General features: G+C 44.0%; 12 protein-coding genes across 20 annotated transcripts in view; 5 read left to right on the top strand and 7 right to left on the bottom strand.

The window, feature by feature from the left end:
• Nucleotides 1-30,512, top strand: part of ABCA2 (ATP binding cassette subfamily A member 2) — a 38,137-nt gene extending 7,625 nt beyond the window's left edge. The window contains exons 6-46 of the mRNA XM_075186309.1: nt 47-378; nt 909-1,068; nt 3,166-3,294; nt 4,034-4,201; nt 4,283-4,379; nt 4,534-4,707; nt 5,376-5,478; nt 5,769-5,883; nt 6,036-6,226; nt 7,505-7,655; nt 10,933-11,137; nt 11,352-11,516; nt 11,968-12,148; nt 12,232-12,444; nt 13,195-13,391; nt 13,469-13,639; nt 13,760-13,920; nt 14,032-14,152; nt 14,242-14,523; nt 16,089-16,295; nt 16,409-16,511; nt 17,319-17,644; nt 17,939-18,155; nt 18,288-18,393; nt 19,020-19,131; nt 19,212-19,272; nt 19,377-19,551; nt 20,083-20,198; nt 20,715-20,862; nt 22,041-22,164; nt 22,380-22,512; nt 22,919-23,039; nt 23,208-23,386; nt 24,681-24,822; nt 25,643-25,777; nt 27,500-27,603; nt 27,801-27,893; nt 28,003-28,105; nt 28,243-28,380; nt 28,914-29,120; nt 29,687-30,512. Coding sequence (XP_075042410.1) covers nt 47-378; nt 909-1,068; nt 3,166-3,294; nt 4,034-4,201; nt 4,283-4,379; nt 4,534-4,707; nt 5,376-5,478; nt 5,769-5,883; nt 6,036-6,226; nt 7,505-7,655; nt 10,933-11,137; nt 11,352-11,516; nt 11,968-12,148; nt 12,232-12,444; nt 13,195-13,391; nt 13,469-13,639; nt 13,760-13,920; nt 14,032-14,152; nt 14,242-14,523; nt 16,089-16,295; nt 16,409-16,511; nt 17,319-17,644; nt 17,939-18,155; nt 18,288-18,393; nt 19,020-19,131; nt 19,212-19,272; nt 19,377-19,551; nt 20,083-20,198; nt 20,715-20,862; nt 22,041-22,164; nt 22,380-22,512; nt 22,919-23,039; nt 23,208-23,386; nt 24,681-24,822; nt 25,643-25,777; nt 27,500-27,603; nt 27,801-27,893; nt 28,003-28,105; nt 28,243-28,380; nt 28,914-29,120; nt 29,687-29,722 — 6,402 coding nt within the window. The 3' untranslated portion in view covers nt 29,723-30,512. The remainder of the gene's footprint in view (nt 1-46; nt 379-908; nt 1,069-3,165; nt 3,295-4,033; nt 4,202-4,282; nt 4,380-4,533; nt 4,708-5,375; nt 5,479-5,768; nt 5,884-6,035; nt 6,227-7,504; nt 7,656-10,932; nt 11,138-11,351; nt 11,517-11,967; nt 12,149-12,231; nt 12,445-13,194; nt 13,392-13,468; nt 13,640-13,759; nt 13,921-14,031; nt 14,153-14,241; nt 14,524-16,088; nt 16,296-16,408; nt 16,512-17,318; nt 17,645-17,938; nt 18,156-18,287; nt 18,394-19,019; nt 19,132-19,211; nt 19,273-19,376; nt 19,552-20,082; nt 20,199-20,714; nt 20,863-22,040; nt 22,165-22,379; nt 22,513-22,918; nt 23,040-23,207; nt 23,387-24,680; nt 24,823-25,642; nt 25,778-27,499; nt 27,604-27,800; nt 27,894-28,002; nt 28,106-28,242; nt 28,381-28,913; nt 29,121-29,686) is intronic.
• An 18,022-nt stretch (nt 30,513-48,534) lies between these two features.
• On the top strand, nt 48,535-74,315 carry CLIC3 (chloride intracellular channel 3). The gene is made up of 6 exons (XM_075185374.1): nt 48,535-48,821; nt 64,978-65,087; nt 66,711-66,836; nt 67,494-67,600; nt 69,814-69,989; nt 73,435-74,315. Exons 1-6 carry the CDS (start codon nt 48,636-48,638, stop codon nt 73,594-73,596), a joined length of 867 nt encoding a protein of 288 aa, XP_075041475.1. The 5' UTR covers nt 48,535-48,635; the 3' UTR covers nt 73,597-74,315.
• PAXX (PAXX non-homologous end joining factor) lies at nt 73,866-93,951 on the bottom strand. Its single transcript, XM_075185377.1, has 7 exons — nt 93,778-93,951; nt 78,333-78,393; nt 77,129-77,175; nt 76,502-76,692; nt 76,102-76,176; nt 75,534-75,627; nt 73,866-75,291 (listed from the first exon to the last, which is right to left on the bottom strand). The coding sequence occupies exons 1-7, from the start codon at nt 93,879-93,881 to the stop codon at nt 75,252-75,254; spliced, it is 612 nt and encodes a 203-aa protein (XP_075041478.1). The 5' UTR covers nt 93,882-93,951; the 3' UTR covers nt 73,866-75,251.
• Nucleotides 93,952-94,239: 288 nt separating this feature from the next.
• On the top strand, nt 94,240-121,469 carry LOC142101142 (uncharacterized). Of its 7 annotated transcripts, none has more exons than XM_075185367.1 (17): nt 94,247-94,294; nt 97,601-97,825; nt 101,296-101,476; nt 103,268-103,499; nt 104,145-104,239; nt 104,926-105,122; nt 106,043-106,121; nt 109,151-109,326; nt 109,519-110,223; nt 112,812-112,985; nt 113,856-113,928; nt 114,128-114,241; nt 115,838-116,061; nt 116,849-116,919; nt 117,604-117,786; nt 118,777-118,888; nt 120,113-121,469. In XM_075185367.1, exons 1-17 carry the CDS (start codon nt 94,290-94,292, stop codon nt 120,237-120,239), a joined length of 2,973 nt encoding a protein of 990 aa, XP_075041468.1. In that variant the 5' UTR covers nt 94,247-94,289; the 3' UTR covers nt 120,240-121,469. The 7 variants fall into 7 exon arrangements, with proteins under 7 accessions (XP_075041471.1, XP_075041473.1, XP_075041474.1 ...); XM_075185366.1 differs by having other exon boundaries at nt 109,148-109,326; XM_075185369.1 differs by lacking the exon at nt 94,247-94,294 and adding an exon at nt 94,960-95,217 and having other exon boundaries at nt 109,148-109,326.
• A 1,143-nt stretch (nt 121,470-122,612) lies between these two features.
• COQ4 (coenzyme Q4) lies at nt 122,613-129,246 on the bottom strand. 2 transcript variants are annotated; one of them, XM_075185375.1, is made up of 7 exons: nt 128,707-129,246; nt 126,359-126,547; nt 125,974-126,070; nt 125,563-125,665; nt 123,648-123,777; nt 123,473-123,566; nt 122,613-123,347 (listed from the first exon to the last, which is right to left on the bottom strand). In XM_075185375.1, exons 1-7 carry the CDS (start codon nt 128,780-128,782, stop codon nt 123,188-123,190), a joined length of 849 nt encoding a protein of 282 aa, XP_075041476.1. In that variant the 5' UTR covers nt 128,783-129,246; the 3' UTR covers nt 122,613-123,187. The 2 variants fall into 2 exon arrangements, with proteins under 2 accessions (XP_075041476.1, XP_075041477.1); XM_075185376.1 differs by having other exon boundaries at nt 128,999-129,245.
• Nucleotides 129,247-129,355: 109 nt separating this feature from the next.
• Nucleotides 129,356-135,695, top strand: EDF1 (endothelial differentiation related factor 1). The gene is made up of 5 exons (XM_075185378.1): nt 129,356-129,510; nt 131,813-131,864; nt 132,389-132,549; nt 133,220-133,313; nt 135,216-135,695. The coding sequence occupies exons 1-5, from the start codon at nt 129,433-129,435 to the stop codon at nt 135,275-135,277; spliced, it is 447 nt and encodes a 148-aa protein (XP_075041479.1). The 5' UTR covers nt 129,356-129,432; the 3' UTR covers nt 135,278-135,695.
• An 836-nt stretch (nt 135,696-136,531) lies between these two features.
• On the bottom strand, nt 136,532-172,104 carry MAMDC4 (MAM domain containing 4). The gene is made up of 30 exons (XM_075186308.1): nt 171,979-172,104; nt 168,740-168,806; nt 165,909-166,004; nt 163,523-163,696; nt 162,727-162,852; nt 162,089-162,231; nt 161,924-162,008; nt 161,270-161,389; nt 160,370-160,486; nt 158,285-158,373; nt 157,038-157,196; nt 156,804-156,888; nt 156,137-156,229; nt 154,576-154,665; nt 154,028-154,159; nt 153,723-153,853; nt 152,690-152,795; nt 151,826-151,933; nt 150,989-151,120; nt 148,448-148,569; nt 146,791-147,010; nt 146,575-146,712; nt 145,776-145,909; nt 144,451-144,541; nt 143,277-143,426; nt 142,454-142,588; nt 141,185-141,312; nt 140,290-140,401; nt 139,947-140,122; nt 136,532-136,774 (listed from the first exon to the last, which is right to left on the bottom strand). Exons 1-30 carry the CDS (start codon nt 172,102-172,104, stop codon nt 136,739-136,741), a joined length of 3,621 nt encoding a protein of 1,206 aa, XP_075042409.1. The 3' UTR covers nt 136,532-136,738.
• Nucleotides 172,105-173,314: 1,210 nt separating this feature from the next.
• Nucleotides 173,315-177,394, bottom strand: PHPT1 (phosphohistidine phosphatase 1). Its single transcript, XM_075185365.1, has 3 exons — nt 177,194-177,394; nt 174,062-174,183; nt 173,315-173,642 (listed from the first exon to the last, which is right to left on the bottom strand). The coding sequence occupies exons 1-3, from the start codon at nt 177,339-177,341 to the stop codon at nt 173,550-173,552; spliced, it is 363 nt and encodes a 120-aa protein (XP_075041466.1). The 5' UTR covers nt 177,342-177,394; the 3' UTR covers nt 173,315-173,549.
• Nucleotides 177,395-187,756: 10,362 nt separating this feature from the next.
• Nucleotides 187,757-191,783, bottom strand: AJM1 (apical junction component 1 homolog). The gene has a single exon (XM_075186087.1). It carries the CDS (start codon nt 191,728-191,730, stop codon nt 188,452-188,454), a length of 3,279 nt encoding a protein of 1,092 aa, XP_075042188.1. The 5' UTR covers nt 191,731-191,783; the 3' UTR covers nt 187,757-188,451.
• A 17,590-nt stretch (nt 191,784-209,373) lies between these two features.
• On the bottom strand, nt 209,374-233,833 carry RABL6 (RAB, member RAS oncogene family like 6). Of its 2 annotated transcripts, none has more exons than XM_075185363.1 (16): nt 233,729-233,833; nt 231,557-232,048; nt 224,135-224,269; nt 222,654-222,701; nt 220,778-220,833; nt 220,151-220,242; nt 219,338-219,478; nt 218,687-218,792; nt 217,585-217,688; nt 215,389-215,729; nt 214,608-214,761; nt 214,191-214,388; nt 212,962-213,169; nt 212,612-212,780; nt 212,414-212,469; nt 209,374-211,745 (listed from the first exon to the last, which is right to left on the bottom strand). In XM_075185363.1, the coding sequence occupies exons 2-16, from the start codon at nt 231,684-231,686 to the stop codon at nt 211,551-211,553; spliced, it is 2,133 nt and encodes a 710-aa protein (XP_075041464.1). In that variant the 5' UTR covers nt 231,687-232,048; nt 233,729-233,833; the 3' UTR covers nt 209,374-211,550. The 2 variants fall into 2 exon arrangements, with proteins under 2 accessions (XP_075041464.1, XP_075041465.1); XM_075185364.1 differs by lacking the exon at nt 233,729-233,833 and adding an exon at nt 232,377-232,394.
• Nucleotides 233,834-241,947: 8,114 nt separating this feature from the next.
• Nucleotides 241,948-257,618, top strand: LOC142101702 (kelch-like protein 9). Its single transcript, XM_075186086.1, has 4 exons — nt 241,948-242,985; nt 244,903-245,155; nt 248,025-248,185; nt 257,164-257,618. Exons 1-4 carry the CDS (start codon nt 241,948-241,950, stop codon nt 257,545-257,547), a joined length of 1,836 nt encoding a protein of 611 aa, XP_075042187.1. The 3' UTR covers nt 257,548-257,618.
• An 8,369-nt stretch (nt 257,619-265,987) lies between these two features.
• On the bottom strand, nt 265,988-267,772 carry SARS1 (seryl-tRNA synthetase 1). The gene has a single exon (XM_075185362.1). It carries the CDS (start codon nt 267,621-267,623, stop codon nt 266,091-266,093), a length of 1,533 nt encoding a protein of 510 aa, XP_075041463.1. The 5' UTR covers nt 267,624-267,772; the 3' UTR covers nt 265,988-266,090.
• Between the last annotated feature and the right edge of the window lie 20,586 nt (nt 267,773-288,358).

Raw genomic sequence — 288,358 nt, 5'->3', positions numbered from 1 at the left:
ATGATAGTGGGTGTTTTGTTCTTAATGAACCATAACTATGTCTCAGCTTCGCCTGGATGAGATGAACGTCAACGAAACCCAACACAGACTGCGCTCTCTGCTGGAGGACCTGCTTCAAGTCGAGAAAATCCTAAAAGACGTGGACATCCTCTCAGCTCTGGCCAAGCTGTTGCCCAAAGGAGCCTGTGCCAGCAAGACCACCCCGACACCCGTCAACTCCACCAGCTGGAGCTTCAACTCCACCAACAGCTCCAACTCCACAGCAGAAGGCGAAGAGGGCAAGGTTCAGGAGAGCGATGAAGAAAACCCACGCAGCCAGTTCTCGGCCTTCGTACAACTCTGGGCTGGCCTGCAGCCTATCCTCTGCGGCATCAACCGGTCAGTGCCAATTAATGCATGCATGTAATTATACCATGTCCCCCAGACACCATCAATGGTGCCATCATTGCCAATTTCCTGATCATACAAAGTTAAGATATTACGTACTGGTTGAGTGCGGCTCCTAATGAGCTTGGCTAGTTTTTGTAATGTATAGTAGCCTTCATCCTAACATCATAGCTACTTGTTTGACGCGTGAAATGTGTCTTAGAGGGGGACTATATTTTGATAGAGTGATGGTCTAAATAATATCCGACTCTTGTAGACTGTATCGGTGAGGCTGTAATGCTGGTCATAGGCTGCAATATCTGCATCAATATTGGGCAATTGACCTGATATCTCAGTGTGTGTGGTCCTTAGTAATAAATTAATCAATATTGATTGGATTATTAGACAATATATCAGTAAATGCCCATGCCTGCAATGATCCCACAATATTTTTTAATCAGAAGGCTCTATTCCATATTGTTAGGCCAACGTCCGGGTAAACAATCAGCAATAACCCCCAATATCCCCGTTGTGTCCTTCAGAACCATCGAGCCGGAGGCTCTGAAACAGGGGAACATGAGCTCTCTGGGATTTACCAGCAAAGAACAGAGGAACTTGGGGCTCCTCGTGCACCTCATGACCAGCAACCCCAAAATCCTGTACTCTCCCGTGGGGACAGAAGTTGACATGGTCATCCGTAAAGTGAGTAATGTAACAAAAGAAACCCCAAAGGAGTCCCGCGTTACAGGATGTGTTTGCCATTGTGTGTTTTAACCAGGGCCTGATTAAGGGTTCTGGCCGCCCTAGGCTAATACACCCGCAGAGCCCCCCCCCCCCCCCCCCCCCCGGAAAAAAAACAAACTAAAGGAACATTCAGGAGTATTAGCCAGCAAAGAAAAATTCAGGCAGGTTCTCTTACCTGTTCTTTCTTGCTTGTTCTTGCAGCTTTGTTGTCGTTTAGCTATCCTCTGGAAAGGTGGGGTTCTGTTTTGAAAATGTGCAAACATTACAAACCCTCAATGATTAGCTTTTTTAGAGAGCATCCTCATGAACGCCACACAATGCAGAGATCATGCACACCCACACCAGCCGTTTCATCACACCCCAGCGGCCAATGCATGACCCTCTTCCTCCCAGCCATTAGATCACTGTGCCCTTTATCACACTGTCCCCCTTGCAGCAGTCTGTCCCCCTTATTACAATATGCCCCTGCATAAACGCAAATTTTTACTTATACGGATATTAACAAACAATGAAGTGCGCACAATAATTGAGATAGACAGAAATGTCTCGCTAAACGCAGCTTTAAAAATTACAAGATCATCCTAAATCTTGCTGATACAAGTCCAACATACATAACAATTAATCCAGCACTAGGGTAGCGATTTTCTTACTAGTGTAACCAGTACTTTGGTGTTTATAACGTTACTGGGTGTGTGAATGGGTAACAATTATGTGATCAAATGTAAAGGATTGTGCGGTTAGAAATATCACACTAGTGGTCATGTAGTGAAAAAAAATCGCTAAGGATAGCAAAATAATATAACATGTTAAGATTTATATGGTTAAAATAAATTATGCACATGTACCCCACAACAATGATGAATTTAAATATTGTCATTCCACAGTTAGGGACCAGGTTATACATTCACTTCAGTTCATATCTGTTCATATGATCCAGATTGTTAAAAGATATGAACTGAAGTGAATGTATAACCTGGTCCCTAACTGTGGAATGACAATATTTAAATTCATCATTGTTGTGGGGTACATGTGCATAATTTATTTTAACTATATAAATCTTAACATGTTATATTATTTTGCTATCCTTAGCGATTTTTTTTTTACTACATGACCACTAGTGTGATATATCTAACCGCACAATCCTTTACATTTGATCACATAATTGTTACCCATTCACACACCCAGTAACGTTATAGACACCAAAGTACTGGTTACAATAGCAACGCAATCGCTACCCTAGCGCTATTTATTTTACATACCTGGCTTCCTGTCTGCAGTCAGTTCTTCACCGCAGCTCCTCACTGACACTGTCGGGACGTGATGATGACATCACTCCCGACAGCCAGTGAGGAGGAGAAGAGGGGAGGGGGAGTGAGCGTGAGCGTCAGGAGAGAAGAGTGGAAAAGAGGCGGAGGGGGGAGTGAGAGTGAGCGCCAGTGTCAGCGTGGTGTCGGCAAAGGGGGCGGCTCAGGGGCACAGAATCGGTAATAAATAAATTGTAAAAAAAAAAATCTTGCATGCTGCTGTCACTGCGCCCCCCAGGTCCCAGCGCCCCAGGCTGCAGCCTGATCAGCCTATTGGTTGATCAGGCCCTGGTTTTAACGCTCTTGTAATTCCATAGAGGATACAAGGAATGGTATAGATCTGGCTTTTCTGGCCTATTTTAAATACTTGTAACATGAGGAGTCTGAAGTAAGGCCAATTATAGGCGCTATATCGCCACCTGTTGGAAGATCAGGCTTACTGCACACTGTAATTAAAAGGACCCTGGGCCTTGGAGAAAATAAAATCTTATCAAACCATATTACATAAAGTGTACCTATCACCTGAACAGTCCCCAGTGGGGGTCTAGGGTACAAGTGCAATTAGGGGTGGATCACGGCAACATAGCAGAATTGGGGAGAGGGTCTGGTGATGCCGTGGACGCCCCGATATTCTGAGCATTGTCTGATTGGGGCTTCACTGTGCACGCGCCGGATGGGTGTACACGTTTTAGGTTCCACGTAAGTCCGTTGTAATAGTGGTCACATGTCATCTCCCCTCTCCGTGTTACAGGCGAACGAGACGTTTGCGTTTGTGGGGAATGTGACGCAGTACGCCAGGATGTGGATGAACATCTCAGCGGAGATCCGCAGTTTGCTTGAGGAAGGTATTCTGCAGCAGCGCATCCAGTGGTTGCAACAGGTGGGTGAAACGCAGTGAGATGTCACTGGCTTTGTGATGGGAGGGGCTTACTCTGCCACCACGCTGTAGGGGAGTTTGCTGGTTGTCAGCAACTGGTTGTCGTTGACTCCTCTTACTGGTGCCACTTGGCCAATCCAGATCCTCACTGACTGCGAATTAGTATCAATCAGGTCTTCCGGGTAACTGGCAGATCGCTGGCACAGGATGCTGGGCTTAATGCTGGTTGCCCGGGAGGTGGCTTAAAGTCTCGCAGGAACAAGCAGGATCTTGGTAGACTTGCGCCACGAAGTCTGGGCTGGTCGGATCCAATATCTAGCTTCCCCCCCCCCCCCCCCCTCCTCCCTCAGACTTCCTTCCAGGGCTGGTCCCCAGGTTCATTATAACCCTTCTGAAGCTGCTATATGCTAAACTGTAAAAACGGATTCCTCTATGATAAGATGAGAGTGGAAAAGGGGAAGGGACCCAACCACAGGCTTAAAAAGAAGTTTCCCCTGGCAGAGGTTCAGGATTCACTATCACATCTGTGCTGAAATTTCTGTGTACTGACATTGTAAAAACAAGCGGAAGACTTATCACGATTGGTCAGGCAGGTAAAGTCATTCCTCGCTGCAAGACTTCTCAGGTTTGGTTGCGTTTCCCTGGCGCATGATGCCGGCACGTTCTCACAGGACATCTGACCCTCCTCTCTCGTCTCCCGTCAGTACGACTCTCACGCTGTCTGATTGCATTTTTTTTGCAGTTTACCAGTGATCTGCAGAAACACCCGGAGCTGCTGAACGGTTCAGACAGCGAGCTCCTCCGCCGCGTGCTCAGCTCCAACTTCACCGCCCTCAACGCCAGCACCCTGCTGCAGCAGCTGGACACCATCGATAACGCTGCTTGTGGGTGGACGCGTTTCATGTCTAAGGTGAGGGGCTGTGACCTGGAAATAGGTTTCCATTTTCTGCAGGTTGCTTGTGATAACCGGCCTTTTCTCCTCGTTTCATAGGTGAGCGTAGACATTTTTAAAGGGTTCCCCAACGAGGACAGCATAGTGAATTACACCCTGAACCGGGCGTATCATGACAACGTTACAGTGTTTGCAAGTGAGTCCATAGAGTGAGCGGGGGAAACGTCCTATTGTCCGCTGTCTGGTGATGTTTGTGTCATTTCCATCTTCGACCACTCTCTCCGGTTTCTCTCTCTCTCCTCTCTTATCACAATCATCCTCTCAAACCTTCCTCGCGTCTCGTCTTCTAGGCGTGATCTTCCAGACGCAGCCAGACGGCTCCCTTCCGCCACACGTCATGTACAAGATCAGACAAAATTCCAGCTTCACGGAGAAGACTAATGAGATCCGCCGGGCCTACTGGAGACCCGGACCAAACACTGGCGGACGTTTCTACTTCCTGTACGGCTTTGTGTGGATACAAGGTTATTACAGCCTCTGTTACTGGAGAATACACCAATAGAGAATCCACTGATTGTTGCGGCCAGTTGCGTTATCGTCTGTATATAAAAAAAAAAAATGTTTGGCATCTACACCAGATTATTATTCTTATTAATGTTTTGTTTATATTATGCCAACATATTACACAGTGCTTTTACAGAGAATGTTTAATTATTCACATCCGTCCCTACTAATCATCATTATCAGCATCACCATTTATTTATATAGCGCCACTAATTCCGCAGCGCTGTACAGAGAACTCACTCACGTCAGTCCCTGCCCCATAGGAGCTTACAGTCTAAATTCCCTAACATACACACATATAGACAGACAGACTAGGGTCAATTTGATAGCGGCCAATTAACCTACCAGTATGTTTTTGGAGTGTGGGAAGAAACCAGAGCACCCGGAGGAAACCCACGCAAACACGGGGAGAACATACAAACTCCACACAGATAAGGCCATGGTCGGGAATTGAACTCATGCCCCAGCACTGTGAGGCAGAAGTGCTAACCACTGAGCCACCGTGCTGCCCATTTACAGTCTAGATTACCTGACACACACACAACATTAATCAGCATGTTTTTGGACTCTTGAGGATATTTCCAAGAATAGGAAAATAAATAATCAATTGTATCAATTCTCTTTACAGATATGATGGATAGAGCCATCATTAGCACAGTTGTGGGGCGTGACGTGGTGGAACCTGGGAACTATGTGCAAATGTTCCCATATCCGTGTTACACACGTGATGAGTAAGTATGTCTGTTAGGGGTGCCACAAACTCTGTTTGCAGAACCCTACTTTTATTTTTTTGCACACAGAACATGAGGGCTGGGGAGGGGAGGGACAGGTCTTAAACTTATGTAGCTCCTAACATGACTGCTACTGATTTTCTGCCGACTGCCTAGAGCAACTTTACACTTATACGTCGCTTTCTCTTTAAACATTGGTGAGAGAGAGAGAGAATCATAATGTGACGTGCATAGGTTTAGCCAGAATCTGTCCGGCAAATGTACAAGAAATCTCTAATGTGTCGCCGCAGCTTCCTGTTTGTGATCGAGCATATGATGCCGCTCTGTATGGTCATCTCCTGGGTGTACTCGGTAGCCATGATGATCCAACACATCGTGGCGGAGAAGGAACATCGCCTGAAGGAGGTAATGAGAGGGTTTGGTGGGATACGGCAAGGTCACATGTTCTATATTGTACGTTGGCGGTGCTGCTCTCTAACGACCCCAGGAGCCCGGCGGCCTCTGTGCAGGTTCCGTTGTTACTAACTACAGACTGAATTTTCCTGCCCTCTTTCCAGGTGATGAAGATGATGGGTCTGAATAACGCCGTACACTGGGTAGCCTGGTTCATTACGGGCTTTGTCCAGCTGTCCATCTCTGTGACCGCCCTGACCGGCATCCTGAAGTACGGCCAAGTCCTCATGCACAGCAACGTCTTCATTATCTGGCTGTTCCTCTCCATCTACGCCGTGGCCACCATCATGTTTTGGTGAGGAGACGGAAGGTGGCGGGTGGGAGTATAGTAACAGGTTTTCAGCCTGTTCCTTGAGTCTCCAACTCTCACAAAAGCTGTGAAGCCGAATCCGGTTCAATTAAAGCAGTGCGTGTCCGTCCTATCCCTCTACTTTTAGATCTTTGATTTTGGGATGAAAGTGAGCTCTTCTATAGGACCCTTTACATTAAACACAAGCTGACACCATAGATTCCCTGACAGGCAGAGAACTGTTGTCTCTTCTAGAGTGGTCACATAGATCTATTAATCTTAGATCAGAAAGAGGGGCCTGATTCATTAAGGATCTTAACTTAAGAAACTTCTTATTTCAGTCTCCTGGACAAAACCATGTTACAATACAAGGGGTGCAAATTAGTATTCTGTTTTGCACATAAGTTAAATACTGACTGTTTTTTCATGTAGCACACAAATATTAACTTTGAATTTCAGTGTACAAATAAGCCATCAAGTATTTGTGTGCTACATGAAAAAACAGACAGTATTTAACTTATGTGCAAAACAGAACACTAATTTGCACCCCTTGCATTGTAACATGGTTTTGTCCAGGAGACTGAAATAAGAAGTTTCTCAAGTTAAGATCTTTAATGAATCAGGCCCGAGATGTGTTTATTGCTAGATTTTTGAACTGGATCCCTTTTTCTGGATACTGTCGGGGGATTGTCCTTCTGAATGTACATTATGTAGATTGCTTATCCCAGTGGATTCCAAACTTTTTCAGTTCAAGGCACCCTTAGGGTCTCCAAATTTTTTTCAAGAAACCCCTAAACCAAAATAATTACCAAGTAGTCCCCCGTCTTGCTTACCACTGGCCCTGGCCGAGGCACCCCTGTGGGATTTCCAAGGCACCCCAGGGGGAGCCTAGGCGCAAAGTTTGGGAAACTGGCTTAGCCAATTGAGTGCTTAATATAGTTATTACCTTACTAGTAAAAGTGATCCAGTCATTGCCCTGTGCTAAGTGGAAGTGTAGGTACCTTATCTGAGTTCATATTGTGTCATTGAGAAGTAGGGGGGTCGGTTTTGACTAAATTAGTGTAAGGCTTTATTCACACTTTGCAAGTGTGTATTACCCATAGGGTATGTGTACACGTTCTACATGCTAGGAACACATGCAAAATATCAATGCAAGTAAGAACTGTTCACAACAAACTTTACTGTCAAAGTGTGCCCACATTCTAGACAGACTTTGCTTCCAGTAAAGACTTTTTGTAACACAAATGCTTCTAACCACGGACCATGTCCTTCATCATCTTACAGCTTCCTGGTGTCCGTACTGTACTCCAAAGCCAAGCTGGCCTCCGCCTGTGGCGGCATCATCTACTTCCTGAGCTACGTTCCCTACATGTATGTGGCCATCAGGGAAGAAGTCGCCCACGATAAGATCACCGCCTTTGAGAAGTGCATTGCCGTGAGTAATTTATCACTCCCCTCCTCTCCTGTTACATTGCCTGGCTGGACTATCAACCTAGAGGACTGTTCACCGTCTTATTCTCAATATGTCAAAGATGAAATGGCCAATCCCCTCCCATGTCTCTACATCATTGTTAAGTTTATCCACCATGTCTCTCACATCCAGTTCCTCTGATGATGCACTCATGGGGACTGATTCATTAGGGAAAGTTAAGCAAAAAATTGAGTAAATTTTCTTACTCAAGTTTTCTGGACAAAACCATGTTACAATGCAAGGGGTGTAAATAAGTTTAAGTTTATTATTTTGCACAGAAGGAAAATACAGTCTGTTTTTTCATGTAGCACACACATACTCGATAGCATATTTGTACACTGAAATTTAAAGTTGATCTAGGATATGCCCTACCCCAAATATAAATCTCCCATCACATTTACCTCCCCCTCCAATGCAACATGGTTTTGTCTTACTTTTGCTTAACTTTCCTCAATGAATCAGGGCCAAGGTGGCTCCCTACTAAAGCTTATATAAAATATGTGACATTATCCTTCAAATATTTGTTCGTCTACGCTCCTTACATATGAAACCCTGAGGTCCCATCAGGGTCTTTGTGGTCAGCTCAGAACAATTTACTATCTATCATGTCACAGCCAGTGACCCAAACTAGAAGAGAAGAGTTAATGAGGTTATTGAATTTGTCATGAGATCACCCATTATCCAATAACGGCTGTGTGTTCTCCCTGTACTATCTCTCATGTCTACAGTCTTCTACTGTCCTCCAACTCTATTGTCCTCTCTCAGTATTGTCCTCTCTCAGTATTGTCCTCTCTCAGTATTGTCCTCTCTCAGTATTGTCCTCTCTCAGTATTGTCCTCTCTCAGTATTGTCCTCTCTCAGTATTGTCCTCTCTCAGTATTGTCCTCTCTCAGTATTGTCCTCTCTCAGTATTGTCCTCTCTCAGTATTGTCCTCTCTCAGTATTGTCCTCTCTCAGTATTGTCCTCTCTCAGTATTGTCCTCTCTCAGTATTGTCCTCTCTCAGTATTGTCCTCTCTCAGTATTGTCCTCTCTCAGTATTGTCCTCTCTCCGTATTGTCCTCTCTCCGTATTGTCCTCTCTCCGTATTGTCCTCTCTCCGTATTCTCCTCCAACTCTATTGTCCTCTCTCAGTATTTTCCTCCAACTTTATTGTCCTCTCTCAGTATTCTCCTCCAACTCTATTGTGTTCTCTCCGTATTGTCCTCTCTCAGTATTGTCCTCTCTCAGTATTGTCCTCTCTCAGTATTGTCCTCTCTCAGTATTGTCCTCTCTCAGTATTGTCCTCTCTCAGTATTGTCCTCTCTCCGTATTGTCCTCTCTCCGTATTGTCCTCTCTCCGTATTGTCCTCTCTCCGTATTGTCCTCTCTCCGTATTGTCCTCTCTCCGTATTCTCCTCCAACTCTATTGTCCTCTCTCAGTATTTTCCTCCAACTTTATTGTCCTCTCTCAGTATTCTCCTCCAACTCTATTGTGTTCTCTCCGTATTGTCCTCTCTCAGTATTGTCCTCCAACTCTATTGTCCTCTCTCCGTATTGTCCTCTCTCCGTATTGTCCTCTCTCCGTATTGTCCTCTCTCCGTATTGTCCTCTCTCCGTATTGTCCTCCAACTCTATTGTCCTCTCTCCGTATTGTCCTCCAACTCTATTGTCCTCTCTCCGTATTGTCCTCCAACTCTATTGTCCTCTCTCCGTATTGTCCTCCAACTCTATTGTCCTCTCTCCGTATTGTCCTCCAACTCTATTGTCCTCTCTCAGTATTCTCCTCCAACTCTATTGTCCTCTCTCCGTATTGTCCTCTCTCAGTATTCTCCTCCAACTCTATTGTCCTCTCTCTGTATTGTCCTCTCTCAGTATTCTCCTTCAACTCTATTGTCCTCTCTCTGTATTGTCCTCTCTCAGTATTCTCCTTCAACTCTATTGTCCTCTCTCCGTATTGTCCTCCAACTCTATTGTCCTCTCTCAGTATTCTCCTCCAACTCTATTGTCCTCTCTCTGTATTGTCCTCTCTCAGTATTCTCCTCCAACTCTATTGTGTTCTCTCCGTATTGTCCTCTCTCAGTATTCTCCTCCAACTCTATTGTCCTCTCTCAGTATTCTCCTCCAACTCTATTGTCCTCTCTCAGTAGTCTCCTCCAACTCTATTGTCCTCTCTCCGTATTCTCCTCCAACTTTATTGTCCTCTCTCAGTATTCTCCTCCAACTCTATTGTCCTCTCTCCGTATTGTCCTCTCTCAGTATTCTCCTCCAACTCTATTGTCCTCTACCCGTATTGTCCTCCAACTCTATTGTCCTCTCTCAGTATTCTCCTCCAACTCTCTATTGTCCTCTCTCCGTATTGTCCTCCAACTTTATTGTCCTCTCAGTATTCTCCTCCAACTCTATTGTCCTCTCTCCGTATTGTCCTCCAACTCTATTGTCCTCTCTCAGTATTGTCCTCTCTCAGTATTCTCCTCCAACTCTATTGTCCTCTCTCAGTATTGTCCTCCAACTCTATTGTCCTCTCTCAGTTTTCTCCTCCAATTCTATTGTCCCCTCTCCGTATTGTCCTCTCTCAGTATTCTCCTTCAACTCTCTATTGTCCTCTCTCCATATTTTCCTCCAACTCTATTGTCCTCTCTCAGTATTGTCCGCCAACTCTATTGTCCTCTCTCAGTATTGTCCGCCAACTCTATTGTCCTTTCTCAGTATTGTCCTCCAACTCTATTGTCCTTTCTCAGTATTGTCCTCCAACTCTATTGTCCTTTCTCAGTATTGTCCTCCAACTCTATTGTCCTTTCTCAGTATTGTCCTCCAACTCTATTGTCCTTTCTCAGTATTGTCCTCCAACTCTATTGTCCTTTCTCAGTATTGTCCTCCAACTCTATTGTCCTTTCTCAGTATTGTCCTCCAACTCTATTGTCCTTTCTCAGTATTGTCCTCCAACTCTATTGTCCTTTCTCAGTATTGTCCTCCAACTCTATTGTCCTCTCTCAGTATTGTCCGCCAACTCTATTGTCCTCCAACTCTATTGTCCTCTCTCAGTATTCTCCTCCAACTCTATTGTCCTCTCTCAGTATTCTCCTCCAACTCTATTGTCCTCTCTCAGTATTCTCCTCCAACTCTATTGTCCTCTCTCAGTATTCTCCTCCAACTCTATTGTCCTCTCTCAGTATTCTCCTCCAACTCTATTGTCCTCTCTCAGTATTCTCCTCCGTGTCAACAGTCTGTTATCACCTTGTAACCGTCTTGTTCCTCTACAGTCCCTTATGTCCACAACAGCCTTTGGTCTCGGCTCCAAGTACTTTGCGCTGTACGAGGTGGCTGGAGTGGGGATCCAGTGGAAAACATTCAGCCAGTCCCCGGTGGAAGGAGATGACTTCAACCTCATGTTGTCTATGATGATGCTCATAATAGATGCAGTCGTGTATGGCGTTTTGACCTGGTATATTGAAGCCGTTCACCCGGGTAAATAATGAGTACTCCATTCATCTGTTCTGTTTTTGTATTATTTTATGGAGCCTTTTCACACATTTTTGTGAAAACACTTTTTATTTCCAGAATAAGACTCCATAAAATGCCATGAAAGTAGAGACTGGATTTGAAAGGGTCCTCACTTGCTCTCCTTGAGTTACCATGCCAAATATAATATCCTGCTGTAGACATATGCTTTGTGTTCTAGGTATGTATGGTCTCCCTCGGCCCTGGTACTTCCCGTTCCAGAGATCCTATTGGCTTGGGAGCGGGCGTATAGAAAGTTGGGAGTGGTCCTGGCCTTGGTCACGTCCATCTCGTCTTAGCATAATGGAAGAAGACCAAGCTTGCGCCATGGAGAGTCGCCTACTCGGTAAATATGTTTACGGCTAGTCCACAACCCATCCGCTTCCTAAACACACAACACCGATTGTATAATGCTGCCTTGTTTCTATGAATGTTCATACGGTTCAATGACCATATATGTCACAATTTTGGTGACATTAAGGCACCTTAGACCTATTTGGCCGCCAATCGTAGAGCGTATGCTTCCCAAAAAAGATCGCAGATCTCGATTAACATTTAATGAGGAGCTAGCGGGTGTTAGTTTGGACCAACGGTAAATTTGTTAGAAATATCTGAAGGGTATGCGGCCATCATCTGGCTGTGGTGATGGTCCCTCGTTTGATGTACATACGCCGTATGGCACTTAATCCAGCTGTTTATGACCAGCTATAGTCTTTCTTCTGGAAATAAATCTGGTAATACCATTTGCTTTGTACTACAAAAGAGTTTTCATTATTCTTCTTGTAATCATCCCTCAGAGGAGACCCGTGGTATTGAGGAGGAACCCAGTCATCTACCATTAGTCGTGTGCATTGACAAGCTCACCAAAATCTACAAGACTGGCAAGAAACTGGCACTGAACAAACTGAGCCTAAATTTACACGAGAACCAAGTGGTGTCGTTCCTAGGCCATAATGGAGCAGGAAAAACCACCACGATGTAAGCATGGCTTATTGTCTCTCCATTCTGTAGCCGAAATTGAGAATGGAACAGAAAGTCTTATAATGTTCTTACCTGTACAGGTCTATCCTGACTGGTCTCTTCCCACCCACCTCCGGCTCGGCCACTATATATGGACATGACATTCGTACGGAGATGAACGAGATCAGGAAAAGTATGGGAATGTGCCCTCAACACAACGTGCTCTTCGACAAGCTGACGGTCGAGGAACATCTGTGGTTCTACTCCCGACTGAAGGGGATGGCTGAGGAGGAGATCCGCAAGGAAATGGACAAGTATGTATTTATAATTTTCTCCTTGACTATGGGCAAACAAGAACCTAATGCCTTGTCCATGTTGATGGTGTTTAGTCTCTTTGACCGCGCGCCGAAGACTGAAATTCTTTTTGGTTCTCTTTGTTGCGTTATTGATGTTTATGCCAGATTGTGACTTGTTTATGGCTTAAATAATGCTGGAGATATTGGAGGTCTTTGGACGGCTGATCAGGAGATAGGAAGAGGCCATTCGCTAGATTAGCTTGTCTGCAGCTTAAGCAATTCAGAAGAGGGCTGGAGACACTTATTTGAATTTAAGCTTGTTTTCCGCTCACTAGATCTTAATTGTCGGTGGAATAAGTTGATGGTTGACTGGAGGAGGATGGCGGTTCTGCAGATAGTCAGAGGTTGCTGACGGGATGAGCTGACCATCATGGTTCAGGAAATAAATGTGTGTTAGGGAATTTGGACTGTAGCTCCTATGGGGCAAGGAATGATGTGAGTTCTCTGTACAGCGCTGCGGAATTAGTGGCGCTTTTATAAATAGATGATGATGATGGTCAAAGGTTGTTACCTGCATCATGGGTTTGTCCGTGGCTCTGGTGGAAAAATAGTTAAATGGACAATGAGTCTTCTGACCCTCTACAGTATCACATGAGTTGAAGTCATTGACTGAATGACCAATTTCTCTGGGGTCTGTGTGGTTCAAGAAGTGGTCCGGTATGCAGAGGAGAGGTGGAGATTATTGAACCCTTATTATCTCCTCTCCAGGATGATTAAGGACTTGGAGTTATCTAACAAACGTCACTCCCTGGTCCAGACGCTGTCTGGCGGAATGAAAAGGAAGCTGTCTGTGGCGATCGCCTTTGTCGGAGGTTCCAGAGCCGTTATCTTGGATGAGCCAACGGCTGGCGTTGATCCATACGCGAGGAGGGCGATCTGGGATCTTATTCTGAAGTACAAGCAGGGTAAGAGCCTGGAGAGCAGTATACTCTGCAGTGTATAGTGTCCGTTCATCTGTTTAAGAACACTCCATACTCCACAGGCCGCACGATTCTTCTGTCCACGCACCACATGGATGAGGCCGATCTGCTCGGAGACCGTATCGCCATCATTTCCCATGGAAAGCTGAAATGCTGCGGATCTCCGCTCTTTCTTAAGAGTACATATGGAGATGGCTACAAACTAACAGTAGTGAAGAAACAAAGCAGCCCAGGTCAGTAATGGATGGGTCGTTTTTGGAAGTCAAAGAGTGGCACAATGCATATTATAAAAGCAAACGGCGACATTCCCGTTCCTATTAATGATATTCCTTTCTCTTCACTCTCCTTTGTAGATATCGGTCATACTCCCACCTCCTGCTCAGAGCAGCGAGTGTCTCAGTTTATAAAGAAGTACGTGACCTCATGTCTGCTGATGTCGGACACAAATACCGAGCTGTCGTACATCCTCCCCAGCGAGTCCGTCAGGAAAGGCTGTTTTGAGCGCCTCTTCCAGGTAACGGACTGTCCCCATTACTATTTTGGCTTACGGGGCTGTTGTATAGCGCTTTGACCGTTGTGTTAACTCTTTCCACATAACTCTTCCGGTTTGTATTCTCTTGGGCAGCACCTGGAGCAGAGCCTAAGTGACCTGGATCTGACCAGTTTTGGGCTGATGGACACAACGTTAGAAGAAGTTTTCCTAAAGGTATCTGAAGAAGACCAATCTCTGGAGAACAGCGATGCAGGTTAGTACCACCTTGTGCGTTGGCGAGAGCTTGTTTGATGTCCACCAAACTCTTTCTTCTAAGTTCATGCTGTGTATCCTACTTTTTAGATTTAAAGGAGTCCAAGAAAGACACTTTCAGGCCTGTTATCCATCCCGACGCCGGCACTGAGCCCTCACCGTTGACCGATGCACTGGACAAGCCGGAAGTGGAACTTAACAACTTTGCATCTGGAATTCGCCCTGGTCATTCCCCAGGTTCTCTGCGTTCTGGCTCATCCTCATCAGTCGGCTCTGTGCGGGGGGAGGAAGGTGGAGCATACGCGGAGTTCTATGGGGACTACTCGCCGTTGTTTGATAACACGCAGGAGGCGGAGAATCTGAGTCTGCAAGGTAGGTGGAGAAAATGCTGAGTTTGTCCTGTGTGATTTTGGCTCTGTCCTTTTGATGTGGAGTGCTACCTTAGGAGAGTGGATGTTCTCTATCTTCATCCTGGAGCAGTTTGCAATCTCATAGTTAACAAACAGTACAGAAAGCTACATCACCAGTGATGTCACAGCTATTTTAACTGGTTTGCTGTGCTTTGCCATTTGAACTTGTTATTCTAATTCATTATATTTTTTCCCCACTGTCAAAGGTCTGTAATTTTAGCTGTATGTGATATACTTTTGCTTTTCAATAAAAAAGTGAAGATTGAACATTATTTTGTACTTTCATGCCTCATATACATTTGGGGGTTAGCTGTCCTTAAAGTGTACACATAATCATTTATTATTTTGGATGATCACTTTGCCCCTTGCTGAAAAAGAACAGCAGGGCCAAATCTGAAGTTTTAAAGAAATACTTATAATTATTATTATCGTAGAATTGTAAGGCGCCACAGTGCTCCGCAGCGCCGTACAGTAGGGAAAACAGGACATACATATAACAGGGACATACAAGGTAGACAAAATAAATGTAGACCTGAAAACAAAGGGTATGAAGGACCCTGCTCATTAGAAAGCTTACATTCGAAGTGGAAGACGGCACAGCTGAAATAAGAGGAGCGAGTGTGGCTCAGAGTGGAGATTGGGACAGGTGTGAGGGTGCATTAGTGTGAGTAGTGTTATCGAAGAGAAGGTCGCCTCTGAAAAAAGAGATGGGCTTTCAAGGAGCATCTAAAGATTTGAAGGCTGTGGGAAAGTCTGATTGAGCGTGGTAGGGAATTCCATAAGTGGGGAGCAGCACGGGAGAAGTCTTATAGGCGGGAATGAGAGGTGGTTACCAGAGACGAGATCAGGCGCAGGTCAGAGGTAGATCTAAGAGGGCGGGAGGGAGAGTTTCTATATATATTTATAATAATTAAGATGACAAATATACTAGTGGTTAAAATGCTTACTAAATGTGGCCATTCTGGAAATATAGGACCATATTTGCTTCTTTTTGCCGCACTATGTGTAATTGAGGCTTCTCTTCCAACACCGTTCCTATCCCTCTTTCTCCATTTCCCATTTTGCCACCTATTCGACTTTCTCTCTTCTTTGTACATTAATGCATGTTCTGTCCGGTTAATGTCACCTTTTATACAGCACACTTTTATGTAATATGAGTAGAAATTAGTTTCACAACGCAAGTCTAGAGTTTATTTATTTTGCGGTCTGAAGATCCCCAGGACTACCTGTATCTTTCATTCCTGATCCTGTCCTAAATAAAGAACTTATAATAAAAAGTAGTAGCAAATTTGCACTCTTTTTTTTTTTTTTTCTTTTTTTTAGTCCCTCTTAAAATCTTGGAGAGCATTGTCCTGGAGGTCTATGGGTTGTGTGTAGAGGGGAACAAAGCTTAGCTCTGCGTTCAGATTGAGCTCTGCAGTGATCAGATTAATTGAAACTTCAACTGCTTTCCTGAGATTATATGGAACTCCTCTGTACCGTTATTACAAATGATTTCATCCACTCTGGTCTGTGTTCTCCTCTCAGATCCCGAGGTGGAGGAGCAGGTAGAGGACGGGCAAGGCAGCTTCAAGCTGGAAGGCTCCTGGCTAAAATTACGTCAGTTCCACGGACTGATCGTTAAACGTTTCCACTGCGCCAAGAGAAACACGAAAGGCCTTTTCTCCCAAATCCTTCTGCCCGCGTTCTTTGTATGTGTTGCCATGACGGTGGCGCTGTCCGTTCCTGAGATCGGTACGTGCCGAGTGTACCCAGCTGTCTATGGGTACAAGTGTACCACAGAAATTTGGCACAATGACGATCTATAGATTGAATAACGGATTTACCATAATGTGTTTTTCAAACAGGTGATCTCCCCCCACTGATCCTGTCCCCATCTCAGTATCACAACTATACTCAGCCCAAAGGTAACTTTGTTCCGTATGCGAATGAGGCGCAGCCAGAGTACAGGTGAGCTGTCAGACTGTTCTCTATGTATACATGAGAAATCTAGAGATCATAGGTGATGCATTGAAGTATTCTACGGATGTAAGAAGTGTTATAGTGACATTCAACATTACACAACTTCATTCATGCAACGCACATTGATTCTTCCAGGGAACGCATCACATCAAATGTGTTTTCCAAAGCGTAATATTGAAATTCCTTGCAATACATTTTTCCGCCACCAGGTGGCACCCTTGACAGAATGGTACTACGCATGTCAGATGATGGAGAAGTACGCAGCACACACGTACTGTGCTTTGCGAATCAAATTACTGTGTTCGTGTCCCATCCCAGCTTAAATGAATACACAGTACCAGTTACAGCTAATAAAGAACTAACAGTAACGGACCTCTTGGCTATTATACCAAAAGAATAAAAAAGAAATAACACGCACACAAATTTCATTGAAATAAGACTCCCCAAACCCTTTTTCACCACTTAATTAAATATAAAATAAAAACTTCTTTCTTGATCATCGAATGTATTCCAAATCATGAAATTACCCGCTCATGAAGCATGACGGACGTGAAATGAATAAAGATTTCTAATCATGTGAATGAGAATGTGTTTATTAGTGTATTCGTTACTGATAATGAGCAAACCATGAAATAAAGACGTGTGTCTGTACGTGTGTCTGTACGTGTGTCTGTACGTGTGTCTGTACGTGTGTCTGTACGTGTGTCTGTACGTGTGTCTGTACGTGTGTCTGTACGTGTGTCTGTACGTGTGTCTGTACGTGTGTGCCATCCTAATTACCCATCGCTCTTCCAGACTGAAACTGTCCCCGGATGCCGGGCCACAGATGCTCGCTAACACCTTCTACCTGCCTTCCGGTATTGGCGCCACTTGTGTGCTGAAGACGGCGTTTAATAGCACCCTGGACCAGCTGGTGCAGTCCCTCAATCTGAACAGCAATGAGTCCAAGATGCTGGCGGCCCAATACTTCGATGCCATGTGCGTGGATTCCTTTACGCAGGGGCTGCCGCTCTCCAACTTCGTACCACCACCACCCTCGCCGGCCCCCTCGGACTACCCAACCGACGACGACCCTGCACACCTGTGGAATACAACAACCAACTCGCCACCCTCTGTACCAGGTAGGGGGGGCATTGGGGAGATCTTAGAAAACACTGAGTGGATTTGGAAATGGAAGGGGAACGTCAGCTTGGAGGCCGTCGCTGACAATCCGCTGTTCAGTGCTATCCGTATTTGCCATTTTTCCCACTAGAGATGAATCCAGGGTTCAGGATCGGTTTTATTACCAGGCCTAACCACTGCAATATCCAGGTCTCGTTTAGTGACGTTGCTCCTGGATCTGCACATTTCTAAATTTCCTCTTCATGATAAATACACCCACCTACAACCGATTCCCTGACCTGTGTGTCTTCCAGCAGAGGCCATCACCACCACCCCCTCCGTCCCCCGTCGGATCCACGAACCGGTCAGGTGCACCTGTTCCATGCAAGGAACCGGCTTTTCTTGTCCCAGCGGGGTTGGAGGTCACCCTCCGCAGATGAAGGTGGTCACAGGAGACATCATGGTGGACATCAGCGGGCGGAATGTGAGTGAATACGTGCTGTACACGTCGGACCGCTTCAGACTGCACAGGTGAGCGACATTCCACGCTAAGTCGTGTGGTCTGGATAGGTATAACTGAAAGTAGACTTGACTTAAACCTGTTCTTATATCCCATTAAACCACCTCTACTTTATAGAAGTCTAAAAACTCTTTTAAACCTAGGTATGGGGCGCTGACATTTGGCAATGTGCAAAAGGCTATCCCAGCGTCCTTTGGGGCAAAGGCTCCCCCTATGTTACGGAAGATCGCGGTCAGACACACGGCACAGGTTGGTGTAACCAAATCCCTTCTCTTTGGCAGGTTGAATGCCTTATTCTTTCACTCACTCTTGTCTCTGTCCCTTCTTCACTGCACAACGGTGGGCTTTGCTTGTAACCGTTAGTTTTTAATTCATTTATATATAATGTTTATTCGACAGTAACCATAACAGGACCATGAAGTACTTTGTTTACCAGATCGGAATATAACATTCCACCTGGTTCAAAAGTTCAGAAAAACATTTACATCGGATATTGCACAGTGGAGGTTTAAAAATAGCATTTCCTTTATGCAGAGCAAGTGTAACAGTGTTTCAGTCCTTAATTGCCAATTAGAAGCTAGCGAGGCTCATCAGACTTCTTTGTCTGTGGATAAACATATTTTGGGTTTTATAGTTCTGGCACAAGTGTAAGATTTATCTCTAAATACTGCTAGACTATAGTAATGAGGGGAAGGGAGGTGGTATTTTATTAAATGCAAATAATCTGCATTAGGTACAGTGATAGCAAATGGCATGTGGTAGCAGAAAACAGGTATAAAATATCTGGACAATATCCCTTTTTTTTTTTTGTCTTTTTTTCCAAGATTGTCTCTCTTCCTCTATTCCAAGTCAAAGTTATTCTTCCCCTTTTTTAGGCATTTTACAACAACAAAGGGTACCACAGCATGCCCACGTACCTCAATGCGTTGAATAACGCCATCTTGAGAGCCAACTTGCCTGCATCACGCGGAAACCGCGCAGCTTACGGTGAGAATCCGCCCATCTGTATGATTCCAGCCAACGGTACGGTGTGCCTCAATGTGATTCGCTGTCTTCTGTTCTATCAGGTATCACTGTCACCAATCACCCAATGAACAAGACCAGCGCCAGCCTGTCCTTGGACTATCTGTATGTACCTGACCTGTTTCCACCGCCGTTCCTGTGTAGCCAATGCATCAAAGGTTATTCTGTACTTGGTTTCACCTCTTGACCTCTGTTTTGCCCGTACTTAGGTTACAAGGTACGGACGTAGTGATCGCTATCTTCATCATTGTTGCGATGTCCTTCGTTCCCGCGAGTTTCGTGGTGTTCCTCGTGGCGGAGAAGTCAACCAAGGCCAAGCACCTGCAGTTTGTCAGCGGCTGCAATCCGGTCATCTACTGGTTGGCCAACTACGTGTGGGACATGGTAAGAGAGCTCCGCTCATAGCGAGAGGTGAGCAGCCAAGAAACTAAAAAGATGAAGTGGCTCAGTGGTTAGCACTTCTGCTTCACAGCACTGGGTCATGAGTTCGATTCCCAACCATGGCCTTATCTGTGAGGAGTTTGTATGTTCTCCCCGTGTTTGTGTGGGTTTCCCCCAGGTGCTCCAGTTTCCTCCCACACTCCAAAAACATACTAGTTGTTTAACTGGCTGCTATCAAATTGACCCTAGTCTGTGTGTGTGTCAGGGAATTTAGACTGTAAGCTCCAATGGGGCAGGGACTGATGTGAGTGAGTTCTCTTTACAGCGCTGCGGAATTAGCGGCGCTATATAAATAAATGGTGATGAAGTAGGAGCTGGGATTTAATAAATGGAAAATGTTGATAGTCTGGGTCCTACTAGGCTTGTGAAGGGATCTTTAATGGGGCATTTGGGATTTCCTATGTAATATATCCATGTATTTACTGGTTCTGACACCATTTAAAGTTTGATTTTTGTTTTTTGCTTTTATTCCAGTTAAATTACCTGGTTCCTGCCACTTGCTGCATCATTATTCTGTTTGTATTTGACCTTCCCGCGTACACATCTCCGACCAACTTCCCAGCTGTCCTGTCTCTTTTCCTACTCTACGGGTGAGTTCTACAGTGGACTGTCCCCTGTGGAAACGAATACACTTTATTGAAGCCACAGTCCCTTTAAATCTCTTAGCTTAAATGAGCGTACAACAGGATGAATGTATAGACGAGACGTAGTTGGATGCTATCCCACCTTGCAAGCTATTAGAACAGTTCTGTAGTTTTGCAAGCTTGACGGCAGAATTTTGGGAGAAGATTGAGGAATTAGTGGTGGGGGGGGGGGAGGAGCTTGGGGGAGAGAAGACAAATAATGGCACCTCTCCTTAAAGTTGAGCTCCATCATAGAATATAGGTCATATCGAAGGATTTTTTTTTTTCTTTACATTTGTCCTTCAATGTTTACATTAGAAAAATAAAAACGGGGTAGGGGTTTTTGCCCTGGTGTCCATGTTACCACTAGAGGGCAAATCTACAACTAAAGCCCCTCTGGCAGTATGGTTAGTATTGTTCGATCTGTCAGTAGAAGATAGACACATGGGACTGATCTCTCTCACGTACATTCTTTTACTGCAGTTGGTCAATCACCCCCATCATGTACCCGGCTTCGTTCTGGTTCGAGGTGCCCAGCACGGCCTACGTCTTCCTTATCGTCATCAATCTGTTCATTGGAATCACGGCCACCGTGGCCACCTTCCTGCTGCAGCTGTTTGAGCACGATAAGGTGAGTGATGGCCACAGAACGTCCCTGCCCAGAGCTCTCCTCACTCTGAGAAATATATAAATATAACCTTATTTCACACGATCAGTGCCGGTGACATTACATTCATCCCTACCAGCGCTGTAACGGCTGAACCCATCGTATAATGGATATCGGATGCCAATAGTGCTGTCTCTGTATTAATTCTCCCAGGTTGTCCTTGCAAGGCTGGTACTGGGCTAGATAGGTTTACTTCTCCTAAACTACGGTCATCCCTGGCATGGGATATCCGCCTGCTTATTGGTGGGAGAGATAATGTTGGTTCAAATTTAGTTTTTGGGTGCAGACAGCTTTTTGTTCTCATCCAGTCCCTTTGGGCAACCCTACTTTCCATGGGGTATAGAGGGAGCTGTGCTGGGAGTAAGGCACTAAGATGGTAAAGACTTGTCTAGCCCACTCCTCCCGCTCTATGCCCCCTGTACGGAGACCCATTTATTTTTTTAACTAATAAAGCCCCGAGGATAGGACGGAAATAACAACCAACCACACGCAACCAAAAAAAAAAACAGAACGAGGAACATAAAGGGGTGGGAGCTCAGTGTACCCAAAATGGATTGAGAGAAATTGATTTTACAGTGAGTACAATAATCCTCTTCTCTCATTCAGTCCGTTTGGAGGACATTGGTTAAACGTGGGGGACATTGAAAAGCTGCCCCTAGTGATTGGCACAGTCAAACACTTACACGCAAAATTTTGAAACAAAGACGTTAAACCTGGGGAAGGTGTTGATAAAGAACCAGGTTGCTGTCCGACACAACTGTTCCACAGCGGCTCTGTGCCACCCAGAAACTGCTCGCAGATCTGGTAGAGTGCGCTGTAATATCTTCAGGAACTGTGGTTCCCACTGAGATATAAGCCTTGGTCCAACTCACAACTGTTTCATCGCCGGCAATCCTCTCAATCTGAACGGAATCCCAGCCAGGGTCTCGAATGGAGTTTAATTGGTTAAGCAACAGTAACCCTCCAACCAAACTATGGCTGTGTCCCACTCAGATTGAAAAATTTCTCCAGCTTTCTGGATCTGGAGAACATTTAAGTTGCCGGTGACGGAGGACATACCTCTTAAATATCTTTCATTTTCTGTTTCTGTTTACGCTTAATTAAAATTCTGTGCTCGTACTTTGACATTCCTTGTCATTCAGGACCTGAAGTTGGTAAACAGTTATCTCAAGAGCTGTTTCCTCATCTTCCCCAACTACAACTTGGGACACGGGCTGATGGAATTGGCGTACAACGAGTATATCAATGAGTACTACGCAAAGATAGGTAAGACAACCACCGTTGGCTAGAATAATGTTGGACATGAAGACCACCACAGTCCTCAAAACATAGATATTTTCAGATAAATTCACTATCATTCACCTATAGTTGAGCCGCGTTACACTGGATTCAATACACACATTTCTAGGCAATAGTCACCTCTATTTAAGCAGAACATGTCTCCGAACTGGACAGATATTGTGTCTACTTTCACCTTTTAGGTCAGTTTGATAAGATGAAGTCTCCGTTTGACTGGGATATAGTCACCCGGGGCCTGGTGGCCATGACTATAGAAGGCTTTGTCGGTTTCTTTATCACCATCATGTGTCAATACAACTTCTTCCGCAAACCGCAGTAAGTATCTCCCTACTTTCACCGACCATATTGAATACTCCACCGATGCTCCCAATCAAGGGAAACACACAGACAGAACTTTTATACTGTTTTTAACTACATGAAGTCTCCATTTATCTGCCACCAATCGCAGTCCATTTCTTCCCATTATCGCAAATCCCACTTCTGGCCCCATTTCACAAGGGGCATTATTGACCAACATGTATCCAGAGAAAGTGTTGGCGTATACCAATAGAAATCTAAGAGAACAGGAGCCACCGTATTAAGATGGCATCCTGGTTGTAGCCGTTTATGAACCTATCTTATCCAGTTTATTTTAAACCAGGTCTTTCATCCCTTACCCATATTGTGGCACATTACCAGAACGGGATTCTGATCTTGTGTCCATGATTCTTCTGTCCTACAGACGTCTCCCCATTTCGGACAAGCCCATTGAGGATGACGACATAGACGTTTCAAATGAGAGGCAAAGAGTTTTGAGGGGAGGGGCTGATAATGACATGTTGAAGATTGAGAATCTAACGAAGGTAAGGTACATGTTCTCCTTACGTCATGTACATATGTCAATCACCGTGCAAGAACTGTCAAAATTACCTTTTGAATTGGTTTTCCTTTACCGCCACGGTGAACATCCCTGTTAAAATGTACTCGCTGTATGAAACCCGATTCTCACCCAATCTGTGCTTCTTCTCCAGGTCTACAAGTCCCGTAAGATGGGCCGCATCCTGGCTGTGGATCGTCTGTGCGTTGGTGTCCAGCCGGGGGAGTGTTTCGGACTTCTTGGTGTAAACGGAGCTGGAAAGACCACCACCTTCAAGATGCTAACGGGGGACGAGAGCACCACAGGGGGAGAAGCCTTCATCAATAGTCACAGGTAACTTAATCATTAAAATAATATTAGATAAATATCCATGTCTTGTTTTTTTAATCGTCTGGACCTGGAAACTGACACCTATGACTGATAGTCTGCCCTCTTTATAAATTAGGAACAAATCCGTTCTATGCCACTAGAAGCCATTCCACCGGTTTGCTCTTTTAACCTGTTTGCCCTTTAACTTCTGGTAACCAAATTAATGTATTTGTAGGAGGGGGAAGGGGGGGGATCTAGACCTCACTAATACCCTCTGGTGACTGGTCAGTGCATGACACACAGCCGGAAGTGACATGTCGCTCTCTATTCCACCATGGAACGTTGGCCAATCCGCTGAATCTTCACAAAACCAGCAGTACTTGTCGCGTTCCGTCTTGGAATACAAACATATTCTGTAAGCGCTTAGAATCAAACGTACTATCACAAAACCGGAAGTGATGACGCACATTGACCTCCAGCTTGGAACGCAAGACTAATAAATAACGTATATATTAAACAAAATGATCTGTCATATGATTGAGGCTTTAGATAACACATATTAGAACATCATTAGTTTATGTAAGGGCACTAACATCACCTGCTAGATAATAGGGAGAGATCACCTCTAGGTCACACAAGACAGTGACTAAAATAATTCTAATTAAAGTTACACTCCTAATGCTAAGTCATATGCCAATCCCAATGTAGACACTCATACTTCAGTCACCAGGGGTATCTAATCTACATCTAAGACAGAAGTACAACATATAAAACAGTCTAAAAACACAAAGTATACATTATACGCAAGAACACTATATAACACTGAAGGATATTACATATATAAAAGAAACTTTTACATGTAAATTTGGGGCTAGATTTACTAAACTGCGGGTTTTGAAAAAGTGGAGATGTTGCCTATAGCAACCAATCAGATTCTAGCTGTCAATTTGTAGAATGTACTAAATAAATGACAGCTAGAATCTGATTGGTTGCTATAGGCAACATCTCCACTTTTTCAAACCCGCAGTTTAGTAAATATACCCCTTGTAATTTTATCTGTAGCTCTTACAGAAAGCAGAATAGGTTTTCAGTGCTATATTTACAGAGCTGCAATGGAACTCCAAGGGGAGACCCCACAGCGCGTTTTACCTTCAAGATGAAACGCGTTTAGTCCTAGGTTATGCAAGTAAGCAACTCCAACAACGATGACGAGGATATGTTCACTACGATGAGTGCGCTCTGTATGACGGGCTCCGACCCGATTAGCAGTGGTTCTCTGCCCCTGATTTTTACTTTTGATTTTCTCCCTGTGTGGCAGCATATTGAAGGAACTCCTCCAGGTCCAGCAGAGCATCGGCTACTGCCCCCAGTTTGATGCTCTCTTCGACGAGCTCACGGCCCAGGAACATCTCGAGCTGTACACCCGTCTAAGGGGGATCCCCTGGAAAGACGAGGAAAGGGTGAGTCTAATGGTTGCATGGCCCTAATTGGGGGCTCGTTCGTCGTAGGATGTGTGTAGTATTATTCTGAATAAGGCATAAAGCGGCACGGTGGCTCAGTGGTTAGCACTTCTGCCTCACAGCACTGGGGTCATGAGTTCGATTTCCGACCATGGCCTTATCTGTGTGGAGTTTGTATGTTCTCCCCGTGTTTGTGTGGGTTTCCTCCGGGTGCTCCGGTTTCCTTCCACACTCCAAAAACATACTAGTAGGTTAATTGGCTGCTATCAAATTGCCCTTGGTGTCTCTCGGTCTGTATGTATGTTGGGGAATTTAGACTGTAAAATGGGGCAGGGACTGATGTGAGTGAGTCTCTGTGCAGCTGCGGAATTAGTGGCGCTATATAAATAAATGGTGATGATGATAATTAACATCAAATCATTAGTTTCATTTTCAACTGTAATCTAAACTGAGTGAGACTTCTGGATCCAAGAATTCTCGTGTGAACATTTAAACGATTGTTCTAATTATTGAACTTGTTCTAAAATAATCCACCAATTCTACTGTTTTTAATAAACGTACCGATACAATGACACTTCTATGCTGCTGGTAATTTTGCTTTTATTTCAAGGCAATCCGTCAGCAGTCTAGTAACATATCGGTGTAACGAGCTTTGTTCTGAAACTCTTCATATGTCCTCTTGGTGTAACTACCATAGGTCTATGACCGTACAGCGTTCACCGCCTGTCCTGAGTGTGTGTTCTGGTTGGTTGTTCTCAGTACACATCCTACGGTGGCCAACAATGGCTCGAGAGAGACTAAAGGGTTTTCTTTCTACCAGGTGGTGAAATGGGCATTGGAGAAACTGGAATTGGCCCAATACGCAGACAAACCAGCAGGAACCTACAGCGGGGGCAACAAGCGGAAACTGTCCACCGCCATCGCGCTGATCGGCTACCCCTCCTTCATCTTTCTGGTGAGACATAGGCTTCAATGGGTGCTGCCCGGGTCAGTATGAAGTCCTATCATTTTAAGCCCCGCTGTACACGTCCTTTTTTTAGACATAGATTATTTGCTCACATGAGCTTACAGTCTAATTTTCATGTCTGGGACGCTGAGGAGGAACTGACTGCTGCTGGGGTTCCAACCGTGGTCTCTACCTCGTCTCTCTGGGTCTGATTCATATCCGCACGCAAACTGCGGTTTAAAAAATGAGAACGGAACTTGAGTGTAAGTCCGTGCGGAACTCGAGATGCGTTTCTATTTGAATCTGGGTGTAAGTACGTTCTGCCTAAATGTTAGGTGCCGTATGTTAACAGACAGAACACAGGATACACGCGTGTATATATCTGTAATATAAGTTCACATCAGAACACATCTTACAAAAAATATTTCCTACAATAAATGAACAACTCCTAATACTGTAATCATTAACATCTATGTGCTTTTTTTTACATTTTATTTTACGCTACATACATAATTAGGATGTTCTTACTGTGTACTGTACATACAATGCATTTTTATAGTCTCTCTTACTTGCAGTTCTGCGCTGTCTAGTAGATATGTGTAGTTTTTAATACAAAGACTATGCTGTCTCAGTCATCACTACCAGTCGGTACTTACCTGACCTGTAGCTGGTGCAAGTGATACGGCTACAAAAATAAAGTGTACGTACAAGATACACAGGACTTGAATCATCCGTATAATCATACTCGCCCTTACCTACAAAGGCCTCAACAACACCACCCCTTCATACATCTCAAATCTCATATCAATATACTTTCCCTCCCACCCTCTTAGATCTACCTCTGACCTGCGCCTTGTCTCATCTCTGGTAACCACCTCTCACTCCCGCCTACAAGACTTCTCCCGTGCTGCTCCCCACTTATGGAATTCCCATTCCCTACCACGCTCAATCAGACTATCCCACAGCCTTCAAATCTTTAGATGCTCTTTGAAAACCCATCTCTTATTTAGAGGTGACCTTATCCCCGATAACACTAATCACACTAATGCACCCTCACAACTATCCCAATCTCCACTCTGAGCCACACTCGCTTCTCTTGTTTCAGCTGTGCCCTCTTCCACTTAGAATGTAAGCTCTCTAATGAGCAGGGTCCTCCGTACCCTTTGTTTTCATGTCTCCATTTGTTTTGTCTGCCTTGTATGTCCTTATTTTACGTATGTCTATTATATGTATGTCCTGTTTTCCCTACTGTACGGCGCTGTGGAGCTCTGTGGCGCCTTACAAATCTATGATAATAATAATAAGCCGTATTTGCGTTGGAACACCCTTGGCACACCCTTACTGTACATTGCCTATGGTTGTCCACCCCTTCACTCCCCCTTTCCGCTTTTCAAATCGTAAGCAGTTATGTGTCATTTGCATTCGCACGTCAATTGCATGCAATTGCGTTCATTGGCGTCAGTCCCGTTCTGGCACATGTGCGGAGAGAATTCGGCAGACAAATGGACTTGCGTTCGGGTATGAATCAGGCCCTCTGTGTCAGTGCCATTCAGATGGCGCGTATAACCACTGAGCCACTCAGTCTCAGTTTTATGACTATGGTCCGTATAAGACCTAGAAATTACTTGATATCAAAGATCAATAGCCAAAAATCTAGCTAAAATTGCAAATATTCAGTTACGTTCATAAGGAATGTCTATTGTACTGATCTTTTTTTATGTGTGTATGCAGGATGAGCCCACGACTGGAATGGATCCCAAAGCTCGTCGCTTTCTGTGGAATCTAATCCTCGATATCATAAAAACGGGCCGCGCTCTCGTGCTGACATCACACAGGTAGAGCGGAGACATCGTTACTTTTATATGTTGGGGTTTAAAATACTTTTTTCTAAATCTGCTTCTTGTCTTCTGTGACGTCATTGATTGGTTTATGGTGGTTTTAAAAGTGTTCAAGTGTATTAATAGGGGACAAAATGATCCAGTACATTTTTATATCAGAATTCCGCCACTTAAATGTGACCTGTTCTCCCCAGCATGGAGGAATGTGAAGCTCTCTGTACCCGGCTGGCGATTATGGTTAACGGACGTCTGAAATGTCTGGGCAGTATCCAACATCTGAAAAACCGGTAAGAGAATCTTCATTATAGGAGAGCGAGTTTCTGTGACATAAAGTGAGGTTAATGTCCACGTTCCTATTACCGCAGTGAGCGACACATAATGTCCCATGTTACACAGGTTCGGTGACGGTTACATGATCACCGTGCGGATGAAATCCAGCGTTAATGTCAAGGAAGTTGTGCGGTTTTTTAATAGGAACTTTCCAGAAGCTGTTCTCAAAGTGAGTATGAGTCCTCTCTCGGGGTGAGTGTGAGTCCTTGATCTGAGTGTCGCTGTCCGGAAGTGTTGTATACCTGATTATGTCTCTACCGTACGTTATATGGTCGTGTCTCTTATCGCACGGTTTGTGTCACGCAGGAAAGACATCACACCAAGGTCCAATACCAGCTGAAGTCTGAACAAGTGTCCCTCGCCCAGGTCTTCAGCAAGATGGAGCAAGTGCTGGACGTCCTGGGGATAGAGGATTATTCCGTCAGTCAGACCACGCTGGACAACGTAAGTTATGTTCTATATCAGGACCTGGTGTCGTAAAGCGAAACAAATAAAACAGATCTTTTTACAACTAAATATATATATTAAAAGGCTTCAGGACAATATGATCCACGGTCAGGTTCCCGATTTAAAAGAATAATCTTTTTATTTATGTACTATAAATGTGAGGGCCAGTAAACTCCGTTATATTATGATGGGGGTTAGCAAAATATTATTACCTTCGGGTTTACTGGTCCTTTTAATGAAGCGAACATGCAGATAATTTTAGCCACCTTCACAATTCATTGTCCAGGCAGTTTTGGTCATGTTTGTTTTGCCCTTAGATGCGACAGTTATCTGCTCTGTAGATAGCACATACCTGAGCTAATCTGTCATATCCAAGGGTAGTGAAAAATAAACACATTACCTGCAGATAATTATTTTGCCCAGGCAGGAGTTCCCCTTTTAATCTCTCAAAGTCAAAACTCGCAGTACAACCTGCAATATATCGCATTTTACCTTTGGTAACGCAGCGTCCCCCTTCTCCACCCCTGCAGGTGTTTGTTAATTTTGCAAAGAAGCAGAGTGATAACCTGGAGCAGCAAGAGGCCAACCAGAGCTGCGCCGTTCCATCTCCCGTGGAGCGAGTCCTGAGCCTTCTGCGGCCCCGGACCACACCCACCGAGCTCCGCGCCCTGGTGGTAGAGGAACCGGAAGATCTAGAGACGGATGACGAGGGACTGATTAGCTTCGAGGAGGAAAGGGTAAGACCTGCAAAGTGGCTTTAGGTTGACGTTTGTACAGCGCTGAGCATTGGGTGACGGTTTTGGATTTTTCGCTGCCCACAAGTAGGTCCTAGGAGGTGACAACTGGCCATGCATCCTGGAACTTGCAACCAGGTCTGCACTAGAGTGAGGGAGAACTAATCTGAGCTAATTATTGAATGTCATGCTGGGATTTGTAGTTTAACATCATATGGCGAGCCAGAGGTTGCCCAAGACTACACTGAGCTAATAGTTTGCTGGCAAAGCATGCTGGGATATGTAGTTTTACAACATATGGTGCGCCAGAGGTTGCCCAAGACTACACTGAGCTAATAGTTTGCTGGCAATACATGCTGGGATATGTAGTTTTACAACATATGGTGCACCAGAGGTTGCCCAAGACTACACTGAGCTAATAGTTTGCGGGCAAAGCATGCTGGGATATGTAGTTTTACAATATATGGTGCGCCAGAGGTTGCCCAAGACTACACTGAGCTAATAGTTTACTGGTCTAACCTGAGCTTGGAAAGTTATGTTACTCGTCCTTCTCTCTTTCATTCCCACAGGCACAGTTGTCTTTTAATACAGACACGCTCTGCTGAGAAGAGACCTTTGTCCTGCTCTACACAGCAGCCACCCAACGTGCTGGAGACCACTACCCATTTTTTTATGATAACCCTCCCTCGCTGCCCCCCTCCCCCCTAGAGAAAAAAACCCCAGAGTGGGGTTGTGGGAAGAGAGGAAGTGATGAAGTTCTTGCATGTACCAGACAGATGTGTACACGGCTCACACACAGATCTGGCACTGGACGGATGCCGGTGGTCACGCATAGACGGCGCTGCTCTGAGATGGACAGACTGGGCAGCCCCCAAAATTGCTTAACAACAAACACCGGGGCCGCCGCACCCTAGGATGTCCATGGACTAAGGCTTCCGTGTGCCTAAGACTGGCCAGTGAATGGATGAGACTGGCCACAGCGGAGGATTCTTTTAATGATCTTGTCTTAGAAATGTCTACGTCGTGCCCGGGGTGCCCCCCGCCCTCCTTAACGCACCTTTACTTTCAGGACATTGGCAGCAGACCTCTGCTAGTCTGCTCTATGGGCATTATTTCAAGTTTTAGTTTTGTCATTTTATTTTTGGACGTGTGTCTGTTTTATTTTTTGTGCTGACTTCCCCCCTCCCTGTCTGTCGTTTGCAATATAATGTGCCAACCACTGTACATAGTGTCGCTGCAGAGGGTGCTCACAGCCAGCAGATACCCCCTGGTGAGCATTTTAGGAACTGCACTGCCAAACAAAAAGGGAAAATGTATGTTGTATATATAATGCTTTATTTTGTGTTTTACTTTTCCAAAAACTGCAAAATGAAATGACCAAATGCGTGCACTTTATCTTACGTCTGTCTCCTGTTTCTGAGTGGGAAGAGGATAAGTGGGCAGAGGTGTGAGATAGGTGAGGTTAGTGGAGTTGGGGGTTAGAGAGATCTAACACAAGGTGCTGACAAAACCTAAAAGTACACTTTTGTGACATGTTTATTGCTTTTTTTCAAGTCTACTGTAAAATTCACTTTGTGCTGATACCTTGTTTTTTTCCACAACATTTTGCAGTTTCAGAAAATACCATTGATTGATTGATTGATTGATTTTTAGCCCAAGACCGGAGTGCACAGTGTTTCCCCCTGGTGTGCCTACGGGTCTGCATGTAGTGACATCATTCGGTCAGTGAGAAGGTGTTTGTGCCATCCATTTGGCTAAGGGTTCCCTAGCTCCGTAGCTAAACACACTCATTGGCAAACCGAGGGGGGTTTCCTAGTGCCTGTTTCCAAGCCTGGGGCACTGTATAATTGAGGTGGCTGGACCCTGCCCCCGCTTCACACGGCTGCGCTCGTGAAGGGGGAGCTGCGTGCACCTAACAGTAGTGTACGCAGCATTACCCATGTATATTATGGGGATGGGGATAGAGAGAGTTGGAGAGTAGCCAAGCACTGTCTAATATAGCCACGCCCCCATGCATGCTGGTCACGCCCACTGGCGGCGTGGTGTGGAAACCGCTCTCTACAAATCCTGCGTTTGCCCCTGACACTATTTCTTTTAGCAGGTATAATGCAGCAATATCTCTTCATCTAAAAATGGTCACAAGTACATTGTTTAGGATCAACTATTATTTGAATTTTTTCAGAAAGAAGCGCTACCTCTCCTTTCCAAAATCACTTGACCATCTTTGGTATCTATTATTGGGTATAAGATGTGCCCTGTGTGTGGGTACAGGGGCTTAGTGTATGATTACATTGTGGATGAACCCATTATCTGCTGCGGGGGGAGCCATCTGGGGAGCGTAAACCCCCCACCCCCCCCCCCCCCAAGTGTCTTTTCCGCTACCCCTTGAATTAGTTTCTTCCATTTCACCAGCAGTGGCAGAAGGTTCTACATCCATTCTTGCTGTAATAGGGATGGTTTATGGTCTAGACCAGAGGTGTCCAGGTTCAGTCCTCAAGGATTTCTGTCTGTCTAAACAGGTGCAATAATTACTGACACAGCCAAATACTTTAATCATGCGCAGCTGAGCTAATCTAAGTCCTGAAAACATGACCTGTTGGTGGCCCTTGAGATCTGAACTTGGACACCTCTTGGTCTAGAGATTAGGGGGTAAATATATCAAGCTGCGAGTTTTCTGGTGGGTTTGAAAAGTGGAGGTGTTGCCTATAGCAAACAATCAGATTCTAGCTGTCATTTTATAGACTGTACTAAATAAATGATAGCTAGAATCTGATTGGTTTTTCAAACCTGTCGGAAAACTCTCAGCTCGATACATTTACCCCCAGGTCCGGGATCCCTTGTGTTCAAATAAATCATCAATGGGTCGCCGGATAATTGTGGCAATGACCTGGGAAACTGAATATCAGAACATGTAAATAGCTGAAAAAGTGTCTGAGTAAAATACAACGTCTCTCGCAGTTGTTCAAAGGATTCCAGTCTGATGAATACGACACAACGTTAACACTCCATATCCAAGCAACTGGCGGAGGTAATTGAGGACAGCGGAGAAGACTTGTGCTGGGCATTACGGGGTTCTCCTGGCAGATACTGGGTGCCAAACTACGCAGGACAGTAACGGGTACTTGTCAGTAAGGAGCTTCCAATGATTGGAATAGATTGCTATGCAGTATATAGTGGGTTTGTGATGCTAAGCTGGGAGAGGATCCCCATAAACTCATCTACACAGCTAACACAAGACAACAACCCTCTGACCAACATCGTTGTGTGACTGATCACACAGCCCACTAAATACTTTTTAACCTTTGTATTCTAGCTGGACAAATATTCAATATGATGCAGCACTTACCCTTGTATATCAAATAATGTCCCATAGATTGTAAGCTTGTGAGCAGGGCCCTCTTACCTCTCTCTCTGTATGTATTACCCAGTATTGTTTTATTAATGTTTGTTCCCAATTGTAAAGCGCTACAGAATCTGCTGGCACTATATAAATGATGATGATGATGTCTGACGACATCTCAGCTGCCCCGAATAGACATACTACTTGGGGACATTGAAAGGTGGACAGTTTAGTTTTACTCTGTCTGTTCCCTATATGAAATATAACAGTAAGCTCTTCAGTTCAGCAAAGAACCGTTGTTTAATAGTGACTGAGTGCTTTACAATATGCAGCAGTTCTGCAGTAAGATCATTGTATCCGTCTAACAAAGGGTATTTCCTCAGCACCTGAAATTGCACCTGAGTAGGTGAAGCACTTAAGGCCGGGGGAAGGGGGGTGTATAGAAGGCAATTAGGTGCAGTTGGAGTCCTGTGTAGCAGTGTAACCCATCTATAAAGAGCCGAAGTTAAATCTGGACATACATTGCACACACAAAATACCAAATACATATGTTTGGCCTAATTGAACAATAATCCTGTTGCTTGTTCCTCAGGTCGATAGCAGTTTCAGCCGCTGTCATTACCTGTTCTCCCAGCCCCACACTAGATCTCACTAACTCTCGTTAATTCTCACACCCATGTTTACTCATACTTGCCAACTCTCCCTGAATGTCAGGGAGACTCCCTGAACTAGGGGTGATCTCCCTCACTCCCTGAAGAGTCTGGCATTCTCCCTGATGCTGAGCCAGTACAAGACGTGGTTGGCTTCACCATCTGTGGTATGATGACACAGTTCAGAAATTGTGTCCATGTCTATAGAGGTGGCCATTTTCATGGAGACCAAGATTTAATCAAAGACTGACAGGTAAGACAACATGACTTCTGTAATGGAGACAGAAATTTAAAAGACACTTCAGTCTCTAGAGGTTAGCTGCTTTTCTTTAACGCATAGTTGCCTACTCTCCTGGAATGTCCGGGAGACTCCTTCATTTCTGGGAGACCTCCAGGGAGAGCAGGGCAACCTCCCGGTTCTTGCCTCCGCCGCAATAGATAAGTGGTTGGGGGCGGGGCTTAATGATGCAAATATTGTCATCTTAGCTCTGTCCCCTGTTGTAATTGGCCAAAATTGTGATATTCATTTAGGGGACAGGGCCAGAGTTGAACGTTTTGAACTTTTATTACCTGTTTTCACCTTAGATTGTTAACTCTCCTGAGCTTTCACCCATTTCAATCAGTTTGCGCAAGCATTTAAAGGCACATCACCCCATATATTACAGTTTTACTATATCATTTAGCTAATACAATAGTATAAGTACTCTTTATATATTTATAAAACATATATTTATATAAAGTTCATATAGAAAGGCTTTCAGAACATTCTGCGTGTAGTACGTACAGAACTTAAACAGACCATTAGAAGCACCACCATAGTTCTTGTCTTGTCAGATAAAACCGACTTTACGTGTGTCCTAAACAATCCAAACCCCCAATTCCATCTGCATCACTCACCTTCCATAATGCATATAGAGGGGCAGGTGCATGGAATGAATAATGTTTAAACGCAGTTGAAGTGCTATATTTATTACAACTTTTTTTTTTTCTATTAAATGTAGCTATATTTTAGGAAGCAGTCCCTACTGGTGCAATTATCCACAATTAACCAATGACCTGGCTACAGTGTGTCTCAGCCTTTATAAAGTGCAGCAGCAAGAGTGACATTTTTCAGTGTGGTGGCAATCTATGTTGCATTACCACAGAACTGTCACTAGATGGCACTGTTGACTCAGATCATCTCCCAATGCAGCACAATTAACTCAATCAGTGAACTGAATAAGGCTGTGTAAACAGCAATCTCTGCAAGTTGTCCTTTATATTCTATGTTGGTGAATAGTGTTAAAAAATATAGGTAAAAATAGACTGTGAAGGAGAAATTCAATGATAAGACCTTCTCTTCCTGTGTGTGCTATAAGTTTCCGTCTTAACATTTACACACCCTACGCGTTTCCATATTGCAAAACACAAGTACAAATTCCGGCTACCAGCCGTATGGAAGTAAAATAATCTTTATACAAGACAGATTATAAAGACAGTATTCTCACGTTTACTTTCCAGCACACCAAACAAACAGAGAGAACTTTTTGAGTGACCCTATGACTGATACGGGTAAAGGTTAGCTCACTGGAGAAAGGAAAATGGAGTTTTATTAATGTGTTTTGGATCAAGAATATTTTGAGCTGGCTGACGGATATTATGTTTAGGTTTGTAAAATTTTCCATTGGGCGTAGGGTTGTCTGGATTTAAGAATGGCCTGAAAGTCCTTCCTTATTGATCACTACGATCACTGATTGGTGGAGATGGAGAAGAATTTCCTCCCACACTCCAAAAACATACTGGTAGGTTAATTGGCTGCTATCAGATTGACCCTAGTCTCTGTGTGTATGTTAGGGAATTTAGACTGTAAGCTCCAATGGGGCAGGGACTGATGTGAGTGAGTTCTCTGTACAGCGCTGCGGAATTAGTGGCGCTATATAAATAAATGATGATGATTGCTACTGGGATAGAAGGAGGGGGTTCTAAGGTAAAAGGAGTTTGCTTCAAAAAGTTTAAGTTTGTCGTTATCAGGATTTTATAATAACTTTTTTCTTTTCTATTTCTCCAGAAAAATTTGAGAGTAGGGGTGTCAGGGCAGGGACTCACACTGATTGGGCAGTACGGTGGCTCAGTGGTTAGCACTTCTGCCTCACAGCACTGGGGTCATGAGTTCAATTCCCGACCATATCTGTGTGGAGTTTGTATGTTCTCCGCGTGTTTGCGTGGGTTTCCACCGGGTGCTCCGGTTTCCCCACACTCCAAAAACATACTGGTAGGTTAATTGGCTGCTAACAAATTGACCCTAGTCTATGTGTGTATGTATGTTAGGGAATTTAGACTGTAAGCTCCAACGGGGCAGGGACTGATGTGAATGAGTTCTCTGTACAGTTCTGTGGAATTAGTGGCGTTATTATAAATAAATGATGATGATGAAATGGATTAGAAGTAAATAAAGCTTCAATTTGTAGACATGGAGGATAGTTGCATCTTCAAGATGTTGGGAAATTCAGTTTAACAGTTTCTGAATTCATTTTCGAAGTGATTGAAAACAAGTCAAAAAACGTTTTGTGCCAATTTTTTGGTAGGACAGGAACACCCATCATGAGCTAAATAGTCAAATTGTGGACTGCGCTTGCTATAGCTCAAGTAATCTACTATAAAGAATATATGTATATGGTTAGTACATATGTATATAAAAAAACACATATGCCTGTGATAAACGTAACATAACATTTAATTAGCATCTATCATACACAACACAGATATTAAAGTATGGTCCTTGGTATTAATATAGCAAATAATCTCTTCAAATCACACACGGAAAACCTACATTCAATTAAAACAATTGTCAATCAAATTTTTACAAGTGTATAAACATTTATGTATCATTCCTAATTGGTTTTTATTGCTAATATTATATATACTTTGGGGCAGCACGGTGGCTCAGTGGTTAGCGCTTCTGACTCACAGCGCTGGGGTCATGAGTTCAATTCCCGACCATGGTCTTATCTGTGAGGAGTTTGTATGTTCTCCTGTGTTTGTGTGGGTTTCCTCTGGGTGCTCCGGTTTCCTCCCACACTCCAAAAACATAGTAGTAGGTTAATTGGTTGCTATCAAAATTGACCCTAGTCTGTCTGTCTGTGTGTGTTAGGGAATTTAGACTGTAAGCTCCAATGGGGCAGGGACTGTACAGCGCTGCGGAATCAGTGGCGCTATATAAATAAATGATGATGATGATATACTTCAAATAACAGGTTCGATTGAGAAAAGCTAGGGCGGGTATCTTTAGTATCAATCTAGAAATTTGTGGAACTACAAGTCCCAGAAATAATAGCTGTTTCTAGCAGTAATAACGTGTTGAACAGAGGAAAGCTGTTTTACATAAAGGGGCAAATTCACTTGACTGCGTTACTCTCGAGAGCAACGCGGCTCGCACACTATTACAGTGATTTCAATGCTGATTTTTGCTCAGGGCTCCCTAAAATCCAGGTTAAAATGACCGTATTAACGGTTATAGTGTGCAGGTCTTGTTGCTCTCACTCCCCGCACCTAGAACCAGAGTAGAAACCGGCAGGACAAAGACAAGGTAAGTGTATCCTTCTTGGCTCCAAAGTGAACATCCGATTCACAAATGTAGATGGTCAGATGCTTTTTGTGATATTCAATTTGGAAATCCGTTCAGCAATTCCCGTCTGTAAGCCGTTAGCAGCCTTTTTACCAAGCTCCTATTCCCCAGAAAACTGACGTTTCAGGGGGACCACCGCAATTATAAGTATCCCCTCTATAATTGAAAGATTGTAGCCGATATCTGAGATATGTATTGCTTTAACTTATTACTGAGATTAAGGGTAAAGTGTGGCCCTTCTTAAAGGTTAGGGGGCCACCTATGTGGCCCTTGTAGTGTATCACGGTGCTAACGCACCAGTTTAGATGATTCGTCATTCTGACATGCGCCAATCCAAGAGATGAATGCGCCTACGTCCTCTTTGTTTTTATAGCACCCTCAAGCACATTCTTTAGTCAACGTGCCTCAAAATGTGGCTGGTGTATTGTTGCAAGCTTTATTATAAAAGGAAATGGCAATTGTTAAATTTATTATGGAAATGACACTGAAAAAAGACAGTTATCTGGTGACATAAAACTTTATATCCTAATTTCAACTCAAAAAGCCAAATTGGCAATAAAGGATAATTAATTGATTGAGGATGAGAAATAATTCATTTTGGAATGTATGTTTTTTATATTCGAACCCAATTATTTTTAGTTTGGTGACTTTTTATTTAAAGACTACTGGAATCATGATGGAAAGAACATCCTGGAACCGCGATGGGCAGAACATTATGGTAACTTTTCATTTACAGATCACTGGAACCGCGATGGGCAGAACGTTATGGTAACTTTTTATTTACAGACCGCTGGAATCATGATGGAAAGAACATCCTGGAACCATGATGGGCAGAACATTATGGTAACTTTTTATTTACAGATTACTGGAACCGCGATGGGCAGAACATTATGGTAACTTTTCATTTACAGATTACTGGAACCGCGATGGGCAGAACGTTATGGTAACTTTTTATTTACAGACTGCTGGAATCATGATGGAAAGAACGTTATGGTAACTTTTTATTTACAGACTGCTGGAATCATGATGGAAAGAACATTCTGGAACTGCGATGGGCAGAACATTTGGATCCTGTTCTCCAAATCTCTTTATGCCTTTTGCAGAGGTTATTTTCTTTAAAACTCTTAATTGTCTCAACACAATACAAATGGGTCATGAAACATTTTTTTTATCTCATATTAATTTGGCCCATCTAATAGGTGATCTGTTCAATCAATTAGTGCTAGGGACCTATTACGCAGTACTGTAGATTGAAGGGGTCAAGACACAAATGACATATAATGACATGAAACCGAGGGGAAGGATGACCCTGCCCAAGTGAGCTTACAATCTAATCTAAGAATGCTATATTTTATTCAGTGATCCATGAGAAATGTTGCTGTTCTCTGGGGGATGTTTAGGACAACATGGAGCAACAGGTAGCAGAAAAGTGCTCTCAGTATCACAATTATAAAGATCATCAACGCTGGTTAAATGAAGGTCTTCTCCTGCCACATCTGGGACTTAAATGGAAATGAGCCTGGTCACAAATATACCCAGAACTATTATGGAACGACTAAAAGCTTGATTAAGAAGTCACGGGGGCCAATTTATTTATACATGGCAATTACATTTTACATTGGAATACACAAGAGTATTTTAAATAAAATATTTTAATAACTTTAATGCAATAATTATACTAGTGGTCCCTGTATTTAAAAATATTCATTGGGAATTAGAATATTGCCCCAGTTATGGGTTGTTTCATATGAAACCGATTATATCACAAACCAAGGGGTAAACTTATCAAGCTGCAAGTTTGAAAGAGTGGAGATGTTGCCTATAGCAACCAATCAGATTCTAGCTGTCATTTTGTAGAATGCACTAAACAAATGATAACTAGAATCTGATTGGTTGCTATAGGCAACATCTCCACTTTTTCAAACCCGCAGTTTAGTAAATATACCCCCAGATGTTCACCTAATTATATATGCTTAGCATTTTAAACATATTAATTTCTCATTTTCCACTACCTATGTGCTGTGTACAGCAGTTGATCTCCATACTGTGGGAGAGACCATCATAAGTAAAACTGAAAGTGCTATGTGTTTATATTATGCAACAGACGTTTATAGACAATAGGGCCCTATTCATTAAGGCACGCACCTACTACGTTTAAGGAAATATTCACAAATACCTTATTTTTCCCCTCAACTCCTACACAGAACAGAACTAAATCATAAATCAATTCATCTGTGGCTTTAAAATCCCCACCCTGCATGAATGTCAACACAGGGTTCATTGTTGGTGTACTTTGATCTTGTCCCTAAAGTATTTTAATTTATTAAACTCGCACATACCCTCCTGTAAATACATTCCTTTATCCTTCTGCCTTTTATTTGTTTACCTGTCAAAGTCTTTATTAAACCAAAGGTAGATTTATTAAAACTTGTAAAATAGGAAAAGTACAGGTGTTGCCTCTGGCAACCAATCAGATTCTAGCTCTCATTTATCTATGACATTCTAGAACATGAGAGCTAGCATCTGATTGGTTGCTATGGGCAACACCTCAACTTTTCCTTTTTACAACTTTTCGCAAATCTACCTCCAAGTTCTTTATTTTTTTGCCTTGGATAGGACACAGAGCTACTCTGTGACACGATTATATTCAGCGCAAAGAGGGAAGCCCAGATGATAAAATGTATTTACTAAAATATATAATGTATATAAGTGTAATATAGTTTATTTCATATTTTTAGACCAGCACAAGAACATAACAACACTGACCAAGCGATGGTTTACGAAGTAGTCAAGTAACGCTCACTGAGTAGGAGAAAAGAGCAGCCAACACCCATACTGACATGTTATAAAAAAACACACCAGTCGTCCGAGAGTACAGAAAGCTCAAAATAAACACAGAAAATGAACAGCTGTGTATTTAAAACACATAAACTACAAAAGTGCAAACACACCTACATAGGCGCACCGTCCAGGGGTTTGAAACCAGCCTAGAAAAGTCAGTTCAATCCTTTTGTGGGTAGGAACGTAATTTGTGCCCCCCACTCCCCACAAGGCAAAGCATGGGAAACCCCACGAGAACCAACTTCCCCACCCCTTTAATTTAAATAATCTTATTGTATAAAACAAAGTCTTGTCTTTAGATGCTGTTGTACCTACTCCGCCATTGCATAGATACAATAAATAAAAAATAAATTATGTTTTTACATCCTAAATAAAGACTTTTTAATGATATAGCGTGTTATAATGTAGTCGTTTCATCAAAAGCATTTTTTAACAACATTTTCAGATTCCTACACTTTTCGAAAAATAATGCTAGTTTGTCTTTCTGTAACATATCCACATTAAGGGGTAATTGTATCAAGCTGTGAGTTTCCGGCGGGTTTGAAAAGTGGAGATGTTGCCTATAGCAACCAATCAGATTCTAGTTATCATTTATTTAGTATATTCTACAAAATGACAGCTAGAATCTGATTGGTTGCTATAGGCAACATCTCCACTTTTCAAACCCGCCGGAAACTCGCAGCTTGATACATTTACCCCAAAGTGTTTTGCAATTTATTTTGTAGTAATGGACTGTCACTAAGAGGTACATAATGATTTAAGAGAGCGCCTTTGGCGGCAAGTACACCAAGCAAAAATAGCTGCATCAAACTTCATTCCAGACGCTCAACATCAATGTTTTACTAATTGATTCTGAAATTGTAGTCAGTAGTGGGGTCCTTTGCGTTCGAAAATGAAGTGGACGTTTCTGCTCTCTCTGGTGGATGGTTTGTTTATGGGCATGTGGAGAATGATTTTACGCAAAACACGGCACGTATTGGCATTTACGCTCCTTAATGAATCAGGACCTTTGTGTCTGTCTTACAGAGTAATATCTGACATTCATCACACAGTAAGGAATTTTCAGGTTTGTATCTAACTTAGTTATAACTTCATTGTACCTAACTTAAATATGTCTCTCTCTCACTAACTGCCCCAAGTGTGAGGAGGCCACAAAGGTCTCTCTTTAACCATTACCACTAACTGCCCCCAGCTGTGATTTGTCTGGTGTAGAGGTGACCACACCAAAATCATCATCATCATCACTCCACATATCACCTGTCACCTTCCCCGTCCTATAGTCCTTGACACGTACAAACCCCACCACAGAGCAGAATGATTTGACACCATTGTTTCAAAGCTCTAAAGGTGCCTATGCAGAAATATAAGATAATCAGATACCAAAGGCTTTTGCAGTCAGAGAAATAGAGGACTGCAGTTGTGACTCTCTCCGCTGATGGTCAAACAGAGGTTTATGGAGTTTGCAGAAACATGGCCCATTCCTGATACACAGTTACTGATTAAAGACAGTGAGAAAAGTCTTTCTTCTTGCTTAAAGAAGGAAATGGCTCAGCAGGCTAGTAGACAGGTTCTTTACTTGTAGTGATATAGGAGGCTCAGGTTAGAATCCCCTGTCTGCTTTCATTTTAGAACAGTGAATTTTGTAGAAGGCTGATTGAAGACCATGAGAACAGTATAAGTGAGCTCAGTTGACTAGTAGTGAGGTGCCCTTGGACAGTCATAGTAGAGGACCTGCTTTGAATTCCAAGCGGCCTCCTTTTTAGCACATCTCATGTTGCAACAGGCTTGTTGACGTCCATGAGAAAAGTCTCTCCATAGCTGAAACAAAACATCTTCTAGTTTGGTGGCCCAGTAGATAGGAGATCTGTTTACAGTTGATCTGATTAGGGATTTGCTTGTTTGAATCCCCAGTCAGGTAACATTTACAATGCCTTTGATTTTGCTCCAGGACCCTTGTTGGCATTGATAAAAGTCTTACTGCTGCTTGTTATCATGTACTGGTTCAGATGACTAGTAGGCAAGTTGTTGACTATGATGCTGGAGGTCCTGGTTTGAATCCCCAGACAGGCTTGATGGTCTGTCATTAGCCTGGTCTGGGGCTGGTTATTGGGTTCTCTCCTGGTGATGTTAACTTGTTTGTCTAGCATTCTTTAATATACTTGGCTGTTGTACAAAGTACTAACAGCCAATGTATAAAAAGAGTTCTTTTTACATTCTTATCTTGCCTACTCTTTTCTCAATATTCATACAAACTCAGCATCATTCTTCTGGTAAGACACTACTCATGAACCAGCCAGGCTCCAACCAATGTACAAAGGGGAAATTGAACCAGGACCTCAGCCATCTAACAACAGTCACCTGTCATCTGAACCAACAACATTTATATATCACCACTATACAAAGATATAGATTTCAACAGGCCCTGTTTGGGAATCAAACTCATGACCCCAGCACTGTGAGGCAGACGTGCTAAGCACTTAGCCATCATGCTGCCCACACCTTGGGGTGAGCAAGTGGGGAAACTTTTCTCAATATCTTCAACAAGACAGGTGTAAAATCCAAGAGACAAAAGTTAGAGCTCTTTGGGGATTTGAACTAAGAACTCAATCGCCTCTACAATGAGAGAACCAGGGTACTAGTCCTCTGAGCCAGCTTAAGCTTATGTAAGTGACTTCCTCAGTGTCATAGTTCATGCTAGTGCATCAGGCAAGGTAGTTAAGAGAAGCCAGTCTTGGGGTTCAAACCAGAGCCTTCACCATTAACTGTAAACAGAGAATCTGGATACAGGGTACCTTAAACAAGGAAATGGCTCAGTGGGCTAGTAGCCTGGTTCTTTACTTGCAGGGGTAAAGGAGTCTCTTGTTTGAATCCCCTGTCTGCTTTCATTTGAGTAAATTGCATGTTACAGCAGGCTGATTGAAGATACTGAGAACAGTATAAGTGAGCTCAGTTGACTAGTAGTGAGGTGCCCATGGACAGTCATAGTACAGGACCTGCTTTGAATTCCAAGTGGCTTCCTTTTTAGCACATCTCATGTTGCAACAGGCTTGTTGACGTCCATGAGAAAAGTCTCTCCATAGCTGGAACCAACATCTTCTAGTTTGGTGGCCCAGTAGATAGGAGATCTGTTTACAGTTGATCTGACTAGGTATTTGCTTGTTCGAATCCCCAGTCAGGTAACATTTACAATGCCTTTGATTTTGCTCCAGGACCCTTGTTGGCATTGATAAAAGTCTTACTGCTGCTTGTTATCATGTACTGGCTCAGATGACTGGTAGGCAAGTTGTTGACTATGATGCTGGAGATCCCGGTTTGAATCCCCAGACAGGCTTGATGGTCTGTCATTAGCCTGGTCTGGGGCTGGTTATTGGGTTCTCTCCTGGTGATGTTAACTTGTTTGTCTAGCATTCTTTAATATACTTGGCTGTTGTACAAAGTACTAACAGCCAATGTATAAAAAGAGTTCTTTTTACATTCTTATCTTGCCTACTCTTTTCTCAATATTCATACAAACTCAGCATCATTCTTCTGGTAAGACACTACTCATGAACCAGCCAGGCTCCAACCAATGTACAAAGGGGAAATTGAACCAGGACCTCAGCCATCTAACAACAGTCACCTGTCATCTGAACCAACAACATTTATATATCACCACTATACAAAGATATAGATTTCAACAGGCCCTGTTTGGGAATCAAACTCATGACCCCAGCACTGTGAGGCAGACGTGCTAACCACTTAGCCATCATGCTGCCCACACCTTGTGTGAGCAAGTGGGGAGACTTTTCTCAATATCTTCAACAAGACAGGTGTAAAATCCAAGAGACAAAAGTTTGAGCTCTTTGGGGATTTGAACTAAGAACTCAATCGCCTCTACAATATGAGAACCAGGGTACTAGTCCTCTGAGCCAGCTTAAGCTTATGTAAGTGGCTTCCTCAGTGTCATAGTTCATTCTGGTGCATCAGGCAAGGTAGTTAAAAACAAGTCTCTCTTGGGGTTCAAACCAGAGACTCCACCATTAGCTGTGAACAAAGAATCTGGACACTAGTCTACAAAGCCACATGTTTGCTAGGTATGGTGGGGGGAGATTATGCTCAATGTCATCAACCAATCTGGAGCAATATCCAAGGTACTAACATAATGCTGTCTGTGGGAACATAAACCAGGACTTCAACATCCCTGTTAGTAGGGCACATGGGGACCAGTCCAGTGACCCAGCACAGTATATTTGGGAGGTAAGACTTTAATAAATGTCACCAAGCATGTGCAATATCCTAAGTACTAAAATGATACCTGTCTGGAGATTGAAACCTGGGACTCTACCATCACTGGTGGTGGCTTGTTGGGTTAATTCATGCATTTTTCTCACTGTCACCAACCATCCTGGTGCAACATACATGGTAGCTAGAGCACACTTAGGGATTCAAGTCACAAGTTCCACCATCATAGCAAAATGAGTCATCTTCTAGACATCTCCATCATAGCCAGGTGAGTAATGGGCTTCTAGACAACTGATCTAGCTTTTGCCATCAGTGTTTCTGGATATTTTTTTATCAATGTTATCAACCAGCCTGGTGCAACATTCAAATGCCTAAAAATGAAACCTGCCTTAGGACTCAAACCAAGAACTCATCCATTGCTGTCAGTAGAGCACCGAGCTACTAGCCCACTAAACCAGCTTGTTTGTCATGTTAGTGCAGAGACTTTTCTCATTGACATCAATGAGCCTAACTTCTCAATGTCATCAGAGCCTAGTGCAACATCCAAGATACTAAAAGGAAGTTTACCTTTCTGCTAATCAGCTTGTAGCTCTCCAATCCCCAGCAGAGATATGGCTGTCTCAGGCACAGTTCACTGAATGGAATATGAAGAACAAGGGTGCCCCAAATATATGGGACCAGCCGGTACTGCAAGAAACAAATTCAACATCTTGAACTCTTTGTCATGTTCCTCAAGCAATTAATGAACATTTTTAGCAGTGTGTCAGGGCGCATTATCCTGCTGAAAGAGGCCACTGCCGTCAGGGAACACCGTTGCCATGAAGGGGTGTGCTTAGTCTGCAACAATGGTTAGGTAGGTGGTACGTGTCAAGGTAGCATCCACATGAATGCCAGGACCCAAGGTTTCCCAGCAGTCCATTGCCCAGATCATCACACTGCCTCCGTCGGCTTGTCTTCTTTCTATAGTGAATTGTGGTGCCATCTCTTCCCGAGGTAAACGACGCACATGCACCAGGCTGTCCACATGATGTAAAAGAAAATGTGATTCATCAGACCAGGCCACCTTCATCCATTGCTCCATGGTCCAGTTCTGGGGCTCACTTGCCAGTTGTAGGCACTTTCAGTGGTGGACAGGGGTCAGTATGGGCACTCTGACAGGTCTGCTGCTACGCAGCCCATACGCAGCAAGCTGCGATGCACTGTGTGTTCTGACACCTTTCTATCATAGCCGGCATTAACTTATTAACTTATTGTTTTATTTGGTTTAAAACCAGAGAAGGGAAGAAGGGGAAGGTTTGGGGAGAGTGGTTTCAGATACAGTATAAGACAACATTTCAAAAGCTATTCTAACAAAAATTATTAAATTAAATATATAATGGCTTGGTATGAAATAGCTGTAAAACCACAGGGGATATGTGAAAATATAACATGCATGTATGAATGGCCCGTGTGTATTAGCATAGGGATCCGTTCCTTTTCTTACAACAAAATTACCAGGTTTTTCAATGGAGATTATACCCTGGTACCACCGACGGGTAACTGTGTTTGACTATTTGTATTTTGAAGTCTGCTCAGATGTATGAACACTTGAAGAAAGAATAGTTATATATAACAAATCTTATACATTCCCTTTTGGCCAATTGAGGTGATAGAAGGTATGAAAATGACCAACAGCCGATAATCATGTTATCATACATTAACTGCACAGTTTCTATCACTAAAAATCATTTTTGCTTTTCAGTATTGTGTAGCGGTCACAAGGCTGCCCTCTTTATTGTATGGCGGTCACAAGGTTACCCTCTTTATTGTATGACGGTCACAAGGGTGCTCTATATTGTGTGGCTGTCACAAAGGTGCTGTGTAGTCTTCTGCTGCTGTAGCATATCCACCTCAAGGTTGGATGTGCTGTGTATTCAGAGATACCCTTCTGCATACCACCCATGGTTAATTGAGTTACTGTCGCCTTCCTGTCAGCTTGAACCAGGCTGACCATTCTCTTCTGACGTCTCTCATTAACAAGGTGATTCCACCCACAGAACTACCGCTCTGGTTTTGAGCTCCGTTCTCTGCTCTGTAAATTCTAGAGACTGCTGTGTGTAAAAGTCCCAAATGATCAGCAGTTTCTGAGAAATAAACCGTACGGCACCAACAATTATTCCACAGTAACAGTCACTTAGATCACATTTCTTCTCCATTCTGCTGTTTGGTCTGAACTACAAGTGTAGTTTTTGGCCATGTCTGCCAGAGAAGGGCTGGAAAATTTTAGCCCAGGGGGCAAGACTCGACTCAGCAGCCTATTAGAGAGACCACCATAGAGGGGGTTATAGCACAAGGGGTGAGACAAGGGGTGTCAGAGCCTGACACGGCAACATGGCAATTTATTAACATTGATCAGCCAGCACAGTTCTTATGGCCTGGTTGAATTTGCAGCGATGTGGGGGAGCACTAAGCCTGCGATGCTCACCCCACTTGGGGTCAAGCTCCTGCTAGCGGATGTGTGGAACCACAATGCCCAGGATAACCTGGCATATAACACGATATCTGACTGTCCTAATAACATCTGGAGACATGTTTAAGGGTTTGTGCAGGAGGAGTTAATGTGGAAATAAATTATTATTATTATTATTATTAATTTTTATTTATAGGGCGCCACAAAGTATCCGTAGTGCCGTACAAGGACAAACAATGGCACAGTACAAGGTGAAACAGCACAGTACAAGTAACAGTAAGCACTATAACTCTGGGGGCTCAGGCACAGCATGAAAGAGAGGGAGGGAGGGGAAAAGTGAGTATAGGCGGGTAACTATGGCCCAAGAGGGTGGGCACGGACCACCCTGACAGGTTGAGAGTCACTGAGGGGAGCGGAGAGAAGCGAGAGGAGACAGAGGGCAGAGGGACTGAGAGGAGGTGAGCTGAGTAGCTGGAGAGCGCAGTTAAAAGTGATGGAAACAGAAGGTAGGAGAGCCCTGCTCAAAGGAGCGAACGATCTAAAGGGAGGGGAAGACAGACAGACACATGGATGAGATGGAGAGACAGGAGAAACGGAGACGGAGTCGAGGAAGGGGGAGAAGGGAAGAAGGGGGAAGAAATATTAGCTACCATATTTGTATTGTTCCTGAAATAACTGTGCTGGAGTGAGAAAGGAATTATATATACTTTCTTTATTTCTTTGCCACCAAGAATTGCGCTGGGGGGGTTGAAGTCGGTTTAAATAAAAGAGTTTGTTTTAATACAGATTGTCTGGCGCTCAAATTATTCAGACATCTGTTTACACAGTTACGACACCTGTGTCCCAACATCTGTAAAGAGGTGAAAAGCCTGGATGTGCGGGGACCCTCTGCTCATCTACATCCAGGGGCGTAGGAACGAAAATTTTCATGGGGGGCAAAAGGCCAAGGACTATTATATGGCTTGGAGACTCTTTCTCTTGCGTTTGGTATCATCATCATCACCATTTATTTATATAGCGCCACTAATTCCGCAGCGCTGTACAGAGAACTCACTCACATCAGTCCCTGCCCCATTGGGGCTTACAGTCTAAATAGCCTAACATACACAGACACAGATTAGGGTCAATTTTTTAGCAGCCAATTAACCTACCAGTATGTTATTGGAGTGTGGGAGGAAACCGGAGCACCCGGAGTAAACCCACGCAAACACGGGGAGAACATACACATCTCGTTTTACGACAGTTATAACAGTGACTTTAAATATACAAAGACTCCCAATCCTATGTTCATTTTTTGTCAGTGTTTTAGAGGTTGGCCAACCCCAGTTTCACTGTTTATTTTTACTATAATTTTTTTTTTATACATCGTTAAAAATTATTAGCAATGTTAACTACCAATCACTACAGTAACTGTTAGAAAGATAGATCAATTCAATTGTTCATCTTAAAAATTTTATTTTTCATAGTACTTAACCTAGTTTTTATTCAGATTTCGTTGACAGCCTAATATCATTTGATTGGGAGTATTTTTAAATCTATAGTCACTGTCTCACTGGTTATAGTATGTGCTATAAATTTAAATTGCTATATCTCATCATCATCATCAATTATTATCATCAAACGGGTTATTTATTAAATATCTATCAACGGAACACTTAGAGTTTTGTAAATAAACAAATCAATCAATCTGTATTAAATCTGTACTAAGGTCATCTATGCTAAAGAACATTTGAGGGTAAATGTATCAAGCTGAGAGTTTTCCGGCGGGTTTGAAAAGTAGAGATGTTGCCTATAGCAACCAATCAGATTCTGGCTATCATTTTGTAGAATGTACTAAATAAAAGATTGCTAGAATCTGATTGGTTGTTCAAACCTGCCGGAAAACTCTCAGCTTGATACATTTGGTAGTTATACTGCGACAATCTATCATTTACAAACATTTCACAAGTTTAGAACAGATACCATGACTTCAGAAAGTAGCATGAAGGCTTTTGAGTGGCAGTTCATGGGGGGGATAAGACACAGTCTTTGCCCACCCAACAACAATCATGGGGGGGGCAACTGCCCCCTCTGCCCTCCACTCCCAGGAGCTAGCCAGGGCTAGAGAAGGATGTAGACTGCGTAACCCGTGCACTACACACTCAGTGATGGGGGTTACGCAAGGACCTGTCTCGATGGTTTCAGTTGTAGTTTCACCGATCAGGTGGGGTGTTCATACCTTTGAGATGACACAATTTGCATATGTGTCTCTGATTCGTTGGATAAGAATGAGATTAGCAAGATTCCGGGGAACAATGCGATTGAGGACGACCAGCGGAAGGGAGATGGTACAATATGACTATTGATCATAGCAGCTATTAGAGCATCTCTGACTTGACGTGTCACAGGGAGGAATGTTGTCAGTGCAGGTTTCATGGAAGAGGGAGTGTCGGTAGCAGAGACTGACACAAAACTAGAAGCAGCAGTCGCACCTAGAGATCCTGGCACGAGATCAGGCACTGACAGGCTACCAGAAGGGGTGCAGAAGCCAATAACGTTACATCGCGCTACGGAGACCAAGCCAGCCATGGCCGAACCAAAAATTGACCTCTATGTCAAGGTAAAAAAAAAATTCCTTTCTCCTTTACTTTCCCAGTCCTGCAGAACATTGCAGCTGCAGACTTTTATTTCTGTCATACACACACACACAATCACCGAGCTACTATACCCCACTTATTGCTAACAGCTATACACATTTGTTACAGAAATAACTTTATAATAAGAATGCACTTTGCTGACTGTGTGACTTTGTGACTGGAAATGCAGCAATGTTTTCTAGCCCTTGAACTTTCATTTCTATACAACTGTATTTTTATTATGGAAACTGAATTTCCAAAAGGTACAAAAAATGTGAAATAATTGCATTTATTATTAACTTTTATTTATAAGGCACCGCAAAAGGTCTGCAGAGCTGTACATGACATATTCAGAATGCAATGATCCATAACACATAAGATGATACCTGAAAAACAAAATACGAAGACCAGACGTCCAGAATAAACAAATTTGTAGAGGGGTGTTTCCACAGCACGCCACCAGTGGGCGTAGCTATAATTTTAGACAGTGCTTGGCTGCTCTCCAATTCTTCCTATCCCCATAATATACATGGGCAATGCTGCATGCACTACTGTTAGGTGCATGCAGGGGAGGCAGGGTCCAGACACCTCAATTATACAGTGCCCCAGGCTTGGAGGGGGGTTTCCAGGCACTAGGAGCCCCCCCCCCCCTTCGGTTTACCTATGGTGCGGGAGATCGATCCACAGCTGGCAGGAGTGGAAAGAGGTGTGTAGGTAGAGATAAAGATGTAGAAGTAGGGGGGGGGGGGAGGGGGGGGATTGAGAGCTTTGTAAGTGAGGATGAGGAGTTTAAGTTTAATTCTATAGGACACGGGGAGCCGTTGTAGCCGCTGGCAGAGAGGGGAGACAGAGCGCGGCAGATGGTTATGAAAGATGAAGATCTCAGGAGGTACATTGTATAGGTGTGTACGTGTGAATCGGCATGCTCATTGCGATTGGTGGCATCTTTAGTGACATTGCACCTGGAGTATGATTGCATAGGTGTGTACCCAGCTTAGGGGCTTATTGACACTTGCATTCACTGCATATTTTTCATATCTGAGAAATTCATTATAAGTTCATCAAAAGCAGATACTATCGTATGCAGATTTCATGAGCTATGTGTCAGTATATACATAAGGAGGAGAATTGTGTGCACGATATTGGGATAAGCTCACATCCCTGTACAGGAGACACCTTGGTGTTGGCAGGTGAGCTTGTCCCAATATGAATGACACATAGTGATTTATATATTGTTTGTGTCAAAGCTGGAGTATCATTTTTTTGCTGTCACATTCACAGTGGTCTTATTCTTCCTGTCTGCACTTTTCAAATGATTTCATTCAGTTGTATACATTTCATTCATGTAACGTAGTATACACCTTGGTTTCATTGATTCAGATTTCGTGAGCTGTTTCTGTGTGTTTCCTATAAGTCTTCAAATATCTATAGGGAAAAAAATTGAGTGTATCTGCCCCTATCATTCTGCATGCAGCAGAGTCTGTACAGGATGGAGCAGTCTTTACGAAGTGCTCTAATGTTAGTTGTGATTTTGCTTTTAGGTGTCTATGTGGGTTAAATGCATCAAAGCTGAAGGAACAAACAAAATGCGTTAATGATTACAAATTCCCTAAGAATTTGCAAATTCCTCATCTTGTAAAGTAAATGGGGACACACGCAGAACTTTAGTAATGTTTAATGAGTCTCATTAACTATAACAATAAATTCCTGGTTATATAAAATTGCCACTTTATTATTTAAAAAAAAAATGCACACAAGCGCTGTCTAACAATGTGTCCTAGCGCCCGAGACGCATCATTGCGCGCCTACATTGTGACCCGTGAACCCGTGATCTCTTCCTCAAAGCCTTCCAGTCCCCCACCTAACCGACCTCCTTCCAGCCTCCCACCTACCACCCTCCCTATCCTGCCCTCCTCCTGCCTCCCTCCTCGTAATTCTCCTCTCCCCACTCTCCCTCTCTGCGTTCTCCCCCTTTCCTCCTCCCACCCTTGTGTCTCTGTCCGTCCTACCCTCCCCTTAGATTGTACGCTCCTTCGAGCGGGGCCTCCTCTCCTCCTGTTCTCCACCACCTTAACTCTACTCTCCAGCTCCTTGTCTCCTCCGTGAGGTCCTCCTGCCCTTCTAGCTTCACCGCTGGGGGCTCTCACCTCTCATCTAGCTGTACTTTGAGCTTCTGAGTTACTGTGCTTTTTGTTAACTGTACCGTGCTGTCTCACCCTGTATCGTGTTTCTGTATGTCCCTGTACGACGCTACGGATACCTAGTGGCGCCTTATAAATAAAAATTAATAATAATAATAATAATAATACCATGGGCGCTGGGATTTTCATTTGTCCAAACGTCAGCGCACAGAAGCTGCAGTTACCTCTAGCTATAGACTGCGGCCTACCAAGGTGACCAGGTCCATCTTTGTGAAGGACTGATTTGGGGTCCCCTCTGCAGAGAGGAAAAAGGATATAATGGAGAAACACCCAAAAATCTTGAATTGGGGTCAGTGACTAATTTTGTTTAAACAAATTTTAATTGTGCTTTAAATATGGCTCGGACAGTGTAGACTGCCACAGACCTACAAAGGTCACCCATAACAATGTTTCCTATAAATCCCTGTTTGTATTTGACATGTCCATATGCAGTTTCACACTCTAGGTCAGGCCTGTCCAACCTGCGGCCCTCCAGATGTTGTGAAACTACAAGCCCCAGCATGCTTTGCCAGTAGACAACCTGTTGATAACTGGAAGGGCATGCTGGGACTTGTAGTTTCATAACATCTGGAGGGCCGCAGGTTGGACAGGCCTGCTCTAGGTCATTGCTCTTAAATGCATACGCTTGGAAACAAAAAGATGTATATTATTATTATTATTATTATTAAGATCTAAAGTTTCCTTTAATATCACTGGGCAACTAGGTCAGGACTGACGAATGCCTAAGAGAAGGTTCCTCGTTACACCGAACCCACCATGATGGATTTTGCCTCCATTGAAAGCCATGATTGGTAATATTTACCTAAACTCATTGGAAGCAGATATTGTGTAGGTCGTGTTTGTGAGAATCAATTCACCCGGATATAGTTCCATCACTGAACCACTTTCTATGACATATGGAATTAGTATATAGTCCAAATCGGAGCCCATTGGCTGGGGGTCAGTCTACACATGGAGCAATATTTTTCCTTGGGACTAGTGTATAATACAGAGCCCAATCCTGGCTAGCCAGTAAACAATAAAAAATATATCAATGTGGCTGTCGATATACACTATGGAGCCCAATTCCTGGTGACCAGTGTTTGATAAACAGCTCTTTTCCTTGCAGCCAATATATAATACAGTGCCCGATCCCCGGTAGCTAGTGAACACAACAGAGGCCTTTTTTATTTAGCACTTTTACCAGCTTTTATGGGTGCTCTGGAGATGCCAGAAATTGGAGGGGTTGTTCTATATTCCAGTGGGACCTGTTTTACACCTCCAGGAGCATTTGGTGTGGGAAAGTGCATTTAAAAGTCAATGCAATAAAAACATTCAAATGAACGATGGCGGCACATTATAAAGACAGTCCAAAGTTCCCTTACTGTACGCCATAACCAAGAAACGTAGTTGTAGTCGGTGGGTTTCCATGAGTTAATAAAAGAAAAATTGTACTTAGCGTGGACCCTGTCTGAGCTTACCGCTTGGCCTATTTTACATGAATGGGTCATCATAGAGGGTAGAATGTTGATAAATAAGGAAAGAATTTTAACAACATTTCTCAAGTATCCGTATTCTAAGTTCTACAGCTCTGGAAAAGTAAATTGTTGTCTCAAGCACATAGGATTTGGGCAACTCTACAATAGCAAAAGTTCAGATGAATATACTATACTGTTATTAGTATTATTATTATCTTTTATTTATAAGGCACCACAAAGAGTCAGCAGCGTCGTAAATAGAGCACAAGTAAGATATACAGGGCAGTAGAAACAACAGAAGCAAAGTGCAATAAGCTGCGACCATGTGCGTAGGTTGAAGGGGTATAGGTGAATTACAACACAAAGAGAAAAAGGTGAAGGAGAGGTGGGAAGTGAACTAAGCCAGGCAGACCCTGTGCCCAGCATAGTGGGCACACCGAGCAGGATCAGGGCAATGATGGAGATGCAAAGGTAAGGAAGGAGAGAAAAACAAAGGGCAGGGGCCAAGGGGCAAAAATCAGGCTGGGGAGCCAAAGGCAAGGTGAACAGAAGGAGGAGAACAAGAGATATAGGGCCCTTGTCAAAGGAGCTTACAATCTAAAGGGGAGGGGCAGACTGACAATGATCACAAAGTGGGTGAGGGGACTAGAACTCAGAAGGAAGAGATGAACAAGAGCGGGTAGTAAGAGGAACAGAGGAAGACTGAGGGTGAGGTATAGTATGGTTAGTGAAGAAGGATTGTGGAAAGTGGGAGGGAAGGGGAGAGGTTACAGAGGAAGGGTAGGTGGGTTTTAAGAGAGCGTTTGAAGTTTTGCAGGCTAGGAGATAGACCAATATAACGAGGAAGATCATTCCACTGTGGCAGAATCCTAAGTAACCTGAAGGTAGGAAGCTCCCAGGTACCATAGCTTGGCAGCCATGTAGGATCATGATTTTGGGGCGGTCATACTCTAATTGGCTGAGGGATGAAGTACTTTCAGGAACTGGTTGAGGAATTTGACCTGAAGACATTTCTTCCACATTTTTAAAAGTAAGTATAGGCAGTTTCCTGTTTTAAATATTGAGCTATTGCTTCCCCATTCCATTCATGATTAGTAATCCTCCAAGGAAGAGACTCCCATCCAGTTTGTATAAGAGCGTCCTCACCCACAGAGGGCAGCCAATGGCACAATGACACCTTGTAGGTTACGTAAATTATGGCCACAGTAATCCCCTGAGTGAAAGAAAAGAATAGAGGAAGCGGGAGAATTAATGTTCCTTTTCTGGCAGAGCGCTAAAATGAATGAGTCTGTAGATGGTCATTCTTCCGCTCCTAAGCTGTCCTGTCCAGCCTTAGTATTTCTCAAGGAGATCCTTCTCAGTGCTCGTAATGTGATTCAACAATGGAATCTCCCAGCATTCATGATTGGTTTGTGACTTCACCCTGTCTTATTAAAGACCAAATTACATGTGTAACGAGAGCCTTGAACAGGACAGCAGTATTTGATGAGAGTGGTTCACATTCTGAGATACTGCCCTCTCCAGAACGGACATCCGGGCCCTAATGTCCAGGGGGTCACCCTCACATTCTCCATGTGTTTCACTGTGACCCCTATATCTCTCGAGGACCAATGTTGAGTACTAGAATACTGTATGCTTTCTATGTATTGATATAGAGTACCGTGGCAGTGTGCTTTCTCTGAATATGCATGCCATGCTATTTTAATATAAGCTCTTGAATCTTAAAAAAAATCCCACATCTTTAGGACAGTGTACTAATGGGATTTAATATAGGTCAAAAAGCTGAAACTGCTGTCAGTTAAGCTGCTGTACCATTACTTGCCCTGGACCAGTTGATGAATCTACCAATCCATGGTGCACCAACAATTACCCCTATTTCAAAGCCACTGAAGTCTCCTCTTGAAGCCATGATCGCCTAAATTAGAGAAGAAATAATCCACCGCTTGGCTAATCCCATATTATACCCGGTACCAGCTGCACGACAATATAAATGCTCTAAATGTATACAGAACAAAAAGGGAGTGATTGACAGCGCTTATCAATAAAACTGCATATCTGTTGGTAACCAGCAAAATTAAAACATGAGGTATTGGTTCATAATTTTTCTCAAAACTTTAAGCCTGCATCAAGTGTACCTCATTATATGCAGGTCCTACATTGACCTAATTGCTTTAAACACAATTAAAATACAGTAAAAATCAGTAGCACTAACTTCACAGGTATAGGGGCTTACAGCTAGCAAGGGTTGGCTAGTAAGCCACACCCAACAAGGACTTAAATAGGCCTGATAGACAGCTGCTAAGACAACATTAGGCGATATTTTGAAACAAATGCAAAGAAGAAATTCCAGCGCATTTAATAATTATACTTACTAGTGCAGTCTGTACCTCCCAACATTTAGAATAACAAAATCGGGACAAAATAAGCCACACCCCCATTCCAATCAAACTCCGCCCAAAATGGTTAACTTTGTTGAAATTCCACCCGCTTTTTAAACTCCACCCCATTTGCAACCTGCGAATCGAGATGTCCCACCAAAATTGGGACATTTGTGGTGTATGCAGTTCAGTATTTTTATAGATGCTGCTGGGATAATATTTGCTTAATTAACTCATGAGCCACTCAAATTTGTTGCATGATTTTTTTTTATTATGGCGATAATAAAAATCAAATATGGCCTGTCTCTGTAGCCAGATTCAGACTTTCCATTCCAAAAAATGAAATTAAGTATTAAAAACACATACAAACATGAACAACATTATATAGCTTATATTCTAATTTTTTTTTACGACATGTATAAACATAAAGTTATTTTCAGAATTAAATTAATGGAAAATAGACATTACTGCACCAAAGAAATGCCTATTTTAAGAATAAAGCATATTTTCAATGGTCCCTGAACACCAAGCTCAGATGGTCTTAATACAACAGGTATCACCACGATACTTAATACATTTCCTAAATACATTTCCTCTGAACCTACTTCCCCCAGTGTCAGTACATGTCCTCGTGTTCTAATACTTCTCTTCCCTCCAGTGTCAGTACATGTCCTCGTGTTCTAATACTTCTCTTCCCCCCAGTGTCAGTACATGTCCTCGTGTTCTAATACTTCTCTTCCCCCCAATGTCAGTACATGTCCTCGTGTTCTAATACTTCTCTTCCCCCCAGTGTCAGTACATGTCCTCGTGTTCTAATACTTCTCTTCCCCCCAGTGTCAGTACATGTCCTCGTGTTCTAATACTTCTCTTCCCCCCAGTGTCAGTACATGTCCTCGTGTTCTAATACTTCTCTTCCCCCCAGTGTCAGTACATGTCCTCGTGTTCTAATACTTCTCTTCCCCCCCAGTGTCAGTACATGTCCTCTTGTTCTAATACTTCTCTTCCCCCCAGTGTCAGTGCAGGTCCTCGTGTTCTAATACTTCTCTTCCCCCCAGTGTCAGTACATGTCCTCGTGTTCTAATACTTCTCTTGCTTTGTAGAATGTTTCCCTCCTGCACCTTGTTATAACCTTTGATACATATGAAAGTTTCTATCATGTTCCCCCGTTCCCTTCTCTGCTCCAAACTATACATAATAAGATCTTTTAGTCTTTTCGGGTAAGTTTTGTGCTGTAGACCATGCACCTTGTTAGTTGCCCATCTTTGTACAGTCTGTAATGTATTTATATCCTTCTGGAGATACGGCCCCCAGAACTGAACACAGTATTCTAGATGAGGCCGCACCAATGACCTATACAGTGGTATTATTACTTCTTTCTGCTACTGATTCCTCTCCCTATGTAACCAAGCATCTGACTTTCCCTCCTCATTGCTTTGTTACATTACTTACCTGCCTTTATGTCACCTGAAATAGTGACTCCTATATCCCTTTCCTCCTCAGTAGTTTCCATTATAGTGTCATTAATATTATATTTAGCCTTTGGGTTTTTGAGACTTAAGTGCATGATTTTGTATTTTTTGGCATTAAACTGTAGTCGCCACACACTTGAGCATTCCTCTAGTCTACCTAGATCAGTGTTGGCTAACCTGTGACACTCCAGGTGTTGTGAAACTACAAGTCCCAGCATGCTTTGCCAATATATAGCAGCTTATTTCTGAAAGGGAATGCTGGGACTTGTAGTTTCACAACACCTGGAGGTGTCACAGGTTAGCCAACACTGACCTAGATCATCAATCAGTTGTTTTACCCCTCCTGATTTCTCCCCCCCTGTTGCAAATCTTTATGTCATCTGCTAAAAGTCATACTTTCCCTTCAATATCATTTGCAATGTCGCCAATAAAGATATTAAAAAGCACTGGTCCAAGTACAGATCCCTGGGGTACTCCACTGGTAACCTTTCCCTCCTGTGAATGCCTCCATTTACTATAATTCTCTGTTTTCTATCCTGCAACCAAGATCTTATCCATTCAACCATCTAAGAATCCGATCCCAAGCTTTCAGGTTGATTTAACAGTCTGCGAAGTGGGGCAGTGTCAAAATCCTTACTAAAGTCTGGATAAACTACATCTACACCCCCCCCCCCCCCCCTTTGATCTATTACTTTAGTCTCCCATTCAAAAAAAGTCAATTCGATTTGTTTGACATAATGAGATTTGTTTGTCAGAAAGTTTATCTTTCTATAAGCCCTTATATAAGCCTATAAACATTGATGTCATTTAACTCTGCATCATCACTGTCCTAGAGAATGCCGACAAACACAAGCACTTTTTTAGACTGCTTTACACGTATCCACCTCTATAAATCGGGATCCTGTTATTATTAGACTATTTATAAATGCCGACATATAATGGAGAGCTGAATATTGAGGACATACAATGGCACGGGAATTTAGACTGTAAGCTCCAATGGGGCAGGGACTGATGTGAGTGAGGTCTCTGTACAGCGCTGCGGAATCAGTGGCGCTACATAAATAAATGGTGATGATGTTGAAGATAAAAATGGCCCTGACCAAATGAGCTTACAATCTAAGAGATGGGGGGGGGGGGGGTGTCAATCTATACATAAGGTAGCGTAATAACAGTTGTAGATGGTGGTGGGTGTGGCTACTGTACGGCAGAAGCGTTATCATCAGCCACCAATAATAAATCAGTTATTGGTGATTAGCATTTCTGTGCAGCTACCGGTGGTGTGGAATGTTTGGAATGAGACGGCGGAAGGTGGAGACTTGAAAAATAAACTAGTCATTGAAGAAATATTAAGACAGTCAGCTGTTGGCAACCAAGACGGTCCTTCCGCTTCTCGCCGTGGAGAAAGCTTTTGTTCTGTGCCGCCTGGGCATTCCCGTGGTCATCCGCCAGCTGGGAGTAGCTGTGTGCTTGGTATTTTTCTTTGGCCCCCTGCTGGAAGCAAAGCCGGGACACTTGGCAAAGGTGTGGGGGCAGCGAGATCACCAGAGATGGCGTCAGCAATGACATTTGATCTCTCTAGGTCCAGCGGCTGAACTGAGCCACCTATTGTCAGATATGGAGCTTCAGGCTTCTGCTACGTCAACGCTTGTTAGAAAGTCTGGGCTCGTTCTAATGTGGGGGTTACAATATCCTGGTGAAGAAGCTGTTGTGCTCAGTGTTCATTAGTCCTTTTTAGGTCTAGACTAGCATTAAGGTCATCATGTAACACGACAGGTGTGTATTGGGCAGCATGGTGGCCTAGTGGTTAGCACTTCTGCTTTACAGCACTGGCGTTATGAATTCAATTCCCGATCATGACCTTATCTGTGTGGAGTTTGTATGTTCTCCCCGTGTTTGCGTGGGTTTCCTCCGGGTGCTCCGGTTTCCTCCCACACTTCAAAAACATACTGGTAGGTTAATTGGCTGCTAACAAATTGACCCTAGTGTGTGTGTGTCTGTGTGTGTATTAGGGAATTTAGACTGTAAGCCCCAATGGGTCAGGGACTGATGTAAATAAGTTCTCTGTACAGCGCTGCGGAATTGGTGGCGCTATATAAATAAATGATGATGATGATACTCATAATGCTCTATAGGTTACCTCCCATGTCTGTCAGGCAAAGGGCTACACAGATACATGACTGTCCTAGCATACAGTGGGATCAAAAGTCCTTATAACTGGGATTTAAATCTCTTTGCCAGCGATCAATAAATTATCACATGATTTATTTAGCACTTTTTTTTTCAAGTCCGTCCTCTGAGTACATTGTATTCCTATGAATTAAAGACAGATGTTCATCCAACTTGACAAGTAAAATGCCCGAGAAAGGTGTAACCAGAAAGAACAAATAGAACGCACAAAAAATAATCATACAACTCCACAGACACTTAATTACCCACTAGGCAAAAAAAACATTAAACACCTGAATGAAAATGAGCCCTTGAGGAGTCATCGTGTAGCTCTTGGCTGCACACTAGGTACAAAGTGTACGTAGTTGTCTCTTAACTCCAAAAATATGTAAACGAAAATGCGATCTCTTTAACAAACTTTATAAGTCATGCAAAATGCACAGCAGCAATCATCATCATTTATTTATATAGCACCACTTATTCCGCAGCACTGTACAGAGAACCCACTCACATCAGTCCCTGCCCCATTGAGGAGAGAGGGAGAGAGAGACTAGGGTCAATTTTGATAGCAGCCAATTAACCTACTAGTAAGTTTTTGGAGTGTGGGAGGAAACCGGAGCACCCGAAGGAAACCCACGCAAACACGGGGAGAACATACAAACTCCACACAGATAAGGCCATGGTTGGGAATTGAACGCATGACCCCAGCGCTGTGAGGCAGAAGTACTAACCACTGAGCCACCGTGCTGCCGGTAATGTGTGGAATTGTGCACAGTTATCTATTCATCATATAGAGCTTAATGATCAGCCACCTTAAAGCCCCGTGACAAGACAGTAGTCACTACCGCTCATTTGCACAATGTTGTTGCTACTTTTTGGTTTCAGCTGCTAACGGTATGTTTATAAAAAAATAGAAAAAAATAAGTGTTTATACCAGGCCTGGCCAATCCGTGGCTCTCAAGGTGTTGCGGAACTACAAGCCCCAGCATGCTTTGCAAGTAGATATTCAGGCAATTTCACGCAGGGCATGCTGGAACTTGTAGTTTCACACCTGGAGAGCCATGGGTTGGCCAAGTGTGGGTTATATCATTAGGGCTCTTTCACACCAGAGGTTTCTTGAATTGCCTTCCAAGTGGGACATTGTACAGACCCCATTGCCAGCTCCCTTGAAAAATCAGCCGGATAAATATATAACGGATGCCCAAGGCATCAGGCAATTTGATTTGGTCTTCTAGAGAAAATAGAATTGCACGAAAGGCAAAATAGTTCCTGGAGTAATATAGGACTCACTCTCAGCCATCACATACAGGCGTATAGTGCGCACTGAACCACGACAGCCAATGAGCAATAAGCATTATATCGTCTTCTTCAGAGTCACACTATGAAAAGCAAGTGATTGGTCGCTGTGGCTCAGTGCAAATTGTACACATAAATGCAATGTTATTAAACGTGTCCTAGTATCCTTACTATCACAGTATATAAACCGATGCACTCAGGAGACTATAACTAATTTATAGTATATATAAATATATATAGCAAGTGGCACAACGAGTTCCGGGCTTGTCTTGGGAGTCCGCTAGTGCCAGAGCAGGGTGTGGTGAGACCAATTAAAAGATGACGCCTCTAATTAAATGAGTCATGCGGGAGAATTTCCTTGGATCAGAGCGTTGCTGGGTTTCTGTCCCACGTGTAAATGTTATAAGGGAACTGGGCTGTTTTTTTTTTGTTTCTGAAATTTTTAGACATCAATAGTCAAATTTACAAAAGTGTCTAACTGGCTGATGAGCAATATGCAGCCGCAGGGCCGTTTTTCCCAGACCGCGGGAAGCGGGACAGATACAAGGAGACCCAGGACATAAGTACTACTGTAGTATTTCTGTTCCGGAAATATGTGAGAGGTGAGGAGGGAGAGGAAATGGGATATTACAGAGGTGAGGGAGGCCAAATGTGTTACAGAGGAGGGACAGCTCGCTCCCTATGTCCCATGACCAAGCCCATTACAATGGATGGGCTATCTTGGTCCTCTGGATCAAGAGGCCGGTAGCTTAAAAACCTAGGACGTAGTGCCCCAGAGTGGTGAAATCACTTTGGGAGTGGTGACCCTCACTTGACAGTATGGCACGGTGCACGAGTCCCAATTTTTAGCTACATTCGCTTTCTTTGATCTGGCCGATTGGCTTGGCAGAAACATTTTTATAATTTCTTGCACGATCACTGTTTATTAAATTTATTTTCCCACCTTGTCTATCACCAGTACTCTTTTTTTATATATTTTTTCATGGATTGGTGGATTGTGACTAACCTATGGGTCCCCCGCCCATCAATCTAGGGGAGGTGGTGTGGTCCCTGAAACCTCCGAAGGGGGAAGAAGATTTGTGGATCTATCTGAAGATAGAGCTAGGTCTGAAGATGCGTGGAAAGAGATAAAATGCCCCGTCAATGTTCTCTGGTGGTGTGAACGGCGCTTCCCCTCCCCTAAAAACACTAAAAAAGCAAGCGCAAGATGTCACAAGCCTGCGCATCAAGGTTTGCACTTTTGCAGTTGCAAGTTTCGATCCTCACGTGTTTACTACAAGTTAGTGTCACGTGTAACTGCCAGTCACAAAATCGGACCCCAATATGCAGCCCCCATTGTCAGCCAAATTGCACAGGGGCATAGTCAGAACTCACAATCCCTTACCTCTCAGTATTTATGAAGGCAAAATCGGGAATAAGACCCACCCATGAGGAACCCATATCCCGCCCCAGTATGCCTAAAACACACCCAATTTCCACCAAGCCGCGCCCACATCCATAAAAGATCCACAAGACTCTTAAAGAAAATTAAGACGGGCCCCTAGGGTGGACAAAGCCTTACCCTGGACCCTCCGATTGCCCATCCACCTTTATAATTAACTGCCTCTGGTTGAGGGGCAGCAGCGGGGCCAGGAATAATTTTGTTCCATTCCTGACCCAACAAAGTGAACAAACATGCCCTGGTCCATCACGGGATGCGTACTGAGCGCAATAGGCATTTGTTTTAAAACACACGTACATCGGGAATACCTACGCCTGAATTCAATAAGGAGCAGATATGAAGATAAGTCTGGTGATGAATACAGGTGTAGGACTGCTCGTCTACTAGACCACACACTGCAAGATACGTCCAATACCTATGTGGATTATAAAATCACAAAAGAACAGAGAAAAAAAACTATCCAATTAATGTCACTTGTTAATAATATAGACATTAATGATAAAATATAAAAAAATAAAAAAGGTGTTTTTTCCATCCATGAAATACATTATGTTATCAATGTCTACTGTACATAAAATACATTTTTACAGTTGCTCCTTAGACTAGACCTGTAGCTGGAGATACGGCTAAGAAACAAGTACTTTTGGGGAGCCCAGAGCTTGGATTGAACGCTGTTGCGTGCACTCGAGATTTCCGCGCCCGTAACGTACATTGGTAGCGGGCAGATGTCCCTTCTCCGCCCGGTTCCCTCTCTGAAATCATAGCCTGTAGTAAGTGTCCTTTGCGCTCGAAGGTTAATTGAACATTGCAGCGTTCTGTGGCGTATGAGCCAGTTCTGGGCATGTGCAGAGCGGAGTGTATGCACAAAATCGCAGTTTACGATCCTCGATGAATCAGGTCCACAGTGTTCGAACAAGTGTCAATCGTGGTACCAAAATGGCAATTGGGCTGCTTATTGTTGCAAATATTCCAAGCACAACCTGGGACTCTGAAATTTAAGCATCATTGTCAATCGTTGTTAACTAACTGATCAGTAGAGATTTTGCCTATAGCAACCAATCAGATTCTAATTATCACTTATTTAGTACATTCTACAAACTGACAGCTAGAATCTGATTGGTTGCTATAAACATCTCCACTTTTTCAAACCCGCAGCTTGATAAATTTACCCCTTGGACTAATTTCACCGCATCGCAGAGCAAATATCCTATCGTGTTGCGCACTCAGTATAGAGAATAGTTTCAGACAGATGCGGCGGTGACAGGATGGTTGCAGATTCAAGTCCGATAGACCTAGCACAATCCGGTTTTTCTTGTAAGCCCCGAGGCTGACCCATCAGTTTATTCATTAGTCTCGGAAGTGGGGCCGGCGCCCATGGGTGGGGCTGATAGGTGTGAGCCTACACAAAGATCTTGTGTGCTTATTGCAGACAGCGGAGGAAAGACATTCACCTGCTGGGTTAACAATTACACACTGTGTACACCCCTCGGGATACCTGTCATTCCGCAGCTCTCCCTGGTGCTAAGTCATTACATTCCTATGGGCTGGTGGAGAACGTAAACCAAAAATTTGCTGAAACTGTGACACACACTGAACATGCAATCTGCAAACAGGCATAACTGAGAGTACTCAAAATACTGGGGTCATATCAAGCACTGGGAGTACTTAATATACTGTCCATTACACCAAGCACTGGGAGTACTCTGTACACCGTCACAACTCCAAGCACTGAGAGTACTTAATATTAGAGATGCTCAGGCTCGGTTCCCCGAGAACCGAACATACCCGAACTTAGCCGGCTCGGTACTTTCGCGCTTTTTCGGATTTGAAAACGAGGCAAAACGTCATCGAATCTCGCAAGTTTTGGATTCCTTTTAAGATCCACCATAACAGTGGGTGGGAGGGAGGTCTGGCCCAAGGACAATTCCATCTTGCACCATTTTTCTTTTCTGCCACTGCTGTGTGCCAACGTGTCCTAGATGTGCTAGGAACTGCCGTGTGTTTGTGTCATTGCTCTGTCACTTACCATCCAGCCAGGTCGCTGCAGTATTTGTCCGAAAGTGTATGAAAATAATATTGTGATCTGTGAGGTGGCCAAAATTGACTGCAAATTACTTGAAATTTGTGTTATTGAGGTTAATAATAATGTAGAGGGGGGGGGGGGGGGGCGGGAAAGCAAAATGATGTGATTTTAGAAAAAAAAATAGGGATCCAAAACCAAAACACACGAGAGCGGTTTTGCCAAAAACCAAAACACGAAGCTAATCCAGATCCAAAACCAAAACCAGTTCACGGGGGTCAGTGAGCATCTCTACTTAATATACTGTCCATTACACCAAAGCACTGGGAGTACTTTGTACACCGTCACCACTCCGAGCACTGGGAGTACTTTGTACACCGTCACCACTCCGAGCACTGGGAGTACTTTGTACACCGTCACCACTCCGAGCACTGGGAGTACTCAGCACTTCAAAATTCAACATGGGGCTCTTCTACGTCCAAGTCTACACTATACATCGATATGTAACAGTCAGGAGATATTTTGGAAACAGCGCTGAGCATATTAGAGTGTTTATTAAACTCTAAAGTCTCCGTAGGTTAATGATCTCTTCTGAAGTGTTCCGTGCTATAGGCCCGATCTTCTCACGTTCTTGCCAGTGACGCGGTTTTAACCGCTGCCCTGTAAACTGCACGGGGATCAATGAACACTATGCCTATGACATTATCTCAGCTTTTCCCTTTGCATTTTTCCCGGAACGCAACGCAAGAAAATCTTTGCTAACCCACTGGTGTGAATGAGCCCTTCAAACTAGTAGTAGAAAAAATAAAGTGTAAGGACTGCAAAAGACTCCCTACAAGTTTATAAGCCAGACAGCAATATCAAATGCTCTTATATGAAGTTAAAATGGTCCTAATATAAGTCAGTTATAGTGTGGAATCCCTGGCACCACCCCTGTATAAGAATCCTCCAATCTGCAGTCTATACAGAGCATTTAGGTTTCCTTGGAGACTTAGCGGTATATATTTTCTAAATTAGGGGTTTGGAAAAGTGGAGATGTTGCCCATAGCAACCAATCAGATTCTAGCTGTCATTTATTTAGTGCTTTCTACAAAATGACAGCTAGAATCTGATTGGTTGCTATAGGCAACATCTCCACTTTTTGAAACCCGCAGTTTAGTAAATATCGCCCTTACTATCCAATCCCACAAGCTGGGGCTTTGCAATGCTGCAAGACAGAGACTCACCACCCTCCTAAGCAATAACTTCTTTTTTTTGTGAAAGCATGGACAGACTAACACTCTACACATTTAATTAAACGTAAACACTTTTATGTCAGGTATATCATTTAGCTCTGCAAAACACAGACTCATATATGCTAGTGTTCGCTAAAATGAGGTTTTGACAAACTGAGGCTTTCTTGGTGGCCATTCCACAGATGAAATCGGCTCTAGCTGTCCAAAACGCATTTAGTTAGTTAACTGGTGCAAAGCAAAAAGGTGTTACACACAGCATCCAATTATGCTTGCCTTAATTTCCTAACAGTCACTAGAAAATTAAAACTGGAATATGGTTAATTGCTAGAAGCAACATCAGCATTTTTCTCTCCACCGTTTTTTTTCCAGATCTCCCCACGTTCTATATCAGATTTAAACAGTTTTCTGCCATTTGGTTGAGAAACGAGTTTAAAAAGCCACATCCTGCTGTCTGCTAACCTCCTGTTCTCATTTCAGTCCAGCGAAGATGGTGAAAGCATTGGCGCGAGTCCTTTCGCCCATCGGCTATTCATGGTCTTAATATCTAAAGGCTGCCCCATGACCCTGAACACGGTAGACATGAAGAGGTGGGTACAGTGAGGAGCCATAAATTAGCTTCCTCTCTCTCAGTGTTCAACAAAAATGACTTAGAGGAAAAAATGGATTGGAAAAAAAAAAAAGTAAATATTTTTGGAGTAAGAATTGCACAAGTTTCTATTTAGAAAAAAAAAAATGTGAGTGACACTCTTTAAGGTAGGGTTCCCTAATTCTTGTTGTTAGATAATACCTCTGTCACAATCCAGCACTAACCTGAGCCTGCGTGATGCGAGTGTGTGGCAAAGGGTTAATCAAAAAAAAAACAACTGGTCTGTTTAAAAAGATTAAAACTTTCCCTATCTACGCAACAAACTAAATTTGCCTTACTAATTAAACCAACACCAAGGTTGTTTGAGAAGAGCTGACACTCTTACTCAGGAAACTTTCGGTTCTCCCTTTAAACTAATATATCACAATTTACTTACATCAGAGTTATCATAAACCAAATGACCTCCCCTGACCCAGAGTTATCATAAACCAAATGACCTCCCCTGACCCAGAGTTATCATAAACCAAATTATCTCCTCTGTTTCAACTACGTAAACGCGTAAGAACAGATACCTGAACTTATTAATTTAATATGGAAAATAAATCAACAATGTTTAAGATAAAACAATTAACCAAATGACATACAAATATAATGCAATGATTTATTTTAAAAATAAAAAAGGGATACAATAACAGAAAGGATAAACATACAAATAATCCATTTTCTGTTTTTCCTGGGACTAGCAGAAATAAAAAGGACACTTCTCAAAATGAAATTGGCTCCCATTAAGGGGTCTATGTATTAAAGTGAGATCAGTCATTAAAATGGCAAAAACAGCAGTTGTCACGCAAAATGTTTGAAGAGTTATTGGCAGGATAAGCCCCACTTCCTGTGAAGTCTGAACTAGAAAGTCTGGGTAAATGCAAATTAGCTGTTTAGGACTTCTGTTCAAAACACCTTTCAAGTCAGGTTTTCTTTACACTGGACTAACTTCGCACCAGAATGTCTGACAGAGATGATTTTACCTCCACATAACATGTCATAAGTTCCCCTTTATTTGCATATCAAACATGGCTCCTGTAATTATGATATGTGAGAGAATACGATATGACGTTCTCCTGTGTCCTTAGTTAAATTCGTTTACACTTATCCCAGCTGCTCTGGTCTCCCCTGTCGAGATGTCCTGAGGTTACTGATGTAACCGTAAAGAAAGATTCCAAAGACCAATCATAAATTGCTACAGGATGCTCGTCTGTAACCACGTGTCGGGAATGCTCTATCTATATGTACCCCCTGGGTAGAACAAAGAGTTTAGAAAGTCTCAAATGGGATATATTTAGATTCTGGTTCCAAGTTTAACCCATGGCTGGACACAGGGTTCATATGAGATACACTAAAGTAATATTAAGAGTTAATTCATAAACACATATTTGCAGTTTTATATGACTAGCAATTAGCTTGCATATGATACATAAAATACACCAACCATACAAATAGGTTGCAAGGTAGAAGTGTTTTAGTTGAAGCAATCTATCTATAGGGGATATGTTTCCAACTACGAAGAGTGTTGGCTTGATTAATTCCTCCTTAAAGGTAATATTATCTACCCCACTTTTGTCCACAGACCCCCGGAATTGTTGAAAGATCTGGCTCCAGGTAATCAACTTCCATTCCTCGTCTTCAACAATGACGTCAAGACAGATATAAACAAAATAGAGGAGTTCCTGGAAGAGACCCTGAAACCCCCCAGGTGAGGAAAAGTGTAATATTAGCAGTTACCAAACCTCACAAATGCCCCAACGGGGAGAAAAATGGAGTAGTTTAAGCCATGCCCCGATTTGCCCAGCCACAAAAAACATGTTCCTAAATCATAACGCCACTATCCTTAAATGGCTGAATCCTATGCGACTTTTTGGGGCACAGAAATCGGTACTGTTTAGTCTAAATACAAACTGTGGATGGTTAAGGGTCACTAAAGAACCAACTGTAAACAGCAGTGAGGTCAGACAACCCATACAAGTCATTTGATAAACTTTGATAAACTTATAAAGTGGTTTGGATGTAACGATGAACGAATCATTTACCCAATGTCCAGCGAGTCCTCGATATTTTGTAGTTGCTTGGTGCTGGCACCCCTGGATCCCGCACAGTCCCCCTGTTGTTTGAAACTTCATCAGGAGCGAGTGCCCACTATGAAATGGGGTCATGGGGGTCCAACATGTCAATTCTGTGGATGTACCTGCTTGAGCAGAGGTGGATCCAGCAGAGCGGTGAATGGAACAAATGATTCTAACTATATAAATCACCAGAGTCTGTTTGGTATAACTCACCTGGTCTCAGACAGGAATAAAAATCCTGTGCCTTATGTGATCCGGGCAGATCGTGACACTAATCTTTCCCTTATTAGTTACCCCAGCATGACGCCCAAACACAAGGAATCCAACACAGCCGGAAATGACGTGTTCCATAAATTTTCCACGTACATCAAGAACCAGTCTCCAGCCCATGAAGACAGTGAGTACACACCATATATACTGCACATTATATATATATATATATTAATAATGATAATGGAAATACTCAACAATGCAAATTTGCATATATGAATACACCATAACGATTGCAGTACTAGAGGCTAATACTTCATAGCCAGTTATTAAAACGTCCAGTTCTGTGTTTCCATCCAACATAGAATCATCCAGTATATACTTAAATGAAGATGTCAAGGCTTGTTTAATAGCTCTGTCAGTGTAAGACTTCTATGTCTCCCGGATTTCGTCGTTCCATACAGGGTTTGCCCGATGCCAAACTCCGGATGCACCTTCAGTAAGGATCCCTAGTAATGGATTACTGCAAATGACAATTTAGAGCAGGCTTGGCAAACTGTGGCACTCTAAGTGTTGTGAAACTACAAGCCCCAGCATGCTTTGCCAATATATAGCAGCTTATTTGCAGGAAGGGCATGCTGGGACTTGTAGTTTCACAAACACCTGGAGTGCCACAGGTTAGCCAAGCCTGATCTAGATGAAGCATTGTATACATCAGAGTGATCAGGGAAATGAGCACCAGAACGTGTGGGAATTAGTTCCCAGTATTGTAGCCCTGGGGAGAGCCTCAAATCAAGAAGAATCTAGGAGGTTAAGAGTGCTAACCCTTTAAAAGTACTGTGTAGGAGGAGTAAGGGATATGTGAACTGTTATATGGGCATCTGAACAACAGTTTAAGATCTGTGCAGGAGGAGATGAGAGAAGCATATTTTGCAACCATATTCGTATCGACCACCTGAGAACTGTGAGGAGGTGCATCGCCCACCCACACACTCCAGGACCACACACAGTGACAGAGGGTTACAATGTAACTAAGAGTTAATATGCCCATCATATGGGGGTATTCAATTGTTAGCGAGATCCCCGGAAAACGAGCGCTCGAAAAATATTACCGTTAATACGGTAATTACTCGCTGAATTTCAGCTCGCAGCTCCCTGAGCTGCGAGCTGAAATTCAGCGAGTAATTACCGTATTAACGGTATTTACGCGCATATTACCGTATATTTTTCGAGCGCTCGTTTTCCGGGGATCTCGCTAACAATTGAATACCCCCCCATAGTGTTCTAATCTTTTTTTTATTCCTTTTTTTTAAAGAAAACAAAACTTTATAAATATTGACAAGATAAAAACCAAACAAACAATCAAACAATTCATCAAGCCGATATCATACATTAACAGTAAATAACAAACAAACCCCAAAACAAAAACTGGTTGATCATTAAATAAATGTCAACACTCATAAATCTAATAGTTATCCATCAGGTTTTTGGGTATAAAGTAAAATAACAAGTAGACCTGTCCCCATCCAGAGTGGTGCGGGCATTCTGTGGGCTGACCGAATATTATATAGAAAGTCGGCTATCCATTCACTAGTACCCATGAAGTCATTAATGTTACAAACTGTGGTTCAAAGATGAGCAAGAAGATGGTCACAGTATGGCACAGGTGACCTGGTCACTTGGCCTGAGGGGCCAGATCTCTAAATTATCCACCAAAATCCAAGATATAAATCAACCCTGCTGATCTGCACTTGGATGGACTGAAGAAACCCCGCTGGATCTAGTCTCTCGGTTAAGCCAGCCACACATGTGACAACTTGCGGAGATCCCATCATTAGACTATTTGGGAGATGCGTTAGTTTGGTGGGAAGGATCCGAAGGGATCTGTGCTACCCAACACTTGATTACACAAATAGGCCATAGTTCATAGTTATTCATAGACAGTTTTTTTTTTTCTCTCTGATGATCAAAAACAACTAAAATTGTATTATTAGCCTTTATTTAAAGTTTCCGCAGCGCCATACAGAGACAGACATAAGACCAAGCAGGGTAGATACAGTACCGAACATTAAACAAATACCACCAGGACCTCAAACACTCCACACATAGCTTGTATAGTGATGTAGGAGCAGAAGGATAGGTAGAGAAACAAGAGGGGAGAGGGCTCTGGTCAGAAGAGCTTACATTCTAGAGGGAGGGGAAACATACAGGATGCACAAAGGGGGTTAGAGAGGATCAAGCACAAGAGAGGGGGAGAGAAGGTAAGGTAATCAAGTATGGATTGAAGATTAGGTGGGCGGCTGGTTGGCCATCCTGTAAGACGTCTGTGGGTAGCATTACACCTCACAAACTCTCCAGCCGATGAAAAGTGGGAACTGACGGACCTATTGTTCTTTCCAGATCTACAAAAGGGTCTCCTGAGGTCACTGATGATATTGGACCGTTTCCTAAATACGCCCCTTCCTGAGGAGCTGGCCAAAGACCCCAAAATGACTGTGTCACAAAGGAAATTCCTGGATGGAGATAACGTGACCTTGCCGGACTGCAACCTCATGCCCAAACTCAACATCATCAATGTGAGTGATCAATACACTAACTCTCTATTTTAATTATAATAGGGGACCAGGAGAACAAGTAGATGTGGGGAATGGGTAGGTGACATAGAAATATCCTGGTTTTCCACCTTCTGTTAACTATAAACGTATTGGCTTCTATACCACCTGCAACGTTTGTAGCTCATTTCTGTGCTTTTCAGTCATGTTTTTAAAGCAACAGACATACTTGTTTCTGTTCATTGTCAAGTGGATACTACACAAAGCTGCTTTCTGGGTACAGTTGCATCCAGTGCCCAGAGCAAAGCAGAGCTGGGTCACAATACTGGGCCAGATGATATAAAGTCACAGCTGTAAAGCACAGAAGAAACGTCAGAAAGCCAAAGCAATGTGTAGATCAAATTTGCAGGTTATATATACACAACCCAATACATTTAAGTCTTCTGATGGCAGAAAAAACTCATCCAAACTACATGTAACCTGCACAAGCAGAATGGGAATTGAGGAAGAGCTCACATGTAAGCGCAGTATAGTAAGGCTGTGCAAACATTATATAAATCACCTTGTGTCAGCACACAGTATACTTAGGTACACGCTGACACACAGTGATTAATGTATTGTTTGTTTCAGAGTGCCGGACTATATTATCTTTTGTTTGCACACACACACTGTGGTTTTAATGGCTGCACTTATTTTCATTCATTTGTACACATTTCAGTCATTTAAAGGGGCGCACCTTGGTTTCACTGACAGTAAGGGGGTGCTCCAATAAGTTTCCCCGTTGGATTTTTAAAGCAGTCAAATTGCACTAAAAAAAATTCCAGTTTCCTGATTCTAACAAATGGTGCCCCCTTGTGCCAAAGCAGGGCTACTGCAGGCAGAAGTGTTGAATTTATGATTGAGTAAATATACACATATAAAAAGAGGTATGAAATAACGATCCAGGATTTTCTACGCCTTTAAAAGTATTCTTACAGATAGGAAAATGACAGGGGCACAAGTATAATATCAGACGGTTGCCTTACCTCCCTGATGGGCTACAGGTGGCCCTCCAAGCCTTACCTGTGGCCCCCAGTGGCTTCATAGTCGGATGTGTTTGTTAGAGCTTGTAACCCCTAAATGCCTGCTGCTATGTTATTACAGAGTGGGGTCTCTTTCTTTCATTAGATGTATTGTTTTATCTTATTACGGAGATTAAAAACTACTACTGAAGCTTCAGGGGAACAGACAGTGGGTTATGTTTCACCCGAAAAAGACGGCACCAAAAGCCTAAATCAACCTTTCTTTCTTCCCATAAACAGTTCTTCCTTATATTACCTTTCAATTCTCCTCCCTCTCCAAGTTCAAAGTGTGTCCTCGTGTTCTAAAAACTCTATCTTTAAGAATACCTCCTTCCTAATAATACTTTAGATATCCTTGAATATATGTGCACTCCGATAGCTTAAGAGAAAGGGATTTGAAGAACGGAGGTTCTTCCAACTAACGACAAACTCCGCAGAGTTGGCAAAGTCGTAAAATTTGGAAAAGATATGCGGAGATAACCAGTTAGCTGTTCTGTCAACCACGTCCACTGACGCACGATCTACTGCCCAAGAGGTATGGGCCACCCTAGTTTCAAAGGAATCAGCGCCCCCATCCCAATCCAAGAGGAGATGGACTGAGTGGAGTGAAATACCTTGAAGATGCTAGGGCGAAGACACTACGACGGTAGCGTTAATTCACTGCTGATGTCAAAGCCTAAGACCTTAGTTTGGAAGAAGGGAAGGGCCTACAGTACAGTCTTATTTAAATGTAAACCTAGGTATGGAGACTTATGGGAGAGACCTGCCTAGAGGAAACCACAGCAAGAAGAAAATAAAGAAAAAGGACATTGTGATCATTTCAGGAAGGAAACTGAGTAAAGACGGCTCAAGAGGAGCATTCTGCATGACCATCAGAACCAGTTTATTGTCCTTCTGGGAAAAAAAAGGAGGATGGAAGGTTGGCCGAACATGGGTCAGTCCATGTAAAAACCACAAACAACCACTTGGTCAGAAGCCAGCCTCAGTTGTCCACCCCCCATATGTAGAAGGATACGGTTTTCCAGGGTCAAAACCATGGACCCACCACCGTCATACAGTATCAGATTTTAGTGCAAGTTTTGTCCTGCGGGAGAAACACTCTGAACATCATAGAGGTTGACCGGGTCAGCCACAATTTGGGCTTGTTTAGCAGTGCCAATCCAGAAGCTGGTAGTAAGCGGAGGATAGTTAATCATCCATTCCCTTGAGAAGGACTTCATCAGGATATTGTCCAGATACAGAAACATCATGATGATGACCGTGTTACCACCATAGTCGCAATCACCTTGGTGGAGACTTAGCGGAGAATTTAATTCTGTGTGATGCGCTACCGCACAGCACCGCAATGCTTGTACTACAGTACCCCATCATCGTAAATGTTTACATCAATGGGGTGCAAGGCAAAACAAGCAACGTTTCACAGTCATGCAACCGTTCCGGAGGCACAATGTGGAGAATGGATTCTGCTCCCAAGAGTGCAAGAGGAAGTTCTGGAAACTGGAAGCAAGCTCCCTAATCACAAGGTGGAGGAGAAGCCTGTAAGCCTTCCATATGAAGACAGACATTCTCGATGACCAGGGTCTTCAGAAATTCCACTAAACTTCTGATCTGCGTCGTTGACCAAAGCGTCTGCATCTAGAACAGCTCCCGCTGAAGTTGTTTGTTGAGGACTGTCAGAACCAACACAAGTCAATACGAAACTGACAGTTTTTGGGCTACCAGGAAGAGATCGGCATAGAAACCAGACCCCTCTGATAATCCAGATCAGGGCAGCTCCCCTACAATTGTCAAGTGACAAGCATTCCTGCACTCCGGGTCTCTGAAAACTCGAGGGATGAAAATTGGTTTCCGATATCCGTGATTGATGACGGAGAGAGCCCAGGGGTCAGATTTGGAGTTCCTTCCCCGTTTAAGGCGAAAAGGGGGCTCTTGTAACAGAAATTAATTTGCTTGGATTTATTATTGTTTATTTTGAGGAAAGAAGAATTTCTCCCACCTGTTACATTCTTAAATTGTCTTCTCCAGTTCCAGCCCAAAGGTCTGCTCTGGAGAACGCATTGAGACCATTTGGCTGTATTGTCGAATGAGCAAGAATCGAGTCAGAGGACACTGCATGCCACCAGCAAAACTGGCAAAGGATCTGTCTGTTAGTATCAACGATCCTCTATCCACCTCCTATAATTCCGAAAAGAACAGAGTGGTGAGCGCTGGAACAGGGTGGAGTTGTCAATTCTTTTTTTCCAGTGCCCAACCTCCTATAGGTGAAACATGACCCGCCGTGTCCCCTACTCCCCTATTATAACTCCACATTACATAAAATAGTAATTCCTCTCTTATACATGGCACTATGGTAGATGTATTCAGGATAACAGTCTAAATATTGACCTGCCTTCTCTTTCCTCCCGCAGATCGTGTGCAAACACTACCGAAACTTCGAGATCCCGAAGGAGTTCCAGGGGTTAAACCGCTATCTCTGCAACGCGCGGGAGTTGTCAGCGTTCAAGTACACTTGTCCCAAACCCTCTGAAATTATCCTTTTCTATCACGATGTCGTCAAACCAATGAAGTGAGGGCCTTCGATACAAACCCCACTGAACTTTCTTACTTGCCAAGGTCACCAAACGCTGCCAGACCTCTAAGAGCACTCTGATCTCCCTTTGTTCCATTGACCCTTGTGCTTTGAAAGCGGACACTACATAGAGCTCCCAACGTGTGGTATAAGCCCAAAGACATTGCCCCAGCTTGTCACAGACTGAACGCAATTCAGGTGTCTGCACTAGGCTACCTCGTCCAAGCTGCAGGTCCCATCGCCCCCCCCAAAAAAAAACCACACACAACGTCCTTCTATTTATTTTATTGAAAAACCGTAAATATTGATATGTAAAATATGCTAATTAAATAGCATGTCTCATAAAAACCCGGTCACCATACAGCATTGGTGAAGAATATAGCAAATGAACAAAATAATAATGCTATTTTACTATTTAATTTTGCAATATAATTTAATTGTGCATAAAAGGAAAAAAGAATAAAAAACAAAAAAACAAAAAAAAAAAAGTGCTATAGGCCATAGCAAACAATTTCCTACAATTATTTATATTATTTTTTTTTGTGGAAGTTTGGTTGCTATGGTTATAGCAACTATTTTCCCGTGCACTGGCTTCCATAAAGGTTAGCATGTTATTCTAATGGTCCTTCGAATGTTCCACTTATCATATTATAAGGAAAACTGAATTACCAAGAATGAGCATTGTAACCGTACATAAAATAAAATCTGCATTTTATTCAATCAGGTTCATTTATATTTATTTTAACGCAAAATACTAAAAAGTGTATAGTTTTTTTTCCTCTTTTTCAGTCACTTACACAGTGGAAGCAGCCATGTTTTGGTTGGCACCAACATTCAGCCTATGAATTAAATCGTGAAAGCACACAAAATGGCTGACTCCAGTGTGGTGATGGACACGCTTTTAAAGTGTAGTAGCTTTTCCAAATCTGAATTTAAAAAACACCGTCGCCTATACAGAGTGGAGGCATACATTTTGCACCGTAGTGGTGTCGATAGTTTCTACTGAATGGATTGTCTGAATATTGGTACAGCTCACAACAACAATGGCTGCCGCCACAGGTACCCACTGTAGAAATCGTCAAATGCTATGGAAATGTTTCTTTGCAGTCATTTTATACATCCTTGTACATGCAGTGAAACTATAACTTTGCTTGCTGTAAATAAAAGCTCACTGTATTAAAATAGTGATTTTACCATTTAAGGGCCTAGAATGACTGTTTAATATTAATTTCTATTCAGTTCAGACTTCAGAAAATACTGATTGTACACAGCCGACAACACATCGCAGACTTTAAACACCTAGGGGTATATTTACTAAACGGCAGGTTTGAAAAAGTGGAGATGTTACCTATAGCAACCAGTCAGATTCTAGCTGTCATTTTGTAGAATGTACTAAAATAAGTAGAACCTGATTTGGTTGCTATAGGCAACATCTCCACTTTTTTAAACCCGCCGTTTCGAAAATATACTCCTAATCATCGTCCTTCATGGAAAATGTAATCCAGGTTGTACCATCATTGAATCGTCTGTAGATGGCACTGTTGGTCCAATTCACTGTGAATTAAGCATTTTCCCCAATTACTCCTGGTAGAACTACAGACAAATCCAGCTCCATCCATCCTGTAGATCTCTCTGTGGTGACCAACACGGGTGCACTCAAGATTCCTCAAATGCAACCCCCTTGGCTGCCTTTTTGCTAAAAAAACAAACAAAACAAAGACCAGGATTGACGTGTGAATTCTGTAGTATACAAGGTGCCCGTGCAAAAAGTCTAGGTCTAACACAGCACAGGCGTATTGCTTAGTAAGCGGTTTGTTTCCGAGCATCCATATGCGCTTTTTATTAAACATGTAATTCAATCAGGAGATCTGGAAACCATGCAATGCTCAGACTAGAAAATCACTACAATATTGTATCAAGACACAAGTGTAGCGGTACCTTTTACAGCCGGGATTAATGAGCGACTCTCCGGGTACTCTCTTCTTCACCTGCGAGCCGGAACCCCCAAACCCCTTCCTCCGAGCGTCAACGTCTGATCAGAAACAGAACAAGTCAAATTAACCACCGTTACCAAAAGAAGGTTCTTCAGCTTGCAATTAAACTTTACCTGGAACATACAAATATCACGGAAACTTAGGATAGAGGAATGACTGCGGGTCCTGACCATGTAGTGTTATGCCCCTGACTGTTCAGCAAATCAAATCCTCCCAAAACCCAAGAAATTGTAATCTTGTATAATTATATATTACAGAAAGAACTTAAAATTCAATCAAAAATCTGCAACTTTATTTAAAATTGACAAGCAGTGGAGGAACTACCATTGGTGCAGCAAGTGGGATGCACCATAGAGATAATGGGGCCGGCTGCACGGCAGATACAGAGGGTTGGAGCTCGCAAGCTGTGGGCCTCGGTTCCCTCTTCCCCGCACCGAGGCCCACAGCACGGTAGTTCTACCTCTAGTGATAAGGTAATGTTGGCCTCTATGTAGGGCTTGGTTCTCACTAACCTGGTATGAGCACTAAATGGTTCCTTTGAGAGGGTTTCCCTGGACTGCCCGAAGCAGCCCCACTGGCTTCTGCAGCTGCAAGAGAAGAACCAAAAACACAGCGTTAATACCCGTGTAACTTACACCAACATGATGTTCTTTGTAAAGGGGCCCCCTTCATTTGCGCACAGTGGAGGCTGCCATTTCGTAAGACGATTATTCATTAATAAAGCCCAGCAACCGCAAGCTACGTTATCAAACATATTGTTCCTCAGTTAGGTTATTCGTGAAGTGATCTAGTACATCTGCGTTCTGTGAATGGATAGGCTGCAGTCTTATGACCAATGGTTGGGCTCACAAAATGGCCGCCTCCGCCGAACGCAAGACAGGTGCTAGTATCAGCGCGATAGGCGCTCAATACCTTTAAGGAGATTCTCCAAAGCCCTCATTCGATCTGTGAAATCGAAGAGCACCTCCTGCACGTGGGTTCGTGCCTCCGACACAGGAAGCTTGAGGAGGTCGAGGGTCACGTTCCCAGAATCCACTGGGACAGAGAGGCTAGCGAGGCTGCCCTGCATCTCTAAGACGGGCACTCGTTTCTGAAAGGTTTCCCTGTGAAGGAAAATAAAATACATAAGCTTATCAGTAAATTGCTATATAGTGTGTGTGTGTGTGTATATATATATATATATATATATATATATATATATATATATATATATATATATATATATATATATATATATATATATATATATATATATATATATCCTCGTGTGGCACCAAGTTGACCACAATGCCTGATAGCGACCCTATTAAAAGTTATACGAACGTTGTCAGGCACGCTTGTAAATGCGGAGTGAAGATGGCTATGAACAGCTTGTGTGCGTCATCTTCTAACCCTGCTAACTGGTCTCCAGTGATGCAGGAAATGGTCTCTCCCAATATGTCTACCCACGTGCGTGCGGCCATATTGAAACATGATTTTGAATGGATACCGCACCTCTCTCCACGTCACACCAGGAACGGAGAGGACACAAGATCTTACCTCAGTTTGCCCACAAGCTCCTGTGATGTCAGCCCGCGTACTGCATCCTGAAAGAAACAATATCTCATTAATATTAGCACTTGGTCATACAGAACAGTCAGCAAAGGCAATGTGCTGCCCCCTTGTGGAATATTATTAAAATGCCCAATCATGATCATTGGATCAGCACACAGTCTTTACCCCTGTGCGTAGGCGACGAGTACAAAAGGTGCGATAGGGTTTCTAAATCTTCAGATCATCCAACATGAACCCTTCCTCCCAACACAAAGTGCTCTGCTCCCAAATACCCTACTCAGATCCCTATTGCAGTTACCAGTTCTGAATGGACGAAAATCATTTTTCTAAAAACACCAGTCAATTCTGCACCGTTAATTGCATTAGTAAATGAATTATACGTACATGTTGCTGTTTTGCTTAAACAGTGCTTTACAAGAGACAATACAAGGAATACAGTGTAGTACAACAAGAGCAATACATTGTGCAAAACAGAAATCACAAAATAGGAGAGGAGGTCGCTGCCCTGGAGAGCTTACAATCTAATTGCAGGTTGGGATACATACAGCGACAGAAGGTGGAGTAAGTGTAGTAAATATTTCTGCTTGGCCACTATAGCTGCCACGTATGAATGATCCTGGCTATTAGAATGCTACAATCATTAAAGGATTGTCTCTAGGTCAGACGGGAAGATTAGAAGAGAAGGTGCTTGATCTATTCCAAGCGAGATACGTGTCCAAGGGACACAAAGGGAGAAAGGTTGAAGATGAGAAGGAGACAATTACGTGCGGAACACAGGAGGCGATTAGGGACATAGCAAGAAGCAAAATGGTGGAGGTCATTTTAGGTAGCCAGCAGGACCTTGTATGTGATCCCTAGAGAGAGATTTAAGGAGGAAATAGTTAGGACCGATCTGGGAGTACAAGAAATGATTCACGCTGCAGAGTTTTGGATAGATTGTAGTGGAGAAAGACGGGAGGCCTGTTATTAGTGGGTTACAGTAATCCAAGTGGGAAAGGTTAAGGAATTGTAAATTAGAGTTTGGATGTAGAGTGACAAAGAAAAGGGTGGGTCTGGGCAATTATAGAGGGAAAAGTCAACACACTGTGGCTGCCTGAGATGGGCTCCTGCAATTTCTGCCTCCTTACTATAAAACACAAGACGAAGGCTACGGTACAAGAAACGGCCACAACTCACTGGGATCTCTTACCCACTCCTCCAGGGCCTCCTCTATTGGGTCCGTTCTCCAGACTTCACTGCCATTTGTGATACTAAACAGAAAATACAGTTTATCAATACATCAAGTACAGAAAAGACACTTAAGATATATAAATAGTACACACATCTGAATGCTGGTATTAAATATGCAGTATACTTGTGTGTTAACATACGCAAACAAGTAAACCAAAATCAGCTACAATTTTGATGGACCATTTTCTCTATAGTTGTGTGAAGAGCCATGAGCGTATCGCATAGGGATCAATCATCCCCTACACATGATGAATATCTTCATTTATAGGGTCTGTGTATATTGTGATAATTCATAATTTAAGGAGAGCACACATGTGTGATTTGCTGGGGCCCCTCTTCCATCGCTACGAACCATTTGCGCAAGGGCCACATTTAGACCATTCTTGATTGGCTGTTGGGTCCACAGAACATGAGTGTAGAGAGATCATTAATTTTCTTACCACCAGATGACCAAGCCTTGTGCCTATGGGATCAGGAGGACGGCCAGCGGGAGAGGTGTATAAGTAGATGCTCCCTTCAGACACCATTTTAAACTCCACTTTCCATTTAATCTTTAAACCTATTATTACACCTGGACGCGTCAGGGTCTGATGCTCAAAGTGGGAGGCGTTTGATCAGTTTCACGCCGGAGAGAGAGGAGTCTGATTTGGGGAGTGGAAGTAGTGGGAAGTTTTCAGAGCTCCATGAGAGTCAATGTTGAGGCAAAGTATCATATCTGACCTCCGAGTCATGAGATCGAGGGGGAAAAGAGAGAAGGTTCCCAAGTACGAAACTCTGGAACCTCCATCGAGGTTGCTCTGGTGATGATGGTCAACCCGATAACTGGTATGTGTGTAATTTAGGTTTTCAGGAATGGGGCTTGACTACACATGCACTTGTTACCTGAAAAGTACCCCCAGAGGCTGTGATTACTTACAAGTCAGGTACCCCTAACAGTGCAGGTTTTATATTTATATATATATATTTATATATATATATATATATATATATATATATATATATATATATATATATATATATATATATATCTTTACTGGAGCACAGGTGTATTCATTACTGACTGACACATTGTAACAGATCCACAGGTGGTGCAATTACAATGTGTCACTCAGTAATGATTACACCTGTGCTCCAGCAAGGAGATATAGAAAACCTGCACTGTTAGGGAGCCCTGAGGACTGGGTTGGGGAAACACTGCTCTATGGTACTGGCCCCCCTTTCCAAACCTATAAGCATCCACGGGGGTGACACTGGGGCAGCCAGTAAACTGGATGAAGCTGAAATAGGGATAGATAGATATATATATATACACACACATACATATACACACATATTATAGCAACTTCACCCACATTATAAAGTGTGTCCAACCCAGGGACTGCTGTGTAACTAGCAGCTTCCGTGTTCTCTCACACACCCACATGCTGATAGCCCACGACACACCAATATTATTGCAAGGTGCAAGTCACCTCCCTTCCCTGTGTAACAAGGTCTCCTATTCTAAGGTGCAGCCCCGTACATACCACCCCACATGGATTTCCCTGTTTAATCCTTTCCCAAGGCAGAGCCTCACCCTGCACCCACAGACTGACAGACAGTACTCACTGTATCCTCCCCCTGCACCCACAGACTGACAGTACTCACTGTATCCTCCCCCTGCACCCACAGACTGACAGACAGTACTCACTGTATCCTCACCCTGCACCCACAGACTGACAGACAGTACTCACTGTATCCTCACCCTGCACCCACAGACTGACAGACAGTACTCACTGTATCCTCCCCCTGCACCCACAGACTGACAGTACTCACTGTATCCTCCCCCTGCACCCACAGACTGACAGTACTCACTGTATCCTCCCCCTGCACCCACAGACTGACAGACAGTACTCACTGTATCCTCCCCCTGCACCCACAGACTGACAGTACTCACTGTATCCTCCCCCTGCACCCACAGACTGACAGTACTCACTGTATCCTCCCCCTGCACCCACAGACTGACAGACAGTACTCACTGTATCCTCACCCTGCACCCACAGACAGTACTCACTGTATCCTCCCCCTGCACCCAGAGACTGACAGACAGTACTCACTGTATCCTCACCCTGCACCCACAGACTGACAGTACTCACTGTATCCTCACCCTGTACCCACAGACTGACAGACAGTACTCACTGTATCCTCACCCTGCACCCACAGACAGTACTCACTGTATCCTCCCCCTGCACCCACAGACTGACAGACAGTACTCACTGTATCCTTCCCCTGCACCCACAGACTGACAGTACTCACTGTATCCTCCCCCTGCACCCACAGACTGACAGACAGTACTCACTGTATCCTCCCCCTGCACCCACAGACTGACAGTACTCACTGTATCCTCCCCCTGCACCCACAGACTGACAGACAGTACTCACTGTATCCTCCCCCTGCACCCACAGACTGACAGTACTCACTGTATCCTCCCCCTGCACCCACAGACTGACAGACAGTACTCACTGTATCCTTACCCTGCACCCACAGACTGACAGTACTCACTGTATCCTCCCCCTGCACCCACAGACTGACAGACAGTACTCACTGTATCCTCACCCTGCACCCACAGACTGACAGTACTCACTGTATCCTCCCCTGCACCCACAGACTGACAGACAGTACTCACTGTATCCTCCCCCTGCACCCACAGACTGACAGTACTCACTGTATCCTCCCCCTGCACCCACAGACTGACAGACAGTACTCACTGTATCCTCACCCTGCACCCACAGACAGTACTCACTGTATCCTCCCCCTGCACTCAGAGACTGACAGACAGTACTCACTGTATCCTCACCCTGCACCCACAGACTGACAGTACTCACTGTATCCTCACCCTGCACCCACAGACAGTACTCACTGTATCCTCCCCCTGCACCCACAGACTGACAGACAGTACTCACTGTATCCTCACCCTGCACCCACAGACTGACAGTACTCACTGTATCCTCCCCCTGCACCCACAGACTGACAGACAGTACTCACTGTATCCTCCCCCTGCACCCACAGACTGACAGACAGTACTCACTGTATCCTCACCCTGCACCCACAGACTGACAGACAGTACTCACTGTATCCTCCCCCTGCACCCACATACTGACAGACAGTACTCACTGTCTGTCAGTCTGCACCCACAGACTGACAGACAGTACTCACTGTATCCTCACCCTGCACTCACAGACTGACAGTACTCACTGTATCCTCCCCCTGCACCCACAGACTGACACAGTACTCACTGTATCCTCCCCCTGCACCCACAGACTGACACAGTACTCACTGTATCCTCCCCCTGCACCCACAGACTGACAGTACTCACTGTATCCTCCCCCTGCACCCACAGACTGACAGACAGTACTCACTGTATCCTCACCCTGCACCCACAGACTGACAGTACTCACTGTATCCTCCCCCTGCACCCACAGACTGACAGTACTCACTGTATCCTCCCCCTGCACCCACAGACTGACAGACAGTACTCACTGTATCCTCACCCTGCACCCACAGACAGTACTCACTGTATCCTCCCCCTGCACCCAGAGACTGACAGACAGTACTCACTGTATCCTCACCCTGCACCCACAGACAGTACTCACTGTATCCTCCCCCTGCACCCACAGACTGACAGACAGTACTCACTGTATCCTCACCCTGCACCCACAGACTGACAGACAGTACTCACTGTATCCTCCCCCTGCACCCACAGACTGACAGACAGTACTCACTGTATCCTCCCCCTGCACCCACAGACTGACAGACAGTACTCACTGTATCCTCACCCTGCACCCACAGACTGACAGACAGTACTCACTGTATCCTCACCCTGCACCCACAGACTGACAGACAGTACTCACTGTATCCTCACCCTGCACCCACAGACTGACAGTACTCACTGTATCCTCCCCCTGCACCCACAGACTGACAGACAGTACTCACTGTCTGTCAGTCTGCACCCACAGACTGACAGACAGTACTCACTGTATCCTCACCCTGCACCCACAGACTGACAGTACTCACTGTATCCTCCCCCTGCACCCACAGACTGACACAGTACTCACTGTATCCTCCCCCTGCACCCACAGACTGACAGTACTCACTGTATCCTCCCCCTGCATCCACAGACTGACAGACAGTACTCACTGTCTGTCAGTCTGCACCCACAGACTGACAGACACTACTCACTGTATCCTCCCCCTGCACCCACAGACTGACAGACAGTACTCACTGTATCCTCCCCCTGCACCCACAGACTGACAGACAGTAATCACTGTATCCTCCCCCTGCACCCACAGACTGACAGACAGTACTCACTGTATCCTCCCCCTGCACCCACAGACTGACAGACAGTACTCACTGTATCCTCACCCTGCACCCACAGACTGACAGACAGTACTCACTGTATCCTCCCCCTGCACCCACAGACTGACAGACAGTACTCACTGTATCCTCACCCTGCACCCACAGACTGACAGACAGTACTCACTGTATCCTCCCCCTGCACCCACAGACTGACAGACAGTACTCACTGTATCCTCACCCTGCACCCACAGACTGACAGACAGTACTCACTGTATCCTCACCCTGCACCCACAGACTGACAGTACTCACTGTATCCTCCCCCTGTACCCACAGACTGACAGTACTCACTGTATCCTCCCCCTGCACCCACAGACTGACAGACAGTACTCACTGTATCCTCCCCCTGCACCCACAGACTGACAGTACTCACTGTATCCTCCCCCTGCACCCACAGACTGACAGACAGTACTCACTGTATCCTCACCCTGCACCCACAGACTGACAGTACTCACTGTATCCTCCCCCTGCACCCACAGACTGACAGACAGTACTCACTGTATCCTCACCCTGCACCCACAGACTGACAGTACTCACTGTATCCTCCCCCTGCACCCACAGACTGACAGACAGTACTCACTGTATCCTCACCCTGCACCCACAGACTGACAGTACTCACTGTATCCTCCCCCTGCACCCACAGACTGACAGACAGTACTCACTGTATCCTCACCCTGCACCCACAGACTGACAGTACTCACTGTATCCTCCCCCTGCACCCACAGACTGACAGACAGTACTCACTGTATCCTCCCCCTCCACCCACAGACTGACAGACAGTACTCACTGTATCCTCCCCCTGCACCCACAGACTGACAGTACTCACTGTATCCTCCCCCTGCACCCACAGACTGACAGACAGTACTCACTGTCTGTCAGTCTGCACCCACAGACTGACAGACAGTACTCACTGTATCCTCACCCTGCACCCACAGACTGACAGACAGTACTCACTGTATCCTCACCCTGCACCCACAGACTGACACAGTACTCACTGTATCCTCCCCCTGCACCCACAGACTGACACAGTACTCACTGTATCCTCCCCCTGCACCCACAGACTGACAGACAGTACTCACTGTCTGTCAGTCTGCACCCACAGACTGACAGACAGTACTCACTGTATCCTCCCCCTGCACCCACAGACTGACAGACAGTACTCACTGTATCCTCCCCCTGCACCCACAGACTGACAGACAGTAATCACTGTATCCTCCCCCTGCACCCACAGACTGACAGACAGTAATCACTGTATCCTCCCCCTGCACCCACAGACTGACAGACAGTACTCACTGTATCCTCACCCTGCACCCACCGACTGACAGACAGTACTCACTGTATCCTCCCCTGCACCCACAGACTGACAGACAGTACTCACTGTATCCTCACCCGCACCCACAGACTGACAGACAGTACTCACTGTATCCTCCCCCTGCACCCACAGACTGACAGACAGTACTCACTGTATCCTCACCCTGCACCCACAGACTGACAGACAGTACTCACTGTATCCTCACCCTGCACCCACAGACTGACAGATCTCACTGTATCCTCACCCTGCACCCACAGACTGACAGTACTCACTGTATCCTCCCCCTGTACCCACAGACTGACAGTACTCACTGTATCCTCCCCCTGCACCCACAGACTGACAGACAGTACTCACTGTATCCTCCCCCTGCACCCACAGACTGACAGTACTCACTGTATCCTCCCCCTGCACCCACAGACTGACAGACAGTACTCACTGTATCCTCACCCTGCACCCACAGACTGACAGTACTCACTGTATCCTCCCCCTGCACCCACAGACTGACAGACAGTACTCACTGTATCCTCCCCCTGCACCCACAGACTGACAGACAGTACTCACTGTATCCTCACCCTGCACCCACAGACTGACAGTACTCACTGTATCCTCCCCCTGCACCCACAGACTGACAGACAGTACTCACTGTATCCTCACCCTGCACCCACAGACTGACAGTACTCACTGTATCCTCCCCCTGCACCCACAGACTGACAGACAGTACTCACTGTATCCTCACCCTGCACCCACAGACTGACAGTACTCACTGTATCCTCCCCCTGCACCCACAGACTGACAGACAGTACTCACTGTATCCTCACCCTGCACCCACAGACTGACAGTACTCACTGTATCCTCCCCCTGCACCCACAGACTGACAGACAGTACTCACTGTATCCTCACCCTGCACCCACAGACTGACAGTACTCACTGTATCCTCCCCCTGCACCCACAGACTGACAGACAGTACTCACTGTATCCTCCCCCTGTACCCACAGACTGACAGTACTCACTGTATCCTCCCCCTGCACCCACAGACTGACAGACAGTACTCACTGTATCCTCACCCTGCACCCACAGACTGACAGTACTCACTGTATCCTCCCCCTGCACCCACAGACTGACAGACAGTACTCACTGTATCCTCCCCCTGTACCCACAGACTGACAGTACTCACTGTATCCTCCCCCTGCACCCACAGACTGAGACAGTACTCACTGTATCCTCACCCTACACCCACAGACTGACAGTACTCACTGTATCCTCCCCCTGCACCCACAGACTGACAGACAGTACTCACTGTATCCTCACCCTGCACCCACAGACTGACAGTACTCACTGTATCCCCCTGCACCCACAGACTGACAGACAGTACTCACTGTATCCTCCCCCTGCACCCACAGACTGACAGACAGTACTCACTGTATCCTCCCCCTGCACCCACAGACAGACAGTACTCAGTGTATCCTCCCCCTGCACCCACAGACTGACAGACAGTACTCACTGTATCCTCACCCTGTACCCACAGACAGACAGTACTCACTGTATCCTCACCCTGTACCCACAGACTGACAGTACTCACTGTATCCTCCCCCTGCACCCACAGACTGACAGACAGTACTCACTGTATCCTCCCCCTGCACCCACAGACTGACAGACAGTACTCACTGTATCCTTACCCTGCACCCACAGACTGACAGTACTCACTGTATCCTCCCCCTGCACCCACAGACTGACAGACAGTACTCACTGTATCCTCCCCCTGCACCCACAGACTGACAGTACTCACTGTATCCTCCCCCTGCACCCACAGACTGACAGTACTCACTGTATCCTCCCCCTGCACCCACAGACTGACAGACAGTACTCACTGTATCCTCCCCCTGCACCCACAGACTGACAGACAGTACTCACTGTATCCTCACCCTGCACCCACAGACTGACAGACAGTACTCACTGTATCCTCACCCTGCACCCACAGACTGACAGTACTCACTGTATCCTCCCCCTGCACCCACAGACAGTACTCACTGTATCCTCCCCCTGCACCCACAGACTGACAGACAGTACTCACTGTATCCTCCCCCTCCACCCACAGACTGACAGACAGTACTCACTGTATCCTCCCCCTGCACCCACAGACTGACAGTACTCACTGTATCCTCCCCCTGCACCCACAGACTGACAGACAGTACTCACTGTCTGTCAGTCTGCACCCACAGACTGACAGACAGTACTCACTGTATCCTCACCCTGCACCCACAGACTGACAGACAGTACTCACTGTATCCTCCCCCTGCACCCACAGACTGACAGACAGTACTCACTGTATCCTCCCCCTGCACCCACAGACTGACAGACAGTACTCACTGTATCCTCACCCTGCACCCACAGACTGACAGACAGTACTCACTGTATCCTCACCCTGCACCCACAGACTGACAGACAGTACTCACTGTATCCTCACCCTGCACCCACAGACTGACAGTACTCACTGTATCCTCCCCCTGCACCCACAGACTGACAGACAGTACTCACTGTCTGTCAGTCTGCACCCACAGACTGACAGACAGTACTCACTGTATCCTCACCCTGCACCCACAGACTGACAGTACTCACTGTATCCTCCCCCTGCACCCACAGACTGACACAGTACTCACTGTATCCTCCCCCTGCACCCACAGACTGACAGTACTCACTGTATCCTCCCCCTGCATCCACAGACTGACAGACAGTACTCACTGTCTGTCAGTCTGCACCCACAGACTGACAGACACTACTCACTGTATCCTCCCCCTGCACCCACAGACTGACAGACAGTACTCACTGTATCCTCCCCCTGCACCCACAGACTGACAGACAGTAATCACTGTATCCTCCCCCTGCACCCACAGACTGACAGACAGTACTCACTGTATCCTCCCCCTGCACCCACAGACTGACAGACAGTACTCACTGTATCCTCACCCTGCACCCACAGACTGACAGACAGTACTCACTGTATCCTCCCCCTGCACCCACAGACTGACAGACAGTACTCACTGTATCCTCACCCTGCACCCACAGACTGACAGACAGTACTCACTGTATCCTCCCCCTGCACCCACAGACTGACAGACAGTACTCACTGTATCCTCACCCTGCACCCACAGACTGACAGACAGTACTCACTGTATCCTCACCCTGCACCCACAGACTGACAGTACTCACTGTATCCTCCCCCTGTACCCACAGACTGACAGTACTCACTGTATCCTCCCCCTGCACCCACAGACTGACAGACAGTACTCACTGTATCCTCCCCCTGCACCCACAGACTGACAGTACTCACTGTATCCTCCCCCTGCACCCACAGACTGACAGACAGTACTCACTGTATCCTCACCCTGCACCCACAGACTGACAGTACTCACTGTATCCTCCCCCTGCACCCACAGACTGACAGACAGTACTCACTGTATCCTCACCCTGCACCCACAGACTGACAGTACTCACTGTATCCTCCCCCTGCACCCACAGACTGACAGACAGTACTCACTGTATCCTCACCCTGCACCCACAGACTGACAGTACTCACTGTATCCTCCCCCTGCACCCACAGACTGACAGACAGTACTCACTGTATCCTCACCCTGCACCCACAGACTGACAGTACTCACTGTATCCTCCCCCTGCACCCACAGACTGACAGACAGTACTCACTGTATCCTCCCCCTCCACCCACAGACTGACAGACAGTACTCACTGTATCCTCCCCCTGCACCCACAGACTGACAGTACTCACTGTATCCTCCCCCTGCACCCACAGACTGACAGACAGTACTCACTGTCTGTCAGTCTGCACCCACAGACTGACAGACAGTACTCACTGTATCCTCACCCTGCACCCACAGACTGACAGACAGTACTCACTGTATCCTCACCCTGCACCCACAGACTGACACAGTACTCACTGTATCCTCCCCCTGCACCCACAGACTGACACAGTACTCACTGTATCCTCCCCCTGCACCCACAGACTGACAGACAGTACTCACTGTCTGTCAGTCTGCACCCACAGACTGACAGACAGTACTCACTGTATCCTCCCCCTGCACCCACAGACTGACAGACAGTACTCACTGTATCCTCCCCCTGCACCCACAGACTGACAGACAGTAATCACTGTATCCTCCCCCTGCACCCACAGACTGACAGACAGTAATCACTGTATCCTCCCCCTGCACCCACAGACTGACAGACAGTACTCACTGTATCCTCACCCTGCACCCACCGACTGACAGACAGTACTCACTGTATCCTCCCCCTGCACCCACAGACTGACAGACAGTACTCACTGTATCCTCACCCGCACCCACAGACTGACAGACAGTACTCACTGTATCCTCCCCCTGCACCCACAGACTGACAGACAGTACTCACTGTATCCTCACCCTGCACCCACAGACTGACAGACAGTACTCACTGTATCCTCACCCTGCACCCACAGACTGACAGATCTCACTGTATCCTCACCCTGCACCCACAGACTGACAGTACTCACTGTATCCTCCCCCTGTACCCACAGACTGACAGTACTCACTGTATCCTCCCCCTGCACCCACAGACTGACAGACAGTACTCACTGTATCCTCCCCCTGCACCCACAGACTGACAGTACTCACTGTATCCTCCCCCTGCACCCACAGACTGACAGACAGTACTCACTGTATCCTCACCCTGCACCCACAGACTGACAGTACTCACTGTATCCTCCCCCTGCACCCACAGACTGACAGACAGTACTCACTGTATCCTCCCCCTGCACCCACAGACTGACAGACAGTACTCACTGTATCCTCACCCTGCACCCACAGACTGACAGTACTCACTGTATCCTCCCCCTGCACCCACAGACTGACAGACAGTACTCACTGTATCCTCACCCTGCACCCACAGACTGACAGTACTCACTGTATCCTCCCCCTGCACCCACAGACTGACAGACAGTACTCACTGTATCCTCACCCTGCACCCACAGACTGACAGTACTCACTGTATCCTCCCCCTGCACCCACAGACTGACAGACAGTACTCACTGTATCCTCACCCTGCACCCACAGACTGACAGTACTCACTGTATCCTCCCCCTGCACCCACAGACTGACAGACAGTACTCACTGTATCCTCACCCTGCACCCACAGACTGACAGTACTCACTGTATCCTCCCCCTGCACCCACAGACTGACAGACAGTACTCACTGTATCCTCCCCCTGTACCCACAGACTGACAGTACTCACTGTATCCTCCCCCTGCACCCACAGACTGACAGACAGTACTCACTGTATCCTCACCCTGCACCCACAGACTGACAGTACTCACTGTATCCTCCCCCTGCACCCACAGACTGACAGACAGTACTCACTGTATCCTCCCCCTGTACCCACAGACTGACAGTACTCACTGTATCCTCCCCCTGCACCCACAGACTGAGACAGTACTCACTGTATCCTCACCCTACACCCACAGACTGACAGTACTCACTGTATCCTCCCCCTGCACCCACAGACTGACAGACAGTACTCACTGTATCCTCACCCTGCACCCACAGACTGACAGTACTCACTGTATCCCCCTGCACCCACAGACTGACAGACAGTACTCACTGTATCCTCCCCCTGCACCCACAGACTGACAGACAGTACTCACTGTATCCTCCCCCTGCACCCACAGACAGACAGTACTCAGTGTATCCTCCCCCTGCACCCACAGACTGACAGACAGTACTCACTGTATCCTCACCCTGTACCCACAGACAGACAGTACTCACTGTATCCTCACCCTGTACCCACAGACTGACAGTACTCACTGTATCCTCCCCCTGCACCCACAGACTGACAGACAGTACTCACTGTATCCTCCCCCTGCACCCACAGACTGACAGACAGTACTCACTGTATCCTTACCCTGCACCCACAGACTGACAGTACTCACTGTATCCTCCCCCTGCACCCACAGACTGACAGACAGTACTCACTGTATCCTCCCCCTGCACCCACAGACTGACAGTACTCACTGTATCCTCCCCCTGCACCCACAGACTGACAGTACTCACTGTATCCTCCCCCTGCACCCACAGACTGACAGACAGTACTCACTGTATCCTCCCCCTGCACCCACAGACTGACAGACAGTACTCACTGTATCCTCACCCTGCACCCACAGACTGACAGACAGTACTCACTGTATCCTCACCCTGCACCCACAGACTGACAGTACTCACTGTATCCTCCCCCTGCACCCACAGACAGTACTCACTGTATCCTCCCCCTGCACCCACAGACTGACAGACAGTACTCACTGTATCCTTCCCCTGCACCCACAGACTGACAGACAGTACTCACTGTATCCTCCCCCTGCACCCACAGACTGACAGACAGTACTCACTGTATCCTCCCCCTGCACCCACAGACTGACAGACAGTACTCACTGTATCCTCCCCCTGCACCCACAGACTGACAGACAGTACTCACTGTATCCTCCCCCTGCACCCACAGACTGACAGACAGTACTCACTGTATCCTCACCCTGCACCCACAGACTGACAGACAGTACTCACTGTATCCTCACCCTGCACCCACAGACTGACAGACAGTACTCACTGTATCCTCCCCCTGCACCCACAGACTGACAGACAGTACTCACTGTATCCTCACCCTGCACCCACAGACTGACAGACAGTAATCACTGTATCCTCCCCCTGCACCCACAGACAGTACTCACTGTATCCTTCCCCTGCACCCACAGACTGACAGACAGTACTCACTGTATCCTCCCCCTGCACCCACAGACTGACAGACAGTACTCACTGTATCCTCACCCTGCACCCACAGACTGACAGACAGTACTCACTGTATCCTCCCCCTGCACCCACAGACTGACAGACAGTACTCACTGTATCCTCCCCCTGCACCCACAGACTGACAGACAGTACTCACTGTATCCTCACCCTGCACCCACAGACTGACAGACAGTAATCACTGTATCCTCCCCCTGCACCCACAGACAGTACTCACTGTATCCTTCCCCTGCACCCACAGACTGACAGACAGTACTCACTGTATCCTCCCCCTGCACCCACAGACTGACAGACAGTACTCACTGTATCCTCACCCTGCACCCACAGACAGTACTCACTGTATCCTCCCCCTGCACCCACAGACTGACAGACAGTACTCACTGTATCCTCACCCTGCACCCACAGACTGACAGACAGTACTCACTGTATCCTCACCCTGCACCCACAGACTGACAGACAGTACTCACTGTATCCTCCCCCTGCACCCACAGACTGACAGACAGTACTCACTGTATCCTCCCCCTGCACCCACAGACTGACAGACAGTACTCACTGTATCCTCACCCTGCACCCACAGACTGACAGACAGTAATCACTGTATCCTCCCCCTGCACCCACAGACAGTACTCACTGTATCCTTCCCCTGCACCCACAGACTGACAGACAGTACTCACTGTATCCTCCCCCTGCACCCACAGACTGACAGACAGTACTCACTGTATCCTCACCCTGCACCCACAGACTGACAGACAGTACTCACTGTATCCTCCCCCTGCACCCACAGACTGACAGACAGTACTCACTGTATCCTCCCCCTGCACCCACAGACTGACAGACAGTACTCACTGTATCCTCACCCTGCACCCACAGACTGACAGACAGTAATCACTGTATCCTCCCCCTGCACCCACAGACAGTACTCACTGTATCCTTCCCCTGCACCCACAGACTGACAGACAGTACTCACTGTATCCTCCCCCTGCACCCACAGACTGACAGACAGTACTCACTGTATCCTCACCCTGCACCCACAGACTGACAGACAGTACTCACTGTATCCTCCCCCTGCACCCACAGACAGTACTCACTGTATCCTCCCCCTGCACCCACAGATTGACAGACAGTACTCACTGTATCCTCCCCCTGCACCCACAGACTGACAGTACTCACTGTATCCTCCCCCTGCACCCACAGACTGACAGACAGTACTCACTGTATCCTCCCCCTGCACCCACAGACTGACAGACAGTACTCACTGTATCCTCCCCCTGCACCCACAGACTGACAGACAGTACTCACTGTATCCTCACCCTGCACCCACAGACTGACAGACAGTACTCACTGTATCCTCACCCTGCACCCACAGACTGACAGACAGTACTCACTGTATCCTCCCCCTGCACCCACAGACTGACAGACAGTACTCACTGTATCCTCCCCCTGCACCCACAGACTGACAGACAGTACTCACTGTATCCTCACCCTGCACCCACAGACTGACAGACAGTACTCACTGTATCCTTCCCCTGCACCCACAGACTGACAGACAGTACTCACTGTATCCTCCCCCTGCACCCACAGACTGACAGACAGTACTCACTGTATCCTCACCCTGCACCCACAGACTGACAGACAGTACTCACTGTATCCTCCCCCTGTACCCACAGACTGACAGTAATCACTGTATCCTCCCCCTGCACCCACAGACTGACAGACAGTACTCACTGTATCCTCCCCCTGCACCCACAGACTGACAGACAGTACTCACTGTATCCTCACCCTGCACCCACAGACTGACAGACAGTACTCACTGTATCCTTCCCCTGCACCCACAGACTGACAGACAGTACTCACTGTATCCTCCCCCTGCACCCACAGACTGACAGTACTCACTGTATCCTCCCCCTGCACCCACAGACTGACAGACAGTACTCACTGTATCCTCCCCCTGCACCCACAGACTGACAGACAGTACTCACTGTATCCTCCCCCTGCACCCACAGACTGACAGACAGTACTCACTGTATCCTCACCCTGCACCCACAGACTGACAGACAGTACTCACTGTATCCTCCCCCTGCACCCACAGACTGACAGACAGTACTCACTGTATCCTCCCCCTGCACCCACAGACTGACAGACAGTACTCACTGTATCCTCCCCCTGCACCCACAGACTGACAGACAGTACTCACTGTATCCTCACCCTGCACCCACAGACTGACAGACAGTACTCACTGTATCCTTCCCCTGCACCCACAGACTGACAGACAGTACTCACTGTATCCTCCCCCTGCACCCACAGACTGACAGACAGTACTCACTGTATCCTCACCCTGCACCCACAGACTGACAGACAGTACTCACTGTATCCTCCCCCTGTACCCACAGACTGACAGTAATCACTGTATCCTCCCCCTGCACCCACAGACTGACAGACAGTACTCACTGTATCCTCCCCCTGCACCCACAGACTGACAGACAGTACTCACTGTATCCTCACCCTGCACCCACAGACTGACAGACAGTACTCACTGTATCCTTCCCCTGCACCCACAGACTGACAGACAGTACTCACTGTATCCTCCCCCTGCACCCACAGACTGACAGACAGTACTCACTGTATCCTCCCCCTGCACCCACAGACTGACAGACAGTACTCACTGTATCCTCCCCCTGTACCCACAGACTGACAGTACTCACTGTATCCTCACCCTGCACCCACAGACTGACAGTACTCACTGTATCCTCCCCCTGCACCCACAGACTGACAGTACTCACTGTATCCTCCCCCTGCACCCACAGACTGACAGACAGTACTCACTGTATCCTCCCCCTGCACCCACAGACTGACAGACTGTACTCACTGTATCCTCCCCCTGCTGCCAGCCTCCAGCTGGTAGAGGCACAGGAAGCGCTGTCCGGCCTGGCTCAGGGTACAGAGAGGAGACCAACCCCCAGCGTCCTCCATTGTATGGTGCCAGAAGCGGGCAGACCGGGGAACAAGCCATGGGGGGCGTGTCCTGCAAGAAGCTAGCCAGTGGGCGTGTGCAGCAAGAGGCTACCATGGTGGGCGTGTCCTGAAAGAGCCAGCCGTGTGGGCGTGTCCTACTGGAGGCTGCCATGGTGGGCGTGTCCTGCAGGAGGCTGACGTGTGGGCGTGTCCAGCAAGAGACTGTCGTGTGGGTGTGTCCAGCAAGAAGCTGCGGTGAGGGCGTGTCCTGCAAGAGGCTGTCGTGTGGGTGTGTCCTACTGGAGGCTGGCATGTGGGTGTGTCCAGCAAGAGGCTGCTGTGTGGGCGGGCCCTGCATGAGGCTGCTGTGTGGGCGGAGCTTCCGTAGGCTCAGTGGAGGTTAACCCTTTAAAGGCACAATAGAGAATGAGGTGAGGGGAGGGGGGCAGCTTCTGTCCTGGAGGGGGGCAATTAAAAGTAATCATACAATAGCAGCTATGAGGGGGTGGCCTGGCTCATGGTGCATGTTATGTAGATCTCTGCCATGGAGCACAGCATGCACTGCTGGGGTACACAGTGAGTGATATACACAGCCAGCCGGGCAGGGCGTCATTTGTCAGTAAATTTAAATTAGTAAAAAAATAATAATAATAAAGTTTTCAAAAAGCAGCAAAAAAAAAGTTGAGTTCAGCATCAATAACAACCAAAAATAACCATACAACCTGCTGATACTACAACAGTACACACAGATGTCACACCAGTGATTTTGAGATTGTTTTGGTAAGTGCTCTCCCAAACCTCACCCCCCTCCCCTCTCCCATCACCTCACATGCCCCCTCCCCTCCCTCCTTCTCTTAACTGAACTTGCAGCTTCTGCTTGTTGTTCTGGGGATTATTTTGTAAATAAGAAGGAGCAGTAAAAATATTTGCAAGGGTTAAAAACTCTGCCCTCCCAATGCCTCTACCTCCCAATGCCTCTATGAAATGGTTTATAATAATAGTGACATTCTTGTATGATGATATAAACAAGAGGTTAGGTGCAGTATTAGGGCAGATTTTAAGCTGTAATGTCCTAATCTGTGTTTTATGTTTTATAGAGCTAAAAAAAGTAGCAGCAAACTCCAAGGTTGGCTTCACAAGGACCTTGTACTGCTCCTGAGCTGTGGATGGAAATGTCTGTGGGTTCCTCCTGTAAAATCACCATCCAACACCAGGCTATGCCAAGCAGAGCTGGTCACACCACTAACAGGGTCTCTCCTGCAGTATGAATCCAGTCCCAGCCTGGTGGGAATTTCCTTGGAGAAAAAGAACACACAAGTTCACAACAAGCCAAAGCATGCTCCTGCAGCCATGGGTAATCATGCAAGGGGGTGGCTCGGCAGATTGGCACCTGCCCCCTGACTGGTCCTATAGTGGGCTACTTTCATTTTTTTTCCTTTAAAATATTCCTTATAGACCGGTGGACCAAGTCTCACTTCCCCCAACCCCAAGCTAAAATATGCCAGCCAACCCATGGTTCTGCCAGTTATAGTTCTACAAGCACCAGTATGCCCAAGCAGTAGAAGGCTGCTATGACTTGCTGGGATTTGTAGTTCCACCAAAATACTAAATCTATTCAGCACGGGGCTAGTTTGCACTCTGCAGCATTCCCATTATTTTCAGTCATTAACTACATATGACGTCTAAATAGTACAAGTTAGTAAATAATGGAATAATGCAATTTTAATATATTTATTGCTGTAAAACTATAAAGATCTTTTGTTGTTGTTTAGTTATAATAACAAATAGTGGCTGTAACACATAACATACAAACAATAAATATCCTATAAAGAATCATAGATTCTGTCTGAAAAGACATATGATGGGAAAAAAGATGTAACAGGTGGACTCAGACTGTTGGGAATGAAGTATTCTTGTTCTGTGTACTGGAGGCAGATCAGGACAACTGTGTGTGATTGTTTCTGGATCCCGAGGTAGGAGGGGAACGCTAGTTGTATATTGTGGAGTACACAGTAACACAGGCAGCTAATCCCTGCCTCCAAGTGAAGGACGGTCTGCTGATTGGTGGAGGGAGAAGGAAAGATCATTTATCCTTGTATAAAGCCAAACACACAGGGAGACTTTACTAGTGTAACTGAAGAGACATCAACTCAGATCCTGGCAGCTATGAGACAGGTAACATGGACTCAGTCTCTGCCTGTCTCTTATACAGTCCCTGCATCTCTCACATAGGCTCTGCATGTCTCTCACACACTGTATACATCTCTCACGTAGGCTCTGCATGTCTCTCACACACTATACATCTCTCACATAGGCTCTGCATGTCTCTCACACGCTGTATACATCTCTCACATAGGCTCTGCATGTCTCTCACACGCTGTATACATCTCTCACATAGGCTCTGCATGTCTCTCACACACTGTATACATCTCTCACATAGGCTCTGCATGTCTCTCTCACACGCTGTATACATCTCACATAGGCTCTGCATGTCTCTCACACACGCTGTATACATCTCTCACATAGGCTCTGCATGTCTCTCTCACACGCTGTATACATCTCTCACATAGGCTCTGCATGTCTCTCTAACACACTGTATACATCTCTCACATAGGCTCTGCATGTCTCTCTAACACTCTGTATACATCTCTCACATAGGCTCTGCATGTCTCTCTCACACCCTGTATACATCTCTCACATAGGCTCTGCATGTCTCTCTAACACTCTGTATACATCTCTCACATAGGCTCTGCATGTCTCTCACACGCTGTATACATCTCTCACATAGGCTCTGCATGTCTCTCACACACGCTGTATACATCTCTCACATAGGCTCTGCATGTATCTCACACACGCTGTATACATCTCTCACATAGGCTCTGCATGTATCTCACACACGCTGTATACATCTCTCACATAGGCTCTGCATGTATCTCACACACGCTGTATACATCTCTCACATAGGCTCTGCATGTCCATCACACGCTGTATACATTTCTCGCATAGGCTCTGCATGTCTCTCACACACGTCGTATACATCTCTCACATAGGCTCTGCATGTATCTCACACACGCTGTATACATCTCTCACATAGGCTCTGCATGTATCTCACACACGCTGTGTACATCTCTCACATAGGCTCTGCATGTATCTCACACACGCTGTATACATCTCTCACATACATAGTTACATATTCCGTTAATATGTCTAATTTTGAGACAATTTAACATTTACTTGTGTTGTATATTGTTCACTAAAGGACACTTTTATAACTATACACTAGTATTTTTCTCTCCTAGTTTCTGCATCTCTTGCACAATTGGGCACATTTATAAAAGTGTTATTGGGATAATACATTTCAAAGAGCGGAGAATTTGCATGGTAGAAATCAGTACTTCTAAGGAATCTTGAAGTCCCTTGCCCCATGTAGGCTGTAGGGAAGGTTTGATGCATTAATATATGTTATGTATTTAAAAATTAATATTTGCCAGTACAAACAATGGCGGCCCAGGTTCGTCTGCCCTCAGGAAATAATATGAGAGATCAGGACGTGGGAGAATATAGAATAATTAAAAAATCTGTAAAGACAAATGAACGTGTTGGATCACGGGAAGGTGTTCAGCCCACTTTTAATTTGCCCTTCGTCAAGCACAGCGATACACAGATAAAAATAAATTCAATTTTAAAATCCCATTGAACTCCCAGAATTGTATTCTTAAAACTGTCTAATCTGACAGGTTCCTCGTGGTGACAGAAGAGATGGCAATTAAACCCCCCGCCATGGACAACATATTGCCCCAGCTTCTCTCCCCCTCGCCCCAGGAGGTGCAGCAGTGTGTGGCGCAGGTGATGGGCGAGGTGCAGACGCGATGTGATGAGCTGGTGGAGGTTTTGGTGAAAGACACGAGGTGTAGTCAGTACTTGGCAGCTTTGGGGAGCCAGTTGGAAACGCCTGATGTCAAGTAGGTACCATTCAAGCTCTCGCTATAATAATTTTGAGGTGTCCTGTGATGGAAACTATAAAGGAAAGGGGCGGCGTGGTTACACAGTGGTTAGCATTGCTGCCTTGGAGTGCTAGGTGATATACCGACCAGGGCACCATCTGTGTGGAGTTTGTATGTGCTCCCCGTGTTTGCGTTGTGTCTCTTCATATCCTGAATGCATGGCACGAGATCACATCCACCAACCACTTCAATAAATTGCCACCACCTTCACTTCAGCGCTTGGTTTATTAAAATTGTATACAAAAATCCCCCCACCCCCACCCCATTGTTCAGGCAGAGTTAAATACTGCCACCAGCCAGAATGGCTGTTGTTTCTATATATCTTTTCAGAACACCCGCTCAATGCCAGTAGGCTCCGCATAAAGCTGACGTATTTATGTATTGCTAGGTTTGTGAAAGCAGCTTTAACATCAGGGCTCTTATTCCATGTCTAAGGTAAGGTTACATAATTTAGCTTGCTTCGAAAGGGATTATATGATTATAACTTAAACCTATTAGACAAGCGATGGAGAGGATATTAATAGCATTATTAACAGAGACCGGCCTCCAAATGCACACATCAAACAAACTCCTGATAAGGTGTACACAAGGTGGAGGCAAGGCTCAGTTACAACACGGACTTATCGACGGGGATCATGGTATAATAGAGTGGTTTGGACATAATGTATCCACAGGGTAAACACATGCATTAAGTAGCATGACAGATACTCAGCAACCAAACCCAAAATAAATTGTAGGTTAAATACAGGCGTAGAAGAACAAACACTTCTACCTAGACCGTGTTCTCCCATCGCTCAATCCCTCGGCGTCCTGGTGGCTAAGAGTGTGAAGAGGAACGCCGTACATTTATAGATCAAAGGCCAACAATGGACAAGTGCGCGGCTCTCAAACCTTCAAAAGGGGCCGCAGAGAGGAAGGAGGGAGAGCGCGGTGCACTCTCTCCTGTTCTTTCGGGTATGCCGTGTGACCTCCCTGCCCTGTGCAGGGGAGGTCATGTGACACAGAATTCGTCTCCCCCCCCCCCCCCTTACCCGTTCTGATAAGATCGGGAACAGCCGGCTGGCGGACCAGAGGAGAAGGCTTGGGGGCACTAAGGGGTAAATATACTAAAACTTCTAAAATGGGAAAAGTGGAGGTGCTGCTCATAGCAACCAATCAGATTCTAGCTATCATTTCCTAGTGTATACTGGATAAATGATAGCTAGAATCTGATTGGTTGCTGTTGGCAACGCCTCCACTTTTTGAAGTTTTAGTAAATTTACCTCTAAAAGTAACTTCATACATAGTTTATGCACTTTCCAAAGGACAGGTTAAATCTGCAAAATAGAGGTGAAGTGCTCCTATCTTATTGTCAAATAGACATACAGTATGCCCTGTGACAAATTCCAATAATAATTCTAAAAATTCAAGGGTGCAGCGTGAAAAACAAACACTTTGTTAGATTCATTTACAAAAACCACTGTTGAAGGCGCTTTCCACCTGCAGGTAGCTTTAATTTATTAGTCTGTTTATGCCCTCTTGCAATTTTTACTATTTTCCACTTTCACATTGATGGCATCCTTGTGGTGTTTATTTGTTTAGCTATCTCTTTATATCTCCAGACATCGCTGTTTGTACACATTGACCTTGGATACGACACTGAGGTCCCTGCATTGGATTCTGTCCAGAGACCAGTTTAATAGATGCAGGAAGCCAGCAAATTAAAGTGATCTGAGGGTGGATAATCATTGCTAGTTCTCTATCCATAGTAGCAGCTTGTCCTCCGACTGGTGATGGAGAATTATAATCTTACTGAGCTCTGCTAGTCTGTGTTATAAGTGCTCTCATTAACCTTTACTCTGCAAGGAGCCAGGGATTAGCGAAGGTTCTGTTCACATTCCCAGCGGCTGTGCTGGAAAATAGTAAATAGCTCTTTCAGCAGCTTATCTGCTTGTTTACGTGCCCAGCCCTAACTTGCCTGTGTGATCCACGTGCTCTCCGGATCTGCTGGCTCGAGTCCACTCCTGGCTCCAATAGTCTCTGTTTACTTACAAGTGTATCCCCGGCAACTGGCTTTTACTCTCTGTGGCACTGTTGTGGGATGAGGCCTTTCTCACATCAGACCAGACTCCGATGTACCGCCATCTCCTTCAAATGTAACTTGACCTGTAATTTCTTAGCCTGACATTCTTTTTCTTAGCCTAGTCATGGTCATTTTCTATTTATTAGCAAAATGAATGTGGCAACACAGCACACAGCAGTTATGATGTTGCAGTGCAAAGAACAATTGACAACAATTACATTAAATTGCAAAAAAACTGTGCCTGCTCCATGAATGGGCAGCACGGTGGCTCAGTGGTTAGCACTTCTGCCTCACAGCACTGGGGTCATGAGTTCAATTCCCAACCATGGCCTTATCTGTGTAGAGTTTGTATGTTCTCCCTGTGTTTGCGTGGGTTTCCTCCGGGTGCTCCGGTTTCCTCCCACACTCCAAAAACATACTGGTAGGTTAAATGGCTGCTAACAAATTGACCCTAGTCTGTGTGTGTATGTTAGGGAATTTAGACTGTAAGCTCCAATGGGGCAGGGACTGATGTGAATGAGTTCTCTGTACAGCGCTGCGGAGTTAGTGGCGCTATATAAATAAACGGTGATGATAAACTGGTAATCATGCACTACGGTGGCGCTTGTTTTGTTTTTTTTGTGCAAATGTGCCTAATTGACCCCATCCCTCATGTACATAAGTGTGCGCCCACATTGCGCCTTTGCGATCTGTCCCCGGAAAACTCAAACATGCGCCTACTTTTGTGGGATTGTGGGTCCAGCTGGAAAAGCTCACAAAGGAAAGTTATAAGCGTAACGTTGTGGATTTCTCTTCACACCACATAGTGTTGGTGCAAATGTTATTTTTGTTGTTGGTGCAATACTGGTCCAACTAAATCCGCAAACTTTCCCATATGACAAGACACAAAGGTTTACGGAAACTTCTAGAACGGAATGTTGGCGGTGTTGCCCATAGCAACCAATCAGATGCCAGATATCATTTATCTAATACATCCATGAAAATGAGAGCTAGACTCTGATTGGTTGCTATAGGCAACACATCCACTGCCCCTTCTTTTATATAAATTTACCCAAAGGGTAATTTTACAGCTTCATAAATGAACATTATGTATTGTACATATTGTTTTTTTAATATATTAATAAATAGTTGAGTTCTGAGAACTTGATGCTTGCCTTTCAACATTGTGATGAAATTCTGATTCAGATTTCCCCATGTATTCCTATAGGTAATAAACTGATATTAAATATAGCCTTAGTACGGTCCAGCTTTTGCCATTTTGAGCTAAGCGGGAAAAGCAGAAGAAAAATCTCATCCCTCTGTGAGAAGAGTTCCAATCCACAGGTCTAGGTTGCTGTGTAATACTCCATGGTTCCATTCATTGCAGGCTGTGCAGTAATATTGCATATATCCTCGGTACGGTGGCAGAAGATCCTACGGTCGCCGTTCTGTTGGTGGAGCTGGCAGAAAACTCGACAGACTGGGACTTGCTGGGGAGACTGGGAGCCATGCTTCTGTGGGAGGACGCTGAAGCCGTGATGAACGCTGCAGGCGCACTCGGCACTTTGGTGAGTGACGCGTTTCACTCTCAGAGCTGGTGAACGGACTGCTCGATTGCTACTGAATACTCACAAGTTAACAGTCATAGCATCAGAGCGAACATTACTCTACCGTTATCCAAAAGTGTCCATTAAACTTGCCTTTGGCACATTGTACCACGATCAGTTTGTGTCTCAGCGGAAAGTAACAGAATACGGCCAGTAAATACTGTGTGACGTGCAAATATATTGATAAAAAAACAATATATTCTGCTCCTCAATATTTGGCCCCGTGTAGCCTCGATATAAAGTGCCGTACAAATGAGGTGAGAACTAGTTGGTTTAAAGAGTTGCTTAGAGGGTGACTAGGACAAGGAATATATGAGAAACAGATAAAACAGAGCACAAATAGTGTAGTATATTAGATACTGATATATAGAGACTAATAAAATACTGTATACTTTTTAAAATTGGAACAAGGATGCTCCTCTGCAGTTTGTTCTCCTAGAGATTGGTATGTTCATTAGGATTCTTTAGTTATACAAAAGGTTCTAAAAAGGAATTAAACAACACAGCCCCGTAGTGCAGAATGCAGAGTCTAGTCTTTGTGATATTCCCTTTTTAACTGTCACGAACAAAGTAATTGGAAGGCCTTACCTACTGGTATTAGCGCTGCTACGCAAGAAGGCGCGGAGTCTAACCACGCCCCAGGTCTTCACCAGGGAACCCCGCAAGGAGTTTTGGGCTTAGCCGCTGAGATGTGTCGGTCGCGGTTCTCCCAGGTAGCCACCAGCGAGGTAACGTGAACAAACGTAGTGGACAGTCAGAAGTCAAATCCGTGCAGGCAACAAAGTACAGAAGGATGAGGCAGAAGAATCGTCAGGAAGCCGAGGGTCAGAACCAGGAGATCCAAACAGGAACCAAGGAGAATCCGAAGAGTAGTCAAACAGGCAGAGGTCAAATCCGGGGAATGCAGGCAGGAGAGATATGAAGTAACAGGGGAGCCTAGAGACAAGGTAAAAGACTAGATAATCTGGCACCCTAGTGATGCCAGAGTCTAATTTAAATAAAAGCACCAGTCTTGCCATTGGTGGAGCTGATCTGACCGCCGACAGGAACTGCTGCTAAGCGTCTCCGTTGGCTAGCGATCATGCAAGAGCAGCAACAGATCACCCATCTACAACAGTGGTCTTGTACACAAACTACTTGCAGCCCCTAAAACCCGTTTTGACAGTATGGTCCAAAAATAATGCAAGGGAATCAACCTATTTTTTGACAAGCGTTTGCTCAACATCGCATCACATCAATCTCAACCTTATTTGCAGTGTTCAGAAGCTCGGGGAAACACAAGGGGGTTCTGTCTGAGCTCTCATTTAAACACACAGCGCGCTATGTTGGAGAGGAGCGTTGAGATGTGTTAACGAACATGTTTCATGCTGGGCAAAGCGTAAGGTTCTCGCTATGCTTTTATGCGAGTTGTTTTGCATTGCCTGTGTGTACAAGCCCTCAGGGTTAATTTTATTTGCAAAAAGTCCAAGTGAATTCACTGCAAAATGAACTGATGAATGTAAGCTGAACTTGTCAGCTTACAAGTAGATAGGTTAGAAATAACTTAACTACAGTGTACCCATCATTATATTGCCACTGTCGCTATTACAGATAATAGAAATATATATTCAAAATTATTATTATTAATAATACTTTTGCTGATTACATCTCGATATTTTGTTATAAAATAGTTTATAATGATGATTATTATTAGTAGAGCAGGATGGCAGGTTCCCATTGATAATTGGGTTAATTTATCACTAACTTTCATAGGCAGAGAATGTCCACGGGCGACGTTGGCTCCTCTCCTCTCCCGACTCCGACTTCATCATCGAGAACATCACAAACCTCCTGGGTTCTCCAAATGACTGGACTGCAAGTAACTGTGCCCTGGTACTTGCCCGCATCTCCATGTGCCACGATGGCTGTGCACGGCTACTGGACCACCCAAAATCTGACAAGATATTAAGGAAGATAATCACATCGCTACATGTGGATGAAGCAGGTGCGCAGGGGGGGTAATAATTGGGATTAAATATATAAGAAGAAAAAATAAATATTGACTATGATCATACCCACGATATACTGTGATTATGTCATATTTATACAATATACTCGTGTTGATTAAAAAAAGTCACTTCAGTTTTAAGGAGTACACATAAGTTGCAGCTAGGCAGAGCCTGTAGGTACCCATCGCAGTTCTGGAATTATAGAGCCAAGACTAACCATTGTCACTAAACTTCAGCAGACACCTCAACGTCTGAGCTCTGGTTAATCTATTAATCATCCCTTATTATCATCATCGCCATTTATTTATATAGCGCTACTAATTCCACAGCGCTGTACAGAGAACTCACTCAAATCAGTCCCTGCCCCATTGGGGCTTTCAGTCTAAATCTCACACACACACACACACACTTGATAGCAGCCAATTAACCTTCTAGTATGTTTTTGGAGTGTGGGAGGAAACAAGAGCACCCGGAGGAAACCCACGCAAACACGGGGAGAACATACAAACTCCACACAGATAAGGCCATGGTCGGGAATTGAACTCATGACCCCAGTGCTGTAAGGCATAAGTGCTAACCACTGAGCCATCGTGGTGCCTTTATCATACTTTATATTGGTCATTGTGTTGCCCCTATCTTAGGCTGTGGCCTGAACGCGGCCTTCACCCTTGGACGTCTGTGTGACACGGACATAGGGAGGAGACGGGTGCTGGGTCTGCAGGAGGCCAACAACATGGTGAGTCTGCAATATTGCTGGGTGTGTTTTGTGTAAGAGAGGAGAACATATGCCCATAAAATTAAGTAACACACCGTGACCCACAAGTTGTAGGTAGGTTTTGCCACCTGTTTAGACGTTCTTCAAGCTGGAGCGTGGGCATAATTAGGAAATTCTGGACAAAATTTTGAAGGAGGCTGGTGTTTCACCAAACCACTTGTTGTATCGTCCCTACAATTGCAAACCCTACACAAATTGGAAACTGTGGCACCCCCAAAACAATTCTGGAAGGCCTTGAGTCAGAGTGAGACTGTCGGTGGATTCCAATGGTAGTTAACTGGTGGAGCAAAGAGTAGACTAGTCAGGAACGTAGCCAGAGTTCGAGAACCGGAAGAAGGAACAACTTGATTGGTCGCCATCTTTTACATGGAGTGCTGGTCGCTGACGTGTGCACAAAGGTTGCATGGGAAAACTTTGCTCAAGTGGAGGCAAGCAGCAGCTACTGGAACATGGTTACAGTGATGCTCACGTAAAAAAAGAGATCCATGGAAGCGATGGGGCAGTAGCTAAGACCCCGAGCGGCCCACCAGTCGGGGTTTGTATAGACAAGGGTCCTGACAGATACCCAATATTGCAATACACTAATTGCATGTTTACCTGACCCCTGGTGATATATTGTCAGTTTGTTCATCCCCTGATAAGTCTAGATCGCTGCTCTGGAGGCAATGATGTCCGGAGGAGATGCCGGAGGGAGCCGTAACGCCTGCTTTGCTCTCACTTGTCTAGCGACCAGCCACGCCGGCCACCAGCATGTTCTAAGAAGCCAATACTTCCCCCAGGTTCTCGATACGCTCTGCCGCCTACTGCAGTCAAAGGAGCAGGAGACCTGCTGGTTCGCTGCCATGTAAGTTCTGGCGTGCCCATTCTTTTGTTTTCATTACAGATTGTACTTAAATGATCCTTTATATTGCCATTGTTAGTGGTTCCAAAATCACATCGCGATTTTGTAAATGTGGTTTGAACATGAAATGGAGAATTATTGAGCCATTGACTAGCTCAACTTGTGGCTATTCAGAGTATCGGCACATTCACGGGTCTAGACCAAGTGGTAGCCAATCGGAGCATTAGAACACTCACAGAACTAGACCAACCTGTAGCCTATCGGAGCATTAGAACACTCACAGAACTAGACCAACCTGTAGCCTATCGGAGCATTAGAACATTCACAGAACTAGACCAACCTGTAGCCAATCGGAGCATTAGAACATTCACAGAACTAGACCAACCTGTAGCCAATTGGAGCATTAGAACACTCACAGAACTAGACCAACCTGTAGCCAATCGGAGCATTAGAACACTCACAGAACTAGACCAACCTGTAGCCTATCGGAGCATTAGAACACTCACAGAACTAAACCAACCTGTAGCCAATCGGAGCATGAGAACACTCACAGAACTAGACCAACCTGTAGCCAAACGGAGCATCACAACATTCACAGAACTAGACCAACCTGTAGCCAATCGGAGCATCACAACATTCACAGAACTTGACCAACCTGTAGCCAATCGGAGCATTAGAACACTCACAGAACTAGACCAACCTGTAGCCAATCGGAGCATCACAACATTCATAACTCCAAAGTTAACAGCCAACTGCAATAGGAATAACAAACATTTCTCTGCAGATAAATAAGTTATGCATTTATCTCATTATTAAAACTTTTAAATTGTATGTGTGGCTGAAGAAATAGGCATCTAGATTTAGCTGAGGCTCCGAATGGGCACCATAGGTAATTTTTTTTTTATTGTCTATTTTCTTTTTAGAACTATTAAGATTCTATCCAAGTATCCCGCAGGAGTTGTGAGACTCCGTCTGCACTCGGTGCTGGAGACTATCCTTAGGGTAAGATGGAAGTATTATTTTTTTCTCTCCCAAGCAATAACATTATACCTATTGTATCAACATTGTATTATCTGTGCCAGCGTTTAAAGGGATTTACCACCTTACTTACAGGTAATTTGCATTGCTTACATTAAGACTTACGTTTTTCTCATGTATGTCTAATATTACATGGTGACGCCTTCCAAACCTCAGTGATCACACACACTGAAAGCACAGATGGTCCATGACCATGCACAACGTGGGACTGAGCCTATGCCTATACTGATCCATAACAGTATATAGATATGCCTCACTGAGTCTTAGGGACAAATTTATCAACCCTTCTGAAAAGAAAAAGTGAAGGTGTTGCCCATAGCAACCAATCAGATTCTAGCTCTCATTTATCTAGTACAGTCTGGACGATGAGAGCTAGAATCTGATTGGTTGCTATGGGCAACACCTTCACTTTTTCATTTTAGAATGTTTAACTTTGTTTGTTTCCAATTGATTGCGTTGGAGGCATTTAAGGTCATTTACAGAGTGTTTTTCACCTCACACACATGTATTTTGTGTAATCGCACAGTGACACAGAGCACGCACTCAGGCTTGTGTTTGCAGAGAGTGTTTCAGTGACCCGCAGCCCCCCCAGTGTATCTGGTCGCCATGGAGAAAGGTCCCATAAATATTTTACTAGAATTGCTGCTGTCACTGGGAATACTGGGTAGAACGAGCTTGTGGGTAATGGATGGCCTGTCACCACATAGACGGTCGCCATGGTAATTCTGAGAGGAAAGCGAGCAGGACAATTAAACCGGGTGTAAATATTGTCTAACGGAGCCATCCGATGTCTTCCCCCCCCCCCCATCATCCGTTTACGTCCCTCACTCTTCTCTTTGTACCGTCAGCTTTATCAGCCTGTAGACAGTTATGTCTCCACTACGCCTTCCAAACAGCGGGAATTTTGCACATAGCCGCCAAGCCGACGGTCTGGCAGGATAAGATGGAAAGTCACAGGCTGCGCGGTTTTACACGGACACTTAGGTCCCACTTGCGCTAATATTTTTATCCATTCTTTTTATGTGCAAGAAACGTATTCGATATTAGGCAAGAACACAACTTTAAAAAAATCTCTTAATACGGCAGAAGAGTTTGGCTTAAACACACACACAAAAAGTGCTGGAGATGTCATCATCATCAATCGCTATTTGCACCTACCTCTGACCACCCACAAATAATATGGCTTTCTCCGTGTATATGCATGTTTTTCCTAGCCTACATCAGTTTTGCAATTGTGCAAATACGCCCTTAATGTATCCGACCTACAGTAAAAAGCCCCACATTTATGGACATCTGCAGAATGATTTCTCGCAAGATACGGTATGCAAACATAGCACTTAGGCTAGGTACACACTGGAGATTTTTCCGACTAATCTGTTCTCTACAACGATTGCACCTACGACTGAAGGTCCGATCAGTCTGACGATTCATGCGTACACACTACACCATACTTGTCAACTTTTCATCATTGGCTTCAGGGAGATCCCGGGGCAGGATGGGATGGGCGTGTGGGGATGGCGCTTGACGAATCTCATAATTTTATCCCCATCCCCTAAACAATTATCACAATTTTGGCCAATTACAGCAGGGGGCGAGGCTAAGATCTCACTATATTTGCGTCATTAGGCTTCACCACCCACCATTTATCTATTGCGGGGATGAGAACCGGGTGGTTGCCCTGGTCTTCCAGAAAGTTCGGGAGAGTAGGCAACTATGCCTTAAAGAAAAGCAGCTAATGAATCTCTAGAGACTGAAGTGTCTTTTACATTTCTGTCTCTATTACTGAAGTCATGTTGTCTTACCTGTCAGTCTTTCATTAAATCTTGGTCTCCATGAAAATGGCCACCTCCATAGGCATCAATACATGGACATAGGACACAATTTCTGAACTGTGTCATCATGCCACAGATGGCGAAGCCAACCACGTCTTGTACTGGCTCAGCATCAGGGAGAATGCCAGACTCTTCAGGGAGTGAGGGAGATCACCCCTATTTCAGGGAGTCTCCCTGACATTCAGGGAGAGTTGGCAAGTATGCACTACACACGATTTACCTTCAGATCTGTGCTCTTCATCTGGTCCTCTAGTCGTTTAGAGAATGACAGCGCAATAGTCATTCATTCTTGTCACACTCACTAAAACTGCCTTGTTATAGCTATCCACATGTCCTAACGAATGAAACGTTATGGATATCGTAATTATACACACACTCCATGATCAGTAGATGATTGGAACGAGAATGTTAAACACTATGACCAACCAAATGTAACCACAATCGGCACTTTGGAACGACGGTCGTTCATCGGATAAGTATACACATTAACGCAATATGTGGTCGAGCGGTCATTTATCAGGTGATTGGCCCGATAATTGCATGAAAACCTTCCAGTGTGTACTTAGTCTTTTCCATAGCCGGGAACTAAAAGTAGCTTGCCATGCTTCTCTCTAATACTGTAATATAAATATTAGAAACAAAGATGTACAGTGCTGTTTTGTACGCATATATTTAAAAACTAGAGAAACCACATGCATATAACAGTATAAGTTTAACTTACTTATAAATAAAGTGTCTGTGTTATTTCTGCCAGTTTTATAAATTACTCTTACTGTTGTGGGTGGGGATAGAACAACCTGCAGCCAATCAGATCACCAGAATGATCACAGCAGAAGCAGTGACCTGTTCACTCCAGTGATTGTGTTAGTGAGGACAGGGCTGCATGTGACAGGGGCAGTGACATGATGTGAGGAGGGGAATGGAGGCAGCAGGAAGCCACAGACTGAGAGTTATATAGTGGAAGGAGCAGGGTCCCCAGCAGCGCAGAGTAGAGATGTGAGGTTCCTATGCAATGAGTGCAGAAAGCTTGTAGTATCAAGCACATCTCTATATGAAACAAAGTTCACAATCCAGTTTTAATTGCTTATTCTGATTGTGTACACATTGTATGACTGTACATGTTGGTGGAGTATTGTAACACTCATGTTTATGCATCAGAAGGTGGCAGCTTCTCATACAGCCGGGGAGGAGTTGTTGGAAGAGGTGGAGACGACGTTGCAGAACCTCCAGCGTCTCCCCCAACCTGAGCCTCCTACAGGGAAGATCCTGGAGTCCGGCTCTATAATAGTGGGCTGGGAGGAGTATAAACCAAAAAGTGGCCTTCCGGTGACTTATTGGTGAGTAATTGCTTCATGAGTTGAACCTTAATATGTTCTTCTCAATGCTTCCGATTTGCACAATCAAACTCTAAGATGTGTATTTATCGGACCTCACCGATCCTCTCTTTTCACCTCTACTTTCACCAACAAGTGCTAAATACTTTATACATTTATGTCAGTAATTCCCAGCCATTATTCTTCTGTCCACAGTCTGTTTGATGGTGACAAGCTCCTCTACCAAGGTCCTTCATTCTCCTACGTCATCTCGCACTGCAATCCCGGTCAGCACCATCTTAAAATTGTCATGACAACTGAAGGGGACCATAGCAAGGACAGTTCCGTCACCTCGGTGATGGTGAAAGAACCGTTCCCCGACTGTCCCTCAGAGTTCCAAGTTCTAGGACGTACAACCAAAAAAGTGAAGCTAAGCTGGAGCCCACCAGCAAACTCCAGTACAAACATTAAATATTATGTAGTGTATAGAGACGAGATGCTGGTGGAGACCACCCCGGATCTGAGCTGTATTGTTGGGGGTTTATCCCCGTCCACTAGTTATACTTTCAGTGTGTGTTCTTGTAACTCCAGGGGCCACAGTCAGAAAGTCTCTTTGGTCACCAGAACGATGGACAGAGGTGACCACTCTCCAGACAAGCTGACGGCCAACGTCATTGGCCGAAGTGAAATGTTCATCACGTGGGAAGTGCCCAAAGACCCCGTCGGCAGATTTTTCAATTATGAACTTAGCATGAATGGGAGGTCTGTGTACCTAGGCACAGAACGTTCCTATACGGCCCGCCGCCTTATCCCCAACACTGAGTACACCTGTACTGTCTGTGCAATCACAAGCGAAGGCCGATTCGAGAGTCGCCCCATTACCAAGCGAACCGCCAGGGATGAATACAGCAATCTGAACAAGTACGTAACAATTCAGTCATGGTAAGACGTAGTTCTCTACAAGTTAATTAATTATTGCTTCCACAGGAACAAAATACAATTTCTCTGGACAACCTTTCATAGGGACATACCGTGCCTACTCAAATTAACATATGCCTATTAAGTATCAGGATTCCTAATATGAAGACCATGGAGACTAATGTGAATGAATCAAAGGGGTTTATTTTGAACAGAGGTCATACAGGTAAAAATGAGATGCAGTAAATGGTAAAGCAGCTAACACAAGTCCATAGAAAAAGAATTCCAGGTTAGCGGAGGAACAGGAGTACAGGATACCTGGCTCAACAAGGTAACTGCAGATACAGGTTTGTCAGAGTAAGCGGGTTAATAGTTGGGAAGCTGGAGACCAGGCACAACAGGATGACTGCAATTACAGGTTGTCAGGATAACCAGGTTTAGCTGAGGAGCTGGAGACCAAACAGGAAATACAGGGTACTTGCTGACAGATGATCGCTTGGCAAGGCAGGTTATTTGCAGAAAGATATGCAATTTGGAAATGGAGGATACTTGCAGAAATATATGGACTTTGGGAATGTAGGATACTTGCAGAGAGATGATCACTTGACAGAAGTAAAAAACCAGGGAGTAAGCAGGAGTATGGTCAAACAAAGTCAGGGTCTGGGTCACAAGAGGAGGAGCAAAACTTAGGAACACAAAGGAGTCAAATACCAGGGAGCAAGTCGGGATCAGATCATAAGTTACATGGAGAAATCAGCAGCAAAGACAAATGATTAATGCACTGGCTCCCTCCCAGAATAAAATTAAAGCTACTATCTTTATGTTAAAAAGCCATTTACAATCCTGCTCCACTCTACATACGTGACCTTAACTCTACCTCATCCGCACACTACCTTTGTCTCAAGATGTGTTGCATATCTCCTATCTAACATCCTCTGCTTCTGTAGGACTTCTCTACAGCTGCACCTTTTCTCTGGAACTCTCTACCTTACGCCTACCAATTTAGCCCCAATTTCTAAAGATTTAATAGTTAACCGAATACTCTTTTTAGAGAAGATTAACCTGACTCACTTAGCATCCGGTCCTCACCAATGCTTCCTACCAGTCCACACCTTGTATCTTGTATAAGCTTACAAAAAGCAGGTCCTTTTATTCTATGTTTTATTGAATGTTTTCCTAACTATACAGGTTGTGTCAAATGTCGGCATTTCATAAATACTGCAATGTGATATGTATTGCCTTTAACTTTAAATTAAAAAGATCTCCACTAAGGGAAGTCTGTCCACTTGTAGGCTTCCCTGGGACAATTCCCTCATGTGATAGATAGTTATGATGTACTATTTTTATAGGTAAATATCCATACCTAAGAAGGACATTTTATGAATACAACCACAATTTATATAATATGTTACTGTATTAGTATGAAGCATTATTATCGTAGATTTGTAAGGCGTCACAGTGCTCCGCAGCGCCGTACAATAGGGAAAACAGGACATACAAGGTAGACAAAATAGGTGCAGACAAAGGGTATAAAGGACCCTGCTCATTAGAGAGCTTACATTCTAAGTGGAAGCGGTCACAGCTGAAACAAGAGGAGCGAGTGTGGTTCAGAGCTGAGATTGGGGATAAGGTAAGCTCTAAAAAGAGATGGATTTTTAGAGAGCGTCTAAAGATTTTAAGGCTGTGGCAAAGTCTGATTGGATGTTGTAGGGAATTCCAGAATTGGATAGCGGAGTCTTGTAGGCGCGAGTGAGAGGTGGTTACCAGAGACGAGACAAGGCGCAGGTCAGAGGTAGATCTAAGATGACGGGAGGGAGAGTATTTTGATATGAGATGTATAAAGAGGTGATGTTGAGGGCTTTGTAGGTAAGGGTGAGTAATTTGAATTGGATTCTGGAGGACACAGGGAGCCAGTGTAGGGATTTGCAAAGTGGTGCAGAAGATGTGAAGCCGTGAGAGAGGAAGATCAGACTTACAGCAGCATTTAGGATGGATTGAAGCGTGGATATAGGAGTGTCAGTAATGCCAGACAGCAGGAGGTTGCAGTAGTCAAGACAGGAGATGATGGGAGAATGGATAAGCGTTTTAGTTGCATTTTGGGTAAGAAAAGGGCATATTTTGGCAATATTTTTAAGGTACTAAGGTTGCAATCTACCTTTCAACTGCACTATTCGCTTGCAGTGCCTCAGCGATGGCACCGATTACTAGTGAAACGATATGCTGGATTTTCATCAATCGATAGTAGTTTAGCCCACAAAATGTCTGTATTGTGTGCACTGTAACTTTATGGGTTTGATATTTGATACCGCTAGGCCTTGTTTTGTGTTTATTAGCATGTATTACTGTAATGGCTGCCAGCAGTAATCTGATTGGAGATAATCCTCTGACATCCAGTTTAGATATAAATCTCTATAAAGCATGTGGTGATTAGCGCGTGCTCTGAATGGATCACGGAACATGATCTCTGCATATTATATATGGATGTACATAGTGTACACAGCTCTGTTACATAAGATGAGTGAGTTCTAGAGCTGATGTCGGACCAGTACATGACATCCTATTCTAATCTCATCTATAATATTACTTTATAGAAATCAAATTGGAAACAACCGACACGCCGCCAGTTCACCGACAGCGGAGACGCCGGATCAAAGTGAGAAACAGCCGCGGACCGAGGCGCCGAGGAGAAGTTCTCTCACAAAAAGCCAGAGCGTGCGGCTGGTCATGAGCAGACAAACCAGCAAAGTCCTCGCTAACAGATCACGGTATCAGACGCTTGATAATAAATCATAAATATGGCTGTCCTTAACGTCTTCTCATCCAATGGGTCATTTACAGACCGCAGGACTGCCCGCACGGCTTCTTTAGTAGTGCATAGACCGCAGGACTGCCCGCACGGCTTCTTTAGTAGCGCATAGACCGCAGGACTGCCCGCACTGCTTGTTTAGTAGCGCATAGACCGCAGGACTGCCCGCACGGCTTCTTTAGTAGCGCGTAGACCGCAGGACTGCCCGCACGGCTTCTTTAGTAGTGCGTAGACCGCAGGACTGCCCGCACGGCTTCTTTAGTAGTGCGTAGACCGCAGGACTGCCCGCACGGCTTCTTTAGTAGTGCGTAGACCGCAGGACTGCCCGCACGGCTTCTTTAGTAGTGCGTAGACCGCAGGACTGCCCGCACGGCTTCTTTAGTAGTGCGTAGACCGCAGGACTGCCCGCACGGCTTCTTTAGTAGTGCGTAGACCGCAGGACTGCCCGCACGGCTTCTTTAGTAGTGCGTAGACCGCAGGACTGCACGTCTGCCACAAGTCAAGATGCACACGCACTTTCTGGTCCTCGGAACTGCCAACCAAACACCCCCGAGTATTGCTTTGCAGTTTTGCTCATACATCTGAAAAGATGCATATTTTTTTTAATCTCATTATTCCACTTAAGTATAGAATTAGGCCCACTTGTGCACCTAGCAGACCACTCCTGATCCACCCAACTTCTCTCATTGAAATGTGCTCCCCCGCACATACAGCCACCATGGCCTGCCAGTCCATAAATCTATTCACACATCCACCTGCAGTTGTGCGAATCTAGACGTGACGTCACATGTTTGCAGTGTTGCGGTTGATCCTTCATTTCTTCATCTAGGAGAGAGTCGGTGATATCCTGGTCTACAGAATCCAGTGAAGGCGCTGGAGCAGCTCAACCATCTCCAACTCAGGTGAGACCACGCAAGACGGACAAACCAGGTACATGACTCAGATCACATGATCAGTGATTGTATCATCACAGTGCGACTGTGGCTCTCCACTACCCACATCAGCGGGTGGTCTTACAAGCGTCTAGATGTCACACACACACACAGTTATGAAGATGCCACTACTCTCCCACTAACCCGCTATTGTCTTTACATTGTCCAGCCTTCGTCACCCTGCCAGGTGTCAACCGTACAGAGGGAGAACAGAATATTTCCTGACCAGACTGAAACCGGCCATGAAAAGAAGACAGAGATACTTCAGAGGAAGAATTCTATGGTCTAATATTTTACAATATTATTATCTTTTTATTTATATAGTGCCAACATATTACATAGCAGTGTACTATAAAACAATGATATAATGTCTATTCATTCACATCAGTCCCTGCCCCAGTGGAGCTTACAATCTAATTCCCTACCACACGTACGCACACTCAGGCCAAATTAATAAGAAGCCTCTTAACCTATCAATATGGTTTTGGACTATGGGTAGAAAACAGAGGAAACTCATTCTTTCTATAAGATGAATTTACACAGACACACAATAAAGAAGACTCTGGACACCCCTTTGGGTAAACACTTCTCTGGACCAGGACACAGTAGGACAGATTTAAAAGTCTTAATACTGAAAGGTTTTTTTAAAAAATGACAGGGAGAGAAAAATCTGGGAAGAAAAGTTGATAAGAACATTCCAGTCATTGACTCAAGGGGCTAGATTTACTAAGCTGTGGGTTTGAAAAAGTGGGGATGTTGCCTATAGCAACCAATCAGATTCTAGCTTTCATTTATTTAGTACCTTCTACAAAATGATAGCTAGAATCTGATTGGTTGCTATAGGCAACACCACCACTTTTTCAAATCCGCAATTTAGTTTGAGTCCTTGGGCTAGATTTACTAACACCTGGATTTATGACCCACTACATGCACACACTACACACCCCACAACAGAGTGACTCTAGATTTCTGGAGTCCTATGACTTTCACTCTTCCATCCCTAACCAAAACCTCTGTTTGATTACTTTAGCTTATCTTAATTAACGATGTATTCCCCCCACCCTGTACAAATTGCTTGATGTAACATCTCTTAAATTTTGTGCCCTTTTCTCAGTCATTCATTTGTAAACTTGCCTGATGAAGGGGCTTCTGTGCTCTGAAAGCTAGCAAATATTTGACATGAAAGTATTTAACATCACATAGATTTTTCTGGCTGACACGGTACTGCAATAATTTGCTACACCTTCTTTCTATAAGTAGTGTGAAGTTGAATACTTTCGTGTAAAAAAAACAAAAGTATTATAGGAGTGACACCTTTATTGGCTAACCAAAATACATTTTTATATTCGCTAGCTTTCAGAGCACAGAGACCCCTTCATCAGGCAGGTTTAGAAAAACTATTTTTCTATAAGTAGCAAAGGTCATAGCACCACCTGCAGTCCATTAGACGCTACTACACCACACTTATATTAAGATACCATTTATTTTTCCTGAAAGCTTTGAGAACATGACAACTCCAGGAATAGGAACTGATTCATTAAGGGAAGCAAAGCAAATTAGTTTATTATTTTGCCCGTAAGGAAAGTACAGGCTCCTTTATCATGTAGCACACAAATAGTTGATAGCTTTATTTTTACACTGGCATTGAAAGTTGATCTAGGACGTGCCTTACCCCAACTATAAATCTGTCCCCACATTTTAAATGTACCCCCCCCTCCAATGCAACATGGTTTGCCAAGGTGCAAAGATACTCCTTTTTTTTTTTTTTTGCTCTCCTTTAATGAATGAGGCCAAAAAAATGAAAAGTCCAAAACGTTTCCCTCTAATAATGAATTGCAATAGTTTAGTCCTCACTATGTACTTTATACCTTTTACGCAGCCTTCAAAGCAGATCCCGTTAAAGATGTTGGACAACGCGTGCGCCCAGACCATGCAGTCCCAAGTAACACCTGACGCAAGGAAGCCACAAAGTGCGTTGGGGTTTAGGCTGACGCCCATCGCGTCTCTCTGTAGTCTGGAGGCAGACTATCTTCTGAACGGCAGAGCCAAGTCGGAGAGTGAGATTATGCGACCACCACCCCAGGACGGGCACAGTAAGCCAACGTAGGTTTGAGCTACAACCTAACATAAATATAGCAGATGTGAGATAATAAATTCTAGTGACTAGACCAGAAGTCGCAACCTGTGGCTCTCCAACGGCTGTGGAGCTACAAGTCCCACCAGAGGTTGCCAGGACATGCTGGGACTTGTAATCTAAGCCGCTGGCTGGCTGGCTGTGCACAAAATCTGGATGGCCACAAGTTTTCTAAGCCTGATCAGGTTCACAATGGTGTTAAGGGCATGCTTGGACTTGTAGTTCCATGAAAGCTGGATAGCCACCTGATGCCTAAGCTTGGCAGCCTGCAGCTTCTTCCTGGCAGGAAAGGCTGGTACTTGTAGTACAGGCCACAGTTTATCTAAGTGAGGACTACGCTATGTATTTCCTGGCATTTGGCAACATCATCATCATTTATTTATATAGCGCCACTAATTCCGCAGCGCTTTACAGAGAGCTCATTCACATCAGTCCCTGCCCCATTGGAGCTTACAGTCTAAATTCTCTAATATAGACACACACTCACACACAGACTAGGATCAATTTTTGATAGCAGCCAATTAACCTACCAGTATGTTTTTGGAGTGTGGGAGGAAACCGGAGCACCTGGAGGAAACCCTGGCAAACACGGAGAGAACATACAAACTCCACACAGGTAAGGCCATGGTCGTGAATTGAACTCATGACCCCAGTGCTGTGAGGCAGAAGTGCTAACCACTAGACCAACATCTACAGCAAATTTAATTAAACTGTGCACATTCCACCCCCTAATAAGAAGTCTTGTCTCATACACAGCCTCGCCCAAGACTGTTCAAGAATTTTGGATAGAGACAAAAGTCAAAGGGAACCATTACAGCCTGTGAAAGGTGAGTGTGACCAGGTTCTGCACACGCAGATCTGACTTTGACCATGATCGTTTTCATTCCTTTTCGCAATGATAACACATCTCCTATGTCCTCTATGGTCATCATCGCAAAGTGGCCATCTTTGTGATTGCCAATGGAGGGGAGAGCAGCGGCGAGGTGTCCGATGATCCCTCTACCGCAATGTTCTCCCCATAGGCTTTAATGGCTAACACCATCACCATCTTTGATGCCCTAGTAATAAATTGACATGGTTTATAGATAAGCGGCTATCCCCTGAAAATGGCCCCTTGCAGGGTATTTTAATAAAAAGGCAGATTGATATATAGGCCCCTTTATTTACTTACAATCAGGTGTGACAGAAGGGGATCGCTCGTTCTGTGCAAATTCTGATGCAAATAAATGGGCAAAAACGAAGTCAGTGTTAAGACTTTTTTCCTCAACGCATTTCATCATCAATTGTCTCCAGGAATTCCAGGAGAAGTCAATTAATCACGAAACGTGTTGATCAGGCCTTACAATGACTGAAGGTGCAAATAGTAGGACTGTCAAAAATTACATACCTGCATGTATTTTATCCTATGAATACAAGTGTCCCCATGTCATTATATATTTGCAATATACAGAGATGTGCAAGGACAGACATGCTAATCAGCTATCTTGCTATGATCTTGGTCTATCCCCTAGTGAGGTACAGACACAACAATCTGAAGATCAATGCTTGGGACTTAACAGGAACTTTAAGAAGCGGAGATGGAAAGTTGTGTAACTTTTCTGGAAAATGCCCCCTGATTAGTAATGAAAATGTACGGTCACATTTACCTCCAAAGAACCTGGTGCGCAAAGACAACGCACTCTCACGTGTCACTGGTAAGATATTGATCTATGGCTGATCAGTACTTGATTTTTAGATATATTGGGTGTTAGTAGCCTCAGTCCCCGCGTACAGCTGCTTCACTCTTACGGTCCAAAACCCACTGTTCAAAACTGGCCACAGATTGGCCAATGCTGTTGCTCAGCCAGGTTGGCCAATGCTGTTGCTCAGCCAGGTTGGCCAATGAAACATTTTACAATCTGACCACATATATGGGTGATGCAATTGGACAGATATTTTCTTTCTACCAATATGGTCGGTATATGATTGCTGACACAGTCATCTACAGATATATGGCCATGGCTAAAGATTATATACCAAAATGAGGACGCGTCAATCCCATTAAAAAAAATAAAAAATATCCAATTTAGCCTATTTACAAGGAACTAATGACGTTGCATACATTTGCTATGATTCAGAACGTGAAGATTTTATATGCGTGATCCCATTGTGAGTGTTATTATCAACTTGTAACATATTACAGTCATCATTGTGCATATTATCCCCGAACCGTGTCCTACTATAGTATACAAGCATGCGACATTCCTGATAGCTTGTGCACGGCAAAGAAGGTTCTGTAACCCATAGCAACCAGTTATTGTTTTTGCTTTCTAATCTGCACTTTTAAGTATCTGAATAGGTTACAGAACCTGTTGTTCAGCCATAGATTGTAGGGAAAAAACCAAGGGACTAATGATGACCACACATAGGCCAATCCTGCAGCTCGACAAAAAGATTAAATGAAAGGACTGTTGTTTAATGTGGCCACAAGAGTGGGTGGCTAAATGGAATACTGGCACCGGATCGCTTCCGTGCGGACTGCTGGTGCGATCAAATGTTGATTGCATGTTCTGCCAGGTCAAATGTTTATAGATTTTGTGAGATTATCAGTGATCGTTTTGTTTTCTGTCTCTATATACACAACAACATGCCTCATAACCCAGCATGTGAATCAAAATTCAGCTTAATATACCTCTTGCCCGTAGGTCAACTGGAAGGCAGACATCAGTCCTGGACTCGCCTCCGTTCAGAGCGATCGCAGCTTCAGGGTGTAAAGAGCACAGAAGGGAAGGACGTAGAAGCAGTGACAGGACCCAGGTAGGAGACAAAGATCCAGGGGTTGAAGGTCTTCTGAGCTAGCAGAGTTTTTATACCTAAATTTGACCATCCGGCTGTCGTAGCAGAGCGATGAGCTTCTGTGAACCCAACAAAAATAGTTTTTCTAGGATTATACTGATGAATAACTGCAATTTTTTTATTGTTCTGAAATATAAATAAATTTAGGGAAAAAAAAGTGTTAAATTTATCTTTACATTTTTGTAATATGAACGCTTTAACGCTATATATAAAAGCTACAGATTTTGTGAATTTGGGGTCAGTAGCTCCAAATAGAATAAACATAATAATATTAACATCTTATAAACTCACGGTGGCTCAGTGGTTAGCACTTCTGCCTCACAGCGCTGGGGTCATGAGTTCAATTCCTGACTAGGCCTTATCTGTCTGGAGTTTGTATGTTCTCCCTGTGTTTGCAGGGGTTTCCTCCGGGTGCTCTGGTTTCCTCCCACACGCCAAAAACATACTGGTAGGTTAATTGGCTGCTATCAAAACTGACTCTAGTCTGTCACTCTCTTTCTCTCTCTCTGTGTGTGTGTGTTAGGGAATTTAGACTGTAAGCTCCAATGGGGCAGGGACTGATGTGAATGAGTTCTCTGTACAGCGCAAAATGTAAAAAAAAAAGTGAAGACTTTTTTTTAGTTCGCTCATAGTTTCCTCCATATTTGCCTCCTCTCTGAGGCTTTTTCGCAGCCCTCTGCTGGGGGAGTTTGCAGAAGAGAAGCCAAACGGCGCACACGCATGATAATGAGATTAATAAATACCATACAACAAGCGCACCTCTCGGCTCCCCTCCGTCATGAGCGAAGCTGGGTTTTTACGTAATAACTAAATATTACAGAGCGCTGCACTGTGGATGGTTCCTTAATTCCTGGAATTAAATCATTTGGGGGAAGTTGTCATCAAATGTTTGGCACTGTTTAAACTGCAAATAGCTGAACTATGATCTGTCATTGTTATCATTGTGACTGTTCAAGCGGCAGTGAGGTTTTCACTTTGACCCCAGCCCAGAATTGGCCTCATTGGCTGTTTTGTGGTAGCAGAAACATTCCATGTAGAACAGGACACACAACGCCGCCTGCAGGTTATTACAAGTACTGCACCACGGAAAAATAAAAAAATAAAAAAAATACAGCTTAGTACTATTGAAGGGTCCTACAAATGTACATGTGTAAAATATTAATATCGTGCTCTTATTGCTTCCAGGAATAAAGGACCTCTCTATAGAAGTCTCCACAAGGACGTTCAAGCCCTAATTGGAGACTCCAGGGTGACATTTCGACTTCTGCCTCCCCCCAACAGTATTCCACAGAGGGTCCGTCCGCACCATTGACCGCTGTAGAGATCTCCCTAATCGGAGTCATTCATTTCAGACTGTGTTGTGTGCATTTCAGTGAGTCGCTGTCACCCTACACCCAAAAATTCAGGAATAAAACTACGAGTGTCGATCACAGATGAATAAGATCAGGTGTCACGTTCCACCTACATGAACATGGTGACGTCCCTGCTGGCGCCACACTCTTCTGAGACTTATTATTACAGGAACAAAGGCAGTTTACTGGTGTATAGAGATGAAAAGAGGGAGCGATTAAATGGATATTCCTGACGCTGCTTATTATAAGGTTTAAGGCACAGGTCTGACGACGGACAAAGCCAGGCTTGTTAGACTGTGCCGCAGAGTGTTCTTAAAGCTATTCTTGTAAAGGGTAATTACAAGTCTGTATCAGTAAGGTTTATTTTTCATTTTATTTATCTACAACTATTTAATGATTCAGCACAAATAGTCATATTCCTGTGTGATTTTATATGTAGTGAATTCGGATGAGAAGATAAGTCTTCCTCACTTGAACGATACATGGTCACTGATGGTTATACCTTGTGGACAAAGTACCCCGTAAAAACAGCAAAATATTTGCTTTAAAAAAAAAAATGGGGTGTGCATTTCAGAGGAGCATTGGGTGTAATGGTGTCGGCTCGACCCCTTTTTTGGGGGGGGGCATAAGAAAAAAAAAAAAAAAAAAGTTAGAATCAAAATTATGATATAAACTTTCCAACTCAGAATGATAAGTGAGGTGGTCTGGGGGTGAGGACCCGCGATTTGTAGGATAGTAACCCCCATTATGGCAAGAGGCAGGAAAAGTTTTAAATTCAATTGTTTGACACCTCTGAGTTGTTGTTTTTTTTTTAAAAAAATAGTTGGGCTGCTGTCCAATCAGCGCTCTAGACAAAATAGGTGTCGGAGCTCTTGACAGGAGAACAGGAGGATTAAGGATTGATCTGGGGGAGTAGAGTATCTCACAGACAACAGTCATCTGGAATCTCATGCGTCTGCCAGTTGGGAGGAATCTTATTGCTCGGTGGAGTTCTTTAAAGGGTTCATCTAGTAGTTAATTGCTCCCTACTTCAAAATACAGTTCACAGCAATAGCCCTGGAAAAAGTCCTATGAAGGCTGCTGAAAATAACTCTTTGTTCTTCAACAGTAACCTGAAAAGTACTGAATCGGACGTAGAAAATAGGCTATTTAGAAGACCATCTATTAAAACATTAAAGCGTATGGATCCAGGTGCTGTAAGTGTGTTCGTGTGAGTTCCAGCATAAATTAAGCCCTGGGTGTCCCAAAAATAAAATGCATTTAATTACTGCACTAATGCAGAGAATAGAAAATTGTGTAATACTAACTATAGCTTCCAGTTACCAAGTATTGCCTGTGGCAGCTCTGTCATCATCCCTCCAGCGGACAGGACAGAATACAAACTACTAACCATAGAAGACAGCTTCCCCCCCCCCCCCCCGTCTTATAATACAGCCTCCGGCAGAGCATTTAGGTTCACCCCAATCTGCTACAAACGTGCTGAAAATCACATTTAAAATAGAATGAAGGGTTCTTATGGGCTCAGCATTGTAGAACTGAACCTGCCGTTTTTTTCAGTGCGTTAATGAACATTACCAGTACAAAAGATGGTAATATGACACATGGAACTGGCATCACTAAGGAGCATGTTGGATTTCATGCATATTTATTCATTTTCTCAACATGTGCGAACAAAGGGTCAGAAATTGGAGTTGCTGCCCTGGACAATGGAGAGAAAAATTAAAATGAATATAAGTATAAAACAGTTTTCTATGTCCCTGGTCATCCATGGCAGCTATTCATCACATACCCAACAATACAGGAAAGGACAATGCACAAAATCAACTTTAAAACATAATGTGAAGTATGGTGGCTCAGTGGTTAGCACGGTGGCTCAGTGGTTAGCACGGTGGCTCAGTGGTTAGCACTTCTGCCTCAGAGCACTGGGGTCATGAGTTTGATTCCCGATTATTTTTGCAAAGTTTGCATGTTCTCCCCGTGTTTGCGTGGGTTTTCTCCGGGTGCTCCGGTGTCCTCCAAAAACATACTAGTAGGTTAATTTGCTACTGACAAAATTAGCCCTAGTCTATGTGTGTATTATGGAATTTAGACTGTAAGCTCCATTGGGGCAGGGACCGATATTCTCTGTACTGCAGAGTTTGTGGCGCTATATAAATAAATTAGTGATGCTGAAAAGATTCTTTTTTGGCACAGGATAGTTTTAATATTTAATTAATTAATATTTAATTACAGATGTATGCGCCGTTTCGTATGTTCCTGGAGATTCATATGTAGGTGATCAGAGCGGACGACCACAGATCATACGTGTGAGATGAAAGAAGCATTTCAAAGAATCTTTTACTAACAAAAATATTTATTCAGCTAAACACAGTATTGATGATCATCAGTGCAGAAGTCTTTTAAAAAAACAAGTTCTAGAGGCAACTCTGGGTGAACACAATTCAGAGATAGCGGCACGTGTGGCACTTTTCTATGTGCAAATCAAGTAAATGAACATCTAGCCTATCAAGTCCATGGGAACTAGCGGAATCACCGAGGTACAATTAGCCTCGTGCCTCAGTGAGGTCACTAGTTCCAAGTGAATTCATAGGCAACATTCTAATGAATATTGGTTCAGGTTACAAAATGAGAAGCTTTCAACAGAAAAAAATGAGTAATCTCTGTCTTTTCTCAATGAATGCTGCAGAATAGAGCAGGACTGAGCGTGCTGTATCCTAGATCACAGAACGACGGTCTATTAGCCTGGGAATGTAGTGATAATACACTATGCAGGCGACACCTCAAGCGTCCGTTGGGCGATATCTTGTATTCTTTCAGAAGCAGTACCCCAAGTACAAGACAGGGGGGGGGGGGTCTGTGTGTTGGTGCAGCAGGTGCAAGATATAGGCTTCACAAGGACACCAAATATTCAGACTTTGAGGTGCGGCGGAGGCAGGATCCCAATCTCTTCCCTGAGCGACTCCACGGTCTGCTCCCAGCGTTTCTCGTAGTAAAAATTAAGCACACACCGGGCACTGCGCCCACTTCGCACCGCCCAGGGAATCAGCTCTATCAATTTCTTCTTCCTCCTGCAAAACCAATCAGAGTCTAAATGCATCCTGTGACGCCCCCTACTGGCGTGATGGAAATCATCACCTGATAAAGAGAACTGTACGTATTGTTACGACATGACTGCAACGTTCTGTAATCTTACTTGGTACTGAGACGGAGAGGTCCAAACGCGGCTCCCAGAATGCACATGGGCAGTCCAGTCTGAACAGCTTCGAACCACTTCACCACGACCTCCCCTGCCGAAGAAACGGATGTGTCAGCACCGGACGGGGGTTAGATCCTGCCGGACGCGGGGGATGTGGCTGATGCCTACTCACCCAGCATGTTGGTGGGCATCCCCAGAAGCGTGTGCATAAGGTCATGAACTTCTCGGTACCGCTGGGCTACGTACGCCAGCTCCTCCTCGTCTACAAACTTCACTGGCATGCGGGTGTCAGGGGTCACACGCTGAGCAAAGCAAAATATTTGTGTCATTTCATAACACTAGGCAAAATGTTTCCGCTGCGACAATGTGAAAATCCTGAGATCAGCGGCACAGTGTTAGTATTGCTGCTTTCTAGCGCTGGGGCCTTTACTATAATTCCTATCATGGTGCTATTTTATATGGGTATAATATACTGATGATATCTAAGTAATAACACTTATCAGTACGTGATTTCACATTCCATCCAAACTGGACTGCCCCGTCAATAAATACAATTAAAACTGAAAACTTAGATACAATTTTACTATAATTTAAGGCAAACTACACAAAAAAATGTATTACCTACCTAACCTAAGTAACATTATTTTACTAATTCATTAACAAACCAAGACGCTGTAAGTCAGCCAATCACAGACAGGAAGGAGCTGAAGCTAAATTCTTGAGAGAAGAGGCAACGAATACAGAGAGAATCATTACTGGACTATAAATACTCAAAGTGATTATTGGGAAAAAGGTAATAGAGTGATAGAGAACACATAAATAAGAATCTTATATATCTCGGGAGCCAACATAGAGCTTCCTTGGAGTACTGTACTCAATACCACGGAGGCTGTGGGAAGCAGTGCGGGACATCAAGTCAACAATTTAAGACCGCTGCTTCTGTGCACAATTAATGTATTAGTTTCAGGATTAAACACTGACCCTTTCACAGTTCCACATGCTCCTCTGCATTGTTACAGGGATGCGGAAGGGTACAGAAAACTGGATGATCGTTCTTTGGGGTTCAATAGATCCAAATAATTATCCGAGAGGAGTGAAGTGGAAACGGTCATTCACCCAACTGTCTCCACTACTGTTCCTTGGATAATTATTTAGATCTATTGAACCCCGCAGAACGATCATCCAGTTTATTGACTTGGTGGTATATTTACTAAACTGCGGATTTAAAAAAGTGGAGATGTTGCCTATAGCAACCAATCAGATTCTAGCTGTCATTTTGTAGAATGTACTAAATAAATGACAGCTAGAATCTGATTGGTTGCTATAGGCAACATCTCCACTTTTTCAAACCCACAGTTTAGTAAATCTAGCCCCTGGTGTAAATCTGCCTCTTCTCTTTTACCTATACAGACCCCTCATCTGCAGCCGATTCCTCTACTCCAGCCACCTCTTGGACTGTTGGTCTCCTCCCTCATCAGATTCTGAGTCCAATTCTCCATCCAGAGATTCATTCACACAACTGACCAGGAATGGAAATATCTGGATAAGAGAACTTTTTCTATGGTTACATTTTTCAATCTAAAGCTGGCATCTGTCTGATATAAAGATCTGGGATAGATCTCCCATGAAGATTGGCACTGTCTCCTCGGAGGCGCAAAGGTATATTTACTTAACTGCGGTTTGAAAAAGTGGAGATGTTGCCTATAGCAACCAATCAGATTCTAGTTATCATTTATTTAGTACATTCTACAAAATGACAGCTAGAATCTGATTGGTTGCTATAGGCAACATCTCTACTTTTTCAAGCCCGCAGTTTAGTAAATATACTAAGTTACATATCGCTTCTCAGGTTCAAATGTTGTAGTGCACAGATCTTTATTAGGCCTAATAGATTTTAATTTACGCTACATTGGAATGGTCTTCTTAGATACATCTGTGCATTCAGTTTTCGCTAGTATCCTTGTGTATATTATATTGCTATTTCTTATTCCTATTAAAACCTTATGTCACTTTGTACACATTTCTATTTGGATTATTCGGATCACCTTGTGGGCATAATAAAAATATTTAGTACCAAAGAAACTTACATTGACATCCAAGAACCGGATGTAGTCTCTGCCGAACGTCCCATCGGGCAATTCTCGGAGCCTCTCGACATCTAGGTTAGACATCTGAATACGGGGTCGCTCTCTGCGGAAAAAAAAAAAAAAAGACAGGCTTTATGGGATGACAGGCAACCCCCAATGTTCCTATTACTCTGTTTATGTGTATTCAAATGATACCAGAGAGAGGATTTATAGTCAAGATGTTAAATATTTCAATGTGTCTCTGCTTATAGCGATGTAATTTAAAACCTTCCTACTATCCAAGGACCCCCCCAACATACTGAAGGTGTATATAAAACTCTAGAGAAACGGCCGCGGTGTATATTATAATAACAATACTATTTAATAAAGACACTCTCCTGTAATATATATTGGATATAATTGAAAACTTACTGTAGAATCTGCAGCCCCTCTGGGTCTCTTCTCATTTTTTCTCGCAGATTTAGCAAGGCCTGAGCCCCCGTGGTTTCCCCTAGAACCGCAACCATATCTGGAGATTTGAGAAATAAATCTTAGCCAGCTGCCGCTTGGGGTAACGTAAAATATAAAAGTAGAATTGTATCAAAACCTTCAGGGAAAACAAAAATGTCTTTGCAGGATATTAATTATCATCCGTATGGCATCAATTGCCGTCACTAAGTCCTAGTAAATGTCTAGGACATATATCGGCTCGTCCACATTATACGGCAGTCTGTCGGCTCGTCCACATTATACGGCAGTCTGTCGGCTCGTCCACGTTATACGACAGTCTGTCTTTTATCTGCTAACAGGTCCTTACCGTGTCTGTAGGGATCATACAAGGACATGACGGCTGAACCGGCAGACAGTAGTATCTTCTGCAGCGGATTAGTGGGAATGTGATTAGGATACAATGTACCAGATTCACGACGCTCAGAACTAAATTTACTGTCCCCCTCCTGTTCATCTGCCGATATGTTATACTCGTAGTTATTGTGTTGCCGGATCCCTGCCAAGAAAAGAAACCAATGTCAAGATATACAGGCAGATGGAAACAATTTTAACCTTTTCCAAACCTAAAGAACTAGTTAGCAACGTGGTCAAGAAGTGCGTCATAAACAAAAGGCCAACTAGTCTACCTTAAATAAGATTACACAATAAGATGAAATACCTGGTGTGATCGATGCATTGTCCACTTGTGAACTTGGCTGCCAGAATGTTGAGAACCCAGTTTATGGATTCTGATTGGTCGACGTGTGGAGTGAACGCAGCATCTGATTGGACTGGGCTTGGCTCCTTCCCAAATCAGTGCTGCGTCCACCCAACACCTCCAGCATGAGGCAGTTTGCATCGACCACCCAGTCTTCTCAACATGCTGACCACTCCTATCCTCATTTGCTATTGCTCCAGTGGCCAAGTCTAGATAATTTTGGGGACCCTACCAGAGTGCTGCATAGTGAAGCAAACTAAAGGGGGTGTCCAAAAATGAACAATATTTTAATGTAATAGTAAAATGAATGAGTCTAATAGGATCATTTACGAAACTGAAAAACTTAGACCCAGTAACGCATTTAATTTTGCACATACACAGAACACCTCCCAGTCTGACAGTGACCGGAGTACAGAGATGGTCTGCGGACAGAGCATTGCATCACTGAGAGCTGGCCACATCCTGCTTTTGGGGTCAGCTCCTGTAAAATGAACTTTGCTGACCATGGAAACTTGAAACAAAAAATAACCATTTATCATAACAAGGACAGTTATAGTTTATTCATACAGTCTGCAGGGGTAATGTCATATGCAAGATATACATCAGTAAAAAGGGGGGCTCATGAAAAGTCTAGGGGTCCTGTCACCCCCATGGTATGATAGTAACAATGTATAGAGACTCTGCAGGATAGATGGATATAGATGGATACAGATCAGTAAGAATGGATCCTGTGACCCCAGGGTGTGATAGTAACAGTGTATACAGACACTCTGCAGGATATATGGATATAGATCAGTAAGAGGGGGTCTTGTGACCCCAGGGTGTGATAGTAATAGTGTATACAAACACTCTGCAGGATAGAAGGATATAGAGCAGTAAGAAGGGGTCCTGTGACCCCAGGGTGTGATAGTAACAGTGTATACAGACACTCTGCAGGATAGATGGCTATAGGTCAGTAAGGGGTCCTGTGACCCCAGGGTGTGATAGTAACAGTATATACAGACACTCTGCAGGATAGATGGATATAGATCAGTAAGAGGGGTCCTGTCACCCCAAGGTGTGATAGTAACAGTGTATACAGACACTCTGCAGGATAGATATATAGATCAGTAAGAGGGGGTCCTGTGACCCCAGGGTGTGATAGTAACAGTGTATACAGACACTCTGCAGGATAGATATATAGATCAGTAAGAGGGGGTCCTGTGACCCCAGGGTGTGATAGTAACAGTGTATACAGACACTCTGCAGGATAGATGGCTATAGGTCAGTAAGGGGTCCTGTGACCCCAGGGTGTGATAGTAACAGTATATACACACACTCTGCAGGATAGATATATAGATCAGTAAGAGGGGGTCCTGTCACCCCAAGGTGTGATAGTAACAGTGTATACAGACACTCTGCAGGATACATGGATATAGATCAGTAAGAGGGGGTCCTGTCACCCCAAGGTGTGATAGTAACAGTGTATACAGACACTCTGCAGGATAGATGGATATAGATCAGTAAGAGGGGGTCCTGTGACCCCAGGGTGTGATAGTAACAGTGTATACAGACACTCTGCAGGATAGATATATAGATCAGTAAGAGGGGGTCCTGTGACCCCAGGGTGTGATAGTAACAGTGTATACAGACACTCTGCAGAATACATGGATATAGATCAGTAAGAGGGGTCCTGTCACCCCAAGGTGTGATAGTAACAGTGTATACAGACACTCTGCAGGATAGATATATAGATCAGTAAGAGGGGGTCCTGTGACCCCAGGGTGTGATAGTAACAGTGTATACAGACACTCTGCAGGATAGATGGCTATAGGTCAGTAAGGGGTCCTGTGACCCCAGGGTGTGATAGTAACAGTGTATACAGACACTCTGCAGGATAGATGGATATAGAAGTGTCTGTGACCCAGGATCACAGTTGATAACCTGAAGGTTATGGGGACATGGCAGAGCAGACTTGCCTGTGAATATGGGAGCAGCAGCTCTCAGGTTCCTCCATGCAGGAGCCAGCAGCAGCCCTCTCACCATCATCCCCATGTCCTCCCTATACCCTACCCAGAGAACCTGGGACTTGTAGTCCAGCAGCAGGAAGAGACAGACACTTGTCTACGGGTGCAGGTTGGGATCATAAGGCGCCACCTAGTGGCCGGACTGGGGACTGCAGCTAAGTGATAGTCTGCAGACAGAGCATTGCACCCCAGGGTTACATCAGTGACCGTGGGCACTACATATGACGTCATTGTGACCCGTTACCAGGACAACCGAGGTTCGCTGTCATTCAAAGGGTTACTGTGTTCTTGTTTAGGAGCTGGTTACATCAGCCAATGGGTGGGAAGAGTCACAAGACCCCACGCAGCAACCTTAGCCAATGAGAGTCCCGCGATTCACGGCATGGCTTTGTCATTTAGCCAATCAGCAGTTCAATCCAGGGAACCAATCGGCGCATCGCCTTCTACAGCGAAGTAGCCAATCAGCGCCCTGTATGGCGTTAAACCCCAGTCTTCCAGATCTTTCCTCAGGACACAGCCAATCAGGGTGACGGAAGACCCCTGGCCAATCGGCGTCCGGTGCTGGGTGATTGATGGGTGTCGCTAAGCAATGAGGGCGTCGAGGGGGCGGGGCTGCAGAGTTTGCATCGGGTCTGTGGGGTTCGGACTTAGTGAAGCGTCTGGAGAGGAAGCGGAGACATGGCGGAGAGTGACTGGGACACCGTGACCGTGCTGAGGAAGAAGGGCCCGACCGCCGCGCAGGCCAAGTCCAAGCAGGTAACGTCTGTCCGGCAGGAGGCGCTGCTGGTAGGCCCGGGCCTCTGAGCGTGAGAGAGTCACCAGCAGGGGGGTAACATCCAACCTGCCCGGAGGAGACCCCTCAGACACGTGTGTGAGGGGAGGGGCTTCATCTCAGGTGGTCAGTCATCACATGTATGTAATGTGTGTATCATGTATGTATCATGTGTGCGTGTATGTATCCTCTCTCGTGTTCATGGGTGTCTGTAGGCTCAAACTGTACCCTGGAAGGAATTATATAGTGTTAGTTCTTCTACTTTCCTTACAACAAACCTAGACAGCCTGTGGTCCCAGGTGCTGGGGAACTACAGGTCCCAGGTGCTGGGGAACTACAGGTCCCAGGTGCTGGGGAACTACAGGTCCCAGGTGCTGGGGAACTACAGGTCCCAGGTGCTGGGGAACTACAGGTCCCAGGTGCTGGGGAACTACAGGTCCCAGGTGCTGGGGAACTACAGGTCCCAGGTGCTGGGGAACTACAGGATCCAGCATTGGCAGCACGGTGGCTCAGTGGTTAGCATTTCTGCCTCACAGCATTGGGGTCATGAGTTTGATTCACAACCATGGCCTTATCTGTGTGGAGTTTGTATGTTCTCCCCATGTCTGCGTGGGTTTCCTCCGGGTGCTCCGGCTTCCTCCCACACTCCAAAACATACTGTTGGGTTAATTGGCTGCTATCAAAATTGACCCTAGTCTGTGTGTCTGTCTGTGTGTGTGTGTCTATATTAGGGAATTTAGACTGTAAGCTCCAATGGGGCAGGGACTGATGTGAATGAGTTCTCTGTACAGCGCTGCAGAATAAGTGGTGCTATATAAATAAATGATGATGATGCCCAACCAGCCAGTAACTTTTAAAGTTTCACAGCAGCTGACAAGCCACCATTGCCCCCTCCTTTGACCCCTACAGTATGGCTGCTGTCCTGCACAGTTCAGCTGTGAGTAAACAGCAGGAGGTTTGAGTGTGAATCTTATATACAGACAGTAATTGAAGGGGGATATATATTCAGTATACATGACCTATTTGCTTTTATTGTGATTGTATCTGCAGATTTCTAGAAAAGATATGTTGTTCTTCAGAGGATTCTATGTAACACGTGTTTTAAACAGTCAGTTAAGTGATAATTCAGCATTAATGCCAGTATTATGCTATTTTACACTGTAAATTCAATACACCAGACTCCAGCAGAATGTTGTTTTGTTCTGTACTTTCCCATGTGGGAGGTGACTGGGAAGGGAGGTGTCCTGGCAGTGACATAGTAAAGTACTAATGCCCATCTGCAGACTAATATATGATGTAGATGTTTGGTTAGTTGCTGTGTCAGCTGTTTGCTCTCAGGCCTTGGAGAACCTGGCTGTATGTTGCCAGCAGCTGGATTGTTATGTCTGGTCCTGCTCAATGCAGGATAATGAGCTATAATTGTCTCCTATTATATGTGCTGGGCACACATCTATGCAATGATCATGCAGATCACACAATTTACCAATGCTTGTTCAGATCTTGCAAGAGTCTGTATGATCCCACGATCATGTTTATTGTATGTCTACTGTTTGGCTGTAATTGTGACACTGGTCTGAATTGGGACTGTGAATATCTGATTCTTATTACTGGGATACATTGTAACAGATTTCATTTGTATGGGATCAAAGGCGACAGTAGTTTGGGCGACAGGTGTAAAACTATGACTTCTATTTGTATTTATGAAGTAGCCTGTGTGTGTGTATAGGGGCTTTGTTGCACATTTGCTTTGTAAAATGTGTTTTTTCTAAGTGTAATACATTGTCTCCTACAGTCACTGCAGAGGATGGTTAATAGCAGTCATCTAACTTAAGATATCTGACAAGTATGGTGGATAGTCTGTTTGTTTCATACTTCTGCCTGTATCATGTGGGTGAATGCTGACATTTCTTCCAGTTTATTCTCTTCTGCTGGAGCCTATCACAGTAATACAAAGTACAGTATTCTGAGTTTGGTCATATAAACTGCCTTTATTAGGTTGATACTTGCTGTGCATTTGTTAGTGAATATGTCCTCATCTCAGTATTTATTATAGGAAAAAGTCTTGCACCCTGTGTGTTATGAAACACGTGTGGCCTTCATGATATGATCTGCCAAACAGATGACTTCAGATATACTTAGTTTTACCAATTTAACACACTGCATCTTGCGGTGGAAAACACTTGTTTTTCAGGACAATTTCACTCACTTATTTAATACATACGATTGAGAGATGTGAGCAGTTTATGGAGTTTTGTTTTTTTATGATTGTGACTTTGTGTCTTACAGGCAATTGTTGCTGCTCAGAGAAGAGGGGAGGATGTGGAGACTTCTAAAAAATGTAAGCTTGAAAAATTACCGAATAAAATGAACCTTTGTCCTGTTCAGAGCTTGCAGCGCCAATGAAGTGATGATTTTTAGTTAAAGTAAACTGGGTCTCCTCAGTAAGAAGCTATTTTCCAGTATCTGTAAAGTTGGCATCTTCAAATATTGTAACTCTGGAAAGGTTGCAATGACCAGACTGGTTGGAGCAGACATCTGTCAGCTGAATAGATGAACTTTCTTTGCAGCCTGTGCTTTCAAGCCTCTCCAGGCTTTCGCCATTACGTGCAAGGACAGGAGTGCCTGGCTTGTAAACCATGGGTGTGTCAGTCTTGCTTTTCTTGGGAGTTCTGATTGCTATTTGTAGTTTAAAGCCAAATGGCCCACTATGTTTACATTATGACATAGGAGCTTCTGTGTAGCGAGGTGCAGTGCTAGCATGTTGCTTTTTTGCTACATTCACACCACTTTGCTATAACCCCACCCTCTGTGTGAATAAAATGTCACGTGAGCATGCCTACATGTTGCTGGCTTTTGTCGCAGGGTCTGCAGGACAGAACAAGCAGCACACAATCACCAAGAACACAGCCAAGCTGGACAGAGAAACAGAGGAACTGCATCATGACAGAGTTCCGCTAGAAGTGGGGAAAGTCATCCAGCAGGGCCGGCAGAGCAAAGGGTTAACACAGAAGGATTTGGCCACCGTAAGCACTTTACCAAAAACATCCATTGGGGTTTCGTTTGTACAAAAAAGGGACTTTTCGTACAAACTTTTTGTAGCTATAAGTTTTTCTATAAATATTTACACCAGGCCTCTGCAACCTGTGGCTCTCTGGTTGTGAAACTAACAGCCCCAGCATGCTTTGCCAGCTATCTGCCAGGGTATGCTGGGTCTTGTAGTTTCACAGCACCCGAAGAGTCCAAGGTTGTCCAACCCTGATATACACCACTTTAAAGTAATGTTTAAGTCATGTAAGGTAAGATGTTCAATTATCAGGTGAATGGGCATGGTTTAGATTACCTCTGTCTTTATAGCATTAATATTGTGTAAAATAAAAAATACTCCAAATATATAATGAAAACCGCTGCCACAGTTGATGCCACGGGTATTTGTTTGTTTTGTTTCGTCTTAGAACACTTGAAAAGTATATTTTGACATCCATAGACTTTGTATAACACCGAAAATGTAAATTAAAGAAAAATCCAAATTTGTGATAGACGTGGGTATAATTCTTCTAAAAATCCTTACACTTTGTGTTTTGTTTCTAATTTTACTCTCCTTTTTCTGGCTATAATACGAATGTGCTGTCTGTTGAAGAACCTAGTTATCGGCTCTGTTCAGGGAAACATTAATGTTTGTCTCTCGTTTTACAGAGAATTAACGAGAAGCCCCAGGTGATTGCAGATTACGAGAGCGGAAAAGCTATTCCAAGTAACCAAGTCATGGGGAAGATCGAGAGAGCAATTGGTGAGTCTGCGATATGTGCATTACATGAAGATCTGATCATATGGAGCAAGATCTCTTGTCCCCCCCCCCCCCCCCAGCCACTGAATAGCTTTCCATGAGGTCCATCTTATCCAAATTATGTGGTTACATAGAGCACCCATTGTAGAGGCCTGCTAGTACCACTAGATTTCAGTTTTGATGGTATATTCTGCAATTTCCCAGTGTTAATGTTGTCTGGACATGTACAGAGTCTATCTCCATGAATAATATGGCATTACATCATATGTTGTCAGCAACTACATGTTTGGGGATTAGCTTGCTGATTAATGTTGTGTAGGTGGGATTTAAACTGCAAATTATTCCAATATGAATAGAAATTGGAGTAATAACTTATTTGAAAGTAAATGGCGTTTCGGTTGTTGATCATTCGTATAAGTACTGCCTTAGTGTATCACTCTCTCCGGATCTGGCGGCCCAGTATGTATTATATGACCTTTATAACAATCATCATTAGTAGACTGCTAACACGACCTTCCCCTGTGATAAGTACAACTACTTTATGCTACATCCAGAGAGGCTATTTAGTGTTAATTGTTTACATGTTGCATTCATATGGCTAATTTTGTCATTTTAGCTCAAATTTGCAGCAAATGGCTGTGTATAGACCCAAAACAAGCGCTATCCTCAACTGTGGTCTAATAGGTCTCAGTAGGCAGATGGGTAGTTTAAAGATAGGTAATGAAGACGGGGCGGACAATGACTGTGATGTGTGTGCAGTCATTGTTAGTTTGCACTAATAGAGCACAATTAATCTGATCTCTCAAGTTTTGTCATAAACATTTGGTCAAATTACACATCGGTCCAAGCTGCCCGTGGGCACCTTAAGACCACAGCGTTATCCCATAGTGTCCCCACAGTCTTACCATGTAAATTCTTTACTATCCTACTGTTTATACCCAGCAGCATGCTATTTTGATATTATTTATCATACAGCAGCGGTTTCTGTGTGTGTAATATGTACGCTGGTCTTTATTTACTAATAGAAGATCCTGTTTTATCCAAGATTTTAGTATGTCGGCAAAGCTTAAATTTGTCCCCGATATACAGTAATAAAGAATCTGGTCACCCCTGTATAACGTGTGCTATCAACGTCTGCCTTGCATTCTATGTGTGTTCATGAATCCTTCTATTCATTTTTGATTTTTGGTCCATTTGGTGGTTCTTCCAATGGAAATTACAGCCTTGTCTCTCGCCTTATGCCCCTCGCCTCACCCTGGGGTCCTGGTCACAACCCCCGTGATATAGTGATCAGGCAGAGATCCGCCACCTGTTGCTCTGCTGTGATCTTCAGCGATGCCGCATGCTGTATAAGCTGCCTGCTCCATGGACACTTAGATTAAAACGGAGTTTCCGCTGGAGAGAGGCTATATAAGGGGAGGAGCTTCTGGGTTTGTGCAAGCCTCAAATTAAGGGGGAAATTCAATTTGCGGAGCACGGAGACGTCCGGCTGCGCACATTGCTCACAGTTACAGTAGGGATCTGCGCTCCTTTTTCTGCGCACCTCTAATGGGTGGGAGGGGGAAAAAATGAGCTGTGATTCCTGCCATAACATCGGCACAAGGTGTCTCCACGGACGTTCTGGAAACGCCTCGCGTTGTATTAAATCACCCCCCCCCCCCCCCCAAGTGCCTACTACTGCATCCAGCCTACTATAACCCAAGGTAGCAGTGTCGCCCAAATAGGAAGAAAGAGAAATATGGCCTCTGCTCCCAATTAGAAGGATGTTTATTCTACCACAAAGCACATTCTGTTTCCTACAAATAAACTAGTTAACGTTTGACATAAATCCTCTAAAAACCAACTTCAGAGTATTCCTTTAACTGGACGTCTAATAACTCCAACTCCTTGCTAACTGTCTTACAGGTCTGAAGTTACGTGGAAGGGACATTGGAAAACCCCTCGAAGCCGTCCCAAAAGCCAAATGAAAACAAAGCCTCGAAATCAGTGAACCCCAGCTGATCTCGCCAGTCTGTCTTACCAGCGGACTGGGACTCCATATTGCCAATCCTGAATACTTGGGGGGTTTTGGACTGTACTAGATGGGAGAGACTGTACACAATCTGTCCAAAAAATAATAATTAGCACATTTCTTCCATATCTAAAACATGAACCGCAAAGTTTCTGCCAGGACCGGCAGATTATAATTTATGGCCGGTGAATTTGAGGCCTAGTTAATTCGCCTTTCGTTGTTTCCCATGTGCAGTGGGGTTGCTTTTTTTTCTTTTTTTTTTTTTAAATTCTATTGCAGAAAACCAGAGGAACAGTCCCTAAATTTATATACGTTCTCACATCATTTCTTGTATGTAATTGTAAAATAAAAATTGTTATCCTTCTTCACCTGAACGAGTCCCCCGGAGTACCTTTCAATCAACTAACTCAGTGTGCGTCTGGGTCCTTTAAAAAACCAGTAAAGACAAAATGTATGTGAAGGAATGTACTTAGAATTAGTCAGTAACATCTCTACATCAGACCTGTTGTCGCTGTCATTCCTCCTTTTGATGGTTTCATTCCCCTGGCTGAGTGCTTGACTACAATAGTGAAGTAAATGGACCACTGAATACCTGTTATAGCCATTTTAACGCTTCCACTCAGGTGTTTTGCTGTGAAGTATTCCTTTTGGTTTTAATTTTTAGAGTTTACATTGGAGTATTGGGGACAGGCCAGCTTGGGCAATAATATTTTTTTCAATATTGAAATACGTTATGCTGTTAATGGGATTTTAATGCACTTTCCCAATGATAATAAATGGAGATGCCTGGGTCTGTGCAGCCATAAATTTGTGGCAATTGGATGCACACCTTTTTGTGTCTGTGTAATGAGGATACTGAGGTGCGCTTTCAAACATTTTCATTGGAGATTGTTCTCAAAATTGAAGCCATTTTCAGGTTTTTTTTAAAAAATGTTTGCGAATTTGCTTTGTTCAGTGTTTTAAAGGGGTTGACCACTTTTGGACATCAGACATCGAAGTCCTAGACCTTCCCTTCTCTATGGAGCAAATACCTCCACCATTCACTCCAAAAGTGCTGGATAATCCCTTTCGAAATTATAGAACTTATTCGTATAACCTCTTACCCACTGAGCCTCACTAACCATCACCACCAATATTCAATATATTGGTGTCCAGGACTATCAGAAAAGTAACAAGATTACAGAAAAGCAAGTGCAATGAGATTGTAGGATTGTTCTAACAAACATGCGCGTACCACAAAACGCCCAAGTGTGTGTAATTTATTTCTGAAGGATTACAGACTGTAAAGGAAACATGCTGATTTATTGTCTTCTCATGTCGAGAACAATTGTGAGAGTGCGGACCATGATCCGTGTGGCCTATGTACGGTAGAGGATCCCTGGTATTGAAGTTACTGGAAGTTGACCTTGTTCCACAATCATTGGTCAGATATGGTGGACGCAGCGTCTTCATTCTGCAAGAAAATATAAGTTATGTTGGGAAACCTGGATAATGGGTATAATAGGTGTATTGGCCTTCAGTCACCCCCTTCATAAAGTGGTCTTGTCTTCTACACATGGTAGATGCAGCAATTTTGTGGGTTGAATCGATAATTTAGCCTGTTCATTCACCAGGAACTGGTGACATTACTGAATTGATAGGCTGCATTCTTGACCCAGAAAACAGCTGGCTCCACTGCAGAGGCAGAACGGTGGCTCAGTGGTTAGCACTTCTACCTCACAGCGCTAGAGTTATGAGATCGATTCCCAACCATGCCTTATCTGTGTGATGTTTGTATGTTCTCCCCGTGTTTGCGCTGGTTTCCTCCCACACTCTAAAAACATACTAGTAGGTTCATTGGCTTCTGAAGAAATTATCACTAGTGTGTGAGGGAATTTAGACTGGAAGCTCCAGTGGGGCAGGGACTGATGTGAATGACAAGCGCTGCAGAATTGGTGGCGCTATATAAATGATGGCGATATGTACACTAAATCACACAAGTCCATTACACTTCTCCTGCAGCAAAGTGGAGATGTTGCTTATAGCAACCAATCAGATTCTAGCTGTCATTTTGTAGAATGTACTAAATAAATGATAGCTAGAATCTGATTGGTTTTTCAAAACTGCCAAAAAACTCTCCCCTTGATACATTTTACCCCCTAGGAGAACTGTCTGAGAACCGTTCTGGGTCTTCTAAGACCCAGAGTTTCTCCTTGCAGGTAGACAGCGCTGATGACATCACTAATATTTATCTGATGACATCACTAATGTTTGTTGGCCCCAATAGTACCTCCGGCCACATATTGCTTAACCATTTATTATTCTCAACCTGCCGTTCTAATCACAGGAACAATGTGTTTGTTAACTTCAATGGGCAATTTCTGGTAGAAGTTATATTTAAATAATGTGAATTTATTAAACTCTGTTACAGTCCTTAGCATAATAAGCTTAGGAAGTGAACATCATTGTGGGTAGCATTAGACTTTAATAGCCTAGTACAGAACTATAAGTTTGTTATATACAAGTATCTAGCTATTTATTACTTGTAAAGTGCTACGGAATTTCCTGGAGCTATAGACCTAAATGTGGATGGACAAAATCAACTTCTGAAAAGGACAGCTGAAAGCTGGCCTCAGTGCATCCAACTCCTCAGACCTGTAGTGTGATTCAGCAGTGGAGGAACATTCTGGTTAAAAGGCCTTATCGTTATTGACACACACACACACAAACAAATGCAGCCTTTAGCAACAGATAAGTTAATCTGATGTTGGGTAAGTGCAATATTTATCCTTAAGCCTTTCAACATAGCAACCTCGTCCTCGGAGGGGGCCAATGAGGAGAGACTTGTCTTGAATTAAGCTGGGTACACACTGCGGGAAAATTACTTTAGATGCAGTTTCTATTACAATTCCACCAACGACTAAAAGTCCAGATTCATGCGTACACACCTACGCAATTTACTGCCAGATCTGTGATCTTCATCTGCTGATAAGACTGTGACTACACTCTATAGCTATCTGTCTACGCTGCTGGATGGCAGTGCGTACACACTACTACATTTGCCTGACATCGGTCCATCGTCGATAGTGATTTTTAGGAAGTTTATAAAGTCAAACAATTCAATGTGGTTTGGGATGATAAAACATTATCAGGGGAGTGTAGACACTAATGTCATATCTTAAATGGTTGTTTATCGTTTGATTGGCACAATAATTTAATGAAAAACTTGTAGTATAAATAGCTGAAGAATGTTAGGTATCCTAGTGACATCATGAGACAAGGAACGGGTATTCCCTGTATGGTGGAATTCCAGATCGCATCTCACATGTTACTAAAATTGTGAGATCCAGTGTTACCTGGATCTAATAGCAGTTATTAAGTCCAGATGGCACTGAATTCTAATGATACTAGTGTGCTGTACTTTCTCCTTACTATGGGAGCTTACACAAGACATTATTTAGATGTTATAATAAATGAAGAGGAAAAAACATTCCTTCCTTTATCCCACCCCCAAGTATGACAAGACCATGTTTTTGTGTTTCACGCGTTTGGCGATTGGGCAAGAATGCACTGATTTTACTCAACCCAAATTGGTTCTGGGAAGGGCATTCTATGCATTATACAAGAGGTTGGAGAGTGTTAAGGGACCCAGGGAATCAAAAGTAAATTAATCTCCAGACTTAGGGGTCTATTTACCATTGGTAGATATCACAATGTTTGGGGGGTTTTTAGCGGCTGGCGGTGAGCAACTATTTATTGAAAGTGTTTTCTGCCTTCAGATGACTTTAATTTATTGGTTTGTCTGCTCTCCTGCAACTTCTATTAAATGCATGATGTTGGTTTTTTCTCCTGGGTTCTTACTGAACTTTTTCAGTTATGGTTTTATATTATCCAGCTGCAGGGTTTGTTTTTGTTGCCCTGAGATATAACACAGCTCTGCTGCTCGTTGCATTTGGCTGCAGTGCAGGGAGCACAAGTCTTCCAGCTGGTAGTAGTACACAACTAAACACACTGTAACTAAAGAGCTAAACATTGACTCTGTAATGTACTTATGTAATGCTCCAGAAGAGTCTGTACAAGCCAGTAAATGAAGGAGGAATACCCCCTTTAATGCATTATTTGTCATTGTCCCACCCTGTTTCAGCCTGTGGACAGTTCATTTTTGGCTCTTTAGAAATTCAGTGCTTCCTGACAGGTAACGCTGCTCTGAGATGCTATATGCTGGCTCCTGCTGTCCTGTGACATTATATACAGCTCTGTGATGTCGCACAATACACATCTTTTATGCATTCTACACATTGGCATTGTCAAAAAAAACAACATTTAAACTACAGACGCATTTCACATATAGTTAACTGCTCTTGTACTCTATTCCGGGAGGCCGGTGGTCAACGAGACTTCGCCAATATGTTCACTTGCTGTGAAGGGAGCAAGTTGCATTTGTAAAAACTACAATGCTGCCACAATGTTCCCAAACACCAGCATCATTGGAGTTGGCAAACAATGGTTTCCATTTCAGACTTTCATGTAATGCTTGTGCTACACACGTCATTGAGGCCAGCCCTTTAATGGCGCTCAAGAACTCCTTTTTACACCAAGTCCTGCTAATTTTAAGAGCCCCCCTGCTTGCTGCAGAATTAAATTACCTCTTCAAACACCGCATTATCCAAACCTGTCCTCCGGTTTGATCGTCCGGGCAGCGGTGGAGCGCGTGCCAGGTTTCTTTTGCGTTTCCGGTACAGGAGATAGCCTAACAATGCGCAGAGCAAGACGATGATCACACCGATGATCACCGCCCAGACTGTTCCCTTCTTGTCTGTACCTGGTGGAACAAGGGTTGATATTTTCATATACAGACATTTAAAAGTTCCCTTTTTTTTTTTTTTTTTAATTATATATAATTGAAACCTCCACTGTGTGTCGGTAACGAGCGCACTTTGTAGCACGTACTGCTCCAGCTAGACTGCTATTTGACAGATTATTTGTTACCTTTCTTGTTTTCTTGTACTGCATTACATAGTGTGTCAGGAGTGTACTTCAGGTCGTCCACTGCGACGATGGAGGAGTGTGGGCGTGAACCCTTCATTGCCTGAAATATTATCTGTAACAGAACAACGGTACATGAGGGTAGCTGCAAGCAAGCAGATTTTCAACTGTATTTATTAAAATAGCTTTTTGGGGGAGATTCAATTGCCAGCAATTATCATCAGCAGCAGCTATTTATATAGCGCCACTAATTCCGCAGCGCTGTACAGAGAACTCACTCACATCAGTCCCTGCCCCATAGGAGCTTACAGTCTAAATTTGCTAACATACTCACACAGACCTAGAGAGCCTAAGGTCAATTTATTAGCAACCAATTAACCTACCAGTATGTTTTTGGAGTGTGGGAGGAAACCGGAGCACCCGGAGGAAACCCACGCAAACACGGGGAGAACATACAAACTCCTCACAGATAAGGCCATGGTCAGAAATTGAACTCATGACCCCAACGCTGTGAGGCAGAGGTGCTAACCACTGAACCACCGTGCTGCTGCTTTATATTATGGTGGAAATCTCCACCGCAAAGTGTCTCATGGACGTTCCGGAGACATTTAGCAGCTGCTTAGTTCGTTCTTATAAAACTCATAGGCTACATTCACATAAATATTACTTCAGACCACAACATGGCTGCCTCCACTAGGCAGAGACATTGTAGTCCTATATTTGTATCTCTGCAATGTAAGTGGATGCAGAATGGTGTAGACATTTAACAGAGACTGGATCATTTTTGTTCTAGACATCTTTAAGGCTCTGTCTCATTGATTGCTATGCTGTATATAGTCAGCTCACACTAGACCCCAGCCCTAGGCTGCTGAACCTTCCCCTATAGGGGTCACATTACCTGAAACTCCTCGGTGCTGTTGAGCTGTAGCTGCTGTTCTTGCCAATCATTGCTATGGAATCCGTGTAATGACCACACCAGCAGCAGCCCCTTCGCACTACTCAAAAACAGGACCAGCTCCCCCAAATCTGGATAGGATAGAGAATGAACAGTATACATAGAGCCTGAGGAATATTCAGTGTACCGGGATAATATATTAGGGGGTAGATTTATCAAACTTTCTAAAAAGGAAAAGTGGAGGTGTTGCCTATAGTAACCAATCAGATTCTATCTGTCATTTATCTTGTACATTCTAGAAATTGATGGGTAGAATCTGAGTGGTTGCTATGGGCAACATCGCCACCGTTACTTTTTTCAAAGGTTTGATAATTCTACCCCTATGTCTCCTATAGAAAAGATACAGGTAGTGGACAAAATATGGATAAATAAGGTACACCAAGGATAGTGAAAGCAAGGGCTCCCACACGGATGTGGCTATTGTGCCATTTAAGTAAGTAACATGCATAAAAATGCTGTACTGCCTTCAATAGAGACAAGTGATGTCTATGCAAGTATCCAACAGGATAGAGGAGAAATGTAAACGGAGAGGCAAAACTCTCTCTCTCTCCTTTTTGACAAATACACCCAAAGTGCCTCGCTGGCTCCTAGTGAAGAGATAGGCTGCGGTCTCAGTGATGTCACTGGTTCCTAGTGAAGGGATAGGCTGTGGTCTCAGTGATGTCACTGGTTCCGAGTGAAGGGATAGGCTGCACTCTCAGTGATGTCACTGGTTCCGAGTGAAGGGATAGGCTGCATTCTCAGTGATGTCACTGGCTGCTAGTGAATGTATAGGCTGCACTCTCAGTGATGTCACTGTTTCCTAGTGAAGGGATAGGCTGCGGTCTCAGTGATGTCACTGTTTCCTAGTGAAGGGATAGGCTGCGGTCTCAGTGATGTCACTGGTTCCGAGTGAAGGGATAGGCTGCGGTTTCAGTGATGTCACTGGTTCCGAGTGAAGGGATAGGCTGCACTCTCAGTGATGTCACTGGTTCCGAGTGAAGGGATAGGCTGCATTCTCAGTGATGTCACTGGTTCCTAGTGAAGGGATAGGCTGCGGTCTCAGTGATGTCACTGGTTCCGAGTGAAGGGATAGGCTGTGGTCTCAGTGATGCCACTGGTTCCGAGTGAAGGGATAGGCTGCGTACAAAATGGCTGCTTCCACTATATGTAGAAAATGACCACTCTTTAACCATGCAAACATATAGTGCTTGGTCTCATCCCACCACTCACGGTAATGATCTGGGGAGTCCGTTCGGTACCAGAAGCTAAAGCAGGACCCGGCAGTCGCTGGTAGGTGCTCACTGATGACCCAGGCAGACGTCCCTTCTGCGTGCAATGCACCAGTGTCCACAAAGGCATAATGTCCTGCAGGGGGGGCAGTTAGATCCATTCAGTTACCCTTCATTACACGCCAGTTGTATAACAGTTACCTGGGGTATCGATCATTATCACAATGAAACTTTAGGATTAAACTCTACAAAATAAATCTTGTTCTAATACCACCTTCACCATATTACCCACCTACTCACCAGACCTAAAGCCTAAAAGCAACAACATCTTCCGCAGCACAAAATAATTTAGGAATAAACAGTACAGCGCTCGCACAAATATACAGACAAATCAAGACATGCAGAGGACCCGAAGTATCAGAACTTCTTATTGTTTTATAAGTGAATAATAATGATTATTTTAAGTGGTGGAAATAAAGTACATACTAAAGCTGATTTAACACGTCTGTCAGGGAATCCAGCTCACCACAGTCAAGTGAATTTGAAAATGCACAAGTCGGGATTTCGGTCGCACAACTTTTTAGGGGCAGGCTTGAGGGACGTGTGTCAAAGATATACAATGTGTAGATGCTTAATAAATGCTGGATACATGAGGATTAGTTGTATGATAACTATAAAGGTATTTAAGAGGCTGTTTTAAGCTGTGTTGTTATTGGTGAAGCCTTGATCGCTACCAATGTTAGTGGTGAGTTAAATAGGTGACAAGTGAAGTTATAATGCGGACTACAAGTTGTTTCGGAGAGTGTGAGGTCAAAGTGTCTGACCTTCTGAGGTACCCAGGCTGTGATCCTTGTTTGGGGCTAAGCTGGGTCTGTTTAGGGCTGCTCCATTCGTCCAATCCCAGTCATAGGTGTCCATGAGGGGGATCCGAACATTAGTCCAAGCGCAAGACCCCCATTCAAAGTCACACGACACTGTGGAAGAAAAATGTGTAAACTTAATTATCAATGCCTGGTAGAGCAGCACTACTGCACCCAGCAAGATCGAAGTCTAAGTTCAGGCCTTTGGGGTGGAGAGTATGTAAATCATAGAACCACCTCGCCTCTTCCCTAGATATGCTTTTAATATAATTCCCTCCCCTCCAATATCTGAAAACCTTTTTAATACCCATAAACTTGAGGGCTGTGGGGTGGTGATTATGGTAAATAGAGTAATGTTCTGCAACGCTGTGTGTTAAATTGTTTTTTAATATTTCTGATATGCTCTGAGCAGTGGCGGATCCAGGTGGGGGGGGGAGGTTTGGCGACCGGGGCATTTGCCCCCGTCCCCCCAAACAGCAGAAAGCCTACCTTTAAAATAGGTCCCAGTTGCCGATTAAAACAGGAGGGGGCAAAGCCAAGCGCGCACGTAGGGGTGGGCTAAACGTGGACCAGCCAATTAGAGTAAAGGAGGGGTGTGATTATGCAAAATCGCCCCCCCCTAAAATAAAGGGGGGGGATTTATAATTTTTTTTCACGTTTTATACCACTTTCTCCTGGCATTTCGTTATTACAATATCGTTTTGGATTTGACTTTTCTTATACTTTATCAGGGACCTTGTTGACGAACCGTCATTCTAGACCTTTCTATCTGTTCTACAAGTGGGCTTGAATGGCAGCTCCTGTACTGAATTGAAACCACTCGCTCAGGAATTGTTTTCTGCCTTCTGACTTGCACATCAGCCCTTTGGACTGATTTCTGTGTCATCCCTGCGCCCCATTGTCAGCCTAGGCTGTTTTGGTACATCCTCAATATTTGTTACATAACATAGTGTGATTGTGATATTATTCTGGCCAGAATCGCATTTTTTACGTGTCTGCATTTGTAAAATAAAGAAGTCACTTGATCATGCTCCACAAGAATACTTCCCCTCTTTCCTGCATATCTGCAGGTTCTCATTCTAGCCGTGAGGAATTTTCCTCCATTTGTCATCACTGATTTAATGACGTCTCCTAGTACCTGGTTCATGACAACGGTGATGTCTGAGATGAATATCATCCACAGCGATGTAGGTGTGGTCTCCGCCGGCGCCCACCGCTTCAAACTGCAGCTGCAATGAGGAGAGATATGGTCAGGGGACCCAGTATTCAGAGAGATGTGGTAGCCTATATAATTATGGTGATGGTCGCTTACTGACAAGTGGCTTCGGGGCCTTTTACCCCACAACAGGGACTGTGTTGTTTACATGTGCTCAGGAAGAGCTGATAATCAGGAGACGTCCTTTATTCTACATTATCTTTACTCCTTGAACCAAACACGCTTCCAGACCCCCAATCCCAAAAACATAGATGTATTCCCAGTTCCCAAAAGAGCAAAGCAGTATCAACTCCAAACATTAATTGCAGTGGGGACAGATATAGTCAATGGCCTGAATACATCAAGCGGGTAATACATCATCATCAATATTTATTTATATAGCGCCAGCAAATTTCGTAGCGCTTTACAATTGGGAACAAGCATTATTAAAACAATACTGGGTAATGCATACAGACAGAGAGGTAAGAGGGCCCTGCTCACAAGCTTACAGTCTATGGGACAATGGGAGTTTGATACACAAGCGAAGTGCTACATCATATTGCACAATGGACCAGCTAGAATGCAAAGGTAAAAAAAAGTATTTAGTGGGCTGTATGCTCGGTCACACAACTATGTTGGTCAGAGGGCTGTTGTCTTGTGTTAGCTGTGTAGAGGGTGGTAATAGGGTAATCTAGGGAGATTAAGATGGTGGTTGAGGAATATTAAAAGCTTTTCTGAAGAGGTGGGTTTTCAGAGAACGCTTGAAGGTTTGAAGACTAGAGGAAAGTCTTACTGTGCGAAGGATGGAAATTACACAAAGTGGGTGCAGCCTGAAAAAAATCAAATAACCGGGATGGGAGGATGTGATGAGAATGAAAGAGAGACGCAGATATTGTGCAGAACAGAGGTGTCAATTTGGGAGATATTTTGAGACAAGTGAGGAGATGTATGTCGGTGCAATTTTGTTGACGGCCTTGTATGTTAGTAGAAGAATTTTATATTGGATTCGTTGAAATACAGGCAGCCAATGTAGAGACTGACAGAGCGGCTCAGCAGAGGCAGAATGGTTTGCAAAGAAAATCAATCTAGCTGCTGCGTGCAAAATAGACAGTAGGGGCTCGAGTCTGATTTTGGGAAGACCAGTAAGGAGGGAATTGCAATAGTCGATGCGGGAGATGATGAGTGCATGAATTAAGGTTTTTGCGGTGTCTTGTGTAAGATATGTGCGTTTTCTGGAAATGTTTTTTCATACATGGAATGGGTATTACCTCCCACTGTCTCTCAGACTGCAGACCCACATTCCCCTGGTGCCAGCTCTCTCGTTTAGCATTACTGATCCTGAGGAGCTCTCTCTTTACTTTCTTATTTCCGTTATCCTCCACGACATACACGACCAGCGTTCCTGCCAATGAGAGTACCACCGGTTGCTTAGCAACATTTCACCACAAAGAACAATTTTGATCTAAAAGACTGAAAATAGTAATTAAAAAAATCTCTCAGTAACAAATTGAAAGGGAGAATTTTTTTTTTACCAAATTACAAGATACAACGGTCTACTTATCAGTGTTTCACCATATGAAGTAACAGCTAATATTCTGTTGTTGTATATAAAAGTTACTTGATTTGATCCATATTTAAGAAAAGTGCTGCATAGTTTCTGGTTTGATACAGGACACCGTAGCGATATCCATTATATTTCACTTCTTTCTGGCATAAGCAAGTAACAGATTACAGCAAAATAATATTTTTTTTAATCTGGCCATTATTTCATTTCCTATGGCGGGCGCACAATGACTTTGTAATTCTAACTACGCAGTTGTAGGCGCTATGACACCCGACGCCAGCAGCTGCCTCATTAGAATGATGAAGACAGTTATAGAGTTTATAGAGGAGTCTGAGTTTCCATTTGTGACGCTGAACAATGACAAAATTTGAAAAACAAAATACAAATTTGCTGTAATTTTTTATTAAAGCTTTTCGATTTCATGATAACTGTATTTCAAGTGCTATCAAAACATGATAATAATAACTGATCTGAGGAGGTGCGATTTGTTCTGTGTCACTCACCTGGCTCAGCACCCCCCATTTGGTACCAGAAGTTCAGGCACCCCTCATCCGGCTGGGCACTGTACCCACTTGATGTTAGTAGAGCAGACTCCTTGCGGGGCAGGTAGGTAGCACTTGTATTTATCACCATGTAATGTCCTGAGGGGTGTGAAGAGACACAGTAGTTACCATACACGAAGTCCGGGGATGGTCAACAAGCGGCCCTCAGAGACGTACCTGTGAAACTCTGCAGTGTGTGATCATGGGAAGGTCCCGTCTGGTGGTTGAAGTGAATGTTCTGATGTAATGTCCATTTGTATTTGCCCTCAGAGGAGAAGCCACATGTACCAGCCTCAAAAGAGCAACGTGTGGGGGGAGCGCAGGGTCCGGGCATAATAGTAACGTCATCAATAGCAATGTTCCCCACAGAACCATCACGCACTGCATCAAAGACCAGCTGGAACACGGGCAACGAGATAGATGTTATTATGAACCATCAGATCAAAGGTTTCACAGCTCAGGGCTGTGCTTATTATTTGCAATGAATTATAATGTTTATATCTGGCTCTTAAGGAGATAACTTACTATATATACTTGAGAGTCAGAATATTGCTGTGAAACAACCATTAAAACCTCAAAAATTTAATGTTTCTCCAGCAGGGATTCTCACGAGATCCAGCAGGGATTCTCAAGGAATGCAGCAAGGATTCTCACGGAATACAGCAGGGATTCTCCCAAGATCCAGAAGGGATTCTTGAGAAATGCAGCAGGGATTCTCACGAAATCCAGCATGGATTCTCACGGAATGCAGCAGGGATTCTCACGAGATCCAGCAGGGATTATCACGGAATGCAGCAGGGATTCTCACGAGATCCAGCAGGGATTCTCACGAGATCCAGCAGGGATTCTCAAGGAATGCAGCAGGAATTCTCACGAGATCCAGCAGGGATTCTCAAGGAATGCAGCAGGGATTCTCACAAGATCCAGCAGGGATTCTCAAGGAATCCAGCAGGGATTATCACGGAATGCAGCAGGGATTCTCACGAGATCCAGCAGGGATTCTCACGAGATCCAGCAGGGATTCTCAAGGAATGCAGCAGGAATTCTCACGAGATCCAGCAGGGATTCTCAAGGAATGCAGCAGGGATTCTCACAAGATCCAGCAGGGATTCTCAAGGAATCCAACAGGGATTATCACGGAATGCAGCAGGGATTCTCACGAGATCCAACAGGGATTCTCACGGAATGCAGCAGGGATTCTCACGGAATGCAGCAGGGATTCTCACGAGATCCAGCAGGGATTCTCAAGGAATGTAGCAGGGATTCTCATGGAATGCAGCAGGGATTCTCACGAGATCCAGCAGGGATTCTCACGGAATGCAGCAGGGATTCTCACGAGATCCAGCAGGGATTCTCACGAGATCCAACAGGGATTCTCACGAGATCCAACAGGGATTCTCACGGAATGCAGCAGGGATTCTCACGGAATGCAGCAGGGATTCTCACGAGATCCAGCAGGGATTCTCAAGGAATGTAGCAGGGATTCTCATGGAATGCAGCAGGGATTCTCACGGAATACAATCAGGTTGTAATATGACCAAAACTACTCTGCAAATCATTTGTTTTACCTTCCTTTCAAGTCACTTACCTGGAATGAGTAAATGAATTGCCTTGCTAGTGGCCTCATTACATACTATAGGAGACATTTTTTTACTTTTTGACAGCTTCCACTTTTATAACTTTGAAAACACCGTCATTTGTTTTAAATCTCTTTACCCTTTGCATAAACAGAATATAACATACTATGGTGAGGGAGCATATTCTTGATCAGCCTTTAAAGTATAATGAATCAGTACCCTTCAATGATTCCACAAAACTCCAACTGCTACAGTACCTGATATTTCTTGTTATCGAGAGTAACAGATTCTCGCTGCCACCGGTTCCCATGGGTTCCAGTGCTTGTCCAAATCAGCCTCTCTTCTTCCCCATCGTATTTACTGAACAGGTTCAAAGTGCCTGGATGGGACATGAGCAAGAACAAAGCCTGGAATCATTACAAGAAAGTGTCCAGAAAAGAACATTTTTTTTTATTTATTTTTTGCTAACAATAAAAATCCTTTTCTTGGTTGCCCATAATGCCATGCAGATGACTGAGGTATCGTTTCCTTCCCTACCCATACAACGTAAGATTGATTCTCCCTTCTCCTAGTATTAAACACCTCTGCTACAGGAAGTGGGCTTTCGTTTCAATAAGCAATGACCACAAATCTGTTCAGATCTAAATATCAAATGGAAGCCTTGATCATGTCAGTGCAGAGAATTGATTGAGCAGTTTCTGTCTTTAGCTTCCACATACCCCATGGAAGAATCCTTATTGGTGAAAAGATAGACCAGCAGGCACTGCCATTGAATGACCAAACTGTCGATGAACGGAGTCTGTAGATCTCATGTCCTAGTTCAGAACAATGGTAGTTTGTGGTCACTCCTGGAATATCTATCAGTGCAACAACCACATTCCGGCTGAAAGTGAGTGGGATGAGCCTGAAGGTTTTCTTTCCAGTGAGTGAGGGCCAGGAAGACTAACAGTAGTTCAAACACATTTATGTGAAGTTAACACTCGTCTTGACACTAACAATCCAGACAGGTCAGAGTGTGCATTAATGCTTCCTAGAAAGCGGATTTGCATCTGCCATGATGATTGTCCAGCCTGTAAGTTCACCAGAGCAAGTCGGTTCGATAATTTGTGACAAGTCTCTGTAATTCTCGATACCATTGAAGTGGTTTCATGAGAATGTGGGGTGGTTTCCACTACTAACATAAGGTGGAGACAGTCATTGGCTGAGCCCTTGGGCTGAGTTAGGAACTAGATGATGTCGGTTTGTGGACCTTGCAGCAATGCACAACAGATCACTTGCTGACAATCTGTAAGGAGCAGATGATGAGATAGGACACTGTGCAGTTCTGCGGGTCAGGACTATTCACTGTCTCCTATTTACGGTTCCTTCTCTGGCTTGTTTCAGAACGGTTCTCCCAACATATCTCCAGTAACTAGTACAGTGGAATTCAGCAGGGGAAGATCTTCCCAAGAAGTGGGTGAGAGATCCTGTGGACTTCTGGCATTGTGGGTCTACCTAAGAAAGGGTTGCAGAATACCGGATAAGTAGAAGGAGACTGGATATCATCCCCAAAATCTAAGGACAAACAAAACTAAGTTCTACTTCCTGTCTCAGGAGTGTCAAGAGCTAGAAGGAGGAAGTTAAGTTTTATTGGTTCTACTGGCTCCCAGTGGTTAAGGAACCAACAGTTATCTTCACTGACATAGGATCGGTCCAAGAAATAAAAGGTTAATGACACAATTGGTGATGTAGTCTCCAGAAAGAGCAGGAAACTCAATGTGTTACTTATTTATTTACATCACCTGAATACTCCGCAGCGCTTAACAATTGATAACAAACACAGTAATAAAACAAGACTGGATATTAACAAATAAGCAGAAACAGGACCTAGCTCACAATCTTGCAATCAATAGGAAAATAGTTTGATACAAGCGATTTAGTGGTAGACATTGCTTATTGGTGCAGCCAGATTCCAAAGGAAAAAAGTGCTTAGTGGACCTAAATGATCCAGTCACACAGCAATGTGGGTTTGGGTGTCAGTAAGTTGTTTGAGTGCAGAAAGAGAATAAATAAAGAGAGAGAACTAGGTAATGGATTAGTATTCGGATAGAATAGCTTAGGAAGGTTAAGAGAGGGTAGTTTGGGAATTTTATAAGCTTGCCTGTGGAGAATTTACTGGGAATGCTTGAAGGTTTGCAGGCTTGGGAAAAGACTTGTCATACGAGCGAGGGATTGGGGGCAGCCCAAAAAAATCCTGTAACTGGGAAGGGGAACTGATAATGTGTGGAAGAGAGGAGGAGATCTTGGGCAGAGCATAGATGTATCTTGAGACAAATAAAGAGATGTTGGTGCAGTTTCGTGGCCTTAAGCGTTAGTAGAAGGATTTTATATTGGATTCTGTAAAATAAAGACAACCAATGTAGAGACAGATGGAGCGGAGCTGCTTCATTCAAAATAGATTGTGAGGGTGAAGGTTTGCTTAGGGGAGAACCAGTAAGAAAGGAATTTCACATTATATCTGTGCATTCTGGAGATGTTTCTATGATACAGGATTGAGATGGAGATTGAAGCTGGAGAACATACATACAGTTCTGAGTTCAAGGATGACAACTAGGTAGTGAGCTTGAGGAATGAGGGATGTGGAAACATTGGCTTATTTTTTTTCAAGTTTGAGTTTTAGGTGGTGAGAGGACATCCGAGGGGAAATAGCTAAGCTGTTATAAAACAATAGGATAAAATCTGTCTATGAAAATCAGGTTTCAGGCCATGCAATTATCAGCTGAAGAATCTGATATATAGAATGGCTTTAGAGCTCTCACCTGTATCTGGGCCAAACATTCGATGGTAAAACGTCAGGCACTGCGGCGACGAGGGGATTTGTGGATAAGATACCAGACGTGCTCTTGTACCATGGTCCATGCGTGACTCACCTTCCACATACATATAACGACCTGTGACAGACAGAAGAGTATTACACTCCAATACACAGGAAACTATTAAGGCAAAGTCTCTTCTCTGTAACTGAGACCGAGCACCGTTAGATCCAATGGTCTCACATCACTATGTGACTAGTCAGGAGGAGTCCGCTATGGCTCTTTACCACTTTTAGATCTAAAAAAACTAACCTTGGCCCATGATTAGCGTTGAAGACTCTATCGAGCATGGGTAGATCTTAGGAACTCAGCTGTTGTATCTCTCCCCAGCACTTTGAGATCTGAGGAACTTTCCTTCTTTCGTGATCAGTCAGGAGCTTCCACCAACACTTCTAGACCTGAGAAACTCACCTCGACCTATGGTCGGACAACGGAAGTCTGTGTCCAGCAATACTAGAGTTGAGGAACTCATTTATCATCAGCAATGCTAGCTCTGGGAACTTTAGATCTCGGGCATACAACTCAGCCTTTGATCAGTCCTGAAATGCCTCTTTCCAGCTATGTTAGATCTCAACAACTCTCCACAAACTGCTATAAGTCACAGTTATCTCTTTCTTGCACTGTTAAATCTGAGGAACTCATCTCAGCCTATGAGCTGGCAGGAAGTCTATCCACTACTTCTAGAGCCAAGAAACTCACCTTGTGACCAGCACTGTTAGATCACCTTGCCTGGTGACCAGCCACCAAGCATCTCCCCAGAGTTGATAGATCTGAGGAACTTACCTTGGCCTGTTGTGTGGTCAGACAGTGTCCCCAGCTTCCAGTCAATCTCGTCCGTCAGGTCTTGGTACCAGCCACACAGTCCAGTCTCAAAATTACAGGTCACAGACTCTAGAAAAGTCATAAACAACAGGTTGTGAATGTCAACGTTTCTGACCAAAAGTCCCCTATATGGAGAGCTTACTGTGACGCATGGCAAACATTCTTCTGTGTTCTTGATTAATGAGCGTAAGATTGACTAACGCAACTGCAGGGATCTAGCGCTATATACTAAGACAGACAGAACAATTGGCTACAAACAAGCTTCCATGAAATCTTTCTTCCACTTCCATGTGATAAAAGAGATTAAGACTAACATATACTACATAGGAAAATTTGATTGGTGGTACAAAACATTGCCCAACGGCAATGGTGGTCAATTACAAAGCGCACAGCATGCACGCTGCAAATATGTATGTAAAATTTATTTTGAAGCTGCTCCGTAAAACTTGGCTCACCGGTTCGGCCTACTCAGCGTTTATAACGGAACGTCCCGATTCCACCCCAACTCCTTCCCTTTGCCAGCGAAAACTGCACCGCAAACTGCCATTATACTACAGAAACTGATGGACTTTGGTGGCATTCTTGGCGCACTTGCTCCAATTGAGAAACGAAGCTGAATACTTCCCTCCGCATCGGATATTGTGCGATCCGTAAATGTCCTCCGCATTTCGGTGCAAAATTTGCAATGAACCACAGCAGCCAATCGGCAATTAGCTTAGATTTGTCTAATACATGGTAGACAAAGCAAGCATCTGATTGGTTTCTAAGCTTGAATTTCCCACATAGATCAATGAGCCCTACAGTGATGATTTCCACTTCTCTTACCTGTACCATTGACTGATTTCTTGTCACAGCCTAGAAACTGTATTTCATCCACTGTAGCACCCCAGTCACCTCCTGGACGAGGGTCCACAGATCCATCCAACACCAACTAAAACCAGGATAAAAATACTCTCAGACCAGCAGAGACTTAGATCTAAGTCTATCTTCTTACACATACTTCAGAACATCCAGGTGTTCAGGCACCTGCTTTCCCTCTTTATGAAGGAAGATAAAAGACTGTAATCCTACAATTAGTGCTGCCCCCCCTCTTCCATATCCTAAAACCATCATACCCTTTTTTAAAAAGTGAGTCATATTCAGGAATACTCCAGTTTACAATGTGTTTGCTACCACTAGTCAGTCTGCACTGTGACTTTGTTAAAACATGGTGTTTTTTTTTTACTTACTTGGTTCTGTTAATGTATTGTTATACTTTATTGCTGAGCATCAAAAATTAAGAAATGTAAAAAAGAAATAAAAAAAAATGCTTTATTTAAAACATAGGATGACGTCTGATTACTAGGACCTAACGTGTTTCCAAAAAAGTCACGTCCATTTGTGGATAGGAAAATGCCATGCAGCCCCCCTGTGAAACGGAATGCCCTTCTCCACCCCATGACCATCCTCTTGATCTATTTTAAATATTGTGGTACTGAAAATACAAAATCTAGGTTTGTGTATAACTAGGTACAGGTAGATTAGATAGATTACACAGATTTAATATGAAGCTGTTTGGAGGAGGTGTGGGAGGAACTACAGGAGCAATAACTGTTTCTGTCTGAGGTCCAATGCACAGGTAAAGGTTAGTGGTTTAAGAAGTGACATAAACTATCTCCCTCTAGTCATACCTCCCAACTTTCCTGATTTTGACGGGACATCCCGATTCAAGGCCACAAAAGGGGTGGGACTTAACAGGAAAGTGGGTGGAGTTATGTCCAAGTTTGCCAATTTGTGGGCAGGGGTTGATCAAAATGTGGGCGTGGCTTATTTTGACCAGCCTTCGGGAATGTTGGGAGGCATCCTCTAACGCCTGTACCTGGAACGGTTGCAGTCTCTCTCCCAGAGGGATCATGACAGATTGCCACGTTGTACTTCTCTCTCCTTGGTTGTGCCAGACGTTTGTATGCGTGTCCAAGTCTGGATCCCACACACGTAAAGTGAGGAAGCCTGTAGCAGAAAGACAAAAACATACAGTCAGATCCCGGTTCCTCTGTGATGAAGGTAATCTTTACAATCAGGTTGTAGATCTGTACCATGTACATGATTGGGGCCACACAGGTGGAATCTGAAAGATGAGATCATCTGAATCCCAGATTACAACATGAAACCAATCTAACGTACCTGCAGGGCCACTGTGAAAGTAATAAGTCATGTTAAGAACACAAGTAGGTCCTGTAGGGCATAACAGGGAACTTTGAATCTCAGCATGGGTCTTCAGATTCCCCTCTGCTTTCAGCACGGACAGGTAGGACCCTGAAAAGAGGACAGATCACATATAGTAAAATAAAGATATCATCAGCATGAATTGTATAAATCTGGGCACCTCGTGCGTTATATAGCGGCCCACGGCACATGTGAGCATAAGGCAACATAAGGTATCAAACAACACTGGTATAGGGGAATATAGTCGTGGTAGAACTACAAGTTCCAGCATGGTCTCAATTGTTTTCCTCTTCAATCAGCATAATTCTGTCTGCTGAGTTAGGTTGGGCTGAATATTGCTAAAAACATTGTGTAATAATATACCAAAGTCCATGAAGGCCTGAAGGAACGAGGGGCCACAGGAGGGACTTTGAGGGACCCATTTATGTTTCAGGCTACCAGCTGGAAATACCCGTAGTAATTCCTCATGTGTGTACGGTAATAAACAGTGAGTATGGGGCTCTTACCTCTGTTGCTTTCTGTATCATGCCCCCACCTTAGCCCCCCGATACTGACATCTGTCCATCCTTCAGCACTCCTCTGAAAATCAAATTTTTCTGTAGAAATAGAAAAGAAAAAAGTTATTCTAAAATCCAGATAATGACAAACTTAAACTTTTATGAAGCAAACTCCTTTCACCTTAGAACCCCCTCCTTCTATCCTAGTAGCAATCATCATCATCACCATTTATTTATATAGCGCCACTAATTCCACAGCGCTGTACAGTGAACTCACTCACATCAGTCACTGCCCCGTTGGAGCTTACAGTCTAAATTCCCTAACATACACAGACTAGGGTCAATTTGTTAGCAGCCAATTAACCTACCAGTATGTTTTTGGAGTGTGGGAGGAAACCGGAGCACCCGGAAGAAACCCAAGGAAACATGGGGAGAACATACAAACTCCACACAGATAAGGCCATAGTCGGGAATTGAACTCATGACCCCAGTGCTGTGAGGCAGAAGTGCTAACCACTGAGCCACCGTACTGCCCAATCAGTGTGAGTCCCTGCCCTTACCTCACCACTGTAAATCACCACATTTACTCAGCCCTGTTGACTTTAGAGGCCTGGAGAGGCAAACAGCAATATAAACAGCCGTGAAGCACCTGATTGGATAGGTTCAGCACCTGACTGGATAGTGACAGCACCTGATTGGATAGCCTCAGTACTTGTCCAATCACACGCTGTCTTCACTCCGTTCCTCCTGTTAACAACCATCTGTATTGCACACTGCAGACGTCAGAATGTGTCTATTCCGACAGTGATTGCATGGTAAGTTTGGGGTCCCCGAGGAGGACGCTTGCTTGAGTTGAGTTTTCTTTTGCAGAAAGTTTGTACACTTACCATATACCCGATGCTTGTCTGTACTGTTCACTACCAACAATTCCAGACCCTGCAATGCATTATAACCCTCTCTATATATCAATCTTTTCCCCCAATGAACGCACAGGAAAAAAGCTTTTTGTTTTTTTTAAATTTCCCCATAGAATACACGTATTAGGATGTTATGAATGTCTGCTGTAAATAAAAGGCATTTTTACAGTTGCTATTGATTGCAGACATACGCGACAGTCATTGCTAGTAATCGGTACTTACACCTGACCTGTAGATGGAGCCAGTGATACGACAGAAAAACGTGTACCTGTGAAATGCCCAATGCTTGGATCAGATGCTGCTGCATGCGCTGGAGCCTGGCATGCCCTTAGTGTACATTGAATACATGCAAACACCTCTTCCCCGTCTGGTTCCCCTCCCTAAAATTATAGGCTGTAGTAAGGATCCTTTGCGCTTGGAGATGAATTGGATGTTGCTGTATTCCCTGGTGCATGGTCCGGTTCTGGGTATGCGCAGAGCAATTTTATGCAAAATATGGCCCGTATCGGCATTTACGTTCCTTAATGAATCAGGCCCCCAATATCAATCTTATTTTTTTTTTTTTTGGAAAATTTGCATTGAATTTTTTTTTCAAGGATTGTTAACCCTGGCAGTTACTTAGTAATTTGCTGAGATATGTGACCTTCTCTCACCTGGTACATCTCTGCAAGCTTCTCTGACACCGCCGACTGCCCTGTCCGTAACTGGAGATGATGTCCTCGAAATGAAGTTCTCATTAGATCTCCCTGCAGAAAAGTTTCACATCATTGAAGACTGAAGCCAACAACATAGAACACCTAATTAAAAGATGTAAAGTTGGACCTGACACCTACATAAACGGGAGGCACGAGGTACCACGTGATTTTTTGGACCTCCAACCTGCCCATGACCCCAGAGCTGTGATACCACCCCCCCCTCCCTAAATATGTGTGGCCCACACCATGTGACAAGGCTACTCTACCTCTCTGTTTTGTGACACACATGAGTAAGACTGACCGGCTTTGGGAATAGGAGATTTATGGGATAGAGACAAAAACAAGTGCAGTCTGGTGAATGCTGTGCTATCACTTTTATATATACTTCTATATTTGTCCATACGGCCATCTCTTAATAATTACATTAGCAAAATGGACATAAAAACCAGAGTTAGTGGGCCTTTTTAAAGGAGCCAACAGGAAGTAGAAGCCACGTGTGTTTAGGGTGTGAAGACTCCAATATTGATCCCACACAGAAAATCTCCCGGTTTGTGTATCCACAGACACATCTGTTTTCTAACCATCAATAGGATCCTCTCCCTCCCAGTTCCCATGGAGCACTCACCCTTCACTTTACACCCAGGCGATAGAATAAGATCGTCAAGAGCCACAGTCCCCAGCTTGCCACCACTGGTGCCTTCAATGATAATCTGAGATGGAGAGGAGCACAGTTACCATATTACAGCAGAACACCGGTACCAATTCCATGTGGAGTGTTCTCTGTCACTTATCAACAGTTGGGAAACTGTGGAGATCATCACATCTCCGGAGCAGTACACGGGGATAAAGATAGATTTACCTGGAACACTATGGAATCCGGAAAAGAGACCTTCTCTCTGAGCCACACAGAGCCCCTCTGTCCCCGTCTCTGTAACACTATATTGTTACTTGCTGAGGACTGGTAACTGACCACCAGTGAAGTGTTGTTTGAACCTTCCAGGAAGTAATAGAACACAAGCTGCAAGAAGAGACACGTGAAAGGATGATCGCAACCGCAACGCTAGATCCAGAATTATTTCTCGGTCAGTAATGAAACGACATTACGCCTATAGACGTAATAATGTAGTTAATCATGCCAATATTCTTTTATATGTCAGCATTTGCCATATGTCTTCTACATAAGACAAAGAATAGATTCCAGTAGGAAAAGAATGAAATCATCAAGTTATTTGTGAAACGATAGCTGGAACTATCGAATACTATCCAGTATTTTTCCCTGTTTATATAACAACCACCTCAGTTAAAGGAAAAAGATACTGTGTGGACGTTTAATTTCTTGGGATTTGCACCCGATTATCGGACAAATCACACAATAAACAACTATTCGGCCCAATATCGCATTAATGTGTACGCTGCAACGATGAACGATTATAGTTCCAAAGTTCATCGTATTGTTTCATTTGATATTTAAACCAAACAAAAAACGTGTTCAACGATGGAACAATGTCGTTCCGATTCTGCAGCGTGTCTGCGCTCAGGACCGGCAGTGTCCATAGATCTCTATGGAGTGTGCAGAGTCACCTTCTATTCAGCCGATGGTTATGTCAGATGAAGAGCACAGATCTGAAGGTAAATCTTGTAAAACGTGTTTAGTGTGTAGACATGAATCACCTATCATCATTACAGCGTAGTAAGCTTATGAATATGTAAAATTAACGCCCTTCTGTATGAAAACAACATTTTATCTTCTACAGCTAATACTATTTTGTTTTGTTCTGAGGAGTCTAACAATAGTGTTACGACAAAATAAATGATTTTCAGTAGTCCTGTCTGCCTGCCAATTTCTCTTGTAGACAATAGTGAAGGACGGGAGGTGGGGTCATCTGAAAGCTCAGACTTCTATCTTCTCAAATACAATTGACACACGTTGGCCAACACATAACAAGTAGATTGGTTAGACACAATGTTGAAGTGGGGTTTTTTTTTCACCAAAAGGCAGCAGAAATGTTGACACTTATATGCAAAACGTCTTATAGTCCATTAGTGGATATGACATAAAAAAATATATCTATGGTTCCTTTGGGGACAGCTGTGGATATTACTTACGTAGCACGCCAGGCTGCCGTTTCCCTGCATCTGGGGGCTGTTCAGTCTGCTGGAAGTAGTGGTGCTCTGGTTAGCTCGCAGGAAGTAACCTGAAATGTAGTAAGAAAATACACAATGTCAACTGGGCATAGGTGGGGAGTTCTCAAAATCTCAGGCCACCCACTCTCCCCTTGTACAGCCACCCAGGCCTGGGCACCCCATCGTCATCACCATTTATATATAGCGCCACTGATTCCCTAACATACACAGACATACAGACAGAGAGAGACTAGGGTCAATTTTGATATCAGCCAATTAACCTACTAGTATGTTTTTGGAGGAAACCGGAGGAAACCCACAACACCGGGAGAACATACAAACTCCTCACAGATAAGGCCATGGTCGGGAATTGAACTCATGACCCCATCGCTGTGAAGCAGAAGTGCTAACCACTGAGCCACCGCGCTGCCCACAATACGTAGTGGAGAATGTGCATTCCTTGCGCTATTTAATATAACACTGTACACATCACGGAGGATATTTTGCCTTTACTTGTCTTGAGGATTGTCCCTCTTTGTATTCTTATATTGTCGTTCTGTTCCTCCCCTTACTTGTGTTAATAAGTAGAAAGTGGGTCAATAAAATGTCACTTTTATAGAATACCTGTAACACAGTCATTTTTGTCATTACTATGTTTTTGCTGCTTCACGTTATAAAACCAGTAGATCATTTTGTCTAAAGAGAATAGGGAATGTCTATCAGAACTCCTGTTTTCCTAAGAAAGCTTGCCAAAGGAATATAAAAATGGCAAAAAAAACATAAAAACATTTTATTTACACCCTAAAGATCTACGTTGATGAACTGGAATGAGCCAATGCACCTGCCTCACACAGAGCACAGTTCTGCTAACAAAGTTAAAATGTAAAATGGTTCTGCCACCTGCTGGAGCTTCAGGGGCGTCTCTCCAAAAAGATGGGGGACAGAAGCTGGACCAGCCGTTGTACTATTATGGAGACTTATATTATTAATAACACAATAGCACATAATATTACTGCTGGCCTAACATCTGGTCATTTGGTCTGAAACCAAAGGGTATATTTACTAAACTGCGGGTTTGAAAAAGTGGAGATGCTGCCTATAGCAACCAATCAGATTCTAGCTGTCATTTTGTAGAATGTACTAAATAAATGACAACTAGAATCTGATTGGTTGCTATAGGCAACATCTCCACTTTTTCAAACCCGCAGTTTAATAAATCCAGCCCCATATCTCTGTTGAATTCTGCCACAGAAGTGGCTGGCAAGAATTACGTTTAAACTGCTCAGTCTCACCTACAAGGCTCTCACCCCTCATTACCTTCTCCCACTCCCGTCTCCAAGACTTCTCCTGCGCTGCTCCCCACCTATGGAACTCCCTGGCTCGCCCCACCAGACTCTTCCCCAACCTTCAATCAATCAAACGATCCCTCAAAACTCACCTCCTCATTCTTGCCTACCATACCCCCTTAAACTCTCCTACTATCTCATCTCTTGCCCCATTTGCACCTACTGTCCTTTCATGCTCGACCACCGACCTCATGTTTGTCTCCCTCGTACGACCTTGTTGTAATGTCTTCAGCTGAATCTCCCGCTACCTCATGTTATTAATGCTAGCTCATGACCATCCATGAAATGCTTATTATGCTTAATTGTATTCATGTCGCTGCTGTTATCTGTATCGTTCATAATACTTATTGTACTCATGTTTGTCATATCTGTAAGATGAGTGTCCGGTGCTTTGGAATCTGTGGTGCCTTATAAATAAATAATGATGATGTTGGTATAGAATTAATAGTTTGGTGGTCCGATCAAATATCTAGATCATGCAGGGCACAATCCATATTGTCAGCTGATGGCCACACACACAAAAATCTTATTGGTCTAATCTTGTCAGGAGAAGAATTACTAGAAGTACTATGATTAGCATCCGTCAGTGGTCCTCTGCATAACAAAAGTCTGGGGACCCAATAATCCAGGACCCAAGAATAATCCAGGACCCATGTATTACACACTGTCATTGAGACACTGGTTCAAACGTGCAGAAGTTACATTGTGTCTGTGATATCACCTGATCGGTTGTTTGCAGTGTGATCCCTGCCCGGCTTGGAGTCCAATCCAGTGACTCTATCCCACGTAGATGTCCAGACACAATAATCCTGTTCAAAGGTGCAGGACTGGAATTCACCTGTGATGAGAATAACAGTGCATGTAAACGGTGTTGCCCAAGAGAGGGGCAGGGACAAAGTACCGGGGCCCTGGCATAAGCAAACTGAGGAGGGGGGGTTCCTAGTGCCTGGAAACCCTCTCCAACCCTGGGGCACTGTATAATTGAGGTGGCTGGACACTGCTCCCGCTTCACATGGCTCTGCTTGAAAAGAGAGAGCTGCGTGCACCTAACAGTAGTGCACGCAGCACTGCCCATGTATATTATGGGGATAGGAAGAGTTGGAGAGCAGCCAAGCACTGTCTAATATTATAGTTACGCCCCCATGCATGCTGGCCACGCCCACTGTCGGCATGTTGTGGAAACCCCCTCTACAAATCCTGCGTTTGCCCCTGCCTGTGCAGTGGGACGAGCCACCAACCTAGTGTGGCCCCAACCCCTTGGGTGGCTATGGAAGGGGCCCCAAGAAGTTGCCGTAACGAGGCTCGAAATGTCTCTTTGTGGCTCTGCATGCAACACATAGATAGACACCATGCAGTGTATGTATACAAGGACTCAGTGTGAATTACCCCACATCTATTAATGATTGAGGGCCTCTGATGATTGCCGGGGAGGTTTAATGAACTGACGGACAGCTCCGACTCTTCAGGTTCCACATATTACAATCTTTATATCGCATATAAATAAACCAGAAGGAAAGCAATGGGTAAATATCACTGACAGAGCCACTGACTGCAATGTCTGTGTACAGCACCTGAGACATATAGGAGGGAGTTCTGGAAATAATAATAATATACTACTCACCACAATTACTCTCATCGGAATTGTCGCCACAGTCATCTGTCCTATCACATCGAGCACTTTCCTCTACGCAGCTTCCACAATCACAGCGGTACTGCCCCGCCCCACACTCCGCCTGCGGGCCTGGAAATACAGAGTTACTGGAGCAACTGCAAGATGGCGCTGTTCATGCAAGACAGGAACACCTGGGGGTAGATTTATTAAACCTTCTGAAAAGAAAAGGCGGGGGTGTTGCCCATAGCAACCAGATTCTAGAATGTATGAGAAAGATGATAGCAAGAATCTGATTGGTTGCTAAGGGCAACACCCCCACTTTTCCTTTTTAGATGGTTTAGTAAATCTACCCTTTGGTGCCTGGATTGGAGGAAGACCATAGGCAACATACCGGGCCCTCTTGCACCCTCTATTTGTAAAAAAAAAATAAAAAAAAAATAAAAGCAATGAATTAAAATGGATTAGGGCCGCAGGCGGGAGCCTAGGTTGCCTAACAGATGATCTGGTTCCGCTTGGTGTTCCAGTATGACAATATTATTTACAGTGAACCAATATGTTGCAGACTCTGCTTCCTATAGGAATATTTTTTCAGGAGCTGAAAACATGATGGTACAGTAAGCTCCCGTTAATGTCCCTAGTAACATTGAAGGGTTAATATGTTACCTGAAATAGCACAATGGCGGAACTCCAAGTCATCCACAGCGATGTTTGCCCAGCTGTGAGCGTCATGCGAGGCCGTCACAATAACCTACAGGACACACAGACGTCAATGGTGGGTACAGATGCCGAGGGGAGGGAGTTTGAGGTAAATGAGGGAATAAGTCGTACCTGGAACTCCCCGGTGATCCTGCCGGTGTACATGACCGCTCGTCGCCATGACAGCACGCTGCGCCGAGCGCTCTCCCACAAGCTGTACGTCTGGGTGCTCTCTGCCAGCTGCACAGAGAGGCTTCCGTTCACATGAGGAGAGTCTGAGGAAAAGACAGTTCAGAAGTCCCAGATCACTGACAGAGGATCGGAGAGGCCCTATACATTTTATATCTATGCAGGAATGAAAAACATGTTTGTCACCATAAAACCACTAATTGACATTAATATATATTAAAGGCTGTGTATTACCTAACGGAAGAATATACATAATATTCCTGAGATATTTATACTTAAGTAAATATGTCCATCAGGCACTCAGGGAGGTTCTTCTCATTCTGAGCAGGCAAAGTGTGACTGACAGATTTGCAAACCTGCTCTGTTAAAATGCACCGTGTGTATTGGTGGATTAATGCAAGGGGTCGTGACCAGTAAGGTCAACGCAGCTTACCTGACTGAAATTTTAGTTTATTAACCTGCATCATGTTGCTTTAGTGGTAGTGAGGAATTAACACCCAATTAAGCATTACAATTTAACTTGGCTTCAGTGAGATGCCAGGATAACACTACCCATTATAGTGTTAATACGCCTAACTTACCCGAGGAAGACATGAGGTAATGGATGTGGATCTCGCAGGTAGCGGCCGCATTTCTCAGGACAGGAGATTGAAGTCGCGCTGATGCTGCCAATCTCCCGCTGTGACCTTCTGCCACCATGAACCATCCTATGGGGAGGACATAACAGGTATCATATGGGGAGCAGACCTGTTACCTAGTAGTACAGCTCCCAGATCAGTCACTCAGGTGCATGTGAACTGCACGGACTGCAGGGTTGCATTGCAAATAATTTTATGAAAGTTAAAGCCAGATATTCCATACACCTTATTCAATTATTTGCACTCCTCTGCACCTCCCTACAGATCCAGAGCCTCCTCTTACTGAACTGGCACCCAAAAGTCAACTGCATATTTCAGGCGAGTCTCTCTGGAGCCTATTCTCGGAATCCTACTTCCAGGAGTGGTCCTGATCACATGACTCCTGCCAGCATGGCCCCGCCCCCCACTGACAATGACGCAATCGCTAAATCATCAGTCTCAGAGAAAATAACAACACAAAACATGGTCATTTTTATGGGCGAAGAAAACAAAATGAAATAAAAAATAGCTAGATGTTTTATTTACACATAATTGGCAAACTTTTGTCCCTCCATGAATTTGCCAAATTTTAGATTGATACAGAGCCCCAATAGTCAAGAGTGCAATGGGGGGAAAATCTGATTGTGTAGTAATGTGTTTCAAAGTTTCTAGAATTCTTTTGACGGTATGAAAACTTTTGACAACAGATTTACCCGCTGCATAAACACAGCGGATGCAGCCATTATTTGAGCATAATTACCCCATTTGTTCTTCAGGGTGTGATCGGCGTGGGGTCGGGACTGCCAGAAGGGAGAGCTGCGTTGGTCTCTCACCCATCGATAGTTGGAGGTACTGGTGTCTTTCCAGCCACAGTCGTCATGTTCAAAGTCACAGCTGAAGGGCGCCCCCCAAACCCGTGAAGCTCGGTGGTAACCTGAGGGCAGAGGTGCATTAGGTCATACGAAAGACAGCGATATTCAGGACACAAAGACATATAGGTTGGGGGGGATATAATTAGTAATTGTAGTATGGCACTTCAAGGATGTCCGATAGAGATGGAAGGTAAATTTAAGGGGCAGAAGCAGATAAGAGTTTGTGGAATCACCTTTACACTGGAATTACAAATTTCAGTGGTAAAGAAAATATAATAATAATAATAATAATAATAATAATAATAATAATGGTTGGGCAAAGCTAATAAAATCCGAACCACTTCCAGCATCCTTGCGGCCTGTTAGAGCGATCCGAAGATGATCACACACATATACATACATCATACTTGCCAACTCTCCCGGAATGTCCGGGAGACTCCCGAAATCCGGGTCGGGCTCCCGGGAGAGTAGGCAAGTCTCCCGCATCCGGCAAATACCTGGCCAAAATAATGCGATTAGCGGTGAATCGGGTCATTTTGGCCCCGCCCCCGGCATCAAAACGTCATTTCTGACGATGAGCCGGGGCCAAAATGACGCAATTGACCTGGCCCCTCCCGCTCTCTAGTCACGCCCCCTGGCTGGGATTTCTCGGACTTCAGTGCCTAAAAGAATGCAAGTATGACATACATTGCTTCCCTCATCTTTCTCATTGCCCCCCCCCCCCCCTCAAATCTCCCCAATTACCCCCTGAGAATAATATGCCTCAAGTAGTACAATAACTGTGTCACAAACCCCATTGCTACTAGCTAGTCCCTGCGCAAGGATATAACACAAGTTACTGTTCTTTAGAGATTTGACTTCATGAACTGTAACATTAAATGGGTCCAGATTCTGCATAACGCCCCAAAAGCCTGGAACCGTACTAACTCCCAATTCTCAAACTAATTTTTTGGCCTGAGGGATTAGATATGTTTATTTATTTCCCTCCATTAAAAGTACTTTAGGGACTATAAATTTATTTAGCTCCTTTTCGGGTCTCAAGATAGACTGGGATAAAGTCCTGGCGTGAGTACGGATACTAATTTCTCTCCTCCTCTCAGTTAAAGAAGACTCATTTGAGATTTCAGGAACTGAAGAGCAACGGCCTACGGAGAGGTTAGAGAAGCACTGCCGGTCTCTCTCCCCAGAATGTTGCTATGGGACTATGGTGGATACCCCATTGCTCTTAGTTTACTAAGAACTTAACTATGACGGCACAGCCATTTTTGGACCAATAAAAAAAGCAGAAGCTGTTGTGTCAAATAAACAGTCTCTCTCTGTCCTTTTCCATTTAGATGGTAAATTTGATTATTTACTATGGGTGCTGGTCCTGCTGTAATAGCAGGACCAGCTCCACGTAAAAATTATTTAACCTAGAGACCCAGAGCCTTTCAGCGTTTAGGACCGGTGCTGTTAAAACTATAATATTAAATAATTTTAAACAAGTCGGGTAGCGTGCCTCCTCCCCATGCAAACCCCATAATCAGCCTCCGTTCTAGCCAGCCGAGGCTGTTCCTTGCGATAACAAGCGATTCAATAATTTAATTCCCCCCAGAATGTGGATTGCAAATCAGGTAGCCAAGGGGTACCCAATGGTTTCCATTGATAGTTACTTCACACAGCATGACAATAGCTCTGCTCTCATGTATCCAACTTCTGCAAATCAGTGGTTACATTTCTCAGTACCAACTTTTTCTTTCCTGTGATTTACTCCACAGGGGTTGAACATGTCAAAACACTGGTGATTTCCTGAGCAGGACAGTGTACAGCGCTGCGGAATTGGTGGCGCTATATAAAAAGAGAGAAAAAGAGTAAATAGAGGCACTCCGGTCCCCAAAGAAATTGTATCAATTAAAACTAAATTTTATTAGATCTAATAAAATTTAGTTTTAATTGATACTATTTCTTTGGGGACCGGAGTGCCTCTATTTACTCTTTTTCTCTCTTTTTTGACTATGATCAAAGTATACATTAGAGTGCACAACATTTTTTCTGTGAGGTTACTTTAAGTACCCATTATAGATGAATGGTCCTAATTTGTGTGCGACCATACTTTTTGTTTTTGTTTTGTATGATGGCGCTATATAAAGAAATGATGATGATGACTAACGAGACCACTAGTTCTCAATGGCTCAGTTTAATTAATGGCTCTCCCAAATACTACAAAATGAAATATCCTGGTGATTACTGTCCTCAGACATTGATTGACTACATTTATACTACAGAATTACTCACCACAATCCTGTTCATCGGAGCAATCCCAGCAGTCACATATAAAGTTACAGCGGCTCTGGATGGGGCTGTCACAGGCTGAAGAGGCGGCAGAATTAGCTACGGAGAAGGTGGGTACTCATTAGTAGACAGGTCACAGGCTTTACCTTGTACCACACATAATGGAATAACACACCGTGATGAGAATGGGGTCACTGTACCACTAGTACTGGGTACATTCATCCAAGATGGGATATTGATCTATGTTGTTTTGGTATGTCATATTTGCCAACTTTTTCGGGAGGCTCCAGAATTCCAGGTAAGTCGTCCGCATGTCCGCATCCTGCCCACTTTCTAGTGAAGAGGGCGAGATGGGGGCCTTTATGGCGCTTCGTGTTGCGAGTCACGTCACTTTGCCATAGTTGGTCAAAACAACGCAGCATTCCATCGCTAAGGGCGGGGCCAAAATTACACTATTGGCTGTTTTCCACCCCCCATCCGCAGTTATGCTTCACATCCCCTCCGGGGTCTCCCGGAGGTGGCAATTAAAAAGTTTGGCTAGTATATTATATGTGTCTTTGTCTTGTATTTGTTTGTGTATCATATGCTCCCTAGCACTCATTTCCAACATGTCACCATTTTAGGAAAGGGGGGGGGCTTTTCTCATTACATAGACATCAAAAATATTCAATGGTCAAACACAGACAAATAATGGTGCCCCCCTTGTCTAAAGATAGTTTTTTATCCATAGCGGAAACATTTAGAACTACATGTACAATGGCCGCACAGGTTGGCCGAGGCGGCCATATTGGATTGTACAAAACAATGGCAGAAGGTGATAAATAGAAAGGGAAATTGGACTAACGTCGTTCACAGCATTGTACGGGCTGTTATAAATATCCCAAGTATAACTGTGATTAAAAAGATATTACAATTCTACCTTGTACATTGTATATATCAAAAACTCAGCGTGAGGAAATTTATTAAGCAGAAATACAGCACATTTGTTTATGTACATATGCAGAATTTAATCACACTCTACTTTATCTGACCTTATTCATGAAATTTAACTGATGGATGGACTGAGAGGGGAATGTTCTTGTATAGTACGTTCTTCCTACAGTCACATTAAGAGCAGCCCTTTAATTCTTCAAGTGGACTTAAGGTAAATGGAGAAGTCTTTATTTCAAGCATCACAAATTCATGTTTCCCAGGGCCAGATTAAGAGTTCAGGTCACCCTAGGCTAGTACACTGATAGCGCCCCCTCTGCTTCCACACCAGGCTAATGCGCGGTGGATAAAAACAAACTTGTCCTTAATTTAAAATCCAGCTTCCTTCACCAACCCGCAGCAATGTTTATGTTCCTCAAGCGCCTGCCCAAGGACTCATTGGGGTATATTAACTAAACTGCGGGTTTGGATAAGTGGAGATGTTGCCTATAGCAACCAATCAGATTCTAGCTGTCATTTATTTAGTGCATTCTACAAAATGACAGCTAGAATCTGATTGGTTGCTATAGGCAACACCTCCACTTTTTCCAAACACGCAGTTTAGTAAATCTAGCCCATTGTGTCTTCAACCTTTACCATTGGAATACATCAAGATTAAAATACGTTTTTCTTTCATGTTTTCTTTTCTTTGAAAAACAACAATTCTCTAATATTTTAAGATAAATTTCCGTTTATACCTCTCCCTGTCATAATTTTCACACCCACAAAAATATTGTGCCCCCCTACCTCCACCTCAAATGCCTCACAACCTAGGCTACAGCCTAGTTAGACTCAGTGCCGTAACTATGACTGTGCGACAGGGGCGACCGCCCAGGGCGCAACGCTGAAGGGCGGAGCAATTTAGGAATGTTTTAGGTTAATTTGGTTAAAATTGAGGGCTAGGGGGGCGGCATTTGTCTTTTTAGCCCTGGGCGCTAGAATTCTAAGTTACGGCTCTGGTTAGACTGTTGGATAATCAGGACCTGATGTTTGCCTTATAAAATGCATCTAGATGGAGAAAAAGGCACCTACTTGAGGTAACGGGCAGATATGTGGGTTACTGCCACCTCAGAGATGGCGGACAAGTAGATATAAGCGCCACGTACAGGCACGTCTGCGTAGGTAGTTATGTGTGAGGCAATTTCACGCAAGATACCCTACGAAAACTAGAGTATGCCCCCTCTGTATCAGGACCTATGTGGGCACTGGTAGAATCAGGCATGCCCGCTGTGCCCCTCATTATCCTATCCCCTCTCACAATGTTTTGTTTTGTTTTCGAATCAGCCAAGAGTATTTCATGTGGAACATTCCCATCCTGTTATTGTCTAATGCAGGGACTCTCCCCATGTGGTATGTGTACCCCCAGGCCTACATCCAGGGGTGCTTCCACCAGACGCTGGCTGATACAGCCATGTGGAAAAATGTACATTGCAGGGTTTTATTATTTTTTTTTTACTGCGACTGGCTTATTTTTGGATTGCGGCACTAACAGGGCAAGGGTTTATGGTGTCAGCGTTAGTGACACATTAATTGGAAAGAATTTTTTTTTTTAAAGGTACAATACAGGCACGTGAATAACGACAGAAAGGAACTGGTTAGAGGGTAACCACAATGAGAATGGCGCACGTCCATTGTAAAACATGTGTCAATGTTTTGCATAATTCTTTCTAATCTAGTTCTACAGAGAGCCACTGTTGCAGCGCTCCCAATGCCTGAAGCAATACTCACAGGCTGTCTGGAGTCGTTCTCCTATCGAATCAATAATATCCTTAATCTATTATGGTGATCTGTGCTACAAATTCATCTTCTTCACTAAGCCAACATGTGGCATGTTGCTTTGGAACCACAAGACCCAGCATGCCCACCTTCTTCACGAGCAGTGGTATAGAACCTGTCTCTCTCGGCTGCTGTGGAGCTACAAGTCTCAGCAAACTGAAAAGCCAACAGATTTGCACATAACAAGCTGGCGATTAGCAGTCACTCACCACAGCACAGAGCGAGCAGGAACAGGGAGATGTGTGATCTTTGCATGGTAAACCCCAAGAGAACTCTGAGTGCTGCAGAGGATCCTCTCAGGGAGTGTAAAGTGGACTTTTACCTCCAATTAGCAGGAATCCTAGTTCTGCCTTGTAACTAGCCCAGGACAATACTCTACTATGTAATCCAGCTGACTATTGAATGCAAGGTCTGAAGAATAGGCGACACAAAAAAATAAAATAAAAAATCAATTAAAGCAAAGTATGAGCAGCACGGTGGCTCAGTGGTTAGCACTTCTGCCTTACAGCACTGGGTCATGAGTTTGATTCCCGACCATGGCCTTATCTGTGTGGAGTTTGTATGTTCTCCCCGTGTTTGTGTGGGTTTCCTCCCACACTCCAAAAACATACTGATAGGTTAATTGGCTGCTATCAAATTGACCCTGGTCTCTCTCTGTCTGTGTGTGTGTTAGAGAATTTAGACTGTAAGCTCCAATGGGGCAGGGACTGATGTGAGCGAGTTCTCTGTACAGCGCTGCGGAATTAGTGGCGCTATATGAATAAATGGTGATGATGATGATGATCAAAATATTTATTGTAAAACTAGAAATAATACACACTGTACATAAGACAGGCTTCCTTCATACATTTGTCAATCTGTATGTCTATTTACAGGTAACATGAAAACCGTATCTCCCAACTGTCCTGATATAGTCGGGACAGTACCCATTCTGGGTGACAGTTTTGCCTTCCCGTTAGCCAGTTTGTCCCGACTGCTGGGAATTTTGGGAGATGTGCCAAGCTCACCCCCCCCTCTGCTGTGCACAGGTGCTGGCAGCAATGGAAGAGGGTGCTCCAGCGGAGAGGGGGCATCTACCGCACTTGACAAGCCAACAGATGATGTGGCCACACCCCGAATGTGACATGACCACGCCCCCTTTCAGAGGGGTGTGGCTGTGTCACAATTCACAAAAAGCTTGAATTTTGGGAGCTATGTGAAAACTACAGTGATAGTGCCAACGGGCATCAATAAATGTGGCCTCACTCATTGCATCCACACTCATTCTTCCTGGGTTGTACTAGCAAACACTGTCTCTGAATGCTCTCTGACCAAAGCCAGATTAAGACCCCAGGGGCTTGAGCACCCCACTTCTGACCCCACTTCCCTGCCAAAAAGTCTTTCCAAGGGCATTTCCCTGCACCTTACCACTATACCACTCTATTCACTTACCCTTGTTGATCTTCATATGCCAACTACAAGCCTCAGCATTACATACATTGCTCCCGTATCAAGTCTTATTATTTACATATTAAATATTAATGGTGTGCTCACTCTGACAGATCTTTCATGAGTCCTGCATATTTCGTTTTCTTGATTAGTTTTCTTTTTATATGTTAGGAGGTTGTTCCTTACAGTTTTTCCTTCAGAATGTTTCCTTGTTTGATTTCCTTAATCACACAAGTTCTGATTTTCTGGAATTGACCTCCTGGATTGTTTGTGGTGGTTGCTGGAATGAAGTCAGTCTAAGGGATTGTGGTGATATGACTGATTTCTACATACACGTTGAGGTCTATAAATGTTTTCAACGGATGTGGGCTGTGAATTCTAGACTGAGGCTGTTGTAATTTAGAGACTGGATGAAGTGCCCATGGCTGCTTTCCAGATACACAGAACATTGTGTGGATTATTGTTCCATATGCAATCATTCTGCCATGAATAGCTTTGCGTAGGTGGGTGCAAGTTTGGTCCCCATGTTAGTTCCGCAAATCTGTTTGTAGAATTTACCTCCAGACCAAAATTAATTATGGTTAACAATAAAGTTGATGCATTTATCTATGAAGTCTACCTGTGCAATAGGTATGAGAGGTTCAGTTAGAAGAACATGTTTAGTGTGGTTACAGCCTTTGTGATTAATACATATATGTAGAATATTTACATCACATGTAAGCAGAGTAAATTCATTGCTCCGTTTGATGGTGGTTAATATGTTAAGTACATGAGTAGCGTAATTGTAGCTTTTGTGTGTGCTGACTGGAGAAGAAAAGTGATCAATGTATTCTGCAGAAAAGTGATCAATGTATTATGATAATGTTGGGGTTAGTGAATGGATCAGTTGAGAAGGAAAATGACTTGGGCCCCTAAACACAGCAAAGAATGCCCCTAAAATGCATCTTCACCAATTTATCTCCCCTAAACTCAACACACTGGTGATCTTACTCTGTGTCTAGATAACACAGGAACTTTCTGGATTTAAACACCCGGAGCGATTTGACACTACCAGAAGCGGAGGTGCAGTTTTATGAGGGGTAGGTATTCACCAGGCATCCTCAATGTTTCCAAATATGCAGTGCACCCCCCGCATCCCCAATCAGAAACCCTGTAAAGAAAAAAAAAATGTTTTTCATTTAACTCCTGCCTGCCCCTACCAGCCCCTTACTTGGTACCTAAAAAAAACCTGTCTTGACAAGGTTGATGGGATGATTGGTGCCTTAGCAATCTTCTATTGTTCATCAGAGTTTGAAGAGCAGGGAATAAATGAGTCAGCTCACAATTTACTGTTATTATTCGCAGTAACTAAATGTAGATACTGGCGCAATCAGTTGGCGATCTATATTTATATTATACACAATTATGTATACAATATGCAAATCCAAGATGGCAACAAGACAGCCAAGACAAGCATTGCTCTGAAAATACTGCAGGCTCCTCGGGATCATTCACCCCACTGACTGCATGTACTCAGCTAGAGTATTGATTAAGACCCAAAGGCAGTGGATTCCTGTAAACACTACATCAGCTGGATAATAGGTAGACAGGGACATTGTGACCCGGAGGTGATGAGAATTACAACACAACTGGTGCTCAGACTCAGCTGTTCTCAGGACACTGCACTGATCAGATCTGACCTTAGCACCAAACACTACAGCTTGCACTTAGCTCCCTGCTATTAAGTCATAAAACTATGTTCCAAGAATTTATGACCTGGCTGTGCCACAATCACCCTCCTAGAACATGCACCCCTATGCCAGCACCTCTGCAGAGGCTTGTTATGGCAAAGCAGATTAGTACAGGCCCAGAACAAACTCAAGGGAATGTATTAAAGAAGCATTATAGGAGAGACCACTACCTGTAATGTCTCTAGCTGAAAACATTCACACTGCAGGCAGACATTGCTGTTCAGATCTGTAGCTGCATTCAGGTCTAGAACAGCAAACGTTACCCGCTTTTGCACAATACTTTGGGTATAGGCCATGCTTTTCTTACATTGGCCATTTAATCACAAACCTAATAAATATACAGTCACTGTTATACTCACATCAATGCACTACATGTGCTGCATTATTATCATTCATTCCTCCATCTACGGATAAGACCACTAGTGTTAGAGGTATAGATTGTACCAGACATATGTTGAGTCCTGGCATGCGGTCATGAGAACAGACCAGCGCTCTACCTCCGGATTCCAGCTCAGTGGGGCGGACGGAGACTTCCTGCCAGCCTGGCAGATGCCATCACACTAGTCTATCAAGGAGCTGTGCTAAATAGACATAAAGAATTCTCTGCAAGGTTACCTGTGCATAAGAACGTTTTATCATATTCTTCACATTTATACTAATATTTATGTGCGATAAATCTGGTCCATCCACAGGCGTGACAGCGCTCTGCAAACGGAAACAGCGCCACCCGCAGGCCCCTCAAGGGAGTGAGTGATTGTGTAATCAGAGCCACTAACAAGGTTGGCAGTTTTATGTGACACATTCACGTTCTATATATTCAAAGGAACAATTCTGAACGGAAATGAGGAACTACCGGCTTCCAAACGGGAACATTTCACATGAACCATGGTCAAGGGGTATCAATCATGGTGGCGGTGCTGCCAAGGTGTATAATTAAAGGATTAATTCCATCTCAATGAACTTTTATCTTTAGACCAATGCATGTTAATGAAGCAAAGACGCATTTTTGCCATTTACATCACCTGGCAATCATTTTTAGTTTGTCACACCCTAGCAGAGTGCGTCACACCCTAGCAGAGAGCGTCACACCTTAGCAGAGTGCGTCACACCCTAGCAGAGAGCGTCACACCCTAGCAGAGTGCGTCACACCCTAGCAGAGAGCGTCACACCTTAGCAGAGTGCGTCACACCCTAGCAGAGAGCGTCACACCCTAGCAGAGTGCGTCACACCCTAGCAGAGAGCGTCACACCCTAGCAGAGTGCGTCACACCCTAGCAGAGAGCGTCACACCCTAGCACTCTAACTTCTTCAGGGCAGGGGGGGGGAGGGGGGGGGCATATATACACTGAAAAATGCAGTCCCCTCCCCTCTGCTACATCATGGGACAGTGACATCAATGGACGTGCACTCAACAGCGCAAATAGTTCATGACTTTATCTTGTCATCACAAAACACGGTCAGGTCTTCAATTTCCATAGCACAGAACAGTGAAGACGTTTATCTCACATTTCCGGAATAATCAAATCACTTTATTTACATATAATTTGCTCAGACAGATGTGGAATTTTTTGTGTTTGTTTGTTTTGGGTGTTTTTTTTTTGCCAACCCCCCCATGAACTTCTGAATACTCTCCTTAGAACAGAACGCTGCCCCTTGTGGACAGAAGACACACAGTCCCAGGTTTCCGCCTATGATAGGGCACTGGTTGTTTGTAGCAGGTCTGTACAGTCAGCGCATCTTATCTAGTATCCGTCGTCTGACCAAGTCACTTCGCAATCAGGATATTTGGCTTTTACTAGCTCCATAGACACAGCGTGTCTGGCCCGACCAAAACCCTACAAAAGGTACAAGAGAAATGGTTTTCAGTACAAGAGGATTAAACTCATTAATGACACTAGTCCCTAAACTGCACTCTGAAATATATATACAGCCCACAAAACGGCTTCATCTGCTGTGTGTAGGTGCAAAGATTTCTGACATAAATTCACGGGCAAGCACAGGATTTTGATAAGGGGGGGTGATTCCAAATTTGTCTTTCACCAAAATATTCATATTTTATATATACACGTACAGTATATGTAGCAGACATTACCCTGTTATGGGAAAGGCCTTCAAATAACACTGTCCTGCAAACAGGAGTTCAAAAACTTGTACAGGGCTAGAAAGGACAACGCAGCAGATTGCATTCATATTTGACATCAGTACCTCTGAGGGCGCCCCCTCCCATGCACGCCTATAAGCAGGAAAGGATTACCAGAGAGTAGCCGTATATGTGGATTTTCTTGCTGGAGTGGCTTATTCGGCCTCCCCCCAGGCACTCGCAGTCATAGACCCCAGTCTTCTCAATATCTGCTGCCACCTTGTCATAGATATCAGCTGCAATGAGACACAAAAGTCAGTCACGATCGCTTCTTTATAGTTTTGTTTCTCAATCTAAATCTAAGTCTTCTTCATTGACATCAGTCCCTCCATAATGTTAGTGGGATCTATACAAATACGAGTGAGGAGAAAGATTTAGCAATTATTCTACTAGTGTAAAAACTAACAAAGCCCAGCAATAGTTATTTTGGGTAGAGGAAGAGATAGATGCAGAAGTCCCTCCCTGTTTTTAACACACAGTCATCTAGGTTTTAGATATGTGACCCTCCTGTGCAGGGGCTGAGGGGCCCCACTAGTGGGCTACCTAGGGCTGGGTCACTGGACTACCTGCATTTTTTTGCACTATATTGTATTTCCCCTGTTGTATTCTAGCAGAATAATCCCACGTCTTCCACATACATTAAAAAAAATATAAAAATAACGCAGCGCTATTTACAATTGGTAAATACAAGACTTTCCAAGTAACATTGAGGATAATCATTACAATCTCAAATCACTGAATGTATTCTGACTGAATATACCGTCCCAACACTGGGAGTACCCTCATGGTATATACAGCCCCGGCATTGGGAGTACCCTCACGGTATATACAGCCCCAGTACTGGGGAGTACCCTCACGGTATATACAGCCCCAGTACTGGGGAGTACCCTCATGGTATATACAGCCTCAGTACTGGGAGTACCCTCATGGTATATACAGCCTCAGTACTGGGAGTACCCTCATGGTATATACAGCCTCAGTACTGGGAGTACCCTCATGGTATATACAGCCCCGGCACTGGGAGTACCCTCATGGTATATACAGCCCCAGTACTGGGAGTACCCTCATGGTATATACAGCCCCGGCACTGGAAGTACCCTCACGGTATATACCGCCCCGGCACTGGGAGTACCCTCATGGTATATACAGCCCCGGCACTGGGAGTACCCTCACGGTATATACAGCCCCAGTACTCGGAGTACCCTCATGGTATATACAGCCCCAGTACTCGGAGTACCCTCATGGTATATACAGCCCCGGCACTGGAAGTACCCTCACGGTATATACCGCCCCGGCACTGGGAGTACCCTCATGGTATATACAGCCCCGGCACTGGGAGTACCCTCATGGTATATACAGCCCCGGCACTGGGAGTACCCTCACGGTATATACAGCCCCAGTACTGGGAGTACCCTCACGGTATATACAGCCCCAGTACTGGGAGTACCCTCATGGTATATACAGCCCCAGTACTGAGAGTACCCTCATGGTATATACCTGTACAGCACTAGGAGTACCCTCATGGTATATACAGGTACAGCCCCAGTACTGGGAGTACCCTCATGGTATATACAGCCCCAGCACTGGGAGTACCCTCACGGTATATACAGCCCCAGTACTGGGAGTACCCTCATGGTATATACCTGTACAGCACTAGGAGTACCCTCATGGTATATACAGGTACAGCCCCAGTACTGGGAGTACCCTCATGGTATATACAGCCCCAGCACTGGGAGTACCCTCATGGTATATACAGCCCCAGTACTGGGAGTACCCTCATGGTATATACAGCCCCGGCACTGGAAGTACCCTCACGGTATATACCGCCCCGGCACTGGGAGTACCCTCATGGTATATACAGCCCCGGCACTGGGAGTACCCTCACGGTATATACAGCCCCAGTACTCGGAGTACCCTCATGGTATATACAGCCCCAGTACTCGGAGTACCCTCATGGTATATACAGCCCCGGCACTGGAAGTACCCTCACGGTATATACCGCCCCGGCACTGGGAGTACCCTCATGGTATATACAGCCCCGGCACTGGGAGTACCCTCATGGTATATACAGCCCCGGCACTGGGAGTACCCTCACGGTATATACAGCCCCAGTACTGGGAGTACCCTCACGGTATATACAGCCCCAGTACTGGGAGTACCCTCATGGTATATACAGCCCCAGTACTGAGAGTACCCTCATGGTATATACCTGTACAGCACTAGGAGTACCCTCATGGTATATACAGGTACAGCCCCAGTACTGGGAGTACCCTCATGGTATATACAGCCCCAGCACTGGGAGTACCCTCACGGTATATACAGCCCCAGTACTGGGAGTACCCTCATGGTATATACCTGTACAGCACTAGGAGTACCCTCATGGTATATACAGGTACAGCCCCAGTACTGGGAGTACCCTCATGGTATATACAGCCCCAGCACTGGGAGTACCCTCACGGTATATACAGCCCCAGTACTGGGAGTACCCTCATGGTATATACCTGTACAGCACTAGGAGTACTCTCATGGTATATACAGGTACAGCCCCAGTACTGGGAGTACCCTCATGGTATATACAGCCCCAGCACTGGGAGTACCCTCACGGTATATACAGCCCCAGTACTGGGAGTACCCTCATGCTATATACCTGTACAGCACTAGGAGTACCCTCATGGTATATACAGGTACAGCCCCAGTACTGGGAGTACCCTCATGGTATATACAGCCCCAGCACTGGGAGTACCCTCACGGTATATACAGCTCCAGTACTGGGAGTACCCTCATGCTATATACCTGTACAGCACTAGGAGTACCCTCATGGTATATACAGGTACAGCCCCAGTACTGGGAGTACCCTCATGGTATATACCTGTACAGCACTAGGAGTACCCTCATGGTATATACCTGTACAGCACTAGGAGTACCCTCATGGTATATACAGGTACAGCCCCAGTACTGGGAGTACCCTCATGGTATATACCTGTACAGCACTAGGAGTACCCTCATGGTATATACCTGTACAGCACTAGGAGTACCCTCATGGTATATACAGGTACAGCCCCAGTACTGGGAGTACCCTCATGGTATATACCGCCCTAGTACTGGGAGTACCCTCATGGTATATACCGCCCTAGTACTGGGAGTACCCTCACTGAACATGACGTCACTGTCACGCGGGGCTGTAAGAAGGGGCGGGGCTGTAAGAAGGGGCGGGGCATGATGGATGACAGAGTGCGGGTGTCTCACCGTGATACTCGGCCCAGCCGTATCCCCGCACAATGTCCTTGTACTCGTCCGAGCCCTCCTTTATATTGACCCGGATGAGCACGTACTTGAACACGCCGCTCGGGTCTATATCCACCGCCGGGACCTGCTCCAGCCCCTTCTCCGCCATCCCGTTTCACCGACAGCACCGGCAGCCAATCACCAGTCACCCCGCCCTCTACTGCCGGCTGACCAGTAAGAAAGCAGAATGCAGGCTCTCACTGATTAATCAGCCCTGACGTGACCAATAAGAAGCCATGAAATACGTCACTTCCTGTCATGTAGAGACGCTCTCGGCCATTGTACATCCGGGCATTCCCTTACCATGTAGTACAATAATGTTATAATATATGTGCGGGGATGTAATCAGGATTATGTGACTCATACTTCTGTGAAACAACAGTTTCCAGCAGCTCATGGCGGCCTTTATAGTTTCTTATAGTGTTAGTAAGGTATTCTAGGATTTGTAGTTCCCCAGCAGCTGGAGAGTCACATGTTTCTAACACCTGGTCTAATATGTATATGTGAAGGTGCTCTTCCCTCCATACAAAGTTCCCATTGTGGAATTGTTCTGGAATTCCTCATTCAGTTTACGCGTATCCCATAATGCCATGTGCTAGACTTTACCAATAATAAATAAATATCTCTATCTCTCTGTATGTACAGATATATCTCCCTGACAGGAGTCCCTGTTTTAAGGGCCCCATTCTATATTTTTAACATTTGTCTCTGTAATATCCTGGTTTGTGTTACCCAAATGCTGCATGTAATTCTCATCCTTGTTGGGAAGTCGCTTCACTGTTAGCTGGAGGAAATTCTCTTTACTAAAACCACTGACTAGTGAATAACATTGATGATCGTATTACAATGGCACCTGTTGAGGGGTGGGATATATTAGGCAGCAAGTGAACAGTTAGTTCTTAACGTTGATGTGTTGGAAGCAGGAAAAATGGACAAGGGTAAGGATCTGAGCGACTTTGACAAGGGCCAAATTGTGGTGGCTGGATGACTGGCTCAGGGTATCTCCTAAACGGCAGGTCTTGTGGGGTGTTCCCGGCATGCAGTGGTTAGTACCTACCAAAAGTGGTCCAAGGAAGGACAACTGGCGAACCAGCGACAGAGTCATGGCACCCAAGGCTCATTGATGTGTGTGGGGAGCGTTGGATGGCCCGTCTAGTCCAATCCCACAGAAGAGCTACTGTAGCACAAATTGATGAAAAAGTTAATGCCCATGCTGACGCCTGTAAACCGCCAAAAGCGCTTACAATGGGCAAGTGAGCGCCTGGTCTGATGAATCACGTTTTCTTTTACATCCTGTGGACGGCCGGGAGCGTGTGCGTCTTTTACCCAGGGAAGAGATGGCACCAGGATGCACTATAGGAAGAAGACAAGCCGACGGAGGCAGTTTGATGCTCTGGGCAATATTCTGCTGGGAAACCTTGGGTCCTGGCATTCATGTAGATGTTACTTTGACACGTATCATCTACCTACACATTGTTGTAGACCAACTGCACCCCTTCATGATAACGGTATTCCCTGATGACAGTGGCCTATTTCAGCAGCATAATGCACCTGCCACACTGCAGAAATTATTCAGGAATGGTTTGAGGAACATGACAGAGAGTTCAAGGTGTTGACTTGGCCTCCAAATTCCCTGGATCTCAATCTGATCGAGCATCTGTGGGATATGCTGGAAAAACAAGTCCGAGCCATGGAGGCCCCACCTTGCATCTTACAGGACTTAAAGGATCTGCTGCTAACGTCTTGGTGTCAGATACCACAGGACACCTTCTGAGGTCTTGTGGAGTCCATGTCTCGAGGGGTCAGAGCTGTTTGGCAGCACAAGGGGGACCTACACAATATTATGCAGGTGGTTTTAGTGTTGGGGCTGATTGATGTACACGCTGGGTGTAATTCCTATAGTCCTTTCTTAATCTGTCTGCTAAATCTATTAAGATTTATTTAATGTTGTTGAAACACATTTGTATTATCACCCAGTGATAAATAGAAACTATACAATGAAAGTCCATACACTGTCTTGTACATTCAAGTTTATATTTTATTATTATCTAATAAAACTTTTATCTCCAGTTTGTTCAGAATATCGTTTCTGTCCGAGGATTTTCTACAACAAAATATGAAGAAATACAAGTGCTTCTGTTTAATGCTTGCTTTAAAATAAAGATACATAGCTCTGCATGCATTATAACCATTGACCTGAGACAAGAGAGCCCCCCCACGTCGGTCGGTGTCTGAGCCCCCTAAACATCCCCGGCCCTTTATTACACTCTCAACTAAACCTTCATGCACACATAGGTGTGGTTTACCTCAGAAATTAAACATAAAGTAAAATTGCAATGTAAAAATACTAACATTTGAAGTGGGTGAATTTAACTGGAAATCTAAAATGAAAGCTGTGCTATTATAGTGCGCCTGTCGCCTGTACACGGCGGCGGAGGCAGACGTTTTTAAGGCTGAACTATCATTTCTCGTCAGTTCCCTTGAAACCAGTAACAATAGTCAATCGATAGTTTAATTAGTTCAATATTAGATCAGCTCACAAAATGGCTGCTTCAGGTCTGTGTAGGCAATAGGCGCAGTTAAATGACGGCAGGTGGCCTTGAGCTGACCAGTGTTTAGTTGGGCAGTGAAAATGGAGGTTACGGGTTTATCAGAGACACATAATTAATCGTTGCAGCCATTGTAACCCAATTAAGCATGAACTCTGCATGAGGTGCCCATTTAAACAGGGCGCCACAGCGGTAGTACCCCCAACCACTTACTGGATGTGAGCATGACGTTAGTGATTACACCTATTTGTGCAAGATCCTGGTAACTATTGCTATCGTAATATTGTTTATTCATAAACATTGCATTGTAAATCTAAAAATAATTTCCTGGGGACACTTTGCTTCCGAGTAAGCGCCTCTTCAACACATCACCCTATACTTAAGCTGCCACCTCCGCCATTTTGAAACTGGGCAGAGCTGCATGGGAATCATGCTGGAAGTTGATACTGACCTAATATGCAGCCATATTGTGTAATATAATCTGTGTTTCCACGTTGTAATATTTACACTGCATTTCCTTAGCTTTAAAAAGACTAGGGGGTAAATGTATCAAGCACCGAGCTTTGTTTTAGCAGCCAATCAGATTCTAGTTACCATTTATTTAGTACATTCTACAACATTACAGCTAGAATCTGATTGGTTGCTATAGGCCACACCTCCACTTTTCAAACCCACTGAAAACCCACAGCTTGATACATTTACCCCTAGGAAATTAATTAATACGAAAAAATTCTCCAGTGCCTGAGGTTTGGTTTGATCTAATGTGATTGCTTGACACACCGAGAAATTGTTCCGCCAAGGAATATTCTGCAAACTAACATTAGCCCATGTCTTTATGGAATAGACCAAAAATGCACATGAAAGTCCCAGGAATCCATTGACCTTTCTTTAGCAGAAACCCTTATATTACATTACTAAAGTAACTCAGGATTCAGAACATAACTTTTTCAATCTATATAAACAAAATATAGATAACATTTGTGTTACAAGTATAACTACTTCCTGTGTGTGTCTATGCTCCGTGTTCTGCTACCCTATTTGCCATGTTTCCCTCTCCACTAAGTATAGCCGATGTCTACCCACAATGGAGACAGACATTTTGAGTACTGAACTAGTTTTTTTCATAGGAATGAGCTTACAAATTCACTAGGAACCAGTGACACTGAGGCATGAGGCACCATTCCTGGTTACTAGTGAATTGATAGGCTGCATTGAAAGTCACAGCCTACTACTAATCAGTCACATTGGCTACCTGGCTCCTGGGATATTTCCATCTTAGCCATCAGCTACACATGCTGGAGGCGGCCATTTTGTGAACGTAACAATAATTCAATAGGAATCAATTCAATAGGAGCCAACGACGCGCTATGACTCAGTCATGTAACTGGTTGGTCGATTGGTAGTGGTTTGTAATATTTACATATATTTGGACTATGGGATATATTAATTTCTATTTGCTCTTTCAAGACCAACTGAGTAGCAATTATTCATATGCATTTACCAACATCTTAAAGACTCGCTAGACTGGACGCACAGCATTAAATGCCTTGGTTTTGTACGCCTAAATGGACGACCAGCACATATCAAGATACATACCTACTCTCCACACAAGGAAGACCCCAGGGGGTATATTTACTAATCTGCGGGTTTGAAAAAGTGGAGATGTTGCCCGTAGCAACCAATCAGATTCTAGCTTTCATTTATTTAGTACATTCTACAAAATGACAGCTAGAATCTGATTGGTTGCTATAGGCAACATCTCCGTTTTTCCGAACCCGCAGTTTAGTAAATATACCCCCTGGACAAACCAGCAATAAACCTAGGTGTGCGGCGAGGCATTTGAAATGGCGCACTGTCTAAATGTGTAATCATGTGATATCAAAATAAATCATCCCACCACTTTAGTAAATGAGGCTTGGCGTCTGTCAATCCCATCAGGCCGTAAACAATCCACAGGAAAATCTCTCGTCTATAGACCCAGCACAAACGTCTAAGTTGCGTCACAGTATGGATACGTTTAAGTGCATATATTGCAGTATTCTCTTTTATATTGAAGCAGCATGACTAGTATTCATCTTCCTTTTCCCAAGATCCCTCTACAAACAGTGACTGTTCCGACGGGAAGGCATTGAATGCTTTGTATAAATCACAGTTTATAAAAACAAAGGGGAGATTACAGTGATATTTGCAAACCCAAAACATGTCATTTAACAATGAATAATACAATGATATGAAATTGTTGTAAGCTGGTGTCAAGCATAGTAATAACTAGTCATCACAGGACTTTTTAACAAGAAAAAGAGCTAATAAATCCTAGTGCGTACCTGGCAGGAATAGGCTGGGATTTCTCCTTTATTCACATAGCCCTAACGCTATGTGAATAAAGCAGTAGAGCAATAGAGAGACAGCAGTACAGTCCACAAAGGTCATTTTCTAGTTGCTTTACATGAAATACAGTGCACCTGTTACCCATACTTGCCAACTTTTCCTCGTTGGCTTCAGGGAGATCCTAAATGATTGTCACAATTTTGGCCAATTACAACAGGGGGCGAGGCTAAGATGGCGCAATATTTGCGCCATTAAGCCCCGCCCCCGCCACTGATCTATTGTGGGGCGAGAACCGGGAGGTTGCCCTGCTCTCCCGAGAGATCTCCCAGAAATGCGGGAGTCTCCCGGACATTCCAGGGAGAGTAGGCAACTATGCATTAAAGAAAAGCAGCTAATGAATCTCTACAGACTGAAGTGTCTTTTACATTTCTGTCTCCATTACTGAAGTCATGTCGTCTTACCTGTCAGTCTTTGATTAAATCTTGGTCTCCATGAAAATGGCCACCTCCATAGGCATCAATACATGGACATAGGACACAATTTCTGAACTGTGTCATCATGGCGAAGCCAACCACGTCTTGTACTGGCTCAGCATCAGGGAGAATGCCGGACTCTTCAGGGAGTGAGGGAGATCACCCCTATTTCAGGGAGTCTCCCTGACATTTAGGAAGAGTTGGCATGTATGCTGTTACCTACGGTGGAGGCAGCCATGTTTCTAGGCCGATAGAGAATCAATACCTCTCACCTGTCCCGATTTAGGCAAGACAGAAATTCCGTTTTTTTAATTTTACAACCGATTCGTAGAACCCGTTTGAGAAATAATATCCACTCTGTCAATTCATTAGGAAAGTGATGCCACTAGATAGGCTGCCTGTCTCTGAATCTAGGTTCCCTCAAAATGGCTGCCCTCACTTTGAGAAGGCGATGGGTGAACCTTAAAACGCAGAAGCAAAAAGAGAGCTCAGTTTTAGACAGTGAATATTTTTATAGTGAACGTTTTGTTGATCTAGTCGAGTTGTACAGGATATGATCAAGCACTGTGTCAGCAGCTCGGTGGTTAGCACTTCTGCCTCACAGCGCTGGGGTCATGAGTTCGATTCCCCACCATGGCCTTATCTGTGTGGAGTTTGTATGTTCTCCCTGTGTTTGCGTGGGTTTCCTCCGGGTGCTTCGGTTTCCTCCCACACCCCAAAAACATACTAGTAGGTTAATTGGCTGCTATCAAATTGACCCTAGTCTCTTTCTCTCTCTGTCTGTGCGTATGTCTGTGTATGTTAGGTAATTTAGACTGTAAGCTCCCATGGTACAGGGACTGATGTGAGTGAGTTCTCTGTACAGCGCTGCAGAATTAATGGCGCTATATAAATAGATGATAAAGGAAAGGATTGTCTGCACTTGTAGCAGAATGACAACTATGCCATCAATTCTATACATTGTGCTATTATAAGTAACGCCATGCTGCATGACCTAAAGAGAATACCATTGTCAAACGTGACTTTATACTAGCTGCTACATTAGTGACGGACCTTAATACATTAATATAGGACCTGGGGAACAATATAATGGTCTAAAGTCAGTGTCCAACATTATGACTATATTTCTATATGTGGTATGTGTCTCCGTGATGCCGTACTTTCTACATATTTGACGACATTAGAAAATAATTCTGCGGACACTTTGCTAGTAAGAAGGTTCATGTAGTCATGTTACACGCGTCACAGCCTACACAGATCTTGGTGCACTACAAGTCCCAGCATGACACATTCACTAAACACAAGTATAATCTAATTTTTTTTGCCATTTTAAACTCTCTCCTTTAATAAATATTAACTGCACAGAATAAAAGAAGATAGTGAGAAATTAATATTGTATACAGAGAAAGGGGTATTGTGCTGGACTGTTGGTCAATTAAAAGAAAATCTTTAAAACTTGGGACTGTTCCTCTAAATTAGGTGCTAGGCTATAATACACTGAGCCTCATTTAGAGTTTCATGCATTTTCGACCCGAACGAACACATAAAAATTATGTTGCAAACAAAGCGGACCTATGTGTGTGTACACTTGTGTGTCCAACTCCAATTCAGCGGTATTATCAGGGGTATAAATGTGTATACGTTCACCAATTATTGTAGAGATGCAGCTTGAGTGTTAGTGGTAAATGCAAAAGTCGCATTACCCCGTTTGTACACAATATAATGCAATGACGTGTCATACAAACAATGTCTTCACAGTGTTAAAATCTAATTAAATACAAACACCCCCATATCTATCATTTACTGCATTATAAAGCTAATGGGACTCTTCTTTCCTACAGTAGTCGAAATGTAAGTGGTAGTTAAGTAAATCGAATAGACGACCGGCACTTCATATAATATAGCTGTAACCCTAATGAATGAAATACTATTAGCTGCAGGAATTCATACACTAACAGCCAATCAGAAGCAGCTAGATAATAATGCTAATATCATCATCATCATCACCATCATTATCATCATTATTATCACCACTATCATCATCATTATCATCATCATCATCATCACTATCATCATCATCACCATTATCATCATTATCACCACTATCATCATCACTATCATCATCATCACCGTCATCATCACTATCATCATCATCATCATCATCATTATCAATATCATCATCATCATTATCATCAATATCATCATCATCATCATTGCCATCATCATCATGATCAGCACCATCATCATCATCACTATCACCATCATCACTATTATCATCATCATCACCACCATCATCATCATCATCACCGCCATCATCACTATCATCACCATCATCATCACTATCATCATCATCATCACCACCATCATCATCACTATCATCACCATCATCATCACTATCATCATCATCATCACCACCATCATCATCACCATCATCATCACTATCATCATCATCATCACCACCATCATCATCACTATCACCATCATCATCACTATCATCACCATCATCATCACTATCATCATCATCATCATCATCACCACCATCATCATCACTATCATCACTATCATCATCACTATCATCACCATCATCATCATCACTATCATCATCATCATCACCACCATCATCATCACCATCATCATCATCACTATCATCACCATCATCATCATCACTATCATCACCATCATCATCACTATCATCATCACTACCATCATCATCACTATCATCACCATCATCATCATCACTACCATCATCATCATCACCATCATCATCACCTCCATCATCATCACTATCATCACCATCATCATCATCACTATCATCACCATCATCACCACCATCATCATCACCACCATCATCATCATCACCACCATCATCATCACTATCATCACCATCATCATCATCACTATCATCATCATCACCACCATCATCATCACTATCATCACCATCATCATCATCACTATCATCACCATCATCATCACTATCATCATCATCATCACTATCATCACCACCATCATTATCACCATCATCATCATCACTATCATCACCATCATCATCATCACTATCATCATCATCACCACCATCATCATCACTATCATCATCATCATCATCACCACCATCATCATCACTATCATCATCATCATCACCACCATCATCATCATCATCACCACCATCATCATCACTATCATCACCATCATCATCATCACTATCATCATCATCACCACCATCATCATCACTATCATCACCATCATCATCACTATCATCACCATCATCATCATCACTATCATCATCACTATCATCACCATCATCATCATCACTATCATCATCTTAATCATCACCACCATCATCATCACCATCATCATCATCACTATCATCACCATCATCATCATCACCATCATCATCATCACTATCATCACCATCATCATCATCACTATCATCATCATCATCACCACCATCATCATCACTATCATCATCATCATCATCACTATCATCATCATCATCATCACTATCATCACTACCATCATCATCACTATCATCATCATCATCATCACTATCATCACTATCAATCATCATTATCATCACTATCAATCATTATCATCACCATCATTATCACCATTATCATCATCATCATCACTATCATCATCATTATCATCATCATCATCATCACTATCATCATCATCATCATCACTATCATCATCATTATCATCATCACTATCATCATCAGTATCATTTCACTATCATCATCATTATCATCACCACATCATAATCATCATCATCATCACATGAGACAACCGGTACCCGCAAAAGATACACCTCATTAGAGGGGTGGAAGTGCCACACTTATGTTACGTTACTGTTCTCAACTTATGCTTGTCCACAGGGCCGCCTAATAGGGCCTCCTGACATGTTTTGTTCCCGAGCCCACCCTGATAGAGGAGTTTGAAAAATGGTTATATCTGAACGTCTAAATAAAATAAAAATTAAGTTTAGAGCAATAACTGTATTGTTTTGGGTTGGGTAAAGCAAACAACCGGTGGGTTAGAACATAGCCCTCCCTTTATCAAAAGTTTCTCCACAATGTAGATTTTTACAATAATAGCCATGAGACCCCCGCTATGGACACCGCCCCCGTTTCAGGCCTAAGATGCCGCAAGTCTAATATACAGATGCATTTTGTTACGCATGAGTGGTATGGAAATGCATATATTTACTCCACGCAAACTGATGAACGTCCAACTCTAAATGATGCCGGCAGGGTGTAAATAAAGTAGTAATGGATATTAATAAATAGTAACCAATTGCGTATGGACTGGCTTTCTCTACAGAAAATACTGCTGACGCTGCAGAAATTAAGAATGGAGAGCTTATGACAACTGTGATATCCCTATAAATATATAAACATGATAGTTGTCTGATCTAAAGTAATGAGATTCTTACCACTGTAAGAATGTGGGGTGTAAAAGAAAATATAAGTGTAGATCAGCGTTCGACAACATGACGCTGACCATGCCTCACAAAATGGCCGCCTTCAGTATATATAAGTGACAGGTACAGCTTAAGAAGGCAACACATTACATATATAAAGTCCACATTGCATCATCTTCTCCTTGTAATGCCACTAAAATACCAAAACAATGGGGGCAACAGAAAACAAGAGCAGTGATCTGCTGTAACCCATAGCAGCCAATCACATGTCAGCTTTCATCAGTCAAGTGTCATCAGATCGATGAAAGCTAACACCTGATTGGTAACCCCCAGCTTTCTTGAGACAGCGATCAGAGACAGCCTCAAATGCAGTTTATATGTCAGCTAGGTCTGTGATCAAGGTCTAACAATACTGTGTGCACTGCAGTAATGAGGGCTGCCAGCTTGTGCTTTTGTGCAGTAAGCACCCTTGAAAGGACTTGCTTGTGCCTTTTCCACATCTGTTTTACATTACTTCAGAAAAAATCTTGCTCTGCTAAACTTGAAACAAACTTAATACTTCAGCTACAGAGCCCTAAAAACAAAGCATCCATATCACTGATACAAAACAATTTATCTCATTGTCCTCCCAGTAATTTAAAAGCTATTGACTTCTGTCACCTACAAATGGTTTCGGCAGCCATTTTGTTCATACTTGGCTACTCTCCTGGCATGTCTGGAAGACTCCCGATTTTGGGTAGTTTTCCTGGACCCCCAGTAGGGTAGGATCCAGTAATCCAATACAGACCGAAGATGAGCCAACACTACACAAGCAATGCATGTTCGCATGACTCCTCCGTGTAAGGAGCAGTATTGGTGATCGCCAAATCTTGGGCGTTAATTAGACCCTCTGAGATGTCACTGCCGCAGGATTCTATAACTAAGGCATTATATTTGCACGGTTCAGCGTCTCCAGGAGAAATACATTTTAGGCCCCACTGAAATGATCATCTATAGAACTTAATTAACCGAAACCCGCGATTCCGCTGGGTAATTCATAAAAAGTAACTCATTGTTATCTAATCAGCACCAGGCATCAGGGTGGAAACAGCCAATATATAATATATTAAATAGCAATCTACGCTATCATCTTACTATAAAATAAACTATTTAGTAATCCTATATAAAAAGCCACCAAGTTCTCAGAAGTGCGGCCTTTGGTACACGAGAGATGTCAATGCTCTCAGTCCTACTGATTGATACGTTACTCGTATTGCATGCCTTCGGTAAGCTCCTGCGGTTAACTCTCCCCTGAGCATGCACTAATAACACAGTTACTGCAGCACATACATTGCTCTTATCCATCTCTCGTCTGAAAGACTGTATCATAGGATGACGCCAGATATAAAAGAATACATAAACTACAAAACAAGGAGTCGGAAGGAATGGGGCTTCTTCTGGGTTGTGTTTCAGTTACATAATGTCATCCAAAAGGTTGGGACTGGCGACCCAATCAAGAGTCCTGGGCTCTGAAGCTGCCATAATCATGCACATAAACTGTTTGCCAGTCCTCCGATCAATAGGGTAGATGGTGGTCGGTGTGAACCTCTTGTTGTTCTCCACAAACTCACACAGCTGCTGGTAGATCTTGGGATACTCATGACGGAGGAAGACCCCCCTGATTCTAAGCTCCCTCTGGATATGTATAAAGCAAACCTCCCTGGCCTTCCTCCCCTCCTCTCCCTCCTTATCCAGGTCAGCTGTGCCCGGTGGTGGGGTCAGAATTAGGGTCTCCATGTCCTTCTCCTTTTTTGTGATCTTCCTCTCCGGACTAGAAGAGGCTAAGGCTATTTTGGCATACTTGCGGATGGTGGGAATGTGGTGGGCTCTAGCGGAGAGTCGGTCGTGGACGCTTTGTCCCACCGCCACAGTTACATTCAACAGGAAACATTCCTCGGGGTCGAACTGGTTGCCAGCTATCTGCAGTTCCTTGGCATGTTCTCCAAGGTTGTCTGAGTAACTCTCGAGTTCCCTCAGAGACAGGTAAGTAGGGGACATGAGCAGACCTTCCAGACCTAGCTGCAAAAAGTTATCTGCTGAACCCGGGTTGGGGAAGCCCAAGAAGAGAACCCCTCTTCCGCGGGAGAGATAACCCACCTTGGCAATTCGAGAGAAGGCTTTGTGGACGTCGGTGTTCTCTCTGCAAAACTTGAGCACATGGCGACAGACACTGCCCATGCGTCCGTAGATACAGCTCTCTTTGTGTATGTCCCAGTCTTCCCGTCGGCAATTACGGGAACAGTAGTAGGTGTAACAGCTATGGCAGGACTTGAAGTAGAGGCAGGCATTGAACATTGTCTCTGTGCGTCTGCACTTGGCATTGGAACAGGTCAGTAGGTCATCTTCATCAGCACTGAGGTCTGGGGAACAGTCCTCTAAGGGTTTATGGGGACTGATCACTGGCACCTCAGGAAAAGTCTCCCTCCTTTGACCTCTATGGGACTCAGGGAAGGTGGGAGTTGGTTGTTCCTTGAGGGGACGGTTCTGTAAAAGATGGGCCATCTGCTCATAGTTCTCTGATTTCCGTGGGATCCCTATCATGTCCTCCTTAATTAACTTCCTCAATTGATCGGCCAGGGCATCTGCTTCACTGGGGCGACGGCTTGATGGTGGTTTGTAATCTATTACCAGATCTGCAATGAGTTCATCAAGCTGCTCCAGGCTGCGGTGTCGGGAAGACCTGCTCGGCATTTTCTCTTTGGTAGTGTAGGGGATATGTGCTGGGTAAGCTGGTGGCGAAACTCCAGAATCTATAATATCCCAGCTGGCTGAACGCCGATCACTCCTTCCCACTCCATTTGCTCGTAAGTCATTATCTGTAATGGTAATCTCTGGGGTGACAAACCAGGATCGGCCTGTGGCGTACCTCCCACCGCCCCCATCAGTGTGCACCTTCTCCATGATAGAATTCTCTGACAGCGAGAGGGCCGCGTAACGCTTTGGAGAACAAGACAAATTGACAACCACAGGCTGGCGTCTATCATCTGGGGATAAGGCACGTCGCTCGCGGCACAACAGATTTTCATAGCTGCGGCCCCGCGAGAGTGGGTCCTCTTTGCGTCCACTAGTGTTTAAAATATTGTCCCAAGAACGGGAGTAGTTTCTGGAGTCAGTCCCAAGTCTCTGCTGGTTCATGCTGTAGGAAGCGTGCCAAGAGGAAAGCATTGCCTCCCTTCCAGAAGTGTGCGTGGGAAACTGAGGCATCTGAATGGTTTGGTAAGATATTGGGCTCTGATCTGGAAAATACCATTCGCTGAACTGCAGAGGCTGTGTGCTCCTCGGATAGGGGTACGTTCTCGATAGTGCTTCTCTTTCAGAATATTTTGCAAAATCCTCCGAAAAGTAAAGTTTTGATGAAGTGCTTTGAACTGGATAAGATCTCGGGTCCTCCCCATAAGGGCTTTTGGTGGGGGCACTACGAGGAGGGTAAAAACGGGGATCCTCACCATAAAACGTCCTCATTGGGGCTTCCTGAATAGGATACTGTCTAGGGTCCTCATAGTAAAAGGTCCTTGGAGGCAATGTGGGGTTCTCTTCTGCGTAATATGAGTGGGCAGAAACCCCGGGATCAGGATACGGACGGGGATAATATCCCCTATTTTTGACGGGGACAGTTTGGCCGAAGTTGGCATCTTCTTCAGTGTAGAAGAACGCAGTGGGTATAGTGGGGCTGACGTACTGTCCACAGTCCCGGTTGGCATATTGTGTGAAATCTCTTGGTGAAGCAACACTTTGGTAAGGAACACCGCGCACATCGGGTGCGTACATTTCCCCCCCTGGAGTGCAAGCAAAGTGGGTCATTCTAGGATCAACACTGTAGGAATCACTGGGTGTGGGGGTGCGGGACACAGACATAAGTCTTGCATTTGGCACAGCTAAGCTCCTGGGGGTGCCCGGTTGCCTTGTACAGTGTTGTACCTCTCCCCAAGTCTGGCAGGGGTTAGAAGTGTAGGGAGCATGCTGAAGAACCACGTCATCTGGCTTTATGTCTACCCGGCATCGCACATGAGGGCTGGCGATTGGTTTTCCAACGTGGGGCTCCTCCATACAGTTGTTACTGACACACAGGGGGGAGATTCGGCTAGCGCTGTTGCGCTGGGGTTGCAACTTTATGGGGTGCACCTCACTCATTAATACCTTTGTAGGTGCATAGGTGACCTCCCTTTTGGGAGAGGCCACAGATTTCTGAGGCTCTCTTGAAGCCCTGACAACTTCTCTACCCCTCCTGGCAGTCGGAGGAGGGGACTGGGAAGAAGACATCTGTATGGGAACAGATGTAAACGAGGTTTTAACCCGAGGGGCGCTCTTCGACCTCGGTCGTCTTCTTGGTTCTTTGGCAGATTCCCTTGCCGTGTCCATCCCTTGAGAAGTATATTGTGTGTCGGCCCTGGCAGTGGACTTTCTCCCCACAGGCTGGTTAGACGGTTCTGGGGTTCCAGCACGCCTGTGAGCTCCTCGTTGGAAGGTTTCCATGGCTATTACGTTGGTCAACTGGTCGTCTAAGGACTCAAGGAAATCGAAGCTGCGGCAGTGCCTCTTGTTGAACGGTGGCTGGCGGACCTCTCTGTGGCTGGACATGAAGCTGTCACATTGTGCAAACGAGCAGGGGCTTTGAGAATCAACGTTCGGTCTCACCTCAACGTCTCGGTAAACCGTAGAAATTAGTATGTCAGGCGTGTCGGTTCGTGTCATCTTAATGAAGCGTAGCCGTGGTGTGGAGTGGCTTTACCTCATCTCAGCGATATGATCTGAAAAGTGGAGGAAAAGAAGTCAGTTGTCTCACAATTCCGCTAGTTTTGTCATGTACAGATACATTCAACAATATTTTACTCATCAATAGGTTGAGGAAATTGCTAGGAGACCATATTGATTGAAAGGACGACTTCACCCAAAACTGAGAAGTCAGATTATGGTGGTGTTCGATAAGTAAAACATTAATGCAAAGTATTGTTTACCAGTGTTGTGGCCAGCAAAACAATCTGGCGGCTGCCTTGGCAGAATCGAGGGATCCTCCTTATTCCTGGCAAGGCAATCCTTTTCATGCAGATGGAAAAAAATTGTCTGACAAGAACGAGGACAGACACCCCCCCCCCCCCCCCTCCTGGACGCCGTCAGAAATAAGATTAGTAATATTTTGCATTTATGTTTTTACTTATCCAATTCCACCAAAATTGTAATCTTCAGATTTGAGAGGAATTGGCCTTTAAATCAATTTCCTGTTTGCCCATCAAGGCTTGAGGAAATCCATCTGTCCCCACCATAGGAACTGCAGCACCACCTATGGGCAGACCAAAGGAACTGCACGAACGTGAAATAAATATTCTTGCTAAACATTTTTCTGTTCAATAAACAGAGGGATGTTGTTATTGACATCATTATTTCATAACTAACTTAACTGTCTCCACTCTATCTATATCAGACATGGGACCTCTGTGTACCCCAATTAAACAGCTTGCCATGATTTTATATAAATAAATCTGATAACATCACATTTTCCCAACACAATCCTTTAGGGCTCGTACACATCTATCTGCTGTTAAAACCGCATTAAAAATAAGTTGAATGTTTTGTTATAAGCTCACATCCACCATTGCATTCTGAAATTTGAACCCCACAGTTACGATCAACAACCTATTTTTCATGCGTTAATGGGCCCTATCATACAATAGATTGTATTGGTAAAAGCCCAACACAGAAATAGTTTGTGAAAGCTAAAAAAGAATCACCGAAATGTCTAATGTATTAGATTCCACGCGTTTTACACATTTTATACCACCGCATATGTATGTCTGAGCTGCGAGTGTCTAGTGTTTAGATAATAACAATTTTGCACAGATGCAAGAAAAAATACTAAATAATGATGCTAATTTTTTTTTGCAGTAAATATTTTGTACTTTACTTGTGAGTTTTACATTTACAGACTATTGTATTGTGTTCTTTGTAGCAATTTTGCCCTGAAATTCTATTTTTGGATGTACTACCTGAGGTCAGAGTATCGCTCGTTCTTTCTTTGTATGGAGACTGTGGTATCAGCCACAACTAATTAGCTGTGTCTCTCCCCGTTCCGTACCTGACATTACCCTTGTCTCTTAATTCTTTAGCAGAGCTCCTCACACTAAAGTAAGAAACATTTTGTGGCTCATAGCACATTTTTTACTTTTGCATGAGATATTTATTTTTGTACTGTGCATGGGCAACAAAAATGCGTACACATATGCCTGTATATATATTTTTGTGTATTGTTGACTGACGTCTCCTTACACCTAGAGAGGCGGAACTAATTACTGGCTGATGGACTATTCCTCCAGCTGATCATTAAATCAGTAGCCTTTTGACTATATTATATGAGGCTGCGTCTGTCTATTCTCATTACTTAGCTAAAATGTCATTTTAATCTACTGCAGTAAAGAATATTATTAAAGGGGATAATAGCAGTTATTTGTATTTATATTAATCACATTTTATAATGAAAATGTGACTTCTCTCTATATTAGGAACCGTCAACATAATGGGCCTGATTCATTAAGAATCCTAACTTAAGAAACTTCTTATTTAAGTCTACTGGACAAAACCATGTTACAATGCAAGGGGTGCAAATTAGTATTCTGTTTTGCACATAAGTTAAATACTGACTGTTTTTTCATGTAGCACACAGATATCAACTTTAAATTTCAGTGTACAAATAAGCTATCAAGTATTTATTTGTGTGCTACATGAAAAAACAGTCAGTATTTAACTTATGTGCAAAACAGAATACTAATTTCCCCCCTTGCATTGTAACATGGTTTTGTCCAGGAGACTTAAATAAGAAGTTTCTTAAGTTAAGATCCTTAATGAATCAGGCCCAATATTCTCTCTTGTGTATATGACATCACATATAATATATATAAACAGTGCTTTTTTTGTAAGAAAAAAGGTGCCGGAACTCACATCACGTAGTCAATCACTGTACACACACCCACACACGTCAGTTGTGTAATGAAACACAACGGTCGCTGCCCACAGTAAGCACTCAACGCGCAACAAATCACAAGCTGAGCAGCGCCACAAGCCAGGCGGTGCCATCACAACCAACGCGGACGAAGGACGCATGTATCGGACTCGACACACAAGCAGCACGCATGCACCGTTTTAATGATATTTCCGCCGACCTGCTACGCTCGACAGGGGGATTCAAGTCCACGGGGACCAAACATCAAAGGGGTATATTTACTAAAAAAGTGGAGATGTTTCCTATAGCAATCAGATTCTAGCTGTCATTTTGCAGAATGTACTAAATAAATGACAGCTAGAATCTGATTGGATGCAATAGGCAACATCTCCACTTTTTCAAACCCGCAGTTTAGTAAATCTAGCCCCAAATGTTCAAAAGTTACTTTTAAAACTTGGAAAATCCGTCGAAAAAAAGGTGCCGAAACTCAGTTCCGGTCAGTTCTATGACACAAAAAAGCACTGTATATATATATAATATATATATATATATATATATATATATATATATATATATATATATCAAAGTGAGTGTTCTCGTACCAATAGTGAATAGGTTGGGTGCTTATCTTCTAAGAATACTTGTATCTTCCCTCAATAGCTGTATACTGGCGGTTGCATTAAGTCAATAGGACCTAATAATCTCTTGCTGTGACATTTCTATCTTTGGAGAGAACCGTTGTTCTGCTGTGTATAGAGCCCCACATAAAGCTGACGTTAATATGCACAACTGTAAACATCACAACGCTGAATAATATATATGACGGCAGCAATTATAAGCGCAGGAGCCATAAGGGTCCTATACGCCACCTAAAACGGGCAGTTTTGCAGTAAAGAGGGACATAGAGATTCGGGCACAATAGAGGGGTCGTCCCTTACAATGAGGGGCAGTTAGCAGATGATACAGCTTACCAGGATCCAGGGAGTTTTATGTGGCTTAATGCTGGCGCCCAGCACACAGCTCTGGTCCTCAGCCAGTAGGAGGCTTCCTGTTGCCTAGGCTTTGGCTGGCAATCCTGACAGTAGTAATTTACAGGGGAACCTGACAGCTGTGTCACCTCCTGGATAATATCACTCGCCCCTCCCACGAATTCTGGACGGTAACTACAACAACTGCACAGTATTGTCTTTTCCTGCATGTTGGATACACCATAAAGTCTGACTATACAAAATATGGAATTGGGGCGCATTATGCGTGTGAGAGGCGTGGCCATAGCACAATAGGAGCGTACCCCTTATACCCTCCCCTAAAAATTCCCATTCACCTCATATTGGGACAGTTGGCAGATATGGTCGTACTGTAATTCTCAAGATAGGTTCTTATTCTAGGACAGGCCTGGCAAACCTGTGGCTCTCCTGGAGTTGTGAAACTACAAGCCCCAGCATGCTTTGCCAGTATATAGGAGGCAGGGTCAGACTGGCCCGCCAGGGGACCGGGCTATCCCCCGGTAGGCCCCGATCCTGGATCGCTCCCGTCTTCGTTGGTGGGGGGAGAGAGAAACTTTAAAAAGAAAAAAAAACTCACGTGATCGCACTGAATGTCGGGCATGACGTCATCACTCCCGACGTTCAGTGAGGAGCGTCGCTGAAGACAGAAGAGAAAAGAAAGAAGCAGATAGAAAAGGTAAGTGAACTGGGAGCATGGCAGAGAGAAGGGGGGCCAAAGCAGCATGGCAGAGTGTGATGAAGGGGGGCCAGGAGAAGGGGCGAGCAACAGCAGCATGGAGGGCACAGAGTGATCATAAGGGGGCACAGCATGGTGATGAAGGGGCACAGTAATGTGTGTGTGATGGCACAGCGGGCTTGTGGTAATGTAATGTGTGTGTGGTAGGTGGTGGCTAAATACTGCATGCTATTTTCTTTGTAGGGTGAAGATGGGGCAATTTAATTTTATAGTGGGGACTATTAATTTAAGATGGGGTGGTTTGGGGGCTATTAATTGAATGTGGGGCTGAGTTTGAGGAGCATGAGGTCTATTTATTAAATTCAAATATGAATTATTTAATGGCAGTGACGGTTGCAGGGAAATAGGTATATTTATTATATGTAAATACGATGAATTTATTGCAGGGGCTGTCTGGAGGGAGGGAAATAGGTTTATTAAATGGGAATACTATTACTTTAATGTTGGGGATGGAGGAAGGCCTAAGTATTAATTGTGGGTCCTATTGATTTAACGCCGGGGCTGGTTGGAATTTTCTAAATGTACCCATTACTTTTTCCAAATAGGGCCCCCAACATTCCAGGATCCAGACAAGCCGCAACTAAAGAAACCAGCAGCCACAGGTGGTAACATTGACAAGAGCAGGTAGGACAGTCTGTCAAATGTTCTGAGTCTAGTGCAGGCTTGGCTAACCTGTGGCACTCCAGGTGTTGTGAAACTACAAGTCCCAGCATACCCTGCCCGCAATAAGCTGCTATATATTGGCAAAGCATGCTGGAGCTTGTAGTTTCACAACCCCTGGAGAGCCTCAGGTTGACCAGGTCCTGTTCTAGGAACTCTATTGGACATAATACGCTTGTCATTTTGAGAATTAACATGTTGGTCACTGCATAAGAGCTGCGCTGGGGCCCCTGGCCCTAGAAGTTGACATTCCAAGGATATGACTCAAAAGGAGAATGGACAACATTGTTCTGCTGTGATATTCGTTCATTTAATTTTTATCCCTGGATTTATGTTTTGAAATCTTATAACCTCAGAGGAGGTCACAGATATGCACCAAGTACGTTAATGGTGTCTCTATTTGGAGGTTGCCTCCTAAAACACACCATTCCTGGGGGATCCTGCCCCTTCCTCTATCTAATTCTCTGGGTTAGATTTACTAACACATCTGAAAAGAAAAAGAGGAGTTGTTGCTCATAGCAACCAATCAGCATCTAGCTATCATTTATGTAATACATTCTAGAAAATGACAGCTGGAATCTGATTGGTTGCTATGGGCAACAGCTCCTCTTTTCCTTTTTAGAAGATCTGATAAACGAAAGGGGCGGGTCTTATCAGGAAAGTGGGTGGTGGTTTTCAAAAATATATTAATATATTAATTTGTGGGCGGAGTATGGGTAGATTAGGGCCTTGGCTTATTTTGTCCCGCTTTCGGGATTCTAAATGCAGGTGTGATTTTAAATCTACCCCTCTGTCTGCTTTGCTCCCCTAGCCCACCCATGGCACTGCACCTGTCACAATCGAGACCTGGGGGTCAACACACCCATCTGCTTAAATACTCTGTGCTGCTGATCCAATGATCGGGGTTGTCCCAGGCCTTGCCCCCTTCATAACTTGCTACAAATAAATGTGGAATAGACAAAGGATGAATAATCTACAAGAGACAACTTCAGATACTGTCTCTGCAAACTTGGCTTACAACCAGCAGGGCCATGTTTTCTAGATGAACTGCTGGATTTCAGGAGAGTTTTAGCTAGTTTTGCTGAGTCACATGTACTGAACAGTTGACATATATGGATTTTAGTCACAGGAACAGTTGATACCGATGATTCTGGTACTAAGCAAAAATAAGAAAAAATATCTGCTGACCCCCTACTGCACTAACGACATATCAGACCCTGTTTCCTGGCATTAGAGGACTATAATTATGTGTAAGGACCGGATGCTCCGTTCATATATTGATTATCTTTCACATTTAACAAACTAATGAGCTCTTAAAACCCCTGTTTACGGTACATATGATTATTAGATGAATGAAGCAGCTCAGAGGGAAACGGAAAACAATCAACTTATTTCTTGTGCAGTTTACAGGTGTAATGAATTTTCCTGTCATTCTGCTGAGTCAGGCGGAAGTCATGCACTTGTTTCAACCCGACTGGTCTAGGAACCTCGTGCTTCTCCCTTACACCGGCGACATGATATATTAGTCTGTTACGTTATATAATGTCATGTGACCTTCTGCTCATCTGGAAATTGGTGTTTGATGCCATAGGCTGCTCTGTACCACAGTATAGACATTGGGGCTGGATGTATCTGCTCTCAGATACATCAACATATTTAGGAGCAGAGGCAAGCAAGAAAAACCATATTTGCATGCACACAGTTCATATGCACCATGCTGTTTGACAGTGTTAGCAGCAAGTGCAAAAGTCACATTATCCTATTTGTACACAATGTAATAATCATCAGCTATTTATGTAGCGCCACTAATTCCGCAGCGCTGTACAGAGAACTCATTCACATCAGTCCCTGCCCCGTTGGAGCTTACACTCTAAATCCCCTAACATACATGTTGAGAGAGACTAAGGTCAATTTAATAGCAGCCAATTAACCTACCAGTATTTTATTCAGTGAGGGAGGAAACTAGAGCACCCAGAGGAAACCCACACAAACACGGGGAGACCATACAAACTCCACACAGATAAGGCCATGTTTGGGAATTGAACTCATGACCTCAGTGCTGTGAAGCAGAAGCACTAACCACTAAGCCACCATGCTAACTGCTAAGCCACCGTGCCACCGTATACACCAGAAAAAATATTGACAGTTATTATTAACAGTGTGAGTCATATTTTCAATCTACAATGCAATTAACTACAAACAAAACCACAAAATACAAATTAAATTATATACAGACATCTGTTGTTTTTCCTGGTTTTTTTTTAAAACCAAACAGGAATCTTCTTTCCTGCACTAGTCCAATTAGAAATGTCAATTAAGTAAATGACCGTGACTTCATATAATATAGCTGTGACGCTAATGAGCTGGAAGGGTCAATACCCAATCAGCCAGAAGCGGCTATATAACGCGGCTGACACCCGCTTCTGGCTGATGGCGCATTGACGCGTTTCACCTGCCCTCCAGCGCACACAAGAGATACTAATCCTAAAACGCGTGGCTGTGTGGTAGTTTCGTGATCACGCCCTTACTGTACTAAATCAATGATACGCAAATAAGTGTTTACAGATGTCTGCGTACGTATTTCTGCCACATTGCCCAGTATGTGCCCGCTTAGGTTCACCAGCCATAACCACAGTATACCATTGTGAACCACATTATGTTGTCTTACGATGCATGGTGCCAATTGTACAATTTTATGTTGCATATACTACAACGTATCGCTATCTGATACAATCTGTCGTCCTGTCACTCCACCTTAGGCTTTGTAATGAATATAACAATCTATTAATTCCTGTCTTATTATTTACGACTCTTTGACACTATTAGCACAGAACAAGTCACGGATTATTTAACTGGTAAGACTGGCAGCTTTATTTAAGGAAAACGATTACAAATTAGGTCGGATGGTCTTATGCCAAAGTCTAGTTTATCCTGAACTGTACAGAATATATTTTTATATTTAAATATGTTACCGTGCCATAAAGGGTGCTCCTGAAGTGCGAGTAGCGCTGGCTGGAGAGACGGTGGTATTTACAGTTAGGAATGCAGAAGGAATTGTAAGTGAATATGTCCAAAAATAGTCATTTACAGGTGTGTGTTAAAAACACACCTTCACTTGTCTTCCTTGCTCTTATTGATTGACATTTCTTTTACATTTATCTCTCCTGGAAGCTTATTCACTACCCATTTGGGGAAATAATACGTCCCCTGTTTAAATAACCACAACAGAACCAAAGAAAGGGACTGTCCCACTGAAAACTTGTGCAGTGTAGTAGATCACCATCACATCCCAACAGTGAGAGTACCACTGATTATTGTAAATATAATTTATTTATTTTTGCTATAGAAAATGTATGCAAATATAATTTTGAACAACACTGGTATTTTCTAAAATAATTTTGCTTATGTAACCACATGACGTGAGCAGAAACAGCATTGCCAACATCTCCACTATACACATACATGCAGAGACTACGGCAGCATGCAGCTGGGGTACCCAGTGCTATTACAGAGAGACAGATTAAGTCATTAAATATGGCTGCACACACCTCAGGATGGATCTGACATGAATCCCGGATCTCCACTCATGTGATCAGACAGATCCACAGCCCCCCCTGATCTGCAGCAGTCACCGGCTGCTTATTACATGGGATAATTAGGCAGCATTAATCTCATGTCAGCTCACCCCTCCCCTGGATGCTGCATGAGGGATCGTGTGGTACCCTGTGATGGGGATGCAGTGTAGCCTGGATGCAGGATGCTCAGCTGCCCTATAGTCTCGGTGCAGGGTGCTCTGTTCTTACGCGGAATAGCCGGAATGCAGGATGCCTGCAGCCTGGATGCTGAGTTACCCTGCAGCCTGGATGCAGGATGTGGTCTTATCCTATAGCCTGAGCTGTCATATGTGGTCCTATAGGATGCACAGGCTGTATGGAATGATGGTGCATGAAACCAGCTCCCCTTCTACCCCTTACCTGCCCCACCTTCTGCACAGCCATCTCCCCAGAGCCCCCCAACACTGCCCAGCCGTGCATTGAGGGGTCCTCCCATGCTCTGGTCCCCGGAGCCCCCCCAAGGTACCTGTTAGTCTCCGATGTCTCCTTAGAAGATTTCGCCTTCCACTTTGGGCATCGGCAGCGCCTCCTGTGGCCGCTGAGCGCACTGCTCTTAAAGAGCCCCCAGCTGATGCCTCATAGAAGGACGATCTATCTGGGCAATAAGGGGGGTGGTGGGGGGCTGGGCAGAGCATCCAGGAGGGTGCTCTGACATGATAACCATGCTGTGACCTTTATCTGCACCAAATTATCCGTCTCTCTGCAGGGGCCACGGAGACTAAGGGGTTAACCCTGTTAATCTGTAATCACTTTATTATGTGAAATACAAGAGACAAGAGATGAAATAAAACGATTATCAGGAGAAACCTGATTTTTTTCTTAAATGGCAAAGCTAGAAAACCTGACTAATGTGTAATATTACTATTGGCTAATGTTGACATTAACCAACATCCATGTTCAGCTTCAGAGGCTTTGGTTTATTAACTTGACATCTCTTTATCTAATTAACTTCTGCGCTCCTTAGGCATATATATCATATTACAGGGGGGCAATGTTTTATTTCTATGTCACAGACAGCATTCTGTCTGCACATGTTTTGACAGGTATCAGTTTGCTTAAATATCACCCTATGATCTTGGTGTTGTCCCAACACCCTAACAAATCGTCTGTTCTGTCTTCAGTACATAATATGTATAATAAGTTTGGCATTTTGATTTTTGGCACAAATTTGTGACGTTTCGCCTGCAAGACTTTTATCTTTGCTCCCTATTGTATCCTCATTGTCCCTAATGGCCGGGAGATCCTGAACACCTGCCATGCTGGTGGCGGAAGATTATAAATAATGGCAAAAGGCCTTATGAAGAGGTCTGAAGTGCTCCATTCATGGATGCACAGTGTACACTTATATTAGGCAGCAGGGGCTGGTTGGCATAGGCAAACCGAGAGTGGGGGGGGGGGGGTTCCTAGTGCCTGGAAACCCCCTCCAAGCCTGGGGCACTGTATAATTGAGGTGGCTGGACCCTGCCCCCGCTTCACATGGCTCTGTTTGAAAAGAGAGAGCTGTGTGCACCTAACAGTAGTGCACGCAGCATTGCCCATGTATATTATGGGGATAGGAAGAGTTGGAGAGCATCCAAGCACTGTCTAAAATGATAGCCTCGCCCCCATGCATGCTGGTCACGCCCACTAGTGGCATGGCGTGGAAACCCCCCTCTACAAATCCTGCGTTTGCCCCTGAATAGGGTGACATTCCTATCCGTCAGTAAGAAAAAAAAGAGGTCAATAGACATTTTCTGTCCTCCTGACACTTTTATATTGTATAGAACTACCCAACGTATAATGGTGACTTATAGTAGCTTGTAAATCACTGTCTTACCTTCCCTGACCTTCATGCTTCACTAGGTGCAGTTACTACTGTCACGTACTGGAAATGTTGTAAAAAATAAATGAAAAGACATCCTACAGCAGAATGTTTATAAAATAACCAGTAATAGTATTGATAATGTTTGGCCTCTTTGGTGACAGACAACAATGGCTGATACAATACGGATGATCCTGCCTACGCTAATATATAACACTACCAGACTGTTGTGTGAGATGTTGTGTAATGATTACGCCATTGTTCCTCTATCATCCTGTGTTTATCCGGAGCCCCGGCAACCAGCAAGCTCAGGCTTGTGAAGGCAATCTGTGCAACGGAGCAGCTCCAAGTCTATTTCCCTGTTGTTTTTCTGCCTGGTATATGTAGCTGTCAACGGTCCCTGGTTTGCAGTATAAGGTATGAGGCACGGAGTGCCTCTTGCCTCCGTTATGTCATGATTTCCTGGCTGAATTCTTTTGGTGAACTCAGTCCAACAAAATGTCTGCCTCCACTGTGTGAAGGTGATCAGTGCATTTTTATATTGACTGGATGCAGTTCTCAGAATCAGTTCTTATCTTGTAATTAATGTTAGTTTTTCAGCTGGTTATGTTCTGTTTAGAATAGAATAGTTTTATTATGTCCAGTGGTCAGGTCATGTTGGGGATAGGTCTTTGGAGGAATACGGGTCTAGGTCCGCTCTGCTCTAACAGACAATACACTGCAAGATACGTCCAAAAGATATGTGGAATATAAAGTCACGTACAGAAAAAAAAATCAATTAATGTCCCCTGTTATGACAAAAAATAAAAAAAATAAAAAATTATCTCAATAAACTCTTCTATTGCTGTCAATAGAGCACCAAGCTACTAGTCCACCAAACCTGCTTGTTTGTTATGTTAGCACAGAGAATTTCTCAATGCCATTAATGAGCCTAACGTGTCTATGTCATATAAGACTAGTGCAACATCCAAGATCATGTCCAGTGGTCAGGTCATGTTGGGGGTGTAGTGTCCTATGTCTGTATAGAGTGTAATAGAATTGTATTATGATCATGTCCAGTGGTCAGGTCATGTTGGGGGTGTAGTGTCCTATGTCTGTATAGAGTGTAATAGAATTGTATTATGATCATGTCCAGTGGTCAGGTCATATTGGGGTGTAGTGTCCTATGTCTGTATAGAGTGTAATAGAATTGTATTATGATCATGTCCAGTGGTCAGGTCATGTTGGGGGTGTAGTGTCCTATGTCTGTATACAGTGTAATAGAATTGTATTATGATCATGTCCAGTGGTCAGGTCATGTTGGAGGTGTAGTGTCCTATGTCTGTTTAGAGTGTAATAGAATTGTATTATGATCATGTCCAGTGGTCAGGTCATGTTGGGGGTGTAGTGTCCTATGTCTGTGTACAGTGTAATAGAATTGTATTATGATCATGTCCAGTGGTCAGGTCATGTTGGGGGTGTAGTGTCCTATGTCTGTATACAGTGTAATAGAATTGTATTATGATCATGTCCAGTGGTCAGGTCATGTTGGGGGTGTAGTGTCCTATGTCTGTATACAGTATAATAGAATTGTATTATGATCATGTCCAGTGGTCAGGTCATGTTGGGGGTGTAGTGTCCTATGTCTGTATACAGTGTAATAGAATTGTATTATGATCATGTCCAGTGGTCAGGTCATGTTGAGGGTGTAGTGTCCTATGTCTGTATACAGTGTAATAGAATTGTATTATGATCATGTCCAGTGGTCAGGTCATGTTGGGGGTGTAGTGTCCTGTGTCTGTATAGAGTGTAATAGAATTGTATTATGATCATGTCCAGGGGTCAGGTCATGTTGGGGGTGTAGTGTCCTATGTCTGTATACAGTGTAATAGAATTGTATTATGATCATGTCCAGTGGTCAGGTCATGTTGGAGGTGTAGTGTCCTATGTCTGTATACAGTGTAATAGAATTGTATTATGATCATGTCCAGTGGTCAGGTCATGTTGGGGGTGTAGTGTCCTATGTCTGTATAGAGTGTAATAGAATTGTATTATGATCATGTCCAGTGGTCAGGTCATGTTGGGGCTATAGTTGCCCTAGTTAATCACTTACCTGAAACTGGTAAGAGTTGAGGAGATGGAAACTTCAGAAACTTCTGATTTACAAAACTGCCCCTTTTATCAATAACAAAAAATATTGGACAATGAGAATGGGCCAAAATAATCTTTAAAAGCCAATATTAGAATCTTAACATTTACCATTTCCCTTTGGTGTTTTTTTTTTTTAATGATTTATGATTGTGGACTACCATGGCAACCACAGTCACATGGCACATAATGTAGTGATCAGAGAGGCTTTGGAACACCCCTCTGAGCTCTGTCTGCACTGTGACATCCTTCTTTCCCCCCCTCTGCCCTCACATGACATTCTGAGAATTGTCTATGAGAGCAACTGGCAGATATACTTGTCTATCGCAGAGAGATTTTGAATGAGATAACGAAAATGACCATCAGATGCAGAATTGCTGCATTATTATTCAGCGACGAGTGTATAATTATATTTTAGTTGCTCCGCTGAACTTAGCTTCTACAAAGGTGTTATTAACTAAAGCCAATCAAACATCTGCAAGCAGTTGGCTATTATTATTTTTTTTTTTTAAAAAAAAAAATCTGTCCCATAATCCATTTGTCACTTGCCACATCCTGTGCCATTGAGTGTATAAGCCTGCAAATGGGGAAGCCAGAACTCAGAAGAGTCCATCAAATGCCAAGTATCCAACCCAAGTGCAGAGCCCTTACCTGTGGAGGTCAGTGCTGTAGAAGGCAAGGACAGCTGGTGTCTAGTACTAATATACATTGCTAAGAGGAGAGTGAAATGAAGTGCAGTATTTCCTTTAGCCTTTAGATGTCGCTGTTGCGACTGCTACAATAACCCCTGGTGGAAGACTGGATCATTTCAGGTATAAAATATATCTTTAAAAAGTTTTACAAACTGTGTGAAATGATGCATTGTTTTAATCAGTGGTAACAGCACTACAACATACATATTTTCCAGAACAATGATACAGTCATTGATGGCGGCTTAGTGGTTAGCACTTCTGCCTCACAGCATTGTGGTCATGAGTTCAATTCCTGACCATGGCCTTATCTGTGGGGAGTTTGTATGTTCTCCCCGTGTTTGTGTGGGTTTCCTCCAGGTTCTCTGGTTTCCTCCCACACTCCAAAAACATACTAGTAGGTTAATTGACTGCTATCAAATTGACCCTAGTCTGTGTGTGTATGTTAGGGAATTTAGACTGTAAGCTCCAATGGGGCAGGGACTGATGTGAGTAAGTTCTCTGTACAGCGCTGCGGTATTAGTGGCGCTATATAAATTGACAATAGAACTGGATAGATCTCCAACTGTCCAAAACATTTGGGGACAACAATATAAGAATCAAATCTAGAATGAATCGGTAGTTGGGCAAAAGAAAAAATGTTTAAATGCAGTTAGTAGGTATTTGACAGCAATTCTAAATTGTAGACATTCATTGAAATAAAAAAATAGGATTATAGTCTACAAGAGGAATATGGGCACAATGTTATTTTTAGGCTTGGTGCTTTTCATACTCTGTATTGTATAGAGTTATTGCGCCAAGTTTGCGGAAATTCTTATGCTACTGAGTAAAAATGCAGAGTGGGTTATTTTAAGCCACAATAAAATAGTCGTTCTTCACATATTTTTGCATCAACATTCCATAGTAAAAATGTACCAGATGATCCTGTCTGCAGACCATAAAATGGATATTTTCTAAAAAAAAATAACAACATTTTAATAAATAACAAAAATATGTTTTTGCATCTTAAATGGAAACTCTTTAATGGAAGATGTGAAATCGTATGGTCATGGGATGAAAAACATTTTTAAGATCATTTTCAGATTCCTCTGCATTAATAGAATGTGTCACATTGGGCTGCAGAGCGGAGTGAGTAATGGTGCTCTGATATATGACATTATTTTAAGAACCCGATGTACTTTTCTAAGCTGTGCCAATATCATAAAGTACCAGCGCTCGTGTGTGCCAATCTCCAGCACCACGCAGCAGAGCGCCAAGTCCTGCAAGTGTGTGCAGATCTCAAACATAATTCTTTTAATTGGTCATATTCTGTAATGTGCTGGAACACGGTGGCTCAGTGGTTAGCACTTCTGCCTCACAGCACTGGGGTCATGAGTTTGATTCCCAACCATGGCCTTATCTGTGTGGAGTTTGTATGTTCTCCCCGTGTTTGCGTGGGTTTCTTCTGGGTGCTCCAGTTTCCTCCCACACTCTAAAAACATACTGGCAGGTTAATTGGCTGCTATTAAATTGCCCTTAATCTCTCTTGGTCTGTATGTGTATATTAGGGGATTTAGATTGTAAGCTCCAATGGGACAGGGACTGATGTGAGTTCTCTGTACAGCGCTGCGGAATTAGTGGCGCTATATAAATAAAAAGATGAAGATGTTCTGACATCCTCTGAGCAGGAAATTTGTACAAATTAGAAGACAACCCCCAAAACCTTTCTTGTAATGACCTCACACACACCTTTGATGGTAACAATCACTATGGAGACATTTCTGAAACCTAGCGCACAGGAATGTGTTGTTGTTCATAGCAACCAATCAGATGCTAGCTGTCATTTGTGAAGTCCAGGTTACAAAATGAAACCAAACATGTGATTGGATGCTGTGGGCAACAACAGTTTTCCCCCCACATAAAGGTTCCAAAGTCAATTTATGTCTTTCTAACTGCTGGTCTGTGCGTATGATGGAAGCTGTAAATGAGCTAACAATCTAAAGCCACCTAGGGTGAGGCAAAATGAATGTTGTATGGAGGTGCTGGTCGGAGAACAAGTCTATAGCAGACATGTGATATAGTGTAGAAGAGAAATATTATATATCATTCTCTATATGATGAACTAATGTATTTTTCTGTTACGTTACTCTTGAAGAAATTGTGAGCTCTTGCCCTGGTCATTCAGAGGCAATGTTCATCCATACACTATATATTTAAAAGGGACTGAAACAGAATACCATTTATGGGTAAGGTTCAGTCTACCGTACCTTATCCTATGTCAATGCTTCAATGAAAGTTTCGAGTTATCTTAAAGTCCATGGATTTATGATAAGATGATTACATATATAAAAGTTCCGTTATTCAGAGTTAATTTTATGACCCATAGGGGCATATTCAATTCTTCCGTTCCCGCGCAGCGTAAAAAATATTACCGATATTACGGTAATAGTTAGCTGGATTTCAGCTCGCGGCTCAGGGAGCTGCGAGCTGAAATCCAGCGAGAAAATTACCGTATTAACGTTTTTTCCGCGCACTATTACCGTAATAGTGAGTGGACCGCGGGATTTTCGGCGTTTCCGCCGAGAATTGAGTATGCCCCATAGATTGTAAGCTTGCGAGCAGGGCCTTCTCACCTTTGTCTGTTTTACCCAGTTTGTTTATTAGTTTACTATGTTTGTCCCCAATTGTAAAGCGCTACGGAATATGTTGGCGCTATATAAATAAATGATGATGACCCTACAGACCCAGAGGATATTAGGATATAGATATTAGTTCCCACTTTTCACAAAGTTATGTCCATTAACGGTACTCGAACATCTAAAATGTTCTCCTTCTTAAAGTGGATCTGTTATCAACACTCAGTGGAAACATGAATTTTGTAAGCTGAACCGGTGTGCCACCTATCAATTTACTAGGACCCAGTGACATCACTGTGGCACTGCACGACTATTATTCATGAGGCCTGACTAATATTCATGAAGCCTGATTAATATTCATGAGGTACGATTAATAATCATAAGGCACTGAACTGATAGGCCGTCATATTTTCACACCTAAAACCCCTAGGTGAATTACTTCGATACATTCCCCTGTGCTCATCACCCCCGAAACCCACTGGGGGTCTAGAGATAAAATTATAAACACAACTTGGCCCCCATAAAACTGTATGGACAGGTACAAAGCCTATATTTTGGGGGATAGCCCTCATTAGTTAGATCGTTAGCCATACTTGTGGCTAATCAGAGATGTCCACAGTGTGACTTGTCGTCGGCCCTGAGTGAATTAATCTTTTGGCTCTCGGTGGAGAGGCCGATACTGTGTTAAGTATTTTCTAGAGAAACTAAATATAGAGGCTGCTGCAGGAGGGACGTTCCCAGACCGAAGGGGAATCCGAGGTTTCCATAGCAACGTGTTCTTTGCGGAAAGAGAATCCGGGCGGACAGATCGCTCATCTGTCCTAGCAGTGATATTACACAAATGTCATCAGATAGAACACAGCGTTAGGTCAGCGGGGAGCTGAAACATGTATTTACTTATTTAATATCAGATCAATGTTGTACACACAACACCTGCCAAACGGAGAGACGACCTCACACTTTGTCCTCGTTTTTATTTGTTCAAAGGCTGTTCTCACAGCGGCCCTGCAGCACAGAGCCTGAGGAGCGGTCCCACAGAACTGTCCGATACGGTGCCCAACATTGACGCTCAATAGCTCGGATGTGGGCCGCACAGTGGCTCAGGGGTTAGCGCTTCTGCCTCTCAGCACTGGGGTCATGAGTTCAATTCCCAACCACGGCCTTATCTGTGCGGAGTTTGTATGTTATCCCAGTGTTTGCGTGGGTTTCCTCCGGGTGCTCCGGTTTCCTCCCACACTCCAAAAACATACTAGTAGGTTAATTGGCTGCTATCAAAGTTGACGTGTGTGTGTGTGTGGGAATTTAGACTGTAAGCTCCTATGGGGCAGGGACTGATGTGAGCGAGTTCTCTGTACAGCGCGGCGGAATTAGTGGCGCTATATAAATAACTGATGACGATATTGTCGAAGTGAAGAGAAAGTGTATTTGTGTACAGGTCCATTCACTTCAGTTATGTTGAAGGCAGTCAATATTAAATCACATACAACAGCCTGTTAGGGCGCACGCTGAATCCTGATTGGACGCCTGTGTGAAAGATCTGTCAGAGGATTAGAGACTAATTCATGTTACAAAGCGGGTGGTGAACCTGTAGAAACATACCCTTTATTATAGATGTACAGTGTAACCCAAATCAGGTTCCGTTATTGCGAGGTTACAGCTTAGGACAATGGTAACTGGTCGCTCTGGGTGGTTAATATGACAAATTCATCCCGTGGGCATTTTTGGAGTCAGGAAAAATTCTCTTCACCCTCCTGCCCCTCGAGGCTACAATGGCAAATGTCACACTGGGGGGAAGGTTAAGGTATCAATTGACCGTTATCGAAAACCATCAATTTTTCGGCGATTTGTCGTCTGTATTTAAAATGGCAATTACATTGAAGGCTAAACCCATTGGACTTTGCCTTTAATAAAAACAAAACACAGTAAATCAGCAGTTCTAGATAACTCCGATTGATACAGTGATCCCTGGGCCTTTGTTCTGCTTCCTTTAAGTAGACACATTTAGGATGCCCCTTTCTAACACTAAGCTGAAGCCTCGTTGTGTAGGTGCGGGATCTACTTGTCTCTATTCGCAGTTAGGACGGATGATGACATCACGTGACAGATATATAACACAACACAAACAGGGCTGCAGCAAGACACCAGACATTAAACACACAATGTATTTTCATTTATTTTGCAGGTTTTCCATGAGTTAAAAGCAGAATAGTCCTGAACGGTGAATGCTATCCTCACCCCAAGCTCTTGTGTGCGTGACAACATGGGTGCCCATTGGCACATGATAACCGTAACACGCCAATCTGAGCCCACGCATCAATGGAGGGGCCTGGACGAGGAGAGCCGGGTAACAAAATGACCGACATTTGGACAGAGAATTTAATATATTAACTGTATCTTTCCCTCTCTGTCGCCATGATGAAGGGATCGATCTGTGTTTCCAGAAAGGTGGGTGTAGCAATGACCAGATATGTGCGTCAATAAAGCTTTAACAAAAAAATAAATAAAAAAAAAATTAAGCTTTAATAGGGGTTTGTAAACTGCGCTGGAAACGGGAGATACAGGATTCCACTGCTAGACCCCATCACTGTGAAAAACCAATATTATCCTAAGCTGAGGGTTGACACAATGGACCAACACATCAGCACCGAATTCAGCAAATAAACACACAAAGATCATAGCATAGACGTGTGTAAACTGAATATGTAGTATAAATCAAGGGCCCAATATGAATTTTACACATCGCATAGACAGAGCGGCGGCCAACACCGGTACTCTGCCTTATCAATGGGCTAGGAATTAGTCCTCGCCTCAGTGATGTCACTTGTTCCTAGTGAGCCGATAGGCTGCACGCTCAGCTGTCACCCCCTCTGTGTAGACGATGGATCTACGTTAAACATTTATGCTAGAAGAGGGACAAGCTAGCGGTGGACAATAGCGTCCCCCCTCCGCCATCCTTCCCATCTCCTGTAAACCGAATCTTTCAAAAGGAAACAAGTTTAATATACAGACTTTAGTTAACAAGCAAATGACTGTACACGGGTCCGTAGAATGTCACAACTGGGAATCTCTGGTGAATGGAGTGTTTCTTTAGTAGGGTGGGGCTCGTTCAATGGTAAAACCATCTGGGAAGGGTGCCGACTGACAAAGAACCATTCTAGAGAGCAGTGGCTTCTGGGAAGCGGGTATAAGAACAGGGAGGGCAGGCTAGAACGAAATCAGTCACATGGTTCTGGAGATAGCATGGCTTTGACCACGATTAAAAAGTTAGAAAGTACCTTAATCACTTCAAACGTGAAGGGGACCAACACAAAATTTGGGGACAAAGAAACTACTAAAACAAAACGCACTACAAAACAACACAAAAATAGGAAAGTCAAAAGGTTTTTTCACCTCTTCACGATTAATAAAACCAATAATTCTCTGCCTGCCGCTTAATAAACTTAATTCAACTGAGGAATTCCAGTTATACTGGAGACGAGATAGAATGTCCGCCCCTGGCACCGACGTCAGCACCCAATTCTACTGCCAAATGCACTCACCCAGGTTAAAAACAATCCACAAAGATAAGCGACTTAAATTATAAATTGTAGAAGAACATAGAAAAAAAAAAAAAAAAGAGAAAAGGTTGTATAAGTGTTATAGTGTTTGTCTTTCCAAACCAAAATGTGTGGCAATAAAAATGAATACTGAGTATGACTACACCGTCTACATCAGTGGAGAGTTGTTGCAGTCAGACACATGCTGGTAGGAGTAACGTTGGACCTTTTGAACACCGAAAGCGAAAAGCGTTGAGTTGGTCCTCAACTCCTCAAAGTCTGAACGAGTTAGACTGCAGAGATATATGGAAGTGTGTAGTGAGTCATCAAGCAGCATGTGGTTTAGTGCAGAGTGCCCTTTGTTGTGGCTTTTGGTTGGTTAATTATGTGAACGGGGAGAACCTTTCCCCAGTCACTCAGAGGAGGCTCCTGCTCTTCATCAGTGGTGACCGGAATGAATTCAGAATAATGTTCCCATGATAGGTTCAGTTCATAAAGAGGGGATAACAGGAGCGGACCCCTCCTGAAGGTGACCACAACCCAGGTATACACCCTTTAGTGTTCCTTTCCCAAGCCAAGCTATAGATAAGGAGACATGATCAAGATCTATGGAGGAAGAGGGCAAGGAGACCATGGAGACCATGGACAACTGGTTCCTTTTCGCCTAGAAACTCTTGTACCCCGAGCACCGCCGTAGAGAAGAACAAGGTTGTGCTGGCTCTAGATTGAATACGTGTTGAGGGAAGTAGAGATCAGGATCCATGGAGGAGCAGAAGGTGGTAACTGGATGGTCAACCTAGAGCTCCTCATACTCTCCACCTGAACGTGGTCTGCTGGGTGCACCTCCACCCAGAAACGCTTCCAGTTCATCAAACTCGTCTTTCCCCTTGCTCTTCTTGGTCTTTTTCTTCTTCTCTTCTTTCCCCTCCTCTTTCTCTTTGCTTTTCTTGTGTTTGCTCTTTTTCTTGGTCGATTTTTCTTCTTCTGGAGCCTGTTGTGAACAAAAGGAAAAGTAAAGCTCAGGGAGAATTGAAGAGAGATGAAACACTGAAGACCGACAACATGAAACTGATTATTATTATCCTAGATTTGTAAGACGCCACAGTCGTTGGCAGCGCCGTACAGTAGGGAAAATGGAACATACATAAAACAGGGAAATGCGAGGTAGACAAAATAAATGCAGACATGAAAACAAAGGGTATGAAGGACCCTGCTCATTGGAGAGATTACATTCTAAGTGGAAGAGGGCACAGCTGAAACAAGAGGAGCGAGTGTGGTTCAGATAAACTACTCAGAAATAAGGAGAGGACTTTATGTAATGTACCGTTGTAACCCAAATGTTACCGTTCCAGTTATAAAATGAATAAAACTCAGGGGTCTTTCTCAGAAACACTGTGGTCTCACGGTCCTCTTCTAGAAATCTGGTTGGGCAATATAATCTGTCCGCTCTTGGAATCACAGGTCATCACAAACTATACCTGGAATAAATCTCTAAATTGTGGTTGCTCGTTATCTCGGAGCTTTAAACGAACATAACAACGCTATTACCTGGACCGCTGAGTTCTTACATAACACAATACACACGTTATTTTAAGCCAAGTCTTCAGATTTCTCTTCTAGAACTGGTTCTCTTAAGGATTACAATTTAGCATATGTTACCTCTTTGCTTTTCTTCTTCTTTTTAGCTTTCTCCTTGGTGGTCTTGCTCCCCTTATCTGGAAAATAAAAGTAGGAAAAACACCCGAAAAACAAAGAGTGAGATGAGTGAAATCAGAGCCAGGACAACGAAGTATTGTTTATATATAGCTGGGCTTGTGGGCTCCTGAAGGCAGAAAACGTAGGTATTGCAGATATTACCTTCCTCGACGTCCTTCGTCACTTTCTCCTCCAACCCCAGACCAAAGAGATCTGAATCTTCCCTCATCTTGAAGGTGGGCACGACGGGCTTTGCCACTGGTGGAGGGAGAGAGGAGACCACCTCTTCACTGGAGCTGTCTGATAGGTTGTTCAGAGCCGGGAATTCTTCCTGCAGGAACAGAGCCTTAAATCATCACGTGTTTTAATGCGGACACTGCCCATTGATTTGTATCATTAGTAGAAAAGACTAAACTCACATAAAAGGGAAAGAAACGGCTTCAATTGCAAAACACAATCCGTAACTTTTAACCCTACTCATCGTTGGATTTCTGACTGTGGCTCCGACTCACCTGCGTTTTGGAAACCCGGTTGGAATCTTCACTATCAAAATCGGGGTCGTCCATGATAAAGGACAGCATCTGAGTGGCGATCGGCCCCTCCTGATCGCTCTCGGAATCCTCCTGGACTTTTGCTTGTCCTTTCTTGGTTTTGGTGGAGGTCTGACCCAAAGCGGACAGAGGGTTCTGTTTCTCAAGGCCGGATGGAGCAGAGGGATTCCTGAAATACAACAAAACGCGTCATCAGGACGTCACAGACATCTTAACCGATAATCAATCACAGGATAATAGTGATCATCGGATTGTATTTTGATGTAGGATAGGTAATCTCACTAGGGCTGGAGGAAAATAATGTTATTGTCCCGGATCGGAGACTACACTAGGAGAATTAAGGTGCACTTATCGCTCACGTACAAGCGGGGGCAGTCGTTGAACAAGGTCAATGTGAGGATAGAACAGAGGTTGCAGCGCTACACAAGGACATTACTGCTGTTCTCTGTCGGAAGGAGATTTGTGAGCAGATGATAGAACACAGAGCCGCTGAGATTACCAGGCAGCTATCAATCAGCCAATTAATACTGATCAATACGGCTATAAATCTACAGAATACATCCGAGATTTTTCCTGAATAAACCTCCCCAGTCAATGCTGTAGTTTATGCCAACTGGAACTCGGCCACCAGATTCACTGCAAGCAATTGGCAGATAAGTGGAAGGGGATCTGTAGCCAACAGTTAGAAAACAAGTTAATGCAGTATAGCTGGGTGACATTGCTGGTGTGGATACAAAGGGAGGAGAACAGTAATATATACAGTATAGGGAGTGACGAAATAAAGATCTTGAAATTTCACCTTCTTAAAGATAGTCTGAGGCTATCCTGAAAGAATGGCAGGTTTGTCAAGAGATAACTACACATGAGTTTGTCCAACAGGACGGCTTAACAATTGGACGGTTACGGATGTCTAAACTGGGCGCTGAAAAACTAGATTTTCTTTTTGTATAGTGTAGGATGATATATTGTATAAATATATTTTGGAGAGTTTTTGTGTCTGCGTGATGTACAATCACAATGGGGGAAGTCTCCTCTCTCATTCTACTTTGCTTCTGCCGCATCACAGAACAACATGGGACCTGCTCGTATGCAGCTAGTGGAAACAGCTACTTATGTAAAACATTAAATACAGATTTACAACTAGGACCGTGGTGTGTTGCACGTTGTAAACCTCCTACCGCTCAACTCACCAAGTGTATATGTCGGCGTCGATGTCTTCATCGTTGATGATCTGCACAGTGGGAGCAGGCTCCTCCTCATCGCTGGACAGGGTGAAATTCTTACTAGGGATGACAGCGAGAGTAGATTTCATGGCTACCTGGTCGTCGGGATCCAAGTCGTCCTGAAAGCCGGCAACCATTGGGTTCGTCCCGGGCACATCCACGTCACTGCAATGAGACGGGCAATGTCACACGACAGAAGAGGAATGTCTGAGCGGTGACTCAACAGAGGAAGTGAAAGATAGGGTCACGTGACAGGAGAAAGACAGAGTCACATGACACAGGAGGTGAAGACAAACATTAACAGAAACTATATCAACTATATCTCAGGCTATAGAATACATCAGCTCTTCCTAGAACACTTCTACGAATTAATATAGACGAGACCTGTCGCTATCTCTCCTCTGTCTCGGGGAGGACCTCCCCTGCTCTCTCTGAAGCAAGCCGTCCTCCAGGAAGCTGCGATCTAAGCTCTCTTCAGGGACAAAGTCTTCCACGCTCTGGACTTTTACGGGCTGGCCGGCTGCCGACGAGGTCTCGGCTGAAGGAGAAGAACAAAACAGGGTCAGTGGGTCATGAGAACGTACCAAAAGGTTATAGTAAAGGAAAACCCTGAAGCTACAGTGCTAGGGACTGGAATAACGTTATGACAATACTAAGCAGTACTGTACGGCTGAGCTGGTAATAACAGAGCAATAACCGGCATCCGTTTCATTCTAATGCAGCCCTCAATGAAGTGATTTAGGGAATTAAAATGGACCGGCCGCTCGCATACAGTAGAGGATGAACCAAAACGCAGCCTGCCAATTCACTAAGAACTAGTAACAAGAGTGAGGCATTGGCACTTGGTGCCTCAAACCTCCATGATGTCACTAATTCCTTGGGAGTAAGCTTTACGTTAATGACCTGCATCCCAAACTATACATAAAAAAAAAAGAAACTATCTAGATCAGGCCTGTCCAACCTGCGGCCCTCCAGATGTTGTGAAACTACAAGTCCCAGCATGCCCTTCCAGCTATCAACAGGTTGTCTACTAGCAAAGCATGCTGGGGCTTGAAGTTTCACAACACCTGGAGGGCCGCAGGTTGGACAGGCCTGATCTAGGTGTTCAGTGGGGGATGTAGGTGTCCGGTGGGGGAAATCTGTCTGTTGGGCTTTGCGGTGGCACCTGGTTTTGCCGGCGCGGTCTCAGGTGCGGTGGTGCCGAAGAGCCGAGACATGAAGCCGCGCTTCTGCTGAGGCTGCTGGGATAATGGCGGAGAAGACACCGTGGAGGGAGATGGACCGGGGGCTTCAGGAATGTCCGATTCTGGAGGCGGGGGGGAAGCAGCCTGGGCAGGGGATGCTGGTACCACAGTTGGCATCTGAAGGGGTGTCCCAGGCCCGGAGCTGTCAGGAGACCCCGAGTTTATAGGGACCATTGGAGACTGGGAGCCTGGCGATGAGCTTTGTCCGTTCGTTGCCACCGGAGAAGCCAGACGTGTGTTATTTTCTAACATTTCCAGGAATCTGCGGAGGACGTACGGGAGATATTAGCGAGACAAACATCTCTGTGACAGATTGTGTCAGTGTCAGAGACGTCGTGAATCACACAGAAATAATGAAAGCAGCAGAGATGGAAAACGTCATCTCACTAATGAGCCCAGAGCGAGTGGGAAGACGTTGTACAAGTCTGGAGGCGCCAGCTCAGAGCACAACGAGATCTAGAATATACACTGTACATCTGTGTGACATATGTAACGTAGTCACTGAGCTGCTAGATCCTAAACACCAATAACTAGTACCACATAAAGCAGATATCCAACATATTAACTGAATTAACAATTCAGTCTTTAATAGGTTAATAAAAAAAATATTTTACTACAAAAAATACTGTATTCTAGTTTATCCGGACAATGCCGGTATATTAAAGGTCTGGGGTGGTCCAGTCCAGACCAGGATTAGCCTCTATGTACAGTCATCAGTGATGAAAACAATTACCTGAAAGTGGGTTTGATGCAGTTACACATTACTTGTATTTTATCAATATTTACCCTATAATTCACCTTAAAGTGGCAAGTTTAACAGCTTGGATATATATATGAACACCCCTTCACCTGTGACACTCTTCCTATATTAGTTTGACAGGAGCCTGATATCACTACTGTAGTAGAGGGGACCCTGCTCCTTCCACTATATAACTCTCAGTCTGTGGCTTCCTGCTGCCTCCATTCCTCTCCTCACATCATGTCACTGCCCCTGTCACATGCAGCCCTGTCCTCACTAACACATCACTCATCTCCTGATATACTCTGTGCTGCTGGGGGACCCTGCTTCTTCCACTTATATAACTCTCAGTCTGTGGCTTCCTGCTGCCTCCATTCCCCTCCTCACATCATGTCACTGCCCCTGTCACATGCAACGCTATCCTCACTAACACATCACTCATCTCCTGATATACTCTGTGCTGCTGTAGGACCCTGCTCCTTCCACTATATAACTCTCAGTCTGTGGCTTCCTGCTGCCTCCATTCCCCTCCTCACATCATGTCACTGCCCCTGTCACATGCAGCCCTGTCCTCACTAACACACTCACAAGAGTGAACAAGACACTGCCTCCCACACTCATCTCCTTCTACTGGAATATTGTGCAAACAATAACCCACACGCGTAATAAGAGACAGCACAGCGTGTGAGCACACATGTGATAATAAAGATGACCACAAGGGGCAGATGTAAGGACTGTATCAGACACTTTAGATCTCTAGGACCAGAAGTACAAGGCTTAGTGCAGATGGTTACTTATGGAGAGAGGAGCAGCTTCAGTTCCCTCCCTCCACTAGTAGCACCAACAGGCAACACCACGCGCTTCACCGAGTTAAGGAGCAAAGTTCTTTGTGAAGCTCCTTGTACATCCCCTAAGTTATCCTCACTGAGTTCTTGCTGACCTAACATTAAGCCTGGGATACAGCAGCATCACAGCTACTTTCTCCATTGAAAGCCTGGTTTAGTAACTACAGACGGAGTAAATGTGATTATTATGTACGCTACATACTAGGGGACAACACACATTAACCGGATGAGTTACATGTAGCCTGCAGATATCTGTATAAAGAGACAAGTCAGCTGCACACACCGGAGATCCAGATTACATCATCCAAACATAATGATCATAGTAAATCAGCCCGTCTTATTATCAGTAACATTGGACTATATTACACATTATAAGAACAAAACACCTATGGCCTGGGAACCAGAGGGGTTCAATCCCGGCTGCAATAGTTAGCGAACCCTTGTCTCAGTTGGACCCTATAATAATTCAGTGTGCCCCACCCCACACCCAGCTGCCTTAAAACCCAGGGCTACGGTACGAAGGAGTCATTTACATTTCGTAATTCTGGTCCTCAGTCTCCTGCTGCACGGACAGCTCCTCCAAAGTGGCATCAATGTCCAGCTGATTCGTCTCCAGCTGTCGTAGTAAGGTCTCCCGCTGTGGGGCACAAGGAGAAAGGAAGCCGTTAGCGGGCGCAGTGTTTGCCAAACTTTACCTCCCCCCCCTCCGCCCTCAACCTGTCAATCTAGAGCGAGCAGCGGTCTAGTTTTGGTTGGAGTTCAGTAACAAAGAAACTAAACAAAAAAAAAAACGTACTTACCTCTGCTCCTCCGACGGCTGTCACAGTCCCTACAGCAGATCCTCTCTCTCCTGCTCTGTGCAGGTGATTTTAAATCCTTATCAGTCTTGTCAAGCCACCACCCTCAGCGAGATCCCCATTAGTATGAACAAGGGTTATTTTTTTTTAATAAGAACCAAAACCTTTAACCCCATCCCTCCGGGAGGCCGCGACCTACAGTTTTGAAAATGTGCAGCCGCGACCTCCAGAGACGCAGAGGGTTAAAAGTGTCGGATTTCTATCCACAAATAAATAAGTTAGACCGAACAGGTATCAGTTCCCTGCGGGCTCACTTTACAGGCACGGCGATGGGGGCTGTAACTCCAGACGCAGGGCTGGGTTCAGGTGAGCGACGGCAGGACCGGGACTGAAACTCCAGACGCACAGCTGATCTCGGGTGTACACAGTGTTTACATTGGGAGCCCGCGCTACAGGAGTCTACAAGCAACCACTGGATTTATTTTATTTGTTGGGAACTTCAAATGAAATGGGAAACTAGGTTAGGTGACGGAGAGGAGAGAAAGAACAACGGGACAATCGAGAGAGATGGAGAGCTCAGTTTGGATGGGCAAAGATGTAGATGGAGGGGTTAAGATACCTGGAGCAAACATGAGATTTAAAGGAAAATGGGGTGATAGATGTAGTAACAGGGTTAGTGTATATATAATAACACAATCCGTAAACAACAGTCCTGTGATAACCACTTTGTCCAGTACTGTGATGTGAAAAATACACAGCAAAAGCAACACTGACCCCTTCCAATGCTAGTTTAGAGAGCTGTGGCTAGGAACGAAGCTGGGGGGTCCAGGGGGCTCACCTGGAGCTGGAGGAAAGGGATGTTAAAAAATTTGTGCAAATATTTCAGCCCAAAGCTGTTCCTCATGGAAGACTCAGCATAGCGGATGTAGGAGGAACCAGGGCGTCTGTGGGGGAAGCAGAGGAGAAGGGATAGGATGGTTATCTAATGCAGCACAGTCATAGGATACAATAATATATATATTATATAGGGCTGGACATAGGAACACAGAAGGAGAGCAGGTAAGATATAATCACGCCCCTATAACATACAGCCAGTCTCTCTCACCAAAACAATGGTTTTCACCCCAGTTGTCAGACAGAAACATGAAAGCCGAACAACCACCTAATAATACTTTTAAACCAAGGTTCCGCTTCCCAAAGCCAGAGCGCTGGAGGCTGCTCCGTACAGCCGATTTGTCCTGGGCTTTCCAGGCTATAAGAGAAAGCGAGAGATGACCAATCACAAGAGATTGTGGCTTGTGATTGGTCCTCCCGCTCACGGTTGCATGTAGCAGATCCAATTAGACACTTTAGTAAAATATTTTAGCTAGGCGGTAATGCAGGTTTAAGTAGAAGAACGGAGCACATCCTTAGCGAATACATAAAAGAATATAACCGGGGATCGGATAACCATGGGTCAGATCCGGCACTATCCCATCTTATTACTCACCGGTTCAGACTCTGGATAAAATCTCGCACGTCGTCGGGCAGGATAACTCTGTGTTCTCCCATGTCCCGGTGATTGCCGAGCACGCACACCGGCACATGGCTGGGCACCTTGGGCAGCTCTCGCGTGATGTAATTAAAGGTCCTGTCGCCCAACATAAGACACAAGAAAGAATTGTCAGCTCTCACACATTTCTGTATGTTTAAGAATAGAAAGCGGTAAGTGGATTCCCCTCGTCTATGTGTAACCAGTGCCACTGGCTGGATTAAAGATACTGTTTAAATACCAATAATTATTAATTGTGGCAAACACTTCTAGGAAGAACAAGCCGAACATTCTAAGGAGCGATTTAAAGCAGGCCTGTCCAACCTGCGGCCCTCCAGATGTTGTGAAACTACAAGTCCCAGCATGCCCTTCCAGCTATCAACAGGTTGTCTACTGGCAAAGCATGCTGGGGCTTGTAGTTTCACAACACCTGGAGTGCCGCAGGTTGGACAGGCCTGATTTAAAGGGTCCCAGTCACCCAGCGTGGGTGACACACACAAATAAAAAAGGTACAATACACCAAAGAGCGTATTTACATATCTAACACTAACAATCTGTTTCGCTCCCCTTTCATTCGTAGCTCAGCAACAGGGAAGATTAGCCGAGAGCATACAATCCTAATTAGTACTAATGCCTCCGACTCCAACCAGGAATAATTGCTTAAATAAATCAATAGAACGTGACTTGAAGATGGTTATCTGACACCGCTGGTTCACAAGCGACGTGGAAGAAAGCCGTGGCCAGCACACGGTGCATAAGGGATATACGTACCACTGCTTAGTGATGTCGAACATCATGATCACGCCATTGCAGTTCTTGTAGACGTCCAGGAACTCAGCATCCAACGCTAAGTCACCGTCCCCCTAAAAACACATCAAGGTGGTCAACGCTAAACACACATAGCGGCTGCTTATATCCCAAACCTGCATTCTTCAAGCATCAGGATGGCAAGGGTTTCGGGAATCCCCCCGGCCTCTTATTAATTGCACTGATTGCAGTAGAAGTTTGAAGGAAGGTCATGTGTCCACAGTACTTGACCAATCAAGATGCTGCGTGTATGATGCTCCACCGGCTGCAGAAAACACATCAATAGACCGGTGCCGGGGCGACGGGGACTCCCTGTAATTGTATTTAATTTGGAACCCTCCCCCTTGGTGTGTTACACTTTCCTGACCGCCCAGGTCACCCGCATATAATATAACCTTCCAGCAACATAGCTACAGTAAGGTAGCAGACTGTGACTGACAGCTAGAGAGCCAATCAGACGTCTGACACTGTAAAGCCCCACCTCTCTTGAAACTAAAAGCAGGACCTGAGTAACTCAGATTTAATAACGGTCCTAGGAAGTGGGATAAATCAGCATTGAGGTCACCCATAATCTCCTAATAAGAAACTCACCTCCTGGGGTTCGTTTTCCAGTTTCAATGTGCTCTCTCCTCTCTTCTTACCTTTACCTGGAAGGAAACAGCAGGACATAGAAATGTATTACATCCAATACACATTATCATTATACGTGGGAAGGGATCCATGTCACCTCATAGGAGCACAATGTGCTTCCTACAGGTGATGCTGGTTTTCACTTTAATCCTTAAAACATAAAAATTATTCAGCACAAAAAACACTTTGCAAATGATCGAAAGTTGCAATTGTGTTTGTTTGCCCGATGTAAGGAAAAACATCAATATACAGGGTGATTCAAAAGTCGCAGTACACCCTTTTTAATTCAAAAACTCTACAGGAAATTGGGAAACCTGAATACTCCAGTAAGGTATGGGTGACGTGGTCTATCTTTTACGGTATGTACCAAACATGGGCGCCATCTTGAAATCGGCCAATCGGCCCAATTCCTGTAGAGTTTTTGAAATAAAAGGGTGTACTGCGACTTTTGAATCACCCTGTACATCAGTGGAACAGCGAACCAGTGTTTAAATTGACATGAGACAACGGTTTCTTTTTGTTTTGCACGGTGGCTTAGTGGTTAGCACTTCAGCTTCACAGCACTGGGGTCATGTGTTCAATTCCCGACCATGGCCTTATCTGTGTGGAGTTTGTATGTTCTCCCCGTGTTTGTGTGCGTTTCCTCCGGGTGCTCCCGGTTTCCTCCCACACTCCAAAAACATAATGGTAGGTTAATTGGCTGCTATCAAATTGACTGCTGTCCGTCCGTCACTGTCTTAGGGAATTTAGACTGTAAGCTCCAATGAGGCAGGGACTGATGTGAGCTCTCTGTTTAACGCTGCGGAATTAGTAGTGCTATATAAATAGCTGCTGCTGATGATGATATAAGGCATTTATATCGGCAAGTAGTAGGTATCATGTATAATATGGGATTAAATAAACGCGGGCTTATTTCGTCTCTCATTTTGATTAAAAATATTGCCTTGTGTCGTCTTAGCAGCTATCAGGTCTACATAAGGTCTTGTTAGGTGTGGATGACAAGCCAGCCCTTGCTAGATGTAAGCCCCTGTACCTGGAAGGTTAGTGCTTCTGATTCTGCATTTTAATGGCGTTAGAAGCATATAGGTCAGTGTAGGATCTGCATACAACGAGGAAGCCTTTGACACTGGGATGCAGGCTTAAATGTTTTCATCAAAATATGAACCAATGCCTCATGATTTTTATTTTGCTAGATGCATATATATGCAGTTTTAATGACACACAAGGCTGGAAAGGGCGCTTTGCACCTACTTTTACAGGAAGGCTTAAGCCATACTGAGGATAACCTAAGCGGTAGGCATGAAAAAAACCAGAAATGTTAGAACGAATGAAGGGGACGGTGCTAAAGTGGAAGCATCTTGGACTTTGTGCAAGGTGGACACCGTACATCACTGTATTCTCAGGAAGTGGATGTGTCGAGAAAGCGCTGGACCGAATTTCTGCTCTTTCTTAAACAAATCTACGATGAAGAAGCCAATTTATGGGCTATACCAGGAACTCATAAAGTGGTTTTGATTCATTAAACAGTTGGAGGATGGGAGTTGCAAAAGTAGTGACAAAGACCCTTCACATTCCCAAATACTTAAGACAGTAGCTGGGGTGTTCTGGAACCTTAATTTACAGCATAACAATTACAACAATGTCAAAGTCAGCAGAGCACAGAAATATTTATCACTTTATTTAATTTTTGCTGCCAGTTTCTATTACAAGTACTGGGCGGGGGAAGGGAGGAGTGTTGGATACAGGGACAGGAGTAGGTGGGTTTATAAATAAATAATTTAGGGTGTATTCGCTCACAATGCCTAGGGCAGCGACAGCAGGGAGCAGATGAACTCACCTTTATCAACCACGTCCCAGACTTCCACCTTAACTATATCGTCAGTGGCTGCAAACACAAGAAATAATGACAGATTACAGTGAGATCCAATCTGAGTGTTGTTTTATAGTCGGAATAAGTTCTCCCATTCCTAGCAATGGGTTAACCTTATGTAAAAAAACATCTATTTAAAAGAATATAATATATAATAATATAATGCACAGTAATCCCTGTAGCAGGTCAGCGCTGTACACGAATTACTGTAATAGACACGCAACATACAAGCGCTGCCAATATGTGCAAACTCTTGTAAAGATTATCTGTATAACAGGCCAGCTGTGATGTCATCACTTATAACGGTCATCGCGTCAGCGTTCATTAGGACGACTGGTGTATCATAAAGGAACAACGCACGCGCTACTGTAAAACAGCACGGACGGAAGTGATCTAGGAGATCCACAGCTGGCCTGGTATTCTGGATTAGAATTAGGTGTGTTGGAGAATCTGACCATTCAAAGAATTTGGGGGAAGAGGGGAACAGATGTGGGCAAACGAGAAAAGACCACGTGTTGTAGAGGAGGAGTCTGTGTTTTGGCCACGATATCAGCTGGGATGCTTCTTGCAGAAGTATTCCTGTTAACCGTCTCACGGGAACTGGACCTTATCGCTCCTGCGCGCTCAGATGGGAATTTGCAGGACTCTAATTTCATATATTACCTCCGTTGTAGTTCCATAAGGTGCGTTGCCATTTTGGAAAGTTTCCAGTCTCCACTACTCTCCTCCTGTGACCAAACGAACTGCGGTGAGATTCCGAACACTGTACCTTACTCCCTTTGGCAACTCTGGGCATTCGGAAAGGCACCTGGGAGTAAACTGTGGCCAACAATCAGGACTCGCCCCCCAGCGACCCTGCGGTGAATGGGACGGAAGAATCGGAGGGGGCGTTGGAGTGGAATTGGTTACATCCATCCTCATGCTCGGTTACACTTGACCAACGACTGGAAAAAGTAACGGGGGTGACGGTACTCCCATGTTGGGAGCAGGTAGAGGGGTGGGGTACCAGGCACCCTCCTGCCAGGCTCATAGGACAATGAGCAAATTGTTTCTCAGTATGAGAAGATGAAATAAAATAAAAAAAATAAATGAAGGCACAAAGCTCTGAGCCCTCTGGGAAACAAAATGGAGACTTAAAGGGGAGTTTTAAGGGAGGAGCCACTTCTGTGTCTCTTCTACCACAGATAGGTAAAAGGAAAAATGACAATGTTATAGTCTCTGGCCAGAGAAATAAATACAGTATAAGAGGGACGATAGACAATTACTAAGGAAGAGAGGAGAGACAGAAGAGAGACTGTTACATAGGGAGCCACGAGAGGGTCAGATAGCACTCTAATCACACAGGAACAGTTAAGGGAGACAGATAGGGCAGAGGCGAGAGACAAGACAGAATTTAGACAGAGAGTAGGTACACAGGTAGATACACAGGAGAGTTGCAGGCCTCTTACTCTTGTAGTTCCAGTGTATGCTGGTGACCTGGATCTCTTGAGTGGGAATATATTCTTCCACAAATTTCTTCCCCTGCAGCCGATGCCAGAGAGTGGTCTTCCCAGTATTTCTGTCCCCCCGGATGACAATTTTCACTGGAATACAGAAAAAGCCGTTTAGATGGACACAGGGCCGGACTGGGACTAAAAATCAGCCCTGGCATTTAAAGCACACGGGCCCACCTCTGTTGATGAGCAGGAAAAAAAACACGTGCCACAGCGCATTTGGTGCGCCGCCAATGGCGTGGCTACATTATGTTGAGGGCGTGGTCAAAATGGTGCATTGATACATACATTATAATAAAACATTACATTTATCAGGCCCTCCCCATCCACATTACGTCACACCCCCAGACACATTATGACACCCCCAGCCCACTGTACTTATCTATGCTTCTAATGCTGCTGACATTCCTGTTGAGTGAGCAGGGAAGCTCTTAGTCTCACGAGATTAATAAAGCTCATGCAACTTAGATCTCCTCGGCTTGCTCTGCAGGCTGTGTCCTGCCCTGGACTGGGAGCACAGTTTCCTCCTGCTGACCAGAACTGGATTAAGGCTCGGGGGGCCCGGGTACTTAAGTCAGGGGGGCTCCTATGATGTAATTTGGCTATTAGACACATTTTTGACAAATACACAGGCAATACTGTGTGCACTACTGTTAGGTGCACGCAGTTCTGCCTTAACAAGCAGTACAGTGTGAAGCAGGACATATCTCCCAACTGTTCTTGTAGTCAGACCAAATCCTGACTAAGCGGGACAGTCACCCACCAAATTCAGAACAGTTGGCAGACTGTCCTGGTCTCTCCTACCTGTCTTGTCATTGTCACCACTTGTGGCTGCTGGTGTCTTTATATCAGTTGCTGCTTGTCTGGATCCTGGAATGTTGGATGCCCTATTTAAAAAAAAAATTGAGTACATGAAATTTAGCCCCGGTGTTAAATCAATATAGCATCCACGTTTTAAAATTAGGCCTCACTCCTGCCCCAACATTAAAATACTAGTATTCACATTTGATAAATACATCAATTTCTCTCCAACTAGCCCTGACATTAAAAAGTATTCCCATTTAATAAATAAAACTATTTACCTCTCTCCAAACAACTCCAGCAAGAAATTAAATAGCATTTACGTTTAATAAATATATCCATTTCCCACAACCCCCCCAGGCATTAACTCATAATCACATTTAATAAATAGACCTCATTTTCCCCAAATAGCCCCACATTCAATTAATAGCTCCCAAACCACCCCAGCATTAAATTAAAAATCCAATCACTCCATCTTAAATTGTTAGGCCCCATTATTAAATAGCCCCACCATCACCTCACAAAAAAAAATAGCACCCAATAATTAGCCCCTACCTGCAATTCACCATTAGATTAATAGCCTACCTCCCACATTATATTAAGACCCTCCCCCCTTACACATTATAGTCATACACCGGCCCCCACACACATACAGTAGTCATACCCTGTCACACACATACACACTCTATAGTCATACCCTGTCACACACAAAACATACTATAGTTACACTGTAACACACACATTCTAGTCATACACTGGCCCAAACACACACATACTATAGATCCCCTGTCGCACACATACTATAGATCCCCTGTCGCACACATACTATAGATCCCCTGTCGCACACAAAACCTACCATAGATCCCCTGTCACACACACAAAACCTGTCATAGATCCCCTGTCACACTCACAAAACCTGTCATAGATCCCCTGTCACACTCACAAAACCTGTCATAGATTCCCTGTCACACTCACAAAACCTGTCATAGATCCCCTGTCACACTCACAAAACCTGTCATAGAACCCCTGTCACACTCACAAAACCTGTCATAGATCCCCTGTCACACTCACAAAACCTGTCATAGATCCCCTGTCACACTCACAAAACCTGTCATAGATCCCCTGTCACACTCACAAAACCTGTCATAGATCCCCTGTCACACTCACAAAACCTGTAATAGATCCCCTGTCACACTCACAAAACCTGTCATAGATCCCCTGTCACACTCACAAAACCTGTCATAAATCCCCTGTCACACTCACAAAACCTGTCATAGATCCCCTGTCACACTCACAAAACCTGTCATAGATCCCGTCACACTCACAAAACCTGTCATAGATCCCCTGTCACACTCACAAAACCTGTCATAGATCCCCTGTCACACTCACAAAACCTGTCATAGATCCCCTGTCACACTCACAAAACCTGTCATAGATCCCGTCACACTCACAAAACCTGTCATAGATCCCCTGTCACACTCACAAAACCTGTCATAGATCCCCTGTCACACTCACAAAACCTGTCATAGATCCCCTGTCACACTCACAAAACCTGTCATAGATCCCCTGTCACACTCACAAAACCTGTCATAGATCCCCTGTCACACTCACAAAATCTGTCATCGTGCGCTCTGTAGTGTCTTCTATCACATGGGACTGCACTTATCACATGGTGCACGTCCCATGTGACAGTCTTCGGCAGATCCATTCATTTCATCGGAGGGGAGGAGGGGACGCGCGGCAATCAGTAAGTGTAGTGCTGGCCCCATTGCTCAGCGCACAGACCGTCATGCCGAATTCCGGCATGACAGTCTGTGCGCTGAGCAATGGGGCCAGCCAGCTAGCAAACGGCCCATCTGGCCATCGGCCCTTCTGGCATTTGCCAGAAGTGCCAGATGGCCAGTCCGGCCCTGGATGGACAGTACCCAGGGCACTGTGTGAACTCAACACAAAATGCCAAATACAAATTCTGTTGTCATGGAAATGGATTCACTCTCACTATCAGTGAGGTTCTACTTCAGGCAGCCAGCTGGACTGATAAACACCAAACCTGCCACAAATTGCTGCACATGTCAACCAATCAGATGATACTGATGAAATGCAGTGTATTAATGACTGCGACCGGTATCTGCAATAACACTGCGGCAGATGCCTTTTGCCACCAGCTGTCCAGTTTGATTGGACCCAAGGAAGCGCAGGTTAAACCCTGTATCATCAGTAAGCTACACCAAGTTGTAATAGACTAACCAGCAATTACTGTGCAGGCTCAGTCAGGACCCAAAACACAACTAGAAAAACACTCAAACTTTAGGTAAAATCAGCGCAACCAATCAAATGCAGTCTTCTGCTGCAAGGATCCGATCCACACAGAATCACAGAACAACAAAACCAAAACACAAATGTTGGGCCATAAATAACGCGAACGATATAAAAAACAAAAAACTACATAAATCTTGTGAAAACATAATATAAACAAACAGATACTACCATAAAAAAAGAATATATAAATGCAAACAACATTAATATGTGAAAAGCTATGAAAATGTTTTCCCAAAAAATTAAAAACAAATAGTATGTCACAGTTCAGTAGATTGTGAAACACAAGTCAACTACTCACTTTCCATCTATTGTGAGACACTTGTTTTTATCAGGATTTCCCATATCCAGTTCTCAGGGAGCCCTAACAGTGCAGGTTTTCCTTATCTCCTTGTTGGAGCACAGGTGTAATCATTACTGAGTGATACAATGTAACAGATCCACAGGTGGTGTAATTATCTCACTTGTCACCTGGAAAACCTGCACTGTTAGGGGTCCCCGGGGACTGGGTTTGGGAAACACTGGCGCCATTTCTGCCCCAAAATTTGTGTTTTTTTTGCCAGTCAGGAGGACACAGTCCACAGGACTGTCATTCTGTGCAGACCTTTTACTTATAGATAGACCTACATACGGTCCTGTATTTATTCACCAGGACTGTGTATCCGACTAAGGACGTCAATCATTTCGTCCATGGAAAGAAAGGTCGTCACTTTCCGTCTAATCTCTGAGTACACGATCTATATTTGCTTCCAAGGGCAAGGATTTCTAAATGCAATCTGACACTAAACTAACTGGGGCTGGAATGTGACTTATCCACGTGCCACCCATCATAGCCACGTTGCAAAATAAAGACAAGAGTGGCTTAATCTACAGATTCCACGTCCGGTCCTGGACTTCCCTCAGCAATGCTCAATCCAGTAGCGCATCGGCACTGCACGGCTGAGAGGGTGTATTCTTCCGTTAATCATCACCACCATTTATTTATATAACGCCACTAATTCCGCAGCGCTGTACAGAGAACTCACTCACATCAGTCCCTGCCCCATTGGAGCTTACAGTCTAAATTCCTTAACATACATACACACACAGACAGACAGACAGAGACAGACAGACTAGGGTCAATTTGTTAGCAGCCAATTAACCTTCTAGTATGTTTTTGTAGTGTGGGAGGAAACCGGAGCACCCGGAGGAAACCCACGCAAACACAGGGAGAACATACAAACTCCACACAGATAAGGCCATGGTCAGGAATTGAACTCATGACCCCAGCGCTGTGAGGCAGAAGTGCTAACCACTTAGCCACCGTGCTAGCCTGGTGGTCAATAATGTGTGCTGCAGGACAGTAAAGCTGCGGTACCTGGGATACTAACTCTCAGGTAGAAATTGAATATATATTTAGATTATGAAATATTAAAACACCATATATGTGCAAATCAAATTTGATTGCTAGGAAGCATCAGCCATCTGGCACGCCGTCCAGGCGGCCATATTGTACGCATATCTATGAGAACGTAGCCGTTACCCTCACTAGAAGCTACTAACACCACTGAGGTACTTTATATAGAAATGCAACACGGGCCATAATACTATGGACTGGAGAGAGATAAACAAGATATTCAGTAAATGTTATATGTGTATCAAGTGTAAGTACATTTTAAATGCCATTAGTTTTTTTTTTTTAAACCACCCCGAGTCAATTTAAGGACACTGAATGGAGATAACTGGAGCATAAAATAGCTAAAAGCAGAAGAAAAGACCGTGCGCTCAGCCACATAAGATATACAAGACATTGCATGTAATCTGCTTAAATCCTATTATGGCACGGAGACATATATATATTTCACAATGTTACAATATATCTTTTCATTTTGGGACAACTTATTTTAAGTTTGGTGGCCTCACAACCCGTACAATTTGTCGGGAAATAAAGCAAGGATGAGATTACTACAGTGGAAACGCAGGTAGAATGGTTATAGCTGTAACTGATTATACCCCGAGAACGAGAGGGGGAGCAAATTGCCATATAATTTAGGGTGGTGGTGTGAGAATTTATTTTTTAAAAAGCCAGGGGGCCCGGCCGTATTATCTCTTTCACACAAACATTTTAGGAAGACGTCATCTATTGTCACTTTGTTAAATGTACGGAGGACTGACAGACCGTACCATTCACACAGCAATCTGAATTTTTGTAGGCTAGCAACAATAAATGGATTTATAACCCTTTAGCAAACCCTTAATGACTGGGATATCATTGTGAACTGAAACATTTTTGCATTTTGTTAAAAAACAAAAAAAAACAACTGATATGTTAATTGGTACATGATGAATGATTATCCTTATAGTGTGTGTTAGGGAATTTAGACTGTAAGCCCCAATGTGGCAGGGACTGATGCGAGTTCTCTGTACAGCGCTGCGGAATCAGTGGCGCTATATAAATAAATGGTGATGATGATAGAATATAGATTGTAACCACTGAGAGAGACTCTTTTACCCCACGTATTTATGTACATAGTGGGACAGATTCAGTTCCGTAATAACCCAATAACCTTCCGCGTGGTATTTTAGGCAAGGTTTTTCATCTAATTTTTACTCGCACCTCAATGCGTTATTAAAGGAGGTGTGCACCTATTTATACCAGTAAATCACCTTTGTTTGAATATCTTTGAAAAAGTCCTACGATGTGGACATAACGCGTCTGTACGTATATCGTTAGAGGCTCTGTCCTCCTGTGTGGCTTCCGGATTAGTTGACCGACGTTGCACAAACTCATCTAGTTTCAAATGTTACGCAGAACTTTACAAGAGACAGATATTTTCCCACAAGCTGGCCTCTCACATGCTGAGATGTACAAGTGTATTTGCTTTGGAATACATGTGCATACTAATTATACCGCTACTTCTATTAACGAATTGCCTAGGACATATGATTGCACGCATATAAATTGCATTCCTTATGGGGAAATATTCACAACATAGGACTTTGGAAGAAGACTGATAAGTGTTTCTCTCTGTACGATAGTGCTGTCGATAAAAGACTAATATTGCTATGTATGGGACGATCAGTTCCTAGTTTCTAACCTAGTTAGTAAGAGAATATTAAGCATTATGAACGGCGTTAATGGGTTAATGTTACAAAACATCCTATCTGCTTTATAATTTTTTGCCTCCAAGTACAGAAGGAATTAAACAGGTTCTAACGTTGATAAACAAAACAAAGTTTTGGACTTGCACTTCCTTAGTAGTAGCCTAGGACAAAGATCACCATTAGAGGTCACCTAGGGGTATATTTACTAAATTGCTGGTTTGAAAAAGTGGAGATGTTGCCTATAGCAACCAATCAGATTCTAGTTATTTGCTTAGTACATTCTACAAAATGACAGCTAGAATCTGATTGGCTGCTATAGGCAACGCCTCCACTTTTTCAAAACCGCAGTTTAGTAAACGTACCCCCCCTAGTGTCTCGGTTTTGTTTCCATCAGGTGTGTTCCTGAACAGTCCTCTGTCTTGTGGAAGGAATTGCATCAGGCAGTTACACGATCACATGCAGGTCATGAGGAATGCATAACTAATCGGCTACAGGCTTCATTTATGAAATTCTGCATTCAGTTTAGTTGAATCAATGTTACAAAAAACAACAACAACAAAAGACACTACTGTGTGTATTTATACCCTTAGATTTATAGGGCATCATTAAGCAAACTGCAACAAATCCATAGTTAGACATCTAAAATTAAAGAGGGGTATACAATACGGCGCCATGTTCTCCAGAACGATCCACAGAGACACGTTGCAGATGAGTTTTTTTTTCTCAATTCTCCGCTCATTTTCCCTCCTATCGCATAGGAAAAATGAGCTAAGATTCTGTATCGTATTGGCCTACGACATGCACAGTCGGACATAACCGTGTTGTCTGGGGATGAACATTGAATCCCCCCCCAGAGAAGTCAATGCTGCTGGAGAAATGGACCACCGTGATTTTATAGAAAGCTTTGCCATGTGGCACCACAATGTAGTGGGTTTGATGGAAACCTTTAACGTGCCCTGCTTTGTATATCAGGAGTCACCCGGGGAAGAAGGTTCCAAGGAAAGGGACAACCCAATGACGGTAGAGAGGTGAAGCTGCTTTGTCGTTGTATTATATTTTAACCAACCGATGACAGCATAAATTGTCATGCATATTAAGTACTGTCTACACATTTTAGCCCACCTAAAGACAGAAACGTGCGTCAGGTGTAGTAACACAGCCCCCCCCATTGCTTACTGTTATATTGCACTCCTTTGGCAAACCTCCTCTGTAGCGCCTGATTCATGGACTGCAGTCCCGCAGGAATGTTTTTCTCTCTCAGCGTCGTTACATCCGACCCAACCAGTTTCTTCAAAGCCGAAAACATCTTCTCTTTATCTTAAGGGGGGGACAAGCCCACTCAATCACCAGAAAGTCTTGTACCTCTTAGTATAGGACCCTTGGAGCAAAAATTCACTCCATACACAAGGAGCAAGTAACACAATATCTGGCGGGAGAGAATATCGATGGTAAACCTTGAGGTGAATATCGGACATCACAAGATGGGGGACGCCATGTTGCTCAGGGGTAATAAAATCCAGATTACAAAGCTCAGCCGAACACGTCCAGGATCCCAGTAAACATTTCACAAAAAACACATAACAACAACTGTAAGGTAAAACAAACGGTCAACAAAAATGAGATGGTCGGAGGAATCCGAAGTTTCCGATGATGCCAGACTCACAAGTCCTAGGAGTTTGAAGAGAGAAATACAATGAGTTGTACGTGACACCTTAAAAATACGTAAAAAAAAATAAATCCTTCCTGAAGCTTAATTTAGAAACTAACAAAGCTACTGGTGCGCGTGTGCAATAGGTATCACTCCTGGAACACTTTTGTCATTTTTGACAGGAAAGTATTTAACATTACATAGATTTTTCTGAGAACTCTCTAAAAGGTACACAAAAAATAACACATGATATAGATATGTATAGTGCATAGCAGAACGCAAAGTGCAAATTAAGAGGGTCCTCCATCTAAAATGAAAAATGATCAAGTTATATAGATGGAGGCGCACCTGAACGGACCTCAGTAGTCCAGTCAAACAGCACAATTTGACGTTCCGCCTCTCTGTATGCAGCTTGGTTGATTGTCCAAGTCATGTACAGACTTGTAGGTCGTCAAATTGTCATACAAAATGCAGCTTGCGCAGAACATAGAGAAACAACAGGCACCAGTGTCTCAGGAGACTGCAAGGAGCAGCAGAGGGTGACACCAATTACACTATGTACTGCCTATGGTATGTAGATCATTTTTTCAGATTTAGGTGAAAAACAAGGCATATACAATAGTACAGCACACACTATAACATAACCAGATGTTTGCTTTGATAAGTTTAGTTTATGTTAATCAAATGAAGACTAACACCGCTGAGTGGCTTATATGTTACCCCGCTACCTTCCTCAATAGTGAAGGATAGGTCTACTCTGGTCTACCATTGATCTGTGTGGGTCATCATATGAGACAAGACTGCAATGGAGCACTTGTGATTAGGTTTGCTGTGTCTGGATTTGTTTTTGTTATGAAATAAGCAAGGTGTTGTTAAATCAAATCGGTAAAAATGGGAAAGAAAGAATCTCCTGATGACTGGTAGATCCAGGGATGCACGGAGCATAGCTACCATGACGGAGTTTTTGTTATCTATCATTTAACACATGTCCTAAGTGCCAGTAAATCCAGCCAGTGAGTGAATTGCACTAAGGCATCATATCACATACGCTGGTGCAGCAGAGTGATGTCAGGGCACGGCTTCTTCTCTCTTAGTCAGATATGGTGCATGTATCATGAGAGCATGTGTCAGTTTTACCACGTCCCGGGAAAAATAAAATAAAATAAATATATATATATATATATATATATATATCAGATTTATATGAAGACCTCACAATAATGTCTATGTGGAGTTGCTGGAGTGCAATGAGCATCTGTGTCTATAATACAGTGTGTATATCTGTGTAAGATACATATCAGAACATTCAGGTGGGGAAACACACTTATAATAATACAATGGACTGTATTAGAACATCTAGGAGAGGTTGGTGTGTACTAGAATATGTATGTGAGGATGATGTGTATTATAGCATGTATGCCAGTGTGTGCAGTATTACAATAGGTATCTTAGGATAAGATGTACTAAATGTATGCGAGTATAATGTGTATTATACCATGTATGACAGTATAATGTGTATTATACCATGTATGACAGTATAATGTGACAGCTGTATGTAAGGTCACGTGGTTGCCCCCCCCCCATACAGATGTGGGGTGCGGGCTCCCCCTCCCGGTTACGCCGGGTGTTGCCTCTAAATGACGGAGGCCTCATACACTACCCGGGTACCCCCAGCCCGGCCCACGGCACCGCTCTCTTACTCTGTCCCTCTCGCTCCCAGCTGCAGCCGCGGCGACGCCATGTTCCTATATTCCTTCCTCCTCCCGGGAGCATCAAGAAGGCGGAGAAACTGCAGCTGCTACGGAGACCGGAGAGGTCAAAATACCACGGAGGGCGAAACAAGCCGAGATGAGGCGCATGCGCACTGAGGTGCTGCTTAGTATACAGCACCCAGTGTCTCTGCAGTGTCAGTACAGCCCTTATTATCACTGCAGTACAGCACAGTGTCACCATACAGCACCCAGTGTCTGCACAGCCCTTATTATCACTGCAGTACAGCACAGTGTCACCATACAGCACAGTGTCTCTGCAGTGTTAGTACAGCCCTTATTATCACTGCAGTACAGCACAGTGTCCTCAAACAGCACCCAGTGTCTGCAGTGTCAGTACAGCCCTTATTATCACTGCAGTACAGCAGTGTCACCACACAGCACCCAGTGTCTGCAGTGTCAGTACAGCCCTTATTATCACTGCAGTACAGTAGTGTCCTCAAACAGCACCCAGTGTCTGCAGTGTCAGTACAGCTCTTATTATCACTGCAGTACAGCACAGTGTCACCATACAGCACGCAGTGTCTGCAGTGTCAGTACAGCCCTTATTATCACTGCAGTACAGCACAGTGTCACCATACAGCACAGTGTCTCTGCAGTGTTAGTACAGCCCTTATTATCACTGCAGTACAGCACAGTGTCCTCAAACAGCACCCAGTGTCTGCAGTGTCAGTACAGCCCTTATTATCACTGCAGTACAGCAGTGTCACCACACAGCACCCAGTGTCTGCAGTGTCAGTACAGCCCTTATTATCACTGCAGTACAGTAGTGTCCTCAAACAGCACCCAGTGTCTGCAGTGTCAGTACAGCTCTTATTATCACTGCAGTACAGCACAGTGTCACCATACAGCACGCAGTGTCTGCAGTGTCAGTACAGCTCTTATTATCACTGCAGTACAGCACAGTGTCACCATACAGCACCCAGTGTCTGCAGTGTCAGTACAGCCCTTATTATCACTGCAGTACAGCACAGTGTCACCATACAGCACCCAGTGTCTCTGCAGTGTCAGTACAGCCCTTATTATCACTGCAGTACAGCACAGTGTCACCACACAGCACCCAGTGTCTGCAGTGTCAGTACAGCTCTTATTATCACTGCAGTACAGCAGTGTCACCATACAGCACCCAGTGTCTGCAGTGTCAGTACAGCTCTTATTATCACTGCAGTACAGCACAGTGTCACCATACAGCACACAGTGTCTGTAGTGTCAGTACAGCTCTTATTATCACTGCAGTACAGCAGTGTCACCATACAGCACCCAGTGTCTGCAGTGTCAGTACAGCTCTTATTATCACTGCAGTACAGCACAGTGTCACCATACAGCACCCAGTGTCTGCAGTGTCAGTACAGCCCTTATTATCACTGCAGTACAGCACAGTGTCACCATTCAGCACCCAGTGTCTGCAGTGTCAGTACAGCCCTTATTATCACTGCAGTACAGCACAGTGTCACCATACAGCACCCAGTGTCTCTGCAGTGTCAGTACAGCCCTTATTATCACTGCAGTACAGCACAGTGTCACCACACAGCATCCAGTGTCTGCAGTGTCAGTACAGCTCTTATTATCACTGCAGTACAGCAGTGTCACCATACAGCACCCAGTGTCTGCAGTGTCAGTACAGCTCTTATTATCACTGCAGTACAGCACAGTGTCACCATACAGCACACAGTGTCTGCAGTGTCAGTACAGCTCTTATTATCACTGCAGTACAGCAGTGTCACCATACAATACCCAGTGTCTGCAGTGTCAGTACAGCCCTTATTATCACTGCAGTACAGCACAGTGTCACCATTCAGCACCCAGTGTCTGCAGTGTCAGTACAGCCCTTATTATCACTGCAGTACAGCAGTGTCACCATACAGCACCCAGTGTCTGCAGTGTCAGTACAGCCCTTATTATCACTGCAGTACAGCAGTGTCACCATACAGCACCCAGTGTCTGCAGTGTCAGTACAGCCCTTATTATCACTGCAGTACAGCAGTGTCACCATACAGCACCCAGTGTCTGCAGTGTCAGTACAGCTCTTATTATCACTGCAGTACAGCAGTGTCACCATACAGCACCCAGTGTCTGCAGTGTCAGTACAGCCCTTATTATCACTGCAGTACAGCAGTGTCACCATACAGCACCCAGTGTCTGCAGTGTCAGTACAGCTCTTATTATCACTACAGTACAGCAGTGTCACCATACAGCATCCAGTGTCTGCAGTGTCAGTACAGCTCTTATTATCACTGCAGTACAGCACAGTGTCACCATACAGCACACAGTGTCTGCAGTGTCAGTACAGCCCTTATTATCACTGCAGTACAGCACAGTGTCACCATACAGCACACAGTGTCTGCAGTGTCAGTACAGCTCTTATTATCACTGCAGTACAGCAGTGTCACCATACAGCACCCAGTGTCTGCAGTGTCAGTACAGCTCTTATTATCACTGCAGTACAGCACAGTGTCACCATACAGCACCCAGTGTCTGCAGTGTCAGTACAGCTCTTATTATCACTGCAGTACAGCACAGTGTCACCATACAGCACCCAGTGTCTGCAGTGTCAGTACAGCCCTTATTATCACTGCAGTACAGCAGTGTCACCATACAGCACCCAGTGTCTGCAGTGTCAGTACAGCCCTTATTATCACTGCAGTACAGCAGTGTCACCATACAGCACCCAGTGTCTGCAGTGTCAGTACAGCCCTTATTATCACTGCAGTACAGCAGTGTCACCATACAGCACCCAGTGTCTGCAGTGTCAGTACAGCTCTTATTATCACGGCAGTACAGCAGTGTCACCATACAGCACCCAGTGTCTGCAGTGTCAGTACAGCCCTTATTATCACTGCAGCACAGCAGTGTCACCATACAGCACCCAGTGTCTGCAGTGTCAGTACAGCTCTTATTATCACTACAGTACAGCACTGTCACCATACAGCATCCAGTGTCTGCAGTGTCAGTACAGCTCTTATTATCACTGCAGTACAGCAGTGTCACCATACAGCACCCAGTGTCTGCAGTGTCAGTACAGCCCTTATTATCACTACAGTACAGCACAGTGTCACCATACAGCACCCAGTGTCTGCAGTGTCAGTACAGCTCTTATTATCACTGCAGTACAGCACAGTGTCACCACACAGCACCCAGTGTCTGCAGTGTCAGTACAGCTCTTATTATCACTGCAGTACAGCACAGTGTCACCATACAGCACCCAGTGTCTGCAGTGTCAGTACAGCCCTTATTATCACTACAGTACAGCACAGTGTCACCATACAGCACCCAGTGTCTGCAGTGTCAGTACAGCTCTTATTATCACTGCAGTACAGCAGTGTCCTCAAACAGCACCCAGTGTCTGCAGTGTCAGTACAGCCCTTATTATCACTGCAGTACAGCAGTGTCACCATACAGCACCCAGTGTATGCAGTGTCAGTACAGCCCTTATTATCACTGCAGTACAGCACAGTGTCACCATACAGCACCCAGTGTCTGCAGTGTCAGTACAGCTCTTATTATCACTGCAGTACAGCAGTGTCACCATACAGCACCCAGTGTCTGCAGTGTCAGTACAGCCCTTATTATCACTGCAGTACAGTAGTGTCCTCAAACAGCACCCAGTGTCTGCAGTGTCAGTACAGCCCTTATTATCACTGCAGTACAGCACAGTGTCACCATACAGCACCCAGTGTCTGCAGTGTCAGTACAGCCCTTATTATCACTGCAGTACAGCACAGTGTCACCATACAGCACCCAGTGTCTGCAGTGTCAGTACAGCCCTTATTATCACTGCAGTACAGCACAGTGTCACCATACAGCATCCAGTGTCTGCAGTGTCAGTACAGCTCTTATTATCACTGCAGTACAGCAGTGTCACCATACAGCACCCAGTGTCTGCAGTGTCAGTACAGCCCTTATTATCACTACAGTACAGCACAGTGTCACCATACAGCACCCAGTGTCTGCAGTGTCAGTACAGCTCTTATTATCACTGCAGTACAGCACAGTGTCACCACACAGCACCCAGTGTCTGCAGTGTCAGTACAGCTCTTATTATCACTGCAGTACAGCACAGTGTCACCACACAGCACCCAGTGTCTGCAGTGTCAGTACAGCCCTTATTATCACTGCAGTACAGCAGTGTCACCATACAGCACCCAGTGTATGCAGTGTCAGTACAGCCCTTATTATCACTGCAGTACAGCACAGTGTCACCATACAGCACCCAGTGTCTGCAGTGTCAGTACAGCCCTTATTATCACTGCAGTACAGCACAGTGTCACCATACAGCACCCAGTGTCTGCAGTGTCAGTACAGCTCTTATTATCACTGCAGTACAGCAGTGTCACCATACAGCACCCAGTGTCTGCAGTGTCAGTACAGCCCTTATTATCACTGCAGTACAGTAGTGTCCTCAAACAGCACCCAGTGTCTGCAGTGTCAGTACAGCCCTTATTATCACTGCAGTACAGCACAGTGTCACCATACAGCACCCAGTGTCTGCAGTGTCAGTACAGCTCTTATTATCACTGCAGTACAGCACAGTGTCACCATACAGCACCCAGTGTCTGCAGTGTCAGTACAGCCCTTATTATCACTGCAGTACAGCACAGTGTCACCATACAGCACCCAGTGTCTGCAGTGTCAGTACAGCCCTTATTATCACTGCAGTACAGCACAGTGTCACCATACAGCACCCAGTCTCTGCAGTGTCAGTACAGCTCTTATTATCACTGCAGTACAGCACAGTGTCCACAAACAGCACCCAGTACAGCTCTTATTATCACTGCAGTACAGCACAGTGTCACCATACAGCACCCAGTGTCTGCAGTGTCAGTACAGCCCTTATTATCACTGCAGTACAGCACAGTGTCACCATACAGCACCCAGTGTCTGCAGTGTCAGTACAGCTCTTATTATCACTGCAGTACAGCACAGTGTCACCATACAGCACCCAGTGTCTGCAGTGTTAGTAGTACAGCTCTTATTATCACTGCAGTACAGCACAGTGTCACCATACAGCACCCAGTGTCTCTGCAGTGTCAGTACAGCTCTTATTATCACTGCAGTACAGCAGTGTCACCATACAGCACCCAGTGTCCTCAGTGTCAGTACAGCTCTTATTATCACTGCAGTACAGCAGTGTCACCATACAGCACCCAGTGTCTGCAGTGTCAGTACAGCTCTTATTATCACTGCAGTACAGCAGTGTCACCACTGTTCTAAATATACGCAACCGAATTTTAAAATATTTTTATTTATACCTATAGTAAATTCAGCTATGAAAGAAGACACATTATTATTATTATCGTTTATTTGTAGGGCGCCACAAGGTTTCCGCAGTGCCGCACACAGTACAAACAGTAGACTATACAGGGTACAACAGTACAGAACAATAAACACACAGTACCAGTACTTCAGAAACTCCGGGAGGGCAGATACAGTAGAGACGGAGCAGAAGAACAGGTCTGGAGACTGGAGGGAAGTGGCCCTGCTCATTCGAGCTTACATCCTAAGGGAGGGTAAACAAAGTCAGACACAAAAGGGAGCCAGTGAATCAAACGGGAGAGAGAAGAGGGGTCAAGGGAGGATGAGAAGAAGAGATGAGAGGTTAAATGGATGGTTGGTCTTAAGGAACAGGTGAGTTTTAAGTGCCCGTTTGAAGGAGCACAGATTGGGAGAGAGACGGATGGAGCGAGGGAGGTCGTTCCAGTGAAGGGGGGCAGCACGGGAGAAGTCTTGGATTCTAGAGTGGGAAGAGGTAATCAGAGTGGAGGAGAGGCGGCGGTCATTGGCCGAGTGCAGGGAGCGGGCAGGAGTGTGAATGGAGAGGAGGTTAGATATATAAGGGGCAGTTAGAGATATAAGGGGCACATTCCACAAATGGGAAAATACCACAATACTGCCACCTACAAGTCATTGCTTCAAATCCTACCTACAGTTGCTGCATCCCAGGAATTGTAATTAGCCACTGGGCGTTCCACTGAAGATGTGGCCGATTCAAGTCCAATGTTTGCCGTAAGTTCGTTTGTTTTCATACATATATTTTGCACCCACTACAATGCAGGTGTAAATGCCGACTGATAGTGATGACCGATACAATATAGATTTTGATTTGCAAATTACACGATATATACGTGCCACTAAATATCTCAGAACATCTGTATACAACTAAGATAGACTATTAAAACACATTGAAATCATCTTTATTTTTACGTAAAAAAAAAAATTGGAAAATATATTATATTTGAAGTTCAATATTTATATAAATGATTATACTGTCAAGACCTATTATTTTATGATCAAAGTTTTATGTGTCCTGATGTGAACTGTTATTGTACATAGACACGTGTGTATACCGCAGTCTGTTTGTGTGTCTACGTACGACAAGCATTATGTCGGCGTCAAGTGCTTCCACCTAGATTCAAATCGAAACGCATCATAAAATACGCTTGGGTTTGAATACAGTCTGAACTGCGCACAAGTTCTGCGCTCTTATTAAACAAGCAACTTACATGCAATAGCTGTTCAGACGTTAGGCCCCATGTGACGTCATAGCCAGTTCATATATGGAAATAGGAAATACTATTAGTAAAACCTGTGTTTGATTCCCTGTACGGTGTGAAAAATGCAGAAAGTTGGTGTCTTGCAATGCTTGTATTAACAATACAACATCCATTTATATTTGCTAAAGGCCATTCTGTTGTGATGAGACCTGCAGACCGGGCGTTGGCGTGTCTTTAGGACAGTCGTAGCCAACAGTCGTATTCCTCCTCATCAACAGTATTTTTGTTTTTGATATTAAAGTGGCAGCATGGCGCAGTCACACAGCCTGTTCTGTCACTAGATGGTGGAGTTTTGTCGCCTATTGACCAACATTACAAGTCTGTCATGTTTTCTGCTGAATTTTGCCCTGCGAATTGCGGGATGGCGCAGCAGGGGTGGGGACGTAATTACACAAATCGCATCACCGCGTTCTCCCCTTGGCCCCTCCCCTCCAGCATCACGGCAAGTATACATTTTAATGTTTTTATTACAATGGTATTTGTGCCCCTATAAATCATACTTGCCAACTCTCCCTGAATGTCAGGGAGACTCCCTGAAATAGGGGTGATCTCCCTCACTCCCTGAAGAGTCTGGCATTCTCCCTGATGCTGAGCCAGTACAAGACGTGGTTGGCTTCGCCATCTGTGGCATGATGACACAGTTCAGAAATTGTGTCCTATGTCCATGTATTGATGCCTATGGAGGTGGCCATTTTCATGGAGACCAAGATTTAATAAAAGGCCGACTGGTAAGACAACATGACTTCAGGGTCTTAATGACGCAAATATTGCGTCATCTTAGCCCCACCCCCTGCTGCAATTGCCCAAATTTAGGGGGCAGGGTCAAGCCCGTGCCCGTATGTCCAATTTCTCGGGATCTCCCTGAAGCCAACAAGAAAAAGTTGGCAAGTATGCTATAAATGCCCCTGGATCCTCCCGCGTAGATGCAAATTATTTTCACCCTAACTGATATTGCCATCTTAGCGCTTTTTTTTACTGTCCTGCGCAAATGGGGGCAGTAGCACGAAACTAGTCGCGTGTGATCACAGCGGCGTTTGAGCTGCAGACTGACATTGTTGCAGCTTCGTACATGACCTTTATAGTTTCTTTAAAAACACCCCACACGAAAGGATAGCTCGAGCAAGTAAAACGAGGATTGTGTTGTCCTACATTGTCTCTATACCTCCTTAGATATATTGCATATACAAGCAAAGCAGGTTATTACACCTAGCTTGTAGTATTGAAACATTCCTTTTAGTCTTTTGTTAAGCAGTGCAAGCCTGGGCTTGCTATGATCTGTGCTAAACCAATCAGGCATTAAATAAGGTGCCTTAAGGGTCATTTGTGTTTCTGTTGTAAAGGACAGGGATATTGCCAAGCAGTGGAGAGATTGGGAGATTGTTGTGTAACTTGCAACACTAACCAAACAGAGTAGAATATTTCTGTAATGCAGAGGACCCGGTTTCTTGTTGGGGTGGACCTGCAGGTTGTTTGGAGACAGGCAGCTTCATTGAGAAGACTGACAGAGTGATCCAAGCTGTGGACGGCAATGTGGGAAGGTCACCTGCTGGTGCCAACGTGACAACTTCTACGAGCATTTACTAAGGTGTTATTTCCACCATGCAGAACGGCTCGGATATCTGCACCTTTATGTCGGACAACTTTCCAGAGAAGTTGTTCGAGAGGATCGGGCAGTTTCGTTCCCAGAGGGACCTCTGTGATGTTACGTTGGAAGCCGATGGGGTCCTTTTTCCGGCGCACAAGGTAATTCTGGCATCCGCCAGCTCTTACTGTAAATTGCTGTTTGCCAATTCCAAGGCTGGAGACACCATCAGATTGAAGAATGTACGTTCTAAAGGACTCAGGAACGTCCTAGATTTCATCTACTCCAACAAGCTTCCCTTGTGCCTAGCCAATATTGAGGATACCTTAAAGGCGGCAGAGGTTCTCCTTGTTCGGGAAGCAGTGAAACTGTGCTTCCAGTTTTTAGAAGGTAGCTTGAACCACGAAACCTGTCTGGATATCTTGAACATAGCCATGAAACATGGCTTAGAAGAACTACAACAGAAAGCCAGTGGGTATGTGGGCCACCACTACAAGGACATCCCAGGTCACTTTGGAGATCTGAATAAAGTAGACAAAGGGACGCTCTGTGAAATACTGGAGAGGGAGGAGGTCCCGGGTTGCAGTGAACTGGATCTGTTCAATTTGGCGGTGGGGTGGTTGCAACACGACAGCTCAAGGCTGAAGGAAGCGGGAGATGTTCTCAAGAGAATTCGCTTTCCTCTTATTTCTCTAGAAGATCTTCAGAAATACATAAAGGAGACGCCGATCATGAAAACGGACTCCAGTTGCTTCAGGTATCTCCAAGATGCTTTGAAATACCACTCTCAGCTGTACGCTCAACCCACCATGCCCTGCGAGGGCGCCTCCATACGGTCGAGCTCGGACAAGCTGCTGGTTCTGGGCGGGAGGACAACTGATAACCAAGTCTGCAGCGGCATTTGGGTTCAAACCCAAGATGGAAGCTCATGGTCTGAGCTTGGAGAGATGAGCTCGCCAGTCTACAATCACTGCGTGGCAGTCATTAATGATTTCCTCTTTGTCATTGGAGGGCAAACTAGATTTGACCCATCGGGCAAACATCCGTCAAATGAGGTAACCGTGCCGTAACCAGACTGATCTCATGTGTTTATGGCAGGCATGCAGCGGTGTAATTACCGTGGTATAGAGGGCCCTTATGTAACTTTTTTTATGTGGTCTACAAATGTCTAGTTACGCCCCTGCAGTCATGACTCTACAACATACTTGCCAACTCTCCCGGAATGTCCGGGAGACTCCCGAAATTCGAGTAGGTCTCCTGGACTCCCCGGGAGAGCAGGCAAGTATCCCGGAAGTTACTTGCCAAAATGATGCTATTCGCAATGAATCGTGTCATTTTGGCCCTGCGACAAAATGACGTTTTCGACGCTGTGGTGGGGCCAAAATGACACGATTGACTGCGCCCCGTCCCCTCCTCGGGATCTACCGGAACTCACTTTTAAAAGGTTGACAAGTATGCTATACACCACTTCCACGTGCCAGACATTTACCCGGTTTAGAATTCCTCACTTACTATTTAACTGAATTGACCTGGGCTGCAGTAATTATTTTGATCTAAAAATAATCTTTCAACCAATGAGCTCTGATAAATTGTCTAAAAGTAAGAGGTGAATACTGAGCCATGTAAATGTTTCCTTGGAGAGATGGGTGATATTAGAATATCTTTATCCCAGCATTGGTAAAATAATAAGACTTAAGATTCTAACAATATAAATAAAAATATAGATCCCTTCCCCCCCCTCAAACCGATAGCAACGTGTTTAGTAAAAGACAACAATCCAACTCTATAGACAATACTGAATAATGGAAATGCTAATTGTTGAAGAGTAAAAGTGAAGAATTCCGTAATTTGAGACCGCAGGATGTTTGTGTTTTGTGTAGTTATGACAGTGACATATGGACGTGTGACACTAGATCAATAATAGACACAAAGGCTTTTGTGGAACTACACATTCCAGCATAACCTAGGATGACAACATATTAACCAGGTCCTCGAACATGACCCCCCCCCCCCCCCCCAATCCAAACAAAATGTTCTTCTGCTGAACTTTCCACTTAGGAGTAGATTTATCAAACTGTCAAAAAAGAAAAAGTGGAGGCGTTGCCCATAGCAACCAATCAGATTCTAGCTGTCATTTATCTACAACATTCTAGAAAATGTTTGCATGGATCTGTTGGTTGCTATGGGCAACACCTCCATTTTTCCTGTTTAGACGGTTTGATAAATCTACCCCCTTCATTTACTATTGCAGCTACGTAGGCTGCATTAATTAATGACAACAAAAGAGTGAACCATGCTCTATATGGAGGATTTATTAATGTAACATGTTATTTTTTTTTTTCTTACTGAAATGTCAACATTATTTTATTGTGAATTTTAAAATATGTATAACATGGAAAATTAACAACAATATTCATTAATCAGATACTGTTCCTTGGCTATTCTACTTTAAATTGGGTTAATGACGGCGCCTCCAAGTCTCCTTTTCCACTTAATGCAATTGCATAATTGTCACCAGTACTTAAACTGTCCTATAGCACCATCTTCAGGCATAGAATGGTTACTGCAGGCGTAACAAAGTCAGTTTTTCTGTGTTTCATGCTGGCAATACACGGGTTAATCCCGCTGCTCAGCCTGGTAAACGAGCCACAGGTTTACTTTCCGGTCTATCAGTCATGGACTTAATAAAGGACTGGTGTAAAATGCCTGCTGATGTGTTATTACAGGTAGGTGTCTCTTTCTTTCATTAAATGCATTGTTTTCTCTTAGTACTGAGATTAAGGGTGAGGTGTGGCCCTTTTGAAGGGTAGCTGGCCACACCACGTGGCCCCTGAAGTGTATCGGGTTGCCCGTCACTGTAATACTTCACTGGCTCCTTCGTTTCTTGTCTCGCCCTGTGCTGAACAATATGAAAGATTCCCCTGGTTACATAAAGCGTGATTTACTGCCAGCGGCCCTGTCATCCCTCCTAGGTGTTTCGGTTTGACCCGCGCACCGGTTCCTGGCTGCAAGCTGCCGGCATGCTGGAGAGAAGGACGCGTTTTCACACCGAGGTTATCTGTGACCGTATCGTCGCCGTGGGAGGAGGATCTCTATTGGGTCACCTCACCCAGAGCGTGGAAGAGTACCAGCCCGCGGACAACAAGTGGGAGTACACCGCCCCCTTCCCGATTCCAGTGGCTGATCACGCTGGCACCACCCACAAAGGCATTCTGTACATTTCAGGTAACTATGGCAACGTACCTGTCCCGGTTTGTGGACCTCGTAGGGGTGCAGACTATACGAAAGTGAAGGTGTTGTATTTATTCCTTAATATACGGTAATTGCAACTTTTGCTTTTATTAATAACACATTCTTATCTGTTGTGTATCTCATTGCACTACCCTATTTGTACGTAACATAATTAGGCATTAAAATGTGTTTTCGACACATTATTAGGTTGTGTACAAATATCCCTAATGCTTGCGTATCCTGAAGAGTCTTACCCACTTCTTCCTCGCTCAGTATGGTCATATATTATAAGAAACCACACCCAACCCATACATGATTCATAGAGGGTCCCTTCACCCCATCCTCAGCACCATGCGGACCCCTGATGAAATTGACACCCATAGGAACCCAGGGCCTTATTCATTAAGGATCTTAACTTAAGAAACTTCTTATTTCAGTCTCCTGGACAAAACCATGTTACAATGCAAGGGGTGCAAATTAGTATTCTGTTTTGCACATAAGTTAAATACTGACTGTTTTTTCATGTAGCACACAAATAATTGACAGCTTATTTGTATACTGAAATTTAAAGTTGATATGTGTGTGCTACATTAAAAAACAGTCAGTACTTAACTTATATGCAAACAGGGGCGGATTGGGAACATAAAGTGGCCCTGGGAAAAAATCTGGAAGTGGCCTCATGTGGGCGGGACCAAATCAACTGTAGGCGGGGCAAACACAAAAGTAGGCGGGATTAGTACAAAGTTGACTATGCCACCAGAGGGCTGTAAAGTGCTAGACTGCCCATTACATACCACCCTTCCCTCTCACGGGACAGAGCTCTAAAACAGGACTGACCCGCTAAAATTGGGACATATGATTATTGGTTTACCCACATAACGGCTGCCTCCTCTGTGTACAAGTGATGGGTACATTAATACATAGAAAGTAGGACAAAATGAGCAACTAAACGTAGCAGTAGCAATCCAGAATCAGAGAATGTCATCACAATATACATATTCGTGTTCATTAATAACATGGTGCAGAGGAACTGCCAATATAGAAACATACAGTTGGCAGACTGTCCTGCTCTCTCCTACCTGTACTTGTTGCTTTCCCTACCTGTGGCTGCTGGTGTCTCTTGATCAGTTGCGGCTTGTCTGGATCCTGGAATGCTGGAGCCCTATTTGGGTGAAAAAAAATGAGTACATGAAATTTAGAAAACTCCAATGAGCTCCAGTGTTAAATCAATAGCACCCACATTTAATAAATTGGCTTCCCTTTAGCCCCAACATTAAAATACTAGTATTCACATTTAAAAAATAAACCTATTTCAGTCCCTCCAATCAGCCCCAGCAATAAATTTAATAGCATTTACGTTTAATAAATAGAGCCATTTATCACAACCATGCCTGCATTAAATAATTCATATTCACATTTAATAAATAGCCCTCTTTCTCAAACTCAGCCAGCCCCACATTCAATTAATAGCCCCAAACCACCCCATCTTAAAGTAATAGACCCTGCTATTAAATACCTACCTCACACCCATATTACATTTCCACAAGCCCCCTTTGCCATCACACACATTACATTGCCACAAGCCCCCTTACCATCACACACATATTGCCACAAGCCCCCTTTGCCAACACACAACATTGCCATCAGTCACCCCTGCTGCCCACACACACACACATTGCCATCAGCCCCCTCCCTGCTGCCCACACACAACATTGCCATCAGCCCCCCCCCCGCCACTGCTGCCCTCACACACACAACATTGCCATCAGCCCCCCCCCACGCTGCTGCCCACACACACACAACATTGCCATCAGCCCCCCCCCCACGCTGCTGCCCACACACTCAACGTTGTCATCTTGACCCGCCCACACACGCAGCCAACAGGCCCCCCCAGCTGCGCGCTCTCTCTCTCACACACACACACACAGCCAACAGGCCCCCACCGCTGCGAACACGCACACAAACATACACACAAAAACACATAGCCTACACTTACGTTTCAGTAGCTTCCAGCGGCGATTCTCTGCTCACATGGGAGGGCACCTGTCACATAGTGAAATCTTATTTATTTATGCAATTAATATAAAAAAAAACATTTTATATTTGAAAATATATATATAAATGATTATACGGTTAACACTTGTTAGTTTACACTTTAAACAAATAAAAGTTGTGTGCATTCTGATGTCACCTTGTATTGTACATACACACCTGCGTATACTGCGGCCTGTTATGGGTGTCTATGTATGTCAAGCACTCTTTAGGCAGAGTGCAGACACGTTTGGATTTGAAGAACAGCCGCCACTTAAGTCGCGTGCGGTTTTTAAACGCGTAACTTAATTTGCTTTCAGACAAGAATATTTATTTATAATACTGTATATTTTTCTATATTTTTTTTTATATATATATTTTTGGTACAGTTTTTAAAGACAATTTTACAAATAGTGTATTTATTTTGCAGTCATTTTAAACCATAGTTGACATGCAATTTGTAGTCTAAAGGGTATATTTACTAAACTGCAGGTTGGGAAAAGTGGAGATGTTGCCTATAGCAACCAGATTCTAGTTCTCATTTATTTAGTACAGTTTACAAAATGACAGCTACAATCTGATTGGTTGCTATAAGCAACATCTCCACTTCTTCAAACCCGCAGTTTAGTAAATCTAGCCCCTATGTGCTAAACTATAAATTAAAGTGTATTGTAAATATGATTTTACTCCATATCTATGCTATTCTATTGTATAAACTATCCCAACACAATCGCTTTTATGATATATTTCCTGTTCTTATAATTTATTATTACATGTGCAATGCCAGTCCCATTGGCAGCATATTTCAGTCACTGCTATTTATCACCCACAGGGGGATATTCTACAAATAAGACTCTGAATGACGTGTACAGCTATTTGCCAAGACTCAAGCGTTGGGTGGTTAACCGTGCCATGGCTTACGCTCGGTGTGATCATGGCATGGCTAATATCGGAGATAAAATCTTCTGTGTTGGCGGCCGCACACTGAACGCGGTAAGTGGACAGAAGTGTCCTCGCTTCTTGCAGTGAGTTAGAATTCCAGTTAAGAAATGATTGTTATAATAGCACAAAGATAGGGATCGTTGTCACCAGCAGATCCCTGTTGCCTGTGCTGTGATATCGTCCAATCAGGTGGTTCTGATCTCTGAGATCCTGTCAGCTCTCTAGGCTTCTGGTTCCCAACCCAATTCTCAGCACATGTATTGTGGCCCTCCTCACAGAAGCATAGGTGATTAATCTAGAGGCGCTTATGAGATGAAGTCCAGAAAACAGGCACTGCTTAAGGTTGATGGAAAACCACTGCTGTAGGCAGCCATTACCCATGTATGAAGAAGTCAATTTTCAGACAGTCACATGTCAGTAATGGAGGGGTGTCGAGATATACACAGAGGGCCCGAGTCATTAAGGAGAGCAAAGCAAACATAAAAAAGGAGTAGGTTTGCTCCTGGACAAACCATGTTACAATGCAAGGGGTGCAAATTAATTTATTATTGTGCACGTACGTTAAATACTGGCTGTTTTTCCATCCAGCTAGCACACAAACACTTGATAGCTTTATGTTTACGTTGAAATTTTAACGCGTCTTACCCCAACTATAAATCTGTCCCCACATTTAAATCCCCCCCCCCCCATGCAACAAGGTTTTGCCCAGATGCAAAGTTACTCGTTTTTCTGCTTTACTCTCCTTAATGACTCAGGCCCAGAATATATAAGGGTTTAAAGTTCTTTCCAGTCTTAGCTCAGCTGCAGCTGCAAACCGTTAATTGATAATAAAAGATTTCCTGACTTAACACCTATTTATCTATCCAGCATTAATTAGGCCATTAGTCAGCGTTGCCAGCAAAGTATACTATGGTACGGTCTATGAACTTAAAAAAAAAAGTAAGAAATAAATCTTACAACAAGTACGCTGTATGAATGGCAGGGCTCTACACTTGTGGTCTTAAGTGGTAGTGCAGGTATTTTTTTTTTTTAAGGCACCTTGTGTACTCACTCAAACGTCACGGGCTAGATTCATTAAGAAACGTAAATGCTGACACGTGTCATGTTTTGCGTTAAAATGCTCTGCGCATACCCAGATACAAACTATACGTCAGTGAACGCAAAAACATCCCAGCAGCCTATGATATCATGGAAGGAACTGGGAGCGGAAAGGGCGTATGCACATAGCCACTTAAGTCGCGTGCGGTTTTTAAACGCGTAACTTAATTTGCTTTCAGACAAGAATATTTATTTATAATACTGTATATTTTTCTATATTTTTTTTTATATATATATTTTTGGTACAGTTTTTAAAGACAATTTTACAAATAGTGTATTTATTTTGCAGTCATTTTAAACCATAGTTGACATGCAATTTGTAGTCTAAAGGGTATATTTACTAAACTGCAGGTTGGGAAAAGTGGAGATGTTGCCTATAGCAACCAGATTCTAGTTCTCATTTATTTAGTACAGTTTACAAAATGACAGCTACAATCTGATTGGTTGCTATAAGCAACATCTCCACTTCTTCAAACCCGCAGTTTAGTAAATCTAGCCCCTATGTGCTAAACTATAAATTAAAGTGTATTGTAAATATGATTTTACTCCATATCTATGCTATTCTATTGTATAAACTATCCCAACACAATCGCTTTTATGATATATTTCCTGTTCTTATAATTTATTATTACATGTGCAATGCCAGTCCCGTTGGCAGCATATTTCAGTCACTGCTATTTATCGCCCACAGGGGGATATTCTACAAATAAGACTCTGAATGACGTGTACAGCTATTTGCCAAGACTCAAGCGTTGGGTGGTTAACCGTGCCATGGCTTACGCTCGGTGTGATCATGGCAGTGCCGTAACTAGACATTTTGGTGCCCTGGGCGAGACAGGGCACCGGCGCCCCCATGTAAGTGGGAGTGTCATTTTCTGAGTGGGCGTGTCCAACCTCCTGTGGGGTGTGGCTAGTGCTTTACCAGTGCTAGACAGCACTGAAACCCCCTCCCTCCCCATTCTTCACATTCTGGCTTTGTAAGGATATTTATGTAATAAGCATTCATAGAATCACAGTACTTTCAATGCAGCTATCGCATGCTAGCTGTGTAAAAAAAAATTAATTGGTTATTGAAATAAAACTATGAAACAAATTGTAACAAATAAACTATATTTCTCTTTAGAACTTTGTAACTAAAATAAACATCTTAAATAAACAATACAATACAATAAATAAATGTTATATGTTTATAGAGGTGCCTTCCTAGCCTTCACACTTGCAAACTCTTCTATGATAGTGTCAAAGTTAATGGAACTTGTCAGTTTATGTTCAATGGAAAGAATTGCCAAGTTTGAAAGGCGTTGTTGTCCAATTGAAGACCTCAAGTAGTTCTTCACTAGTTTTAATTTACTGAAGCTGCGTTCACAAGATGCCACAGTAACAGGTATACTGAGGAAGATGCGCAGAGCTATCTTGATATTTGTATATGCTGAACTCAGGGACCACTGATGTATGAGGTTTAAAATATCCTGTGGTGTTGCTGTGCTGCAATCTGGGAGGATGGAAACTGCTTGGAATTTGAAGCTTTCGATCTCTGTCACAATTTCAGTGGCATTGAGATCATTAGAGTACTTCTGTGCCAGGTCAGAAGCACACTTCTTCAGATCAGTTAGTGGCATGTTGGAGAGGGCAGACCCAGTAAGAAACTCAAAGTCTGAAGATATTTCCATCAATGTTTCACAACGCCACTTCAGTTGTGCATTCACAGTGTCCAGTACATTACAGAATTCTTTTCTGAAAACCTGCTCAGTGGACATACTGGAACCCTCATCTTCAGCTTCATCATAGTCAATCCTTCGTATCTTCCTTTTCCTCTTCATATGAAATTCCATAGGAAGGTTCATAGACTGAGCATGAACAGCTGCATCTTTCAGTATAACATCAACACCTTCTTCACGCATGTGCTGTAGTCCATTCTGAAGTCCAATTATCAGTTTTGCAGCTCGGTCAACAGATAATCCTTTCTTTTGCAAAGCTTGGTTGACAAAATCAATATTGTTCAAAATTCTACCCCACATTAGAAGTAAGCAAATGAATTTAAAATTAATTTGCATCACAAGGCTCTCAGCTGAAGAACTTGTTTCTCCACATGTCTTCTGATCGTATATCTTGTGCAGTGCCTCAAGAACTCCTGGCAATTGGTTACTTAAGGACCTGATAGCACGTGCTTTTGAGGACCACCTGGTGTCACTGTGACTTTTGAGGGTAATTTTCAGAATGCCTGTTAAGGTTTCCCATCTGCGTGTTGAACTTACAAAAAAATTAAACAGTCTCTGAACAGTTCCAAAGAATAATGCCATATCAACAGAACAACTGGCTGCATGAACTCCTACTAAATTAAGGGAATGTGCAGCACATGGAACAAATCTAGCCAGATTGTTTACTTGTTTTATTCTTGCCTGCACACCATTATATTTTCCTGCCATATTTGCTCCGTTGTCATAACCCTGTCCACGAATATTATCAGGATCTAATCCATCCTTGCAGAGCTTCTCTTCTATTTCCACAGCAAGACCACTACCTGTCTTCTCAGTGGTTTCAATAAAGTCTATAAAACTCTCTTCAACACTGCATTGTCCATCTGCAATTCTAACATATCTGATAATTTCACAGAGCTGTTCCTTGTGTGAGGTGTCCGGAGTGCAGTCAAAGATAATGGAATAGTATTTTGCTTCTTTGATTCGGTTTATTATTTCTTTTCTCACAGTGTTACCAAGAAGGTTAATAAATTCATTTTGAATGACTGGTGAAAAATAGGAAACACTGCCTTTCCTATGCTTTTCAATATGACCAGCTAACTCAGCATTGTAATGGCTAATCAATTCCAGCGCATTAAGAAATATCCCTGAGTTGGGTTGGCCAATTTGGTCACATGAACCCCGAAGAGCAAGATTGTTTATGGCACAGAAAATAATTGCATCCAGAATTATTTTTAAAACAGTGCGCCACTTCTCCTTTTCTGAAGCTATAACGGTTTGCAGTTCATGGTCAATTCCATGACCAAGTTTTAAATGCATCGCTAAAGACCTCCAACTTAAATAATTTTGTAGATGCTCAGGTGAGTTTTCATGTTCTACAATCCTGGGATTTAAATGCCTCCAATTAGAGAAGCCTTTATGTGGGTTTGCAATGCTTGGAGTTAATGCAGATTTAATTCCAAAAAGCATACAGGGAAAACAAAATACAGCTCTCTGCATTTCAGAGTACATAAGCCAAGTTCTCTCTACTGTTTCTCCATTAGGTGCAGTTTTAATGAACCAATCCTGACTAAATCGCCTCCCGTCACTAGTGGTTGAGAGTGTAAAATTTGAATCTTTCTGTTGCTCTGGACCATGTCTCACTAAACAGCACCTCACATTGTCCGTTATGTTAGGCCAAGAATGTGGATCTTTAAACCTAAGGCCCAAAATTTCATTACTTGTGCTGTCAGTCTCATTTTCTACATTAGGGTCCACGTCAGTAGTACCAGTGACGGCAGGAACTTCTTCCCGACTCTCTGGCTCAGAATGAGAGATCTCTAGTGGTGCTGACTCCGCTCTAGAGCTCCCGGCACCTTCATCGCTGGCTGACTTTGTGAGCCAGTTCTGAAAATGATGGGAAAGCTTACGAGCTTCCTCTTCTCTACCTCTCCTCAGCTTTCGGAATTCTGCACCAGATGGCTTCTTTGGGGGCATCGTTTATTACTAAAAGATAAATTTGTCTTTAGTGGTGTGATGTAATACCATACAATACTCTGCACTCATCATGAAGATTAAAAATTAAATAAAGAGACAGTCCCAGAAGATATTAAGCTGTGAAGGGAACCTTCTACAATAAGGGAACAGAGGACAACACAGTGGACTGCAACACTGGTCGTGATGACCACACACAAAGTGCTTAACCTTAAATGTGTCTCACTAATATTCCTGAAAACTAAACCGAAACCCAACGATGCTCCAATAATAAGCTAGCTGTGAATCTCACTGAAAATTGTAATGTTCCTCCAGGATTAGGTGAAAAAACTTGTATCAAAGAGAAAGAAAGAGAGAGAAAGAGAGAGAGAGGGATCTCCCCCAGCAACACTACTACCAGTATAAGAGCTGCCTCTCCATTTGTATAATAGAGATGCAGAATTCTCAGTTACACACATTTGCAAATGCATAAAAAGCCTAATGCATCAAAATGCACATATATATATATATATACACACATATACGCATCAAAATGCATATATATATATATATATATATATATATATATAAAATATATACAATATATACACATATATGCATCAAAATGCATATATATATATATATATATATATATATATATATATATATATAATATATACATATACACACACAAAACCTAATTATGTGTTATATATTAGAATTGGCCTTACCGTCCCTCTTTCAGTGATGGGGTGCAAATGAAACGACTGGTCTGTCCACGGTGCCGAGACAGGTCAGGTGGCGTGTTTCTTCTTCTCTAGTTGTTGTACCTGGTCAGGGACACAGGTGTAAGCCGTTCTAGAGAGGTGTTCCCGAAAAAAAATTGGCTTCAATCAAAAATACAAATAATATAGCAATCCCAGACAGTGTAATATTTTCCTGTACATGTTGCCCTTACAATCCCAAGCAAAATGTACAAACAACACTCTTGGCGGAGTGAAAGGTGATGGTATATTGTGAGAAATACAACTGATTGAATGGCGATGTCAGCCTTATATTTTCCTGCATATTAAAATATATGGAGTAAAAATCGTTATTTTTGATGCATTAATAAGCAGCAGACTCCACTAATAGGTCCAGCAGGTGACAGTGTTCTCATTCAAGTGTTTTGGCCATAAGAAAATATATGTTCTCTGATTTTAAAGATGTCCTTGCAGAAATAAATAAAATAATTCCTTGTATTTTTTTGAAACGTTTATAATAAATCTATTAATTGCAGAGGTGGAGAGGTGTTTGGTTGCATATGGAGAAAAAGCAGTAGCAGAAAGAAAGAAGTAATAATGCCCCTGTATAGGTCATTGGTACGGCCTCATCTAAAATACTGTGTCCATTTCTGGAGGCCATATCTCCAGAGGTATATAAATACATTACAGACTGTACAAAGAAGCCGGGACAGACTTTTCCTCATTCTGATCACAACCCGCGTTCAGTATTGTACACACTTATTTAGGCTTTGCGCACTCCCGAATTCAGCAAGGAACATGCCCCGTTGAATTTGGGTGCAGGGTTGCTGTGCTCTACTACACAGGACGCTGCAGGCAGGTACATATCTGTCAGCTCCTTCAGAGCCGGCTGGTCTGGTGGCATTACAGTTGGTCCCCCCCAATTTTACCATAACCAGCACTAGGCAAGCCAGGTAGATTTATAATGGTCAACGTCATTAATGCCCCTAAAACCATAGCCTTCTAATACCTAAAAACAGTCAATTCTTATATAACCCTCCTTAGGGTGTTTATATATATATATATATATATATATTCTTATATAACCCTCCTTAGGGAGAGACACTTTAAATCTCCTTACCCCTCATGGATGGGCACTTTTTTTTCATTGTGTTTCTGCTCATCTGCAGAAATCAACATCAATGGCATGGTGATAATTATAAACTGTAACATTAAAGTGTTAAAAGTCCCCCCCCCCCCCTATCCCCCACCACCCCCTCTCTCCCTCTCTCCCTCTCTCCCTCTCATGTTACTTACATTTTCAGCTTCTTGTCAGTTTTTTTTCTTTCCTGCTTACTGATGATTTTTTCCTGTTCAGCCAGCCCAGGCAGTCCTTGCTGTTTGCGCGCCTGCAGTCAAGCCCAGCCCCCTGTGTAAATCTCTGCTCCTCTGCTCCCAGCAGCATCATGACCTCTGATGCTGCAGGGACAGAGGGCAGAGTTAAAAAGTAGGAGGAGCCGGGTGCCGGCCGCCATCTTGGATGCGCCGGGCGGCCGGCAGTCTGAATCTGAGGTCTGTTTATGTTTTTTAAAAAATTTTTTTTCATCCACACAGAGAGGTCGGTGCGGGCGGCCACTGCGCCCCCTTGGGACTGCGCTCGGGGCGGTGGCACCGGCCGCACCGGCCTCGTTACGGCTCTGGATCATGGCATGGCTAATATCGGAGATAAAATCTTCTGTGTTGGCGGCCGCACACTGAACGCGGTAAGTGGACAGAAGTGTCCTCGCTTCTTGCAGTGAGTTAGAATTCCAGTTAAGAAATGATTGTTATAATAGCACAAAGATAGGGATCGTTGTCACCAGCAGATCCCTGTTGCCTGTGCTGTGATATCGTCCAATCAGGTGGTTCTGATCTCTGAGATCCTGTCAGCTCTCTAGGCTTCTGGTTCCCAACCCAATTCTCAGCACATGTATTGTGGCCCTCCTCACAGAAGCATAGGTGATTAATCTAGAGGCGCTTATGAGATGAAGTCCAGAAAACAGGCACTGCTTAAGGTTGATGGAAAACCACTGCTGTAGGCAGCCATTACCCATGTATGAAGAAGTCAATTTTCAGACAGTCACATGTCAGTAATGGAGGGGTGTCGAGATATACACAGAGGGCCCGAGTCATTAAGGAGAGCAAAGCAAACATAAAAAAGGAGTAGGTTTGCTCCTGGACAAACCATGTTACAATGCAAGGGGTGCAAATTAATTTATTATTGTGCACGTACGTTAAATACTGGCTGTTTTTCCATCCAGCTAGCACACAAACACTTGATAGCTTTATGTTTACGTTGAAATTTTAACGCGTCTTACCCCAACTATAAATCTGTCCCCACATTTAAATCCCCCCCCCCCCATGCAACAAGGTTTTGCCCAGATGCAAAGTTACTCGTTTTTCTGCTTTACTCTCCTTAATGACTCAGGCCCAGAATATATAAGGGTTTAAAGTTCTTTCCAGTCTTAGCTCAGCTGCAGCTGCAAACCGTTAATTGATAATAAAAGATTTCCTGACTTAACACCTATTTATCTATCCAGCATTAATTAGGCCATTAGTCAGCGTTGCCAGCAAAGTATACTATGGTACGGTCTATGAACTTAAAAAAAAAAGTAAGAAATAAATCTTACAACAAGTACGCTGTATGAATGGCAGGGCTCTACACTTGTGGTCTTAAGTGGTAGTGCAGGTATATTTTTTTTTTAAGGCACCTTGTGTACTCACTCAAACGTCACGGGCTAGATTCATTAAGAAACGTAAATGCTGACACGTGTCATGTTTTGCGTTAAAATGCTCTGCGCATACCCAGATACAAACTATACGTCAGTGAACGCAAAAACATCCCAGCAGCCTATGATATCATGGAAGGAACTGGGAGCGGAAAGGGCGTATGCACATAGCCAATGTTCAGTAAGGGCGCGAGAAGCTCGAGCACACGAAGCAACGTCCGATTCAAGCTTTGGGCATCTCTCAGGTACGTGTTTTTCAGGCGTATCACTTGCTCCAGCTACAGATCAGGTGTAAGTGCAGAGTGGTAGTGATGACGGATGTGTGTGCAGCTAGAACATGTGTTTGGAATCAGGAGCAACTGTAAAAATGGATTTTATGTACAGTAGACATTAATAACATCCTAATAAATGTATTTTATGTACAGTAGACATTAATAACATCCGAATAAATGTATTTCATGGGGAAAAAAAATGGAAAAAAAAAAATAATGACTAGTATTAACAGGTAACAATAATTATTTTCTCTTCTGAGCATTCTACTGGGACTTTATATTCCATACATATATGTTACGTATCCTGCATTGTATCGTGTCTGTCTCAATATGGCAAGTGCCATAAATGCAGACTGTACCTACACCCGTATTCACAATTTCCGCGCGTCTTTAAAGACCGCACAATGCGTTCAGTTTGTGCGCCTTAATGAATCAGCCCCAATATGTTTATCACAACAATATACATTTGGGAGGTCTCCCTGCTATAAAGACTAACGCGCAACTTCTGCCTCCTTCTAGGCTAAGGAATGGACCCACGTCAATGAGACGGAGTATTACTGCCCAGCGGCTGACCAGTGGAGCGCCCTCAAGCTCTCGCCCTTCGACTGCTGCCAGTTCAGCACAGTCACCCAAAACTCCAAGCTCTATATCACAGGAGGGGGGTCGTTAAGACGCATGAATAAAGAGGATAGTGTCTTTATATATGACCCGGAGGCCAAGACGTGGCAGAAGGCTGGGTCGTTGCCACAGCCGCTGGTAGACCATGCCTCCTGCACCATTAAATTGCCACATGGGACGATAGAAAAACTCAGAGACAAAGAAGAGGAGAATCCGTCTACCACAAACAAAAAGAGATCCACTCTCAACCTATTTATCACAGGTCCACGGGAGAGAGAATTATAACCTGCACTTTCCTACTTGGAGAATTCAAATTCCAATGTCCAGGGTGCGCAGACAAAAACACTGGCTATTAGTAATCAGATTTTGCATAAAAATAAAACCATATTATATATATATATATATATATATATATATATATATATATATATATATATATATACATACACATACAAACACACGTTAACCCGTGCATGATACTCATGCATTCTAGTCAAATCAAGCTACTTAAGGTGTTAAAAAGGTTCTTGTCATGCATTTGGGGCTAGGCCAGGCCTCCTCAGGGGAAGAGCGTTACTTCCCGACGTAAGCGCCCTTTTTTAACGTTGTTTTGTTTACGTCACCACCTCATCATTCTTCTCCATCACCTTATCCTTCATCTTCATCGCCACATCCTTAATCTCCATCGTCTTACTGTTCTAAAACCTCTCGATACACAACGTTTCTGCTAAACACCTTATCGCTGTGCTCAATCAGTCTTCCTTGAAGGGCAGTATTCATAACCTGCACTTTCACATCACTGCTTCTCCGTACTCGTGAAAATGCGACAAACAATTGTCCATGACCAAACACAGGCTCTGGTAAATAAATACCCACACGGTCAAGAGTTTGAGCCCTCAACTGGTAAATTTAGCCTTTACTACCCCTCCCACAGGGGGAAGGGGGGATGATGGAAGTTAACTGACTTCACTATTATCATTTTTTTGTCAATTAATGTCAGTATACCAAATTTCAGGTCAATTGGATGAGCCCTTTCTGAGAAAATAGTTTTTTCCACACACACACACACACACACACACACACACACACACACACAAACATGCCGCTAGGCTTATATATATTAGATATATACACATATACATACACATATATATTTATACACAAGTGGGCTGCTATAAGGTGGTATGTCATACTAGCACTTCTACCCAAAATGACGTGATTCACTGCAAATCGCGTCATTTAGGCTAGGCAGTTACGGGATACGGGAGGCTTGCCTGCTTTCCCAGGAAGACGTGAGACCGACCCAAATTTCGGGAGTCTCCCGGACATTCCGGGAGAGTTGGCAAGTATGAATATTCTACTACTTTTCACGTGAGACATAGGAGAGGTGGGGGCAGAGAGTGGACAGCTTGGTGTCACTGTGTGTTTGTATTTTATTAAATAGTATTAAAATAACATCCTAAATTATTAAACCTTTCAAATTCTCGAAAAGCTTCCGGGGTAAATATAATGGGACAAAATAAGCCCCACCCCCATCCCAACCAAACCCCGCCCACAAAGAAACAACTTGCCGCAAATCTCCACCCACTTTCTATTAAGCCCCACCCCTCCGGCAGCACACAAATTGGGACAGTTGGGAGGTTTGTGATTTTATATATATATATAATCTCATACATATTACCAAGCACATAGCTGTTTTTTAATGACACATGCGCATTAGAGGTTAAACGATAAAGTTCATTTTGTGTTAATTTAATCAATTTTAATTAAATTTTGCATTTCGAACCTGAATGACAACGTGAAGCCATAACTTTTTTTCCTTTATCTGATAATGGAAGGAGATTTTGAATGGTTTAGTAATATGAATAGATTGTACAGGGATTGTCTTGTGACTAGAGAAAAAGAAAGATGTTTAGAGGAGAGTAAAGAGCTATTTTGTTGTTTTCATTGTCTGACAAGCTCAGGTAGTTCTTCCTCACTACCATATTTTTATGAAAGTCCGTCCTACATTTTTTTTTTTTTTTTTAAGAACGACTTTTAATGAAGGGTGTGCTGTGTAAACTGGACTAGCATTGCCCAGGAGGGAGAGTTTTCTGTCCAAGGTGTGCGCACACATTCATTCATTACGGACAACGTGTTGTCATCAGTGTATGATAGAACAGACTACGTCTCCCGATATGGGCAGCACGGTGGCTAAGTGGTTAGCACTTCTGCCTCACAGCACTGGGGTCACGAGTTCAATTCCCGACCATGGCCTTATCTGTGTGGAGTTTGTATGTTCTCCTCGTGATTGCGTGGGTTTCCTCCAGGTGCTCCGGTTTCCTCCCACACTCCAAAAACATACTAGTAGGTTAATTGGATGCTATCAAAATTGACCCTAGTCTCTCTCTCGCTCTGTGTGTGTGTCTGTGTTACGGAATTTAGACTGTAAGCTCCAATGGGGCAGGGACTGATGTGAGTGAGTTCTCTGTACAGCGCTGCGGAATCAGTGGCACTATATAAATAAATGATGATGATGATGATGATGATATGCCTGTAATAGGTGGGGTGATGGAGGAGAGACTATGCTGTAACTTTGAAATGTGCACAAGAGATTTAATTCACATATGTGAAGTGTGTGTAAATAATTATCCTAATGTATAATAATTAAGAGATGCTCAGGCTCGAACTCAGCAGATCCGAGTACCGAGCGGAGCCGGCGCGGTACTTTCGCGCTTTTCCGTATTTGAAAACGAGGCAAAATGTCATCGTTACGTCGTCGGATCTCGGGATTTTTGGATTCCGTTTTAAGATCCAACGTAACGGTGGGTGGGGGGGGCGGATAATTCCATCTTGCCCCATTTTTCTTTTCTGCCACTGCTGTGTGCCAACGTGTCCTAGATGTGCTAGGAACTGCCGTGTGTTTGTGTCATTGCTCTGTCGCTTACCATCCAGCCAGGTCGCTGCAGTATTTGTCCGAAAGTGTATGACAATAATATTGTGATCTGTGAGGTGGTCAAAATTGACTGCAAATGACTTGAAATTAGTGTTATTGAGGTTAATAAAAATGTAGGATAAAAAAAAAAAAAGAGCAAAATTATGTGATTTTAGCATATTTTATCAAAACCAAAACACACAAGGGCGGTTTTGCCAAAACCAAAACACGAAGCTAATCCAGATCCAAAACCAGATCACGGGGGTCAGTAAGCATCTCTAATAATAATGTATTCACCAAAGAAGGTGACCTGAAGCCCATGATTTTCACCAGTTACGTCTGCAGAACATTTCACCTGCCGCTCCCGTGTTTCACACCTGTACGTGTGAGGAGCTGTCTGACCACACTGATCCTTACACCGTGGGGTGAGACTGAGCGACAGCTAAACTCTGACCTAAAAAGCCATCACCAGGTAGGTGTCAGGGAGGAAACGCTACCACCCCTTATCCATGTAAACAGAGGGTTACACAATGATTGAGGTTATTAACTGCTTACGGTCGCTGGGATGTTTCCGAGAAAGCCCCTCACCCAACGCAAATCAATTACGTTGAACAGTTGTCTGTTTGCTGTTACTTTTACTGACCGTCCTCTAGAGTGTACGCTGAACTGGAGACACACATGACGTACGGCTAAACTAAGTTACACCCTAACAGGAATACGTCGATCATCTGCACACTGTTCAAATATGAGTAATGTTTCCGTTTTCTTGATATTTCCTAGCAACTAGCATTAAAGAGCACCTGTCATATACACAGAGTGGGGCTGACCTTGGCTGGACCCAAACTGCATTCAATAAATAAGCCTTATATGCGGACATATGCAAAGCTGCGAGATACGCACACCAGTAGCATCTGTGCCCGGTTTCGGCCAGGCATCCATCACATACACTTATGCCCATGTTTATAACCATTTTTTTTAATTTTGCAATAGACATATTCGCTATTATGAATCAATAATGCTTCAAAAACCTAATAAAAGGAGAAATATCTCCATGACTCGCACACGTAGCAAAAAAATAAGTAAAACACACACAAAAACATAATTTCTGCCTGTGCAACAAAGATAGCACCTACCAGCATCAGCAGAGAGTTCCCTAACAGCCAATCGCCAGCGGTTCGCTATTACCAGAGACTGTCATCCTCATAATCATCCACTATTTGCACCTTCCCTTAAATAATATGACTTGTACAAGCGTATGCACATCTGTGCCTGGTGTCTAAATTGTGAAAATATGTCATTACTGTATTCTGCTTTAGAATGTCCCTATTGGGCATATATGCCAGAATCATGACAATCTACAAGCCCCAGCATGCTTTGCCAGTGGAAAGCCAGCTGTTAGCTGACAAGGCATGCTGGGACTTGTAGTTTCACAACACCTGGAGAGCCACAGATTGGCCAGGGCTGCTCTACATCATGTCCTGTCCCAAACTGAGGTCCATCCTATGTTGCCTGTGATCTGTTCCCACTGTGATCTATGCTAGGGCCAATTGGTTCACCTGGCCATAGTTGACTTCTGTATTAGAACGTCCAGGAGACTCCCAGATTAGGGAGAGACCTCACGGGGCGGAGACGTCTCGTGACGGCGGAGGCATGATGACAAAACTAGAGCCATCTAGCAACCTTGCCCGTTTGAGAACACAAATGGGTTGACACAAATTCTATCCATTGCTGCCACAATAACCCTAGTGATAGAGCATATGTTAGCATATTGACCCTCCTGGTCATGGACACATTCAGCAATTATCCTAGTGTTACAGGGTGTTTAAACTTTATTCCCTCTGGAATTGTGCAAGCGGTTATAGCCCTGTGCTGAACAGGCTGGGTTTGGTTCAAATTGTGATGTAAATGGGCCATAATTTACGTGCTTAAAGACAATATGCAACTTTGGTGTAGTTCCGCAGTATGCCAATTAAAGAGTTTAAGCATAGTTGCCAACCTTTAACGATTGGCCTCCGAGAGTCTCGGTGTAGAGGTGGGTGTGAGGGGGGGGGGGGGGGGGGGGCGGCTCCGTGAATTGTGTCATTTTGGCCCCACCCCCTGTGATGTAATGACACAAATGCATCATTTTACCATGGGGGGGGGGGGCGGCGGGCCACAATGATGCGATTCCCAGAGAATCGCATCATGGAGGCTTCAAATCTGCCCACTTCGAAGTGGGCAGAGTTGAATTCGGGAGTCTCCCGGGCATTCCTGGAGAGTTGGCAAGTATGAGTTTAAGATACATACATTTGAAAAGTGGATACACGCTCTGTATAAACAGCCCTTACAGTCCATGAGCATAGACACACATACAGACTGAAGTATATGCATAGGTGCATTTATAATCAATTCACATCAGAAAGCACATTACATAAAATTAAAATAACTGCTAAAAACATTTTTAAAAAAAAAGCTATTTTTTTCCCCAACATAATTCACGTATTTGAGAATTTCTTTTCTTGAACTAAACAACTACAATGCGCACAGTGCATACAATGCGTGTTAAAAATAAATCTTCAATGCACACAGCTACCGAGACGCCTACGTGAAATTTAGTAAGACGGTGCCGTGTTGGTCACCACTATCATCCAGCATTTACCCACGCCCCGTGGCAGGTGTAAAGAGTATGTCTGAATACAAGCGTACTTACGACAAACGCAGGATTTGTAATAGATGCGTCTGCGCGTTAATTGGCTGCTGACGAAGTTAACCTGTGTGCGTGTGGTCGGCACTTTAGTCTGGTGGCGGGACTGATGTGAATGACACTCTTTGTACAGTGCTGCGTAATAGGTGGCGCTATATAAATAAATGAGATTTGTCTGGGTATTGCATAAACTAATCATACTGATTTGTGAGCAGCCCAAAAAAATGCAAAATCAGGGCCAGAGCTGGGGTGAGAAGATCCGCAGCGCTGAAGGTGTTAACTTGGAGCTTCAACCCATCAGGATGAATTTATGTATATGGTTCAGTTAATCCACAATGTATCAATGAACAACTGGTTATTGATTAAACAAGCAATGTGTTCAGTTCTTCCTAATGCTTGTGACGCTTTAAAAGTCAATAGAGTTAATCTCCTCTAACGGTTACATTCCTAGTTCATGTATACATAGCCTAAGCAATCAGACACAGATTAGAAATCATTTAGAACAAAGAAAAACATTAAAAAAAAATCAATGCATATCTATCTATATATATATATATATATATATATATATATATATATATATATATATATATATATATACACACACACACACACATATACATACAAACACTGTATATAGTATATGGTAATTATCAGTCAGCAAGATACCCATTAACATAGCTACACAATTGTACTGTTTACATTCAAAGGATGACAACACCCCCCCCCCAGCAGCAGGCAGAGATTTGGCCGTATATCTGCGTGCATAAATGCACTGACTTATCACATTTGAGCGTCTAGTTATTAAACAAACATTTATTGCAGCATTAAGTAAGGTTACAAAATAACTTTTCACCAAGATTTAGCATTATTTTATTAAATTTATATAAAAAACTTTTTGGGGTAACCAAAATACCAAATGAACGCTGCTCCCCACCCCGTGGATTTCACTTAAACACACCTCCCTCCTCATTGGCTAGCGAGTGATGCTGCTCGTCAGTGATAGGCTGAGCGTTTGGTGCTATATTGTGATGTCACAACCCCAGCCTGTCATGGAGAAGCAGCAGTCAAAATATATACACACACATTCACATATTACACAGACAAATACATGTGTATGTCCTTGAAATATGTGTATGTATTTTGTCAAATAGGCCCCAAATTGCTGCATACATGGGCTGAAAAAAAAGATACAACTGTTCCTACAAGTAGATATTGCCCCCACGTAACCAGCCAATTAAAATTACCCTCCAAACTTGGGTTGCAGTCATTAAAAAATAACTTATTCCGTTAACAATTCCCTCCGGAGAGGGCTGGTCCAGCATTATGAGCAAGGAAGCCTTTGGCAACGTTAAGGGATGATTTCATCATGTTTAAATCTCTGTGTTCCTCCCCTAGATCAATGGATGATCTCACCAATTTTTAAGCCCCGTGTTCATCCCATAGGTCTGTGGGTGAGGTCACCATGTTTAAAGCCCTGTCCAGGATACGAACCTTAAACTCTAGCTGCGGAGGAGCAGTTTCAGGGATAGAGACACAACTCCGATGCATTTACTGCTGGGGATTTATCAGCGACAAAGCAGGAAAATGCCTAGCAAGGTAAAGTGATAGAAATTCTAGCAGATTTCAGGAGGAATACACAGGACAATGTGATAACATAAAATTGAATTCAGCATATTTACATATTAGGGTGGGCATACCAAAGGACCAGCAAGGTTAATTAAGCAGTAAACATCCCATTATGCTTAGGGCAATGTATGGAGAAAACATAGGGTCAACGATGGATTGAAGAAACCATTACTCGTTAGCTATACAGGCGACACTTGAGACATGGACTCCACCCACCTGTTACAATTATCTTGAGCAGGGGCACGGTGAGATGAGCCGTTCTGCACTGCAGATCTCCGATGTTGCTCACCCTCAAGTCTTCCTCTCCAGACGTTCCTCTTCTGCTATGGCTCTCTGCAAAACCCTTCATTGACTCCCCATTCCTTCCAGAATACAATTCAAGTTGTTTACCCTCACTTATAAAACCCCCTTTAATGCCTTCTCCAACCATGTCAAGAAATACTCCCCCAGTCGCTCACTACGTTCTGTCAATGACCTTCGCCTCTCCTCATCACCACCTCATACTCCCGGCCTTCAGGACTTGGTCTGTGCTACTCTCCACGTTTGGAACTCCCTGCTCCGCCCAATCAGGTTTACCCACAATCTCAATACTTTCAAACTCTCCTTGAAAACTCACCTTTTGCCACTTGCCTACCTGGCCCCATCCTGATACAATTTACTCCTCATGCTCCCCCTGCCCCTTTCAATCCACCACTCTCGTCTCCATCCCAATACCCTTATTGTCTTAATGTCACTTATTTGGCCTCTTTACCTCTTCATCCTCTTTGTAATGTTTCATTCGTTCTACTTGTGTCTTCTTATGTAGTTGTTTTCTCTAGTCTCTTGTACTGATTTTTACTAATTCTATTGTTTCTCTTGTCCCTTACTCATCTGTATTATGTTCTTTTTTTGTTGATTGTGCGGTGCTGTGAATACTGTGGCACCATATAAGGATGATGGTGACCTGCAAGCTGCCCACCTTGTTCCCGATGCCCTTAAGAACTGATGGACAGGGGTGGCACGGTAGGGCACATAGGTTGGGTGGGCTGTGTCTAAGTTTCAAGCATACTTTTATAACCTCAGGTGTCATGTGCGGGAGGGAGCATATTGATGCAATTGTGTCACTGTGGCAATAATGACAATAACCATGTCTTTAAGCCCTGCCTCCACAGCATCCAGGAAGGGTGCCTGCTCTTCTGGGAGGACCCCCAAATTCAGGAGGCTCCCCAACATTCCAGGGGAGTAGTTAAGCATTGTTTTAAGTCACACTCGTATAACAACAACTACCATATATTACTCAACTCCAACTGCCAAAGTAGAGAGTCACTGTGGAATGATTATGTTTCCATCTTTAATTCTTTTTTTTTGTTCCTTTCTAATTTGAATAACTAGTTTTATTTTTATTTTCTGGCTCTGCCAAATAAACCAATCTCCTTAACCACATGGTAATTATTTTTACTTTGTACAAAGCAGCAACACTCAGAAGAGGCAGTAAATAAAAGTACAGGGGATCATAAAAGGCGAGTTAATGCAATCATTTATTGGATGGAAGTCACCCAGCTGGAGGCATGCACAGGAATAACAAGACTATTATATATTAATATAGTATTATAATATTATATATTAGCCACTGTTCACTTCCATATTCTGCATCTGAGCTTCTATACTGTTTTTATTATTCTTCCCCCCGTCTTGCCTCTTCTTTTGCTTTTTGGTCATTTCCTGGTCAATTGGAGCCGGTTTCACAAATTTAATGATCTCTTTCAGCCCAACAGGCATGAAATCCCGGAGTTTTTCTGGTACAACAATTCCCTCGTCGGTCTGATAATTCTCCAGGATGGCACAAATGGTGCGCGTTGTAGCGCACATGGTAGCATTCAACATATGCACAAACTCAACCTTATCCATCATCTTCTTGGTCTGTCCGTAACGGATGCGCAGCCGCCGCGCCTGATAGTCTGTGCAGTTGGAGCAGGACACCAACTCTCTGAAGGCACCGGAGCCAGGAAACCAGGCTTCTAAGTCCAGCTTCTTGCTGGCTGCATGATTTAGGGAACCCGACACAATGTTGACGATGCGATAGGGAACGCCCAACGTTTGGTAGAACGCCTCCGCCGTCTCGATCATCTCGTCGAACATCTCCCACGACTTGTTGCCGTGGGGGGAAGCAAAAACGAACTGCTCGATCTTCTCGAACTGATGGACTCTGAAGATGCCTCGGGTATCCCGCCCGTGGGAGCCCACTTCCTGGCGGAAGCAGGTGGACAGGCCCGCGTAGCGGATGGGCAGGTCTTCAGGCTTCAACCACTCGTCTCGGTGCAAAGCCGCAATGGGCTGCTCCGAAGTTGCGATCAAGTACTTCTCGTCCAGGGAGGAATCATCCGACTTCTCGCTGCCTTTACCGATGACCTTATAGAGCTCGTCATCAAACTGGCTCAGCTGGGCCACCTCCTGCATTATGTCTTTCCGCATGAAGAACGGGGTGTAGATGGGGGTGTAACCTTTACCGGACAGGGTCTGAAGCGCGTACTGGATAATGGCCTGTTCCAGGAACACCAGGGGGCCCTTGAGGTAGTATCCTCTGCTACCGGCAACCACTGCCCCTTTCTCGCCTTCGAAGCCGTCCACCATGACCACAAGGTCCACGTGGGAGTATCTCTTGCGCCCCTCGCAGGTTCCCCAGGTACGCTCCACCTTGTTGTCGTTGTCCTCGTCGTTGCTGACGGGCACAGACGGGTGCAGCAGGTTTCCTATCTCCCGCAGACTCTCAAACCTCTCCGTCTCCAGAGACAAGCGCTTGGCTTCGGTGTCTGCGATCTTCTCATCTATTAGGAGGCGCAGAGTCTTTATCTGGGCCACAGACATGGGGGTGAGGATCTCTGCGGTCAGCTGGTCCAGGTCCAGGGCAGGGTCAGGGGGGCTCACCCCGGCACCCACAGGCTCCTTCCTCTTCATCTTCTCCCCAATGGTTTTGCTGCAGAGGTTCTTTACCTTGTTGAGGTTGTCGACGGTGAATCTGCATTTCCTCCAGGCGGCGTCTGCCGTCAGTAGGGCGTCCACCAGCTGCGGGTCCTTGAACCTCTTCCTCTGGGTCTCTCGGACGAGCTCGGCGTCGCCGCCCTTGTCCGCACGGAAGAGGTCTAGGTCTAACACCATGGTGGTGGTCACAGGGAGGGCGGACTAGGGAAGGGAGGTATAGTGTATAACGCCGGGATCACACCCGGGAGCGTCCAGCGACCGAGACTGATGCAACACTGACAGACACTGCACAGGAAGGGGAGGGGTCAGGAAGCCGGTGAGAGCTAGTTCCGTTTCCGCAAAGACTGGTGACGTAGCTACAGGGGGCGGGGACAAAGGGGGCGGGGTCACAGACAGTGGAAGGATTCCCAGAGAACAGTGAGAGGTAACTCAGCAGCTGGTGCCTGGCGGGGTCAGGGGGCGGGCACACAGCCAGTGGGAGGGGCTACACAGTGGGAGGGGTCACAGACAGCGCGTCCAGCAGTCAGAAGTAACTGCTCAGCACCTGCAGCTCCGGACTGTATGACTGACGGGGACAAGGGGCGGGGGGGGTCACAGCCAGTGGGAGGGGTTACACAGTGGGCGGGGTCACAGACTGCGCGTCTCATCACAGTCAGAGGTAACTCATGCTCCGGGCTGTGTGACTGACAGGATCAGGGGGCGGGGTCACAGCCAGTGGGAGGGGTTACACAGTGGGCGGGGTCACAGACTGCGCATCTCATCACAGTCAGAGGTAACTCAGCTCCGGGCTGTGTGACTGACGGGGACAAGGGGGCGGGGTCACAGCCAGTGGGAGGGGTCACAGACTGCGCGTCTCATCACAGTCAGAGGTAACTCATGCTCCGGGCTGTGTGACTGACAGGATCAGGGGGCGGGGTCACAGCCAGTGGGAGGGGTCACAGACTGCGCGTCTCATCACAGTCAGAGGTAACTCATGCTCCGGCCTCTTCCTAGCGGGCTCTGCGGGGTCTCACTGCCTCCACCACCTCCTCCTATGTGTGTACACAGTACGGGTAGTAGATATGGCGCTGACTACTGTACAAATTCTCAAAACAACAGGTGTGTATAGTCCTTATAGGATAGACACAGACATAGTACAATAATATGATTTATAAGTCAGTGTATCCGGAAAGTTTATATCATTTCAGTAATCATTGACCTTGAAACGGCCAAATATATCCTGCAGATAGTCAGTATGTCCAAGAAAGCTGGATTGTTCCACAGATCTTTTCTGCAGATGTTCATACATGAAAATAAACCAGAGTCACATCACAGCGTAACATCCATGTAACAGATGATATAAATCATACTTGCCAACTCTCCCTGAATGTCAGGGAGACTCCCTGATATAGGGGTGACCTCCCTCACTCCCTGTAGAGTCTGACATTCTCCCTGATGCTGAGCCAGTACAAGACGTGGTTGGCTTCACCGTCTGTGGCATGATGACACAGTTCAGAAATTGTGTCCTGTGTCCATGTATTGATGCCTATGGAGGTGGCCATTTTCATGGAGACCAAGATTTAATCAAAGACTGACAGGTAAGACGACATGACTTCAGTAATGGAGACAGAAATGTAAAAGACACTTTAGTCTCTAGTGATTCATTAGCTGTTTTTCTTTAAGGCATAGTTGCCCACTCTCCCGGAATGTCCGGGAGACTCCTGCATTTCTGAGAGTTCTCCCGGTTCTCGCCCCCACAATAGATGAGGGGTGGGGCTTAATGACGCAAATAACACGTCATCTTAGCCCCCCCCCCTGCTGTAATTGGCCAAAATTGTGACAATCGTTTATGGGGCGGGCCAAAATGATGCAATTCGTCAAGCCCTGCCCCCACATCCCCCGGGGTTTACCTGAAGCCAACGAGGAAATGTTGGTAAGTATGTATAAAACCCGTAGACAGCAGTGTGTATGTGGCCTTTTACTTATAACACAACGTGATATGAATAAAACCCCTTTGGTATCAAACTTACAAGAGGAAGATCTTAAATCAACGTGATTTGGAAAGACACAATAAAGAACTTCTGATATATCGGGTCGACCTCTCGGGTATGGAATCGGATATAGGATGGAAATAAGCGTGTAGAAAAAACTTCTAATCCCTTTCAATAGATCGGGTAGCCGGCTGGTTAAGTCCACAAATTTCTAGGTCCAAACGGTCCGGTGTGTCTACCTCTCAATCACCGCCCCTTGTAAGGGAGAGGTCGACCCGATATATCAGGAGTTCTTTATTGTTCCTTTCCAAACCATATTGATCTAAGACAGTGTTGGCTAACCTGTGACACTCCAGGTGTTTGTGAAACTACAAGTCCCAGCATGCTTTGCCAATATATAGCGGCTTATTGCTGGAAGGGTATGCTGGGACTTGTAGTTTCACAACACCTGGAGTGTCACAGGTTAGCCAACACTGATCTAAGGGTTTTATTTATATCACGCGGTGTTATAAGTAAAAGGCCATATACACACTGGTGTCTATGGGTTTTATATCTCAATTTACATGTATGTTACGCTATGATGTTATTTTCATGTATGAACATCTGCAGAAAAGATTTGTGGATAAATACAGATATCTTGGACATAGTGACTATTTGCAGGATATGTTATTTGGCCGTTTCAAGGTCAATGATTATTGAAATTTTATAAACTTTCCGGATACTTTGACTTTTAAATCATATTATTGTACTATGTTTGTTCCTATCCTATAAGGACTATTCAGACCTCTCTTTGTTTTGAGAATTTGTATGGTAGTCAGCGCCATATCTACTTACCATATATGGTGCACATTATTTCTTTACATACTTGGATGGATTGTACAGGTGGAGACATAGTGGAAGGGAAACATAATGGAGGGGAGATACTGGGAGACATAGTGGAGGGGAAACATAATGGAGGGGAAACATAATGGAGGGGAGATATGGGGAGACATAATAGAGGAGACATAATGGAGGGGAGATACTGGGAGACATAATGGAGAAGGGGAACTAACCTGCTTGCACTAAAGTTAGCTAGATCCTTTTCATATGCAGGACCTGACCACTAGGGGGCAAAAAGGTTGTTTCGGTGAAGGGGAACTAGCTAGTTTGCACTAAAGTTAGCTAGATCCCCTTCACTGAATGAACCAGGTCCTTACGGCGAAGGGGAACTTTAATTCTTTGGTCTGCATATACATTATATTTTTTATATAGTACACAATTTAACTGTGCCAGAAAGACATGCACACAGCTCAATAATGCTCAGAAATACATTCATTACATAGAACTGGTGCAAAAAAGGTGTTGTAATTTATAAAAAAAAACAGGTCTGCTTTTGTGTAATAAACCATTGTCATCTATGGGTTATTGTGTCTTCTCTACACAGGAAATTCTCCACATTTCTTTGATGAGAGTAGAACAAACAAAAAAAAGGTTGTAAGAAAAGAAGAATTCTTGAAATAAAACAAAACATTCCGTTTTCGACATAAACACATTTTCTAAACGGGAAGTCATTGCACATTAATGAGTTGTGCTTCTGCACTGAATCCCAGCATAGTTTACAGGGAATCCAATTAAACAAGGCAATAAAGATGGAGAATGAAAGACATACATTACCCCAGCATGTCCTCACTGAGCCTGTAGTAACATCAATTATTCATTTATTATTGGGTTGTGGCCTGACCGCTTTCCATTGAGCCATGTTAATTGCAGAATCTTCCATAAACACATTTCACTGCAACCTTTAGAGGAGACTACAATATATTTACAGACTGGAGGCTGATAAACTGGGAACCATTTTTAAAAATAAATTTCATATATATTACACTATGTTGTCCCGACTCCGTACACAATTCATCGGAAACTGCTGCGATTTGTAACGTTACCCTGAATTTGTGTGTTTTGCATAACTATAATAGGTACATTAGGAACCACATAAGTGTTTGAAAATTAAAATATAGCTAATAAAAAACAATGGGCTCATTAATCTATTTTTACAGCAAAGTGGGAATTCCTTAAATGATATGCATTTCCTGGACTCATCGGAATGGGCTCTGCATTTCCTCGGGTTAGCGGAATGGGCTCTGCATTTCCTCGGGTTACCAGATTGGACTCTGCATTTTCTGGGCTCACCAGAATGAGCTCTGCATTTCCTCGGGTTACCAGAATGGGCTCTGCATTTCCTCGGGTTACCGGAATGGGCTCTGCATTTCCTCGGGTTACCAAAATGGGCTCTGCATTTCCTCGGGTTACCAGATTGGGCTCTGCATTTTCTGGGCTCATCGGAATGAGCTCTGCATTTCCTCGGGTTACCGAAATGGGCTCTGCATTTCCTCGGGTTACCAGAATGGGCTCTTCATTTCCTCGGGTTACCAGAATGGGCTCTGCATTTTCTGGGCTCACCGGAATGGGCTCTGCTATGTACAGTAGTAATCAGTATAGGCTCTGCATTGTGCAATGGTCATTAGAGTGGGATCTGCATAGTGCACTATGTTTTTGCACTGAAAGGCGTTCTAATTTATACCTTATTTTCCACAGTGCTAAAATCTTGCATTGTCCTTAGCAAAAGGTGGCAACTCTAGTAGAGGGAAAGAATGCATGTGTGTATTGGTATAATATATGTGTTATGATGCATGTGTGTATTGGTATAATATATGTGTTATGATGCATGTGTGTATTGGTATAATATATGTGTGTATTGGTATAATATATGTGTGTGAGGATGCATGCGTGTATTTGTATAATATACAGTCATGGCCAAATGTTTTGAGAATGACACAAGTATTGGTTTTCACTAAGTGTGCTGCTTCAGTGTTTTTAGACCTTTTTGTCAGATGTTGCTATGCTATACTGAAGTATAATTACAAGCATTTTTACAAGTGTCAAAGGCTTGTAATGACAATTACATTAAGTTTATGCAAAGAGTCACTATTTGCAATGTTGATCCTTCTTTTTGAAGACTTCTTCAATTCGCCCTGGCATGCTGTCAATCAACTTCTGGGCCACATACTGACTGATGGCCGCCCATTCTTACCTAATCAATGCTTGGAGTTTGTTGGTCTTAGTTTGTCCACCCGCCTCTTGAGGATTGACCACAAGTTCTCAATGGGATTAAGGTCTGGGGAGTTCCTGGCCATGGACCCAAAATTTTGATGTTTTGATCCCAGAGCCACTTAGTTATTACTTTTGCCTTATGGCAAGGTGTCCATCATGCTGGAAAAGACATTGTTCATCACCAAACTGTTCTTGGATGGTTGGGAGAAGTTGATCTTGGAGGATGATTTGGTACCATTCTTTATGGCTGTGTTCTTAGGCAAAATTGTGAGTAGAGTAGAATATAGGGGAGGTGGGAAAGGAACAGATGGGCAAGGATTGATGACACCAACCGCCACTTGGTGCTTACTGAGGGGGTGGGGACTGATAATGCAATTTGCATCATGTCCTGCCCACTTTGCTCCAGGAGAATTGCCTGCTCATTCTCAAGAGCCTGTGAGGTCCCCCCACTCTCTCTCTCTCTCTCTCTCTCTCTATCTATATATATATATATATATATATACACACACACACACACACGTCTGTCACAAATCTAAATATGCGGGGCCTTTGGGTAGACACCTCCGGGAATTTGCTGTCTGCACATGGTGCATTCAGCATATCCAAATACCGCCGTCAGTACACACCGACACCTTCCTGAACACTTGATTGTGCCAAAGGCGTAGAAAAACCACCTGTGCGTATGAGCACTGCGCCCTCCAACAAATATTCTATGTAGCCAGCGATGGAGGACTGCGTTCATTGTAAGCCTTTCATGCTGTGACTGAGCCAAATAACTGGTACGAGCGGCGTTCATGAACTGGTCAGAGATGGAAAGTGAGATTTACTTACGAAAGGCGGAGCAAGAATGCGTCACACAGGAGGATAGGATTACACCAGCCGATGGGAGGAGCTGGGGAGAGCGGGGGCATTCCTTGCTAATTGGGGGGAGGGGCTCAGTTTTAGCACCACCCTTGCTGTGTACTTCTAATACGATGCATTTTGTGCCTTCGGCAGAGAAGTATTTTTCTAGACGCACTTTGCCCAATGTAAAAGAAAGCTTCAATCAAACCAAAGTGATGTATGAAATAAAGTCCCGATGGAACACGCCATCCATGGCAACATATCAATATTAGAAGGTGGGACAGTTCCCACTTCTGAGCATTTTCATTAAGGTCACTACAGGGACTGAAACGTAGATGGTTTTATGGCTGCACAATACATTTTCCAGTTTGCTGAAACACATTGATAAGTCCTGAGAGTCCCGTAACTTCTCAGAACCTGTATATATGATTTGTTTTCATTTATAATTGAGCAGATGTTCCTCCAATTCCTATTCAGAGAACTGATTGGTGCAGACAGGAAGCCCGGCAGCTATGTCAGCGAAATTGTCCAACATCATCCAGAGAGTGTTCCCGGCCTGATTTACTGACGTCTATGACTGTATGTGGTCAACAATTTACTATACTGTCCGTTCTTTAATCATCCTACAACCAGCGCAGAACAATTTGGAGCGTTTGTCGAGCAAGAAATTCTGGTTGTATCAGGGCCATGAAACATAGATCGTCACAAGATACAAAATTGCAAACGGTCTCCATTATAAAACTGTCTGCTAATAGATGTTAAGTATCCTTAATTTCCACAGTCCCAGTATTTAAAGATTGGTCACTGAAAATTCCCCTATTTTTTTTAATATATTTTATAACTGCCAATAATATAAAAAGAATTTCGACATGATAAATGCAATTTTTACAATCCATATATTTCTATATATTCTTTCAAACAGCGTAAATGGATACATTTTAATTTTGTATTATTTGTTGTATTTGCATCATGAGCATCATCATCATCACCATTTATTTATATAGCGCCACTAATTCCGCAGCGCTGTACAGAGAACTCACATCAGTCCCTGCCCCATTGGAGCTTACAGTCTAAATTCCCTAACATACACAGACAGACAGACTAAGGTCAATTTTGATAGCAGCCAATTAACCTACCAGTATGTTTTGGGAGTGTGGGAGGAAACCGGAGCATATAGAAAGCCATTTGTCCTTGGTCATTGGGTATCGACTAATTTTTGACAATCCTATTGACCTTTTCTCAAAAGGTTGCAATAGAAGTACATGACCACAAACTATGGGTCATAATTATACTGATCACACCGTACCTCCCATATCTACAGGTAATAGTTGGATCAATATCATGGAGATGGCTCGAATCTGTCTCGGATAGAGAAAGGTATAGAAGAAACTGTCCATAGTTCTGCTTCCCTAGTTCATGGAGTTCCTGAGGGATAATATCTCATATAGTCTTTAAATGATCAATCATTAGTCTTCCATGGAATCTGAGGTCGTTGTTTATTTTAAGTCCTGGTAGGAAGGACGGATAGGAGTCTGTGATCCTTGCTTAGAGAATAGACCCTCCAACCACGGTACAGAGGAAAACCTACTTAACCAAGTGAATGAGGCGAGTGGAAACTTAGATAGAGATTTTTATTAAAATTTTACCGACATCTGCTCCTTTAAATGATCACTTCTTTGATGAGCTATGTGCCAAGTGTTAAACTGTTTGTTAGTTCCCAAATATGCTACAAAGTTTTTTGTTTTTTTTCTTACACGACCAAGTATGTTATATTTGACATGTTTTATTAGTAAAAAAAAATATATATTTTTTTACAGTAAAATTCAGATTTTTAATAAAGGTTATTTTGGGGAAATGAGAGTTTTTGTTTTGTGTTAATTTTTTACTTCTTGGGGTCGGAGGTCGGAGGTGGAGTAGGTTGTTTGTTAGAAAGAGATCTCTGTGACTGCTTTGGGCATCCCCTACAGCAATTCTCAGGGACTGGTAGTTCTACAACAGCTACAGACCAACAGGTCGCCTAAGCCTGTTCTACAGCATTAACTGTGTCAGGTGTGAGCACGTACACTCGGACATGTCCTGCTATGCTGTAGGGGGAAGCCGGAATTGGTTCTCAAATTGACCAAACGTTGCCCTTGTGTGCCCTGGGTGCCCAATGGATGGCAGGGCACGCTGGGATTCATAGTGCTGTAACAGGCGGCGAGCCACAGGTTACATAAGCCTGGGAACATAATGGAACCGTTCTCAGACGCAGGTATCTAAACATTCTGTAGGTGGAAGCAGTTGCCATGGCGACATCTATAGATACACACTCATTTAGTTGTCCAGGATTCAGCAGGAATCCACATGAAAAGTGCATGTATTTTATATGTAGTATCTATGCACTGGGGTCTGTGCCTGCAAAGTTTGTACACACAGACAAGATTGACCTTAAGAATGACTACAATTAGCGCTCACACACCAATGTCACAAGCTTGGAAGACTGACAGGAGGATTGTTGGACTGTGAACAGTTACAAGGACGGTGTAACATATATTGTATAAAGATCTCAAAAACAACTGTACAGATAATTCAAGTGGCCATTTATCCATTAGTTTATGAACCACAAACAAACGTAGACTGCTTCTTTTTGTGCGCAAGTGTCCCTATTTATCTGCTAAGTGCATTTCCCGCCTCCTTCCTCTAAAACACCCCTTTAACGACGCATGTACCTACTGCTGGTATGCACGGCGGGGAAGCATCACACCACCCGACTGTCCTGCAATTAGGACAAAAGTCCTGATCTGTGGGACAGTCCCCTCAAATAAGGACAGCGGGAAGGTGTGTGCAATTCACAATACGAAACAGCATTTGCAGAGCAGCCTGGCACGTTCATAAATGAGCCTGTGACAAAGGTGCACAGTAAATTCATTGCCTCACACTTGTGACTGTTATCAGTAGATCTGTATTTACAAGGTGTGGCCTCTGAAACTATGTGAGGGAGCCAGGACACATTGTACTCTGTACATATATCCGTCTCATCCATCATTGATCGGGTGATGATTTGGTCTGTCAACTCCTTCAGTTCCATGATGAGATCGGGTAGCGGTATAGGCAGGGGTGGAACAGTGCAATGCCAGGCCAACCTCACCTCCTGGCCCCGTAGCGGATGTGCCCTTGAACTTCCGCCACCTGGTATAGGCTTCAGAACGCAGATACCCATCTGTACCCAGGTATCCACAGATTACAACCCGATAGACGACATTGATGCAGCACAAGCTGGATAAGATGTTGTTTGCCTTAGAAACAACATTTCGTGAGACTCCGCTGTTACAATTCATCTCTCCTGAATGTATAAAATCAACAATAACAGGTTTAAACGCTGGCTGAGATTAGGAATGACACTGACAATACTTAGTCTCATCTTCTGTTGTCTGTTGTACAAATATATTGTTACAGCATCCGCTTGGTGTCTCACGCACAGCGGTGACCTTTACTGGTATATGTACGAGAGCCCCAAGTCTAGTTCTCCGTTGTGTGTCGCCCTATTTGTGCCCTGGTGGTAGGACACTAGTTTAGGGCCAGATGGAACCAGGGTCAGCAATTCTCAAAAGTCTTTTCTACTGATGTTATGAAGAACTTACTGACAATCACCGTTTTGTTACTGACAATAGTCATGTGTTATGTGTAATTAATGGGCTATTTATAATCATGGTAATCACTTATATTGCTCGGGCATGTGAGTGTTACTCAGTTACTGTGGCGATACTGGCTCAGAGCGGGAAGAGTTAACTTGCCAGTCTCCTGACTTCTTGGCTCGTGCATGCGTAATGGACTCGGTAGAATGCCTACTCTTTCCAGAGGACACTCTCAAATTGGGGAGCCTCTCGGAAATGCTGGGACAGCAGGCAAGTATGAAATAGACTGCTTAATATCTTCAACAAGATGCCATATTGTTATATGTTCTCTGTATTTTTCATTTCATAAAGATGGGCAAAAAGTTAACTTTTTTTTTTTTTTTTGCTGTCTGTAAAGTTTTATCGTGCCAAAGCACAACGTATTGTTTGATTTTTATAAATCACTATCAACGATGGAACAATGTCGGGCAAATTGTGAAGTATGTACACACTCACCCCCAGGAGTGTAGGCCGATCTCTGTAGAGTGTGCAGAGTCACAATCTTTTCAGCAGATGGTTATGAGAGATGAAGATCACAGATCTGACGGTAAATTGTGTAGGTGTGTACAGTCTTGGCCAAAAGTTTTGAGAATGACACAAGTATTGGTTTTCTGCTTCAGTGTCTTTAGACCTTTTTGTCAGATGTTGCTATGGTATACTGAAGTAACATTACAAGCATTTCATAAGTGTCAAAGGCTTTTATTGACAATTATATTAAGTTTATGCAAAGAGTCAATGTTTACAGTGTTGACCCTTCTTTTTGAAGACCTCTGCAGTTCGCCCCGGCATGCTGTCAATCATCTTCTGGGCCACATACTGACTGATGGCCGCCCATTCTTACCTAATCAATGCTTGGAGTTTGTCTGAATTTGTTGGTCTTATTTTGTCCACCCGCCTCTTGAGGATTGACCACAAGTTCTCACTGGGATTAAGGTCTGGGGAGTTTCCTGACCATGGACCCAAAAGTTTGATGTTTTGATCCCCGAGCCACTTAGTTATCACTTTTGCCTTATGACAAGGTGCTCCATCATGCTGGAAAAGGCATTGTTCATCACCAATCTGTTCTTGGATGGTTGGTAGAAGTTGATCTTGGAGGATGATTTAGTACCATTCTTTATTGCTTGGAGTTTGTCAGAGTTTGTGGGGTTTTTTTTCTCCACCCGCCTCTTGAGGATTGACCACAAGTTCTCAATGGGATTAAGGTCTGAGGAGTTTCCTGACCATGGACCCAAAAATTGAGAATTATACTCAAGGTTAATTTCCTTTCCTTTAAATACTCCATGGCAGCCCTTACAATGGGTTAATACCCTAATCAGCTTAGTGTAGACAGGGAAAATTCACCCCACCTGAACCGTATATAATGCAGCTACTTCTCTTCCATGTTTTAACTTCCCAAGCCTTCCTTAGAGCACAGCCATTAGAAAAAGGTTGGGAAAACATAGGGCTGCCATGGAGTATTTCAAGGAAAGGAAATTAACCTTGAGTATAATTCTCAATTTTCCTTTCCCTACTCCATTGCAGCCCTTACAATGGGATATACCAAAGCAGTACAATAGTCGGGACGACAATATTAATAACAGCCAAACAAAAAATAAATTATTTACACCATTTGCTGGAGAATTTTTCTCCCAAACTATGTCTCCGTAGAGGCTGATACGTCAAACAGATAATGCATAGAAAAAGTGTTCATCGGCGTCCAACCGGCTGCCTTACAGATGTCGGTTGCCAGTGTTTGGGTTCTATGTGCCCAGGAGGTCGTCACCACCCTCGTTAAATGCGCCTTCAGTATTTTAGGCACTTCACGCCCTTTCCACCTGTAGGCCTGTGCAATCACTTCTCTAATCCACTTCGCCAATGTGGGTTTGGATGGGGCATGTCCTACGGCCATGGTTGCTCCTGCAGCATCCTCCATGGGTGACGCGGCCATGCCGGGAGGACCACTATCACCTCCAAATTTTCCTTCCTTATACCTGAGGGATGACTGGAAAGGGAGGGAACACGTACCCCAGCTTGAAGCTCCACTGCATTGACAGGGTATCTATCCCTAGAGCCCTGTTGTCTCTGTGACAGGAGTAGGGGTACCTTGGTATTGTTCCCTGTGGCCATAAGGTTTATTTCTGGCGTTCCAAACCTGGAAGACTTCTTCGTGCAACTCCCACTCTCCTGGATGGACTTGGTGTCTACTTAAATAGTCTGCCACCACGTTGTCCTTGCCTGCCACGTGGAGGGCTGAGAGACTCTTCAGATTAGTCTCTGCCCATGTCATTAGCGTGGTTACCTCGGTCAGCATCGCTCTGCTCTTGGTACCAACCTGCTTGTTTATGAAGGTCACCACAGTCCTGTTGTCGGAGAATACTTGCAGATGTTTGGATCGTAGATAGGACTGGAAGTACTGGACTGCACGCCAGACCGCTCTCATCTCCAAGATGTTCCCCTGGAGAAGTCTCTCGTCGACTCGCCAAGTGCACTGTGTGACCAATGCCTGCATGTTAGCACCCCAGCCTACTGAACTGGCGTCTGTGGTAAAAACACACCAGTCTGGTACGAGAGAGTCACCCCTTCCTCAAGCCTTGGAGCAATTCAGGGACTTCTTTTGACTTTGCCGAAATCAGAATATCGTCCGGATATGGCCACAAAGCCACTCCTCTCTCCCTGAGTGCCACTATGAGGGGGTGGATTAATCTAGAACCTTCGCCATCCGTCATAAATTCGTGCCAAGCCATCCACATAACAATTGGAGAAGACAGAGACATAGAGTACGGAGCATCTAATTTCTCCATTTGAAAACTAAAGTGAATCTTCGTAATAACTTTATGGAGGATAGGGGGTAATGGCTGTTTCCATAGTTGCGCAATTGCCGCCCTAGTGGCTTCCAAAATATGGCCCCAAATATATCTGTAGTGTTTGGGCAATTGATCAGGGTATAGATGAAGGAGAGGGGCCTCTTCTTGAAGTTCTTGATGATCCGATAAATGATTGATTTAGGTGCAATCTTACTAACAGCAATAACTTTGCCTGTGAAGCCCTTTTTGTGCAAAGCAACGATGACTGCACTGTTTCCTTGCAGAAAACCATGGTTAACAGAGGGAGAACAATGATTTTAAGCTCCACCCTCCTTTTAAATCTTCCAGTCTGTTATTCTAATTCAATCAGCATGACAGAGTGATCTCCAGCCTTGTCCTCGTCTCACCTGTGTTAACGAGAGAATCACTGACCTTATGTCAACTGGTCCTTTTGTGGCAGGGCTGAAATGCAGTGGAAATGTGGTTTTGGGATAAAGTTCATTGTCATGGCAAAAAAGGGACTTTGAAATTAATTGCAATTGATCTGATCACTCTTCATGATATTCTGAATATATGCAAATTGCCATCATAAAAACTGAGGCAGCAGTCTTTGGGGAAAACAATATTTGTGTCATTCTCAAAACTTTTGGCCATGACTGTAGACATGAATAGGCATTATCATCTAAAATCGTTACATATATCTCATCAGGAGAAATTTTCTGTAGTCTGTACCCAGCCTAAGGGGTTTATTTAATAATATGGTTGAAGGAGCAGTAATATTCTGTAACTCATTAACAACAAATCAGGTATCAGCCTTTAGCTGTCTAGGTAGCTAGATTGCTATGAGTCACAGGACATTATTCCTCTGCACTCCATGATACTACGTAAACCCTTTAATCGTTATATAAGACGTGCACAGAAGGAGAGGCTTCAAGAGATCTAAGCAAATATTATACGGCGATTAGTGTGGAGCAATTGTTGAGTGAGTAGAACTGTATAACTTTGTGAAAACTGTTGCACAGATAACTGCAGGAAAAGTACTGTAACCAATCAGAGTTCTGCTATCGTCAACTGCACTAGAAAAATGGCAGCTAGAATCTGATTAGTCTCTATGGGACACAACACATTTACTTGTGGATCTGTACGCTGCGCTATTTCTTCTGCGTTTTTGTTGATTGTGGAACACAGCCGGAGGAACGGATCGTGTGAACGAGCTCTTCGTTTGCCTCTGGCATCCTCGATTGTAGAAAACACGATCAGCCAAGTTGTGAAAATGCAGGAACCTATCATTTGCCGTTCGGTAAAAAGAAAACAAGCCGCTGGGACTGAGAGAGGAAAGTTTCACAGATAGCAGCTCCAGCTTCCAACAATTAAATGCAAGACTTTTATGCAAAATAAAAAAAAAAAAGCATACTTGCCTGCTTTTTGGAGAAGAGAGCCAACAATCGTGTCATCAAGAACCCTGACCTTTTTAGTAGAAGGCAAATCAGAAGCCTGGCCTACTCTTCCGTTTCAATGGTAATGCCCCCTTTCACTAAACCCCTGCCAAGAGTTTGAAGACAAAGGGGCGTCTGGGTAACATGACAAATAGTCAATCTGCTAAATTGTCTCCGTAAAGTGTGATGCGGGGGACTATTATTTAAGGTAACAGTGTGGGGGGGGGGGGGGCAGTAAGATGGGGGGGGTGGAAAGATGACCACATCCGACCTCCCCTCCGGTTCTCCCCTCAGGTTTTGTCTTTAATAAATTTGCCGTTTTAAAAACAACAGCAGATTAGGATGAAGCAGCACAGTGGCTCAGTGGTTAGCACTTCTGTCGCACAGCACTGGGGTCATGAGCACGATTCCCGACCATGGCCTTATCTGTGTGGAGTTTGTATGTTTTCCCCTTTGTATGTTTTCCCCGTGTTTGCGTGGGTTTCCTCCGGGTGCTCCGGTTTCCTCTCACACTACAAAACCACACTGGTAGGTTAATTGGCTGCTATTAAATTGACCTTAGTCTCTCGGTCTGTGTGTGTGCTAGATGATTTAGACTGTAAGCTCCAATGGGGCAGGGACTGATGTGAATGAGTTCTCTGTACAACGCTGCGGAATTAGTGGCGCTATATAAATAAATAGAGGATGATAATGATGGAGGTTCTATAAATGTGGGAGCTGTAGATAAGTTCCTGAAGATTCACCCCCATCTCTGAGATCTCCTAGAGGGCAACACTACAAAGTTGGTAAGTATGTATCCAAGGCCCAAAATGCATACACTACTTGCTCCATCCTCACCCCCCCCCCCACGTCTGTTCTCTATTTAAGACTTATCTTGCTGTTTTCTACTAATGTTTAATTTTGAGACAATTTAAAACAACATTTTACTACACTTTTATTTATTCGCCTCAATAACACTTCTAAATACACCCGAGTATATCCAGAGTTTACTGAATGTAATTCTTGTGTTCTGCTCGGTCCTTTAATATCTCACATTAAATCACGCCTAATGGAAATGTTCTTTACTGACAGAAACAGGACAGAGGATATTTAGACAAAAGGTTTATTGCTCTCTCCGGTCCGCGTTTATGAGACGCACTGTGTGTTACACTTGAACAGAATCAATCTCCTCGGAACAATACTGACACAATGTAAATGACTTACACTTTGCCGGTCTTTGTCGTTTTAATGAGTAAAATTGAAAAACGAGAGGGAGAGGTCAGTGTAAATTAGATCCTTTATCAATCAATATTGTAATCGTAGGGATAGGAGAGAGAACGTAACCCTTAGTTGTTCCCATGGGGTGACAATCTGGCAAGATTAATGGCACTAGTAGTTAATTGCTGAAAAAAACATTTAAAGGCCTCCGAGAAGAGAACAGGCGATGAATGAATTGGCTTCTTATTATACAGCACTGTGTATAAAAGAATGGTAAAAGAATCTGGTTGGTTAGGGGCTGTGGTTTAAAGTTTACCAATAGGGAATGTTGTCATTATCATCATCATAGCGCCACTAATTCCGCAGCGCTGTACAGAGAACTCATTCACATCAGTCCCTGCCCCATTGGAGCTTAGTGTCTAAATTCCCTAATATAGAAACACACACTCACGCAGACAGACAAACATAGAGAGACTAAGGTCAATTTTGATAGCAGCCAATTAACCTACCAGTATATTTTCGGGGTGTGGGAGGAAACTGGAGCACCCGGAGGAAACCCACGCAAACACAGGGAGAACATACAAACTCCATACAGAGAAGGCCATGGTCGGGAATCGAACTCAAGACCCCAGTGCTGTGAGGCAGAAGTGCTAACCATTAGGCCACTGTGCTGCCCACTAGGCAACTGTGCTGTCAGTTGTACAAGGTGCAAACAACCACAGACTTTCCTTTCTTCTTTTGTGAGTTCTGCTATTTTTGTCCAGTGGCGTCCCTGTCTACGGGTGAGCACGTAGCTTAATGCGCCAAGATGGCGGCAATGGTTAGTCGCTAAATGTTTCGCCTTCTGAACGGAAGGACTGGATGGACTCCCATAGATTGTAAGCTTGCGAGCAGCGGCCTTCTCACCTCTTTGTCTGTTTTACCCAGTTTGTTTATTAGTTTACTGTGTTTGTCCCCAATTGTAAAGCACTACGGAATATGTTGGCGCTATATAAATAAATGATAATGATGATAGACAAGGCTGTCCTTTGCTGAATGCAGGCTACCAGCAGTAATCAGCCTTCTGCCAAACCCAAATGCAAAAATGACATTTCATATCGTGGGGGGATATTTCAATGGATAAAGATTTACGAATATATGTTATGGTTTTTCAAAATGAAATTTGCTTTTGCAAGATAATTTGAGGTTAAAAAACCCTCAGAATTTCATTGACTTATACCTTCAACGGGATGCCTTTTTTTTTTTTACCATCTAGGAACACTTTACGGAGTAGATACAATTAGCCACCATGTGCTTTCGAACATCACCTATATGCGCGCCTTGCCGGATAATACGGTACAGAAATCTCCGCTTACTTTTTTGCTAAAATCTTTGCTTCTTTTCCCTCGCAGCCTATAGACAAGGGAAATAGAGCGCAGATTTTAGTAAAAACCCCGGTGCGAAGTGTCTGTGGACTGTTTCAGAGACACATCGCGTCCCCTCGCGGCTAATTGAATCTGCCCCTATATGGGAAAGAACATTTATAAGTGTGCAAATACCAATGTAATAAAAAACATTAAAATGACCTAACGCGACATATAATAAACAATCATGTAATAAATAATCATGATGACGCCTGACTTTCCGCATTCATTTCAGACATAAATGAGGCTGATATTTTAAGACCAAAATGGAACAGTTGAACGTAATGAATAGAGTGATATAAGGCAGAACTTTTAAGTGCCAGTTTTACTCTCTATGGTAACTGCATTCCTATCCTATCTCTGCGTGAAGTTCCAGCACGGAGAAGCATCCAAAAAGTGCAAAAGAGGTCTGTACCTATGTACAACATCATCATCTATTTATATAGCGCCACTGATTCCGCAGCGCTGTACAGAGAACTCACTCACATCAGTCCCTGCCACTTAACCTTAGTATGTTTTTGGAGTGTGGGAGGAAACCGGAGCACCCGGAGGAAACCCAAACAAACATGGGGAGAACATAAAAACTCAAAACAGACAAGGCCATGGTCAGGAATCGAACTCATGACCCCAGTGCTGTACATCTACCTATATACATGTTTGTGTGGGTTTCCTCCGTGTGCTCTGGTTTCCTCCCACACTCCTAAAAAAAACATACATGTAGGTTAATTGGCTGCTAACAAAATTGACCCTAGTCTCTCTCTGTCTGTCTGTCTCTGTCTATCTGTCTCTGCGTTAGGGAATTTAGACTGTAAGCCCCAATGGGGCAGGGACTGATGTGAGTGAGTTCTCTGTACAGCGCTGCGGAATTAGTGGCACTATATAAATAACTGATAATGATGATGGATGGTCATGTTTATGAAACATGTGTATGTAAGACCCTTTATATCTTTTTTTCTGGTCGCTGTTCCCCAGTAAGACACATGTATGACTGTACAAGTTGCGCTGCGGCACGTGTCTGTATATGTACCTTGTCACAGTGTTTACATGCTTGCTGTTTGAGCAACACGGAGATATGCAAAGAATGCGGACAGGCTGTGGGTGCTTTAGGCTTCCCTACCTAGCAGGAAAATCAATAGAGCAGCACAACACTTGTTATCTGCTATCATGTGTTATCGTACTACCTCCGCATGACGACAGCATTCCAAAATCCAGTCTGAACACTGTATATGACTTGCAGCTGAATAGTTCCATACAAGAATTAGACCATCGCTAAGTTCCGTCTTTTAAGAGGTCCTGCGGCAAGAATTCTACAAATACCAAGAAGAAATGAGCTGGTGAGATTTTCACGGTGACACGTAACAGCATTTATTGTTTGTTTAATATTACACAGCATCTGTATCTTGCCATCATGGAGTCATGGTGTGAATTCTGATCATGGGGCTAGATGCGTAGATTTTCTACGTTGTCCCCATTTTTAGTTGTTTTTTTCCCCTTTATTTTACAGTTGGCAGAAAGTAACCTGTGACACTCTAGGTGTTGTGAAACTACAAGTCCCAGCATACCCTTCCAGCAATAAGCTGCTATATATATTGGCAAAGCATGCTGGGACTTGTAGTTTCACAACACCTGGAGTGTCACAGGTTGGCCAACACTGGTTTAGAACTTTGTGGTTTCCAAGTCACAATTTCTCTGTGTTCTAATAAACCCTTTCTTATGGCTCCTGGTAAGTCAGGTGACTTCTGACCACATTGGCCCTGGCATCCGTCAGGTTAATGAGATTGTACGATAACCTGGGCCAGGGTACGATGTTCTGGGTACAGTAACACTGAATATGTTGGCACAATTGGGCATATTTATGAAAGGGTGAAAAGCCCTAACCTGAAAAGGCTTATTTATCTGGGTTCTGTCTATATGTCTTTCTATCTATCAAATATCTAGGTTATATATCTATTATTGTTTATTTATATAGCTTATTATGTCATCTAAATCATATCTCTATTACATATGCATATATATCATATCTACTATCTATCATCATCCCCATTTATTTATATAGCGCCACTAATTCCACAGCGCTGTACAGAGAACTCGTTCACATCAGTCCCTGCCCCTTTGGAGCTTGCAATCTAAATTCCTTAACATACACACACAAAGTCCGAGAGAGACTAAGGTCAATTTGATAGCAGCCAATTAACCTACCAGTATGTTTTTTGAAGTGTGGGAGGAAATCCATGCAAACACGGGAAGAACATACAAACTCTGCACAGATAAGGTCATGGTCGGGAATTGAACTCATGACACCAGTGCTGTGAGGCAGAAGTGCTAACCACTAGGCCACCGTGCTGCTATCTATCTCCTACTTGCCTACTCCCAAATTTCGATGGGTCCAATAGGGGCATCACACTGTGGGGGGCGGGACCAAACTGGAAAAAAATAAATGGCGGACACCCCCGCTTACCCTCTATCTATCTTATGCCGTTTTGAAGACTCTAACGTTAATACTACATACTGAGTAAAAGCCTAACTGTTATTAACACGCACACCTTTATTGGGAAAAAGCTACCTCAACGTCATAAATGGCGTAGCCATTATTTAAATTAATTGTTGTATCTCCTCTCCTGATCTTTCCTCCACCCTCCTCGCTCGGGTATCCGACTGCCTCTCCGTCATCTCCCCCTGGATGTCTGAGCGCTTTTTAAAAATCAATATCTCTAAAACTGAACTCATTGTCTTTCCTCCGCCCAGACACCCATCCCACCATGACCTCTCTATTGTCGTCAACAACATCACCATCTCCTCTGTCACCCAACTTCGCTGCCTGGGTGTCACCCTCGACTCCTCTCTCTCTTTTGCCCTCCACATTCATTCCCTTGCCCAAGCCTGTCGCTTCCAACTTAATAATTGTCTATGAGATCATGTGATCATTCCCAGCCAATGATGATGTCAGAGGATGTTTCACAGGAGCACACTGAGCGTGCTCCTGCCAGTACGTGGGCTGGTCACTCTCTCATTAATACTCGTGAATATTCATAGCTGTCCAGAAGATATGTAAAAAGGTGAATACAGAAGAAACTATACAGACGTATACATTAAATGCAACATATGTATAGTTGTCTGCTGTCTGCACAGATACCTGTTTACCGAGCAGCTATGTGTAGATGACAAGAACGCCTTTTCTTTTCCTTTGACTATAATATAATATAATATTCTCCTACTAGTCTCCCACTCAGACACTCTTAGTCATTTGCAAAACACAGAACACTGGTTTAGTGAAATCTGCACAGAGGACTGGCAGATATTAGTCTAATCCTCAAGGAAACGGGTCCTGGGATAATCCGCAGGCTGATCTATTTGCTAATAGGGATACGAGTGACGTATGGGAGAGGATTGAGTGTTTTTCTGGAACTGTACTGAAATTCTGTAGACTGAACAATAAACAATCCAAGGGAAAAAAAACAAAGGAGAGTTTACGTAGCGAGTGCATCGCGCAAACAAAATATGAAAAAATATTTATAAGTGTATTGCACGTAGTGTATTGTTTAAACACATTGATCCCTGTGGCAGAAGAGGTGTATTGTACTTTCAAGTGCATCAGTCACTGACACACAATAGAGGACGCCATTTTGTGTCCTGAACCAATAAATTATCTATGTATTTGCCTCAGTGCCAACAATTAAAAATAACGTATAAAGCACAGAGAATTAGAATACTTGGCATTGTACCCAATACACAGAATACGTGTTCCACGATCATAGTGGATCAGCGAACAGATAATGATTCATATGAACCTGATCTCTTTTTCGACGTGCCGGATATATACAGTGATGTTATATGTCTGTTGATTGGTGAAGAAGTGGGAAAGCAATATTCCTTGCTGCCGCCATGTTTAATGTGGGCACCTGGTGAGGTGGGTAAGGGCATGATATGACATGGGCAGCACGGTGGCAAAGTGGTTAGCACTTCTGCCTCACAGCACTGGGGTCATGAGTTCAATTCCCAACCATGGCCTTATCTGTGTGGAGTTTGTATGTTCTCCCTGTGTTTGCGTGGGTTTCCTCCGGTTGCTCCGGTTTCCTCTGACACTCCAAAAACATACTGGTAGGTTAATTGGCTGCTATCAAAATTGACTCTAGTCTGTGTGTGTCTGTGTGTATGTTAGGGAATTTAGACTGTAAGCTCCAATGGGGCAGGGACTGATGTGAGTTCTCTGTACAGCGCTGCGGAATCAGTGGCGCAATATAAATAAATGGTGATGAAAGCACATTTTATTTTGCTCCCTGTAAGAGCTTCCACTTATATAAAGAATACAGGAAACTGTGTTGTATAATTGGTCAATACTGGAAAACTGGGACATTCCAAGGACAAACCTATACAACCTCTTGACCTAAGGGATAGTTGATTACTATGTAGACATGTCCATAGTAATCAGGAGCCAGCACTTGTGTACTGCAGAACCGACTGAATTATCATGTTCCCTGTGCGGGCTCTTTAACTGAAGCCGAACATAGGTTATTGATTTTATGGATTTACTGGAACC

Source organism: Mixophyes fleayi, chromosome 9, assembly GCF_038048845.1.
Source record: "Mixophyes fleayi isolate aMixFle1 chromosome 9, aMixFle1.hap1, whole genome shotgun sequence".
NCBI classification, from domain to species: domain Eukaryota; kingdom Metazoa; phylum Chordata; class Amphibia; order Anura; family Limnodynastidae; genus Mixophyes; species Mixophyes fleayi.
Note: the sequence above shows the minus strand (reverse complement) of the source record. Positions and strands in the feature narration are given on the sequence as shown.

What these genes read in the sequence shown, in the direction of transcription:
- CLIC3 (XM_075185374.1), top strand. Translation starts at nt 48,636, where the DNA reads ATGGAAGAGGGAGTGTCGGTAGCAGAGACTGACACAAAACTAGAAGCA. An exon ending in AACACGGTAGACATGAAGAG is followed by an intron (nt 65,088 to 66,710) that starts GTGGGTACAGTG and finishes TTTTGTCCACAG; the next exon opens with ACCCCCGGAATTGTTGAAAG. An exon ending in CCAAACTCAACATCATCAAT is followed by an intron (nt 69,990 to 73,434) that starts GTGAGTGATCAA and finishes TTCCTCCCGCAG; the next exon opens with ATCGTGTGCAAACACTACCG.
- PAXX (XM_075185377.1), bottom strand. Translation starts at nt 93,881, where the DNA reads ATGGAGGACGCTGGGGGTTGGTCTCCTCTCTGTACCCTGAGCCAGGCC. An exon ending in GGCAGCAGGGGGAGGATACA is followed by an intron (nt 78,394 to 93,777) that starts GTGAGTACAGTC and finishes TTTTCTGTTTAG; the next exon opens with TATCACAAATGGCAGTGAAG. An exon ending in GAGCTTGTGGGCAAACTGAG is followed by an intron (nt 76,693 to 77,128) that starts GTAAGATCTTGT and finishes TTTCCTTCACAG; the next exon opens with GGAAACCTTTCAGAAACGAG.
- LOC142101142 (XM_075185366.1), top strand. An exon ending in CAGGCGCACTCGGCACTTTG is followed by an intron (nt 101,477 to 103,267) that starts GTGAGTGACGCG and finishes TAACTTTCATAG; the next exon opens with GCAGAGAATGTCCACGGGCG. An exon ending in TTCAGAGGAAGAATTCTATG is followed by an intron (nt 114,242 to 115,837) that starts GTCTAATATTTT and finishes CCTTTTACGCAG; the next exon opens with CCTTCAAAGCAGATCCCGTT.
- COQ4 (XM_075185375.1), bottom strand. Translation starts at nt 128,782, where the DNA reads ATGGGGATGATGGTGAGAGGGCTGCTGCTGGCTCCTGCATGGAGGAAC. An exon ending in GTATGATCCCTACAGACACG is followed by an intron (nt 126,071 to 126,358) that starts GTAAGGACCTGT and finishes TCAAATCTCCAG; the next exon opens with ATATGGTTGCGGTTCTAGGG. An exon ending in CCTCTCCGTCTCAGTACCAA is followed by an intron (nt 123,348 to 123,472) that starts GTAAGATTACAG and finishes TTGGTTTTGCAG; the next exon opens with GAGGAAGAAGAAATTGATAG.
- EDF1 (XM_075185378.1), top strand. Translation starts at nt 129,433, where the DNA reads ATGGCGGAGAGTGACTGGGACACCGTGACCGTGCTGAGGAAGAAGGGC. An exon ending in CACAGAAGGATTTGGCCACC is followed by an intron (nt 132,550 to 133,219) that starts GTAAGCACTTTA and finishes CTCGTTTTACAG; the next exon opens with AGAATTAACGAGAAGCCCCA. An exon ending in GAAGATCGAGAGAGCAATTG is followed by an intron (nt 133,314 to 135,215) that starts GTGAGTCTGCGA and finishes ACTGTCTTACAG; the next exon opens with GTCTGAAGTTACGTGGAAGG.
- MAMDC4 (XM_075186308.1), bottom strand. Translation starts at nt 172,104, where the DNA reads ATGGCCTATACCCAAAGTATTGTGCAAAAGCGGGTAACGTTTGCTGTT. An exon ending in TCGATAACAAGAAATATCAG is followed by an intron (nt 147,011 to 148,447) that starts GTACTGTAGCAG and finishes CCCGTGTTCCAG; the next exon opens with CTGGTCTTTGATGCAGTGCG. An exon ending in AATGGGGGGTGCTGAGCCAG is followed by an intron (nt 145,910 to 146,574) that starts GTGAGTGACACA and finishes TCTCATTGGCAG; the next exon opens with GAACGCTGGTCGTGTATGTC.
- PHPT1 (XM_075185365.1), bottom strand. Translation starts at nt 177,341, where the DNA reads ATGGCGGAGAAGGGGCTGGAGCAGGTCCCGGCGGTGGATATAGACCCG. An exon ending in CGGCTGGGCCGAGTATCACG is followed by an intron (nt 174,184 to 177,193) that starts GTGAGACACCCG and finishes GTCTCATTGCAG; the next exon opens with CTGATATCTATGACAAGGTG. An exon ending in ACATATACGGCTACTCTCTG is followed by an intron (nt 173,643 to 174,061) that starts GTAATCCTTTCC and finishes TACCTTTTGTAG; the next exon opens with GGTTTTGGTCGGGCCAGACA.
- AJM1 (XM_075186087.1), bottom strand. Translation starts at nt 191,730, where the DNA reads ATGACACGAACCGACACGCCTGACATACTAATTTCTACGGTTTACCGA.
- RABL6 (XM_075185363.1), bottom strand. Translation starts at nt 231,686, where the DNA reads ATGTTTTCGGCTTTGAAGAAACTGGTTGGGTCGGATGTAACGACGCTG. An exon ending in CATACACTGGAACTACAAGA is followed by an intron (nt 222,702 to 224,134) that starts GTAAGAGGCCTG and finishes TTGTGTTTGCAG; the next exon opens with CCACTGACGATATAGTTAAG. An exon ending in ACCGGGTTTCCAAAACGCAG is followed by an intron (nt 212,781 to 212,961) that starts GTGAGTCGGAGC and finishes CTGTTCCTGCAG; the next exon opens with GAAGAATTCCCGGCTCTGAA.
- LOC142101702 (XM_075186086.1), top strand. Translation starts at nt 241,948, where the DNA reads ATGCAGAACGGCTCGGATATCTGCACCTTTATGTCGGACAACTTTCCA. An exon ending in AGGCATTCTGTACATTTCAG is followed by an intron (nt 245,156 to 248,024) that starts GTAACTATGGCA and finishes TATCACCCACAG; the next exon opens with GGGGATATTCTACAAATAAG. An exon ending in GCGGCCGCACACTGAACGCG is followed by an intron (nt 248,186 to 257,163) that starts GTAAGTGGACAG and finishes GCCTCCTTCTAG; the next exon opens with GCTAAGGAATGGACCCACGT.
- SARS1 (XM_075185362.1), bottom strand. Translation starts at nt 267,623, where the DNA reads ATGGTGTTAGACCTAGACCTCTTCCGTGCGGACAAGGGCGGCGACGCC.